Source organism: Equus caballus, chromosome 5, assembly GCF_041296265.1.
Source record: "Equus caballus isolate H_3958 breed thoroughbred chromosome 5, TB-T2T, whole genome shotgun sequence".
In the NCBI taxonomy this organism is placed as follows: Eukaryota; Metazoa; Chordata; class Mammalia; order Perissodactyla; family Equidae; genus Equus; species Equus caballus.
In genome coordinates this window covers 79,707,869-79,991,191 of record NC_091688.1, presented here as the reverse complement: position 1 = coordinate 79,991,191, position 283,323 = coordinate 79,707,869, and the positions used below count along the sequence as shown (strand labels likewise).

Genomic DNA, 283,323 nt, shown 5'->3' with positions numbered 1-283,323 from the left:
ATTCACAGGAAAATATATACACAAGTCCAGAAATTAAGGAGCAGCTCCTTCTCACCAAGCCACCAAAGTCTGTGCTTCTGCCTTCACCATTCTGCTTGCAACCCTTCATAGGGAGCAGCAAAATGAGAGCCTTAATGACAAGGCAATCTGGCTGAGGGCAGACATGGGTCGAAGCCAGGTGCGTCTGAGCAGTTGGTGAGTAAGATGGCTGTGACCACATCTCTGAGAAATGTGGGCAGGGACCAGCCTGACAAAGAGAAGGAGAAAACTGCCCAGGGGAGGGTGAGGTGGGTACCTGTCAGCCCACCAAAAAATAAAGTGGCCTTTAGTAAGATCAAGACCAGCCCAAAGAGATGCAGGCCAGGAAGGGACGACCCATAGACCTGTGTCTAAGGGCAAGAATGACCCATCACCTGATCCAGGCACGGTGGCTTTTGAGATGGCCTTTCCTGCCCAAGGGGACTGCTGGGTGGCTTCCTAGCTCCCTGCACAATCCAGCGCCCTGGGTTTTCCACCCTTTGTTCATTTGTGTCTATTGTATGTCCTCTTTGTCAAAATTGATGGGGGCTAATTAGGATTGAAACAAAGACTCCAGTTCACTTCTGCTCACCTTATTATTTGTTTCTCTTTTGGGCTGCAGCCAAGCAACAAACATTAACATTCCCCCTGCAGAGCAAGCACACAGACACATGGAGGCATGCTCACATGCACCACACTCTCACAGGCATGCACACACATGTGCACCCACAAGTGTACATATACATACTCACCCATACACACTCTCACACCTGTGCACGTGCATATGTATGCATACACACATGCACATGCTCACATAGACGCACACACATGCACTCACTCATATACATACACACTTACACACACTCACACATATGCACTCACCCATGCACACACACCACCTATATGCATACACACACTCACCCATACACACACTCACACGTGCGCACATCCGCTCCAGCCAGAGGAGGAGTTGCGGTTTGCCTGACTAGGGGCATCTGCCACCCTCTTTCCGTTTCAAACCTGAGACGGGGAGAAGAATATAAACAACTGCTGGCCCATTTGACTGAACCACCCAGTCAGGGAATTGGTGTTTGGAATCTCTGGAACCTCAGTCCCCTGGGGCCGGGACCCACAAAGGGCTGCTGTTGGCGTTGTGTAGGGGCCGGTTCCTCCTTCCGCCCTCCTGTTACGGCGCCTGCACTCTGTAATTCATCGCTACATCTTAGGCCCGGTTGCCAGCCGCTGTCAATCGAGTGGGAGACCTTTCAAGTTTCCGTCTCAGTGAAGATCAACTGTTCTAAACCCCGGCTCCCACGGAGCGTTCCAGGGGCCAGCCTGCCTCGGATCTCATACCGCAGCACTGCCCTCCCTGGGTGTGAAGCAGCCTGGGCTCCAGACGCGGCGGGGAAGCCCTCTAGTGGCCGTGGTTGATGTGACAACAGGCGTTGGGGGCTCAGGGACTCTGCAGGGGCCCATCAACTCTTCCAGAAGACACAGGAAGAAAACCACAGTAATAAAATCCTTGGAGCCTGACTCCTCCCTCTCCATCGCCCCAAATCCTTCTAGTCACAAAGTCCTATCACTTTTCCCTTCCCAGCAGCTCCGCCCATTGCCCCCACCCCAGCTCTGGCCTTATCACCCCGTGCTTAGTTGTGCTGCACTTGTGTTTCCCAGATTCTCTGCCTCCAACTTCTGTGTCTAATCCTTTAGGCAACTTGCTGCCAAATTCGTCTTCCAGACGCTCATTGTTATCTTCTGTGTTGTCTATTTAAGACTCTTCTGAGCTTCCCCATTGTCTATAGCTTTGATCCTCAAAAGGGAGACACCCTTGAGCCAGCCCTGATGACCTAGTGGTGAAAGTTCAACCTGCTCCACTTCTGGGCTCTTAGGTTCCAGCAGAACCACACCACCGCTCTGTCAGTAGCCTTGCTGTCGCAGAGGCTTGCATAGAAGAACTAGAAGAACCTACAGCTATCATATCTATAAGCATGCAGTGGGGCTTTGGGGAAAAGGAGGTAAAAAGAGAGGAAGATTGGCAACGGATGTTAGCTCAGGGCAAATCTTGAAAAAAAAAAAAAGAGGGGGCAGGAGACGCCTTTCCTTGAGAGGCATCTCGGTGTCTCAGGACAGGGTGAGTGGTACCTCTATGCACAGGCAGAGATATTGATGCCCTTCACCCAAACCATGCTCCATGGAACCACTCCTACTGAGGTGCAGGTCCTGGAGGTGTCCTGTCACTCAAATGTAGAGACACGGGGAAAAGATGGAGGAGCACAAGTCCTCAGGGCAGAAGTTTAAACATCTCAGCCCTCTCCAATCTGGTCTTGAATTTCCTTTCTAACCTGAATGCTGCAGTATAGTGGGGTTGAGGTTAAGGGCTAGAATCAGACTGTCTGGGTGAGAACCCCAGGGCTACACTTATTAGCTCTTACCACTGAATGGAAGGTTCTCAGTTCTTAGTTTCTTTCCAAAGTTGTTATGGGGATTTAATGAGAGAGGCTGTGTATCAGATTCAGCCCAGTTAACTCCCCTGGTAACAAGCCAACTGGTTTGCTCACAGGTCTGGCACACGCCTTGCACTTTCCATCTCGGCACTTTGGCTCCTAACACTTTACTTGTCTGGAGTGCCCTCACCCTCCTCTCTAACATCAAGACCTCACCTGCTCTCCTGAGCCCACTCAAGTCCCCTCACCTGCTTCAGGACTGAGATAATAATACTGGGCCCATGTACCTCATACCCTGTCCATTGTGAGAGGTTGTGACAGAGCACTACACAAGCTGACGTATGTCTATTAGAACAGATAACTGTGTGGTATTTTTTATTGTATGTGCAATCATTTTGAAAGATTAAAGACAGTCTTGTAAGGTGTATTCATGTGTTACTAGAATAGTTATTTAAAAGTTTTTGACATTTGGCTTCTCTCTAGACTATAAATAGCATGAGGTTAAGAGCTATGTTTTGTACTTATATTCTTCATAGAACATATCTAACATAAAATCTTTACTGCATTAGCTACTTAATAAACACTGCCTTCATCTGAGTAATAAGTAACTGAATTTTTTCATAATAATTGTCATATACGTTCTTGCTCCTAGAAGCAATTTTTCATTCATCATCTTATGACCTTTGATGATCTCACGTCTGTAACATCCTGGAAAAAAAGCAAAGCTTAGGCCTATTTCATAGGGATTTCCTTCTTGGCCACAAAAACCTGCAACCAGTTGCATTACTCATGTTTAAGTTACGTCACAATCTTACAGTGTCCAAATGGAAAGCCATCTGGGTCAAAAAGGGCAAGGGGTAAATTTTAAAAAGTATGCCTATGCCATGTTTATTCACAAATTGTCTGGAGTTTAACCTATAAATTAAATTCTGGAAAACAGTTTTACTGTAATTTTCAAAAAGAATTGGTATTGCGCAATAAGAAACCACTGCATACCTAGTAGAATAGCTAAAATAAAATTGACAATACCAAGTACCGACAAGGATGCAGAGCAACTGTAGCTCTCATACGGTGCTGGTGGACGTGCAAAATGGTACAGCACATTAGAAAACAATTTGGCAGTTTCTTATAAAGTTAAACAAACATTAACCTATGAACCAGCAAACTCATGCCTAGGTTTTTACCCGAGAAAAATGCACACTTATGCTCACACAGAAACCTCTACACTAATGTTTATAGTCTATAAAGACAACGAGCAGGTCAGTGGTTGCCAGGAATTGGGGGCAGGGGCCGGGTTTTACTCCAAAGGAGCAGCATAAGAGAATTTGGGAGGTAATGTAAATGCTCTACATCCTGATCATGGTGGTGGTCACACAAATCTATGCAAGGGTTAGACTCATAGAACTATTTTCAAAACAAAAGTAAAGTTTACTCTAGATAAATATAAAAATAAAACAGGATTTTTTAAAACAGAAGCAAACGTAGTTTAATTTCAGCACTTACAGGAAAAAGTAAGTGGTATCACTAATTAATTCAGTATAAAGATATTGACCCTCTGTTCTGTACAAGGCACTGGGCTAGGGAGAGAGAGAACCAGAATCTAGTGATAGAGCAGTTTTAAGGGCATCAGTTTTGAAATCTTCTAGAGCCAAGTTTAAACCCCTGGTCTATCTCTTACAAAATGTGTGTCCTTAGGGAGGTTGCTTAATGTCTTTGAGCTTTAGTTTATGAAGATAATAAAACAGAGTATGGACACAGTAACAGGTTGAAAAATTGTAATTATTATTATTACCATAGTATTGCTGATAATAAAGCTGATGATGCCAATCATCATGATGGCTCTGCCTTCACAATATATCCAGAATCTAACCAGTCTCAGCACGTCCACTGCCACCACCCTGGTCCAAGTTACAGTAGCTTACTGAATGGTCTCCCTGCTCCCACCCTACTGTCTATTCTCAACCAGCAAACAGAATGATCTCTTTAAACTCTGAGTCAGATTATGTCACTCATCTGCTCAAAATCCCGCTGTGGCTCCTCATTTTACTCAGAGTAAAGCCAAAGGCCCCATCATGTCCTGAAGCCCCTGCCATGATCTGGCTCAAATTGTCTCCCTTCTATTATCTTATACCGCTTTCCCCCTTGCTCCCTCTCCTTCTTCCACAGTGGCCTGTTACTTTGATTCAAACACAGCAGGCCTTGGCTCTTCCCTCTGCCAAAACTTTTTCCTCACATGCCTGCATTGCTCACTCCCTTACCTCCTTCATGACTTTGCTTGAATGTCACCTTCTCAAAAAGAAAAGAAAAGAAGTCTATCCTGACCGCCATATTTAAAATTTCAAACTGCTCCACATTATCCAGTGCTAAAAATCCCCTTTGTCTTGCCCAATGTTTCCTTTTCCTTTTCCATACCACTTACCACCTTCTATATAACAAAACCAAACATCGACAAATGGCCATCTCATAAATTGCTGGTGGGAGCATAACTTGGTACAACCACTTTGGAAATCTGGTAGAGAGCATCTACTAAAGCTAAAAATACCCTATTCTACTGCTGCTTGTAAATACACCAAAGACATATATAAGAATGTTAATAGCAGCTTTATTCATAATATCTCCAAACTAGAAACAACCCAAATATCAATCTAAAGTGAAATGGATAAATAAGTTGTGATATTTTCAAACAGTGGAATAATACACAGCAATAAAAAACTGAATTACTGATACCCTTAACAATATGAATGAATCACAGAACTAATATTGAGCAAAAGAAGTCAGAAACAAAAGAGAACATTCTATACAATTTAATTTATTTGAAGTTCAAGAAAGGCAAAGATTTTAATGATAGAAGTCAAAATAGAGCTATTTATTTCCCTAATGGGGAGGTAACATGATCTCTCTGAAAATAGTGATAATAATATCTATCTTGCAGAGCTGACCTAATTGCAGATAATGTATACCTAACTTGAGCACCAGTTCCTAGCACAGGGTGTTGGCTAAATAAATGGTAGTTTGTATTCATATATATTCTCAATCCATGTTGGTTTAATAATTGATAAGTAAATGATAGTTTTATTGATACTCAACCCCAAAGTTCCAGTTGCATTTACTATTAGTTTCCTCCCAATAGCCATTCCCCTTTTCTTTCTTACTAATAGAATCCATATTTTTGTTCAGGGAAGCCATTTGCCGAGCTAAGAAAGATGAAGCATGACTAGCCTACCATGGAACTCCCATGCCCCTTTGCCAGACATCCACTTCACCAATTCCCTGGTGCCCCTTGGGGTACTCAAGTGCCCGGTTTTGGCCAAGGAGACCTAAAGAGGAATTCTGATGAGAAACCGTTCAGAAAAGATTTCTCCTCCTTGATAAAAGTTGAAAAGCACACACTCTCTCACTGTCACTGTTTTCTGCTTTTGGATGAACAATGCATAGAACTGTGGCAACCATCTTTTGACCATGAGTATCTTAGAGACAAGAACCCAGAGTCCTAAAATAGAATTATCAAATCACCTACTTTCAGATCTTTTGTTCTAAAAGTTTATTAAGTATCTTTATTATTTAAGCCACCACTAGTATTCTGTTACTTCCAGCTGAAATCAATCCTGTGACTATTCCCTGATAGAATATAGTCTGCAAAAGAGAATCTTTAAACTGATGATTGAGGCATCTTACCATACTCTCTTTAGTTTTCCTAATATCCAAGCATGACCCACTCCTTTCATGATCTTTCCACTAATCTCCTCCTTGCTAATTTACTAAAGGGACTTCACTTTCAAGTCAAACACCTTTCAGTGGTGTATGAACACATAAATAAGGTCAGTAACGTTCCTTGGGCCTTGAAACTAAGGAATAAAAGTTAAAATTTAGGAAAATCCTACTCAATTGCTGACTCTTGCTGAAGGTTAGCCAACTAGTAAACTCTGGTGACAACACACACAAATCTGCATTTGCTCAAAAGCACCCCAGTGCGCCAACCCTGTACATGTAAATGTGCTGTGAATCAATGGCTCATCTAAACGGGGCTCACTCGTGGTTGGTAGGGCCAATTCACCTTGAAGTTAATGACATTCCAGGCCCCTCAAGTGCACAGGCCCATTTCAAGGCCATGTGTGGGGCCCAAGAAGCATGTTCGCATGGTCATGTGCTTTTGTAAAACTTGAAAGATACGTTAGCCACAATCTAAGACCTCTGTCTTTCCTCTACAATCTGCCCTCTGTTACACTTGCCCTTCTGTAAGGTGATGTTGGAGAGACCGTGAGCTGTTTGGGATTAAGCCAAGGTGAAGTTGAATTGAAGATACATAGAGTTTGGTTTAAGAAGATTATATTTAGGTGGTTCACTTTCCCATTTAGTTGAGTTATTGCTAGCCATTCTGGTGCGGGAATGGCTTCCAGCAATCTTCCCACTGCCCGCTTTAGCAATGCCAGAGGTCATATTGCGCTATGAGCATGACCTATTGCACTGGACGTTGGAAGCATGTGGATATTGAAGGAGAAACAAGTTTCTAAAATAATGAAGGCAGAAGCTAGTCTGTGGAAAATTCTGCTAATCTTCATATATGTAAAATTATAAACAGAGGATTTGATTATCACAGATACCTAGTCAAAACAGAAGTTCTGTTCTCCCAGAAATATACCCAATAAGTAATGTATGCAATTATAAACATACTGTATATATAGATAGATAGATAGATAAGGTAAATCACACAAAATAGAATTTATCAGAATTCCTGTGTTTGTAGGGCACAAACCAGCACCGTTCCACAGTGACTGTCTGTTTCATCATATATTTTATACATTCAACATATTGGATCATATCACATCCTGAAGAGGATTAGCAGTTTTAGTCAAAACAGAATGAAAAATTATCCATCAATGGAGCACAACGACCTAAAGAAACAATCCAGTGAGAAAAATCACTATACATATTTATGAACAAATCACTGTAAGTAGTAAGAATAATATGATTAAATAATCAAGTAGCTTAACGTGATGTAGGGGCATTTTAAATGCATTTTAATTACTGCTGTGTATGCCTTAATTTCAGATAATTTTTTACATTTATTCAGAATTGTTGATCATATCAAAATTCAAAAGAAATTATAGAGGTATATGTATAAGATAACCCATTCATAAAAGCATCAGGTAATTTTTCTGGATTTTTGATGTTTCTGGTATTAGCAGCATTTTAAAATTTGTAATCTGTTGTAAATTTTTTCTCATTCTAAGCAAATTTTTGCTTTTATACTCAATTTTGTATTCCTAATTTTCTTTTATTCCCTTAAAGAATGCCCCCCCAAATTGTGAAATCTACGCGACCCAGAGCTGCCGCTGCTGGTCAGGCAACAGCTGCAATCAATGAAGATTGCAACTATCTTTTACCAGTTTGGGTACTTTGGAAGTTCTTTTAACTTCAGGCTTCGAAAGGACAAGAATAATAAGTGAACAGAACTGAAACTACTGTCTAGAATGCCCTACATAGAGTTTGTTAAGTGAATGTAACCTGATGTTAAACAGAATATTTCTCTCCTCAATTTCCCAAAAGGGACTGATGTTTTAGCTCTCGGGCACCAAAGCATATACGAGACAGTATGCCATAAGAAGCATCTTAAAAAAAAAGCAAAACCTGGTGTTTAGTTTAAAAAACTCATGACATTTTTCTAGGGGCTATATATCTAAGAATATAAAAAGTTTTGGGAAAGTGGGAAGCAAGAGGAAAGATTCTGGTGAGAAGGATTTCTTTGAGGAAATTGTGCTGAGAACTTAAGTCCTATAGTCCCTTGAGGAAATAGGAGGTAAGGGGGTGCCTGAGCTCCCCTTATGCCTTGGGGGCCTTCAACATGGCTGCTTTGAGAGTCTGATATGTGTCGCCTGGAGTTTGAGAGACACAGTGAGCTGAGGACCAACTTCTGACCCAGAAAATACACAGGGTAGGAGAGAAGCTGGTAAGTTGTGTTGGGAGTGGTGGAGTCAAGGGAAGCAGCTGCTTTGTGTGGGAAATTCCTTCACCCGTCTCCAGTGGCAGGACGGAAGGTGTTTTCCCAATGCAGAGCACACAGGATGGCACAGGATCAATGACCTGCCATCCTGAGGCTGTTTTTGATCTACCTGAGAGGACCACCTGGAAGGGGCAATGGGACTCCAAGAGTGTGCGGGTGGATCCTCAGAGAAGAGGGAAGCAGCCAGCTGAAGAAGGGGCATCAACACATCTCCGGAGAGTCCCAGCACGGGGACCCCCAAAAGTGCCCTCAAGAAAATATCAGCTTTAAACATGAGCCTAATTCAGCACAAAGACAAGTTATGGCCGATACAGCAGAAGTAAGAGCATTTCCTGCTCCCATTTTCCCAGTTTCCTCTCTGTGTTCCAACCCTATGGGTGAGCCTTAATGAGGGAGGAGGAGCGAGAACAAAGAAATGAAGGAGAAATGTGGGCAGCCAGCTCACAGCGGTATGGTCTGAGAAAGGGATTTTCGATGTTAAATAAAATCCAGGGTCTTAATTATTCCCAGGGCTGAGTGTTCTAATGTGTGTTTAGTCTGTGTTTATGACTTAAAATGACCACAGCACTGGCTGTATATCACTTTTCGGTGAATCGTATTTATCCAGCGCAGGGAAAAATTACCACACAAAATTAACTTCAGGGGATGAGTGAGAACAAAAGTAAAGTTTTGTCACGTTTCTTATGTCAAATCTGTTCAACGCTTTTGCTACATTAACTTAAGAATAAGCAAATAGAAAGCCATAAATAATCCAAAGCTATGTTTGTGGTATTGATTGGACATCGTTCTAAAATCCTTTTTTCAAAGAGCTTTACTGACATCCATTTTCAGAAGTAGCCCAAGTCATGTCTCTGTCTTGGTCTCAATCTGAATCACTCATTCATTCCACTAACATTGATTGAGTACTGACAAGTTCAGCTTCCTAAAGGCTGCTTTGGTCATGCCACTTTCCCACTGAAGAACCTTCTGCGACTCCTCATTGCTTACAGCAGACATCTTCCAGGGGATGAATACTCTCCTGGGGAGGAATTTCAGTAGGGTAGAGCTTTCATTCACCCTCACTTCCTCCTCTTTTCATGCATTCTGAGACCTGCCTGGGGAGGCAGGAGAGCCCTGCCCTCCGTCTCCAGCCCACCCTCCTCACTGCCCGAAAAGCCGCTGTGATGTATCTGACGAATCGTTTAATTTGCTCTCAGCAGAGCCTCTATCCTTTGTCCACTGAAATCACTCGGATAAAAAGGAAACAGAATTATATTTCATTTGGATTCAGCTTACATTTTCTTTTTTTTATTAAGCTCGGAATGTGATATTCTCCGTTGGCAGCGGCCCAGCGATAATCCTTTTAGCTCAGATCGCTCCTCTAATGTTGCATCCTGGGGAAGGAAAGCTTATGGGGCTTTCATGACAGTTTATCTCCAGGGCCTCTCTAGTCTCTGCCTCTTGCACCTGGCCTGACCAAGGCTTCAAGGCTTTGGGGGTCATACCAGTTTGGCTGGGAGAGGGAGGATGGGGAGCAGTTACAAATGTCTGACCTGCACGCAGCCTGTAGGACATGTTTGCGGTTGACACTTTTAAATGAACTATTCTAAGACAACATGCTTCTCCACTCTCTCCCTTGTCTCCAGTATACCCTGTTTGAGATGGCATTAAAATAAAATTTTTGAATTAAGTATGATTATCCTCTTATAGCTGTTCGTAGATCACATTGGAAGTCATAAGTAACTAATGATGGGAAACACATTCAAAATACAGGCATTGGGATATAAGATTAATATGCTTTCTTTTTATTTATCACTTTTTTAGTCTTATTGTTTACACTCAATGCAACAATTATATAACAGGTGCTAAACATTGGGGATTTAAAAAATCAATAAGAAAAGGACTGCTGGAGTGGGGAATCTCTGATGGTGGTGGGCATTTGGCCTGAACATGGTCTTCAGTAGCCACATGAAAGTCACCCCGGGTAACAAGATGATGATGATGATGATGATGATGATGATGATGATGGTAGTAAATGAGAAGTGTGAAATCTTATGAAAAGAGTGAAAATGCTATCTTTATTGATCTAAAACCTGTAAACTCAAAACATTATGCTTTTTAGGAAAATAAAGCTTCAAGACAAGATTTAGTCCCTTTTTCTGGGCAGATTTGTAACGTTGCCACAAGAGAAGCTTATGGTCTACCGGAGTAAGTGACTGATGTGTGCACAATTACATAAATTACTAGAGGGCAAATGCTATAGTGGAGTATTGTGGTTTCCTAATGAGCCCTTCCCAGGGTGGGCCAAGAGTGTTCATTTTCTTCTGGTAAATAGCAATCTGGCCCTGAGATATAATCTTTTCCCAAATATCCAATCAGCCAGCACCAATGTCTTGATACTTCCAAGAGGTATTCTCCTGTGGTTTGGCCACCTGTATCAGGCAATAAAGAAAGTTTTCTTTGTATCCCTAAACCCATTCACTCAAGACAACCGGATTTTCTTCTACCTAGGACAAAAGAAAGAACTGCTCCTATAAATGTATACTTTGCAGAGTCACTTAGTTTTTCTATCAATTATTACTTTTGGAGCATTTTCTGTATGTCAGCACAGTGCTATGCACTGGACATACTATGATAAAAAAAAGATGTCCCTTACTCTGAATCCCTCATAAGATAAATTACCCTGGCATTTTAAGTTTTCTTTTCACTCCTTTACCAAGAAGACTGACCCAAGCCTTCTTCTTTAGGAGCTGCCCCCAAAAAGACTAGTTTTGTATCATTCACACACTGGCAGACAGTTGCCTAGTTACACATATTTTGGTGCATAAGAAATAATATATAAGTCAGCCCTGATGGCCTAGTGGTTAAAGTTTGGTGTGCTCCGCTTTGGCAGCCTGGGTTCAGCTCCTAGGCATGGAACCACACCACTCGTCTCTCAGTAGCCAGGCTGTGGCAGTGGCTCACGTGGAAGAACTAGGAGGACTTACGACTAGAATATACAACTATGTGCTGGGGTCTTGGGGAGGAAAAAAAAAAGAGGAAGATTGGCAATAGATGTTAACTCAGGGCTAATCTTTCCCAGCAAGAAAAAGAAAAGGAAAGAACATACTTTCTCCGTGCTATTATCTATCAGAGCACCCTGTTTACTGCCTTCCTGATACTTATAATTGCATAATATTTCATTAATTAATTAGTTTCCTTGTTCATTACCTCTCCCTCTCTCTAGTATGTAAACTTCATGAATGCAAGGACCACTTAATCTTGTTCCCAGCTGAATCTTCAGTTCCTCATCAGCCCCTTGCACATGGTAGGTGCTCAATAATATTTATTGAATTAATAAATATGTGGAAGAAAGGAAGCAGACAGAAAAAGAAAGAGGAAGGAAGGAAGGAAGGGAGGGAGGAAAGAAGGAAGAGGGATTCAGAAAAGTTTATACAAGGCCTAAACTAAGATAAGGGTACACAATTTCTGAAGGACTCCACATATCCTGGAAACCTTCCATTTACAAGGGAATGATTTGTCTGGGGTGGCATCTTTGAGCAGTATCTAGAAATCCACAAGCAACTCTCCCAGACATTCTTTCAGGGTAAACAGTGGAATACTTTGGGCTTTGCAGAACTTGAGCCACCCAGCTGAAAGAGGTTATTATTATTTTTGATGTCACTGAGTAGAGGAGAGAAAGGAGTATAAAATTCTGGGCTCTTGGCAGCCTACTGTATTTGGTGGTTTAGATATGTGCTTGGAGATAGGACCCAAGCAAGATCCAACAATGTTTTCCTCTAACCAAGGCAAAAATTCTAATGAAAATATTTCTTGTTTTTATTAGACCACCTTTAAATATATTTTTCTAATATCCTTAAATGTGTTTTTCCAGAGAGAGTTCACATAGACTGAAAGGAAGCCTGTTAAATTGATCAGCAAGGATGTGTGTAGACATGAAGTCATTGCAAGGAAATGCATGTGATCAGGTAGGTGTGACCCTTGGAACCACAGCCTAGGCGTGGGTTAAGAATTTTAGGTACCTGAAGTCATCTGTTTACTTCTATTTCATGTATGTATTAAACACATATTAAGCATATATTATGTCTCCAGTGGATTAATTTATTCAATGGCAAACATGGAGGACAAAATCAAACCACACTGGTTGGGGAGGGATACATTAGTGGCCACTGCTGGATGCCCTGGATGCTTAACAGAGTTGTTCCATGATGCCATGCATTGGAGGCATAGAATACTTCACACCTGGAAAGCAGTGTTTCCCAGCCCATCACCTGTGGGGTTAAAGTGCTTTTGGGGTCTACTGAGAGTATAAAGATGTCCTTAAAAAATCTTACATCAGAAGATACAGTGGAAAACAATTTTGCAACTATGTAAGGTGATGGATGTTAACTAGACTTATTGTGGTGATCATTTCGCAATGTAGACAAATATTGAATCAAGTTGTACACCTGAAACTGATATAATGTTATATGTCAATTATGCTTCAAACAAAAATGTTAAATAATATAAAAAACAAGATATGGCAGGTCTTAGTGCTTTTTATTAGCAGCCATTTACATGAAAATGCTGGTGAAGTCACTTCTTACAATGCAGTGCAAGTGCAAACACTGGTAAGCAACCCACATTGTAGCCACACTTTGTACAAGAGGATCACAGGGCCAGGCTGCCATTTCTAGGTCTCTCACGCTCCCTTTGATGCTAATACCAGAATTCACATTTCTCTGGGTTCCCAGTTTGCCAGCAGGTACCATGTACGAGAGCCACCTGTGGATCCTACTGAGACTTAATGTTCCTGGCGGGCTTGCTTGTCCAGCAGCAGCAACATAGACTGCGGGATTCCATGAATCTGGTGGAATCATGCCACTGGGGGCCATTGTGGATCACTCTCTGACACTGATCAGCTGCTTCCTTGTGAACCTGCCTGGCCATCGGATGTGGAATGTAGCTGACATATGCCATGAAGCATTGAGAATTCCAAAGTCCTTGACATACAGGGCACCCTTGAATATATTTCTTGACTGGTTTCTATATGGTCTCTGAGAAGAGTTTCTTGATTCTTTTAGCTGGAATAATTTTTCTCACCAAGAACTCAGAGTGCTTCAGCTGCACCTCTCATGACTTACTTTTTTTTGTTGCATGTCCCCTGCTGGTCTTTGAAGTCAGGAAGATACATGTGGTAAGCAGAATAACAGTCCCCTAAAGATGACAACATCCTTCCTCATCCCTGGAATCTGTGAATATGATAGGCTACATGGAAAGAGGGAATTAAGGTTGTAGATGGAACTAAGGTTGCTAATCAGCTGTAGAAATGGGGAGATTATCCTGGATCATGCTGGTGGGCCCAGTGTAATCCCAGTGTGCTTGTAAATGAACGAGGAAGGCAGGAGAGTCTGAGTTAGAGAAGGAGATGTGACAAGGGAAGCAAGGCTGGAGCGTTCCAATTGCTTGTCTTTGAAGATAGAAGGTGGCCGTGAGCCAAGGAACATGGGCAGCCCCCCAAAACTGGAAAAGACAAGGAAACAGATTCTCCCTTAGAGCCTACAGCAGGAATACAGCCCTGCCATACCTTCATTTCATCCTAGTGAGACTCAGTTTGAACTTCTGACCTACAGAACTGTAAGATAATAAATTTGTATTGCTTTAAGCCACTAAATTTGCCGTAATTTGTTGCCACAGCAATAGGAAACCAATACAATATGTCTGATTCATCTTCTTTCTGTAATTGCCTGACACAGGGCCTTGCTCTCTGCAGGTATTCAACAAGCATGAGCTGATTGAGCAAATACCAAAGAAGTATTGTTTAACCCCTATGGTTTATTTTTTTATTGTAGTAAAATATACTTAATATAATATTTATTATCCTAACTATTTGTAAGTATACAGTTCAGTGGTGTTAAATTCATTTACAATGCTGTATAACCATCACCGCTATCTACACCCAAAAGTTTTTAATCATCTCCCCAAAAAAGCTCTCTATCCATTAAAGAATAATTTCTCCTTTCTGCCTTCTCCTACCCCCTGGTAACCTCTATTGTACTTTCTGTCCCTCTGAATTTGCCTATTTGAGGTAGCTCATAAGTGAAATCATATGATTGATGTCCTTCTGTGTCTAGCTCATTTCATTAAGCATAATGTTTTCAAGGTTCATCCATGTTGCAGTATATACTAAAATTTGATTCCTTTTATGGCTGAACTATATTCCTTCGTATGTATATACCACATTTTGTTTATCTATTCATCTGTTGATGGACACGGGCTGTTTCCACATTTTACCTACTGTCAATAATGCTCTTATGAACATTGTTATACAAAAATTTATTTAAGTGCCTGCTTTCAATTCTTTGGGGCATATACCTAGAAGTAAATTGCTGGGTTATATGGTAGTTCTATGTCCAGCCTTCTGAGAAACTGCCAAGTGCTTGCCACAGTAGCTGCACCATTTTACATTCCCAGCAACAATGCATGAAGTTTCCAATTTCTCTATCCAACACCTATTTCCCATTTTTTTTCTTTTCTTTTTTAATAAAATTATCACCATTTTAGTAGTTGTGAAGTGGTGTCTCGTTATGGGTTTGATTTGCATTTCCCTGATGATTAATGATGTTGAGCATCTTCGCATGGGCTTATTGGCCATTTGTACACCTTTTTTTGGAGAAATGTCTATTTGAGTCCTTTGCTCGCTTTTTTTTAAGTTGTGTTTTTACTTTATTTATGTACTTAATTTTAAAAACAGAAAGACATTCTTATAGAAGAACAATCCAAGTATAAAAGAGTTTACAGGGAATGTTTCCCACCTACCCCTCTCCTCCATTTAAGTAGATTATCTCTGTGACATTTTTTAAAAGATTTTGGAAGGTGCACAGTTTTTAAAGCTGTTAGAATGTAACTTTATAAGTTTTGGTTGTGTAGGTAAAATTTTATTTCATCCTTTGCTCACTTTTTGAATTATTTTTGTTGTTGAGTTTAGGTATTCTTATATATTCTAGGTATTAGTCTCTTATCAAATAAATGATTTGCACGTATTTTCTCCCATTCAGTAGGTTGTATTTTTGCTTTCTTGATAGCATCCTTTCACGCACAAATGTTCATGAAGTTGATAAAGTCCAATTTATCTATTTTTTTCTTTTGTTTCCTGTGCTCTTACATTGATCTTAACCTGGATGACACATGGATTCTGTCTGAACGTCTCACAAAAAGCATCCTAGGCTTCTTGATGTGGTTTTCCACTCTGTGTCTATCACCATATAAACGATTGTCCGAATAGCAGAATTTGTGTGTAGCTAAGTGCTCTTCTACCTGTGAAAATCTCTGACTAAGAAGTTTTATTCACAATAGTTCAAAATTGTAAGCAATCCAAATGTCCATCAGTAGTAGAATGGGTAAACCGTGGAACACTGATACAGCAGAATAAGACACAGTAATAATAAAAACGATAATAATGGAGTCCTACTACAGAAATGAACATGGATGAATTTCACTGACATCCTGATGAGGAAGAGGCCAGACACAAAAGTGCACGTACTGTATGGTTCCATTTGTTATGAAGTTAGAGAAGAGACAAAACTAACCTATGGTGATAGAAGAATCATGTTTAGTTGGAGTGAGGTTAACTGGGAAGAGGCCAGAAGAAGACAAGAAAACCTTCTGGGATGTTGGAAATCATCTATATCTTAATCTAGGCAGTGGCTACACAGGTCTGTATGTGTATAATTCATCAAGTTTACACAAGATGTATGCACTTCACTGTTTATATGTTATACTCCAATTTAAAAAAATTTAAATCTCTGGCTAATAGTGAGGTTCACAGGGGTCATGTTAGTACACAATCTTGGTCGTGTTTCCCATCGTGACATAGTCTGATCTTACTCTCCAAAATGTTCCGCCTTCTTCGAGAAGCTGACAGAGTATCAGCAGCAAATAGAAGCTCCTTAAGATTGTACTTGCAGCAGGAAGAGTTTTCTTGAGGACTAGATAGAAGAGCAATAAGTCGTCAGCTTCTAGATTCCTATTATATTCCTAAAACAAAAATAGGTTGCCTGGAAAAAATCAGTGAGCAACCAAGTAGGATGTTTTGAATGCTATAGTATTTAGAAACTATGCCCTACACTGTTGCTCAAAGGTGTTGCCAAGATACTTTAGAAACCAAGAAATGGGATTGAAAAGGATGAGGAGCAGTAAAGCAGAATTTTTTTCTTAAAACACAAGCATAAGTTCAAGCCTGCGTCGTGTTAACACAGACTCAGATGTGAAACAGAGAAGGCGTCAGGTGACAGCACGTGGCTGCAACTTGTTCACTGACTGTCCTCTCAACAACGTATCTGAAGATGTGGAAACAGCCCTGTAATAGATGATGTTTGAAGAAATTAGATTTTAAAAATCATTTGGGTGGGGACCTAGATGGCTAGAAATATCAATCGTCAGTTCATGTCAGTGGAGCAGAGACATGATGAGCCCCTGACTGTAAGACTGGGCTTGAAGGGCGGTGGGATGAGCAGGGAACACTGGACAGAGTTCTCATACCTTAGAAGATTAGGCTATTACTCAAAATTAGATTTATAAAATGGCCCACCAAAAACAAGATGAAATACATACTGTGAGGATAGGGTTATGAGATCGCATATTCGGTTCAATTCATCTTGGGTCCTGAGACAAGATGGAAAATAAATCACTAAATAAATTTGCAGTGGGAAAGGAACTAAATCTTTCTAAGCGAAAAAACATGCAACAGCAATGTGTTATTTCAAAAGTTTTCGAGACACTAGAATGCATTAACAAGAAGTATGACAAAGAAGGATGTATGGTATTCAAGAGCTAAAAGGAATCCTCTGTGTGCATATTATTGTCTATATCATGTTTTGCTCACCAAGAATTTAGAAGAATTTTTTTAAGATGGGTTCATTTGTAAAGGAATTAGGAATTCAACTTTTATTAGTCAAGTACCATGTGACAGGCGTGGAAGCCCTGAGGCACTGTGACATGATTTGGACACTGTATAAATTTCAGGAAAGATCTTCCATTCCAGCTCCTTAAAAGGAACTGTCAAATAATTAGGAATTAACCTTATTTGGGGAAAAAAATCCTAGGAGTTATTTCATATATATCTTTGAGTATGCAATTTTCAGGGTTATTATAAAGGGATTTAATCAGGTGCTAACATCATGAGTATGAATTGAAGCAGAACCGAGCGTAAAAGCTATTAGGACATTCCAATATGTTGTCTAATTTTGGATTGAAAAAGCAGCAAAAGTTATGGTGTCTATCTCAAAAGATCTTTAAACTGGGACTGATCCCCTCCTGTTCCTGACAGTTTAGGCATTATATATTTTTTGGAGTCAAGGACTCAATGATTTCAAGCACCTCACACGCGAGAGCTTTTTCTTCAAAGTGCTCACACAACCAACAGATGGCAGAATTGCCTATGTTGTTCTTCTATGGCTGAATACAAATTTATATCTATATCGAGCAGAATAGATCTTTTTTCAAGATGAGTGTGTATTTCGCTAGGAATCAGGGTATCTTATGCATTTACATGCACATATGCTTTCTCTTTCCCATTTCAAAGTACCTTTCTCAGCCTCTTTCCCCAAAACCTATCAAAAGAAAAGACCTCGCCTTTGGCTAGTACCTAGGGCCAACGGCACACTCAGTTCAAGAAAGAATAAGGCTCATGAACTAGGAAATGAAATAGAGCTTTGGGCTCTTTTGTCATAGAAATTCCATTAAAACAGGGCAGTTCTTCCAATAAATGAAGAGTTTAGAATCAGTATAAACTACCATTAGCCTTCCTGTCTCGGGGTAACTGCTGGACGTATACTGTTTCCCAAAGAGGCCCTGGGACATATCAGGCTGACCTGGAGCCAGATCAGACTTCTGACCTCTGCACCCTAGCCCATATTTTACTTCCACACACAGCTCCAGCCCACATCCTCCTCTGTGCCCTTGATCACTTCCTGGTTCAGGTGAGAGACTCAGATTTTTAAGTCTATCCTAAAGGGAATTCAGCTCATCCCAGGGGTGAGCTCACACACATAAAAGCAAGGAAACAAGGGTCCTAATCAACATGTGTGTATTATTCATCTTCCTCCTTCTGCAGGACCACAGGATCAGTCACTGTATAAGTAGCTTTTGAAATGCCAGGGATCTCATGACCCCTTCTCCACCAGCAAAAAATAAGAGCTAACACTGTTGAGCATTTACTACGTGCAGACACTATTCTAAATATTGTACCTGCATTTATTCCTTTATTCTTTCAACAAGTTTTTATTGAGTGACCACTATTTGCCAGGCACAGTCCTGAACAGCAAATAAATAAAATACTTGCCTTCGTAGATGTTATAGTCTAGTGGGAGGAGAAAAACAATGAACAAAATAAGTAATTAAATTATATAGTGTGTCAGAAAGTTATAGGCCCAGAGAGAAGATAATGCAAGTGAGATGGATAGGAAGTACTTGTGGAGGGTGAGCGGCAATTGCTATTTTAAGTGGTACGGTCAGGGATGCCACTGGAAAAGTGTCATAAAAGCAGAGGAAAGAGTCAATGCAGAAGTCCTGGGGCAGGGTTTGCCTGGCATGTTCAAGAAGAGCAAGGATGCCAGTGTGGCTGGAGTGGAATGAAGAAGGGGCAGAGGCATAGGAGGTGAGGCAGAGGGGGTATTGGCAGGGTAGTTGGGCAGATTACGAAGGGGCCTTTAGGTCATAGTAAGGAATTTGACCTTGACTTTGAGTGAAAACGAAAGCCAAGGAGTGTCTTGATCTAATTTATGTTTTAACAGAGTCATTGTATCTACTCTGTTGAGAAGAGACTGTAGGGAATTAAGGGTCTAAGCGCAGAGACCTCTCAGGGGCTATTATGACAATTCAAGTGAGAGACTGTCTTAGATTGGGTTCCTTGGAAACGAACTCTGAGATGGGGAATTGCATGCAGCAGGCCTTTGGGGAGTGTGCTTGGGCAATGCACCTGCAGGGACATGAAGAAGGCAGAATAAGGCAGAGGAAGAAGCCAACCTGCAAGATCGTGGCAACCAAGGCCTCAGCCCATCCTAGGGGAGCTCCTGGAGCTGGGAAGGCCCTTCAGAGCTGTCCAAAATTGTGTGAATTTCTGTGGCTTCCGTAACAAATTCTGCAGTCATAGTAGCTTAAGACAACACAAATTTTGGCATCTTATAGCTCTGGATATCAGAAGTTCACAATGAGTCTCACTGGCTAAAATCAAGGGGTCGGTAGGGCTTTGCTCCTTCCAGAGGTTCTAGGGCTGAATCTATTTTCTTGTCTTTTCCAGAATGAAGGCCACCTGCATTCCAGCAATCACATCACTCCTACCTCTTTCCGCCATCCTGTCTTCTTCTGACTGATTTCTCCCGATCTGTTTCATTTATACATTGGGTCCACCTGGTGATCCAGGATAATCCTTCCATCTGAAGGTCAGCTGATTAGCAATCTGAATTCCCCTTTGCCATGCAGTCTAACACAGTCCGGTGAGGTTCACAGGGTCTGGGGATTAGCCCGTTATTCTGCCTGCCACAGGCCAGGTGGCCAGGTCTTCATATCATTGCATCAGCCAGTCATTGGTAGGGGCTGCCCCTGGGAGGCTGTATATGTTTCGAATGAAGCAGTTCTCTTCAGTGAAGGCAATCCCCATCAGGGACATGCCTGTGTGCCTTCAACAGCCAATATTCCCAGCACATGGGGATGGGCATCTCAGTCCTAAAGAGGACACCTGGGAAGAATGGGCACCAAGCAACCACTGCAGAGATGAAGGTGGCCACAGCCAGGTGATAGCAGTGAACCTGGTACCACGCTGTTAGATTCTGGAGATATTCTCAAGTTAGATCCAACAGGATTTGAGAGAAGAGGAGTCAGGGATACTCCATGTTTTGGGGACTGAGCAATGGAAAGTTAGGACTGCAATTGATTACACAGGGAACACTGACTCAGTGCTGTCTTATTTAATCCACATAATTAAACTATGTGGCAAATACTTTTAACAGGTGCATATGCAGCTAAGTCTCTCACCCTAGACTTAGAACAGTGACTGGCACGTAATAACAGAATGCTCAAAAATATCCGTAGACTGACTGTGTGAAGATCTAGTTGCATATGTAGAATGCCTGTATGCATTTCTCCTTGGCTGTCTAATATTGTGTCCTTGCCCAAAACTCTTCGGTGTCTCCCACCTATATTCATAAATTCCAAACTGTCAGTTCAGAATGCATGATGTGGCCCAAGGCTCATCTCTCACTGAGTCTCAGCCCCCTCCGTGCTGTTTCATATGTCAGCTCCTTTACCCTTCTTGCTCTTCTGTGGGTGCTACAGAGGTAGGTTAACCACACTCTGCCAAGACCCACTGGTTTTCCGCCTTTCCCTCAACCCACCATGCAGGTTCTGCATCCCTGTCATTGGGTAGGATGCACCTCACACCTGGAACATTTCTCTTTTCCCCCCAACCTAGCTGAATATTCCTGACCTTCAAAGCTTCATGGAGACTCTCTTCCATGAAGGCTTCTGTACAAGTTAAGATTTTGTTCAATTGCTTGTAATGGTAACTCAACAACGTTGCTTTAACTAAATAGGTGTTTATTTTCCCACACATCAAGAAGTCCAGGGGCCAGCCTCATGGTCAGGTGGTTAGAGTTCTGTGCCCTCTGCTTCGGTAGCGTGTGTTCACAGGTTCGGATCCTGGGCACAGACCTCCTCCACTCATTAGCCATGCTTTGGAGGCATCCCACATACGAAAAATAGAGGACAACTGGCACAGATGATAGCTCAGGGTGAATCTTCCTTGCCAAAAAAAAAAAAGGAGTCCAGAGGTAGGCAGTCCAGGACTGTTACAGCTTCTTAAAGAAATCATCAAAGACCAGGCTGCTTCTAACTTCCTTGTCTGCCATCCTTAGCATCTGGCTTTAGTCCTCATGGTGGTAAGATGGCTGCTCCACTCCAGGTATTGTGTCTGAGTCCCAGGGCAAGGGCAAATGATTAAAGGTGTGTGACAACTGAATCTGTGCCTTTGTATCAGGAAAATAATAGCTTCTCAGGAAGCCCCACCCAGCAGGCTTCCTCTGGCATCTCAATGGCCAGAACTTGATTGCGTGGTCAGCTCTTACTGGGCACACTGCTATCCTAAATGAAACTGACATTCCGTCAGGAAGGAAGAGGAAGAGACTGAAGATGAGATAGACAATCAGCAGTGTCGGCCACACCTTCAGAGCCTACTTTAGCCTGTTTGAACTTTACCTGCTCTGAGCAACTATTTATTATTGCAATTTGTGTGCAGCTGAAGGGTAGAATCCATGTCTATATGCCCCTAATTCAGTGCTGAGCATACAGTAGATATTCCATTAACTAATACCTCGAATGTAGAGGCAATGTGGCATAAGGGTTACTGGTCAGGAGGCCTGGATTTGAATCCCAACTCTGCCATTTACCATTTATTACTGGTGCAACCTTGGTCAAGTTACTTAACCTCTCTGTTCTTCAATTTCCCCCAGTGAAATATGGAGACAATACAGTAATGCATACTTTATACAGTTGTGGTAAGAATTCAGCCAATTAATTTTAACAGAGCATTTAGACTAGTAAGTACTATGTGTCTGTTCAGTAAATACATGGTTGCCACCTATGTTTAAAATAGTACCAGAAAATGGGACACACAGTTTGACAAATTAGAGCATCTTCTTGGACTAAAGGGACAGAATAGTTGAAGCCAGGACTGTTGAAGACAATTCAGATGCATGGTGATCACTCTGACTGAGACATCAGTTAGGAGACTGTGTGGGGTGCTGGTCAGAGTTCAGGCTGTAAGGTCAGGCTGCCTAGATTTGGCCACTAGCTTTTTCCTCCTTGTTAGCTGTGTGCCCCTGAGCAGATCACTGCATCTGTCTAAAGCTCAGTTTTCTCATCTGAGAAATTGGGATAATAATCAATAGAGCCTACCCTTTATGTGTGTTTTGAAGAATAAATGAGATCATCCATGTAGGATGATTAGCATGGTTCATGGTACATCAAATAAATGTTAATTCTATTAAGAGTTAGGACCTACAGGCAGGCCCATGGTGGAGTGGTTAAGTTCCCGTGCTCTGCTTCAGTGGCCAAGGGTTTCGCCAGTTCAGATCCTGGGCACGGACCTAGCACTACTTATCAAGCCATGCTGAGGCAGCATCCCATATAGCAAAACCAGAGGGACCTACAACTAGAATTTACAACTATGTACTGGGGGGCTTTGGGTAGAAGAAGGAAAAAGAAAAAACAAAAAGAAGATTGGTAAGAGATGTTAGCTCAGGGCCAATCTTAAAAAAAACAAAAGAATTAGGATCTATGATGAAGAGGCCAGCTGAGCCGTTTTACCCAGATGGAAGGGGGGTGCAGAGCTGTAGAATGAGGCTTTGCCATAAATGGTGATCCTCACTTTGAAATCCATCCATTTTCAGACACATTAAACCCAAGGCTACAAATTGGAAAGGCGTCGGAGCTGCAAGGTCCTTGGACCTTTCTGCCGTACGGCTCGGCCATCAGGATCCAGCTCTCTTCTTTCAGTTCTGACAATGGATGCTTTCAAAAATGCAGCAAACGGTCCTCTCTAAAGAAACACTTACTTTATTTTTTCTTAGAACTGGAGGAGTGCAGGAGCGTTTGCTTATCTCTGGAAGTCTCTGCCTACCACGAAGAGAGGCTTATTGAGGGGGCCCTGCCCTGGCCTCTATCATCCCTACAGCAAGAAAAGCACGTGAGACTTGAGGACAGGACGCTGTAAGTTACCCTAATCCTCTTTCTCGAAGCTCGAGTAATCATGCCTATAATTCTCAGTTTCCCAATTTGAGGCAGGTTTTAAATTGACTACTTGCTAAAAAAAAAAAAAAAAAAAAAAAACCAGTTCACTATATCATAATTGCTGGAGCTTTCTTTGTGCATATAGTACACTTTTTAAAAGCTTACATTTGCCGTCCAAAAGCCATGTTGAAATAGCTAATTTTGCCTATGATGTTGTCATTACATTATTGCAAGAACAAAACAAAATTCCAAATTGTTAAAAAAAAAAATTGACTACTTACTAAGCCGATTCTGTGTAAAAAATCTCCCTCAGTTAGAACAATAGAGAAAACCTAGATGAAAATCACTAATACATATTTGTAGGACGAAAGCACAAAATGTGTAAAATATTTTTTGAAAAGTGCTTTTAATCCTTTTAGGCAAAATACACATAATTAGCATCAACACATTCTAATAAAATAAATGAGACTAATTAAATGGCAAAAGCTATAGTTTAAAATAGTTGTGTTCATAACCATACAAGTCTTTGGACATATAAGCAGTAATTGCTGATTCCCAAAATAGACTGCATATTGAGGAACATAGGTTTTTTTTATCCCTTGCTTTGAAAATAAAAGAAAGCTTTGAATTTAGCAAGTAAGTCTTTGAAAATGCTGGGAAGAAATAATCTCAAAAGCTTAAAGTCAGTAAAACATGTTTGAACTATCATAGAAATTCAAGCAGTATTTCCCAAGCATCCTACTACTATTTGTATAAGGAATAGGTGGTAGTTCATTTACTCCCATCTCTCCTGTAAGATATATATAACATATACACACACACACACTCACACACTTTCAAGAAACCAGAGGCTAAATATCTGAGAAGATATCACATAGCTAGTGGTATTTGAACCTCAGCCTTCTAACTTTAAATTTGTGGTTTGTTACATTTCAAAACAATTTCCTGTATTATAAAATGCCTGAATTAATGTTCATTTCCCACATTCTCTACATAAAATCCTCCTCTTAAATAACTTATAATATGTTCTTGTAAACAGAAAAATAGATGACCTGGACAGAAGCTCAGAACTCTTGAATCCCACCTTCCACTTGTCCCTAACCTGTGGGAACTTCAGAGGTCCGACACACATGGAAGACTGTGTTGAAACTTGAGCTTTGGCCTCAAGTGCCATTGCACTCCACCAGCAGGAGAGGCTGAGCCAGGCAAAGTGGCCTACAGCCTAGAAATAAAACCAGTCACACAGCCTATTTGATCCTCCTGTCTAGGCAGCACTTGGGTCTCGGCCCCCTCATCCCACACACCCTGGTGAGGCAACACCAATCCACTGAAAATCAGGAGTGAGGGCCAAGAAGAGGAAAGCACGTGAGCCTGTACCAATGCCCAGAGCAGAGCCGGTCTGGGCAGCCAGCCCCAGCCCTCAAATGAGCTCAGTGCTGCCCTTCTGACTTACCCAGGCAGATGGGAAAGAGTGAGAGCAAAGAAACAAGAGAATGAAATGGAGTAGCCAGGACTTCTCCGTCTCCCTCTGGAAGAAAACCATCCCAAAGTCTTATTGCCTCCAATGCCCCACACCTTAGAAAGCATGGCCCAAGACCATCTCTGGGCGCTGGATTAGAATGGGACCAATCCGTAGAAACAGTCCTCCTCCTGGGAGTGATCTCAGAGGTGGATGAGGGAAGCTCCAGGAGCCTCCGTAACCTCCATGCCAACATATTTTATTTTATATTCTTGATGTAAAAATTTTAGAACTTAATAGCATTATTCAGCATAAAATAATAAATGTTCGGGGTTTTGTGAAGAGCCTTGGAAATTCCCCCCATCACCTACTGGGGAGATGCCACATTGTCTCCTGATTTTACCCTTACAAGCAGACATGATTCATGTTTCTGAATGAATTTATAATGCAAAATCTTCAATGGGTGGCGTGTCAGTTCCACATGGACTCCTTCATTTTTACAACAGGCGAAGATTATTTCCAGGGAGGGATTTTGTAGATGGGAATGCTAAACGAGGAGCGCTATTGTACGTATGTGAAACAGAAAAGTCTCCCAGTATTTGGGAACTGATGCAGCGGACCAGAGCTGGTTTTAATTATGTGGGAGTGATTGGTTACAGCAAAACTCAAACTGGAAAATTGCCTCAGAGCTAGAGTAAAGAATTCGTAAGATTTAGAGTTGGCAGAGACCAAAGTGATCATCTTATTTAATGGTGACCCACATTTTGTTTAATCCAGTCAACAAATATTCACTGAACATCTATTACGTGCTGGGAACTCAAGTACAAAAATTATTTTTAGTATTAGAAAAGGTCATAGTCTCCCGTATGATAGTAATTGTAATTCTGGGCTCCAGGAAAGAAAAGTACCTAACAGTATAAAATTAACTACACACACAGTAAAACTTTAAATATTATATTTCAATCATTGCAACAGCACCTACATTTGAGACTTATTAGTATACATATAGATGAGTCTCATTATTTACTCCATTGACAGAAAACGCTTGATTCACAAACATTTCCTAAAACTCCTTGTAATCACACCACAGTTCCCTCCAAGTGTAAAGCCTGTGAGTTGGAAATCACTGATCCGGTCCCATGTGCTCATTTTACAGACGATAAAAGCTGAGGTCTAGAGAGGTTGTAAGTAACTTACATCTGGTCTTGTAACTAGTTAATGGTAGAGCTAGAAGCTCTTACCTTACGGTATCATGCAGCCTCTGCTTATTTGCCGTCCATTCACTTAGGTGACAGAGAACCCTAACTGTCTGCCATGATTCATTCTCTCCTTCTTCTGCCCCACAAGTTTGAGTAGGGCACGAGCGGAGCCAGACGGAGACTCCATTTCCCAGCCTTTCTTGCAAGTAGGCACGGCCATGTGACTTTGGCCAGTGGGATGTAAGCAATGGGATGGGAAGCAATGTGTGCCATTTCCAGGTCACACTCTGATATGGGAAGCTTTTAGCTCTCAACAACCTATTCCCGCCCTCTTTTGCACTTGTGAGCCAGCTTTGACCTTGCAGGTGAAGTCAGCAGCCTAGGAACAAATATGTAAATAGAAGGAACCTGAGTTCCCAGATATCCTCACAGAGCAAGGTTGCCCTGCACGCCCCATTCCCTTCTGGATTGGCCTCTGAAAAAGGAAGAGATTTCTCTCTTGTCTAAGCTACCATATTTTGGGGTCTCTTTGTTGCAGAAATTTAGTCTAAATCTAACAAAAATTACATAATATACTCAGATAAAAGGCTACAGGGTGAGAGAGTAAAGGAAATAGCAAATTATCCTCTTGAAAATAAGAAAGAATGGTATTTCATTTGTATTTCTAAATAATGACATTACAATGCATCTTGGATGGTCACAGAGAAAACTAATCTCTGAGTAGGGTAGCCAGCCTCTGGTATGTACACTCTTGTGTAGTCCCCTCCCACATTGTATCAAGGTTGGTCTGTGTGACCAACAGAATGCAATAGAGGTGATGGTGGGGACTTCTGAGGTGAGGTCACATGAGCATTGTTGAGTGCTGGCCCAGTGGTGTAGTGGTTAAGTTCACATGCTCTGCTTCAGCAGCCTGGGGTTCGTGGGTTCAGATCCTGGGTGCAGACCTACATACCAGTCATCAAGCCATGCTGTGGCAGCATCCCACATACAAAATAGAAGAAGACTGGCACAGATGTTAGCTCAGCAACAATCTTCCTCAAGCAAAAATAGGAAGATTAGCAACAGGCATTAGCTCAGGGCCAATCTTCCTCACCAAAAAAAAAAAAAAAAAGCATTGTTGATTCTGCCTTGTTCTCTTTCTTGGATTGACTGCTCTGAGGGAAGCCAGGTGCCAGGCCATGAGGACACTCATGCAGCCCTGTACAGAGGCCTGCGTGGTGAGAAACTAAGGCCGTCAGTTGATGCCAACTAGCAGCTGAGATGAGCATAGAAGTAGACTTCCAGCCTCAGTTAGACCTCCAGATAACCACAGGCCCAGAAGGCACCGTGTTTTCCTTATGAGAGGGCCTGCAACAGAACCACCCAGCTAAGCCATTCCCAATTACCGACCTGCAGAAACTGTGACATAGTAAAGGCTTGTTGTTCTGAGCCACTAACTTTTGGGTTAATTTGCTCTGCAGCACACATAAGTGATACACTTTGTGTGTATGTTGGGCACGCTGCCTTACTCAGGGCCTGGCAGGTGCTGTGGCATGCTAGAAGCATGGGCCCGCCTCCCCATGAAGAGACTAATTCCAAGGAAAATTTGGTTACTGCTTTCTAGTTTTCTGTGGGATTAGAGGGAATAATGCCTATAAACACATCTCTTCTTAGCAGATTTTGGATTATGCGATTTGGGGTGTGAGGGTGGCGATAGGTAATCTCATCAAGTATTACCCCAGGTTCTAGGTAAAAGAGGCACATTGGCATCAAGTTACACAATTGATTTATGTTTAGATGTTTCCTGATAGTTTGGTGACATGAATTTATAAACATGGAAGCCAGTTCTTTCATTAATCATTTCCACAGCTCTCCAGTGCCCTGGGACCAATACCTGGTACGGTTTATGGAGGTAATTATCACAGTCATGGACTCCTCCCTCCCTCTCACTTATCATCCCGTCAGTCACTGTGTCCTGTAGAGATGAACTCCTGAATGCCCCCAGAGGCCCTCGTGCTGTCTGAGGCCCAGGCTTTCCTAATGGAATCTCAGGGGAGGTGCTGCCACATTGTTTTTTTTGAGGGGGGGTCCTTTCACATGGGGGCTCAAAGAGCATCTGAGCTGAACATGCCCCTTCACCGTAATTTCCAAATTCCACATCAGGACACATTGAAATTACAGAGTGTTCTAAAATATCCAGGACCCAGGAAAGACCATCATCACAGAGAAATGAACTCACCTGGTGACCAGCACACCCAGTGTCCAATTTATTCCCCAGATATTCCCTGTTTGCTATGTGCCAGATAGGCACAGTGGAGGGGACAGGCTGGTCCCTGCCCTGGGGCTCTCACAGCCTCACTTTCTGAGCTGGTGCCCACTCCCCCCGGGGCTCCCTGCTTCTCTCCGCACCCCCATGCCCAGCTGGAAAGTGGAGGTGGGGACCCAGCCTGTGCTTTCCCTTCGCCTCCTGGAGTGGAGCTCTTGTGTCCACTGGGGCAGGGGGAGGTCAGGATGGTAGGCTCAGAGGGAGGTTGGGCGACGGGTGTGTCGCCCTCTGCTATCTATGTCAAACAGCTAGAGAAGAACTTGAACCAGGCGGATATTTTTTCAAACCCTGAAGGAGCTTACGGAGCAAGAGCTGCATTTTCATTCTGTGTCAAAAACAATGTTCGGCTGTCCCAAACACTGCTTCCCTGACTACAGCAGCATCTAAGGCCACAGTCACAGACAGCCCCGGGCTGGCCTCTGGGGAACTGTGCCACGCAGAGTGCAGCCTGTTGATTAGGCCCGCTCCCAGGACAACTTAGTCTTCAATGCAGATGAAGCCGCGGGGGCTCCTTCTGGTTACGAATAAACCTTCTTTTTCTTATAAAGCTTGTCCACTAAGATAAAGCAAACCAAAATGAAGACAGAAATTACAGAGATCCATTTGGAAAAGATGTGAGACTGTTCAGGAGAAAAGTCCTTTTACCACCGTTTCATCTGAGCATAACCTTCCCTACCTCACTGGATTGTCCCCACCCCTCCAATAGCCCCTGGACTGGGTTGAATAGTGTCCCCCAAATTTGTGTTCACTCGGGACCTCAGAATGTGACCTTGTTTGGAAATAGTGTCTTTGTAGATTTAACTAGTTAAGATGATGCCGTACCAGATTAGGACAAGCCCTAAATCCAGGGACTAGGATCCTTACAAGAAGGCCATGTGAAGACACAGAAGTGCACACAGGGAGGAAGGTCATACGAGGACTGAGGCAGAGATTGGAGTGACACAGCCACAAGCCAAGGAAAGCCAAGGGTTACTGCCAGCCACCAAAAGTAGGAGGAGGCAAGGAATGATTCTCCCCTGGACCCTCAGAGGCAGCATGAGCCTGCTGACACCTTGATTTCTGACTTCTAGGTTCCAGAACTGTAAGAGAATAAATTCCTGCCACCCAGTTTGTGGGACTTTGTTACAACATCTCTAGGAAATGGAGACACCCAGAGGCCCTGCCCCTGCCCCTTGACTGAGGCCCAGGAGTCAGCGGACGTATCAGGCTTGGGTGAGACTCTTCCTGCAGAAAGTCTGCACTGACTGCATGAAACTGACCGAAGACCCAGGAACAGGCACAAAGAGAAGGGGACGGTGGTCATGAGCCTGGGGAGCAGCCAGCTGACGCAGGGCCAGGGCTGTGGCAGGGCTAGACTGAACCGTAAGCCTTTGCTCAGCTGCCAAGGATCCCCGAACTCCTTTCAAAGCCTGTCCTTATTACCTTCTCCCCAGCGAAGAGTCAGGAAACAAGCACATGGAGAGCAAAACCATAGACTTTGGGCTGTGAAGGGGAGAAGGATAGGGCTGCGGCTCTGGAAGGCAGGGTTGCAGAAGAGCCCTTTGTATGCTCCACTTATGAACTACTAGATACCGAGGTGGGTGTTGACATGCCAAAGACATGGCCTCAGATCTTGTGTAGACTGTCTTTTAGAAGGACAAACAAACATGAATTACAAAATAAATGCAGATTTGCTACTACTACGAGGACTGTCACAGAATGTTAAGCAGAATGTTAACATGGGATTTTGACTCTGCTTGGGCTGAGGCCAAAAGATAATAGGTGGCGAGTGCTCCCAGATTCCAGAGTGAGCTGCTAGCTCAGTGGTGCAGGATTGTAAAGGAGGAGGCTAAGAACTGGTTTTGAGACCTTAGCCGACTACCCCAGCGCCAGCCTATGAAAGAGGCTGGAGAGTCTGAGAGCAGAGCTGGCAACTTCAGGAGGAGGATTTCGTGGGTGGAGGATGTGTGATTCACCCCAAATCCCCACAATGCGGAAGAAGTGGCAGTCCTCAGGGACACCTTCTGGAGCAATTGAAATGCATCCCTGGAGGTGGGGGCTGGACTGGTATCAGCCTCAGGCCTGAGAAATCTAAAGGGCAGGAGACTGAGTGAAGCTGCCTGTGGCAACAGTGTAGAGGGTGCAATTTAGGGAGTAAGTTTACTTCACTGACCACAGGTCAAAGGTGCGTGTTTACTGTGACACAGAAGTGCAAATATTGGAAGGCTGTGCTGTGAGTTGACCTGGAACCTCCTTAAAAGGACTTTCCGCAAAGGACCATTCCTAAAGGTATTCCAGCAGAGAGAGGTCAACCCCCAAGAAGAGAGGCTATAGAGGGGGAGTTTCAAGCAGGCAGTCAAGGAGTGGGTCACTGAATTAGGGCAGTGCAGGTGAGAATCCCCAGGAACTGGGCTCCAAAGAATCTCAGAGCAGCCCATGTGGGAAAGTGTCCACTTTGAACATCATCCCAGAGAGCACCAACCGCTAGCCTTCAACAGGATCAGTCAGTAGATCCTTTCTGGCCCCTTTATCTCCACCTTCCCCTTTCATCTTGTAGGGGTCAGAAGTTGCACCTGGTAGAGGGAGGGAGGACCTGGCGTTGTAAAGAGACTAGAATCTGACCACACCCCGCTTTCCCACTACAGGCTCCCAGCTCACAACAGGCCAACTTTGAACTATTCACAGTTTCTACTATTTCTCTGGACTGGGCATAATTATTAACTAAACTGAGACTGTCCTGAGATCTAAAGTGACAAGAGCACTTCTCATGATCTGTGAGTGAACAAATAAGCTATGGGCCTGCTGGGGGTCTCATCCAGGGGAAACCATCCCCTCAGGGAGATTTATAAGGGCAGTTGTGGGGGAAAGATAAGTTTGCTTTATAATTGGACTCCTCAGTTCCTACTCTTTCGAATTGCATCCTGAAAGAGAGGGACATGGTATATGAGTGCATTCAGCAGGGGTTGGACCTAAGGGGGAGGAGGCGAGAGAGAGCTCAGATAGGGCCTCAGGCTGTGGGGAACCCAAGTCACAGCAGCAGCGAAAGAGGGAAAGAGGGTGCGAAGACCAAATGAGGAGGAAGGGTAGGAGTTGAGATCAGAGTGGCCTTCTGAAATACTCTTATGAGAGATGGAATATTTTGGGGTGACTTCCAAGTCAAGAGCATGGTCACTGGAAATGGTGTCTGGGCTAAAGTGAAGAAGAAGGTAAATCAGAGATGGAGAACGAAGGAAGCTGGGGGCTGGGCCATCCACAAGATGTGAACACCACCCAAGATGATGGCAGGACTTGAGACAGGGAGAAGGGCAATGACTGTAGTCATCAGTGAATGAGGAAGAATAGACTAGGAAGTCTACACGAGACCAGGGAAACAGGGTTTCACAGATGTGAGCAAGAGTTGAGAAGATAGAAGTTCCAGATGGCTCAATGGAAGGGCTTGGGAAAGAGGAAGTGAGTGGGAAACTGAGGTGAGGAGAGGGAACACCAAGTTTTATTGGGGGTGAAATTATGGGATGGAGCTTACAACTTGTGAGTCAACCAATGAAAACAGGGATGTGAGGCAGAGGCAATTGAGTCCTCAATAGTCTTCTGCAGCCCTGCCACTCTAAGCGTGCTCTGAGCCCCCAGCATCAGCACCACCTGAGATGTAAGGCCCCACAACAGACCATCTGGATCAGACTCACATTTTACAAGCTCCCCGGGTGGTTCTATGCACGTTAAAGTTGATCAGCTCCACTCCAAAGTATGACAAACTTAATCCGGCTGTGGCCTAGAAGGGGCACCATGAGGTTATTACATATATCTGGATATTCTTTTTCTTTTGGGTTCATATAGGTCTGTTGCATTGGCCTCCTAGTTTAAGAAAATAGATGTTAGGAGGCATTACCAATGAGCCATTGGGCACATGCTCAGTCACATGTGGATGGGCCCAGGCTGCTGCGATGGTGTTGGAGAATCTGGTCCACTGTGCACACATTGTGGAGGGCTGTGTGGTAGGGATAGTGTGGCTGAAGGGAATTGAAGCCAGTTTCATGTACGGACAGAGTAAATGATTGAAGGGATGAAGCAAAGACAAAGCCCAAAATATCTCCCCATCGGTTTTGCTTTGCATCTGACATCCCACATATCTCCCTCCAGCAGCCAATTCCACAGATATTTGCTGGGTACGAAACAGAAGCCTGGCAGGCACTTTTAAATGTCTCTTCCAGTTTCCAGAGGTTTTGCATAAACCTCATCATATTTTAATTTTTATTCTCACAACCACCCTTTGAGTTCAACAGGGAGGGTAGGATGTACTTTATTTATAGCCCTTGAGGATTTGCCCCAAATCGCAAAATTAATAAACTGGGATTTTAATCTAGGTTTTCGGACTTCAGTCTGTCTCTGCAGAAAAGATGGGCTCTTTTATGAAGGGGCTTATTTTATAGACATAGGAGTTTGGTGGAAAGTGAATTGTTGTAAAGTGTTGACTTCCTAATTATATTAGCAAGGGAGTTTGAAATGCACAACCAGGGCCGTTTCAGTGACAATCTCCTCTCATCCTCTCCACCCATCTCATGGGACATCGCAAACAAAGCGGGAAGCGCCACAACAAGCAAACATGCCCACTTCAATGGACGTATCTGGGGCAATGTGCGAAGAAGCCCTGATTTCCTTTGTGGAGGGAGAGCACTCCGGAAAAGTTTAGCCATTGCTTTCCTGCTCCCTCATCCCATGGGCTGTCAACGGTACAGCTGCATGGCTATAAATCAACACCGTCTTGTCACTCCGATTCTAAGATGATTGCACATCACACTAAATAAACTGCTGGCAGGAGTCTTAATTTTTGAAACAAGAGAAATGTGGGAGGGCCGAGCCAGCTTTCCCCACCACTCCCAGCCCCTCCGCACCTGTTTCCCCGTGTGCTCCCCGTGGGCCTCCCCACGGGGCCTCCTCCCTAGTTGGGGAGGCTAGGAAGGAAAGGAGGGAGGCCCCGAGTCAAAACAATATCAGCACTGTTTTTCAACCTAGGCTCTCCCTTCCAGTCACACAGCCTGGAAACAGAGGTTGTTTTTCAAAATCCAGGGGGAAAAGGGCTGAGATGAAGTTGTCCCATTGATATGGCAGGTGCCTCTCCTTTCAGTCCTTTAAACACTGTTGACAAATGAGGCCAGCCAGCTCCCGGGGGGTATTGTCCACACTTGTTTATGCAGACCTCTTTACCCAAGATGGGAGGGAAGGTTGGAGAAATCAAGAACCAGCCTGTTAAAGCATCATCACTGGGCCCCAGAGGTACCTCCCAGAGCCCACAGTTGTTTGCTCTGACAGCGGGCTTTTAGTCTTTCACTGGGCTTCCGCTTTTACCTCTGTTTTGATTTTTTAAAGGACATGACACAGTGACCAGAGTCTGGGTCAAGGACCCAGTGATAAGGAGGGACTATCGTACCACTAGTCCTAATGTTTTGCCTTTAGGTAGGCAGAATGTGCAGGCCTACGCTAGGTGAGCTGGCGCCAGCTCTGGGAGAAGCATGGTCCAGCGGGGCAGAGAATTCAAAGTCCAGAGAGTCCACAGGTAGAGAGTGTTTTGTATAATCGTTCTGTTTTTGTAGCACTGGACTCCCAAAATCAATCAGGACACTGAACTTCTGAGTTAACTATTCAAGTAGGTTGCCACAAAAGTCTCTAAACCAAGCACAGACCTTGACCTGTCATTCCCACTCGGTCTGAGGCCTTCTGATGATTTTCCTGTTAATGCATTCCTAGAATTACAGATGTATGCTACACAGCAAGTCTAAAAAGAATTCCATTCAAGGGTCTAAGAATAAAGTCTTTGATCACTCACAAAAAATCATTTAACTTTACTTTCTTGGCTTCTTTATCCACTAAATGCTATAAGGAAATTGATCAGAGAAAAATAATAGCATAAATTTATTGAGCTCTTATTATATACCAGGCTATGTTAAGCCCTTTCATAAATTTCTTATTTAATCACCATAACAATGTTGATCTCTTTTCCTTTATAGTTCATAAAATTGAGGCTTAGATTTACCTAAAGTTACAGGGACTACTAACTGGTGGGTTTAAAACTCAGCTATGTTTGTCTTTAAAGTCCTTAACTGCTATACATCATTTATAAAAAGATACCTAGGAAGGGGACCTTATTTTAGAAGCTTGCATTTTTTTATTGCATTTTATGGTATTCAAAGCATTTTGCGAACAGCATTTTTTTTACTCTCATAATAACTCTGTGAATAAGGCAGAGCAGGTCTGTTTCCCTTTTGACAGATGAGGAAACTAAAGTCTAGACAGGTTAAATGATTGGCCAAGGTCCCAGAACTGGTAAATACTGGAACAGGAATAAGAATGTGGGTTTTCTGACTCCTACCCCTGTGTAATATCCACTGCGGGCGTGGCCTCTCTGTTTAGGAAGAGAACCACATGCTGGAAAAGACCTGAGTGATCAGGAGTCTGGTCTCTCATTTTCATTTGCAGAAACTAAGATCCAGAGATGGAGAGTTGCTTAACTAAGGTCACCCAATTAGCCAGTAACAGAATTTTTGGCACCAGAAATCAGATTCCTTATAGTCCCAATTTAGTGATATTTCCACTCTTTCAAAAAAAGAAACTTGTAAGTGAAATGATCAATAAAAGAAACATTTGAAGGAAACATTTTTCAGTTGCTTTGGAAGCATGAAAGGTGTTAAAAAAAACAAACTTCAACTGAGTAAAGTTGAAGATCTAATTGGCTTTATTAATCGATTGTGAATCAGGCAGCACCCCGTCTATCAAACAGGAGGGGGCTCTAAAGGGACTGTACAAAATGAAAGGTTTTTATAGGAGGAAGGGTGAAGGGGCAAGGAGCTATTAGCAAAAGAAAAGAAAGGATTACTTTTAGGACTAGCTGTCTCCTCTTGGGAGAAGGGAATGGCAGGGGTCTTTCTCATGCAGATTACCTCTTCTTCTGCGGGGCATGGAGAAGGCCCATGTGGCAGATTTCCTTCCTGGTGCTTGACCAGAAAATTCCAGACTGGTCAATTAAGATGACCTTTCTGGTAGAGGTTGAAACTGCAATTAGATCAGGTATTAAATCCAGGTTTGATATCATGTGCTTTAGCACGAGTGATGCAATTTGGGGCCTGTGGTTTTCTTTTTAACAAAGGGGAAGAAGCCTCAGGAAGGAGAACTTTTGTGTCTTCGGATCTATCCTCAACTCTACAATATTTGCTAAGAGATTTTGCTTCGAGAAGAAAATCATTAATCAGTCATTGATAGTGTGTCTAAAAAATTACAAAATAATTTGCCCTTGTTGTCAATGTGTAGCTTCCTACTAAAGCTGTTATTTTCAGGTAGGCTGTATTAGCTTTAAAGCACAGTTTCTTGTAAGATTAGAAAACTAACCTCGGTTGCAAGACTGGAGTCATTATAGCATCCAGCACTAGAGGGCGCTCCAAGAGAAGACTGGCCACGCAGGCTCCTGGGGAGCCACCTGAGCAGCTGGAGACAGGCTCAGGAAGACAAGAAGAACAGAAATCAACAGTAAACAGGTGCAGTAACTATAATGGGGCCAGACGTGCCATTATGAAAAGTTGTGTCTGTGTGTTTGGTTTTAGTTTTTGTTATTGTTTTAATACAGCCTTGGTGGAGAATAGGATTGATTTTTCACATATATACCATTCAATGCTCACAATGCTGAAAAGGAGTATCATTATCTCCACTTTATAGATTAAAAAATCAAGGTTCAGGGGGCCAGACTCATGGTCTAGTGCTTAAGTTCGGCATGCTCTGCTTTAGCAGCCCAGGCCCAGTTCCTGGGCACAGACCTACACCACTTGTTGGTGGCTATGCTGTAATGGTGGGTGACCTAAAACAAAATGAAGGAAGATTGGCACAGATATTAGCTCAGGGTGAATCTTCCTCAGGGGAAAAAAAAGAAATCAAGGTTCATTGAAATTAACCGAGGTATCCAAAGTTATAAACGCAGAAGTATTTTACTATTAACCATCCTTCCAATAGCATTTCCATTGCACTACGGCTTTTCCTGCTGAAGACCATATAATAATTTCCTATTGTCTGATTTAATACTTTCATTTGCAGAATTCCATAGAATTTCTTTACCTAAAAGTTTGCTATTCCACAACTTTGCCCTTCCACTCCAGCAAGTCCAATATTTTTGCTATCCCCTGCACACATCGTTTTGGATTCCCTTAGTGACTTTATTCCAATCTCCCTTTCCTTCATCCACCTCTGATACCACCATGCCTTCGTGCCCCAGGGTCTGTGTGGTATCTCCTCTGGACCTTAGACGATGCCTCTCTGATCCTGACTTTGGGGCTTGTTGACCAACCATGGGAGGTGCTCAATAAATACTGGTTCATAGTGATTCCCAAACCTTAATAGGCATCATAATCACCCAGAGTGCTTGTTGAACTTGTGGATGCCCAGCCCCTACCTCCAGACGTTATGATTCCCGAGGCCAGACATAATGTCCTTTCATATTTAACAAGCATTCTGGGTGACTGATGCAGGTAGTCTGAGAACCTTATTTTTGGTGAAATACTTCTCGTGTTCTGGATGTGTTCACACATATATATTACATCATTTAATGTAATTTGCCATTTGTTGCTGTTCCTTCAGACATTTTCTCAAGTTGGCTGATTTCTATACATTTTGTTTCTCAAGCGGGAGAGCTCTATTCCCTTCCTCTCATACCCTTAGATCTCTATTGGGTTGCAGTTTCCCAGCACTTCTTTCTGCCTCAAACATAACTCCCCTGCGTCCCTTACCTGTGTGGCTCCCACCGCACTTCGCAACTCGGTTTAGGCCGCTTCCCGTGATCTTGGCCGAGTCTGAGTCCTGGGGAGGCGCTCCTGCTGCGTGTTCCCATGGACCTGTACTTTTTCTGCCAGAGCATGGCACACGGTGCACAATCTTTCTGTCTCATGCACACGTCATTCCTGAGTGACTTTATTCCAACCTCACCTCCCGGATACCTCTTGTATCCTTTGTGAGAGCAGGAACTTTGGTTTCCTTGTTCATTATTGTGTCTCAGCACCAAGCACAGAGCTGATACATAGTAGGCTCTTAATGATTATTGTAGAATCGGTGAATGAATAAACTGAGAAGAGTGACTAAGAGGAGACAAATATGGGGGAATAAACTTTGAAAACCACCTTAATTTACAATAGGCTAGGAAGGATGGAGACAATGACCTTTGAGGTCAAATGGGGCACCCAGGGGATGGCTGAGGGGAGCTGTGAAGTCCTAGTTAAGTCACAGCCTCACTTCCCTGTGGATTCAAGTCAGTGCAACTCAATGCACATGTATTGGGCGGCTTTGAGTGACAGGCACTCTGCTGGACACTGAGGAAGCAAAAATTTGTAAGACACCATCCCTGAACTTGAGTGTGTAATATTAAAGTGAAACCATTTTGTGATCTATATGCCAGTGCGTTTAACTATTAATAGGAAACAAGAGATGACACTGTTCCACTTTCAGGAGAGTTCAAATGACTCTGATTCTTATAATTGCCACATACTGTAACAGAAATCTTAAAAAGTAATGAGGCATAATGGAAAAAAATCCAGGTTTTAAAGTCCCTCAAACCCAGGCAAGAATACCAGAGCTGCCAGTAGCCTTGGCTGCATGTGTCAAATAGGCCTAATGATGGTGATAATAATCCCAGCATATAGCAGTGATGGTTAACATTATTGAGCGCTGAGCCAGGCACTCTGCTAAGCACTTTCCATGCATTAACTTATTTAATCCTCTCAACTATCTAATATAAGTGCTTTTATTATTCACTTTTTACTGCTTGAAGAAACTGGCTCAGAGAGGTTAAGTCATTTGCCTAAAGTGGCCCTCAGAATAAATGGTGCAGCCAGGACTTGAACCTGGGACTGGCTGATGAATAAATGAGATATAATGTAGCTACAAGCCTGGCATGGTGCCCAGCAGATAAGAAGCCTTTAGAATAGGTTTCTAATATTCTTATTGCACTCAAGAAGTCGGGCCCCCAGAATCATTGCTGTTGGGGTGAGTCAGTATGAGGACGGTTCAGCAGACGGGGGAAGGCTGGGTTCCCGAGCCCAAGGCACAAGCCAGAGGCAGGAATGGAGCCCACTAGGCCACTAGTGCTGCTGCAACTCCTCCTGCAGTCCTCTTCCCAGACGCGGGAGCCATCACTCTCAGACCGCATCCTCGGGGACCCATAGCAGGGATGCTTACCAAGGGGGTTACCAAGGCCTCACACGTCACGCAGTTGGGGCCCCAATCTGGTGCATGCATCCCCCTACCACAAGTCTGCCAAGTGGCTGTCTCTGCTTTAATGTCTATCTCAACCTTACCCACCATCTGCTCACCATCTCTTCATTGCTCATGAACCGGGAGAGAGGGGGTAGCACTCAAGCCCCAGAAATCATCGCTGGACAATCTTTCAAGATCTTCTAAGTCAACCCATGTGCTCCACATGTGGCCTGCCTGGAGTGGGGATTAGCAAGGACATAACCTGGGGAGAGGCTGGAGGTGTTCCCTCCCTCCTGCAGATGAGTCATTCTTCGCCACCCTCACTTTACTCCCTGTTCCTCCAGGAGGCAGGGAGAAGCAGGAAAGGTTCACAGGTTTATGAATCCAAATTAACATCGGTACAAGCAAGAAAGGCCCTAAGTCATGGGGAGCTGGCGTGGTTGGCACCACACTGAGAGCTGGGAGGCGGTTGTCAGAGGAGAGCCGGCTCAGCGCTCAGGTGTTCAGAAGACCGGGGCCACACAAACATGCATCTACTGTGTCCACAAGCAGCCCCTCCCAGCTGCCACAGGCCCTTGTTACAGTTCTCAGCTACAGAGAGCTCACTGGTGACTAATTTTCATCTCCAAGGCTGTCTACACCTTCCCTTTCACCAACACGAACACCTGGGGAGGGAGGCGTCAGAATATAATTTGCTGCCACCTGAACCCTCCTTGTTTAGCTCTTGACACAGGGGATCATTAGTGAGGGACAAGTGAATAAAACCCCTCTTCCTGCTGTATTAGCACACTGGTTACCTGTTTATCTCGTCTTCTCCTTTCTCTGGGCACACGGCAGGGCACGCAAGGTCTTATCATCCCTTGATGGGTCAGGACAATCGTCTTCTTCAAAGAGTTGGGGCCTCAAACTGGGACAGTCCTTCAGATTTTCTGGTCCCAACTCCCTCATGAAATTATACCCGGATCCTGACATCCAGACCTGAGTCATGAACTTATATTAAGACTATTTGGTAGCTTATATGTTAATATAGGTGCTTGATAAAAGCAAAATTGAATTGAATCTGGTGTGAGTCCCTTCTTGGAACCTGTGCTCTGACCCCAAGGCCTCCCTCCCTAGCCCTTTGCCTTCCCCTCCTGCTGGGGTCCTGGAGCTCCTGCAGGGCTTCAAATTTCAATTGTGAAAACCTCTCCACAGATCTCATCACCAGTTCTTCCTAACAACCAACGCTTTCACTGCCTCCAAGACTTGTACTTAGGCTATTTTTAACTTGTCCTTTCTTTTTTAAAAAAAATTACACCAGAGGAGTTTAATGAGTCCCATTTAGCTTTTGTAGAAAAAGAAAATTTGCAGACATTAACCAATAAGCGCTACTGAACATCATGGCTGGCTGGCACGCCTCTCAAAACCAGCCTTTCCCCGCCTCAACACAATAGTTTATTTTTGGACTGCTGCCCCCGCACAACATCACAAATGTGCCACACTGGGGTTCATCCTGAACTTAAAAGAAGGTGGAGATTTAGGTGAGAGTTTCAGAAAAAGAATTCAGAGTTGCAGAGGGCAGGGTGGGAGAAGGAGGGAGGAGTCCTGTGGATGGGAAGTCCTGGCTGCCTAAAGCTGCTTTCAGCACCTCTCTCCTGCAGGATTCTTTGCTTCCAACCAGCCAGCAGTGTGAAAGATATGAAGCAAGTGGGAGATAGAGTGAGATTTCAAATCTTTGTCCATTATCATGCAAAACTAACACACACACAGACACCACCACCACCATCATCAACAACAACAAAACAAAGAACTCAGGTGCTCTTGCAGAGCATAACAAATTATGGCAACAAACATCTCAGCCCTCCATCCACCCAAACCCAAGAGTCGTCCTGGGTCAAAGTTGAATCCAGGAAAGGTTCTCAGCTGTTCTGCGTGGCAAGAAGTCCAAGCACAAATTCCAGCACTGCCCCCAGGGGGGGTCAAAGTGGTCAGGGCACAGCCATTCGCTCTCTGGGCTTTTAAGCTAAAGTACTGGGGAGGCCTTTCCAGGCATGACTGTAAAGCCCCAATCATCTTGGTGTTCACACCCAGCCACATGGTTGTTCCAATGTCCGCTGTTGACCTTTCCAGTTATGGCACTGTGTTCTTCACTGGGACGCCACCATGTCTTTTCCTAATGGACTCACAATACACGCTCTCTGGCCCCAAGTTTCTGCACATACTTAAAGACTCGTAAATCCAGTCTGTAACTTGAACTGGTGTGTCTAAGGTCTGGGGATAACAGAGGGAGACACTTAGACTTCAGCAGAGGGAAAACTCCCTTCTTGGATAAACTGCCCACTCTCTCCGAACTGTGTGTTATAACATCATTCTTTAGAATCCATGTCATTTCAAGCATCCCATAATAACTCACAAGATAAAAGTGCTTACTCAGAGCTGGATAAAGTGCTGTCGGACCACCTTGGCTAAATAAAAAGGTTTTTAGGATGCGGAGAAATTTGTAGATAACAGGAATCATTTTTAAATTCATTATTGTAAAAAAAATTATTTGTGGTCAAAATGAATGTGAAGTATTTATTCATGATGTATAGTACTTCAATTCACTAATCAAAAGCAGACAAGATGAGAAGAGTAATTCTTTCAAGTTGCCACTCAAGTCTAGTGCTCACAAGGAAAAAGGCAAAGAACCTCATGTTTAGACTTTTGATGAGAGATTAAAAATTCAACAAAGCCCCATCAAAAAAGCAACTGGCTTTACTTGCATGTTTGTCAGTGAGGCAAAAGAATAAAGCCAAGGCTCTCACTTTGTGCACAGTATAAACAGAAGTTGTACATTTATCCTTAACCAAGGACTCATGGAATTTAGGTGTAGAAGGGCCCTAGGACAGGGTGTCCTATGTCTACAGGATAGAATGGAGCCGAAGAATCAAGCTCTATGCCTGTGCTCATACCATTCCCTCTGCCTGTGGGACTTGCCCCGTCCTATCCACCGGGTGAACTCCTATGTATCCTTTGGGACCCAAAAAAATCTCTTCTCTTCTATGAAGCCACCCTTCATACACCATAGAGAGCACACTCTTTCTTCTTGCATGTCTGTCTCTCCTCACCAGCCTGTGAGTTCTTCAAGGACCAGGAGTATGCTTTATCGATATATGTGTTTCAGCACCCAGCATGATGCTTGACTCACAGTTAATAAGTACTCAGTAAATATTGTTATTATTTATAATGTATAAAAATAAAATTTTGTTGAATGCATGCGTGTGTGACAATGGCCAGGAGAACAAATAATAAAAAGGACTGATGGTAGGTATTAATTCATAAATTAATAACCATCAGCTCATCACTGCACAAGACAGTGGGAGAGACTGAAGAAACACAAGACAGAGTCTAGGTCTCAGTTGGGAGAGTCAAAAGAAACACATGTAAAATAGCAGGGGAAACACAAAACAATATATGATTATATCTTACAGTGAATGGTTCAGAGTAGCAGAGGTGGGTATCAGAGCTTGGCACTTTAAGTTCTCACCCAACAGAATTACCCCAAACCAATGTTTAAAAGTCAAATAGCTGTCAGAATCCATTTTCTGGGTTGTTCCTGACCCCAGTTCGCACCCACACCTTGTTCCACTTTGCCTGCTGTCTGAACAGCCAGCCCCTCTCTTATCTCCCCAATTCCCATACTCCTTCCTGCTTTTGCCCTTGGATTCTCTGCTCCGCCAGCCCCGACCCCCCTTGCCACTCCTAGCCTGTGACTTCTCGCCTCCTTCCCCGCTGCCCTTGCTCTGACTGACACCTAACAGGTGCCCTCCCTGGCATGACCTTAGAACCCTTGCTCATGCACCAGGGCTGACCTGGAGGGCTTGGCCCAGTGGCCTAGGTTTTCTGTGAGAACCAAAGTAGTTAGGGAAGATCCTTGAAGGAGGAGCTGCCACACCCTCCAGCCTCTACACAAAGAAATGTTCTGCCTCAAGCCCCGTGTTTGCAGTTGTGGTGTCACAACTGCTGAACCTCACCCACTCTGCACTTCCTCTCACCATTCTTTTATCCTTTTCCATCCAATGATTCTGCCTGCTGTCTACAGCTTCATGCCAGTGTTGCTTTTCTGATGCCCAATTCCATTTCCCTTGGCTTCTGATCCTAATTTGCCTCTGGAAACTTCTGAACGTCTCCTTGCCTCCTTGGTGCAGCCTAGTGCTAGAGCACTCTGGAGACAGTTGCCTTGGGGTTTAACCAGGCTCCTGGCACCACACTGCTGTTTTACGTCGTCCCTGGGCACTTTCCCACCATCTATGCAGGTATCCTGAAAAGTAGGATTCATGAGAGGCATGTCTTAAAGACTGGGTCAGAGTCAGAAGGGCGAATAGGAAAGGTTGGCAGGTAGTGAGAACTACAAAAATTGGGCATGAAGAAAACAGGTTCTTCATGAGATGGGGGTCTTTGGATCAGTCTTCTGAGGATTTCGCCCTGGGGCTGGACCCTATTTCAGCGCACTGCTATGTTTAATTAGTGCACCAACTATTTGCTATTAAGGGCCAGCTTGTATGATCATTCTGTTGTATGTACTAATAGAAAATCAACAGGTTTCTAGATTTCCTGTGGCCACACCCTGGAGAACTTGGGCAGAGCCAGCAAGTTCTGAGCACATCTTTTGGGACTAAATTGATAGTGAGTTAAGTGGCTCTAATTCTGTGAGGACTAGAAAAGCTGTGGACAGCATATGCTCTGTACAGAGCCCTGGGAAAGGAGCATAGTGTGTGGAGTCAAGGAAACAGACTGCTTATGGAGGCTGCAACAGTCAGCTCTCTCTGGGCTACCCTATGACAAACAACCTCAAACTCTCAGTGGCTACAGTAGCAAACGTTGCTTTCTTGCTCGTGTTATATGTCGTCTCATATGAACAGGAGATGGGACTGCCTCCTCCTATAAGTCCCCGTTGCCCTAGGATCAGCCTCCATGCTGGTTATAACTCTTCCACATTTTCTTCATCCTAAGATCCAGGCTGAAGGAGCAGCTCCAATCTGGCACATTGCCATTTTCTAGGAAGAGGGAAAAGAAAGATGATGAGAAACCAGAATGGCTCTTTCTCAAAAGTGGTACATGTCATTTTCATTCACATTTCACCGGCCAAAGCAAGTCACATGGCCAAGCCTAAAGTCACTGGGTGGGAAACTATAATTCTCCCACAGAGGAGGACAGCAGGTATTGGGAACAACATCATAGCATCCACAAGGATGGACCTTGAACATCAGACCCACTAGTTTATAGCTAATGCGTCAGGAAACCACTGTAAGTTTCTGAGACAAGCAATGGCACCAGGAAGCTGTATTACAAGGCCATCTGCTTTTCCTGTAAATACAGATTGGAGGGGGCACAGAGTGCTGTGTAAGGACCTCAGCTGGAGACCATTAAATTAGTTCAAGAGTGAGCCAATGGATTTTATAGAGGGAATGGAGAGAAACATTTGGGTAGAATAGTTCTTTAAAGGAAAAATAGGATAATTCACCTGGTTAGATATGGGGGCTGGCAGGGTATGAGTCAAAGATCATCCAAGATTTCTCCTCACTAGCTGGGCTGTGAGGCATTGAAACATGTTATTGAGTTGATGGTAGAGAACATTCTAAAGATTTCTCAGAATGACAGCATATTGACTTTCAAGGACGATTTGCAGCAGCTATGATGTGCCATAAAGAGCAGTGAACTTTGCCTCAAAAATGTGGGCTTGGTTTCTGGGTCAGGCATTTATTAGCTGGGTGGCCATGGGCAAATCCCTTCACTTCTCTGTGCCTTGGTTTTTGCATATGTAAAAATGGAGGTAGTGATACATACCTTACAGGATTGCTTGAGGAATAAGTTTCTCTGAAAATATAATGATTTATAAGGTATGAATATCAGAGTCCTAGCTGGAAGTACCTCCTTAGTCTAACCATCTGATAATTATACTAATTATTTACTGTGCTGCACTTTTGGGGGCTTAAGGCATTCCACCATTTCATTTTTGAATTCTGTTTAGATGTTTCCTTTCTGAAAACCTGAGAAAGCAGCCAGGTAACACAAACCATGGATCACAAGCTCAAATTCCTAGAGCAGCCGGATAGGCAGTTTAAATGTCGGTTGGGTATAGGAAACGTGAATCACTTTTGTAGGGAATATTAAGAATGGTACCAAGAAATGTTTCTCTGTTTTAGAAAAAACAATAGTGTACACAAAATAATAAAGGGCAATTGTCCCTCTCGGCTTCAGAGCCAGGGACAATGGGGAATGGCCCTGGCACTTGTGAATTGCAGTGAGAACTAGCTGGAAGGGGGCAGGTTACTCAGTCCCAGGAGGATTTGCTATGCAGGAATTAATCCAGGTTTTCCACATGTTTCAGTTGTTAAAAGTGCTGGCAATCTGGATATTTATGTGACATTTCCTGATTATTAAATATTGGCAAGTGATTAAAAATTTTTTTAAGAAAACACTATGCAGTTGAAACATATCTGTAGGCTTTGGGTCTACAGGTTGTCACCCACATATCACACAAAAAGAGAAGAGAGACTCACATAGTTAACTCACAAAATTCTTACTCCATTAGAAGGAGAGAAAAAGAGTAGAGATTTTTAGGAGATCAGGTAAACATTAACGAGGAAAGAAGGAAGAGGAATTATCTATTAGAGCAAAGGAGATAAACTTCAGGGGATATCATAGAATCTTAGGAATGGAAGGAACCTGGTCACCTAGTCTCATGTGTTCAGATTTAGACTCACAGCCGTAGGTCCCCTTGGGCTCAGGTGCTCTACCTGGGCTGAGCAAAGGCTCTGACTTCGAGAATGATCAGGAACAGGAGATGGACTGCTGCCTCCTCCTATACAGCTGCATTGCCCAAGGAGCAGCTCGCATTAGGACAACGCTGACTCTCAGTTTCATGAACACAACCTCTCAGTCTAAATTTTATTTTCAAATCATCTCCAGCCCGCACTGTTTTCAAGAGCTGTCAGATGTAGTTTCAGACAGTGCCCAGACATAATAATCTTTCAAACCCAGAATGCTAGAATTTCACCCATGAGTAAGAAAACCCCACACATTGGCTTCTCTCTTCCTGTCCTCCACATTCCTCTCTCCAGCCCAAGCACTGCTCAGCCTCATCTTGACATTTAAGGTTTCTGGCTGTGCTCATCTTCTCTTCCCACAGACAAGAGCTCTGACGAGACATCCTAACAGACTGAGTTCCATGAGGATTTTTAAACAGTCAGCTCACCATTTGGCAACAGCAATTACTCTTTCTTCCTCTTTTCAAATGACCGTACAAATTAGTTTGCTTTGGGGGCTGATTTTGTTTTGTTTTGTTTCAAAGTATTGCCCAATTCCTTTTTTATGGTGCTTTTTCTCAGGATTTTTGTGTCATTTCAACTTTCAATCAACAAAACTATAATTAAGATCCCCACTTGATATTTTATGTCACATCTACGTCCCTTCATTTCACTTAAACCTTTTCTTTTAGCCAGATTAGAAGAGATAGCAACTTTACTACACAATATGACAGTTTTAAAGTAAGTAATATGTTACAAGGAAGTGACTGTTTAATCTGCTGTAACATTCTTTTCACTATTGTGTTACTTTGCTTAAATAGTTTCCTTAATAAGAATATAATTTAGGACTTTGGAATTATTATTTTATAATTTTTTCTGTTCACTCGGGTCAGGTTGTTTTCCTTTTCCTGCTTGCTAAGGGACTAGCAAAAAGGCAATATGTTTTGCTGTTTCTTCTTTGCCACATAAACTACTCGGTGCTGTTCTAGTAAAAGGTCTGAATTTGGAGACTCTGACTATGAACGGCTTTTTCTCAGTTAACAGATACTTAGAGAACAGCATATGAAAAAAATCTCCTCCTCGGAAAAATTTCCCTGAGTTTACGTTGATTAGAAATCTGGAAAAAATTCATTCATTCATTAAACCATAATTACTGAGTGCCTACTATGAGTCAGACACTATTCTAAACACATGGGATAATGAGTGAGCAAGACAAACTCTTTTTTATTGAGTTCATAATAGTTTACATCAGTGTGAGATTTCAGTTGTACATTATTTCTTGACTGTCACCACATAAGTTTTCCCCTTCACCCACAGTGGCCCCCCCCATACCCCTTCCCCTGGTAACCACTGAACCGTTTTCTTTGTCCCAGTACTTGTTCATATTCCACATATGAATGAAATCATATGGTGTTTGTCTTTCTCTGTCTGGCTTATTTTGCTTAGCATAATTCCCTCTAGGTCCTTCCATGTTATTGCAAATGGGATGAATTTGTCTTTTTTTCTGGCTGAGCAGTATTCCATTGTGTGTGTGTATATATATATGCCACATCTTCTTTATCTAGTCATCAGTCGATGGGCCCTTGGGTTGCTTCCGTGTCTTGGCTATTGTGAATAGTGCTGCAATGAACATAGGGGTGTATATGTTACTTTGGATTGTTGATTTCAGATTGTTTGGGTAGATGCTCAGTAGTGGGGTAGCTGGGTCATATGGTGGGTCTTATTTTTAGTTTTTTGAGGAATCTCCATACTGTTTTCCATAGTGGTTGCATCAGTTTGCATTCCCACCAGCATGTGTGAGGGTTCCCTTCTCTCCACACCCTCTCCAACATTTATTTTTAGTCTTAGTGATTATAGCCATTTTAACAGGCGTAAGGTGGTATCTTAGTATAGTGGGTTTTTTGTTTTTCCAGGAAGATTAGCCCTGAGCTAACATCTGCTGCCAATCCTCCTCTTTTTGCTGAAGAACATCCGTGCCCATCTTCCTCCAGTTTATATGTGGGATGCCTGCCACAGCATGGCCTGCCAAGCGGTGCTATGTCTGCACCCAGGATCTGAACTGGCGAACCCTGGGCCACTAAAGCAGAATGTGTGCACTTAACCCCTGCACCACCAGCCGGCCACCTTAGTGTAGTTTTGATTTGCATTTCCCTGATGATTAGCGATGTTGAACATCTTTTCATGTGTTTATTGGCCATCTGTATATCTTCTTTGGAAAAATGTTCATCTCCTCCACCCACTTTTTGATCGGGTTGTTTGCTTTCTTATTGTTCATTTGCGTGAGCTCCTTATATATTATGGAGATTACCCCCTTGTCAGATATATGACTTGCAAATATTTTCCCCCAATTGGTGGGTTGTCTCTTTGTTTTGGTCCTACGAACTGTCTTTTTTTTTTTAAAGGACTTATATTCTAGTAGGGAGAGATAGATATTAAACAAAAAATATATATAATAAGCAAATGATAAGTGCTCAGAGGAAAGTAATAAAGCAAGGTAAGAGGAATGAGAGTAGGCAGAGAGTTCCAATTTTAGATATGGTTGTCAGCGTATGCTTCCCTGAGTAAGCAACATTTGGGGCTGGAGGGAATGTAGATCACGTGAGAACCTTGCAAGTCACTGCAAGGACTTTGGTTCTACTCTGAGTAAAATGGGGAGCTATCATAGGGTTTGGGCAAAGGAATGAGATGATTAGACTTACATGTTAAAAGGGTCACTTTGGCTGCTGTTGAGAACAGACTATAGGGAGGGATGGGCCGAGAGTAGAAGCACATAGACTAGTTAAGCAGCTAATGAGTTCATCCAGGAGAGAGGATTGGTCGATGGAACTAAGGTGGAGCAATGGAGGGGTATATTTAGAAGGTAGAGCCAACAGGATTCCCTGATAGTTTCAATGTAGGTTGTGAGAGAGAGAAGAGTCAAGGATGACTCCAAGGCTTTTAACCTAAACAGTTGAAAGGATGGAGTTGCCGTTTACTGAGAGGGGGAAAGCTGTGTGAGTTGCACAGGTTTTGAGGGGAAATCAGGAGTTTGGTTTTGAACTTAAGTTTGAGATATCTATTAGATGTCTAAGTGGGAAAACCAAGTGAGCAGTTAGAAACACAAATTGGAGCTCAGGAGAGAGAACTATGCTGGGGATATAAATGCGGGGTTGTGGGCATAGAGAGGGAATTCAAAGCTATCTGACTGGATGAGCTCCTCAAAGGGAGTCAGTGCATGGTCGTGGAAGGCAAGACAAGGCAGTTCACCAAGGAGAAGGGAGTAGTCAATGGTGTCCAACGCTGCTGAGAAGTCAATTAAGGACCAAGAATTGAGCACCATATTTAGCAAAGTGGAAGTCACCAGATACATTGGGAGCATCAGTTTCAGTGATACATTGAGAGAAAAACCCTGATTAGATTGAGTTGAAGAGAAAACGGGAAGAAAGGATTTAGAGACAGTGGGTTTATACAATTGTTTTGAGATATTTATACAATTCTTTTGAGATGTTTAAATGCAAAGGAGAGAAGAGGAGTGGAGAAAGCAGGGTCAACAGAAATTTTATTCCTTAAGATAGGAAAAGTAATAACATTTTAAAAAAATAGTGCTGGCGTTCACCGAGTAAAGAAGGGAAAATCAATGATATAGAAGACAGGAGACAATTTCTGGAGTTATCATTTGAGATTGGATGAGAGCTGATGCAAAAGTGAAGGGACTGACTTTTGATAAGAGCATGGATAAAGAAGGCAGGGGATATGGGTTCAGATCCTCAAGAGGTTGAATTTGGTGTTTCTTTATGTTTTTTTTTTAATTTCCCCAGTGAAGGGCTATCAATGAAGAAGCACTAGTTTACCTAGATAGGCAACCCTAATTTTATCACTCTATGAATCTATTTTAGAATGTATAAGGCCACTTCTTTCTGCTCATTGTGGTTGATTAAGACATGTACCCTTAGTTTTTCTGGTTTCAATTTCACCATGTTATTTCTAACTATAGCAGTCTGGCAATTTCTCTTCCTCTTTGGACCTTACTTTATGTCAGAACTCATGGAGAGTTACCCCACACACTCTGCCCAGTTCCATTTCCTCCACACTCTTTTCCTCCCTCAACCTGCTCATTTCTAGTCTAGTCTCCAGAATTGTCCAGAATTTCATTTTCCTCAGCTATGAAGAAGGGAGACAATTTGCTTCCTACCTCTAAGGCTGAGAGTTTAAATTAGTCTAAGAAGTGAAAAGGTTTAACCCATCTAAAGAAATAGAAAGAAGAGGAAATTGGGAGGCAGTGCAGAAGAAGAAAGCTGAGAAGACAACTGCTTTACCCTTTGCTTAGGCTGAGCCCCTCTTCTATAAGTGTAAACATATGTATATGAACTCCCAGATGTCACATATTATGTTAGCTCTAGTATTCATAGAGTCACCATAGATTAAGAAATCTGGTCACACTTATAATACATAGATACACTTATAATAGGTAACATTTCCTGAGCAATGTCTATGTTCTAGGCACTTAGCTAAGCCCTTTCCATACATCATTTAATCCTTGGCCTCAAAATAACTTGATATATGTTATTATTATTTCCATTTCAGAAACCAAGAGAAGTGAGAGAAAAAGAGAGAGGCTCAAATAATTTGAAATCCTGCATCTCTTTAGCTCTTCAGCATTACTGCCACTTTCCAAGCAAACATAGTCTACATTTATCTGTGTACAGTTATGCAGGTATATTCAGACTTAGCCCCTTCCCCCCAGGGCTATTTTTCACTTTACAAGGAATTCATCATGATACTATTCATAAGCTACCCCACTGATTTGGGACCCATTTATAAACCTTGATCACTGCACAGTATTTCAAAAACACGTATACAGATTATTGAAATTCATATTGCTTACCACATGTTGGGCACTCTACTAGCTGAAGAAAAAAGGAACAATGCAAAATCACTCCTCCAAGGGGCTCAGCTTCTTCTCTAGTAGGAAAGTCAATTATTTATTCATTCAATAAGTATTATTGAGTGCCTTATGGCATGCCAAGTGCTATGGTTTAGGTAAACAGAATCACCTCAGAATTACAATACTTGGTAGAAAGAGATGCACATACATTGGCATTTATCTTACATGGTCCTTTTAGACAGTATTGTAAGTGCTTGGACTTATGGAACCAGGCTGCCTGACTTAAAAGTCTAGCTCTGCCACTTAAAGACTGTGTGATTTTGTGTTACTTATATAACCTCTCCAGGCCTTTGTTTCCTGTCTAAAAAATGAGGATACTAATAGTATCTACCTTAGAGGGCTGCCGTGAGGACTCAAAGTGAATATCTGTAAAGTACTCTGAGCCATCATAGGCATTGCATTAGCTGTTGTTAGTTTGTACAGATTTACCATGTGCTGGAACAGTTGCCGATCCCTGACCACAATAACTCAGCAGAAGACAGTAGGTGCGCTCTAGGTTTTCGTTCCCTAGAACTTCCTTGAAGCCTTATTGCGTTTCCCCCAGCTCATCCTTTCAGACATGTCTCAAGTAGCCTCAGATTCCTTTTCTATCATATTTCCTAACTTTGAATCCAGTGTCAAATCAGTCATTGTCTTTTGCTGCCTCCTTCCTGTTTGTTTTCCTTGGGGAATAGGGGAAGCTGACAATTTTTGCATCCTAGACCGTCAGAGTGACCTTTCATTATTTGTCATGGGTAGAGCTTTTTTATCTTTAAAAAATTTTTTATTATTTTCCTTATTATCAAAGTAATATGTGCTCCACATAAAAACAATTCAAACACACAGCACTTTTTAACAGAAAGTGAACAGCCCAGCTAATCTCACATCCAGACAATCACTGTTAAGTGCCTGATATGCATGCTTCCAGGTTTCCCCTAAGCATACATTTAATAACATGTATATTTTATGACAAAAAAAATACAAATAAAAATGGGGTTATGCTATTGATAATGTTCTGCAACTTGCTTTTTTTCACTTACAGATTTTGGACATTCTTCCACATTGGTATCATCTTATCTTTAGTAATGACTGCTTGAGGTTTCCTTCTACAGATCAAGCATAGTTTGCTTAAGTAATTCCCTACTGGGATTTTGTGTTTAGACTTTTACACCATTACACACTTCCTCTATTACAAACAATGCTGCATAAACAAACTTGCACACGTGTAAATATTTCTGAATACATATTTTTTGCAAACATAGTCCCAACGTATAAATTCCTAGATGTGCAACTGCCTGATCACAAAGAATACACAGACTTATTTTATCCAAAATTGCCAAATTGTCCTCCAAAGGCAGTCACCCAATTTGCACTCACATTTATAGTGTATGAGATTACCTGTTTCTCCACAGTTGACTATTTTCTGAATATTGCTTTTTTCTTTTCTCAATTTATACCCATCTTGAAATGACATTTCTCTCAAATCTAGAATCATAGTTTAAAACCCAGGGAAGATCAAAACGTGGAACAAAGTGTTTTTACAAACAACAAAACATTCCAAATTAATTATAATAGTGGGATGTTTTCAATCAAAATATCACACCACTAGATGTTGACAGTTGTAAAAGTGCTTTAACCTCCCAGATCGGCAAATCTGGTCCGGGATGAGATCACCCGTCACACAGCCCCCGCCCACACACCTCCTTCTTGGCTGGGTGTGTGGAATAGGAGAGGCTGCTGGCATGAGCGACAGGGCAAGGGAAGTGAGAGAGCAAGAGGTCAGAAGAACTCAAAATCTAGTGTCATCCTGTAAGCAGTCTAGGACAGTCCCTCGAGTGTGCTCTGGACCTCTCTGTTCATACTCTTTCCTGTCAGGCTGCTCATCTTTACTTCCAGCGCCTGGTGAACAAGTGCTCACTATCCAAGAGTCAGTTCTACCACCCCTTCTCTCTGAAGCCTTTCCCGAAACCTTGGAAAACCACTCTCTTTAGTGCCTCGCTACAGCTGCGCCCACACCGTCCTATCTGTAACATTTTGCGCAGCCAGCTTATGAAGACCATTTAGATGCCGAGGGAATGTTGATTGAACATTCAGTGACACGGAGAGATCTTGGGAGAAAAGAGATGAGACTTCCCATTGTTCACACAAACGGGTGGATTCAGATAGAAGGAGAGAGGGATCAAAGTACTGGGGTGGAACCATTGGTCAACAATTCCAAACATCTCTCCTGACTATTTCTCGACCCCTGCTTCTCCCCACCCACGAAAAAGACTGCAAATCTACTTCGATCTTATAACAAAAACCAGAGGGAAAACTATCAGGTTGGAAAACGCCTCCAAGCAGAAGACAATCTTTCATCCGCCTGCGTCAGATACAAGATATTTTTGGCAAAAAGCAGTGGAAAAAAGAGTAGACTCAGATTAAAACAAGAACTTACTGTCTAGCATATTCTAATAACAGAGACCGAACGAACGTGGCCAGGAAGCTCTTCGTGCCGAGATAAAATTGTGTGCGCCCCAAATCCCACGTAAGTACTTTCTCTTTAGGGTTGGAAGCCGCTTAGATGACTTTTACGCAAATTTCCCCCCACCCTATCATTGCATTTCTCCCTAAGTCCTAATATCCGAGTTTTAGTAAAGAGGACAGACTCAGAAGAGGCCACCTTGCCGCGCTCCCCGCTGGCCACAGCGGCTGCCTGGCACCGCGCCCTGCCCAGGTGGCTCTTTGACAGATGAGTGTTTCGGCGACGGCGCTCTGCGGCTGCGGCTCTTCCCCGCCCCACGCACCTGCTAGGCGTCTAGCAGCCTGTCGCCGCCAGTCCCCGACCGTGGGCCCCCTCATTCGCCACACACGCCCCTCTAGTCAGCCCGGCCGGCCGGCTGCGGAAGCGCCCCTACCCTCGGCGGGCGCCACAGGACAACCCAGGGAAAGCGCTCGCAATCACATGGAGGCCCGGGCCCGCGCCATTGGCTGCGGCCGAGCCAGTCGCGGCGCTCGCCGGCTGCGGTTGGTCCCGGAGCTGCAGCGCCTGCACGGGCCCGGAGTCCATGTTACGCTTTGTCTAATTCCCCCCGTTACAGAGTCATGTGCTGCTGCTCCCGTCGCCGCCGCTGCCGCCACCCGTGGTGCCCCGGCTCCTGCGCCGCGCTTCGAGGTGGCAGCCGCGGGCGGGGCCGCGGGAGCAGGGTCCAGGGCGCCGCGCGCCTTCGCCGCCCCGGCGCGTCCCGGTGCAGCCGCCGCCCGCCGCAGGTGATGCCGCCACCTCCCGCCTCAGCCTAAGCCGGGGCTCGGCGGCCAGGCTGCCCGGGCTGCCCCCCAAGGTTGGTGCGCCCCTCTCGGGGCAGGGGCCGGGGGCTGCGCGGGCGGGAGCCGCGCCGGGGTCGAAGCGCGCCCCCCGGCGCCCGCGTCCTGCCCCGCGGCGCCGCGGCCTGAGCCGAGGCTGCAGCCGGGAACTGGGGGCGGGGGATGGGGGGCGCAGGCGGCGAGCGGGGCCGGGCTGGGCTCCCGCCTCTGACCGCCCGGGCCCGGAAGATTGTTCCGCTTTGGGCAATGGGAGCGGCGGGCGCCTCGGCCGCCGGCGGTGGGGCCTCGAGAGGAGCGCGCGGAGGGCCTCCCTCTCGCTCGCCCTCGCGCGCGCTCCCCTTCTCGCCTCCCTCCGCCCAGTCGGAAGGGCGGGGAGACCCGGTTAGGGCCCCGCGGGTTCCTCCCGGAGGTGGGTGTTCGGCGTCGGGCCTTGCTGGCCCGGGGCCCAGAAGGTGAGCCCTTTAACTTCTCCAGAAACGCCTCCTCTTCGCCCCCTTCCCGCACGGAGAGAGCTGGGCGGGGAGTGCGGGCCGTGCCCCGCCCCCGCGCCAGGGGGAGGGCGCGGGGGGCCCGCAGGTGCAGCAGCTCGCCGCGGGCCATCTCCGGGTTGGGTACCGGTATAATCCGCTTCTAGCTTGTTTGGAGGCGTGGGCACTCGGGAGCGGGACTTCCCCGCGAATCCTGTCCTGGGTCTTGCAAAGGAGTAGGATTTGGGGGTGGTTGCTCAGAGAACCATCACCTCCGCCTACTGGAGGGTTGAAAGGGACCTTCCTCTTTCTGTCCCCCTTTATCTGGGGTATCCCTTACGGGTTAAGAAATGAGTTCTTTTGGTTTGTTAAAAAGCCAGACACAGTGAAGAAGAGCTGCTCCAGGTCGAGGGGAGGAGAGGTAGGTCCCTGCTGGAGGGGGAGAGGCGGGGTGTGCCACCCCAGCGGTTACGCGGTTGCGGGGGGTGTGGCCCGGGTGGGAAATAGGCTTGCCGGAAAGAAGCTCAAACGTGAGAGGGAGGGAGCTTTCCGGAGGTCGGCAAAGAGATGGGGAATAGGAATGAATTGGGGAGCCCTGGCCGACTGTGAGCCCAACTTGAGCCCCTGTGCTTTGCAGAGTTCATTCTTTCCTCCTCCTCAACTTTGAAAAATATTTCTTATTCTGCAAAGAAAAGTGTGAGGACATATTTTGAAAGAGACACCGGAGTAAAGAGAGAGAGAAAACTTCCTTAGCAGCTTTGATAATAAAATTCCATTTAGGCAACGTTTATTGAGCAGCTATTACGTGTACTGTGCTGGACGTTGGAAGACTGGACAGGCAGGGAATTCTGGTCTGCAGAAATGGTGAGGGCTATTTACCTCTATAAACAACCAACGGGCACTTCCAAGTGCCAAGAATGACAGTGATTCAGATCTTCCCCGTCAACGCTTCTGGGGCCTCTGCTTACAGACCTGTGGGAAGAGTCCTGCGCCATAACCAGTAAACGGGGTCTTCAGACAGCATTTATGTTTACGGTCCATAAAAACTGACCAGATACGGATCATCTCCCAGGACAGGGATAGAGTTGTGGCTTCTCCTGTCTTCGACATCAGTTGACTAAAACCCTGTTAAAATGCAAGAGCAAGATAGGAAAGATCCTGAGATGAAAATTAGGTGGTTAAAATAAGGATTCTGTAAAGGTGATTTGGAGTATTTGATGTCTAGGTTATTTAGGGAGCCTCCCATAAAATGATTAGGTCGTCCACGGAGCTGGGGGAAAAAAAAATCCAAAATGTTGACTTGGCATGGTTCATTTCTATATGCGAGCATTTTATTGTAGGTTTGTCTCGTTTTTATTGAGGGCGTGTGAGTGTGTACGTTGTTGATTAAAACTGAACACATTAGAAGGTTGGAGAGGAAACTGTCCTTAGCTGACCCAGTACCCTGGTCCTTTCGTTACCACGTTGAGTAGTGTATGATGCAACAGTTAAAGTATTGAGCCATACTTCTATCTTTTTCTCCCTGCCAAGGTTTACAGAATTAAAAAAAAACTTGGTCAAAACTTGGCCTTTTTTCCTTATTTTTATATTGTACAGGGCATTTTTTGATTACTTTTAGATAATGTTGATGTGTTTGTCATGTTCCAATAGCTAAATTGTTTTGGTAGCTGTATTTTGGAAATTAGTCTTGGTTCAGTCTCACTACCGTAGGAAAATTGGCACTAGCTATGAAAAAGTCAAAGTTTTGTCGAAACCGTACTCATGATCACACATGTTCTTGAAGTGGTAGTTGGTAAGAAATTTCACATATTTTTAACGCATAATTGGAGCTGGTGTTTGATGTTCTAAGAAACACTAGTCAGTGTTTATTGAGTACCAGCAGTAAGCAGAGAACTAGAGTAGGGGCTACGATGCCTTAGCAATGAAAGAGAGGATTCTTGTCCTAACAGAGAGTGGACAGGTACCGCCGAGGACACCACCAGAAGCAAAGGATTGTGTTTGTCTAGGAGGTCAAGGAATGCTGAAATGGAAAGGGTGTTTGGCACCTGAGGGGAGTGTTCTGTGTGTTGGGGAAGGGGGCAGGAGCACAGATTAGGGGAAGCTTTGAGGTGTGTCATAGGTCAAAACCAGTAAATAGGTTTGCCTGGCTGGAGCAGAGAACAGGACTGATGAAGGAAAGTAGAGGGAAGCTGGTTAGTGGAAAACTTGAACCACAAGGCAGTAGTGTTAATCATTTGCCTCAAGAAGAGTGGTTCTCAACAGGGGGTGGTTTGGCCTTCCAGCAGACATCTGGCAATGTCTGGAGACATTTTTGCTTGTAACTGGGAGGGAGGTGCTGCTGACATCTAGTGGGTAGAGGTCAGGGATCCTGCTAAACATCCTGTAACGTGAAGGACATCCCCCCACAACAAAGAATTATCCTGTCCTGACTGTCAGTAGTGCCAAGGTTGAGAACCTGGCCCTAGAGGGTGAACTTAAAGCCTGCTGTGAAGTTGGATCTTGGAACAGGCACTGAGGAGGGTGGTTCTTGACGCGTGAGTAGGGACGCTGAGGTTAGGAAGCCAATCTACGAGACTTCTGTTGTGCGTAGGCCTGAAGTGCTTAGGATCTGGGCAAATCCTATTCAGAAGAAAAGGGCATTTTCAAGAGATCATGGCAAATGAGCTAGCAGGGCAGTATAATATTGGGTAAGTGGGGAGTCATGGATTCAGATTTGGAATTTTAGAGAGGCCCTGGTCTGACTTCTTTATTTTAGTAAATTCTTACACTTGCTAGGCAGCCTCTGTTTAAACACCCCCAGGAACAAGGAACCCTGTACTTGTGAAGACATATCATTATATCTTTGGACTGTGTGTATGATTATTATTTGAAGTGAAGACTGCCTCCTTGAAACTTTGTTCCATTGATTCTATTCCTTTAGAATGACCCCCTTCCACAGGACAGCCCTTTGAAAGCACAAAGACAGTGTGATGTCCCCCCTTCCCCCAATTAACTTTTCTCAATGCAAAATAGTCCCAATTCTTTTCTCAGTCCTGTGTGGGACATGGTTTCTAGCTGTCTTCTCAGTTTGTCAGCATCTCTCCTGAAGAGTAACGAGTGTCTGGAATTGAAGATGATAATTAAGATGTGATCTGGTCAACAAAGAGTACAGTAGGACAGCTCTTTCCTGAGACCAAGGCATAAGCATCTACTTATGCAGCTTAAGCTTACAAAACGGCCTTTTTTTTTTCCAAGCAGTGCCTAGCACAGACTCATGTATAGGTTCTGGATAGTCAAAACTCCCAGATATTTGTTGTTTGGGCTGTTGCATCCTGTATTTGTTGAGCAGATTTTTTTTGAGAAGTTGAGTGGAAGTTTTTTGGTCACTTTGTTTGTTTTTTGTCCCTGTTCAGTACTATCCTGTTTATTTTGGTCCAGTCTTCAGGTCTTTTGAGATTTTAAAATCTTGATTCTGCCTTCTAATCAATATGACAGAGGAGTGGAGGATGACTTTGCCAAAAGCTTTGTAGTCACTTGTATTAATACTATATGAAACATGGTAGTTTGGCAATGCTGGTCCTATTTGAGAGCCGAGGGTGCTAAGTGATGGAGATGAATTGCAGGGGTTGCTTTTAGTTTAGGGGCTTCTGAGAAATCTGTGTTCGTGGCCTAACTACATTGCATTTAGCTCTTGCAGATGTTTGCACCTAAGGTGCCCTTTTGAAATTATTTGAGTCTGTTGCAAGCTTCTGAAATCTGTACTCCATCCTCTGGGGTCTTTGTAATTCTGTTTAGACATCTGGAAGAGAATTTGTAATGTTCTGTGCAAATCTGAAGCTTGCCAGATCAGAGTTGCTTTTGAAATTTGTGAAGAGGTAAACAGGATAACTGGTACTGGCAAAAACCATGTATGAGCTTGCTTCCCACTCAGGATAAGTTTTTTTTCCTTTTCTTTTTGCCACTATGCCCAAAATACTTAATTAGTGATAGCTTCACATTTGGGGAAGGAAAGAGGGTTGGGACTTAGAAACAAGCCTTTTTCCCAGAACTAGGCTTTAGCTTGTCATCGATGTAATTTTATACTTATCAGATTTCCTGTGTCTTCACTGAGAAGACATTAGGAAATTACCATTCTGAGGTGTCTTTTGAAGCAGGCAGGTCAGAAATCCTAGGTAATGTAGTGTCAGATTCTCCAAATGTTCTAGATCTATCCAACAAACTAGATTTAAATAAATTACTTGGTTCAGGTGGTAGCCATCCAACAGTGTCGAGAGTGCTAGAACAACATTCCGGTTCTCATAGCCAATATGTGCACCCTCTTTGTTGTGAATGTCCATTGTGCCCAATCCCTTGCTGGTGTGTTATCTGTCCAGATGGTACAGTGTGCCTGCTCTCACTTCTGTACTGGCCACATGGGAAACCTGTCTATATCCTCTGGAGATGAAGGCTATGCCTGTGAGAAGAAGGGATGTTTTGTGAATAGATGAGATTTCTCAAGGGGGAAAATACTTGAAAACCCTCAGATATTGTCCTTTTATATTTTCAAAGGCTGTATCAAAGTTGAAGTCATCTTGGAATTAAGGATGCAGTGTATCATTTTGAAAAGAAAGAAATAATTTTATAGATGGAAGGGATCGATGCTTGAATTTGTGGGTGAGCAAATGGAGGCACAAGGAGGTGATGGGATTAGCTGCAGCTTACACATGTAGTGACAGAGCAGGCATTAGAATCTATCTGCCTTAAAGACCACAAATAATGGCCTGAGGATAAAGATTTCTCCTCTGCTTGGAGGTGTGTAAACAGTGGGGTCCCTCAGGTCTTATTTACATAATTGATCCAAAAGAAGGTGCACACAGTGGAATTTCTAGGTTTACAGTTGACAGTAAGCTCTTCTGAATTATGAAATCTCTAACCAATGGGGATTTACTCCAGGGAAACCATACTAGGATATGTTAGTCATCAAAAGATTTGCAGGTGAGTTTCTTTGTGGACAAATATAAGGTCAGGTATTAATCTTGGACCTGTCGTAGGATGGTATTTTGCTGGGAAAACCCAGGGAAGGGCTTCGAAAATACTTCTGTAATGTCGTCCCAACTTGCTGTTGCAGATTCAAAAGGACAGGAAATGCTAAGCTTCATCAAAAAGATTTTGGAAACAAAATAGAAAATACAGTATTAAGTTTCTACTGTGCTCTCTTCATAGCATGGACACCTGACTTTAGGAAGGACACCAGGGCTGGTTGACCAATGTAATGGTATATATGTAGAAAGTATAGACATTCCTGCTAGAGGGAAGCTCCATGAGCACAGGGCCTTGCCCATCTGTTTTCTGATAAAAATCTTAAGATTTTTAGTATCTGGAAAGAAGACAGCTGGGAGGAGACATTATTGAAGCCCATAAAACCACTACGATAGGGACAGAGGAAACCTGGATTATTCACCTAATCCCAGCAAATTAGAATGTGGTATTTCAGTTGCCTGCTTCCTTGTCTTACAGGTTCCAGTGCTCTGTCACTGTGGTAAAGGCATAATAATATACCTGTCTTGTTCTCCACTAATTTCCTAGTGCTCCTCACGTGTCAGGCCCTCCATCCATACTTGTTGCCTGAAGGAATGCATAAAGAGGTATACCTTAAAGCCTTATAAGACATCAATTCAGGATGAATGCAAAAAAATATGGTACCAGTTTTTCGAAACTCTGGCTGCCATCAAAATCAGTCTGGGGAATATTTTAAAGTTACACAGCCCAGACCCTCCTCCATTCCTGTTGAATCAGAATCTCTGGGAGTGGAAGTTCATTTTGAAAAGAGTCTTTCTTGCCCACAAGGGAGTCTGATGTGCAGCCAAGACTGAGAGCCATCATCTTACATAGTTGTACACAAAGGCTGGGGTCTGAGTGAAGATGTTTTCCAAAAGGTTTTGAAACATCTGTGGCTGAGCAGCCCACAATTTGTTATTAAGACAAACAAGGAGCTTTAAGGATACATCTGTATCCTTGGAAGGTGATGACCAAGACAGCGGATGGTCCACAGTGTGGCCCTTGGTGCCTCCATGAAATACTGCATCCTGGAGTGGATAGCATGATGGGGCCAACTCGCAATCCGTTCTTGAACAGTCTTTTCTAGAGTGGGTGCACAGTTTTGTTAGCCTGTGGAAAAATAAGAAGACAATGCAGCAATCTTTTCCATTTTAATTTTAGTGCTAAGTTTATTCAATTTGAAGGGGCTTTTTATTAAAAAAAGACTTGGGTTGTCCTACTTTGAGGAGTTAATATTTTTTTTCCTTTTATGAAAGGATAGTGATGGTTTGCTTTTTGTTGTCACTTCTTGGTCATCTAAAACCTGGCAATTTTATGATAGTCTTCCTTTTGAAATTTTACTGGTCTAGGAAATCAAAAGTGTAGCAATTACCACTGCTCTGAGGTTTCCAAGATGTCTGTATCCTCCTCTTGACACCTGCTCTTGGGGAAGGCTCATATATATCGATGTTAGATTCCATTAGAACATTTCTTTTCTTAAAAACCTTTTTACTTTCCTCCTCTGCTTGCTGGGAATAGTTAGGAACATTGCCAAAGAAGGCTTCACTTCCCCAGCAACTCATAAATTTCGCTGCTAAATCTCAGCATCAAGAGATCACCAACACTGCAATGAATTGTACAAAGCAGGGAGAAGAAAGGAAGTGCAGACAACCCTTCTCTCTGAAGGATATTGACCACCAGGAAGCCGTCTCTCTAGATCTCACACCATGGACACAGGACTGTTTCATGGCCATCACATTGTGTATGAAATGCCATCAGTCAAAATTCTCTTCACGGATTGTTCCCAACCCAGTTCTAAGAGATGTTTGAAAATTAAAATTCTTTGGAAAATGGCTCCCATGGTGCTTGCAATGGCACCCTACTGAATAAGCTTTTAAAATCAGTTTATTATATATAACTAGTTTTTTTAAACTTAACTGGTCAGGAAGTAATTGGACACTTTATGGAATACTCAAAGTTAACAATAATAGCTATTTATTAGGCATTGACTGATTGTCCAAACCTATGCCCCTGGAATTTACATGCATTCTCATTTAATCCTCAGAACAGTCCTGACTGGGAGGTGGATTTATTCCTACTTTACAGATGAGGTAACTGAGGCTTGAGAGGTTATGTGATTTGCAGAAAAATCATGCAGAAGTGATGGAGGTGGAACAGTAGTCTTGTTTATTCCAAAGCCTATTCTCTTATCTACTGTTCGCGTTTCTCTTAGATTTCTTCGTATTCATTTTATAATACCTATTAATATCTCTTTAAAAAAACAAAAATGAGAGTCAGATTTTGAGGTATAGAGGGACCTGACAACTCATCTAATTTGTGCTCCTCATTTATGGATCAGCTCTGAAAGGTGAGAACCCAGCTGTGAAGAGTAGAGCTGTGCTGGCACCCAGGTCTTCAATGTTCTCATCAGCGCACAGCGGTTTTAGAAAATATCAACCTGTTGGTAAAACCACTTGCGTGAAAGTTTATCCTAGAATTGAGAGAGTAGTTTAAAACCACTTGTTTTGGTGCTTTCTCTAGCCCTATTCTCTTTTGTCACCAGTATTGGTGATAGAATGCCACTTGTAATAACACACGTTAAGCACCCTCCTCCCAATTAGATCTGACCTTACAATAACTACTGTACACAAATATTAAAGATGTAGCTAATATTTGTTAAGGTGTTATATCCAAATACTTGCTGACTAAATGCTATATGCAATTAGGAACAAGTAATCATGATCCATCTTCTCTCAAACTGCTAAGGTAGAAAGTTTAACATAATGAATCTACTCTACTGAAATGATCACACTTGTCTGTTTTACTTGGAGGTTTATTATGCTCAAGTGTGATCATTTCAGTAGAGTAGATTCATTATGTTAAACTTTCTACCTTAGCAGTTTTATTTTTCGTATTAACATGAGCCATTAATGAGGTACAAATTGGGAAATGGTCTGCAGTGTTACACAGCTTGCACAAGTGCTCCCCCTTCCTATACACACTTGTACGGAGAGAGACTTTCCTCTTTCTTTAACTTGGTTCTTTTCAAATATTTTTCTATTGTGGAATGTTTTCCTTTTTGCTTAGTTTTATGTTCTTTTCCTTATACATTATTTGTACCTGGAAAATTCTGTACCAAACAGAAACTTTATAATTACATCTGTAATTTCTGCACTAACCAAAGAGAGAGAGAGCGAGAGAGAGAGTTGGAGACTAGCTATGGCCTGGGGGTCTCCAGCAAAGACCAAACAAGGCCTCCTGTGAGATGATTTATGGCAGCTGGGACTCAGCCTCAGGGAGGGTGATCAGGAGGGAGTGGGGGGTGGACCTGGGCTCAACTAGAAAATGCAGGTCCTGTCTAAAGGGGTCTGCTTAGCAGATCTATTCAGCAGCCAATTGTTGCCATATGGGAATGTGGGCCAATCTTGCCAGATCTTCTGATTTTTCACTGTAAGTCAGAAATCTGGATTATTACTTAAATATCTCCTGATTTTAAAGATTGGCTAACTCAACATTTTAAATAAGAACTTCTTGCCGACCAAACAAAATAGCTTTGTGGGCTGGATACGGCCCACGAGCTTAGGCCCTTAGAGGTAGATAGCCCTTTTGTGGCCCAATAAACAGAAGCATAGGATTTGAATAAAAGCACAGGACACTTTTAATATCAGTTTAAGTGGAAACAAATCAAAACTTGATTTCATTGTTTTATGCTTCTCTCCCCACCCCAAGTAGAACAAAACAAAACAAAAGCCCCATACTTGTAATGGTAACAGTTTCTGCCCTTTAAATTTGGTCTGGAGTGGGTGCATTTGAAGATTGTCCTGTCTGAGGAGTTGTATATTCAGGGAGAAACATGTAGAGTTTGAGAGTGAAGCAGCTAGAAGATGATAACAGGTATGGGGGCGGGGCAGGAGGCGCAGTAATAAGAATGAAGGGTAAGTGCCACTTGGATGTGAAGAATGGAGCTTGGAGGTGAAGAATGAGGTCATCTACCCCAGAAGATGAGGGAAGAGGAAGATTTATTTATATCTTAAAATTGTTTGGGGGACAATAGGGAAGAGAGGGAGAAAAAAGAGGAGTCCTTACATGAGAAAGGGAAAATTATGACTGGATAAATATTTAGAAATAGTGCAGAATCTATGTGGGTGGGCAGGATGCTATTAGTTTGCCATACCCAGTGTGTGCACGTTCATTTGTGTTATGGCTCCTGCAAAAGGAGAATTGGCATGAAAAGGAGGGGAAAGTGTTTATGTCAGAACTGAGAATATGGAGTGAGGGAAAGAAGAGGGGAGCACAGAACAGCCAATAGCAAAAAGCCAGAAAGCTGGAAAAGGTTTGCATTGTAGAATGTTGGCTATGTTCGAGGAGAAACCAACAATTTTTTTTCCCAAACCACAGCATTGACTAAGGGGGTATGCATGGCAGCCCCCAGTTCCCAGATGCCTCTGGACACCAGCTTGTTTTGCTTGTGGAGTGCTGGTGTGCTCAGCGCCTCTTGCAGCAGCTCCCAGAGTCCTTTGTGTGAGGTTCAGGGCTCCATGGCTGGGCTGCATCTGCCCCATCAGGCATGCTGCTCGGAGAATGGTGTAGGCTGAATGGAGAGGGGTTTGAGCCCCTCTCCTTGACTGGGTGCCCCTGTGCAGGATGGGACCCCAGGCCTGTGTTGTCACCCAACTAGGGCTCCTGTCCTGACTTTTATCTGCTCTTCTGGGGAAAATCCTTGTATCATTGGAGTATAATTTGTTGTACATACGTCCTCTCTGAAAGAGAAGGGAGGTGGTATTTTAGTAGATCTCTATCACCAGCTGAGTCGAGACTCTAGCCTGAGAGGGGATTTTTAAAAGCATTTTTCTCTTAATCATCCCAAGTATAGCACATTGTTCCTGGAATTTCAGCATTTTCTGGGAAAGAAACCTTTTGATTCATCAGCAGGTTTTATTCAGTATTAGGGCTGTCATCCCTGTGTGACCTGAACCTTGTCTTTCTCAACTGGTGTAACTTTAAATTTTTAACACTTCAGTTGCTTTCAGAATAAAAAGCACATTTTAAAAATGCACCCCACATTAGTTGGTTTAATGCAATGAGGGTCTTTGTTTTTTGCTCATTATGGAAGCCAGTTTGTAGTATTGGGAGAATGGGTACGGATTTCCTTGCACTGTTGCTGGGAAGAAGAAAAATTCTTAGAATTCCACTGTTTGTTCTTCCAGAGACTCTAGTCCACAGATGGAAATCATGGAAGGTCCTATCAGGAAGCGAAACTTGTAAATAATCTTTATGCTGGTTTGGCACATTATGGATCAGCGAATTGTACAAGAAGACTTCTTTCACATTTTTATAAAGATGCACTTGAGAAAAGAACACAATCCTAGAAACTAACCTATTCTGGAAATAATAATAGGGAACACTTAACGTGGTACTCACGCATGCCTGACACTGTGTGGAGCACTTTATGTATGTTAGCTCATCGACTCCTCACAGCGTCCCATTTTGTAGCAGAGGACACCAAGGCCCAGGTGCCCAGTCTGACTGCACTTCCCCATCACTGTGAGCATCACCGGGAGCAGCCAAGGAACTCAAGCCCACATAGCTAGAAGTGGGAGAGCTGTGATTTGAACCCAGGCAGTCATGGCTTCAGGATCTGTGCTTCTGAGGACCGCATTATTGCCTCTGGTATTTTCTCACAACAAGGATCACAGATTTGTTTTAGAGAGTCTTTTGCTTTCCACATCACCTCAGCTTTAAACTCAGGATCAGGGTTTGATTAAAAAAAAGAAAGGAAATTATACTCCTTCCCTAATACCTCCTCCCCAAACCAAAAAAACAGGCAAAATTATGGGAAGACAGTTTCCATCCAGGAAGAGAAAGCTAAAGGGGCTTCCTGGAATGCTGTGCTAGAATGCTGGCCTGGTCACTCTCAGGGCTGCAGTTGAGGCCGTGTGCTGTGACAGTCCTTACTATGGGCACTACATTGTTTTTAGGAGCAAAAAAACTATTTTAGCTTGACAGCTAGTGGATTTGGTGAGTTGAGAACATTTTTAAAATTACTTTTCACACTTACTGTAGGGCAATGGGAAGGACCAAAGATTTGGAGTCTAGAAGACTTGAGTTCTGGTCCTGGCACTCTCTTCTGCTGTCTGTATGACGTTGAATATGTCAAGACTTAGGTTTTATCCACTGTAAATGGTGGAGGAGACAATAACAGCAATATGATTGGTTTGGAGAGGAGAAGAATCTGTTAGATATGACAATATTTTATTAACCACAATAGCCATGTGTGTCAGGCAGTGCGTGGACCAGCGTGTCCTCTGTGAGTCTTGGGCGTCCTTTTCCCTGGGTGAGTGGTGAGGCGGATGCTTGAGAGAGTTGGGGAAGGTGTGCCTTGATCTGAGCCTCTTTCCTTTTCTGTTCTCTCCTTACCTGTGTTATAGTGTGGACCGTGGTGCGGGTGTCGACTCAGTTTCTGGCCTGAACTCCTTTTCTTGGTTTTTCCCCCTCCTACTTTGGGCTCGCCTCCAGTTTGCCTACAAAGTACTGTTTGTTGTAAGGGTGAAGCGGGCGATTCTCTGGGCAGCGACGCTGTGGCTGCAGGCAGTTACTGTAGTCCAAAGCAAAAAGCCAAGCTGGAGTAGGAGGGACACTGACGGGGCTTGTTAGTTAGAATTTTGTACGAAAGGAAGGGGAGTAAGAGATGACTTCTCAATAGAAATATTATGAAATGCCCTTCATAACAGAACAAAATTGGGTAAGGAGAAAGGGCTTTAAGAAATCACTGCTTATTACTTTGAAAGCAAATGCTTTTTTTTAGTTTTAATGAAAACAAATGCTTTTTGAGCACTTACTGTATCTGCAGTGCATTCTAGTACGATAGGAAATAAATTAGTAATAAAAACAGCTGTCGTTTTGGTGCATTTTAGGTGGTCCACTTTGGGCTCCCTTTTCATGTTTTATCCTCACATCAGTTATGAAGGCAGGTATCTTTTTTTTTTTGTCCCTTTTCAAAGATCATAAAATTGAGGCTCAATGTGTTTAAATAACCTACCGAGGGTTGCAGTGCTAGTAGGTAATTGGAAGAACTTCAGTTTGAGCCTAGGTGTGTCTTTCATCCACAGTCGGAAACGTGAGTAAGATACACCCTGCATTCGGGGGGAGACCAGCCTGTAAACAGTTGAGTATAAGTCAGCACGGAGTGCAGCGTATGCTGTAATTCCTGCACGAGCTAAATGCTTTTGACCTTCTCTCAGAGGAAGGAGAGGCTGATTTTGACTGGAAAGATCAGGGAAGATTTCGCAAAGGAAAATGACAAGCGGGGCCTTGAAGGATGAGAAAGATGGTGACTGGTAGGGAAAGAGTGGGAGAGCTGAGGGCACATTGGGGCAGCCAAGTATGGAGACGTGGAAGAAGTAGGTGATGTGTTTGGGGAAAGGTGCTGTGACAGAGTAAGAGATGCAGGAGGAAGGGAGGACAGGAAAGTAGTTTGGGACAGATTACAGAGGGCCTGGAGCGTCCGACTAAGGAGTTTGGACTTCATTCCGTTGCCTTTGAAGGTTACTCCATTAAAGGCTCTTGAGCAGGGAAATCATTTGCTCTCGTCCCTGACTCCAGTGACTGTGGTGGTATAGTGAGGAAGAGTAGAGTGTCTGCAGCAGAGGGCCCCAGCCGGGCTGCACCTTAGGGTCACCTGGGCGTTTCCTAAAGGTACAAACTCTGAGAACAGCCTCCCCACCCCAGTGACTCTGATGCTGTGGATCTGGGGTGGGGCCTGGGAAATTGTGTTTAAAAGGCCCTGCATGTGACTCTGAGTGCAGCCAGTGGAAGGAATAGGACATCTTGGAGAGGGTTCTGGGCTGAGGCTAATTGTGGGTTTGTCATTGTGTGGATGATTTTTAAACCATGGGGTGGGGACCAATAATCACACCTTGGGGAGGATCTGTCTATTTGGTTTTATGCTTTGCTTTTTATTCTCTATAAATATTAAATAATAATCTCAGATCATCGTCATTTTCATATAAATTTTCCCATTCATATCTAGAATGTAGTATGGCTCTAATCTTTATGTCTTTGTGCTATATTTCCCTTATTTTTGTTTATTTAGAAGGAAATGCAATTTGTAGGGTTTCCTTGGTGACTGCCTCTTCATCATAGAGCTCAGGCTCTATGAGAGACCATCGATGAACAGTCACCAAGGAAATCCTACGTATTCCATTCTAAATAAACAAACAAACAAAAAAAGATGGTTACAGAGCTAAAAGTTCAGTTCTTCAATCTCTTAGGAGTTGAATGAAATGATGCTCACTTGCACATTTCCTGGGACCCAGCCCAAATTTAGACTATTTTTTCCAAATGTTACAGACCTCTCTTACTCCCATTTCTTGAGTTCTAAATCAACTACTGACTTTCAAAGTATAATTTTTGCTGGGAAGGCAAACACTTCTACCAAGGGAGAAGTGATTTCTCAACATTAAAGAAATTAGAAATTATAATTTATGCTTAAAAAAATAATGTTAGTCCAAGTTTTAGCTCTCTTCTCTCTTCCTTCTCCACTGTTCTTTATTCTGTTGTATGTTTGCAAACCATTCTCATGACCTTCTGCCTGTGCGGCATATTTGTAGTGGGGCCAGATTATACATACACCACTGATTTTTTCATCTGACCTCTAAATTCAGCCTTTGAGCCTCTTGATTTCTTTGAGTTTTGCTAACAAAGTCTTCTTGTTGAAAGGAATATTATTTCCCATGAAACTTTACTGGTGGCGTATGAAATAATAAGATCATACTTCCTAAAGTTCAGACCTAAGGTCCTAGAATTTTAAACATATCAAGCTTACTATTGCTTACTTTATTTACTTATTTACTTATTGCTTGCTTTACTTTATTTACTACTGCTTGACTTTGCACAGTCTTGGCATTTCGGGTCTAGAGGCGGTTCCTAGCCATTGGGCATCTTGGCCCCTCCCTGAAAATTAAAGGGATCTCAAAAATGAAACCGAACTTCTTGTTTTCCTTTACCTCTCTGTTAATTTAACTAAGTCAAATGGCTTGCCCTCATTTGCCCTTTTCATACCTCCCAGATTAATGTTATGTGCAAATTTGATTATAACAGTGTATAATTTCTGTTACGTTTACATACACATTGAATGCTGTTCTCTGTGGTTCTTTCCTTCATCATACTAGTAGATAGATCCAGGCTTTTTCTTTCTAGCCTGCTTAATTCCTGTGTAGTTCTTGTAGCCACATAAGTTTCAGTTGATTTAGTGACCCTGATTTCATGAGACACTGTATCAAATGCTTCTCCAAGATCAAAGTACACGGGATTCATTGCATTCCTTTCTCTTGCTAATTCACTTGTGCTGTAGCCAGATAGTCCTGGAGCCTTGCAATCCAGGATTCTGGTCAAGGTGAGGAAGCAGCCCTTCTTCTTGGCTTTTCCATTCTGCAAATATCTTTTCAATATTCATTATTCAGCAACCATGTAGCAGGCTCTGCATCCTTGACCCCCTGCAACCAGTGGTTACATTCTTGTTGCAAAAAGGAAAACTTCTGAGCCTTTCACACTGCTCCTTCTGCCATATCCATGGGATAGTCCCCGTGAACTTTCATGCTGGAGAAAGCAAGCCCAATCCAACTGTGCCCTGTCGGTAGTAAAATGTGTTGGTTGAAAGTAGACTCTGTGGCCAGCCAGGCTGCCCAAGTTCTGGTATTTGCTAGCAGTGTTATTTTGGGCAAATTATTTAATATCTCTGTGTCTGTTTCCTGATCTGCACTATGGAGGTAATGGTAATTCCTGCCTCATAGCATTGTTGTCAGGAATAATTGAGTCAATGCATGTAAAGTGGTTGGAATTCGTTTAGCTAGGTTTAGTTTAATAGTTGATGAATAATCTGTCAAAAGTTTATAATAACGTTTCTGGATTTTCCAGGCACTTTGTTTCTCTTTCATGCTATTTGCCTTAGTCATTCCATTGCAGGCAAAGGAAAGGAAAGGAAAAATCAAACTACCCGATTTTGCCATCCTCAATTATTCATAAACTGCTTTTCTTCTTCAGGTCTTCCTTACAGTAGGTAATTGATAATTGATATGTTCCTTAGACAGTGATGTGTGTAGCTTATTCTCTTTCAGCGCGTATATTTTGCTACCTTCTGATGTGTTGTGCAGATGCTTATATATTTTTAAGTCCTTTTTAAGACCATAATTCTCTTAGTCATGAACATTATGTTTATTTGATTCGTTAGGACCAATCCATTTAAGTTGTTGGATTTTTAATGTATATATTTTAATGGATGCCCAAAGAGAATTAAAAAATATTTTTTTAAATAAGGAAGCAGAAACACCCACCACAGAAGATGAATAGACAAAACATGCCTTCCAAAGAAAAATGTTGCATAGGACAGTGTTTAGTCTACACAATAGACATCACCATCAGCAGTCAGTAAATAACCCAAGGCTGCTCGTTGCTGGCAGTCTATGTTGGACGCATTTTGAATGCTCTTAACTTATGTACAGGTATTTGCATTTAGTCAAACTTTTGTGGTTTCTTGCTATTCTTTCATATTTATGCCCACTAAATCACAGTACATCAGTCAGTATGGCCCACTTTACACATATATTTGCATACTAACTGAAGAATGAGAGAGAAGACTTGGAAAACATGTATTAAGATTTTGTCCATCACAGTTTCACCAGTGGATCTGCCTTGTTTATATTTTATAAAATAATATTCAGCTGCAGCGCAAGAGCATATTTAACTTAATTTATACTGACTTATATTGTTGGGGCTTAAAATCAGTTGGGCTGTTGCAAAACACAAGTTTAGAGTTTACACTTTACAAAAATTTGGCAAGGTGATAAAGTGACATGCAGTTGAGAGAGAACATTACAAGTTGTGTTTTAAAAGTGAGATTCTTCTGAGTAAAGAATGTGTAGCACAGAATAATAAATCCACAGCCAAAGTGCACCCACTCATTTCTCTTCAGTTAAAAGGAGGAAGAACAGACACGGGGTGAATTTTAGCTCTATTACCTACTGCTTTGAGAAAATGACTTAACATCTGTGAGCTCCACTTCTAACACCGTGATAAAGACTCCTTCCTGCACAGGCAGTTCTGAGAATTCAGTCAGGCAGGGCACGTGAGGGTCCTATGTAAATGTTGCTAATTCTGTGCGACGTGGGTGAGTTCATATGTGTGTGTTTGGAAGCTGAGGAAACTGAATCACCGAGCTGAGGGACTTACAGCTCAGGCCTGTAGCTACCCTGGCCCATGTTTCTTACTCTCGCTGGGTCTTCCAAGTCATGCTGTGGGCTGCTGTAAGTAGCTTTCCTTCTCTCCTTGCTCAAAACCAGGAAACTCTGTGCCCAGGAGGGAGTGTAAGCCATCTTGCAGGCAGATTTTTTAAAAAGATGATTTGCACCTTCTTGCTACATTTTTTCCATGAAATGACACTCTGGCTCATTGAAGATGGCTAACAACCCTCTGTGAGTAAATGCCAATCAAGCCAGCCAGTTGGCTCTGAGGACATCTTCCTTGAAAGCCAGGGCCCAGGTTTTGCAGAGGCCAGAAGGTGAGTGTGAGTGCCAGAGACCTCCTTCACAGAAAAGCCTGTTGATTGTGCTACCCTGGAGGTGAAGACAGAGACAGGGACACGGATGTGAAGGCTGCTGGTACAGAGGCAATCTCTTAGGTAACCAGACAGCTTGTCATTTTCTTATTCTTGTTTGCAAAATTCAGCTATAATAATGGCCAAGCATCCTCATAGAGAGAAATCTTGTGAGAAACGTTAACTACCAAAGTAAGGTCTTTCTCTTTTAAGATGAAGAAAAATAAACAGCATCGTTCTTAGGTGTGAGTTTATCACTTTCTCCTCCACACCCATTAGTCCTCAGAAAAGCTATCTCTTGTCCATTACTTTGGAGCCTCTAAAATGGCTTTCACAATGTCGCTCTCTTCATCCATGGACTGTAGTACTTAGGGAGTGGAGATTTTCAAAGTCAACCCCCAAAATTCTTTCAAAATTAATTTGCCCTTTTGTGGCATTATTTGTGCCTACATGGGAGCATATTTTTGCTCATCTTATGAGATTGTGATTTCCATATTGTTTTTCCTACTCAACAGCATTAAGGAAGAAACACTTCTCTATGAAAAGCAGAAGGGGCAAGAGAATAGCTGAGCCATGGGAAAGTACGACAATGCTCACGCCTTGTGGTTTTTAGGAACGTCAGGAACTGATGTCATCTTAGGAGTGTTGTATTATTTGACCTATGAACTTTGGGATCCATACATGTTAATTTTAAGCATGTTTCCTTTGCTCTTTCTTAAGAATTTTATTTTTTTTCCAGAGTTTTTCCTCCTAGGCTCTTGGAGTTATAATGAGTAACAGAAATGAAGGTAGGGTAACAAAAGGTATTTAAAAATAGAATTGGATGTAAAAACATGGTAATTATTGACAGGGTTTTTTAAATGAGAGAAGGGAGAGAAGTTTTGAGCTGAATGCCCTCCTTCCCTCCCACCAGGTTCTTTGTGGGAAAGAAATGGCAGTGCTTTGGGAAGAAGCATTACGTTTGTGAAAGGAGATGAAGAGTTGACAGGTGCAGGGTAAGCAAGGGACAGAGAGAAGGGAAAAGCTGGCAGCAGAGGCAGAGCTGGACCCTAAAACGATGCTAAGACCCCTCAAGAAGTTGTTAGTAATGAGCCCTCATTCAACTGTGTGTGCCTGAAGGATAGGAATGGTCTCAGCCTTGCCCAGCCACTGCCCTCACGCTTGGACTGCCCTTGCCTGACATTCACTCTCCAACTCCAGAGTGTGTGCTGCTTTGTGAGGTGGTGGGGAGGGGCAAGTGGGATGTGGTTCATCTGGAGGCAAGACGGAACCACTCACTGTCTCCCTCACTCTCTCTGCGTGTGTCTGGGGTCTCACATTGCCCATTTTTAATCACCGTTCAGTATATGCTGTTTCTTGGCTTGTCAGGATAGTAGCAGCAAGCTACTGACAGGTGAGTGTGAACTAAGTGCTAAAGCAGAAGGAAATGGAAAATGAGAGGATTTCTACGGTTTCACTAAGTTGAGGCCATGCATATTTCTTTTTCTCCTTAAAAAGGCCCGGATAGAGAAAAAGAGTTCAGGGAACAAGTGTTAGCTGATTAGGTTCTGAACTGGACAGACTTTGTACCTTGACATATGAGTTGCTATCCCAGAACCTTTTGAACTTTTGCCACCAAGTAATTCTGAAAAGGCTGACAGAGCCAGTAGTAGATAACTGAAAAGGGCACAGTGTCCTCTGCTCAAGTATTCAAGGTACATATTATTCAGATGGATAAGGAACCTAGCTAGTTCAACAGAGTAATAGCATGTAAATTGCAGGGTCATTTGGAGATGAAGGAATGGATCACAGATGGTCACTGTGCTTGATTTTTCTCCCGGAATTCACTATGGTTTTGAAAATTAGCAGTGTGTAGAGGAAATAGCCCAGATTTTACACTTAGGAAAGACCTATTATTCAACTCTCCATTTGACCGCTTTCTAGCTGAGACACTGGGACAGTTACTTGGCTTCACTGACCCTGTTTCCTCAATTGGGAATATGAGCATAGGACTTTTGCAGATCTGGTGGGGAACGTTAAGACCAAGAGGAGATTGAAATGAGATGCCGTCTAGCACTGAGTAGGAGCTTAATGTCAGTCAGTTTCTTTGTACTTCAGTCAAAATTTAGCTTTTAGTGAAGAATAAACATCCTTTATAGTCTGTTCTCCATATCGAGTTTTGAAACATGAATAAATTTTATTTAAGTCATCAGCTCGATGATAAAAGAACTGTTTATCAGAGACAGTCCTATAAGTGCCATGTAACTGGATAGATTTGTGGCAAGGGCAGGCAGGGTACAGATGGAGCAGTCCACACCTGGAAGCCCAGAAACCCGGCACTGAACACATATGTGAACTCCTAGAGCTGGCACACTCTGCATGTGGCAGATTCTTAAACCATCTGTTCATTATTTTTTAAACACTACCCTGAAGTTCGCCTAAGTCAGAGGGTAACAAAATGAACATAAACCTAGAACTTTGGAACTGCTCTGTGGTTCATACACAGAGAGAAATACTGAATTGTTTTTTCGAGGAATGCACTTACACGATTATCTTTCGTGTGGAATTGGTGTATATAAACGTTAGGAGACTGTGAGGCTGAGGAGCCCAGTAGAGAGAGAGCCTAGGAACCCGGAATACTTTTTTTTCCTTTGCAGTTCGTGGCAGCTGTGTGCACGCTCTGTCTTTTGAGTCAGCGAGGCGCAAGACAAGTAATTTCCCATCCTGAGGCTCTTTAGGCTGCTGAGCTGTAGTGGATATACTGGGATGTGGCTCTTAACTTTAAATTTTTGCATAAATCCAGCCTCCACTCCCTTGGAAAGGCTGTCTTGTCTTTTACACCTTCTACAGGGGATTTTTTTCCGGGGCGGGGGCGGGGAGGCGAGGAAAGGAGGAAAAGGCAGGCAGACTGCACTCAGGGCCGGGAGGAAGCGCGGAGTCCATCGCCTTAGGTACAGAGGGGAGAACCCAGGCCGGAGCTGGAAACGGAAGGGCTGCGAGCGCGTGGGCGGGCGGCGAGGCCGCCGGCAGGGGGAGGCCCGCCGGCCGCGGCAGCCACCTCGCGGGAGGCGGCGTGGCGGGTCGCCGCCGGCCCGGGGGAGAGCGCCTGGTCCCGACCATGGCGATGCTGGCGGCGGTGCTTATGCAACCCGCAGCCCCCTCGTCCTCGCTCGCCGCGGGCTGCGTCCCTCCCTCCACACTGCCGACACTCGGATCTCTCTCGCTCTTTCTCTCCCCCGTGTTTTCAAACAGGAAGTGCACGGCTGTCTATAGCGTGCTGCCGGGTCCCAGGATGGAGGAGTGAAGAAGTCTCCGCGTCGCCGGTGCCAGCCTGCGGAGCCCGCCAGAAGCCGAGTCCCCGGAGAGCGCCCTGAGGGAGCAGGGTGGCTGCCTGGTCCAGGTGCGTGGGGCCGGGCTGTCACTGGCCGCCACCCCCAGTGTCGCTGAGCCTGATCGCTAGCTCCGCGCTGCAGCCTCACTTGCATGCTTCTTCTTGGTTGCGCCCCTTTACTGCTTTCTCCCCCAAGGTCTCTGCCAAGCTCTGTCGCTGCGCCTCCCGGGTGTGCTGAACCCGGGCGGGAGGGCTTGGGGCCGCGCGCTGCGCCCGCGGGACCTGCGCGAGCTTACCTTGGGCGGGAGCTGCTGGGTTGCCTGAGCCCGGGAGGCCTCCGGAGTCCTCAACTGCCCTCTCCACCCTCTCCTCCTCCTCCTCCTGCTGCCGCCTGAAGCGGCGGCTCTTTGTTCCTCCCTCTCCGGCCTGGAGTTATCTACATGTCTGTCGGGGAGGCTTGGGTGTTACTAAGAGTGTGAGAGGTGGGGCCGTAGGGCTTTCTCGAAAAAGAGGATGAGTTGGGGGTGAAGTGTATGGAGAGCAAGAGTCTTGGTGTCCAGGCTCGGAAATCCCACCTCCTCAGCCTGAGGAACCCCTCTCTTTGCTTTCTGTTTGGGGAGAGCCAGGCCGTCAGGAACTGAGGGAATTAGTGATGCAGACACACACCGGAAAGGTAGCGACCAGGAATGAGCGACAGCTAGTTCTGAAGTGTTTAGTCTGGTGTCTGGCTTGTTAACTCCAGTTGTGGTTTCCTAGCCGGGCTCCCTTGCTGAGACAGAAGGCACTTTTAAAGGTAGGAGCCAGACATCTTTATTCATTAAATTCCATTTTTCATCAGAGTAAAATTGTGAATGACTTTTCTCAAATTCACTAGGTAGATTGTAATTTCACATGCCTGTCTTCCTCCATCTCACATGTTCATAGGTGGACAATAAAACGCTAGAGAAAAGATTGGTTTTGTGTACAGACTTCTTGGTTCTTGCTTTTCCTGGCAGCTCCTCTCTCTGCAGACCGAATTATATTGGCTTCTCCCCCAGTGAAATCCTGGCCTTGTTACTCCACCTATATTTATCTACCTGGTGAGACTCCAGTCTTGTGGAGGGACACTAAGGGGGGTGAGGTTGAGAAGAATAAGTTTGATGGGAAGATTGTATGGTTTCAAATTAAATATTTGAATAAGGTTAAAGCCAGTAGCATCTTCTTACCTCTATTTTGGAGGAAGGGATGTGAACAAAGGACTAGAGGGGAGGAAAGTGAGATTCTGCAGAGGGAAAGTACCTAATCACCGTACTGCATGCGCTTTGCTCTTTCACCTTATTGGGCGGCCAAGCTTCCTCAGGAAGCAGGGTTAGTTGTAGGCTCTAAATTCCTGGTGTCATATGCCGACTGTGCCATTCTAATTTGAAAATTTTATAATAAGTTATATTTATTCCATAATTAATTTTGCTCTGAAAGGAAAATCTTTTGTAGTCAGGTAGCCTGGTAAATTTGTACTAGCCCATCCTCTCTTTTTTTCCCTAGCCGTATGGTGGTAATTTGAATTATAAGATCCCATTATTCCAATAGTCCTTCAGAACCTTAATCTCTTTCAAAATGCAGCTGCTTTGAGCATTGCAATAATATCAATAAGTGGCATAATTGTATTAGCAGTAAGTAGCCAAGATACACTATGAGAACTGAGCAATTTTATCTTTTTCTGGATAGATAGACATGGACTTCTTAAATTTGAATTTATTTATGAGATATCTGTGTCTATGCCTCTTCTCTTGCCAAATACATCATAAAATTAAAAGTGAAAACTAGCCGTTAAGAGAGACTCTTGAAAGACCTGTACAACCATAGTATTTTGCCTCTATTTTTATACCCAGGTATACTCCTGGCCCTCTGGTTCATTAATTTATTTGAAGACTTTCTTCAGTATCTATCACTCTGCTTTAAGATAAAATAAAACAACCTCTGTGACCTCCCATACCTGTCCCCTATTTTGGAACAGGATTTACTCCCACCCTCATGGTATTTCATAGTAAATAATAATCAAAGAGTAATTATAACTGGCCTTTAGATCCTCATTTGCTGTCTCCAGAGCACATTTTCTGTATCTCATTTATGATTTGTTACTCCTTTTAACACTCTGGTGAAATAGGATTCTTGTACTCCATTTTCTGGAGAGAAAACTGAGGCTGATAAAATGTGGCTTGTCAGTGGTCACATTAGTAAATGGAGGTGCTGGGACTTGAACAAGAGTCTTCTGATTTATAGCCCTTGGCTCTTTTGTAATCTGGGAAGGTCTCCACCTCAGGAAGAGATGACAGTGATGATTCAGGTAGTCCTTAGCCATTCCAAAAGAGAGCTGGTAAACACTGGCTCATCATTAGCATGATCTCAATCTCCAAATCTTTTTCCACTTCTCTCCACCCAGAACTCGGGGTGTTTTGGGGTTTTTTTTCCATGTTTGAAATTTACACTTCCTCTATGTTACTGACTAGAGTTAGCTGTGTTTAGATCCATGTGGTTTGTTTATGTCAAGTCTTAGTGAACAGTATCTTTTTTGAAGGGTCAGATTAGCATATTTTAACTTTTCAGAATAAAAAAACAACACTTCTGGTTTACCCCAGGACAGTTTACGTCCCAGAAAAGAAATAATAAATTGCTAATAAATTAATAAATGAGGTATGTGACTCTCCCCATATCCCACTACCATATATACCATACTACCACCATACATAGCCCCTCAACTCGCCCACCCCAGTTCAGGATAACCTACTGAAAAGCTCATATTGCAGAAAGACATGGGCAAACCCATATACTCTTTAAATTATATATTAAATATTTTTGTAATATTGCTCAGATGGATATGTTTATTTTTCTTATCTTTGCAGTGCTTAAAATTGATGCTCTCTTTAGCTAGGGTTTTATGTTGCATCAAGAAGAATATAAATTAAAATTAGGAGTATGTTTTCACTGGGAAGTGCTGGATAAAATACTTTTCTCTTCAACACCTGGAGTATCTGTAGTGATCTATAACTTCCCCTCTATGGAATTGTGTCAAAGCATCAGAGAAGGAGGAGAAGGTGGCAGGGAGGAAAGAGAGATAAAGTGAGTGGTCTTTCTTTTGTAAGTGAGGAATGAAATGATATATGTATATTTTCTTAATTACACAGTCCACTGCCATTTCTGTCTGTTTTGGACAGTTGCAATGGCTTGTGAACTAAGAATGAAAAGGTAACTAGCTTTGATGGTAAATGCCAAGGAAAAGTTTATGGCCAAGAGAGAAATAGGAGTGGAGATAAAAGTGTGTTAGGATTTTCATTTTTTCAAAACCCTCTCTCTTTTTCCTTCATGTCTATTATAAAATAAAAATTATCTTCAATAGGAAATTGTAAACTTTAAAGCAGTGGTTCTCAACCCTTGTAAAAATAGGGAAACTTTTATTTAATCCTAAAGGATTTTTGCTTGTTTAGAGTTTTACTCCTTATATCTGATGATTGTTAATATTTAGTGACAAAGTTACTATTTATTATCACTCAGCTGAATATATATTGTAAATAATGACCACAGCATCTTCCTGTATTTGTAAAATAGAAGTACCTATATGTGTGAGACGGGTTCAGTCCTCAGACCTCTGCCAGTGCCCCGAAGTCCACAGGTTGGGAATCAGGACCAAGGTAAATAAAGCAACTACTCCAGGCTGAAAATGCCAGAATGGTGATATGAAAGGTACAGTGTGTTAGCCATCAGGTTCTGAAGAGACCCAGGTGGAATTTTTCCTCTTTGTTGTACATTAAATAGGTGATGTGTAAAGTCTTGACTTTGGATCTGATCTTGTTTCTGGGTTGTTTTTCGTGGTCGGCTGTGAGGTCTTGCAGTTGCTCAGTCATGGAAAACTAGTTTTCGTCTAAAAGCGTTTTCCCTACAGCTGCGAATATTCCTTCCTTGTGTTTATAGAGTCAGGACGCTGACACCAGTTGCAGCATCACCCCTGTCGTAACTTTCACCAGCCAGAGCCTTAGATTCATTTCTGAGAAGCTGAAAGAGGCCTCCCAACCTTAACCTTTACAGTTTTTGATAAGTATATGGAAGGGGAGATATTACGTATCCCTGTTTTGTAGTGGAAAAAACTGACTTAAAAATTCATATTGAATCAGTCTCTCTGGTTTCCATGCCTGTTGCTGTGACTTTGCTATTCTATTTAAGAAGGGTTAGACAGGGCACCAAAATCTATGAGGGTTAGTACATGATGTTCTCTTTTCTTGTTAAAATCATTCCTATTCATTGAACACCTTGTATGTCCTAGACACTTTACGTGGATTATCTTTAATTCTGATATTGTGCAGGGTGGGTAATATCCTTGTTTTATAGGTGAAACCGAGGCAGGCAGAGATTGTAACTTATCCAAGTTGTAAGTGGACAAGCTAAGGTTTGTGCAGTCCCCTTGCTAAAACATTTCCCTCATCACGTCTGCTGCTTTTTCTGTCCTTAACCTCCCCTATGAAGAGAAATGATAACATTTTGTTTAGTCTTACCCGTCTTTTCAGCAAAGGTTCAGTTAAAACCAGAGAGAATATGCAGATGTTAGGAATTGGGACACGGAAGAGTCAATATTTTAATAAATATTTTTGGCTTTCATGCCATATGTGTTCATTTTTTTCCTAAGAAGCCTGGGTATATTGGATCTCTTGGTGAGAGTTTCTTGAGGCCATACAGTATTGCTCACAAGCAGTTTTGCTAGATCATAGGATGTAAGGACACCAATTTTACTTTATGTTAAATAGTTTTATTTTAACTTAATTAAATTAAATTAAATTATTAAAAAATTAATTTGATTTTAACTGTGTAGATCTTTGTCAGTTTATATCTCCACCAGTACTGTACAATGATTTCATTTTTTAAAGAAATAAATTTCCTGATTTTTGCTAATCCAGTAGATGTTAATTGTACCTCATAGTTGAATTTTACCTCTTTTTGGTTACAAGTGAGGTTGAGCATATCTTCATTTACTTGACTTCTCTTTTCTATGAATTGAGTCTCTTCCCTTTTTCTTGTAAGAAGTTCCTTGAAGGAGTTCTTCTGGAGTTTCTTGTATGTTCTAGAAGTTAATCCCTTGTTAGCTTTGGCTACTGTGAATACTTTCTCCCAGTATGTCACTAGCTTGGTAACATTGTATTAACAACAACAACAAAATCTTTAATTTTAATGTATTCTAACCCACCAATTTTTGTTTTGCTTTTTTTTGTGAGGAAGATTGGCCCTGAGCTAATGTCTGTTGCCAATTTTCTTCTTTTTGCTTGAGGAAGGTTGTCACTGAGCTAATATCTGTGCCAATCTTCCTCTGTTTTATGTGGGATGCCGCCACAGTATGGCTTGAGGAGCAGTGTGTAGGTCCGCACCTGGAATCCGAACCTGTGAACCCTGGGCTGCTAAAGTGGAGCGTGTGAACTTAACCACTATGCCTCGCGGCTGGACCCTGAACCCACCAGTTTTTAATGTTATTATGGTCTGTGCATTTTGAGTCATTTAAGAAATCCTTCGCTATTGTGTGCTCACAATATAGTCTCTCTGTACTTTATTAACTTTATAGATTTACTCTTGCTTGGGTTTTTAAACTATTTGAAATTTAAGATATGAGGTATAAATCCATTTTTATATTTAAAAAACTGGTCATATTGTGAGCCAGTTTCCCCAATGCTAGTTACCAAATAATCCACTCTTTGTCCACAGATTTTTGGTGCCATATTAACATATGATTGCACATTTGTATGTAGAGATCTCTTTCTGAGATTTTGTCGAGGTGACTTAAATGTATATTCCTGGGGTCATTGATACACTTTTTAAATTACTATGGCTTTGAAATATATCTTGTTACATGTACATTTATTTATTAGCACGGATGATATAAATTTAAAAATTCAAAAATATTTTAGATAGATTTCTTGCCCTTATTTACATGTGTTCATGCTTTAACCTGCAAATGTATTTTCTAGAAGTGTGTTTACTTTTCTGGGAACATTCTTTAATTTATTTAGTAACAATTTAATTCAATTTCAACATTCCTAACCTTACATTTCCTTCTCAGTTTTATTGTTATATATATATATATCTATCTATTTTTAGCAGTTATAGCTTCCCTTCCGACTTGGTCATTTATGTAGGGTAGTCGGTGTCTCGCTCAAAGCCGCCTCTTTCTTCTTCAGTGCTCTGCATGTGCTTATGGAGCTGGGTTGTGTCTTCCTGGTATGGCTTTTGAATGAATGTTTTATGAGGTGTGATGCCGTAATACATGGCGGAATACTCTTGAAAGCCTGTTAATTATAGATTATTGGGAATAAGCATTGCCAGTTTTGGCTTTGTTTTCTTCAAGTTTACAGTGCTCCACTCTGTTCTCAGTTCGTTGGGTCTCCTTCCTCCTGCAGTCTCCAGTTTATGTCACACTGAATACTAGGTCACTTTATTTGATAAGCCGACATTTACATGCCTATGCAGAGTACAGTGTACTTTTTCCTTAGTTTATAAAATGCGATGAAACCATGTTGTACATAACATGGCTTATTATTATAAATAAATTTGAAATTATTGTGAGGGATAAATTGTGATCTCAACATAGATATTCTATGACATGGTTTGTCTAGGCAAAAGATGTTACCCTTAGCCGTCAGTTCTAGGGTTATATGGGTGAAAGGCTCTTTATTTTTCTTTTATCTGTAGTTCTTAAGGTGCTTTATGGATATGGGAGAGGGTTGTAATCTAACTATTGAAATTTACTAAGCTTGCGCGAAGTCTCATAAAATTACAGTGTAGAATGTTCTAGGGTCCAAAACCTGCTTAGATTGATAAGACCGTTGTCTTTGGGCTGTTGGAATTGTTCTCCTATTGTGCTTCAAACAGAGTGTATTCACCTGAGTTTGATTATAACAGGCCCAGCTACAGACCTGACTGAACTTGCATACTCAGGAGAGGACTTCTTCAGTGTGAATGTTTTCCATTTTTCATTCAGGTTCCTCTGTGTTCACCTCACCAGCTGTCAGATCCACCTGTCTTACCAGCCTCCTCTGTTACTCAATTATTCTAATATAATTGACAGCCAAGCTACTTCATCCGTTTAACAGACATTTGCTGAGCTCCAAACTATTAAATCTTAGTTCCCTTGTTTCTCTTCCTCCTGCCTGCCGTGTACCAGTCATTGTGCTAAGTTCTGAAGAAAGAGTGTGAGTGCGATAGAGTGCCTGACCCTAGAAGATAGACACATAAATCATTAACTGTAACTTAGAATGTGGGACACTTGACAGCAATACATTGTGATAAATAGTAACAGAGAGTGGGGCACAAAGAATGGAGTGATTGGTTCTTTCTTGTTTGTGAGGAAAGAATCCATGAAGGAGGTGATTTTGATGCTGAATTTTGGAGGACTAGGATTATTTACCAAGCACTCGACAACAGAAGAAACAGCCCGGGTTCAGAGCCCAGAAATGCTCAGAGTGTGAGGAAAATGGAGTATGAGTGACTGGAGCAGAGAGATCGTGGGGCAGAGCGGGGAAGAGGCTAGGGGTCCATCTTCAGATTCTTGGTCCAGCTATGTTTAGGCCATGTCTAGGGCCATGCATGCTGTTTCTGAGGACTTGTGTGGACTTTTTCCTGACAGCATTGTGGAATCATCAAAGGTGAAATAAATGCTTAAATCACTGTCTTAAGGTATGTGTAAAGGAAGCAGAGAGAAGTCCAATGGCTACTAAAATAATCCAGGTAAAAATAATGAGGAACAGAGCTAAGGTGATGTTGGAGGGAAAGGAAAGGAGAGGATGGATTTGAGAATCATTTAGGAGAAACAGTTGGTTACCGATTTGATGGAAAGTCGGAGTGGGGAGTAAGAGGGAAGAAGAAAGATGACTCTTGATGTTTCTGGTTAGGAAGATTCACTGTCTGAAGGTGTCATGAGTCAGGATGGAAAATGTAAGAGGAGCAAGTTTGGAGAGAGAACAGTGAGTTCAGTTTGAAGTCAAGTTGGGGTTCCTGTGGAGCATTCAGCTGATCTTGAGAGGACTAGGCCCCAGGAGAGAAGTCGGGGCAGGAGAGTGTATCAGGGAGGGACTGGAACTGGTGGTTGTAGCCCTGAATGTAGCTGAGATCCCCAGGGGTTGCCCAAGGACCAAAGACTGAGCAGACAAAAGAAGGGGAGAGAGGATCAGGAAAATCCACAAACATGATAATAATGTTGAGCACTAGGGTTTTTAGATTTTCTTTCCATATATTATGTCATACAATCCTTATAACAATACCGTCTGAGATAATTATTGCTACTGTCTTTTACAGATAAGCTATCTAAAGCTCAGATAAGCAACCTGCCAAATGACCCAGGTAGTAAGTGGGGAAAATCTGGCTGGTCTGTCAGAGGCCACAGGACCATCAGGTAGAGTTAAAGGTTGAAAATGGGAGATTGGATTTGGCAATTAGGGGTTCAGTTGGTAGTCAGAAGAGTTCTGAAATCTAAATCTAGCATATCAGGGGTGAGGAAAGAATAGGAGTTGAGAAGGCAGGGCACCAAGTGGAATGTGTATGTGTACACATTTGTCTGTGAAGGAATATTTTTTGTGTGTAATGGTGACTGGAGCTTATATTCTGGTTGAGGATAGTGGAGAGGAAGTGACCAAAGGTAGAAGAGAGAATAACTAATGAAGTGAGGTTCCAAAAAAGATAAAACAGCCAGGGTCTGGTGTGCAAGCATGCTGAAAGGGTCGTCTTGGGAGGGAATGGGGACATTCATTCCTTTGAGACAGGAGAGGAGTGAGAAAATGATGTGTGTGACTGTAGATGAGTGTGCAAGTGGAGGGGAAGGAAGTTGAGAAAGTTCATTCCTGATGGCTTGAGTTTTCTCAGTAAAGTAGGAGCAGATGAAATCTGCTTCGAGTGGGGAGGCCTTGAGAAGACAGTTGACAGTAACAGTTAACTTGGAAAAAGGAACTCACTGATTTAGGATGAGTAATAATCATGGCTCACTGAGGGCCCTGTTGGGGTTTTGTCAGTGGGGATCAGGTGCTGATGGTGGGTTGTTTTTTCTGGTTGATAGAGTAAGATGACTACCATGAATGACCTTTTAAAACAAAACACACAGGCCTCGCCTGAAATGTTAAGTTTAGATGGTGATTTAAGGAAGCTTAAGGATATGGGGGGAAGGGAGGAAAAGAAAGCGACAAGGAGCAGTAGATTGAGCATTAGGGAGCCTGAGTTCCACTCTTAGTTCTTCTGTTAACAGAGGATGGCCTTAGGGAAGTCAGCCACTCTCTCTGAGCTTCAGTTTCCTCATCTTTCAGTGGAGGAAGTTACATTAATGTCCTCTCAAGTCTCTTGTAAGTCTGAGAACTTCTGGGAGACTTGTACATCATTAGACAGAAATGAGTGACCGAAGGATAAGAGTAGCTAGATTCGTGTCAATTATCCTTCATGAATTCTTCGGATAGCAACTCTAACACCAGTGCCTTTGGGGGAGTTGACAGCGTGAGACCAGGACAGCTGTCAGATGGCCGTGCCCAAGTGTCCGCGACAGGGCTGCGCCTGGCAATGGGAAAGAGGTAGCAAGTCAGGAAAGGGGGAACAGGAGCATGGGCTGTGATGGGAGCTGTGTGAGGGGTGGACAGAGTAGGTTTGCTGTGTGCCACGGCTCCCCAAGACATCTGGGTCATTTCATAAATGTGGTGATGGCCATCGCATTCATCTGTGTTGTTTCTTTCCCTGCAGGATTACATTTTATTTTCCCTGAGTTTATTTCTCCCTCTTAATGAAAAGTGTAGCATTGTAGAAGAGAATTTAACAGTTGAAGAAGGTCAAGCTTTACTTATAGTGTCTGCCTTAAAAGTCCTTTCTCCTTCCTATCTCCTTCAAGACACCTTCATTTTCTTTGCCTATAGAGAAATCAGAAACAGTTTGGAGCATTTCATCTCTCCTCACTTGGTCATGTTCTTCTCCTGGAAGGTTTACTTTTCAAAGCCTTTTAACTGTCTCTGCCTCCTATTAAGAAGAGCGATGACATCTTAAAACCCGCAAGGTATGGCTAGCATTAAAAAGTGAATCCTGATCGAGTGAGTGGCTCCAGAGATTATTGTAAGAATTTAACAAGTAATAGGGTAATAAACAGGTAATAAGATACTCTTTTTAAAATTAAGCCTCTAATCTTTCTCTATGCTGTTGCATATTTGAGAGAAACTTGGGTATTTCCTTTTTTCCTCATTAAACTATTACACAACTTAATGCTTGGAAAATTCTTCACAGGAAGAAACAGGGTGTAACAGTTTGTGTGAGACATTTTTTAACAATTTACCCTTTTAGCTGAAGTCTGAGAATACTATTCTCTCTCCACCCCACTGCTCTAGTTTCTTTCTGAAAGTCTTAATTTCTCCACATAATTAAATATTCTTCAAAGTGAAGCATAGTTAAAAAATTAAAATGATTTAAACACGAAGTTAAAACATAGTGTATAAATGTGTTCTTCCATTTCCTGAGAAACAACAGGAAAGATTTGCTTTCTCAAAATAAACTAAGTAGCCTGACTGTGAACTCAGAGTAGTAGAGATCAAAGATTCCAGCATCATCACACAATGGGAAATTGTTAGTCACTTCTTCTAATCTCAGAAAATCAAGTCTAATACTGTTTTGTTTTGTTTTTTTAAAACATGAGGAACCAGGATATGTATGTACAATTCAGAAACACACTTTGGTGTATGTGAAATTGTCTTAGCCTCAATGTTGACAATCTAATATGTCTGGGACAGTCCATTTCCAGGATGTATATGATCAGCATAGGCGTGCTGGACTTGCAGCAATGGAAAATATCCTTCTTGCGCATTACATTTAGGAAGAATCGAAAAAACCCAACTGAGTTCTGCATCCATATGGCGTCTAAACTTGCTAGATCAGTAAATTGTTTTACAGCTCTGCTACTACGAAAAGTTTAGCAGCTCATATTGAATGTTGAAGTACAGTCAAGAAGGAATCTGCTACAATAATTACATATATATGCAGTCTCAGGTAGAAATAAGGACATTTATTAGTATTGCTGTGCTTTCAGACACAAGGAGTGAGAACCCATTTTAAAGAAAGGGAAATGTGTTGTGTTATGGCTGGCAGATTTCTATTTGTGAGATACAAGCAAGATTAGGGAGAAATAAGTGTGTTAAGTATCATTAATTGGTGGGCTCAAATAATATACAGTTCTGTATTCCTCAAATAGTATAAAATAGGTAAATATTTTGAAATATTTGTTAATGTTTATATATATTGGGAAAATTATATATACATTGAGAACTTTATAGAATAATCTCAACAGACTAGTTTTTTTCTGCACTTGTCTTTCAAGAAAAGGTAGAAAAACATCTCAAAGCAGTGTACAGCTTATGATCTCAGTTTCTATCTCAATCTCTTTATTTTTAACCTCAGTCATTCTATTTACAGTGGGTCTCTTGGAAACAACATATATTTAGGTCTGCGTTTTCTTTTTTAATCTTCTCTGACAATCTTTGTCTTTTAATTGGTGTATTTAGATGATTCACATTAAAAGTGATTATTGATATAGTTGGGTTAATATCTACTATGTTTGTAACATTTTCTATTTGCTGCATTTTTTCCCCTTCTTCTTCTGCCTTCTGTGGGTTTAAGTAAATGTTTTATATGATTCCATTTTTATTTCCTCTTTAAGCATATCAATTTATACTTCATTTACAAAATTTTTAGTGGTTACCTTAGAGTTTACAATTGATCTCACTTTCTTAAAAAACAGAAAGCAAAAACATGTTTGTGTCTTCATAGAAAAAAAATTGGGAGGTTATATGCCAAAACATTAAGAGTAGCTATCTTTGGGTGGTAGGACTGTAGAAGATTTTTACTTCCTTTTTATAGTTTTCTGAATTCTCTGATTTTTAATAGCAAGAAGGTATTACTCTTATAATTAGAAGCAACAGAGCCCTTTTCATTTTGAAGAGAAAGGAAAAGGCAAATCTCAGCAAAACAAACCAAAAGTCTTCCCTGGTTCTGGAAATGTACACCCTCTCTCTGCTTCCAGCTTGAGATAAGCATGTTGTCCCACAGCCACAAGTGCTCTACTGGTGAAAAGGGAACGGGTTGGCTGCTTCTCACCTTGCACTGGAGGGTTGTTAGCCCCTATCCTGTGCCGTCTCTGCCTGCACAATGAGAATGAACCCTCAGAATGACTTAGGGTCCATCCACCCTGTGGTTTGACATAAAAAAGATGTCCTTTAATATGCTTAATACAGAGTTAACCAAAAGTCTCTATTTCTACGTAACTCAGTTCTCCTCTACATGGAATATCTTTATGCCTGTTAAATCTTTTTTGAAAAATAGTGCAGAATAAGGACACTTGAAAACCAGTATACGGTATAGCTTTCTCTGCAAAACTTGTACGAGTTCTTTGGTTTGCTGGGATGAAACCGCTCTTTGGGGCAGGGTGGGGAGTGGGGTGAGCGGTGCTGTCTGTGCAAACAGTGGAGAGATTGTGCTTAAGGTGAGGCTCTTGGTCTGCCTACATTTCAGGGAACTCAATAACCCTGGTGAAATTTTAGAGAAAATTACCATTACTGTTCCTTCGATGTTGATTATATCTTCTGAATTTATTTGGGTTTATATGTAAACCAAACCCAAATTAAGGTTTAAGTGGCATGGCCCAGTGCAAACAGGTGAAATGTAGATTTTTGAAAAAATAGTTTTATTACCAACTAACCTGCCAGGTGTTTTCAGGAGAGTCAGAAATTTTATAAATAACGTAGTTGGTTAGCCTGTAAAATTGAGGCAGTTACCTTTTGCTGCTTACCTGCTGCATTCAAGTAAAAAAAAGACAAGTGAAGCTTTTTGAGTCTTAGAAAAGAGTCTAAAAAAGCAAACTGTTTTTCTCTACTTCCAGATGAAAAATTATAGGTTTCTATCTTAATATATCTTATTATTAGAGCCAGAAACTATCGTTTAAGGTAAGAAATGAAATAGTATTCATATTCGTTTTAAAGGTGATAGAACTAAACATTTTGATATAAACAAAGACAATTAGAAGAAATATGAAATAAGTGTAAAAAAGAATTCATTCAAAATACTTTGATTATTGTACCTATGTTACAAGTATATACAAATTTTGAAGGAAATACAAAAATATAAACAATTGCTATTTAAAGGATTATGAGTAAAATTTAATAATTTTCCTTTTAATATTTTCATGTTAGATATTTGACAAGAAGTAGGTCAGAAATCAAGTTTCTGGGATGCTTATTAAGATAAGCTTGAAATGTTATTAAACTTTTATATTTGCAGTACAAATCATTAGTATTTGGTAGGTGTGGAGAATAAGGGTAAAGTAGTTTGACTCTTTTTTTTTTTTACTCATTTTTGAATGACAGACTTGATACATGGAGATATTAGTGGAGAAACAATGGTGAAAATTCTAGGGGTGGTTGCAATGTTAGCCCATTATCTAAGCATCAACTGTGTTGGCCTTGGCACGTTTGACTTGCTGCCATTGGTCCCCTCACTCTAGTTTTAACTTGTCAAAAGTCTATATTGTAACATTCTGTCTGCCTTTTAGCTCCTCAGGTACAGCTGTGAAAATTACTTAAGTGAGAAATGGACTGGGGCTAAGAAGTGTGAATGGAGGAAAGAAATAATCCTCTTATTATTTTAAATACAGGCAAGGAGGCTTATCTGCAACCCTAAGCTTTCACCCCAAAAGAACTGATAGTATAATAGGTTATCTTTACTTTTATAAATGTAAACCATAATGCTTTAATAACTACTCTTAGGCTACTAATTTCGATCTGCCTTTTCATCCATTTATTTCAGGAGGATTCCTCTCTGTGTTTCCTAATCATTTACTCTTTGAAAGAAGAGCTTGTGATCAGTCCTGCAACAAATGCCCAGTGTGAGGTCCTGATATTAGAGCAGTACATTGACAAAGAGGCTAATTCCCATTTTATGCTTTCAGGAGATGGTTGCAAACAGTGAAGTTGAAATTTAAAAATTGCAAAAATGATTTGAGCAGTGCCTTGTAAAAACACTGAGCATTAAAATAATATTTATATAATTGCCAAATTAATATACATTTTGTAAATACATATAATGTATAAAATATACATGAAATATATATTTGCTAAAGTAAATTTCCCTTCCTTTTTTAGCATTTAATTCTAGATGAGTAATTCATATGTTTTAAGGAATGGTGAGGCATAAAAGTAGCAGTTTTAGGACAATCTTAAAATACGATTTACCAAGTAATGTTCCCACTTTATGGATGGACTTTAAAAGCCAAGTAAAAGTTGAATGTCATACATTAGATGAGTTTTCCTTCTTTAAGTAAGCTTTCCTTAGTCCTAGAAAAGAAAGTTTACAAATCTCCTACTTAAGGCATACATTTTTCTGAACCATTCCAAGAAAAAGGAAATTTAAGCTTTTCTGGAAGAAATGAAAACCTCTGCACTCTGATCTGTCTTAAATCAATAGTATTTTAAACTAAGTCGTTTTTAGGTGAGGAAGGTTGACCCTGAACTAACATCTGTTGCCAATCTTCCTTTTTTGCTTGAGGAAGATTGTTGCTGAGCTAACATCTGTTCCAGTCTTCCTCTATTTTGTATGTGGGGCACTGCCACAGCATGGCTTGATGAGAGGTGTGTGGGTCCATGCCCAGGATCTGAATCCACAAACCCCGGGCTGCTGAAGCAGAGTGCACGAAGTTAACCAGCACGCCATCAAGCTGGCCCCTAGACTAAATCTTTTATGCTAAAACTGAAGGCAACTCTGATTGCTTGCTTAATAGAAATAGGTGTACATTATCCCCTATAAAATAGCTAAGTGAAGACAAGCCCACCTTCAGTTTTCTCTGTAGCAGGTTTACTAATCCCAAGGCTCTTTACTTTTGCCTTACAAGTCCTATTTTGGAATGCAGACTGTGGCTTCATATGAGGAATGGACTTCCTTCCAAGCCATGCAGAGCTGGAGTGAACCACCCGGCACCAGCAACGTCTGAGGCCAGCCCTGAGGGCACCTCGGAGAGGCTGTCCATCCTTGGCCAAGGGTATAGGGAGACTTGAAACCTCCTGTGGGAAGGTGGGCCAGAGATGCTTTCTGAGGTCACAAAGCACACACAGACTTTCAGTCTCCAAGCTTTGTGCTAGAAAAACTCATGTTCAAATACTAACTCTGCCATGTACTCGCTGTGTGACCCCAAGAAAGTAAGCTAAATTCTCTAAGCCTCAATTTGCTCGTCTTGAAAATGAAGATAAAATGATGGTGAGGCTTTTCACGTGAATTTAATGTATGTAAAAGCACTTGATGTAGTTATTCCTTCCAACTGACTGTGATGCTATAGCTTTTCACTCTATGCCCCTTTTCTTTCTCTCTGATCTTCTTTTTCTGCCCTCCCATTCATTCTTTTAAAATCTTTAATTATTTTTTCTCCTTTTATTGTCGTCTTCTCTACCTGCTCCTTAGGGCATTCCCGTGGTGCCCAGGAATGCCCCGAGCTCCTTTGGTAGCATTACCATCAATGTGTGATACCTGAGCAAGCCAGTGAACAGCTATTGATCCCCTTTGGCCTTTGGATTTTGCTCGAGGGGCTGCCCTGAAGACCTTGCTGAAGCCAGGCTGCCCTGCTGCTCTAGCTTTCCTGTGAGCTTTATCCGGAGCACCTTCTGCTTCATAGCTGATGATCTTAAAAGCATTAAATGGGAGTTGGAGATGAGAAAAATCTTTTTATGCAAAGGGTTATGGAGGTAGAAATCTGTATTGGTAGCATTTAATTTTTCCTTTATTTAAGTTTCTGTTTTGGAGCCAGGCTCCTAATTGCAAATGTTGTATTTGAGAGAGAATAGTAATATTGGGAGCAGAAGGGCCAGAAGCATTCTTTGTAACAGGAACATTTAACATACTCTTGGGGAATTGCTGTGGGTACTAAAGGGGCAACATAAAAAATTCAATTACAAGCTCTTTGAAGACCCACTTGCTTGACAGAGTGGTATCACCTAAAAATTTCATGGGATCTCATTTGTACGTACTTCATGACTAAAAGAGTTCTGGTTATACTGCTCAAGAAATACAGATTGTTAGAGCTGGACGGAATTGTTGGGGCCACTCAATTCAGTGATTTTCATTTATAAATAATGAAATGGAAAATCAGAGAGGAGAAGTAACTTGTTCCTTGTAACATAACTCTCCATATTGAAAAAGCCAAAGCAGGGAGATATGGCCCCTGACAGAGTAGTTATTTCTTACATTCCAATCCAGCACCATGACTCCTGCCTCTGGACCTGGGAGTCATTTCTTTGTGGCTCAAAGATGATCTCTACCCTGTTGGCCCTCATTGCTAACTAAGGCGTTGATAACAACTTTCTGTGTTCTTGCTCAGATTCTTTCTTTTGTCCATGTTTGATGATTTCATGAAATCTTTGTTTTATTTTATTACTCTGGCCAAAGAATAATCTAAATAGGCAAATATTTGGACAATTTAGTTCTCTGCTTCAGTTTTTTGACCTCTTACTCTATACCAGGCACCATTAAGTTTTTAAGTGATTTACGTGAGTTAACTCTAGCAGACAGGTATGACTATACCCATTTGTCAGATCAGAACACTGAGGCTTACAAGGCTTAAGCAACTTGTTCCAGGTTATATAGCTTGTAAGCTGGAACTAGATCCCAAGTCAGTTTTCCAGACCACGTGTTCACAATCGCTGCCCCTTCTACGTTTTCTGCTGTGTAATGGAGGAACCGGGTGTAGACCTGAAGATTTTGCAGCATGTGATTCAAGGAAAATCATCTGGCCTATCCCCTTGGCTTCCAGCAGATGAAGTGTTTATTCCTATGATTTCATACATAAGGTATTTGAACCTTGTTTTTATTTATTTTTTATTTTGCTGTTTCAAAGTAAAAATGATCTTTCAGTTTTTTGTGATAAAAATAATAAATCCTCATTTAAAGAAAATATGGAATATAAGAAATAAAGGAGAAAATTAAAATAACCTTCATAACTCCATAGTCAGAGATAGTTATGAGTGGGTTCAAATCTCAGCTGAAGTACTTACGAGCAGTTTGACTTTGGGTAAATTTTATAGCTTCTCCATGCCTTAGCTCCTGTATGTAAAACAGGAATCATCATAGCGCCTGCCTCATACAGTTGTGATGAGGAGTAAGAGGGTTCTTGTTTGTGAAGCATTTAGCATGGTGCCTGGCACATAGGAAGTGCGACTCAAGTGTTGCTTAAATAAAATAAATGATCACTCATGTAAACAGTCTTCCATCTGCAGCCCCTGGAGGAGCAGGTAGAGAGGCTGAGCCCGAGTGTAGATCGCACGGTGCTGTGAGGCGGTGCTGGGTTGGGCTGTGTGGAAACAGGCAGTGGAGGCTGGCCTGGGTCCTCCTCTTCTCTTTGCCTCCTTAGTATCCTAAGAACCTGGAATATTAATAAAGTTCTACTGTCTCTCGCTGTCAAGATGTTAAAAATGATTGTGATTCTCTTTTTTTCTACTCCTTGCTTTTAGGGAGCCCACAGAAACCAAGGTTGTTATTTGAGATTTTTCTGTTGTAGGCTAGACCAGACATGAATTTCCTCTCATGTGATATTTTCTGTGGTCTGTGTTGGTTTAAGTCTTCCTTTGTTTTCTTGTGCCTTGGTGTGAAGAAGATGCCCTGTTTATAAAGGCTTGGTGTCTTTCAAGTATAATCCATTATTAAACTAATTCCAGTTGCTCTGACCCTTTGAGATTTTTTAATTGCTTTGTTCCAGTTTATAAGCATTTTTGAAATATTAAAAATGTTCATGTGGGAGCGGGTCGTGGGAAAATTTTCCCAGAGTTGTTTGTTCTTAAGAAATTGTGAATTTGCATGAAGAGGTTTAATGCTGGGTTAAATTCTGCCAGGTGCATTGGTCACTTGAACTTGAGTTCCCAGTTCTTTTGATATTTAAATCCTTGTTTCTTAGGCATAAAGTGTAGAGCGGGAGCCTCTTAAAGTTAAGTGCCTGTGTTGAGCTGTTGCCCATTGTACCATCAAAGAAAGGTCTTAAGTAGTGCTTGGTTTGCATTGAAGCACCGTGTCAACAGTAAGGATCAAAAGATTTGACTGGGGAGCCAGGAGGCTGGTCACTCTGGGATCTTGACAAAATAAAAAAAGATTTGTCTCTTCTCTGATTTTTCTCTTTGAACCAAGACTTTCCAAAAAGAACACAGACTTGTTTTGAATATTGCCGCCTCTGGGTATGAGTGATTATATGCAAGTCAGTAGTATTTTTGTTTTTTTTAAAAAAAAAAAAAACTAGTCATAATAGATGCAGAGGTATGAAATTGCAAGAAAAACAAAAATGCTTTTTCAAACAACTTGTACAAAGAAGTCTTTGAATGCAGGTGGTCCTCAACTTACAAGAATTCACAATTCTTCCTCCATCATGTGAAAAACACCATCCACCACTAACCACATGGGCATTTTCCATAATAGATCCTTCTCATTTAACTCCCACTGCAGTGATTGCTAAGTTGTCTCAGTTCTATCTTAAACTTAAATTTTATCTGATATCTCTTAAAACTCTCTAATATGCTGCTCCAGTACACAGCGTCAGTGTGGCCGCCCTGGGATCTTGCTGGGACTGCTGACATTGCCTCCAGCTGCCCTCCCTGCCTCTGACCTCCAGTGCACTCTACCCACTGAAGCCTGAGGGTTTTTGCAAAACAAAACTCAATATGACAGTGACCTATGTAAAACTGTCCAGTGACTTCTCATTTCCCTCAGACTCCTTCATAGGGAGTTAAAAGCCAGACTTCTTAAGAAGACTTTAAGACCTTGCAAGAGGAAGTCCCCGCCTCCATCTCTGGTCTACAGCTCTTGCCTACCTTACCCATCACTTTTTCAGACACACACTCCATTTACAGCCTCACAGAACTTCTTTCTGTTCCTCTAATCTGCTATGCTTTCATGACAACAAGGTTTTAGGGTGTGTCTAAGGCTTAGAACACTCTTTCACCCTCTGCTGCTTCACTTTTGTCTAGCTACTTCCTGTTTCTTCCTTTTCTCTGAACTTAAATGTCAGATCCTTCAAGAAGCCCTCAGTAACCCTTAAACTAATGAGGTCCCCCTGCTATTTGGTTCTCTAGTACCTTGTACCTCCCCAACATTTCACTTGTTACATTTACTTGCCTTTTCTAATAGATTCGAAGCCCCATGAGGTCATAAACATGTATGGCTTATTCCTCACTGTATCCTTGCACCTAGCACACAGTAGGATCTCAGATGTTTCTGAATGAGTGAACATGTTCCAAACCACTCCCACATTACTTCTTATACTAGTGCTTATCAAACAGCCCGTTCATGCATTTCTTTCCTTTAAAAGGAGTTTTCGGCAAACTCCTTTCGTTGACTTAAATTAGCTTTGCTTAATTGTGCTAAATATGTACCAACATGAAATAAAACATATACTTGTTTTACTTATAGCTTTTATGCAACTGTTGAAACATTTGAAAAATCGCAATGCAAACCATTTTAAAACCATTGAAATTCAAACTAAAAATATTAATATGATGAATGCTTTTACTGAAGCTAAATCATCTATGTTGATTTTTTAAAATAATATTAAGTTGTTCCCTTGGGTTTTAATATATACTTAATGCCTGTGAGTCTTTTGATTTTGATAATAGTAATGCAAACTTGTTTGCAATAAATATATTATCAGAAGCACATAATGGACTTGAAGGCCTTGCTAGCTGTCTCAGAACCATCAGACTACAACTCTATCAGTTCTTAAACTACAATTTTATGATTTCTGATTTTCTTGCTAGTGCTATAAATGTCTTATACATTGGAGCTAGTTAGCAGTACAGAGTTACTTAAATCAAGATCAAACATATATCTAATTGAACTATTACTAGAATCAGAAACAGGAATATAATGTTTGTTAATTTTAGTTCTTACAGATGTGAAAATTTTTTAGTTTCAACATGCAGCTAAGTGTCAGACTGCTGAAAGAAGTCAATAGATAATAGAAGTGACTCTTTCATACTATTTTGAAAACAACTTGAACATAACTCTTGTTCTTATTATTTCCTTTTTGTAATTTTTGAGCCACTAAAACAAAATCTTTATTCTGCGACACCTTCATGCCATTATGAAGATATTAATATGAATGCCTTAATATCATTTAACCTTCGCTTGATGTGACTACATTGATTATGTATCAGATCTGCCTCTGTCCTTTCCTTATTAGCCTGTAGTAATTTATACAGAACAGTACTCCACTGCCTGTCATTTCATGGTGTCATGAAATCAAAGTCTTACTCGATAAGTCAGTGTCTTAAACTGACCTTTATCATTGCCATGTGTGCTTACCAGCACATCATAAGTGCCATCGGTGATGAGGTACACTCAGTGGCCCTGCAATGATAAATGCAGACTGGGCACTGGTGATTCAGATGGTCCAGTGTGTACTTATATCAGTTTCTTTTAGATTAACCCTGAAATGAAAACACAAAATTGAAAGATTATTTTGGAGAAGCCACAGACTTTTGAATGTGTCTGTGGTCCTCTAGAGATCCTTAGATGCCCATTTGAGAACACTTGCTTGTAGCACCTGTAGCAGACCACAGACCATGCAAAAAAACATAGCCAGATCATTGTGTTTCCAGAGGTGTTCTGGCTCATGTGGGTCATTCCCTTGGTTTTCTCCCTTTTTCTAGCTGCCTAGCCTATCTCTGCATCATACAAAACCCCTACTTGGCAAGAGGGATGGAGAAACCTTGTTTTCTGGTCTCACTAAGGCCTTACAGGTGCTCTGTTGGGAGTCTTTCTCTGGCTATTTGTGGTTACCTAGGTAACCCTGCAGCCCTGTTGCTCAGGAGCATGGAGCGCCTGTTGAGGAGGGAGTGTAGTAAGAGCATAGCAAGAGTGGCTAGGGGAGGCAGTGAGGATTTCAAGTATGTCAGATCCTTATACTTAACATTAAAAGGAAATATTGCTGCAAAACTGCTGAGGTAGAGCCCAAAGTTGAAGGCATTTTATTAAGCCAAACATAGCATCATGCGTTTAGCCTAAGGACTTAGCAAGTCACTTAAATTTTTTTGCATATATATTTTTAATAGCTTTATTGAGATATAATTCACATACTATACACTTGGCCCATTTACAATGTACAATTCAGTGGTGCTTAGGAATTCATAGAATTGTGCAACCATCACTGCAATCAATTTTAGAATATTTGATTGCCCATGAAGAAACACCATACCCCTGCAAGTCATTCCCATTCTCCCCAGTCCCCCAGCCCCTAGCAACCACTGATCTACTGCCTGTCTCTATAAATTTGCTTCTTCTGGACATTTAGTATAAACAGAATCGTATAATATATGGTCCTTTGTGACTGGCTGCTTTCACTGGGCATAATGTTTTCAAGGTCAGCCATAGTGTAGCATGTGTCACTATTTCATTTCTTTTTATTGCCAAATAATCTTCCATTGTATTGACACACCAGTTTTATTAAGTATACTGTTCAGTAGTGTTATGCACATTGTTATGAAACAGATCTCCAGAACTTTTTTATCTTGCAAAACTGAAACTAGATATTCCAAATTTTATTTATCCATTCTCCTTGGTTGATGGACATTTGGGTTGTTTTCCACTTTTTGGCTGTTGTGTATAATGTTGTTATGAACATTTGTGTACAAGTGTTTGTGTGGACATATGTTTTCATTTTTCTTGGTATATACCTAGGAGTAGAATTGATAAGTCATATGGTAATTCTATATTTAACAATTTGAGGAACTGCCAAACTGTTTTGCTAAATGGCTGCATCATTTTACATACTCATCAGCAATGTATGAAGGTTTCCATTTCTCCACATTCTGGCCGACACTTATTACTATCTGCGTTTTTGATTATTAGCAGGGGTGAAGTGGTATCTCGTGATTTTGATTTGCATTTCTCTCATGACTAATGATGTAGAGCATCTTTTCATGTGAAGATAGTGAGACATTTATTTTCTTTCCTTAAAAAGAAGTTTTCCTAGATTCTCAGGATTACAACTGAAGAAGGTAACACACCGTTTGGGAATTCTCAAAAGATGTAAATTGTGAGCCAAATTACTATGATTTCAAGGATTGGAAGATCGAGAGAAAATAGCTGGCTTCATTGGAAGGACTGACTATTGGCAGGTGCATTTGAACAATCTCTAATTCTCAGGAACCTGTTAAATGGTGTCCTTGTCTGTAATAAGCAAAGGAAGGAAGAGAAGGTGTAGGACGGGCCCAAATGTAAGAGATTCCCTTTCAAGGTGCTAAGTTACTGGTGCAACCCAGCCAAAGACTGGCCTTCAAATGGTGGGACTGTGCGGAAGTCATCTTTACATTCCCCAGTACCTTATTTGGTATCTGCCACAAAATATTTATTCTTAGTTTTGAAGTAGATGTAACCTCGAATGCAGCAGACAAACCAAAATATAAGAATTAGAACCTAATGGTCCTAGCAGGGAACTTTCCATTATGTAAAAAGAGGTTGCAAATACAGCATCCCTAAATTAAGTTCTTAAAGGTATCAGACCCCCTCAGACTACAGATTTCTTTGAAAATATCTGCCTAACCTCTCCCATAGCTACCACCATACACACATGAGAGAGATTTGTGAATTCCTTAATGCCAGTGAGGTTTCTTTATATAAGCATATCTCACTTTATTCCCCCCTAAATAAGACAAATCAACTCTTTTTTTTTTCCTGCTTTTTTACTCCCCAGATACCCCAGTATATAGTTGTATATTTTAGTTGTGGGTCCTTCTAGTTGTGGTAAATCAACTCTTATAGTAATGAAGAGCTAATTGTTGAGCTCTGAGTATATGCCAGGCATTGTACTGTAAGCAGCGTATATTGTGTCACTTAATTGACACAGCACTTCAGTGACATCGGTGCTACTCTTATTCCCACGTTACAGACAGGAAAATGTAGGCTCAGCATCCGTTAAGTAACTTGCCCATCCCAGCTCTAAAGAGGCAGGCTGGGAGGATTCCAGGCTTCCAGCCAGTGCTCTCAAGCACCATACTCAGTACAACAAAGTCTTCCTTAGCCCTCTGAGTCTGCAGCAGGAAATGGGAAGTGTAGAATGAGAGCTTTGTATACGTGTTGATGCAGTATTATTTTGATGGAGATTTAGTCAGCTCCCTTGGCCAGCCTGCTCGCTGCAGCTGCAGTTGAGTGCGACTTCCTTCACCTGAAGTGGTCCTGGCCCCTTTGCGCACACCTGGGAAGGTTGGACTTGATCCTCAGACCAGCAGAGGATTTTAACCTGGAGGGAATCATGATTAGATTTTCTTTTTCTTTTCTAAAGAAATGTAACCAGTGGCATTGTTGAGGACAGGCTGGAGTAGGTGGAGGTGGGTGGTGGGAAGTTCAGTTTGGGTTAAAGTCTAGTTTTCGGTAATGAGGAGAGGACCAATGTGAAAGATTTCTAGGGTGATGCCATTAGGACTTGGCAATCTTCTGGATGTGAGAGTTGAGAGAGAGGACTTGAAGATGACATCAAGAATTCCAGCTTGGGAGACACAGAAAAGATGCTATATTGATGCAGAATTGTAGGATTGGGGGAGAGATGGGGTGAGGAATATAGAAGTGGTAAGCTTGTGTTCAAGGCTCTGCTGTGATATCTGAAAATCTTTGTGGCTCTCATGATTTTGAGTACTTTAGTCAATTCACTAGAAGATAAAAGAAGTTAAATTGTTTGCCTGCCTTTTAGTTTTTCTGGAGAACTGGTGAATGCTCAAGTTTCTCCTGGTCTCAGATAGTTATATAAGGCAATAAAAGTGTTTAGTTAAAACTTGTTAAACTTTTACTACAGTTTTCCTACATTTTTGCAAAATTTTCTTTCTTTCTTTTTTTTTTTGAGGAAGATTAGCCCTGAGCTAACAGCTGCTGCCAATCCTCCTCTTTTTGCTGAGGAAGACTGCCCCTGAGCTGACATCCATGCCCATCTTTCTCTACTTTATATGTGGGATGCCTACCACAGCATGGCTTGCCAAGCTGTGCCATGTCCACACCCGGGATCCGGACCAGCAAACCCCAGGCCACCAAAGTGAAACATGCAAGCTTAACCGATTTGCCACCGGCCAGCCCCATCAAAATTTTCTTTTAAGTAGGAGCCTTTGGAAGGGAAAGTCAAGAAACGGCATTTTGTCACTGAGGAGATGAGAGGTGTTTTACGCTTCACCCCTCTACAAAGGAATTCAGTCTGATAAAGCAGGTGCTTTCCCACTTGTAGGTCCCAACATCCTTCCTATCCTTGGCCGTAAGATTCCTCAAAACTGAGCTTTAGTTCAAGAGAAACAGAATACTGTGGGGGAGCAGAGACAGCCCGGAACTGGGTACCTCTGTCGATTCAGCTGTATGAACATTTGTTCAGTTTAATTTTCTTAATAAACTAATAGTATTCTCAGTATTTTATTCTTCTGAGAAGAAATAAATTTAGATAGTTTCTGTAGGACACTCCATACCTTCACCTTAGGCATAGAACTGAATAAGTCTACTTCAAAATGTCTTTCTGAGATGAGATACTTAGTAATAATATAGCATTGAAGTAGTAGATGATGAAGTTACTTCCTGTGTTGTTTCGTTCTGCCTCAAGGTTGCAAAGTTATGTAAGTTGTTTACAGATAAAATCCCAGTGAGGAAAAGTTCATTGGCCTCTGCTGGAAGGTACAGACCCCAAGCATTTATTATGATGAGTATCTTTGGTCTTTTCTTGCAGCTGTCTTATGTTTACAGAGTCAGATTATTTTATGTGTATCTGGGGTTAAATGTCACAGTCTCATGGATGATACAATGTAACAAGGTTTCTATTTTGTACTTTGTTAAAGACAGTGAATAGATGATTACCTGAGGTTGAGTTGGTATTTGGAGCCTCATTAATGATTAATTAAAAACACACAGGCACATTTCTTCGAAGTGCCTGTGTATAACGGTCTTTCGGGGTTCAAATATTCAAGAGCTCTCCTCTTACCACTCCTAAAAGATATATTTACTCTTAGACTTAAAATATATTTGAACAGAATTCAAAGCTTAGAGTTCTTAGACTGTCTGCATTTATATTAATTTACATAGGGCATAATTACTCTGAAGTCTCTGACTGCAATAGAGTTCCATTTGTTCATTTACTCTCTTGTTTCTTTCGGATACTTGGAGGAATACTAACAAGATAACCTGAACTGTCACCTCAAGAGTTAATGAGCTATGTCAGTCAGCTTCATTATCAAACTTGCTGGTGATTTGCAGTTGGAAAATGTAGTGTCTGTTTACCTATGAGGTGGTACCAGTGGTGGACAGATTTATTTCAATACCTTCAGTGGCTCTTTTCTGTAGTAAACTTTATTGAAAATACTTTGAGGTGTTTTTTTGTGCTTTTATTGTCTGTATTTTTACTTGTTTCCTTTCAAGTGCTACCTCCTATTCCTCCAGTTTTCCTTTTGGGCACCTATAGCTTTTACCTACATTTGGCATCAGGGCCATTTTATCTCTGTTGGCCTAGTATGTAGTATAGCTCAGTTTCTCGAATGATCTCTTCCTCAGTACCTGGCAATCTCTTGTAGAATTTCACATTTATATTTTATAAATTGGGATATAGCTTGGGTCTATACATAATCACTTCACTGAGAATACATTCCATCTCCATTAAATGAAAGTTCTTTGGGACAGTTTATATAGTTTAAATGTAAATTATCTGCTGAGAGCAAGTAGTGTGATGCTAACTACATGGTGTTCATGGTAAGTGCTCACTGAATTGAGTTGCCCTGGCTGCATGATGGACAGCTTTATTATCTGGAAGTGGAACATACAGTGTTCTACTAGCTGCCTTCAGAAATCCACACCAAACTACTCATTGCCAAGACATGAGGTCTGAAACTGCCCAGTGAGGTGGGGAGTAGAGGCAGGCAGTTAGCTGTGGATGCTCTCTTTACTCTCTATGGGAGTCCATCTGCTGTAGTGACCAGGACTGTTATTCATTACAGAGAAGCCCAGCCATATTCCACACCAGACACACTAATGGTCTGTTCTGCTTTCCCCAGCTGTGGTTTCTTCCTTCCCCATCCCTGGTTTCTTCCTTCCCCATCTCTGAGAGAGTTTCCATAAGGATAGGCATGGTCTGAGAAATATGTCCAGTTGACATTGCAGGGCTACCTCTGTGCTCTCCTTTGGAGAAACTAAACAGCATCTGTATTTAGCTACTTGACTTTCCTCTGGGTTCTATCTGCTTACTTAATGCAGCTGCATTTTTCTGAAGTGAATGCTACTCCTTTTTTGTTAGCTTCCCAACTTTGCCCCTCCCCTTAGGTGACTAACCTCAGGGCCAATACCATTCTACCTCCTGCTTGTGCCTGGTATCTAAGAAGTGCTTATGATTTTTGTTTAAAGCTTGCGTGAATGAATATTTCTAAGATGTTTAACTCTTAATTAACAATATTTTGCTTAATTTACACATATTTAAAAGAGGATTAGTATAGAGTTGAAATTGGGATAGAATCTTGGGAATTTTAGTTGGGAATAGATTGTGACCTGAGAGGAATAAAGATGGATTTTCAAGCCATATTACACCAGGCTTCTAGTGCAAAAGATTTACTTATTCTGTCCAGACTGTGAACAGTTGTCTTGTTCTCACCAAAGGCAATTTTGTTGAAATGTTCTTAGAAACAGTGTGTACAGACTTCTGTAATCATGCAGAGGAGAGATCATACAGATCCAAGGAACATGAAGATACTAATTCAACCTGTCCTCTTTGAAAAATATTCGACCCCTTCCCTCTAACTCAGCAACCCCTCAAAGCTGTCAACACAAAGTTGCAAAATAGGAAAGAGATCAAAATCAGCTTCTGTGTTACAACCTTCTGGGAAGAGGATGCTAAGAGAAAAAAAAATTTCTAAATGTGTAATTGCATATATACTCTTCTTAGGTTCTCTTGTATTTTTAATGATCAAATACCATGAGCATTCTTTTGTTTTTGAGGAAGATTAGCCCTGAGCTAACATCCATGCCCATCTTCCTCTACTTTATATGTGGGACGCCTGCCACAGCATGGCGTGCCAAGTGATGCCATGTCCGCATCCGGGATCCGAACCAGCAAACCTGGGCCGCCAGAAGCGGAACGTGCGCACTTAACCGCTGTGCCACCGGGCCGTCCCCACCATGAGCATTTTTGATAAGTTTAGTTCATACAGAAACACGGAACTACCCCCCACAAAAGGCAGCTGGAAGCAGTGAAGGGCTAGGTGGTTATTGAAGCTCATGGTACTTTCCATGGCTTCTCCTTTGTACATCGCTCCACATCGATGTCCAAAATGGGCTGACATCATTGTTATATTCCAAATATGCTGGAGACAGTAGAGGAGGGGTGTCACTATCATATAAAACAAGATCATTCTGTAAAGCTAAAACCATTGAAGAATTAAAATATGAGATATGTCTTTGTCATTATGTAGGATTGAAACTATCTTGATTTAAACTATTGAATCAAATTTCTGATGTAGTTCTCACAATCCTAAATTTTATAATTCTGTCTGAGTTTGTTAATAAAGACCAAATGTTTATCCTTATGTTTCTAAAACAAGTTTATAGGGTAAAATATCAGCTATATCATAGAACACTTAGAGTGCCTTTTACTGCTCAATGACCTAATCAGGTATTAATCTTTTCTATGGGGAATGTTTTTTTCCTCATCAGCTGTCTAAAATATTTAGGAAAGTATATCTTGTGGGAGTTGCCATTCATCAGGAAATGCTTGTTCATAGATGTCAGCCAGACCACATGCAGCCGTAAATGTTATTTATCACTATGGAAACCAAAAATCACAAATGGGATAGTCTTAAGTATTAAGCATTCAGCTTCTTATGGGGATAAGTCATATCCATATTCGGTTCAGTTCACTCAAATATTTATGGGGCACTTAACAATCAAAAGGTCTCTGGGTACTTTGTTTAATGACTAATTTTCCCCTACACGAAACTGAAAAGATCATTAAAGGAAAAAACTAGGAGGGAAAGTTCCCAGTTTAGATGGATTATCAAGCTTGTATGTGAAGAGCTCTGGGTTGAAAGGCAGGAGATTAGAGTTTGAGCTCTGGCTCCTCCAAAAACTAGCTGTGTGGCTTTGGACAAATCTTTTAACTTATTTGGGTCTCAGTTTTCTCATCTGTAACAAGATGGAGTTGGACTATATGACCCCTGATGAATGACTGTTTTCCTTCATTGTTCCTTCAGTAGTATGAAGTTATTTTTTTATTTATTGAGAGAGGAGTTACATTTGGATGTGTCTCATTATATCAAGAGTAATGAAAATTGTTATTATCTGCAATGACTTTATCACCTAAAAAAGAAAAATCCGTGCTCAGTAAAGATCGGGGCCACATGTCCACTTGTTGCCATTTGTCTGTGGATCTTGCCTCCCTCTCCACTCAGGATGTATTGACATAGGATACCAACATCATCTAGTAGTAATGAGGTATGCAATCCTATGAATTGTAGATGTTTAATTTGACTTGTAGCCAAAAGGTGGCATTTAAAGAATGCAAAAGTTAAAAGTATACCCATTTCCATTCCAAATGTACATCCAATATCCATTTAATTCTTAGTTCTATTAAGACTTTGCCATGACTATTTCAGTAGTTTCTATAATAGGAGTATCTCATAAGTGGAATTTGAATCATTTGGCCCTAATGATTCAGCAGAACTTGTGAGATGGGAAGGGTGTCCCTATTTCCAGCCTTGTTCCTGATCTGGGTGTGTATGGACAAGGCAACTTCCCTTGACCATTTTCCCATTATTAAGTGGGGAAAAGATCTATCCGTCCTTACCCCTCAAGAACATTATGAGGATAAATACAATACCTACGTGAAGCTATAAACAATGTTATTTTATATGTTAAGTAGCCAAGTAGAATCTTTGATCTTGACTCAAAATACAAATCTCCTTTTGATAGTTATTGCTGTTTTTTTTTTTAATAAGGGAAGAGTTTACTAGATTACATGTTTTAAAATATGCATGTGATTAAAAGTGAGAGGCTCCGAAGTATTTGACTACTTGGCCTTTACAAAATACCATAATATGATAAAGGTTCATTAAATGTTCTTCCTCCACGTGTTAGTTCATATCATAAATAGTTTTTGATCGTTTTTTATGTACCAGGTACTATTTTAGGGGCTGGAGATAGAGCACTTAGCGTAACAAAGTGCTTATCCTCCAGGAGACCATGTAGTGGGTGGGGCTGATAAGCATACATCCTATGGATATCTGTTAGCTCTGCTGTGATAAGTGCTAGTAAGAAAAATCAGGGATAAGGAGACAGAGCAGCGGAGAAGCGGGTGTTTGTGGTCAGAGAAGGGAAGGCCTCTCTGATGAGATGACACTTGAGCAGAGACCTGAAGGAAGTGAAGGTACAAGTCAGATGGGATGTCAGGAAAAAAACATTCTGGGCAGAGGAAACATGAGTGCATGTGCCTTATGGCAGCAGTGAGGTTGAGGAAGGGCACCCTGGCAGAGCGGAGTGAGCGTTGGGGGCAGAGCAGAGGAGACAGTTCAGAGGAGGGTACGGGGAGCTGAGGGCCTTGTGGGCCACAGTGCGCACTCTCCATTTAGGTTTCTTTGATGGTGGTTGTTTGTTTTTTAGGATAATTAGAAGATTTTTATTTTTTGACAGCTTGACAAATTCTTACTCTAGGAAGATACTACCACATATCACAAAACGCACCAACCACATAAATTCACAATGAAAGTGATTACTAAAGAGTCTTTGTGAAACTGTTTTCTCGTGGAAGCAAAGTAACTTATTTGTAATGTGAGAGCCAAATAGTCAATTTCCTTAAAAAAAAAAAAAGTTACCTTGATTTTGATCGATAATATTAAGTCCCAGTAAATGATATTAAGGAATTAGTGTTAAGATGTTGGGTTTTTTTTTCAACTGCTAGAGATTTAATAATGAACAAAATAAACACATCTCAGACTGCTAGCCTAACTCCTATCCTTCCCATGTTTCTTCTCCAAGCTCCATGCCTAGAGTGTCTAGAAATCCAGTCTTCTACTTAGAAGCTGAGTCTTCCATGACATCCCTTGTGCATCCCTCTTGCTTCTGTCCAATCCCAGATTACCCTGGTCAACTTTCCTTCCCGTCTCCTCACACCCTCCCTTTATTTTCATTTGTGATTTTTTTTTTTACTGTGCTAAAAAACACATCACATAAAATTTACCGTCTTAACCATTTTTAAGTGCACACTGCAGTAGCATTAACTGTGCATATTGTGGTACAGCAGCTCTCTAGAACTGTATCTTTTGTGTTCCCACAGCACTGTATTTTATGTATATAGTACATAGTTTTTTATGAATATAGGACATACAACAATGTTTCAACTTCCATCGCCTTTGAGGTTCTCTTGGTTTCTGTATCTTTACGTCTAACACTGTACCTGACACATAGGAGGAGATTATTAAATGTTAAATGGCGTTTTTAATTTATTTAACAAGCACTTACTCTGTGCCAAGCAGTATTCTGAGTGCTTTGCAAATAGTCACTTGATTTTCACAAGAATTCTTTGTATATTTTGTTTCATTTTAGGAAGAAACTGAGGCACTAAGATGTTGAGAAACTTGTGCAAGGTCTCAGTGACCTAATGAGTGAATCTACTTATAAAGGAAGAAAAAATAATGTGAAGAAAGATAGACTCTTGAAGATTGTTTGTGCTGCCCCTGGGCTCCAGGAACAGCAGGCAGGGTGGGACTCCACACCCTGGGAGCATGGTGGTGTAGAGCATGTCAGCTCCTGAGGTCCTTTGGAAAAGCATCTTTTTTTTTTTTTTTTAAGATTTTGTTTTTCCTTTTTTTCCCCCGGTACATAGTTGTATATTCCAGTTGTGAGTGCCTCTAGTTGTGGCATGTGGGACGCCGCCTCGGCATGACTTGATGAGTGGTGTCATGTCTGCACCCAGGATCTGAACTGGCGAAACCCAGGGCCACTGAAGCAGAGCGCACGAACTTAACCACTGGGCCACGGAGCTGGCCCCTGAAAAGCATCTTTGTCCCTTGCCTTCCAGGCCAGGCTGACCCTGCTCTTCCCAGGCTTCCTCCTACCCAGAGCTCTTTCCGGCTGGAAACAGGAAACCCATTGAGGCTTCATTCGCACTCTCATCTGCTCAGTTGACACTTGGACTTTCTTGGGGCTGCTGGGTTTAAGTGATAGCTTCTCTCTGTGGTTTGAGGATTACAGATTCTAGAGGGGAATTTACCACCTAACCCACCATCCCTTCTCTCACCTAGTGTTTAAAAGGCTAGTAGTGTTTTTCATACTGTGGTCCCCAGACCACACCATGGAGTTCATTTAACATGCAGATTCTAGGACTCCACCTCAGACCCACTAAATCAGTTTTTACAGGTAGGGCCCCCAAATCTGTATTTTAAGTTTCTTAAAAGCTACTGATTTACAAGATGTGCACTTACCTTGAGAGGGGAAAGATGAAATTAGAAGAGAAAATTATGTGATACAAGTTTCTTTCCACAGAGAGCGCAGGGAGATTTTATAATCCTACTGTTCTTTTCTCGGCTGATTATGGAAGAGAAGTTGCAGGATAGTGGGAGATCAAAAATAAAGGGGGAATCTAAATGAAATCTCCAGAGTCATCTGGAATAAGGGTTAGTAAACTGTGACCTCCTGTGCCTCCTTTTGTTTATGTCTTGTCTATGGCTGCTTGCACTACAATGGCAGAGTTGAGTAATTGCTACAAAGACCGTACAGCCTGCAAAGCCTAAAGTATTTACTATTTGGCACTTTACAGAAAAATGTTTGTCAGACAGCTGACCTATCCAATAGAACTTTCTGTAAAGATGGAAATATTTTGATCTGCTCTCCCCAATATGCTAGCCACTGATGCTTGAAGTTTGGGTATTGAGCACTTGAAGAGTGGGTAATGTGACTGAGTAAGTGAAAATTTCATTTTATCTAGTTTTAATTTAAAGTTAATTTAAATAGCCACATTTGGCTAATGGCTCCTGTATCAGATTGTGTGGATAATTTGTACATTAACCTGGCTAATGTAGTCTCTTCGTAATTTGGAGACTGGCTATGCTTCACATCCTTCCATGTAGGTTCATTATGCTTAACCTGGTTGGATCCAGCACATGACCTATGTGGTGTGGTATCATCTGAGTTTTACTGATGGTCACTGTAAACACTGATCGATGGCTGGATTATTTTGCAAAAACTCTTTACAAATAAACTAGGCATATTTAATTAGAAGCAGAACATTTCTTAGTGTTAGTGCTTGTTCCTAAGCTGAAGAAATCCTGGTAATATTTGAAAGGAAGTATGTTTCTATTTGATCTTGAGCCGTGTCAGAATCTCCTAACATGAGTAAGCTTGATGTCTTCCCTTTTATAGAAGCATGAGTGGGGCCAGCAGGAACATCCTGGGAGGTGGGAGTTGCAATTGTTTGTGTAAATGATAACAGCAATACAAAACCAAAATGGCAAAAAAAATATTCAGAATGATATCACTATGGGTTTTTTAAATTGAGTAATTGTTTAACTTTCTCATCTTCAATATTGTCTGCTAATAATCCAGTGCTATATAATTGCCATGGCTACACAATATCACTTTAAAGACTTCTCGGAAGCCAATGAATGGGGCCTCTTGAAAATCTACTTTTAGGTTTTCTGAGACAGTAATGATGTAATAGTACTTTTCAGTCCTTAGATCTGTTCTCCAAGGCTGGAACAACAGAGTGTTCAGCAGATATGCTCAACAGTTGTTCTCCAAGGCTGCCTTTTTGATCTGTAAGACTGTGTCGCAACACTCCTTGATAAGCAAATAGTAGAAGAAGAAAGCCTTGCCCAGATGACAGGGGCTGCTGCATTATGCAAGTAGTGACCCCATCCTTTAGGCCAGAGTATCCTGTTTGTTTTCTATTTTCAAATTCTGGATTGTGTTTGAATGTATCTGTGATGTATTGAACCTGCTGAGAGTTTTCCTGGGCTCATTTTACATAGAGCAGAAAGAATGAGAAAATAGTCAACTATTAATATCCTCTAGCTTGAAACCATCTACAGCCTGAAACTTTAGTCATCGTAGGGAGGGAGGCTATGAAGTATCCAAGTCTCTGATGTGATGTGGCCCGTGAGGGGTTGGGTTGACCAGTAAGCACAGCTGTTTGACTGCAGGCTCTGTGTTCACGGGCACTTCTCTGCACCTCCCTGCTCTGTATCTCCCCGCTGCATTTGCCTCCTAGACTTTATCTACTGCTCTTCTAGCACATGTATCTGCAGCCCGTTGGCATCCATTTGCATCACTTCACCTGAAAGAGTAAACAATAAGAACTTTTTTCCTGCTCTGAATTCCATACTTTTCCCTCGCCTTTTGTTTGAACTGTAGAGAGGGAATACACCTTGCGCTTTAGAAGGCTGTGGTTCCAATTATAAATTTCCTTGAGGTAGAAACCTTATTAATAGAAATTGCAGAGCTAGAATTAATAAGTAGAAGTTAGGAGAAGACTGACTGAAGCTCAATATAAGGAAGCATTTGTTAAGCACCTGAGCTGGCCCGCAGTCTGCTATTAACAGACCTTGGACGTGCTCAGTCAGATGATTCTGTTAGAGATGTAGAAATAGGTAGGAACCTAGATGAGATGGTACTACATGCCGTGATATTGTATAGTCTGAAGATATTATAACAAAAATAAATGTTTTCTTATTAAATTTGTCCTATTACCTTACTTATAGTTTTGTGTACAAGGAACTATTTCTTTTTTCCTAAACCTAGGTAAATGAGACTAACTTATTAAATGTGGCAGTCTACTAGATACATTTGTTCTAATGATGTACGTTGTATAAGCATCTTCCCTGCAAATTCATTTTAAAATTAATTAGCAATTTGCTAATTAAGTATACATGAATGAATTCAGCAGTTATTTGTTTGGGACCTGCTATACCCATCACACTATGCTAGCTTCATGGAGGGTAAAAATATAAGAGAGATACTGCCTTTGTATTCTAATTGGAAAAACAGACGTGTGCCCTTTAGCCAGAACATAAATGAGACTTTGAAAAATATTAAAATCAAATTGCAAAAAAGTGAAGAGGGAGTCATTTAATTCTTCCTGGAGCAATCCAGGCAGTTGATATGGACTGAACTTTAAAAGACAAATAAGATTGGAAGGGGCAGATTTAATTATTCACATTTATTTGTTATCTGCTATATGTGTGACATTTTTTATGCGCTTTGCATGTCTCTCTGAGGTTTGGTACTGTTATCATCATTCTGCAGATCAGAAAACTGGTGGGGGTCAGGAGAGAATTCGGTCAGGATAGGTGAGGGAGGGAATGTTGAGTAGTCTAGTGTAGCTGAATGTAGGGTTTATGGGGACGGGGAACTGGATAAGAGATGGGAAAAGTATATGGGAATCAGATTATCGACTTTCCAGAGTCACTGCTGGGACCATCAGAGGCAAGTGTTTCATGCAAAGTATATTGGCGTTGGAGTGATGAGCTTTAGATTCCAGTTCTAGACTGTAATACAGAGAAATCTCATTAGGCTAGACATTGGTCATAAACCAGAAAGAATAACCGGCTAGTAGATAAGAAACTTGGGTTTGATTTTTTTCCCCTGCCACTTACATGCCGAGTGTCCTGCGCTTAGTCTCTTCATCCATAACATGAAGGGCGATAATACTGCCCCATGAGTATGTGACAGTTCCAGGCTTGGTGTCTCATGTATGTGCATGTGTGTGTGTGATATATTGTATCATATGTATATATATATTTGAAGAACTTAATAAATATCAGTTGCGTCTAAATCAGAAAATAGGATTTAAAGCAGCAGCTCTTGCCCAGCCAGCCAGATATCCTAAATATATTTCCTTTCTCTCCTCCTTCAACCTCCTGGGTTTAGCACCTTATTTCTTCTTGCATGCACTATTGCAGTAGTCTCTAAACTGATTTCCATGCTTGCTATCCTGAATGGAGAATGTCAGACTAATTTTTTCAAGTACAACATATATCATGTTATTGTCATGTTTAAAGATCTTCAGTGGCACCCTATCTCCGACAGAATGAGAAGCAGGTTCTTACCTACTGGCTCCAACTGTTCCAAAGTTAATCACTCCTTCTCACCTGACTCTCTTTGGCCTCTTCTCTTTTCCAGCTACGTTTCTATCCCTAATCCTCTAGTCCATACTAATTTCTCCTTTATTGCTCTTTATACTTCTTGTGACATTTTTCATTCAATCATATATTCAGCCAACATTTATTGAGCACCTGATAGGCATCACACACTGCCAGGTGGTGAAGACACACAGGTAAGTAAGATGGAGTCCCATCTCCATGTGACTCACCTCATAATATTTAAAAGTGTACATATCTTATCACTACTTCCAGACCATAGGCTCCCTGAGGACTAGAAGTACGTATTTATATGTTTCTGTAATGTAAATGTTTGTCAAATAAATGGTTGAATTTATGTTAGTTTAACAAAATGATTCCAACTTCTTATATGAAATTCTAGATACAGTGGAATTTTTAGTGAGACAATGAACCACTCACTAAAAATTTACAAAATAAGTATATCATTCCTTTATAATTAAAAACATGCTGGGCAGTAAAGGAAATGGCTATCTTTTGGGATTCTTCATACAAAAAAGTGATATCAATAGGTGTTTGTGTGTAATTCGGTCTGTTGAAAGCGGTTACATTTCAAGGTGTCTGTTACCTTCTGTATATATATATATTTTATTAATGTTATGTTCTGTATATATTTTTAAGTTGTAACTTTTATAGAAATCTAAACTACTTGGAAATTAAACCAGCTGTGAAGTAGAGAAGATTGAAACATTTAAAGAGGAAGTTAGGAATGACTGAGGATTTGGAACAGCATGTGCACTCAAGCCTCAAGACCCAGTAGGTCACAAAATAGCAGGTGTAATCGAGCCTTTTTATGTTAATATGTTTGTGTCAAAATTGCCTATATTTTCCTAATTAAAAAAATTTTTTACACACTTAAATCGTAAAAGCAATATGATAAATTTTAGAAAATAGAGAAATGAAAAAAATACCTTAACACAATCACTATTACCATCTTGATGTCTTTCCTTCCTGTTTCTAAAACTGTAGTTAAGGTTGTGGTATTCAGCGCCTTTGTGATACTACATTTTTTCAAATTAATATATAACCAGGACTGTTATATGACTAAATAATCCATTTGGTGGGAACACCATTGTTTTTCTATGGTTGGAAAATCAGGTTGTTCGCAGTGCTTTATACTGTAATGCAAAAATGCTATAACCTGTAATGCTGATTATCATGTGCCTGTATTTTTTCGTAGGTTTTGGCATTAGTGGCATTAGGAAATCTTAGGTGAGATTTCCAAAATCTCTACTCTTTTCTTTCTAATGTTAAAAATAACAGCTGAACCATTTGATGGAATAGTTTTTCCCAAATATAATGCTTGCTTTACTGATCCCCTCCCTGGATAACTGATGAAGAAATGATGGCATCATTTTAACCAAACAGTAGGTTAAATGTGTGACACGGACCACAGCTTTGAGTGATTTGGAAAAAAGAAATTTTATGCCTGTGTCCACAAGTGACTTTAGCATCTGAATGGTTGTGAAATCATCTTGAAAACATGGCTGACAAGCATCTGATTGAATAGAGTTTCACACTCAGTACAGACTTCTTTGTGATTTAGTGAGTGGCAAGTTTGTGTGTGATCCATCACTTCAGGATATCTGAAGACTCGCGTTGGGTTCTAACTACACTCTGTTGGAATGACGCATCTAATCTGCTTCCTGTCAGCCTTCCAACCCCTCCTCATCCAAGAGGTGCAGATGTGTCTCCCCATAGAAAGGAGCCTGCCTAAGAGTGCAAGTTGCGTATTTGGGATTATCAGCCTCTGGATAACCCAGGGAGTATGCTGTCATCTTAGGATATCCACAGGTCATACAGAATAAAAGCCCACACATTTATCATATTCAAAGCTTAATTGTGAGAAAGCTAGTGAGAGGGGAGAGAAATTTAGAATATGTCATGTGGTGATAAGGGCTACGGAGAAAAATAAAACACTAGATGGGGAGAGGCCGTGTCAAGGTGTGTGTATGAGAAGACGGCGGTCAGGGAGGCCTGGTGGAAGTGATGGTAGGAGCCATGAGGATCTGTCTCGGGGAAGAGTGTGCCAAGCAGAAGGCCAATGGAGGCAAAGGCTCGAAGGCAGAGGAATCCTTGGTGTGTTTGAGGATCAGTGAGGAGGCCTAAGTAGCTGGAGTGGAGTATTCTGGGGGAGTAGAAGGGATGAAAACCTGTTAGATGGGTTTTAAAGAGAATGGGAATGAGTGTAGACATCTCTTTTGAGGAATTTTCCTATAAAGGGGAGCAGGGGAGTAAAATAGAACCTGAAAGAGGATATGAGATGACAGGGGGTTTTTAAAGATGGGGAAAATTTTAGCATGCAGTTGGCCGACAGGTGCGGTCCAGCGTTGAGAGGGAGATTGGTGACGGAGGAGAGAAAGAGTCCGTTGCTAGAGGAATGATGGTGTGGAAGTTAGACCTGTTGGGATGTAGTATGCAAACACAGGAGTTTTTTTAGATGGGGGCCAATAGTTCATCCACAGAAACAGAGAGACAGAGAGTGTGGGTATAAATGCAGGAAGGTTGGCAGAAGTGGAAGTGGGAGTGGATGGAAATTCTCCTTCCATTTCTTCTGTGTTCTCAGCAAAATACAAAGCACACGGTTTTGCAGCTGAGGATGCGGAAGAGATTTCTAAAGAGAGGAGAATGTAGGAAGTAGTCATCCAGGAGAGGGAAAGAGTGATGGACTTGGGAAATACAGTAGGATTGCCAAGGCTAAACTAAGGACCCACCTGAGATCAGTGGTCATGAATTTAAAATAGAACTTGTCGGTCAGCGTAAGTGTGTGTTTCTCTCCAGCCATGTGCAGCAGCCCGGGTACGGACGCAGAGTAAGCGGAGGTTTGGGTTTATAACAAGAACTATGGTTTGCCAGATGAGTAGGATGAAGAAAGAAAGAGAGGCAGGGGGGAGCCGAGGTGGAGGGATAGAAGGACGGAAGGACGGATTTATAATAGAAGGCATGTGGAAAGAGAGGACGTGAGGGGGCTGAGTGACAGTGAAAAAGTACAGGGTCAGCAGAATGTAGTCCCAGAGGGAGTGATTTGGAAAATTAAGAGTTTCAGAAATGTTTGGAAGATAAGTAGAACTTTCTAATTGATTAGATGTGGGGAGTGAGGGAAGTTGGGGAGGATGTTCAGGCTTTAGCTTGGGTTGACTAGGGGAATATGGTTTCCAAGCTCAGGTATTCAGGAGGCCAGGCAGGTAAGAATATCAAAAAAATGGGTGGGTGGGACTGTGGTAAACTGGCAGGCACGTGGTCCTTCTGAAAGGAGGTGGCTCAGCTGTAGTTGTTATTACCATGGGGTATGTGGGTCCCAGGCTGCCAGATCTTCCAGTTTTTTAAAAAGACGAGTCAGAATTTTAATATGCAATCTCCCAATTTATAAATGCTGGCTACCTTTTGTTTATTTTTTTTTTTAACTGAACACAGTAGTAAGTTGTATTTCGACTCCTGACTGCCGCTTTTTCCCATGAGGATATTCCTTTCTGTCAGGGAAATAAGAGTTATATACATGGAACTGCATCTGTACCTCATGTTATTCAGGAAAGAGTTTGAAGCCACGTGAGGTGGAGGCAAATGAAGTACTGAGTTGTGTTGTCCAGGCCACAGACACTAGAGCAATTCTGAGAAGGGGCCTGTGAGAGGTTACAAAGTGCGCAGCAGCCCCATGCTGATTATGTGCTATCTCCCAGAACCACGGGCCTTGCCCTCAGGCCTGAATTCTTTGTGGTTTGCATTCCATTAACCTTGAACAGTTTCACTGAACTTTATTTTTAACTTATGCTTTTCATTTCCAAATTGATAACCGAGTGAAGCAGTCATTGGCCCAGTGAGCCTTGGCTCAGAGCGACAAGGCCATGCTGAGGGTACCTCTGGCCATGAGATAAGAGGTGGAGTTGGCCCTGGTCACTTGAAGCCTTTCTATGAGCTGTTTAGGAGTCTCATTCTGGAAGCTGTTCGTCCGTGCCCCTGCCTCAGTGATGGAGGGCCTTGGGAGGGTTGAGTGCTAAGGCTCTGCCCGGCAGGGCAACTGCCAGGAGGATGCACGTGAGACTAAGGCCTTGGTCCCATTGGAGGTGGAACCAGGACTCCATTTCTTTTTAGAAGCTGGCTCACAGAGCTTCCTTTGGCTGCACGCTGGGAGAGGAGACTAGAAAAGCTGATAGTTGGTTGAAAGACAAGTTCTTCTAAGAAAAGGGGCTATGATTATTTGCTAAATGTTTATGTTTCCATTATGTGCCAAGCCCTGTACTGAGCCCAGGGACACAAAGGTGAACAAAGCAGACATCCCTGCTATCATGGTGGTTTGCTTCTTGCTTCCTTCCATTCGTTCATTCCTCAGATTTACTGAGTGACCACTAGGTGCCATACGCTGGACTGGCTGTTGGGAATGTGAAAAAATTAATGTCAGTCTGCCCAAGGATAGGCAGGTATAGTGTACTGTAGTACACTTAGGTTTATTCTGTAACTGAGAGAACTTGAGAGTTCTGTGATCCGCAGGTGGTATTAAGTGATGAGGAAGCTACTGAAGAGAAGGGCTCGTTCCCTGTCCCCAGGGAGTGTACAGTCTACTCAGGAGAAGAGGAGCCACAGTACCTCCAGAAACACATGCTGCTATTTAAATTTTTCACTGTTTGATCATTTGTATTTCAGACTGCAAGTGTCTTTGTATTCCCAGCAGACTACGTGATGCTTATTAATAATTGTTGGTTGAATTAAAGAACAAATATGTGTGTGTTGCAAGACAGAAATTAACTTGTTGCTATAATAACAGTTCTTTTAGAAAGGGTGACATTTGAGCCAGGCCTGGAAAAATAGGTGGCAGTTCCACATGAGAAGAGAGGAGGTGGCCTGAGTCATTCCAAGCACCAAAAATGGCATGAGCCACCCTTGAAACCCAGCAAACAATGTGGGGTTCTGTTTGGTAGTGAGCATAGGGCCTGGGGAAACGTGAGGAGATGAGAAAGGATGAAGGCAGATAATGGAGGGGCTTTGACTGCCCTTCAGGTGAGTTTAAATTTTATTTAGTACACAATGGAGTTTTTAAAGGGTAGTCCAGAGGGTACTTTCAGAAACGACTTTTGATGGCGCTGTGATGGGTAGAGTGGAGGAGTTGCAGGATCAAAATAGAAATTGATTATTGATGGACTGATTTCCAGTTTTACTGAGATATACTGGGTTTTGTTTTTTAGAATTGGGGGAGACCCAAGCATGACCGGAGGCTAAGAGGAAGGGACCAGTGGGAGAAGGAGGGTTTTTTGAGGTACAGAGTCACTCCGAGATGGTGAGATGAACAGCACGCTGTTTGGGGGGCCCAGTCAGAACAGGTGCAGGACACCCTCACAAAGCCTCCGCTGGAGAGAGATACTCCTGGAGGAGTTGGCCTAGGCTGTAGATTCTGGGCCTTTGAGGCGACTGTTGAAGTGGCTAACCTTGGAGTTTCAGCTGGGCAGGAGGACAGGAAAGGAAAGCCAGAAGAGACTAATGCTACACCCCTTGTGTGTTCCACAGCATCTAACTTGTACCAGTGGTGTAACTGGAATGTTGATGATTGGGCAGAAGATGTAGGACACTGAGCACTCATCTCTCGGGGCCTTAATTACCTCCTTTGTCAGATAATCCTTCAGATCCTGTTGAGCACTAGCCGTCTATGAATCTGTCAGCAGAGACGTAAGGGACTTTAGAAAAGCTGGGTGCTGCCACCCCCACCAGCATCCGGCTCAGGGAGGGCATCTGACCCAGGCAGACATCCCTTTCTGATCCCTTTCTTGCTTACTCGTTATCACTAATGCTTTGTAGGTAAAGTTTATAGGAAAACAAACCAGCTAGTTTAGAGCATGTTTGATGTTAACCGATTTTTCCTTTGTCATTGCTGAAGAAAGTAGGGCATGTTGTTTGAACAGCATCTGTCGTGCTACAGCTGGTACCTAAAACTGCAGGTGGGCCTTTCTGCAAGAATCCCAAATGCGTGAACACAGACTCCTCGTTTGTTCTGTGTATCTTGGTATAAAGGAAAATGATCTCACAGTAAGCCTTAATAAGTTCATCTTTAGGGTGGGCTGTAGATGAGGTAGACTGTAGTGCAGCCCTTTCTGTTTCCTGACATTAGTCACTGAAGGAAAACGCCCACATAATAATAAAAATAATACCTAACATCTGTTCAGCACTTTAGAGCTCCCAAGTGTCATATACAGTCACATCTAGATATCAGAAATCATAGATGTGACATTATACTGTAAATTAAGGACAGCAAGGATAGGCGTTAGGTATATGGGACTGTGTTAATTTGGGTAAGGATTTGTGGTGAAGAGCAGAGGCCTTCTGTTTTTTCAAGCCTTGATGCCAGGGAAGCAATAGGGTGGATAAAAGCCATGGAGTTAGACAAACATGGGTTCAAATCTTAACTTGCTCAGCTCGGTGACCTTCTTAATGTCTTAATGTCTCTAAGCCCCAGGTTCCTCATTGTAAACTGGAATGATAATCCTCTCAGAGTTGGTGTGACAATGGAAAGAAATCAGGTTTATAAAACCTCTCAGACACGGCCTGAACCAGAGACGTGCACAGACTGATGAGTAATAACATGGATCACGTACTTAGATCGCATACTGTTAGATCTTGGCATCAGTGGACTTTCCTCACCTTTGTTCCCATGTCCAGACTGGCACAGTTCCCACCCACGTTTCTCCTTGTGAGACATGACATTTGCTTTTTCTGCCTCAGACCCATTGATACTGTGCTTGACCTCATCTCCTGCTAAATTATGGCAGCAACCTCCCAGCCAATCTCCAGTGTCTCTCATCCCCCCAAACCCCCATCCCGTGTTGTCCCTACCATCTATCTCATGTATCATGGTATGACTGTGCTCTCTAAAGCTCTGTTTCATGTTGTCATGAATTTGTACTGTCTCTCTGTTGCCTGCTAAATAAAACCAAACTCTTTGGAATTCGGTGTCCTCTGAAATCTAGCTGAACCTTACCCTTTTGACTTTGTTTTGTATGACTCTTCAGGAGGAATTCTTTGCTACCGTCACACCAGGCGTCTTAACATTACACATATAATGAATTCAGTCCTGCCTCTGTGCCTTTGCTCACCTTGTGCCTCCTGCCTAAAATGCTGCATACAGCAGTTTGTTTATATTTTGAAATATGCATGTCTGTATGTAGGTATCATTAGTCATGAAAGAAATATGAAGGCTCAGAAACATATCTTTCTTCTAAAAAATGATGAGCAACTTCCAATCTTGACACATAGCCCTCTGCTTTCTGTTTTATTTCTGCCTTGGTAATGAATTTTCTGACAGTGTTGGGGTACATTACCTTCATAATGGCATCACTACATCCTAGTAAGGATAGTGCTAGCATATTAAACTGTGCAGAGGAAGATGTTTTTGAGTTAGGAGATTTAAAAAAGGGCAAGAAAGCAAGAATAAGTTTCCTATTTATGTGCACTAAGAAACATTTTTCTAGACCCCTCAGAGAATCCTTATTTTGCTCTTGCTGGTATTACCTGTCTCTCCTTCACCCTTTGCTTAGATGGAATAAACACATTGGCTTAGGCATTAGTGAAAATCTCGTTTGGAGCCCTGTAGAGGAAGAGCATGCTGCTGTCTGCCTCTGCCAGGAGCCTCAGCTCCTCAAATCATGGCTTCATGCCACAGGCTGTGGAGGCAGAACAGGCAAAAAGGCGTTGAGGTCAGTCCCCAGGTTTCTTTCCGTCAGTTTTCTTTAGGCGTAACCAGATGTTTCTTGGACATATAGGCAGATAATATTTGGCTTGGTCTTCACAATTTAAAATTATTCTGGTTTGTTGACATACTTGACCTAAGGAGAAGGTGACAGGGATATTAATGAGACAATCTCTTCCATGTCACACCTTATCCATGTTGAATTCCATTAACCTTTGAAATTCTCTCTCCCATTTTCTAGAGTCTAGTGCTCCATCTGTGGTAGGTAGAAGGAACTTAAATATCCTAAGATTTCTCTTTTTGCCAATCCATTTAATCTCTGAAGAGCAGGAGACACTACCTTAAGACGGGGAGGTGCTCTTCTCAAGAGGCCCAGACAGGGTGGTAATTTGTAATTGCCTAAGAGATAGCAGTCACATTTAGGATTTTTTTTTTTTTTTTTTTTTTTGGTCCAGGTTTCTTCTTAAAAGTTTAAGTAGTGGAAGAAGGATCTGGTAGCTCTTGTGGTGTAGCTCACTCAGTAAATTTCTCCTTATCCAATATGATAAGTGCTCCTTAAATCATGGTAGCAATTAAGAGGCTGCTTCTCTTTTTCTATTAGCATTGATTTACAAGGACAAGGACATCTTTTTAGAAACCTTAGAGCGTTTAGTAATAAGTGATTTTAAATGGGGTGGAGGAGGAGACGTTTTCCTTCATTTTTATCTCAAAACATATGGCATATTCACAGCCCATAAGTTGACAATAACACAGCCTATTTAGTAAAAGAGGAAACTGTTTATCAGGTTAACCGTGTCAAATACAAATATGCATATGCAGTGTGATAACTTCAAGGTAAACTGAAAACCACAAATTTATTCATAGCACAAAGTACAGAGGAACACCACAAATGTTAACACTGATTGGAAAATTATCCGATTTGTTTCATTTCTTTTACTTTGCTCTATTTGTCTATATTCTCTAATTTTTCTTTGTTGAGTGTTAACTTTACAATCAAAAAGTCACTTTAAAAAAGTCACTTTTTGAAAAGTTATGCCAAATAATGACAAGTGTGTGCCAATTTGGTGTTTAATTATTTAAATTTTATTTCTTTTAAAAAGAAAAATGAGGGGCCAGCCCAGTGGCGCAATGGTTAAGTTCACACATTCAACTTCAGCGGCCTGGGGTTCTCTGGTTCGGATCCCAGGTGTGGACCTATGCATCGCTTAGCAAGCCATGCTGTGGCAGGCACCCCACATAGAAAGTAGGGGAAGATGGGCACGGATGTTAGCTCAGGGCCAGTCTTCCTCAGCAAAAAAGAGGAGGATTGGCAGCAGATGTTAGCTAAGGGCTAATCTTCCTCAAAAAAAAGAAAAATGAGGGAAAAGCATGCCATGTAAAATGTGGGAGAATAGGTGATTAAATATGACCTGTTGAATATAGTGATTGTTTACTTGGGCAGAAATCTGGAAACCTCAGATATCGAGACAAGTCACCAAGAAGCAAAATAAGTTATCTGGTTAAATTAATTAATATATAAAAAGTGTTTTGAGATTGGGATATGATAAGCTGGTTATTTTCATTGTTATTATTTTCATCATTATGACCCTGGTTGCTAGCACATTTTAGAAAACCTTGAACAATTCGTAGGGCTCACTAAATGCTTGTGGAGTCAGTTTTTCTAGACTCCTCACAGCTCTGCTTCATCTGGTAGTGGTGTCACATTTGGACTTTGATGCCCAGAACTAAACTGAACACAGAGTGGCAGGCGTGATCTGACATGTGCAAAGGTTAATGGGACCGTCTCCTCCCCTGTCCTGGTCATTGTCCTTCTGGTAATGTTTGTTTCATCTTTGCCTCATATTAAGCTCCTGATCTATGAAAGCATCGAAGTCTTTCTCATTGGTGCAATAGCTGTTAAGCCAGTTCTCTTACACTGATCTGTGCTGTTGAATTTTTTGAATTAAATTATTTAACTTGATCCCTGCTGAATATAACCTGTTTTGTTTTGGCCCGTCTTTAAGCCTCTTGTGGTATTTTTATTGCTAATTCTCTTTCTGTTCCACTTGTGGATCCTCTTCAGCTTTGTACAGTGAAAACCTTTTCTGTAACAATATCACTGATTTAAAATGTGGGCCAGAACAGAGAGCCCTGTGCAGTGGCATTCAAGACTGTCCTGTGGGTGGCATGGAGGCCCTCATTCACTACCTCTTATTGTTATTTCTGTGTGTGTGTGCTGCTTGCTACCTAATTTTATTTGAAATTAATATACACAATAGCTTCAATATAATTCTGTGTCTAAAAATCCAGATACATTTTATTACTGATGATACTGCTATGTAGGATTAGATATGAATAATCAATTTTTGATCATTTCAACTTTTTCTTTTAATCAATTCCTATTGACTGACAAAGTATAATTTCTATTGACAAAGTATAGACAAAAATATAACATCTTGTATTTTTTTGTTCTTGTTATTTTATTTATAATGCTAACAAAACTGATCTGTTTAGTTTTTTGCCTAATGACAGATTAGGAGCCACAGTTGAAGAAGGACAGAGAATTCTTAGAGGTAGATGGACTGACTGTAGCCTGAAATGATAGTCTGATGCCTCAGGGAGAGACAGGCAGATGTAAAATGGTCCCAGGAAACACATGACATTTAGGGGGTTGGAGGATCCCAAGACAGAATTCAGGCTATAACAAAAAAATCTAGTGGTATTGCAAATCTGTGAAGTAACCTTACCGAAGGGAGTGGGTGAAACAGGTACTGAACTCAGTAACTTTGGAAATGAGTGGAGACTGCAAGTCTAAAGGTAAAAGACCTGCACATAAGCACTTTGTCAACTTCAGTTGAAAAACTTATTCCCATGAGGGTAAGATACAGGTTAATGATTCTGAAACCGCTATATATGTAAACTGGAACTGAAGGATTAAGGAAATGGAGAGTGGATGGTGAGAGCCAGGTGTCTCGTTTTGGAATGAGAGGTTACAGATAAGCCAGGGAAGGAATGATCCATGTGGTAATGGATTACAAGTGGAGATGTCAGTATGAATTCATGTTTAGCTTAATATAGATATGCATGGATACATACAGAAATATTTTTAGATATGCATGTATGCACAGGTTAATATACGCACGTATATTTCTTTGCTCTGTCAGCTGGGAGGGCCTAGAAGCAACAGCACCCCCGTAGCAACGAGCATACCTAGCACCCACATCTTGGTTTCTAATAACTTTCTCTAATAAAAGGAACCGGGCCTCCTTGCAGAATCGCTGATTCTAGGGCTAGGGCAGGGAATATAGAAGATGAACCTGGAGCATCTTGTAGTATTGGAAAGTAAAGGAGTGCTCGCAAAAACCTACAATGATGAAAGTTTGTCAGAAGTGCACAGGAGCTAACTGAAATAGCTGAAACATTTGAGCCAGAAAATAAAGTAGGAATGAATTATAATCCGAGTTATAAAATAAATACTCATGAATCCACACTGATATAAATAAATTATTGAATCAGTAAATAAATGAGGGAGGACAAATACATCTGTGCAGAAAAATTGCAGATGATGTATGTAGATACTCCACCCTCAAGGGAGTGAATCATAACTTGCTACTCCACAAGTAGGGGGCTTGCATAGTGACTCTGCTCCAAAGAGTCCAGTCTAGAAAGGGAGGAAACCAGACAAATATGACCGCAGCCAGGGGAGCAGGGTTACCGTCAACCGTGGTGTGTCATGGCAGTATTTCCCCTTGATATGATGTGATGAGAATGGCACTTTAACTCTAGGGTCTTCCTCCCCAAAACCTGTCATTCCAGCCTAATCATGAGAAAAACATGAGACAAATCTCAACTAAGGGACATTCTACAAAATACCTGACTAGTACTCCTCAAAATTGTCAAGGTCATCAAAAACGAGGAAGGTCTGATGGACTGTCACAACTAAGAGGAGCCTAAGGAGACAGGACGACTAAAGGTAATGTATCCTGAAACAGAAAAAGGACGTCAGGTAAAACCCAGGAAATTTGCGTAAAGCATGGACTTTAATGAATAATAATGTATTGATGTTGGTTCATTAATTGTGACAATTGTAGGACTGATGTAAAATGGGGAGACTGAGTGTGAGATATATTATAACTCTTGGTATTAGCTTCACAACTTTTCTGTTAATCTAAAACTATTTTAAAATGAAGAGTTTATGTGAAATAAAAAAAGGCACCAGGTCTCCCAATGCATTGCAAGAGAGAGTCCCTGCACACCACATTCCAGGACCCTGGGGGCCTCCATATTAGAAAACGAGTGTTGGTTGACGCTCTTGATGTTGGAGCTGAGTCATCAACAACAGGTTCAACTATACCCCGCCTACTACTTCAACTCAGAATAGTTCTCCATACACATTCCTGGTCAGGGCCAACTTTTTGGTATTTCTAGCCATGGGCTCCGTATACACTCTATCATCAGTTCAATCTTCCTGATATCCTTTGGCCTAGGAGTCCCGATATCCAAAATTCAGGTCTGACAGCAGCCTCTTCTCATTTCTCATATCTCCTGGCAGAATCTCTGGCTCCTGGCTCAGGTACATCCACTTTTTTAACCTTTTATTTTGAAATATTTTTAGACTTAAGGAAAAGTCACAAAAATAATACAGAGAGTTCTCAAATATCCTTCGCATAGCTTCCCCTAATGTTAATGTCTTATAGTTATAATTGTCTGTAATGCAGAACAATTATAGAAACCAGGAAATTAACATTCATACAATACTGATTAACTAACCTGCAGACTTTATTCAAATTTTGCCAGTTTTTCTACTAATTTTCTCTTTCTGGTTCAGGATCTGCTGGATCCCACTTGGCACTTCGTCTCCTCCCTTCTCTGGTAGTTCCTCAGTTTTTCTTTGTCTTTCATCACTTTGATACTTTGAAGCATATTGGCCAGTGATTTTGTACACTGTTCTTCAAATTGGATTTTCTGGTATTTTCTGATGATTAGATTGGGAATGTGCATTTTTGGCAAGAATACCACAGATGTGACATGTTCTTCCCAGTCCTTCATACCAAGAGGTACATGATGTTATGTCTTATCTCTGGTGATATTAACTTTGATCTCTTGGTGAGGATGCTGTCTGCACTGTAAAGTTGCTCCTTTCCCCTTTGTAATAAGCATCTTGTGGAGAGATACTTTGAGACTATGCAGATATGCTATTTCTCATCATACTTTTGCCCACAGATTTTAGCGTCCTTCAATGATTCTTGCCTGCAACAATTATTATATAGCGTTTGCCTTATGGTGATTTTGTGTTTCCATCATTCTCTGTATGTCTACTAATTGGAATTCTGCTCTCAGGAGAGGTGCATTCATTTCAGGGTGCATTCATTTTTAATAATAACCATAAAACAGCAATAATTCTGATTATAATAATAGCAGAAGTACCCAGCATCATTATTATGACTTGCTATGTGCCTGGCACTGTGCTGAGCTCTTAGTTTCACTTACTTTTCACAACACCCTCTGAATTAGGTCATCCATCCCCAAGAGTTATCTTTTCTGGAGAACCTTCTCCAGCCTGTTCTCTGTGGATTGAATAACTCTCTTTGTTCCTGTACCTTAGAGTTTGCCCCTCTGCCATCGGGCGTCCACCCTCTGTGGTAGTGCCCCCGTACTAGACCTTTGGTTTCTTATCCCTGCATCTCCAGGTCTGTGTGTTGTGCCCATCACATTGTAAGTGCTCAGAAACGTGAATGAAATAATTTGTTCTTAGTGCCTTTGTAACTCTGGTTCATCCTCCCTGATCATGCTCCATTGTTCAGTTTCACATTCTTGTAGTGGTTCTTTGGTAGCCAAGCCATGTTTTTGCCCCATATGAAGCTCACGGTCAATGATAAAAACTGGACTTTTTTCATAGGTGCTGCTGCTGTTAAGTCAGGTGTCCTGAACTCCATCTCTCTACTCTTGAATTTTTAAATTAAGTTCAAGGCATTGGGGTGATTTCTTTATAAATTCTTCTTGTTTGTTTTAGCCTGTCTTTTCAGCCAATGGGCATCTTTCTGATACCAAGTCTATTCTCCAGCCCATTTGCTATCTTTTCAGCTTTGTGCAAACTAAACATTTTTCTCCTTCCATAGTGATTGATAACATTGATTGATAATGATATGGGATAAGACAGGACCAAGTACACAGAGAAACACCCCTGCATTCTTTAGCATTCTGCAGGTGCGGTGGTTCAACCTGGGAGGCACAGCTGTCACTGGATTGATATTTCTATCAGATTCACAGTTATGTTCATCTTTGTTAAAGACTTGTCTGAAATCACGATAGACCGCTCTTGTATTCCTTACGAGAGCAAAGAAAGGTAAAATTCGATGAGACAAAGTTCATTTGAAATTACTGTTTTCTGTATGACCTTTAGTTAACATCTGGTTAATTTTTTCTTTCATTTATTCATTCATTAAACAGATAATTATTGACCATATGACAGACACTGTTCTAGATGTAAGACTATAATGTGAACAATAGACAAGGTCCTGGCTTATGGATAAACAAGCAAACAAAACATAAATAAGATCATTTCAAATAGTTATAAAAGCTGTGAAGACAATAAAGTAGAGTGGCAGTTAATTAGGAAAGACTTCAGTAAGAGGTGATAGTTGAGTTTGGGTCTAAATGATAAGAAGAAGGAGCCATGAGAACATCTAGGGAAAGAACAGTCCTACAGAGGGAAGAGCTAGTGCAAAGGCCCTGAGGCATCTGTGAGCTTGGGCATACTCAAAAACAGAAGGGCGATCAGTGAGCTAGAACATGCTTATAGCTTCTAGTTGCTTGACAGATATACTTACTGCTTTTTTTCCTAGAAAGCATCTAATTTTATATTAATTTTTTTTTTAATTTTAAAATTTGACCTTGTTTGCTCAGATAGCTAGAAAAAAAGGTAGAACAGAATTGCAAGAAGGAATTGGCACATTTCCCCAGGAACAAAGTATCATCTGAAAACAAAAACAAAGCAAAATATTGCTCCAAGTTTGGTAAGAATAATCCTATCTTTCCAAGTGTACATTTCTTCCCTAGAGTGGATACAAAGATATTTCATAAGTAGAAAACCCATCTGTACTGTAATGTTATTGTTTTGGACACATTAATATCTAGTGTAAAATACTGCCTTGAAACATGCACTTGGTTTTTAGACAGAGACGACCTGTTGATGATTGCAGACTTGGTATAAATCAGATGATTATGAAATGCATTTCTAGTCTTTTCAATAGAGCATAGTGGAAAATAAAAGTTTTGGTTAGATATATATCTGGAGAAATTTAATTATTGGTTTGAATTGTTGTGTTTTGGTATTTGCAAATAATTGGTTTTTTGAGTTTTTGACTAATTCTTTCCAAGTGGATTTCAGATTATAGTGTAGTAAGCCTTCCCTCATAGCTCTCATCGGAGTAGTATATGCCGAAAGCAGAGCACGCCGTATCTCCATGACACCTCTCGCTTCTTTAATCTGTGTCTCAGAGTGGGCCAAGTGCATGGCAGTGTTGGCATCAATAGCACAAGAGTATAAAAGGAAATGCCTAGAAAATGACTGGAATGCACAGTAGTACACAGTGCTGTAAATAAGAGTCAGTGTCTGGTTCTTATTTATCTCTGAGTGTTAACTTTTAGTACATAGGAAATTCACATGGTCCCTTATTTTAAACATTCTTTTAGAGGGAAATTGAGAGGTGAGTTAAATCCTTTTGGTAAGTTGGACAGGGTCATATTCTTTGGAGTTCAGAGGTACTTAGTATAATCAAGGATGGTGGCATAGATTGGCTGAAAGTGAATTGAGAGCATAGTAAACCAAGAAGATAAAGTTCATGTACATTATCAGCACAATATTAAATAAGCTGGATTATAGAAAAATAATTTATACTTATCACTGTTTGAATGTGTGACATAAGCATATTTTCATAAAAGCAATTAAAATAACTGCTTAAATAGTCGTTTCTTTCCTTTCCTCAGGATACAAGCTATTCCGTATATTATAGCTAAGGAAGCTCTTGGCTTACGTATTCTGGAAAGTTCTATCAAGTTCAGAAAGAACCATGCAGTTGAAAAAGGAAAAAGCTGTATTCCCTGCAACATACTCATGTTCTTTCCTTGTTAGCCCCAGAACCTGAATATGTCCCCCCGACCCCACCTGCCCATTACTCACTGAGCAAACAGGCTGGTATTTTGGTGGCTACAGTGAATAGTATTCATTGACTCCTATACTTGCTTGTCTGAGGACAGATAGATGTGCTGGATAATTAATAATGTGTATGATAATATAGTGACCATTTTTGAGAAGCAAAATTATTACATATTCCTAAAACTATAACAATGTACTGGGAGCATATTACATTACTACTCAAATAAGATAAGCCTACTATATTCATAGAATGTATTATGAAGTCTCTTAAATGGTGTTTAAATTTGCTTGTTTTTCTTATTTGGTGAGAGTTTTAAATCTCAGTGTATTTACAAACTTGGCATATTTTCTTCAAGCTATTGTTGTAAACAAGCAAACAGAAAAATTCAAAGCTAGGTAATTTTATCCCAAATATCTGCTTAAATTTCAAAGGCAACTTAAGTTAGCCCTGAGCAAGCTCAGAAAACTGTATATAAATGTGTATAGTGAAATTTTTTTCTGTGTAGTACATGTAACTTCTAAGTAACATGTATGTCGATTTGAAAAATTTATATAAAGATGTATCTGTTAATTCATTTTTTAACTTTAGTTTCTTATTTTCTTGTGAATAGCTTTGACTTACGTATTTTTTTTTAAGATTTTGTTTTTCCTTTTTCTCCCCAAAGCCCCCTGGTACATCGTTGTGTACTTTTAGTTGTGGGTCCTTCTAGTTGTGGCATGTGGAATGCCGCCTCATCATGGCCTGATGAGTGGTGCCATGCCCGCGCCCAGGATCCAAACTGGTGAAACTCTGGGCTGCTGAAGCAGAGCGTGCGAGCTTCACCACTTGGCCACAGGGCCAGCCCCTGACTTATGTAATTTTTAAAATTATTAAAAATAACGTCATATCCACAAGTTTCTATTCATGTATATTTCATTTTATACAGCTGTTGAGCTTCTGAAAAGTTGAGACTTTGAACTTTTGTAAACGAAATTATTTTTAGATGTCCTAAAAGAGCTCTTAAAACAAGAATAATCCTCTCTAATTTTTTTTTTTATGATTTTAGTGATCTGTTTCTCATGTTTTCTTAAAGTGGTTTGCATCTGTGCATAATTTGTAAGGCCCAGGATAGAATGTCTCTGGGTCTGACACTCAGAACTCACTCGCAGCTCTATGCTCTATGGGGGTAACGTTTCCATGGGAAACACCAGGAGAAGAAAGGAATACCAGAAAATGTTTATTAAACATTTTACATAGTGTATATATTACATTTTCTCCTAAGAGGCAATTGTTGGAATCATAGTAGACATTATAGTCTTAACATAATTTCAGGGTAGTTTACAAATACATTCTCTAATAGACATACTATGATATATGAGTTTTAAGTTTCCAGATTAGCCTCCAAAAATCTGTGTCTTAAGTGGCTTGTTATAAATACTTGGCCACCAGTAGTGTGTTTCCAGGGCTTGGGCAGAAGTCAGAGTGCGGGGAGAGGGTAGGTACTTGAGGACTTCCCTTTGGTGAATGGGAAGGCAGAGGGTGGATTGAGAGTGGAAGGATAGCTAGGAAGAGGCTGGGAGCAAGAGGGTTGGGGGGTGGGGGATCATAAAACTTTGAATCAGGAAGAGACCTTAGAGATGATATTGTCTGATGCTATCATCTTATAGAAGGGGAAACGGATCCAAAAGGTCTGTGTGGCTGGCCCAAGGTCACATAGCTTGTGGCTGAGCAGGACCTAGAATCCAGATCTCCTGACTCTCAGCTCACTTTATACACCAGCAGGTGTTGATAGAAGCTGAGAAGTCCACCTGGGACTTGGAGAGAGAGTGGCTGTGAGGAAGGGCAGAAGAAGGGAAGGGGGGGCCCCTGTATGGGGATGAGGTTTTACCTCCCCTGGAGGACAGAGATGGCAAGAACTAAGCAGAGAGATCAAGACCCTAGCCAAATAGATTAGCATTCAGGACAGAGTCTAGTCTAAGAATGGGAAATTGCCATCCCACAGTAGTGATGATAATAGTTCGTCTTCTACTTTTTGGATACCTGTTATGTACTAGGCATTGGGCTGTGCATTTTATTGTAGTATATCACTTAATTTTCATAGTAACCCCTGTAGAAAGGTGCTGTGTTCCCATTTTCACAGAGGCGAGTGCTGATATTCAGAGAGTGAAATGTCTCGCCCAGAGTCACATGGCTTGCTCTGAGAGACAGCACTATGATCTGAACCTATCTGCATTAGCAAAATCTCTGATTTCTGCAGTTTTATGCTGCCAAGCCACAATCACAGATGAAAAAGGGCTGGGCAAATGTAACAGAGGTCAGAGATGGAGTAAGACACAGCGTGGTGTGTGCCTGGTCCTGGAGACCTACAGCAAAGGAACAGCGTCGTCATGGTGTAATAATTGGAGGCCACCCCTCCCAGCACAGCAGATAACAGAAGGAATTCCCACCTGATCCCCATACTTATCCCGAGGAGCTGAATGAAGATGACTCATTGTCTCTGAAATGTATCTGAACCTCTGTTTATGGTTTAGTGCCCACAGGCAGCTGATATCAGGAGGGAGAATCTTGGGCTCCTAAAACTTGTAAATCATCTGATATATGAGCCAGTATGCAGTTGATGTATACCACATTCACTGTACCAGAATCCATCGATTCTGGAAGTGAAGCCACTGCAGACATTTGTCAAATCTAAAGAGTTCAGAGGAGAAGAACTGTGGGATGGTGATGAATGGAAAAACCACAATCTGATGAGGAGTCATTAAATAAGTGTGGATTGCTAAACATCATGGATGTTTAGCCTAAGAAGGGAGAATTTTGGGGGAAGACTTGCACTCCACCTTTCTGGGGAAGGGAAGGAAAGCATTCACTCAGCATCTTAGTGTTGAGGATATTAGGTGCTTTCCAGCCCTCACAAATCCTACAAAGGAAATACTCCCACTTCCTATGGCTCAGGAAGCTTATGAAACTTAGAGAGAGATCATTTGCTGTGGGTCGCTTAGGTAGTAAATGGACTCAAACCCCAGTATGCCTGAATCCAAAGTCAAGTGGAAGAGGAATTAGACTTAAATCTGAATGGCCCCAGTAGTAAAGCTAGAACCAGTAGGTATAACGTATAGCATGGTTAATCCAAAGCACTTGTAATAAGTGCTGTTCCCAAAATGAAACAAAGTGCCTTAAAAATCAGCTTTCCTGAGATATAATTTATATGCTATAACATCCCCCTGTTCTAAGCATACAATTCCAAACTGCCTTTTAAGGTAGCAAGTTTCCTGTCATTGGATATGTTTGAGTAGAACATCTCCAAGTCAAGGCTATAGTAGAGAAAAGTTGGTTTTAAGTAACTCAAAAGCGGTTTCAACACTCCCAGAGTGCTGATCAGCAATTCGCTGAAGTGGTGTAGACTTTGATGGACACGTGGGAAAGGAGGAGCCGGAAGATGTTGCAGCTGTGCTGGTCTTCCTAACTTGGGCTGCACCCTAGGATTGCAGACGAGCTTGAGCTTCCGAACACTTCAGATGCAGATGTGAGGGCCACACCCCAGGACCAGGCAAGTCAGCACCTCTGGGGGTGGGACCCACATTGGATACCTTTTAGAGCTTATTCTAGGGTGCAGCTGTGCTGAAAACAACTTTCGTCGGCTGAGGAGAGGCTCAAGCGCTCTGAGACGGTCATGAAGGGTCAAAGACCCAAACCAACCCGATCCTGCCAGCTGCCCCAAGTGGCTGCCTGTTGTTGCTTCTCTGAGCCCTAATGGTGAATCAGCCACATCCGAGTTACTTGTGGTTTGGCAACCCCTGCAGCCGTCCCACATCCTGCTCTTTCAAGATGTGGGGGGCAGTGTTGGCAGTTTAACTAGACACGGTTTGTTTCATGACCTTTTAACCAGATGAACCTGTATCTGTATCGAATTCATGTCCACTAGACATTTCTGCAGAGCTTTAGGATGGAAAAGTCCTCAAGAAAAGAATTAGTGGAAACTCCATCTATGTCTGATCAGTGTTCCTGCTTCAGAACACTTATTTAGAAGTTTTTGTGTCTCTTTTCTTCAGTTGGGCAGGTCACTATGGATAAGTCCACATCAGAGGATCAGTGCTTTCTCTTTAATCTTCTATATATAACTTCTTCAGTTACCTGATTATAAAGTGGTCCAGTGAAAATCTAGCCTGAGAACCAAAAGATGTCAGATGGCCTTGGGGAGCCTATAAAAGCTCTCCTGGCCTCAGTTTCTTTGTACAATGAGACCAACAATTCCTGCCTCAGTGTCACTTTAGGAGTCCAGTTAAAGAATGTGTGTGATAATGCCTTACAACTGTGTGTTGGTTGCCCTGCTGTGTGCCGAGCCCTGTACTGGTCCCTAGGGAAATAGACATCAATAAGTTTTGCTTCCTGCGCTGGAGAATCTTAACAGCTTAGTGAAGGACATAGACTCAAAACTGGATATTCATGAAAGGGGCAGGGAGTGGGGCGTGAGCAGAAATGCACAGGATATTGTGGGAGCATCAAGGAAGGATTAGGATTTCTCTGTCTGTCCCAGTTTTACAGCCAGCAAAACCACAGCAGCGTCCCTTCAAGACTATTCTTAAAGCAGCTGCCTTGGTTGGTTTACATGCCTTATCCTCACCCTGTGCATCCTTCACAACTGTACTCTATTAGAAATCACAAAGCCAGGTATCCAGTGGTGATTTCATTTCTTCTGCAATGGCCAGTGAAGGCAGGAGGCAGGCAGGGAGTATAAGGGGTGTCTAATTCTTGTGTTCTATGCTTTCATGCCGTGAACTGTCAAGCCTGAGCCTGAGCCAGCCAGCCTTCCTCCTGCCTGGGGAATAGACTGTACTCATACGTCTCTAGTCCCTCGAATCCTATCAGAAGGCCAAATGGCTTCACCAAAACAATGTGATAACCAGGGGCCTCATCTCCGTTGCCTCTTCTGATGACTCTGTCAGCAGTCGGCATTGAGGCAGGGGAGACTAGAGGGTTTTGTCATGGCTGCATGAGTTCGGAGCTCTTTGTCTGAGCCCTGATTGCGCCTGCCCTGTGAGTGTAAGGAAGAGATGTGCTGAATGGAAAGAGCTCTAAGGAGGCGGCCAGGAGACCCAGAGTTCAGTTCTGGTCTCAAACCAGCAGCTTTGGCCTTGAGTAAGTCATCATCCATGGGTTATAGTTTCTCCTCTGTAAAAGGAGAAGATTGGGTTTAGATTATCTGTGATGTTCTCTCTAGATTTAGGCTGGCAGGAATCAAGTCGCCAGCCTTACTCTAACTGCGTCATTGCCCTATCTCCAACTCTCCTCATTCTGCCCCTCCCCTTCGGGGCCCAGTGTCTCCTTCATTCTTCCCTCTCCACTCCCTGCCCCTGCCCGACTCCATTCTTTCAGATCTGCCTCTGTATCTGGAGGGAGTCCTTTGGTACCCAAGTTGGGCTAGATTACCAGATAGGCAAACTAAACACGTGTTCAGTGCACCTGCAAAGCAAAGGCACCAGTAGAAGATGTTTTTAGAAGAATTTGATAGTCACTGCTAAAAAAAGTATGGAAGCAGTCATCATGGGAAAAAAGCTGGACTTTCTTATTTTTGTTTTTTGGCTTGTTAATTTAATTTCTGTTTGGAGGAACACTATAGTCTTTTCAGTACTTAGGACTGCTGAAGACTTAAAATCTTCCCCTTCTAAACTTCTTGGACTCAGCCTTTTCACTAAAGCCTCACAGAGGTAGTGCCCTTTCTCTGTACCAGCCCTGTGTGTGCTTCTGTTAGTACCGCAGCCTGTGCTTCTACAGCACCAGCTCACTCAAAGCTTTCCTTTTTTTTTTTTTGAGGAAGATTAGCCCTGAGCTAACATCTGCCGATCCTCCTCCTTTTTGCCGAGGAAAACTGGCCCTGAGCTAACATCCATGCCCATCTTCCTCTACTTTCTATGTGGGACGCCTGCCACAGCATGGCTTGCAAGTGGTGCCATGTCCGCACCCGGGATCCAAACCGGTGAACCCTGGGCAGCCGAAGCAGAATGTGCAAACTTAACTGGTGTGCCACCAGGCTGGCCCCTCAAAGCCTTCCATTTTATTGTGTATTTTCTGGTTGAATATTCCCATGGTGGGGGTTAGGCCCTGGAAGAGGTAGGCCAGGAAGAGAGACACGAGAGTGTGAGACACACCACCCACCTCCAGAGTTTATAATCGATTTGAGACATGTTATTCTCCAAAACGGTTAAATGCCAAAAGTGGCCATAAATATTTGAAGGAGTGCTATAGGAACTCAGAGGCAGAGCAGTTTCTGGAAGATGCTGCCTGCCAAAGGGACCTTGAAAGAAAGGTGGTGGAAAGTTTTACCATGTTAACAAAATGTGCATATCTGAACAGCCTGTTACTTTATTTCTAAATTCTACATCCCATGATTGTGGACTATTGGCAGCTACCTATTCTCAGAGCTGCCCCAAACTAGTTTCTCCCAGTCTCGGGCCCTCTGTCTCTGTTCCTCCACATCTCTCCTGCCCTGGCGTTGGCCCTGTGAGCCTGCCCCTTCAGATAAGCTGCTGTAGTCACTGAGAAGAACCCAGTTGAGTCCCCTGGGCGCACAGAATAAGAGGGCTTTTTTCCAGTGGACTCTGTCTGTGTGGTTGCCTAGGGGAATGCTTGGCTTTTCCTGGGCCCTGAGGAGTCCCCAGTTCCTTATTTTCACCACAGTCTGGTTAAGCCCATGCCTTCGTCATCATCATCATCATCAAAGTTAAATGTATTGAGTGCTTATTATGTACCAGGCTCTGTACTAAATGCAGTACAGGGATGAGTTTATTAAATTCTCACCACAGCCTACGAGATGAGTGCTATTTCTTTATCTTACTGATGTGGGAAGGGACCAAGGCACTAATAATGATGGGGCCAGGATTTTTACTCCAGCAGTGTGATTCCTAAGCCCTACTTTAAATCGTTCCATTGCACTCCGTGTTCAAAGAAAGAGGAGCTGGGGCACTGTGGTGGGCTGGGGACAGCGAGGAGCAGGTAGTAGAACTTTGAGGAGAGGAGAAACTGATTCTGCGTTTCTTTCCATCAAGATGAAAGTTGTTTGAATTCCAGCAAGTGCTTCCTTTTAAATATATCAGATGTCTTTTCTCTGTAATGCCATCTTTACAGTTCTCCCATCACTTTTTTTACCCAGTATTTGATCAAAATAAAAGTTGTCTGATATGGATGCCTTTTCAATGAAGTGCACAGTATCACATTGCCAAGTGTAATTTCCACTCAGGTGACACTGTTCTCACCACTGAGGGAAATGGCAGGATTAGCCAGAAAGGGTGGTGTTCGATGTCTTATCGCTCTCATTTGACAAGCAAGCACAGTTAAACACATTGAAATGTGTCTTTTCAGGATTCTGGTGTTGATTGATTTAGGAAGGAGGGTTTCCTTCAGAAAGTTAAACATCATGTCTTCTTCTGCTTTACCACACTGACTTTTTGGGGTGTTTGTTGATGTTCATAACTGTGGTGATAACCATGATTCATAAAAAGGAGTCTCGTATTTTATGAACATTTCAATCTGCTACTTCCCTTGAGTGGAGTTCTTGACACCAATTTAATGTCTCGAGTTGAGCCCAGAAATTTTATAGTCAGCTCTGAGGTGATTTCTTCCAAGACATAAGTATACCTTTAAGATTTTCTTAATAACTCTGGTATATAACATCCACTTGTCATTCCATTTAATGATTCTAGTGGTTTAGGAGGCTTCGATTACTTATTGTTTTTGCCCCTAAGAGTAATTATCTTCGTGGAATTTCAGCTTTAGTCTGAGAGCACCCACCTTCCCCCAACTCAGGATTCAAGCCTGTTGCTGTTATTCCAAGGACAAACCAGAGAAGAGGGGGTCTAAAGATTTAAAGTGAGGGGTCAGGATGAAAACTTAACAGTAGAGACATCTTTCTAAGCACTCTGGAAGGATCTCTCTTACCCTCCTCCCATACTTCTGTCAAAGCCAAAGGCATTTCACCCTTTGCTTGGCTCCTTCAAGGGTCCCCAGGCTCAGCTGTGGTTTTCATCACAGCTGTAATGACCATCTGACGGCTGGAGAATTCAAGAAAGTTGGACCTTCAGGTTCTCTTTAGAGTTACTGGAGCATCCTATAGTTTTACAGATGCGAAATTGTTTTTAAGAGCTATCAGCTGCCCACTGGTCTGGTTCCTGGTCTGTGTCTTTGTGAGTCAGGCCAGGGAAAGGAAGAAAGGAAATAAAATGAAATGAGTTCACTTGCCTTTCTTCCTTAAAAGGACCTGCAGGAACACAGAAGGCGGGGGGAATCTGAACTCAGTGAGCTAGCTTGCTCTTCTGTCTGCTCCAGGTTTCTACTTTTGGTTTTTGCTGGCATGCCCTACCTGGAGCTCTGCTTGCCACTCCTGCAGTGCCTGGGTCTCTGTAAAGCTGCAGGGAAGGATGTTCCAGAATCATGACTTCATGGGAAGCACTTACATTTTATCATCAGAAGACCTGGCTTTGAGTCCCCGTGCCACCACTGTGAGTTAGCTGAGTAATCTTGGGCATGGAGTTGAACCTCTTGAACACAGTTCCCCGCCCTGCCACCCCACCCCGATCTGAGATTGGTAGTAACGCTTATTTCACAGGGCAGTTGGGAGGATGAATTAAAATGATGACACATGTTACACTTACTTAGTTAGCTGTCCAGTATCCTTGCTGTTAAGGTTCTACCCATTGCTGGTGTTTTTAGCTGCAGGCAAATGGCTAGCTACATGAATTTCTACATGGAAACACTTCATTTTGAAGTTTTTAATAACTCTTATAAAGGATTGATAGTGTAAAATATCTGGCTGTAAAGTGGGGAAGAACTGATGAAGAAATGTCATGGTGCCCTTCAGTTTACTTCAGCACATACAAAGAAATCATCCTAAGGGTTAAGTTTCCACCTTTGTCATTTGGCTTGTAAAATATTTAGCAGAAACTTTCCAGGTGGTTAATACTCGTCAAAGGTCAAAAACCTGTTTCCATGTGCTAAGACATCAATAATAATTTTGAGAGGGCTGTTTCTCTTTTGAATATACTTTAGATGAATTGTTTCCCTCTAAGAATTCACACAGAAATTGGATACCTTCCCAAGAATTTGGTAGGATGGAGTATGGTCACATACCCACCTATGAACAAATAAGACTAAACAGATTATTTTAGTTTCCTCTCACCACATTTTTGCACATATATCTTTGATAAATAGTCACTAAAAATTATAAGATATTGAAGCCAAGGAGACCTACCCACTCTTGAGGTTTGAGGGGACTCATAAATCCCCCTCCTCTATGGCAGAATTAAAGAGCACTTGAGAGAGAGAAAGGAGTCAGGCTGATAGACAGTAAAATACCATCTTTATTACTGAAAATACTTTTGCAAGAATGTGGCTTTGGGTCTGCAGCCAAGTAGGCCTTCTGAAATTTCATCCTTGAGTTGGAGAGACTTGCCCACTCTTTCCCTGGCATAGTAGGACAACGGAAGCTGGCAACCAGCAGGGAAAGCCTCATACCTCCAGCAGGAGAGGAGTCCAGAATTCACTATCTCTGCAGGCAGGCACGTCCTAAAGAGAAGAAAGAGGAAGGAGGAGGTGGAGAGAGGGGCCAAGTCTAATATTGTGGGGAATTTTCTCCAGGTGATAACATGAGGAAAGGGAACAAAGTCCTCTCACGACACCTGCTGTGGAGCCTTCAAACGTAGGTTAGACCTGGCCCTGCTCACCAGGGACATTCAGTGAGGGACGGACATGAGGCGTCTGTCCAGCTGTGCTTGAACCTGAGATGGCCCTTTGCCCTGCTTCACGGCTTTAGCTAAAACTTTAAGTGTGGAGTAGGAGTACATTTTATGTGGCTGCCACGTTTTTCCCTGGTATTTTAACTGGCCCCCATCCCTTTTCACTTCTTGCCCCCTTCCTACATCTGAAGCTTCTTTTACACATCACTTTTAGGCTTTAAAAAATTAATTCTTATTTGACTGAAAAATGATGAGAGGAACAATTCCTCTTCATAAACTGTCAAACGGTGCTGCCTTCCAAACATCTAGTGGTGTATATAACTTAGCCCAAGGGTAAATTTTACCCTAAATGTAAGCGGGATCCAGAGTATATCGCATGGTACCACTCAGCTCCAACAGAAGCAAGTGCATTGCAGCGGCTGAAGAACGGAAAAACCTAGAGTCACTGTCATCACCGAAGGGAATTTATTATTATTATTATTACTGTGATTAATTTAATAGCTTTGGCAACTGATTTGTAGTACTTGACTGACAGAACCCCACAATCCCACCTCCCACCAGGCTCTTCATTTCTTCTTTCTCCAACTTCTGTGCCCTTTCTAAAGCACAGAAGTTAAGGTAGACCATGACTTTTTGTTGGTGTTCTCAGCCAAACTTTTGGAGCTGGTTGTCAACCAAGGCCTGGGTCTGCCTGTCTTCCAAAAAACCTGCCCGTGTATTGTGCCAAGTTGTGTTAGCCACTCCATGGTGTTCTCAGATGGGCTCTGGAGTAAAGCCAGTCCGTGTGTGTGCATTTGTAGTAGCCACTGGATAAGAACCAGAATAATGACTCCAGAAGTAAAGGGTCACAGCTCTAACCTGCTGAGTCATCTCGGCTCAGCCTTGCTGGCAAGGGCTCTCAAGCTGCATTTTGTTTGCTTTACTGCTCATTCCATTCCAGCCTGTTAGAGACTCTTTTGCAGATCTGTGGGGGCTCATGGAGAAGCGGGTAGGTCTGGGTGGAGCCCAGGAATCTGGATTTGTAATATGTACCCAGCTCACCTTAGAAGAAACACAAGAGTGTTAGTTAAGCTCTTCTATACAAACCTGTCAGCGTTTATTCATATGGAGAGGCCGTTGTGATTTGTCATGTTCAGAACACAAAGGGTCCCAGAGGGCTTCTTGGCCACCCTTCAGGAGCTGGGCTTCCTGTCTTCCACTGTGCCTTCGTGCACGAGTGCCAGCAGCCTTCACTCCCTTTTGTTCCTAACCGCGAGGGATGTGCATGAACAAGAAAAATAAATACCAAAGAAAAGACAAGTGTTACATGAAATTGTGTTTTGGAATTGGAAAGCTAAACACTTCAGGCCAAAAAACATATATCTTTACTTCTTTTCTTTTCCCTGCCCTGGCCTGATGTAACATCACTCATAACTTACACCACCCCATTAAAATTTCTTGTTGACTTTTCCTAAACTCTTTCTTTTGCTTGTCTTGAAGTGTTTTAGTTTTTTCCATCTCTGAATCAGTCTCTGCCCTTTCGAGACTGTTTTTTCTCCTGAAGAGTTGAATCATTAAAGATAAGCATGACACAGATTCATGCCCATAATATAGAAGAGGAATGGAGGAGGAAAAAATGGTAAGGCTCTGCAGGGTGGGTCACAAAATGGGAAAGCATTGAAGGATCTTAGAGATCTTAAACTCCAAGAACATGTTTTCTCCTAGGGAACTCACTTAAACTTATGACTTAAAGTGTACTAAACTTTTATTATTCATCATCACACATGATTGCCCTGCTTCTAAGCTGCACATACTTTATGGGTGGGAACTTTGGTATATCTCCAGAATGTGGTCTAGGACCCAAATAAAGAGGTACCAAATGAATGCTTGATAGAGGGGTTCCAAAAATTTATTACACTTATTGCATATCTTTTGTATACTAGGCAATTAGAATCTGTTAGATGATGAATGTACAAAGATCAAAAAGATGCAGTCTCTCCTCTAGAATAACTTGCAGTCTGTTGGGTAAAAAGATAATTATATCCTAATAATGACCCTAATAAACTGTGAATAAAGTAGTGTGGGGACTCAGCTACTCTGACCAGCTAGCTCCCCCTTGGAGTGGGGATGGGAGGCAAATGGCTTTCGCTGAAGGATATATTTGAATTTGTATTTTCAGCATGACTGAATCTTAGAATTTTGTATCAGGAAGAAGAAACAACCTCATACAGTCGTCCAATTTTACAGATAAGGAAACTGAGACCTGGAGGTTTGAATTGCCTTTGCTAGGACCCAATAGTTAATCAGTGTCAGAACTAGAGTCCTACCAGAACTTTACTATTTCTTCTAGGAATAGAACTTGGGGCTACCCAAAGAAGTAAGTGTTTTGAGAAAATGGGATTGACTTTGAATATAGTTTCTCCTGGAACAATCTGGTGTTCTAAGAGTCACGTTTATCGTAAAGCTGTCTTAGAAGGATTGATTAACTGTTAAATTCTCTTTTGTAGGAGCCTAAATTAACAGCTCTCTTGGTACATGGACTAGCTGCCTTATTTTAATATTTTGTTAAAAAAAAAACAGTAAAAGGCAGGGCAGTCTAGAAACTTGCTAATTGGAATAGTTTGTGGCCCCCCAGGTAATCTAGGAGCTATAAATCATTGTACCAAATATACCAGAACATCACACGATATAATTAGGCAGATGAAAGAATGAATGAAAGAATCTTATTCATCTACCTTCTGAGTATAACTCCTGGTACATAATAGAAACTTAATAAATGGCACTGAATTATTTGAATGTTGAATCCTATCTTAAATAAACCTTTTCTATAAAATTATTATAATATCACTGTACTTTTTGTATTTAATTAATTTCGATTATAAGGATTGGTTAACTGAGTGCCCTTTTGATCTTCTAGGGGTACCTAAAATTATCTGTTCCTGTAAAGTTTATTCCTAAATTTTTGATCATGTGTCCAGAAAGCAGTTATAAATTTATGTTATCATATAATTTGTAATTCCTGATTACTAGAATTAAGTAGACTAATCTAATACTCTCATCAAGAAACTTTTGAATGCCTTCCTTCTTTATATTTCTCTAAAATGATTACCTATACAACTTGCAAAACAGTGTGTGTGTGTATGTGTGTTTAGTTTTGCTTCCTGGTCTATCAATTTTTAGCTCTTTAACTTTACAAGGACATTATCTAACATTTCTAAGCTTTACTTTTTTTTTCACGTGTAAAATTAGGGAAGAAATTTGCCTCAAGGAGGTGTACCCATTAAATGAAATAGTCTTTGTAAAACCCTCCTCCAGTGTGCCTGGCACATACTTGACTCTCAGTACATTATAGCTTCAATTATTTTGCTTCATTTCCTGTGTCTATGTTACAAAGCATCAAGAACAGTCAGAAAGCAAACTTGTTCTGTATTGAGAAAAATTGTCCTATTCTTTCCAGAACATAGTATGAGTAGGATAAATATCCTGTCCGTCTCTTTATTCTTTTGGGGTTCTGGTGAACATTTTTTGTAGCACCAAGTTTTAATGATTAATTTTGAGGCCTGAACCTAAGCATTATTGACTAATAAAAACCACAGGTCCCAGGAGTCAGTAAGTATTGATGTTGGTTGAGAGCCAGTAGATGAATGATGTTTAACCTACTAAATATTAAATGCAGAATCTTTTGGTTTGGTGAGTGTTGCTAATGCTGCCAATTAAAACATGCAGTTTGGTTTACAGAAGTTTAATTTTATCTGGATATAGTCCATTTCACCTGACAGTTACTATATAGTAATGATAAAATACTGTTAACGACCCAAATAATTTCCTAAAATCCTGTGTGAATTTAGTGAGAAAAAATGAAAATAACTTTGTTATTTAAAATGCTCATATTTTTGATGGATGCCTAAATTTACATCTTTAACATTACCTTGAATTCTTTTAATTCTGATGTACTGTAAATTACATTTTAAATATAAGACTAAAACAGTAGGAAAAAAGAAATTTTGAGAGAATATGGCCATCCCTCCCCTTTGTTTTCTGCTTTTCTGTATTTTTCCAAAATATTCAAAACTCTGATGTAGTCACTTTAAAAGAATACAATTTTCTAAAATACAAACATTTCCGATTCTGTTACCTTAAACCTATATTGTCCATGTCAGTTTCATATCTGCCACTGGAAATAAGTTTTTAAAATCATATTTAGTGTATTACATTCCCCAAAATTCTGCTTAAGTGTATTTCTGACCTATATTTCAACCTATATTTCATCATTGATTAATTGAACTTCCCATAAATTTCTAAAAAGTGAAAATTGTGAATTGAGGCCAAATAAGAAACTTTCAGGCTTATGAGAGTATTTTTATAAGAGCTATCCAAAAATGCCAATTACTATACTTTCACGGATCACAACAGCAACTAACTTAGAAAGCCAATATTTGGTGCCAAGAACTCTTCTAAGTCTGTATATGTTAGCTCATTTAAAACAACAACTCTATGAGGAAGGTAGCATGATCATTATTATTATTATTACTACTCCTCCTCCTACTGCTCCTCCTCCCACTACCACCACCAAAGATGAGGAAACTAAAGCACAGAGGGATCAAGTAACTTGCCTAATACAGCTAGTAACTGGTAAAGTCAAGAGTTTAACCTAGACAGTCTGCTCTAGGATTTAGTCTCATAATTCCTACATATCGGGCTAACTTTGACCCAGCACCCACAAACTTCCACAGACTTACAAGTATGATTTGTATTTGAGTAATATTCTGAAAAATCTTATTTTTCAGAGTGTTCTAAAATACGGTTTTCTAGCACTATAGATATCTAAATTATTTTAAATGATGTATTGGCTGTGAGCAGATGTGTAAGAGAAGTTGTGCTGTGTATTGATAATTGCTGACAAGCTCTCTAAGGCTAGTTTTCTCAGAGATTTAGCCCCAAAAGGGACGTTGACAAATATGTAGTCTGATTTCCGTCTTTTCCCAGTTTACAGATGAGAGGAATTCTTCCATGAGTCCCCCAGACAAAATTAGTCATTTCCTGCTTCGTGATCCCAAGGCACTTTGTTCATACTCTATATTTTAAGTAAAAGCTATTTTGTAATTAATCTGTTTATATGTCACTTCTTTCCATCCCCCACTCTTGCCTCCAAGTGAGTTCTTCCGGAGCTGAAACCAGGTCTAATTTATTTTTGTCTTCTACCAGCCTGGTGACAAATGGATGAATCACATTGCCTGGAGAGGTTAAGGGACTTGCCCAGAGTAGCAGACCTGAAATGTGAACAGCTTTTGTAACTCCCAATCTAGTACTTACCACTCACGTGCTGCCAGAAATGTTTTCATATGATTTGGATGCTTGCTAAAGAGTTAGGACACAATTCTCCAATTATGTTCCTCTAGGCTAGCTTATTTATAAAACAAGAATAATAGTGTTGATGATGGTGGTGATGACAATGCCACCATCACCACCTATCCCACTCTTATCAATTTGAGGATCAAACGAAATGATAATGTTTGTGAAAGCTTTGGAACTGGTAAAACTCCTTCTACAAGGATGAATGTTGCTGTTACTCTAGTCTGTTATTATTTATGTGTGATCTACAAAGTATTTTCACATTCCACATCTCATTTACTGTTCTTTGCACCCCTCTGAAATCAGTGGTCTCATTTCTATCTCACAGATGAGAGAGCTGAGGCCGAGAAAGATGGGAGACTTCAGCTACAATCACCAGTGGCTGAAAGAAGCCTGAACCCAGCTCTCATGCTCTTTGCAAGATAGCCGCCAGAACAAGGCTGCAGGGTCCCTCAAGATGAGTTGTCCTCCCGAAGCCTCCGGGACTGAGCCCAGGAGAGAGAGACCTACAGGAGAGATGAGAGCCAGGCTCTTCTAGGAGCAGCACAATTATATATGTGTTTTTAAATTCTAGTCAGATTTTTCATTTTATCAAAATGCAACGCCTGGGCACAGAGAGCTCTCTGAGATTAAGTGAGCAGTTTGACTGCAAGTGGCAACCGGCGCTGTAACAGTCAGCAACAGCGTGCAGGTTGTGTGGGTCCAGGCAGGAGGAGGCTAACCCTCCACTGCTTGTGTCTCGCTGGGGAGTTCCTTACGACCATCCTTACGATGAGTCTCAGAGGAAATGAAGGATGATAAATCCAGCTGCTGCTTCCTGTTTCTATAATTCTAGATTGATTTATTTTTTAATGGTAGAAAGCTTTATCTTTAAACCAGTGGAAAATACCCTCAACCTGTTCCCTGTTAGTATTTCCTTAAAAACTAGATGTCCTCATGGGAGCTTTAAAGGCTCTGTGTGTGTGCGTGTCTGAAATTGCCATGATGCTGCCTGGGCTGGCTCAGTGTCTCTGTTTTTCAACAACAATAACAGAAAGAAAACCAACTAAGGCAGATTTTAGTGGGCAGGAAGCTCTCTGTGAAATGGATGGTGGTCTCTGATTTAGAGAAGGCCTGTAATTTATACCAGTGGTGTTCCTGTCTCGGCGATGCTAGTGCTGTTCAGGTCTGATTTTTCTTCTGCTTGTGATTGTGTTATTAGTGAAGAAAGACTCAAGGCATTTAAGAAACACACTGCCTCCTCATGTGCCATATTTTATGGAAAGTAGCCATTAGGTATAGGTTACTAGGAGGCAACTTGCTGAGTTTGGTTATAACCAATGACTCCAGAATTAAAAGTAATAGGTAGAAATATTTTTTTCTAATGCCAATTTTTTCATTGCCTAATTTAAGAGAAGAGAATGTTTATAGGGGCACCAGCGGTGTATCATCTTCTCAGAAGCACTAAAGGAAATTTATTTGGCAAAGTAGAATTATAAGAATGTAGTAATATAGCCTGTCCCCTCACTAAGGATCTTAGCTCTAATGTAGGTCCATTGGCCCCTCCTGTAAGATTCCTAAAATCAGAGCTATGCTGGTACTTTATTCACAGTGGTAATCAGTACATATTTTGCACTTGTAAACTGGCTGGCCCAAGTGAGTTATTTACTCTTTAAGAATTACAGTTCCAGGGGCCAGCCCCGTGGCTCAGTATTTTAAGTTCCTGTGCTCCGCTTCCACGGCCCAGGATTTCACAGGTTCGAATCCTGGGCACAGACATGACACTGCTGTCAGGCCGTGCTGAGGCAGCATCCCACATGGCACAACCAGAAGGACCTACAACTAGAATATACAACTATGTACCGGGGGACTTTGTGGAGAAGAAGGAAAAAAACAGAAGATTGGCAACAGATATTAGCTCAAGTGCCTATCTGTAAAAAAGAAAAGAATTACAGTTCTAGTTTCTATTAAAATGAATTCAGAATAAAAAGGAAATCTTCATAACTTAAGTTTAAAGAAGAGCTTATACTGAATATTTGCTCTGACTTTGTTAACAGCTCCTTCTGAAGATATGTGAAATTGTGAGACACTTGAACACTTATTGAGAGTCTGCTCTAGGACACTTGATGTTATAGAACTCTCCGTTTGTAATCTCAGCTATGCCATTTCCTTATTGCAGCAGTTTCTTAGCTAAAAAATGAAGTTGACCCTATTTCTTTGTCTCTCAGCAATTTGTAAGGATCAGATGAGTTGGAATCTGTCCAAGTGCTTTTAAAAACCAAGATGATGGTAAAGACATTAGGTAATACTGTTAATAAATGGCAGTCAGGTTGTAATTTCACTTTTTAGACTTTGTTCCTTGTGTCCTGAAGCAGCCTTCGAACCTCAGGGCCTTGTCTCCTTCACTTAAGGATTCCTTCTAAGAATTTGTAAATTTTAATTTAATTTGAGCTCATCTCTAACTTAAAACAAGCTGAAGAGGGCAGGGATGGGCTTGGTCGGGCCAGTGAGATCTGGGTTTGAATCCTGGACTGCCATATTTTCTCTGCATGACCTTGGTCAAACTCCAACTTTCTAAACCTCAGTTTTCTCTCAATAAAAATGGAACAGAAATAGTACTGCTTCGGGAGAATGTGACCATTTGATGAGCTCCAGTATGTGAGAGCTTGGTTACTCAAGAGGGCTGGTTCTCTTCCTGTCTCCTCTTGTATATTTGCAGGAGCCTCAGTGTTGCAGGATGAGGTACAGCCTGGGATTGCCACTCAAAGACGCCAGCCGTGTACACCACTCCGCCTGACATCATCTTTTCCCCTCCGTACTGCTGCCAGGGAAATGAGAAGTAAATTAAGCTGCTATGGGTCACTAACACTCTCCTGAGGAATAATAAATATTTCTTTTCCCACCTTCTTCCTTTCAGTGTAGTCTGACTTGAGTTCTTTCGATGCTTGACCTTCACAGGGAGTTTTCAGCGGGTGAGGAAGCCCGCCACTGTTTGGATTACTTGAACATATGTCCATGTGCTGTGTTTTCTTGTCAGAGTTACATGAGTTGTGGAATTACTTTTGCAAGGCACCTTTTTTTTTCTTTAGACTTTTCCCAAAAAGTACCCTTTAAAGTTTTACGACTGGATAAGTGATATGGTGGTTAGCAAGGTTAATGTTTACCAACTTAGTGAAGGGAAAAGCACACAATATATATCCTAACTCTGTTTAAGACTTTCTGCAGAACTATGAATTCTTCATTCTTGATACCTTTATTTAGTCAGAACATATGCTACATACTTGAGTTAGAGCTCCAGTAGAAATGTGTTTACTGTATATGTTTTAACTTTATGCTCAAAATAAGAAACAGCCGTATGAAAAAACATCTCTGTACTTTCTCACCCAGTTATTTTTAACTTCTAGTTCCCTGCTCCATTCCCATCTTAAAAAATGCCATGCTTCCATCCAACCTGCCTCCCCTGCTTGCTGTTGTCCCAGCCTTTTGTTTCCCTCCCCAGGCAACTTCCCAGAAGCAAAAGTTCCCTTTCCCACTTACTCCTTGCCCACAGTGAGCCAGACTTCTTCACTGGGGGTGCTTGGGCTGAAGTCTCCATGACTCTCAACGCCAGATCTAGCAGTCACTCTACTCCTTAACTTCTTGACCAGCTTGTGATGTGTGATGCCGCTTGCCGCCCTCTTCTTGAAGTGTTTGCCTCCTTTGGCTCCCAGGACAAAGTTGTCTTCCTCCTTCTCTGCCTCTTTCTTCTCCCTCTCCTTTGCTGAATCCTTTTCTTCTGCCTCTTCCCTAAATGTTAGTGGTGCTCAGGATTCTTTGACCTTTTTCTCTATATGTACTCTCTTTGGGTCATCTCATCTTCTATACTAATTTATGATTAGTCATAAATGTGTAATTCCATCCCAGATACTTCTCTTGAGATTCAGGTCAACTGACTACTGGGCATCTCTGCTTAAATTTATTACACCATGCTAGCTATTCAACCTGAACAATTGAATTTACCTGGAAATCGTCTTGACTAGTGTAACTTTCTCATTCATTTCCCTTCCTCCAGTCTTTCCTCTCTCCAGTCCCACTTCCATACTCTGTGTAGAATTCTTTCTAAATTGGAGTGCTGATCTCATTGCCCCCTTGTTGAAACCTTTCATGCGTTCCTTATTGCCCATTTCTAATTTGGGTCTGACAATATTGCACTTTCCTGACCCCTACTCCTGGAAAATCCCCCACCCTTTCATGTTCTGGGAAACCAAAAAGGAGTACTTTGCTGTAGAATATTCTGAGATAAGACCCATCTCTATTCTTTCTTCTAACTCCCATAAGATTCTCAGATGACTTCCTCATTCACCTGCCTCTATAAAACTCCAGGCCCCTTTCTTGTCTTGAAACAAGACCATCTTCAGAATGTTTTATTTATTCTCTAAGTGGAATTATCATTCATTTCCTGCCATCTTGTATTCTTCACTCAGATGTGTAAATAAACATTATCTATCAATGTGTTGCAGAATTTGGGTCGATTTCTCGGCCCGGTGGGCCATGGCATACTAGTAACAATAAGTATGTGTTTGCCGAAATACAGGTCCTCTCAGCCCACCATGCAGGGCCCCAGCCGTGAGCAGCTTCAGCAGTTTCCCACTTTGTGTAGTAAAAATATTATCATTTCCTAATTTATCCTGTGGAAAAGGTGGGAAATGTTGTTTAGATGGTTTGTGTTTATTTCATTTTTTAAAAAATTCTAGACTTCCTATGATTGTAATATCCAACATGGCACCATGTTAAAAGGTCAGTCCCCATTCGTAAAGACTATCCTGAGACATCAACTGCTTTGAATCAACTATAGCATGAAATATCTAAGGTAGGATGTGTCTACAGATAATTTGCCTAGAAAAATCTAGACTTGTGTTTATGCATCAGCCTTACATAATGACATCAGCTGTTTCTAGCCCATGTGTCCTGTACTTTGGTTGAGAACACTCCTGGTTTTCCTGGGAGAGTCCCAGTTACACCTTGTCCTGGCATCTCACCTTGTTTAGCATTTGTCACTCTCAAAAGTTTTCCTGTTCAGATGGTGAATTATATGTGTACTTATTGCATATTGCATATTGCCGGTCTCAGCTATCAGTTTTCTTGGGATTCATACACTTACTTTGTTGTCATTTTAGATTAAGATGTATTAGGATGTTTACTCTAAATAATTCTGGGCAGAATGGTGGTAGTGGTTCATGCTTCATCTTTTCTAGAATTCTTAAGGTAAGCACGGACAGATCTTTAAGCTCTGGGAGGGCAAGGACTGTATTTATCTTGCTCTACTGTGTATATGTTCTCAGCACCTATTTTATTACCGAAGCCAAATCTTTGTTGGAAATGTAAGTGGTATGAGCTTGACGGCTTCATGACAACAAAGGTTTGAAGTCTATGATGGGTAAGATAGATTGTCTTCAACTACAAATCTCTAATGCCTAACACAATGTATAGTATTTAAGAATAAATTGATGACTGATTGAACAGCCAGCCTCTATCTTAAATGTTTCTTAGCATTAGCAGCCTCTACCTAATGATATTGATCCATCAAGACAGTAGCCATTATTATAATTATAGTTCTGATGTGTTGCATGTAAAATCACACAAATGAGCAAATTGTTTCTTGGTTATAATGATCTGTTTTACTGTTTTTCGCCTCTCATGGGGAAGAAAGGAAGATAACATTTAGTCATTCCAAAAATTATAACACCTCAGATGAATTAATTCTATCATTTATAAGATTTAGACCTTAGTTTACATCTGATATCTGATACTTTAGTCTGGAATTCCCAGTGGGTGTGCCAGTGGGTGTGAAACAGCTGATAGGCACACCCTTGCTAGTGAAGGGCTTACAGTTAAGTGTCCTGTCAGACCAGCTTTTCTAAAGATCATCTGTGATTTTCACAAGAGCTATACAAATAGACGCTAAGTACTTAGAAACAGGATTAAGTAATTTGAATATGAATAAAACATTCCCCTTTTTCCTCAAATCCTTTGAAATAAGGCAAAACTGATACTCAGATAAATTTATCACTAAAATAACGCTCTATTTTTATTATTTTAAAAGCTAATCCTTTGGAAGAGTTTTTAGTTAACTTTAAGATGGTTTCTGATGTCAATAATGAATTCCACTATAATAGAGATTTTATTGTCAGAGGCCATTAATGATTTTTGGGCCTTGATTATCCCTAATGTCTGCAGTATTTGACTGATTTATACCTTCTTTCTCTTGAAGTCCCTTCCTTATCTTAGTTTTCTTGATTTTCTCTTTTCTTCATGGATTGTTTTCCCCCCTCAAAGCCGTTAGGGTCCTTCCTCCTCTCTGTTGCCACCACATTCCAAATCGTGGGTTTTCCTCAGTGTTCCCAACCTTCCCCCGATTTTTCGGGTTGTGTAGAGCCAATTTAGAAGAGTAGCTGAGGTGAGGACATTCAGTGAATGTGCTCACCATTATACAGGGTGGTGTGTGTATCTCATCACAGTGGTGTTTTGTCCCCATTTCATTGATGAGGAAAATGAAGGCGCAGGTTTACACAGCAAGTGATGCGAGACATAATTTGTGTTCCCATTTTACAGATGAATTGGTAAGAGGTGGAAATGGGATGAAAACTCAAGCAGACTAACTCCTTAAGCCACATTCTTATCCATCATGCTACCAACTTGCTAAGAATTAAAATTCTATTTTAAATTATTAGCTCAGTACAAAGAGACTCTAGATTATTTGTGCATGAATTATGTCATTTCTTGATTACCTTTGTACAGGTTTAAAGTATTTGGTTTTGTTTTCATTCTGTTAGCCCCCATATATCTGTGCTCCGCCTTCACTGCTATCGCACTGCTTGGCTGTCGTTTACTTATAAAATGTAGACTAATTTTAATATTGACCTAAAGAAAACACAGTGAAGAATGAAATGATGCTCGCTTTCCCTATCTCCACTAGAAGGTACAATGAATATTTCTTGGTGTTATGGTGTTGGTTTTTGTTTTTTCACACTAGTTTTTGTTTTAGTTTATTCCAGAAACCAGATTTTACTGGCATGAATACTCACAGGCTTTGACTGTAGGATTCTTACAATATTATAAGCTAGCTCCCTTTTGATTAGATTATATTTAATGTTGTGCAGTACAGTGCTTTATATGTATGTGTTCTCTAAATATAGATGAAGACAGAACTATTTTTGGTTTTAAAATTGTGGTTTGCTCCGGAAGTATTGTAGAAAGATAGTTATCAACCACCTGTATGTTGATAACACTAAGATAATGTTTTTCAGACAATGCTTGTAGAGTTCATGGTATATTTTCATGCCCAAGCCCGTGAGGACTTATGTGTCTTTTCATTTGTTACATCTAATCTGCCTACTTTTAAAAAGAATTAAAAAACAAAAAGGATTCTGAAAGATGTGTGAGGAAAAGAAGAATTTGAAGGGTTTATGAAAAAAGATTCAGTTAAAATAAAATCATGTAAATGTGTATAAAAGAACAAAGGGGCAGCACGATGAAGTGGAGAATTAAAAGAAATCTGGGAGTCATCCTTGACCTTTCTCTCCTTCACCCTCCCCCTACAATCTATTATGAAGTCCTGTTGTTATTACTTTGGCCTCCTAGCTCAACCATCCACCCATTTTACTCACTCGCTTCTCCACCACTCACAGCCTAGGCTTTTCCTCCATCCTTTTCCCAGAGTAATACAATAGCTGCCTCCCTAATCTCCCATGTTCCCTCACTGAGCTACACCAAGCCCACAGTGATCGCTTAAGAGACACAAATCTGATTTTCACCCATCTCCCATCTCCAGCTAAAAATACATCAGTGGCTTTCCACTGCCCTTAGTTTGATGACATCAAAAACTTTCACTTGGCTTATGGGGCCCTGTGTCATGTCATACCGCATACTCAGCTCTCTCCCTCTGCTCCAGGCTACTGCCCTTCTCTCAGTTCCTCAGATGCTCTTTGCTCTCTTTCTCTCTCTCCACAGGACCTTTGGACATTCTGGTCCAGCCTACCCCTGCACCCTTTCTTCACACCTCACTTCAGCCTGACTTCTCAGAAAGTTCCTCCCTGATCTTGCCAACTGGAGGAAACTCCCCTATTATCTGTCTTTATAATACTGTGCAACCAGGGGAAGGTTTGGGTTTTCTGATCCAAAATTTATGCAATTTGAGGAGCTCTTTCTAAGGAAAAGAACACAAAGTTAGAGATAGAAAAGTAGGCTTGAAAGCGGCCTGTGCAAGGGAGGGGTCCTGAAGCTTCATCTTCTTGGACTGCAAGACACATCTGCCTCAGCCTGTCCCTCTTCTTGGTAGCTCTTCTCAGTTGACCATTTTGTATATTCAGCTAGGTGAGTATTTCTCTCCCCTTGACTGAATTCTGAGAGAGGAACTATGTCTGAATCTGCTCACCAAGGTTTCTCCAGGAATTTGCATTGTGTTAACACTTGAGTATATATTTCATGAATGGAGGGATAAATGAATATGTGAATAATTAAATGAAAACTCAGTCTAAGGGTTAATGCTTATAATGCTTATATAAAATCTAGCTGAATTTCCTGGAAGCCAAAGCTAAGTGGAGAACATCTGGATTCCATGGCTCTTTATATTAGTACATCATGAAAGACAAACTTCTCTTAGTACCTAGTGGTAAAGAGAATTTTTATAGAGTTCTTTGTATAAAATGCCTTATTCAACACACTGAATAATAAGAGCAGCTAACTTTTATTGAGCACTTACTGTGTCCTGGGCACTTGCTCAACATTTGGACACGGTATTCTGATTTAAGTGTTTACTGACTCCAGTAAACTGTGCATACACATACAGACAGAACTTACGCATCCGTTGCCTATGCGGAAGGGCAGAAAACCCACTGAGGACAAGGAGAAGGAAGGCCTGAGGCTCTGGCAGCTTCATTGTCTCAGGGAGTCTGCCTCTCGGGAGCTCCTTCCTCCCTGGCTTTTTATATCACCTGGCGGTGTGCTAAAATGGTGCTCGTTTGCTTCTGCCCCAGAGCTCATGCCAGCTTATCACCTGCCCTCCATCAGGAAGCTGATCTTGGTCTTATCTCCTGGTGAGGGTGTGCCCAAACTTACCTTTGTCTCTGTTTTCCTATAGAATGTTTAATTATGAGCCAGACTGCATGCAGATGGTCTATCAGAATGAGTTATCTTCAGAATAACCTGTTAAAAAGGGTTGTCCATCTGGACGTTGAAGAACGTCCGTCAGAGCTGATCATCTTGACTGTGGCATAATTAATAGTGACCTTATATGTCACTATAATTAATAGTAACAGTCTTTAGCGTACAAGTTCACTGCCCTCTGAGACCTCTCCTAGAACTCTGTTCTAGTTCTGCGTGATTTATTCTGTTAACAGACCTTTATTAAATGTCTGTCCTGTGCCATGCCCTAAGGACATGCAGATAAAAGAAACTCTCCTCCCTTGAGGGTAGGAATTCAGACCCAGGTGGAGGGAGAAAGGGAGACAGATGGAATTTACCGTTCAGCAAGTGTCATGAGTAAGCATTGTCTAACTGCCTTCATTTTAGTCCTGATGGCTAGGGTCTCCTAAGATACTGTCGAGTAGCCTAAATAAGCTACCTAACAAAGGCATATTGTATCAGTATCTGAGCATCCTTGTCTCTCACTAACTTTGAGAAGTTTTTTGAGGGTTGGTAAGATGAGCAGGGCAGGGTCCTCAGGTGCTTCCTGGCAGTCTTTACCAAACAAGGAATAAGTACTGGGGTGGGCTCCCAGCTGTCCACATCCAGAACAGATAGCCATGAGTCGATGATCAGAGGGGCTTTCTGTCCCAAAGACAACTGGAGGAGAAAGATGTCCCGGGACCATGGAAAGCTGCTCAGGATATCAGGGAGCTCTGTCCTAATTTACTTTCCTTAGGAACCTGTGAGTCAAACTCTAGAGAACCAATATTAAAGGTGAGTAAACTTAAAAGGAAAATGGGCAATTTTGGCTTGAGATGTCTGTCTTACAGATGGAAAGAAGCAGAGAGTTTAGAAATGCACACAAAGTTCCCCTGAGAAATCCTATTGGCCGCCTCGCCAACTGGACGAAGTTAGAATGGTAAAGGTTGACCAGGCCTTCACTCTGAGTGCAGGAAGGGTTTCTCTGGAGCCTTTATTAAGGTCCATTAGGCTCTCGTTTTAGGGACTAACCAGACCATTGCCCTAGCTCCTTTTCTGTTTGTTTCCTCTAGGCTGCTTTCTCAGTAAGGACAGCTTCCAATTTTTTTTTTTTAATATTATTATTCTTTTTATCCCCAGAACCTGTATCTAGCACATAGAGGATACTCTATAAAGATTTGTTGAATGAAATAAAGTTTCTGGTAGGGGGTACACTAAGTGAGGCCTGTAGATACTGAAGCATTTGTGAAATTCTGTTGGCCTGAGCTCATGGTTAAGGGAATGCTTGTGATAACTTGTAGAAGAAACTCTGATTTGTATCGAATAAAATGTGGAGGACATTGATTTAGAGGCTCTTTTGTATTGTTCCATGAATAAGGTCTCATTTTCTAGCTCTCAAACGTGGGCCTTGACTTTTAGAACTAAGAGCTAGAAGAAAAAGCAAGAAAATTCACAAGAGTGTTATTAATGCACTTTTGTTAATTCCTGAGATATTTTGCCTTAGATCTACTAAAATGTATTTAGAGTTATATTCTTTAGCTTTGAAGAACTCTAGAGAGAAACTCCAAATAGATACTAAAATATAGGCACTAAAATGTACTTTGTGTAAAGTGTTTTCTATAGTTCACAAGTTCTGAATTCACTGTAATCCTCTAGTTTCGGTGTTAAATGGATTTATAAAAAGCTTTTGGAAATTAGCAAAAATGGGTGGGTGTTGCCCACTGTGAAATCTGATTTTGGTAGGTTTTCTATAAGAAGTGTTTTGTAAAATCTGAGGGTTTTTTCCCTAGACATTATTTTCAGTTATTTTTGAAGTATCTAAACCAAAGTAGTACTAGAATAAAACTATTTTTTAAAGTGTAATTTCTTATCATAATCTTTTAAAAGGGAGTAACTAGTGAATTGTTTTATTTGTATATAGAATTATATCAGCTATAGAGTATTTTGCATAATGGTAATGTCCGTAACTGTTAACACTTGTATAATACCTGTAATATATGGCTCTCCTGCAAAAAACTGCATCATTCCTTCTTTCTCATTTTGCATCTGAAGCGTTTGTTTTCTTCAACCATATGAATTTTTGACATCTGAATTGGGTGTGGTGTATGCGTGCGCCCATGTGTATATATATGCTTATGTGTATATTGAGTGTTGAGGAAGATTATTTGTAGTGATGATACAGTTTGCTACCTCTTCATGAACTTTAATTTATTCTCCTTTGACTTGTTTCAATGAAGCATTTCAGAATTTGATCCTCACCAGTCTTTGGGTATTCTCCCATTTGCCCAGTTTGGCCAAGAAAGCTGGTTTTTCACAGAACCTAGAAAGAAAATGAAAATTGGTATTTGATTGGGTAGGGGAAAATTTATGTATTAGGTTGATTAATCAAACTATTTGCTTCTTCACACATTAAACTCTTTTCATTAAATAACGTTTCAAAGCCATTTGACTTCCTTCTTTTAATAGGGGTACTGAAGACCTCCTAGTGCAGATGGGGCTAATTTTTAAAGTTTTAAATTCAGTTATCATATTTTTCTGTTTTGATGCCAGAATTTTGATGTATGCTAATAATAATCTCATTAATGTACATTTTCCAGCAGACACTAAGTTGCCCACATTTACACTGCTACTAAATGTGAACAAAGAGCAAGATTTGAATCAAGGTCTCTTTGCCATCAAAGTTGTGCTCTTTCTAGTATAATTTGCCACCTCCTAACGTAAGTAATTTTAACTGAAATGTTTTTGAAAGAATAAATGAAATTGAATACAAAGTTTTATTGTCAATCATTTATGTCAGGATTACTTCAGTGTACGTAATGCTATATGCTAGCACAAAACTCAAGAAATTGGCCCAGTCATCTTCAGTTAAAGACTGTTAAAATGGGCTTACTTTTCTGCTCAGTGATTCTCTCTCTGCATTCAGGTTCAGCAAACATCTTTGGGGGCTTGCTTTATGTCACACCCTGAACTGAGTGTTTCCAATCCACAGCCCTGTGAAGTAGGTATTGTTATTATGATTTGATAGATGAAACATGGATGCTCAGAGAGGATAAGTCAAAAGCTACAGACTTTTCTCTAGAACCAGTTCCATGTAAGCATAATAACATAGCAATCATTTAAAAACATATTTGAACTTAGAATACAGTCTGGCATGAATATCTACAATTGGGCTGCAATCCTATGTAGTGTCACTATCCCACTTCTGTTGGAAGGCAGTTTAGCAGTAAAATAAACAATGATTGAGGTCTAACTTCTAAATTTTAACAGCTTTATTGAGATATAATTCATATACCATACAATTCACCCATTTAAAGTATGCAATTCAGTGTTTTTTAGTCTATTCCCAGGGTTGTTCAGCTATGATAGCTTTTAATTTTTGAACCTGTTGGATATTGATTTATTCCTTTATTATTGGCCACATTTTAGGATAAGAAAACAGAATCGTATATTATAAAAGAATTTAGATTCAATTTGTTATTTTCTGATTCATCTTTGTCCAACTGAAGTCCCCATTTCAGTTCTAGTACAAAAGTCTGCCTTGACTTCCATGAGAAACGTTTACTTACAGGAATGTTAAGCTGATTTTCATTACGTGCTGTAGACAAAGAAGCCTTGGAATGTGAAATCCACTTCCTCGTACTGTCATGCTTTAAGTCTTTTGCAACAGACGTTATAGAGGAGAGCCGAAAGAATGTATGCAATTAATACTTACTAAATGTGCCTTCCTCGGGTTAAAGAAAAAAATCTCCCGATAACCGTTTATATCCATTCTGAGTCCCGATTCAATGAGGAGATCAAACCTCAAGATATGGGATTCAGAAAGCTAGGTACTGATCTCTCTCATGGACTTGACTTTCACATTAGAAAGTTACTGGCGAGTCATAATGTACTTAATATACTATATTATGTGACTATATGTTTAATATACTTTGTGTGCACACACAATAGCACACTTATTGCTTGTCACTTCCCATTAGACTGGGAGCTCCTTGAGGACAAGGAATAGGTTACATCATTTCTGTATTCACCTCCATGGTGCCTGGCTCATAGTTTCCTTGAATTCTGAGGGAAAGTCATGAAAGGTTGCCTTAGGGAAGGTGATAATTACATAATTTCATTCCTCTGTCTCCTCAAAGCCAAGGACAACAGTGAGAAGGTCCTTCCTTCAACAGTCAACCCTTAGATAACAGCGCAGCCATTGAATGACTGCGTGATAGAGAACGAGATGTGGAGATGAAAGATTCTGTTAGCTGTCTCAATTAGCTCAGGGAGGCCATTTAAGCTTTTTGTGCCTCAGGTTTCCTCATACTGTTGTATGAGGGCAAGAGTAATGCCTAATTCACTGGGTTATTGTGAGAATCAGTTGAGATATTTTATAGAAAAGTAGTTTGCAAACTGTAAAGCACTGCGAATTGAGAAGTAAAGAAGAGTGGCAATGTAACCTGGGAGAAAGAACATGTGGTTTGGCCTTAGATGAGATTTTAAATCCAGACGCCACCACTAATTATTTGACTTCCACAACATAACTCCTGTGAGCCTATTTCTTTATTTGTCAAGGGAAAATAATAACACTTTGGCAGCTTAGAGTAATGTTGTGAAGGTTAGATGGAATTCAGGCAATGTTCCACTTGGGTTCCATCTGTGTCTGTTCAACTGTTCCAGCCAGAGCTTCTGCACAGTCTGTATTCGTACCTCTTTTCTGCACCCTCTTTTCTGTGGCAGTTTTGGTCCCTTGTACTCCAGCAGGCCCCTTCTCTCGGGCCAGGGAGATAGACAGCAAGGGGAGGCTGCCAGAGGAAGGCTATGGGCTTCCTTGACCTGTGACCCTAGCCAGCCTGGGTGTACCTTGGGACGGGGCTGAGGCAAAGCCTGTCTTCTGCCACAGTCTGGTGTCACAGCACGTTCCTAGGGCAGCTGTTTCTGCTGCAGCTTCTCTTGCCATTTCTTTTTGAAACTTTTTATTGAAGTTAAAGCATACATACTAAAAAAGACATATAGCCTAAGTGTACAGATCACATTCTACAAACAACACACCCATGTAATCAGATCATTCATTCTCATTGCTCCCTGATATTCCACTGTGTGAAGATACCACATTTCATTTTTCCATTCTACTGTTGACAGGCACTTGGGTAGCTTCCAGTTTACAGCTACTCCAAAGAGTGCTGCTGTGAATGTTTTTGTACATGTCTTTTGATGAGTATATGTGTTTTTCATGAGTGTATACTTAACAGTGGAATTGCTGGATCATAGAGTATGCATATGTCCGGTTTTAGTAGACACTAATCCAAAGTTTCCCAGTACGGTTATATCGGTTCACACTCCCACCAGCAGTGCTTAAGAGTTCCAATTGCTCTACATCCTCACCAGCTCTCAGTATTATCTGTCTTTTTAATTTTAGGAATTCTGGTCAATTTTACAATATTGTGCAGGATTTTGGAAATGGAACTATTCCCTCAGTCCCCAAAACCTGAAACTCTGAGCTTTCATGCATTCATTTTCAGGAATGCACTCTGTACAAAAGCAGAGAATTGTATCAGGTGTGAAGCTCCTAGCAGAGTGCTTGGTATATGGAAGGAAGATGACAAATGATAATCATCATCATCATCATCACTAAATGCCTTCTGTGTTCCCAGGGGTGAGAGTAGGACATGGTAGATACAAAGGTGAGTAAGACATAGTCTCTGCTCCCCAGGAGCTCAAGATCTAGTTGAAGAGACCAACACTGGAAACAGATTATTATTAAATAGTGTGATAGGAGTTGGGGAAAGAGGTGCCCGAGCTGGGACCTGAAGAGTAAGTAAGAGTTCCACAGCAAGAAAAAAGGGAATGGGCTAGAGGAAATGGCAGAGACGTAGACCCTTGGTGGCAAGAGGCAGAGCAGACAGCCTGCTGGAGAAGAGCCCATCTGAGGCTGGAGTGTCCCAGGCTGGTCTCAGTTGTTCCGTGTTCGGGTGTTGTTGCCGGTGCAGAGACCAGAGGGGGTCAGTGTCAAGTTACAGTCCTCTAACACTATGCTCTCTGGCCCCACCTTTTAATTCTTTCTTCTTCCTCTGGGGAAGTAATCAGCCTCCTCTTCTCTCTCCTGGAATCAAAGCCTGTCCCGAGTACAAGGTGCTTGAAAACCACCATTGAAGCTTTCACAGCTGCAAAATACTACTGGTTACAAGGATCCCACAACTTCTCTGCTGTGTGGTCCTTTGGTTATTTATTTTTATGCTGAGGCTTGGCTTAGAGTTTTTATTCTTGTGTGGGCCCAGGTTGCTTTGTGGTGACAATTAAGTTTAATAAAATGCTCTTCTGCCCAACACCGTATATAGACAGCTAATAAGTGTTCTCAGAAATCTTGGTGATGATGATGATACTGCTGAAGAGGATGATCAAGAGCCCATACAGTCTTTCACCAGTTGGGCACCTACTTTGTGTCAGGGACTGGCTATATGGCAATAAGGAAGACGGACATGGTCCCTGTCCTCGCTGAGTTTACAGTCTAATAGGGAATCACACACTAAACAATTGGTTCTACCACGGTGTGATAAAGGCTGTGATGGGTGGAGGTAGAGAGTCCTGTGGGAGCGTATCACCCAGACTTCCTGGAAAAGGTGACAGAAACCTGATAGCCTACTGAAGGGGAGTGAGGAGGAAGTATTCCAGGTAAAGGAAACAATGTAGGAGGAGCTGAACACAAGAGAGAATGGGTGGTTGGAGAAGCTGGAAGAAGTTATCAACCCAGAGCATAGAGAGTGTGAGGAAGAGAAGAATTTAACCAAAGGGGCAGCGGCAGGGTCGAAGATGGATTGAAGGAGCTCAAGACTAGAGGCTGAGAAACCAGTGTCATAATCAAGGCTTAAAAGACAAGTAACCAACATGCCCAGTACAGGAGCTTTCAAAATTCTCTTCTCCCTCGGTCCTCCCAGCCCAAACATCCTGGTGTCTCTAGAGCCCAGTGCAGCTATTTGAAGAGTAAAGAAAAGTCCTATTTGAAAGAATTGTTATGTGCAAAAAAATTTAGCTTTCCTGTCATCCATACGAACGGCTCTTTAAAACTGCGACCCCTGGGTGTGACCATACAAAGTTCTTCGCCAAATGAACCTGTTCGAGGTGCTTTCTCCGGTCTCTGTACGTGAAGCAAGAGTCACTCTGTAACCTCTGGCTCGGAGCTGGGTTTTGCGCATTCCAGTAGCCTTGCTTCCTGCTTAAGTTCCCAAGCGACTCACAGAAGGAAAACACACACACGAGACAGGAGCTCAGAATAAAGGGGTTCCCCTGTGCTTATCTCCCCCTTTCCCTCCTGAGGTACAAATATTTCTGTGTCTTTTCCCCCACTTCCTTGGTAACTTTGTACAAAGACTGGGCCCCAGGCATTTCATACTTAAGCCCTGAAGTCTGGAAATGTGAGTTCTAGCAATTTTCACAAAATGTAAGTACAACTTAGTAGTTTAGGTGCGTTTGGACTTCTTGGCCTCGTGTTTACCTGATTACATAAAAGATATTTCACTTAAAAAAAATGATATGAGAATTGCCAGTACAACTGAATAGATCCTCATTGTATTTTGTTAAAAAATACTATGCACCTGCTCTGTACGGTACTAGGTGGGTGGGAGAGTTTCAGAAAAAATAGGACATGGCCCCTGCTTTCAGAGACTTATCTACAGCAGAGAATGAGCAGAATCAAAGTCCTAAGGCCACCGCTCTCCATTTTGTCATTCCAGAAGAGACTCTAGTAATCAGTCATAACACTATTTCCTAGTGAAGCCAGAGTCAGCCTCAGAATCCTTTTCAACACAGCACTCCAGGCAACTTTTGCAATAGATAGGTAAAAATCTTCCATCTTTTATTTAAAAAATAAATGCATTCCCAGAACCTTGGGTACTTGCCTGGCCTTTTATCTTTTTGCTTTTTACTAATTTTTTAAAGAAGTAAATCATTTTACACATGAATATTGGAACCCAAGAACCTCCTGAGAAAGCACAATGTGGTCATGTTGCTTTTCAAGAAGTTGAAACTTCCAAGTCCAAGAATATGAACATTTGTTTCCCATACCTGATTAACGAAGCCGGTTGCCATTACTTCCCACTATAAGCATCGTGTTTTTCTTGGTTACTTCCAGAATGATTGTCCTTGTACTTTATTATTTGTATAATTAGTTTCAGGACTGTAAAGCAGCCAGCTGTTAGTGAATGGTGACCACATTTTTGAGTGTTCTGGCACCAGGATTCTCTTTGTTACTGCTGGGGTCACCAGCTTTGGTAGAGATCAAAGGTCTTAGTGGTCCTGACTTGGTGTCATCATCACCGATCATTCCATGCCCGCCTGTGTCTTTGGCCCTGTTCTTATTCCACATGCTTTCCATAGGTGCTGCATCAAAGGCCAGAGTTTCAGCTACATATATTGATAAATTCCAAGTATGTATACTAGGACTCCTCTTACACTCTAGACCTTAATTTCAACTGTCCATGGGACATTTCCACCAGGGTGATAAGAGGTAATATAAAGAGCTAACAAATACTTGTGGCCAGAGGATGTACAAAGAGCTTTACATCGTTACTTGATTTAAGCTTTCCAACAACCTTTAGAAGTTATCATCCCCATTATGCGGGTGAGAAATACAAGCCTGGGAGAATCACACCATTAGTAAGTGGTAGGTATGAGGCTGGTACACAGGCTAGCCAGAGTTGATACACAGACCCTTCAATTTTGGCTTGTACAAAATAGAATTCATCCTACCCCTCTACCTCAACACTTTAGTCCACACCAAATACCATCCTGTTCTCATATCCTTCTTCAAGGTCCAGTAAATTACACATCTTTCAACTTTGTTTGCGAAATGGCATTCAGATCCCCTCTCCTCTTTCTACTCTAACTGCTGTGGACCTTGTGCAGACTGTCATTATTTCTTACCTAGAAGGCAATTTTTATTCCCCAACCATTTTTTTTCTCTTCTCTCAGGCTAGAAGAGAAAAATCTATTACAACAAATCACTGTTTTTCTCATATAAGTTCCTTTCAGTTTATTTTCTACTGCACCTATCCTCGATAAAAAGATAGCACCTGGATGAGAAAACTTTAGTTTGGACCAAGTAAAGGGTTTTTCTCATTTAATGTTTTTCCCTTGCATCTCTGTAATAATGTCTTTTGTTTGCTTGTTTTCTAGGAATGTTTACCCTTGCCGAAGTTGCTTCACTTAATGACATTCAGCCGACTTACCGAATCCTGAAACCATGGTGGGACGTGTTTATGGATTACCTGGCTGTTGTTATGTTGATGGTAGCCATCTTTGCAGGAACCATGCAGCTTACCAAAGATCAGGTGGTCTGCTTGCCAGTATTGCCATCCCCTGTAAATTCAAAGGCACACACCCCCCCAGGAAATGCCGACGTTACCACCAACATCCCGAAGATGGAAGCAGCCGCCGACCAAGACCAGGATGGGGGGACGACAAATGACATTTCCTTTGGCACATCTGCTGTGACACCTGACATACCTCTCAGAGCCACATATCCTCACATAGATTCCACAGTTCCAAATCAGGAGGCAAAGAAAGAGAAGAAAGATCCAATAGGTCGACAAACAAACTTGGATTTCCAGCAATATGTATTTATTAATCAGATGTGTTACCACCTGGCCCTTCCATGGTATTCTAAGTACTTTCCATACCTTGCCCTTATACATACTATTATTCTCATGGTCAGTAGCAACTTTTGGTTCAAATATCCCAAAACATGCTCCAAAGTAGAACATTTTGTTTCAATATTAGGAAAGTGCTTTGAATCTCCTTGGACTACTAAGGCGTTGTCTGAGACAGCGTGTGAAGACTCGGAGGAAAACAAGCAGAGAATAACAGGTGCCCAGACTCTACCGAAGCACGTGTCTACCAGCAGTGATGAAGGGAGCCCCAGTGCCAGCACCCCAATGATCAACAAAACTGGCTTCAAGTTTTCAGCTGAGAAGCCCGTGATCGAAGTCCCCAGCATGACCATCCTGGATAAAAAAGACGGGGAACAGGCCAAGGCCCTGTTTGAGAAGGTGAGGAAGTTCCGTGCTCACGTGGAAGACAGTGACTTGATCTATAAACTCTACGTGGTCCAAACAGTTATCAAAACAGCCAAGTTCATTTTTATTCTCTGCTATACTGCAAACTTTGTTAACGCAATCAGCTTTGAGCATGTCTGCAAGCCAAAAGTTGAGCACCTGACCGGTTATGAGGTCTTTGAGTGTACTCACAATATGGCTTATATGCTGAAAAAGCTTCTCATCAGTTACATCTCCATTATTTGTGTTTATGGTTTTATCTGCCTCTACACTCTCTTCTGGTTATTCAGGATACCTTTGAAGGAATATTCTTTTGAAAAAGTCAGAGAAGAGAGCAGTTTCAGTGACATTCCAGATGTCAAAAACGATTTTGCGTTCCTCCTTCATATGGTAGACCAATATGACCAGCTCTACTCCAAGCGTTTTGGTGTGTTCTTGTCGGAAGTCAGTGAAAATAAACTTAGGGAAATTAGTTTGAACCACGAGTGGACATTTGAAAAACTTAGGCAGCACGTGTCACGCAATGCCCAGGACAAGCAGGAGCTCCATCTGTTTATGCTGTCAGGTGTGCCCGATGCTGTTTTTGACCTCACAGACCTGGATGTGCTAAAACTTGAACTGATTCCAGAAGCGAAAATTCCTGCTAAGATTTCTCAAATGACTAATCTCCAAGAGCTTCACCTCTGCCACTGCCCCGCAAAAGTCGAACAGACTGCTTTTAGCTTTCTCCGCGATCACTTGAGATGCCTTCACGTGAAGTTCACTGATGTGGCTGAAATTCCTGCCTGGGTGTATTTGCTCAAAAACCTTCGAGAGTTGTACTTGATAGGTAATTTGAACTCTGAAAATAATAAGATGATAGGACTTGAATCTCTCCGAGAGTTGCGGCACCTTAAGATCCTCCACGTGAAGAGCAATTTAACCAAAGTTCCCTCCAACATTACAGATGTGGCTCCACATCTTACAAAGCTAGTCATTCACAATGACGGCACTAAACTCTTGGTACTGAACAGCCTTAAGAAAATGATGAATGTCGCCGAGCTCGAACTCCAGAACTGTGAGCTAGAGAGAATTCCACATGCTATTTTCAGCCTCTCTAATTTACAGGAACTGGATTTAAAATCAAATAACATACGCACAATTGAAGAAATCATCAGTTTCCAGCATTTAAAACGCCTGACTTGTTTAAAATTATGGCATAATAAAATTGTTACCATTCCTCCCTCCATCACCCATGTCAAAAACTTGGAGTCGCTTTATTTCTCTAATAACAAGCTCGAATCCTTACCAGTGGCAGTGTTTAGTTTACAGAAACTCAGATGCTTAGATGTAAGCTACAACAACATTTCAATGATTCCAGTAGAAATAGGATTGCTTCAGAACCTGCAGCATTTGCATATCACTGGGAACAAAGTGGACACTCTGCCAAAACAATTGTTTAAATGCGTTAAGTTGAGGACTTTGAATCTGGGGCAAAACTGTATCACCTCCCTCCCAGAGAAAATTGGTCAGCTCTCCCAGCTCACTCAGCTGGAGCTGAAGGGGAACTGCTTGGACCGCCTGCCAGCCCAGCTGGGCCAGTGTCGCCTGCTCAAGAAAAGCGGGCTTGTTGTGGAAGATCACCTTTTTGACACTCTGCCACTCGAAGTCAAAGAAGCATTGAATCAAGACATAAATGTTCCCTTTGCAAATGGGATTTAAACTGAGCTAATACGTGCACATGCGTGTGCAGGAACAACTTCCTAGATTGCAAATGCTCACGTACAAGTTATTGCAAGATAATGCATTTTAGGAGTAGATACATCTTTAAAAATAAAACAGAGAGGATGCATAGAAGGCTGATAGAAGACATGACTGAATGTTCAATGTTTGTAGTGTTTTAAGTCATTAATTTCCAAATCTTTTCTCTTTTTTTCTTTTGGGGAAAGGGAAGGAAAGAATTATAATCACTAATCCTGGTTTCTTTTTAAATTGTTTGTAACTTGGATGCTGCCGCTACTGAATGTTTACAAATTGCTTGCCTGCTAAAGTAAATGATTAAATTGACATTTTCTTTCTATACCACCTTTTCTGAGGTGTCTTGATTTACTTCGCTTGATTGGTGCAATATTGCTCTAACCCAGACCGCTTACAGACACGTCAGGTCCAAACTTGTAACTTTGGATTTACGGAAATGTTGATTTATTTCCTATTTTAATTTAAAGCGCCTCAAATAAGCACTTCTTATAATATTTGACTGGTGCTACTGCGTCTGAGAATCCCATTTTATAGATTTTACACTCTTAAAGGCCTGGAATGCAGTAAAGGTTGTAGATTGTTTCAGGGGCGGCGGGGGGTGGGGGGGGTGGGGTTTGTTTGTTTTTAAAGAATGCTTGACAAGCAAAAAGTAAAATAACATTCTCCTTACTAATAGCTGTTTTTCCATGGTCTGGAATTCTGACTATATGATACATTTTTCTGTCAATACTGTAGGGTTGCCAATAAGTAAAATGTGTTTTCTAAAAATAAATTAATTACAACCAAAGGAAAATTTTTAATGGCTTAATGATTAACAGCCTTCTAATATATCACAGTTTGGGAGCTAATACAAAACCAAAGCAAGTATCATTTAATTTCTTTCCCTTTTCACTGTTGTGAGGAAAAAATAGGACTCGTAGTTCATTGAGTTGGACAAGTGACTTTTCTCTATTCATTTTAGTGACAGGCTGTATTTCCTGTGTTTGTCTGCAGCTGGGAGGGCCCGTTTCCAGGGAAATGCTAGCAGAATGTACTTTTTAGATGATAGTTTTCTTTCTTTATCTAACTTACAAAGTATCTAAATCCATCTCAGAAAATCAGAAACTTCCCTGCCCCCTGCTTAGGCATTGGTTGGCAGGTATTTCACAGATCTTTCTACAGGAGTGCTTTTTCAAGAGAAGAGAACTGTTTGGCACTGTGGATGACAAAGTCGTGTCCTCTCCGTAGAAGAGTGGACTCAATTAATGAAACACTGGACATTCTCTTGTCACACCTCAGTATGGCTTGAAGAATTTCACAGACAATGTGAAAAGATGGACCCACATCCTTGCTTTTCCTTCCCAAAACTGATCTCTGAGAGTACTGGCCTGTTGTGAGTGGTGGTGAATCTTTGCCTGCTGTGGAGCTTATAAATACCCTGAGAAGTGTTATCACTGCTAGAAAAGTCTTCGGCCACTGGGGCTGAATCAGGAACTGACCCCAGCTCTAGCATCCCGGCCACCCCCTCTCCTCCTAAAAGACTTGAGGTAGAAGACTAGCTTATGAAAGCCCAAGTTTAGAAAATCAGAGGACAGCGGTGAATTGTTGATATAGGCAAGTTCTCTCCCACGTACACATCTTCCATTTCTGTCAGCATTCATTGATATATTCACAAGTATTGATTATGCACCTACTGTGTGCCTGGCCAGTTCAAGGAACTGGGGATTCACTTGGAATAAGTCACAGCCCCTGGCTACATTGAGCTTTATTGCAAAGTGAGGGAGATAATATTAAGGATGCAAATAATACAGATGATTAATTACAATTGTCGTATAGAAGGTTTGTAGAATCTATGCGAATGAACCATGCGTGGAAGGGGACGCGTAGTTAAAGAGAAGCTTCAGGGAAGTTTTGCACTTACAAACTCTGGCTGTAAACACTGCTGGACATTTCCCTCCACCCGCCACAAAGGGCACTGTTCTTCCCGCTTAGTAATGCCCCCACCAGAAATTGGTGCAGCATTTTTAGAAGGATGCCACACTGTCTTGCTTGTGAGATAAACAGGCCAGATCTTATGATCCTTGCTTTACAAACTAGGGAACTCGTCTTCCATTCTTAAAACAAATGTGTGTCATTTTTGAAGGGCAGAAGTAGTAGGACGCCCACCGCTTACCTTGCTTTTCAGAGGAGAAACCTCTGTGGGGGTCTGTGACACTCCCAAAGCTTGACCACTGGCACCTGTTTCCTAATGGACACTTGGCCTCAGTCACTTAGAACTGATTGGTGTTACACGCCTTCAGACAGTATCAAGGGGTATCTTTTCTCTTACCCAAACTCCTATTGACTTTACCAGCCCTTAATGATTTCCTGGAACTCTGAAGAGTTCAGGGTCGATTGATTTAAATGCCGAGTTCCTTGCCACTGCTCGCAAATAGAAATATTTTACAAGAGGTTTCCTAAGAAATGCTGATTCATTGAACAGACTTTAAATATAGTGAGTCTCGGAGTCTCAGCAAAACAGCAGATGAGAGAGTTATGCGCCCAAATATACCGTCAACCCACGTGTCTTCACAAATTTGTGTCGGCACCACATGCAAAGACATGGCGGGGGAAACAAGAATGTAGAATGTTAATTTTGGCTGACTAGTATTTTCGTATCTTTCTCCAAAGTCCCTTGAGCACCCATCTGAAGAAAATTATTTTAAAGTGTCTTTAAATGACTATTATGAATGATCATTTAAACCAGTACGTCTGGAGCATTTGACATTTTTCATATATGAAGGAAAAAGTCTTATATTTCATTAATATTCTTGCTAGTACTTTCTCTGATGGCCTCCCCTGGACTCTACTTGAATCAGCAACTAAACTCTAAGTTGCTGATGGCAGCCACTCAGAGTGCCCTTGAGACCCACGCCCCGTAGTTGTTTCCATTCACCTTGCTGAATGGAAGCCAGGGTGCTGTCCTCTCACTAAGATTTCTGGCAGCACTTGCGTCAGTAATTCATTCCAATAAAATGGTCCCTTTATAAACTGAATCCCTAAACAAAGGCTGTGCTAACAAAAAGCCCCTTTCATGAGAAGAAGAAGAGAAGGGGGGTGGGGACCCTGGAAAACAGTTTGGAAAGATTCTCTGACTTGTGACTGCGACACAAAGAAGTGGCTCCATCTGGTCCTAGCCAGCTGTGGCTCTCCTAGGACAAGTGCACCAGGTATTCAGAGTGGGGTCTGCTGCAGGGCAATGGGGAGAAGAGAGGGCAGAAGAGCAGCAGGCCACAAACTGTTGCCTCTCAAGTCTGGCCTCAGCTAGGGTGACAATCATGCTGCCAACATCAGGCGAATAAGCCGCTTAGCTCCCAAATCTTAAAATTCCCAAGAAGAACACTTGTCCTGCCTTCATCCTTCTTCCTCTGGAAATACAATGTATCAATTGTCCCAGGTAAGCATCATCTTTCTCGTGGAAATGCACAAGATTTTTCGCTTAGTCTGCAGGATTTCATCTCACAGACCCATGATCCACCACCCTCCCACTGCTGTGGGACTCCTGATGGTAGAAACCGCCCCAGTCCTGCCTGCTGGACTGCCTGGCTGGAGTGAATGCTGTGAATCCTATGCATCCTGTCTCAACCTCAGCTGTACGACCACAGCAAGCTACTTAACCTCTCTAAGCCTCCATTTCTTTATCTGTAAATGAGAATAATAATAATGCCTACCAATGCCGTTCTTTGTGAAGACGGAATGAGGTGATTCATTTAAGGTGCTGTGCCTGGCAGATAGTACTTCATAACATTCTGCTGTTATTATTTTTATCCCCAACTGTGACAGAGTCTGTTAGCCTCCGCTAATATGCATTCTGTCCTTCTTTGGTCATGGAATTTTCAGGGGACACCTGGGAACACAGAATAAAATGTGTATAAAACATTTCCCAACTTTACTTGGGGCTAAATGTGGCCATGTGACTAAATTCTAGCCCAAAGAGTGGAATGTGCAGTTTCTGGATGGGACCCTTAAAGGGAAGGGCACGCCAACCCCTTCCCTGTGCCTGCTGGTGAAACTGCCGGTATAGAAGCGAGTCCAGTGTAGACTGTGCAGACCAGGGCAACAAACCAGGCATGGCCTACCAACAGGATTAGAAGAAGCCTGGACCCCTGACAGCTTCAAGGAGCAGGGTTGCACAAAGGAGGAATAAACTCTGTTTTGTTTAAGTGTGTCTTGATTAGGGGGCTCTGATACATGAAGCAAGTTCTAAAGAACTTGCCACTCACACTGCCATGCAGTATTTGGACATGTATTTGGGAGCTTCTTAGAAGTGCAGAATCTCAGATGCCTCCCCAGACCTATCAATCAAAATATATTTTAACAAGATGATCTCCAGTTGATTTACAGGCATATTAAAGTTTGAGAATCATTGTCCTCAATTACATCCCTATCAAGAACAAGCCAGCTCGTCATCATCAGGAGATGGGAAGAGATGGTGTGTTGGTGACCAACAATTCTACCACCATTGGGTTCTGCCTCTCCCATCAGCCTGCTGGGAGCTAGTTGGAGGGGAATTGGGGTTTTGCTGGTGCTTGTGGTTTATATCAACTTCCATGCCCTTTATTTGTTCCTGTTGGCAGCCATACCATTCATATCACCATAGCAACCACAGGAAGGAGGGGTGATAGATTGCCATTGTCAACTGCTTGAAGAAGTACTGGTAAAATATATCATCCTCCTGGGAGTATGAGGTTTTGAAGGTCCTGTGACTGCTTTGATGACATATATACTCGTGCTCAGCCCAGGGATACCCTTCACAAGCCGGGGTAGCTAACCAACCCCATTCCATTGTTGAACCTTCAGGCTGGTTCTGTGTTAGCTGCTTAAAGCTCACTCAACCGTGGGATAACCTGCCCATTTTAAGCCTTTTCAGAATGTCCTTGGGAAACTGCCAAATAGCCCGGCAGGAAAATTGGCTGGGGTAGGTTCACCAACTGAGCAAGACGCGCCCAAAAGAATCACCCAGGTGTTAAGCCAACCTGCATAGATACTGTAAAGAAATATATTTTTTCAATTTGCCACTGGAAAGCTATAAATAACAGCCACATAATTCAGTACTTTAAAATGAAGTGCTGCCTGGATAGAAACCTCTTCAAGATGTGTCTTCAAGGATTTAACCCAAATCTTTCCTGCAACTTAGGCCTACTGGCTCTTTATCTGGCTTTGGTTGCAGTGGAAACAGCTGGTCACCATCCAGATGATAACCTTTCATCTTCTTGAAGATGGTGATTAAATCACTCATCATCTCTTCTTCCCCAGGATGTTGTGAAGATTATGTCAGCACGGTGCCTAGAGCTCCCTGGAGATACACTGTGCATAAATACAGTTTGCTATTAATTTATCATCACGGTAGGCAGGAAATTCAGTTGAAGACAGTGTTTTCATCTCTGCCTGAGAAGTAGCTGACGCATATTCAAGCCTACACCTTCCACTTTATCAATTCTAAGTAACTGCTATTCTTTAGGGGATTATGTGTTGCAGGTCTCCATTTCTGAAGGTGGAAGAAGACATCAGGAAGTGGACTGGACAATATGAGTAGCAATAATAATAGCTTGGACTATGCTACATGGGTACTTGACCTACTCTGATCCACTTGTCACAGCAGACCTGGGAGGTGTGGATTATCCCCATTTTACAGATGAAGACACAGGTTGGGCAATCTGCCCAAGGTCACCTAACCAGCAAGAGACGGGTATTGCTAAATTAGACAACGTGCTTATTTTATCTCACTTACTCCTCACAAGACCACTAAGAGAAAGGCTTGATCCCCATTTAAGAGATGGACAAACACACTGAGAAGCTAACCTGTCTCTAGTTCCACATTGTAAGCAGACTGAGACTAGGCTGAGTCTCAGGCGTGCCTACAACCAGAGCTGTGCTCTTCCACCAAGCTACAGGGCAGATGTCTGGTGCTCTGTCAGCAGTTCAAAAAGATATTTTGCAATCTGTGTTGACATCCGGTTATGTAAATCTGCCCCAAGCTAGGATTTTCCTTCATTCTTTAGGATTAGAGAGAAGTTTTTGATGTGTCTCAGCATCTGTCCTTAGCGTTACTACTTGTTTGCTCCGTTAGGCTGTCTGATGGTCATGAAAGGGCAGTCCACCCAGGGCAATGTAATTATTTTCCCTCGCTAAATGTTTGAGGCATGACCATCTTTACTCATGGTCGTTTACGCAGAAATGAGAAAGCTCTGTCTCAGCTATTTGATGCAGCGTAAATGTGGTGGACAGTGACATTCAACAGGTCCAGAAAGGTGGGTGCAGGAAAACCCTGTAACATTTGCTGGGCCCTCAGGCAGCTGTGGCTTTTCTTTCCACCGTGGCATTTCAGACACAGATTCTCAAGCTGTTACCAACCCAGGCGGCACCCGGCGCCTACATCGTCCTGACCTTTATTTTTACTGGATCTATTTCTTCTTCTTCTGACAGTCACTGTACCCCACCATCTGGCCTAGGACAAGAATCAGGTATTTGTGGTCTGTGAGGACAAAGAACCTAGTTTTACATGGAAGAAACTGCTTAGAAGTGGAAAAAAAAATGAAGAAAGCTGAGGAAACTAACATTCCCAAGCCCTGCTGGTACATACGTATCCTACCCCCTCCAGATTTGCATTTCAAAGCCTCCCTGTGTTTTGATTTTTTTTTTTTTTTTTGGCTTTTCTTCTTGCCTTATCCATTGTAACTTGTCTTAATACCTTACCTCAGGTGAGCTCAGATTGGCAGAGTGAATTTTAACCAAAACATGAATTATCATTTGAAAAACATTGGTGTGTCTTTTATATCTATGACCCCTCATGAAAGTGAGTTGAGCTTTTACAAGATAACACAAGTCATATACAATCAGTATGAGCCAAAGAATCTTCTCATTCACCAGGACTAAAATTAGAGTCAGGAGTGACCACAAAAGTCTGCAGATGGAGCAATAAGAAGGAGTCCAGAGGAGGCCTGGAAAGAGGTAGGGATGTTTTAAAATATTATAAACAGTTATCCTATTGTTTACAGAATAAAATTAACCCAATGACACATTCTAAGTATGGCTTCAGCTCTTCCACCAGCCAGAGCTACAGACATTGTAAATAAGATGTGTGCTCAGCTGCAGTGGATCAGGACCTGTCGTAGTCGTTTGGGGGAAGATTACAAGAGGTAGTAATTTAACTCTACTCGTATGAAATTCTTAGTTGCTAAAGTTCTCCTAACTGTATGAAATTAAATTAATTTTCTTGGCCTCAGACTTCATTCCCTGTGTATAAACAGAGCATCCTGCCAACAGTTCAACCACCTGCTCTTTGTCACTGGAACTGAGAAGCTGCAGATTCTGGTGGCTAGGATTCAAGCTACTGGAACTGCCTCGTAGGTAAGTTACTTAACACGGGTGTGCTTTTGCATCCTTGTCTGTGATATGAGGTTAATGATAGTATTTCCTCATAGCAAAGTTGTGTGGATTAAATGAGTTAGCACATATGAAGCACTTAGGACCATGTCTGGCACATGTAGTGCTTTATTCGTTTTAGCGGTTTTCATTAATAATGTTTCTAAAATATTTGGGAGATGTGTCCATAAGCAAAAAATAAAATAAAGTAAATAAAAAATCTGGGAAATAAAGCTATTCAAATGTAATATTAAAGCTAAGGAAATGGACACTGCTCAAGAACTAATTGTGCCTCTCTCCTTTCAAAAGACATCAAAGACCAGTCATTGGTGACTTAATGTCTCGCAAGCAGCTTTTTATACCCTTATTAATTTGTTTATTTTGCTTAGCAAATCAAAGTAACCAGACTTTGTAGTATTAAGAACCCTCTTTGGTTGGTTATGAATGTTTCTAAGTAGTTCTCTAAACTTGGGTCGGACCCAATGACCCATCTGGCCAAAGGCCTGAAGACAGATTTCCGAAGAACAGCTGCAAGGAACTCTGTCTTGGGCTAATTTATTGGGTTGTCCATAAGGAATGTTGACTATTTTAGTTGTACAGAGAATAAGGAATTAGATGCTGGTATAGGGGAGAAAAAAATCCCTCTTTTCCCTCCACCAATCTTATGATCGTTGGCTGGGGCTCTGTAAATTAGACTGACAAAAGATGGATTCACAAGAGAAAAACAGAAGTTTGTTAATAAGTGCATTCTGCAAACACATGAGCACACTCAGAGATGAGTAACTCAAAGGGGTGGTTAGAACTTGGGCTCACATAGCATTGTAACAAAAGAACAATAAATTTTTAGAGAAGTGACAGGACAAAGGAAAAGGACTTTGAGCTTCTGGAGGTGGAAAATTGTGGAAAGGCAAATATATGGGGAAATTAATGGTAGATAAGGGCTAGTTTTAGCAAAGTTTGTTTTGTGGATTCCTCTGAGTTGATCAAGGTCTAGAGGTGTTTCCGTGATTGACTTCTATCCTTCCTGGTAGAGAGGGGAGGGCAAAACCTTCACACATACATGGCCTGCTTTTAGGCAAAGGAGGAGTGGACAGAGAGCTTTTCTTGTATCTGTTTCTTCTCAATTGCCTGCAGCTCAAAATAATCCTTATGCCAAAGTGGCACATTTTGGGATGGCATATTTCTCCTCTTCTCTTCACTGGGCTGATCAGTATTTTCTAATTCTTTTTGGTTAACTTGCAACTTGTACTAAGACTGGTCATTGGGGCTGACAGACTTCAACCTTTTCTATTCTACTCAAAAACATGAGAAATCATGTCTATCATCACAAATAGTTGGTCATTGCTGCCTTTAAAGAATTCATTTGAAATATATATGTGTGTACCCTATTTTAAAAACATCTGATCCATAAAATTCCAAGTTTATAGAACAGATGACTAAGGGGATGATCATTTGCAAAACAAAAGGAATGTTTCCTTCTGTTCATCAGAGTTCATGGGGAACTCAGAAAAAAGTAGGTTATACACAATGTTTAGGATATGTATCTGTTGGTTACAGCAAAGTACACTTGTACTTTAGACAGAATGCTCTTCTAAAAAGTACTCTTTGTCCGGGCGTGCACTGAGCATCTTTGTCTATTTGTCTATACCTTTGCCAATCAAAGAAGGGAAAAAAAGTGAATAGAAATTTCACAAGATAACACAACTCTTACAACGTTTCCACTGCACTTTCAACTCTGCCAGTCCCAATCCACACTTAGATATAAACAAGATAAGATGTAAACGGTTATCTGAGAACCTGTGAGATCTCAACTTTACGTGAAGGTTCAGCTCAATTTATGACATTTTTGAAACTAGACATAGACCATGAGGTAAGCAGGGTTAAAATATGCAGACTTTTACTGCAGACGTTTTGTTATGTCAAAGATCAACCCTCCACTATACCCACTCTTTGTTTTAAAGATCCACTTTAGAATTCAACTGTAGCAACAAAGAAGGAGGATGAAAATGGGGAGAGTGGAGTGCAGAATAATTTCAGGGACACTGCTTAGTCAGTTCATTCATTTCTTCAACAAGTAATCTAACTCCTACCCCATGCAAGCTGGGCAATGTGCTAAATGCTGGGGTAAATCAGATGTACTTGATTCCTATCAAGAAAGAATTCATTCCATGCTTTGTTTTCTGTTCTTGCCCCACCCCCTGCTCCTTGCCCCCATCTCTTGCACAGCACCATTCCACAGAGGTGCAATTATCAGTGGGAGAACAGTCAGAGAACACAAGTCCTTAAAGAATCCAAGGGGAGTGACAAGGTGAGACTTGCCCTCTAATCAGCGCCATCTCTCCCCCTACCCTTTTATTTCCTCCCTCCCTCTCTCCTCTTTTCTGTGTACCCACATGTTGGCATTAAAGGACACAGCTTGTACTTGTTTGCTTATTCTTATATAGTCTCCTAAGTATTCTGATGCCTTTTTTTCTGATTGCAAAAGTAACACGTGTTCATCGTTACATAAAAGTCAAATATTACAGAAATGCATGTCCTTTGAAAACATATCACTCCACCCCTCAAACTCCACACAGACTTTGCTTTTAACTTAGAATAAAAGGCAAAGTCTTTAAACGGCCTCATGATTTGTACACCCTTACCTCTCTGACCCCGTGTCCTCCACTTTGGCCCTCATCTGCTGGGCTCCAGCATCACAACATTCCAGCTTGCCTGCACTTCAGGGCCTTTGCATCAGCTGTTCCTTCTGCTGGAATACTCTCCTCCAGATATCTGCATGGCTTCTGTCTTAGTCTGCTCAGGCTGCCGTAACAAAATACCACACGCTGGGTGACTTAAACAACAGGAATTTATTTTCTCACAGCTCTGGAGGCTAGAAGTGCAAGATCAAGGTTCTAGCTGATTTGGTTTCTGGTGAGAACTCCTTCCTGGCTTGCAGACAGTCACCTTTTTGCTGTGTCCTCACATGGCCTTTCCTTCGTGTAACCTCCTGACCTCATTTAACCTCTGTTACTTCCTTAGGGGCCCCATCTTCAAATACGGCCACACTGGGAGTTATGGCTTCAGCTATGAATTTGGGGGGAACAAAAACATTCAGTCCATAACAGCTTTCTTCTATTCTTGTTTATATATTGCCTTCTTGGAGAGGCTTTCTCTGACCTCCTCTTAAAAACATGGATTTATTATTTCTCACAATTCTGTGGACCAGCTGGGTTCAGTGGGGTCAGCCATGAGCTGCAATCATCTAGCAGCTCAACTGGGACCAGAGGGTGTAGCCTGCCTCGCCGACATGGCTGGGGCTCATGCTGCTGTTGGCAGGGCCCCTCTCTTCATGGAGTATCTCATTCTTTTACCATCTAGTTGGGCTTTCTCACACAACAGCATGAATCTTTCAGAAGGGCAAGAGTGGAAGCTTCAAGGCCCCTCAGGGCCTGGGCTCCTGAGCTCCTGGTAAGCAAGTCAGGAACAGTAGAGTCCATTGCAAGGGGATTTGGACACAGAACAGTAAGATTTGTCAGGGGCCATGATTGTAACAATCTGCCGCATGATCTCATTTAAAAGCACAACTCAACTCTTAGTTGTTTTCATAGTGACTATCCTTGGCAAACAAAGTACAAATTATACACAAATAGAGATAAGAGATATTTATCTGTTTTTGTTCACTGAGGTGTCTCCATCACCTAGAATAGAACCTGGCCAAAGGTGGGTGCTTCATAAATATTTAAGTGACTGAAAACGTTAATTTGAAAATGTTTTCCAGAACCCTTCATCTTTAATAATTTTATAACTTTGCTTTTACTGTTAAAAAGCGCTTTCCCCATAAAATCATCCCATTTTACTTTTCACAACAACCTCACAAGGCAGGCAGGATAAGTATCATTACTCCCACTTTATAGATGAGGAAACTGAGACCTAGACAGGGAGATTGACTTGCCCAAGGTCACACAGCTGATAAGAAGAGAGCTTCTGAATTCACGTCCCAGGCTTTCTACCAGCCGTCCTACAACCTTCCAGGTGAAATGCACTCCCTGCCTCTTATAATTCCTTCCCCAGGGCTTTGTGCTTACAGAGCTCTGTGGAGTAAATAGATTGGGTTACCCACCTAGCTACAGGCCATCAGCCAAGAGGAGAAGCTTTATCTCTTTGAAATCGCCCCTGGAAGCCAAATTCTAAAGGTTTCAATGATCCAGAGCCATGAAGACCCTAAAAGGGCAGGGTGTCAGGTATCTTTATGGACCTTGCCCTGCATGCACTGCAGTGTTTGTGTAAAGTTAAATTTTAAAGCCAGCATCTAACCAGCAGTTGCCAGGTTGTTCTGGTCCGGATAAGCCTTGGTTCAAGCCTGTTGGGAGCAAGAAACAATCTCCTCTCAAGCTTTGAACTGCTATTCCACTCAGAGAAGGTTTGATTAGTAAGCGAATCTTAATATCAAAGGGAAATGGTACCAGATGAAGAAAGTTCTTAACTCTGTACATTCAAACTGGGTTGTGAAGCACGACCACTTATGCTTCAAGCGGGTGGAAAGGAAGCCCTGTCCCCTTTAAGAAAAGCCCCCTGAGAGACAGACTGTAGCTAGAAGCAAGTTAGAGGTTCAAGTTAAAGAAGCCATTTTTCAAATAGAAAGTTTAATCGTTTCTGTCTCATTCTTTCTCTCAACTTGTCATGGTGTTTTTAATTTGCTATTTAATGTCATTCTAAGTAAAGAAAAATTAAAATTTTAGATTATTAGCATAAATTTTACCATTCATCTTTGTTTTGTGCAGTGTCCATTTTGAATGCAAATACAAGCATTAAACTTGTATGCAGAACAAAGTAATCCCCCCCATCCAAGGGGGATGCGTTCCAAGATGCCCAGTGGATGCCTGAACCTGAGGATTGTATGAAACCCTACATATATTATGTTTTTTCCTATACATATATACCTATGATAAAGTTTAGTTTATAAATTAGGCACAGTAAAAGATTACCAACAATACTAATAATAAAATAGAACAATTATAACAATACACTGTAATAAAATTTACCATAGATCTTAGCAACTTCAGTTTACGAGTTTTTTTCTTTCCTTATTAAGTAGAGAACTTTCACTCTTTCACTTAAAGGAAGTACTTCATGGCTTCCCATTGGCACATCCAAATTGCCAGCATCACTGCTCTTGTGCTTTCAGGCCATCATTAAGTAAAATAAGGGTTACTTGAACACAAGCACTGTGATACTGCAACAGCTGATCTGATAACTGAGACGGCTACTAAGTGACTAATGGACAGGTAGCATATACAGTGTGGATGTGCTGGACAAAGGGATGATTCACAGCCCCAGGCAGGAGGGAGCAGGAGGGCCAAAGATTTCATCATGCTACTCAGAAGAGGGTGCAATTTAAAACTTATGAATTGTTTATTTCTGGAATTTTCCATTTAATATTTTTGGACCATGGTTGACCAAGGGCAACTGAAACCATGGAGAGTGAAACCGTGGATAATGGAGGACTACTATGGTGAAATTAAACAATTTGTAATTCGTAGTTCAAACATGCATACAGATTTTGTTCTTGCCAGAATAGTGTAAATGCCAGACAAAATTAACGCAACTGTTTTTATTTCACCTGTTGGTACACACACTTTTTACTAGCACTATACCTTTGGTTTACTGGTGAGTAAGGAAAGACTTGAAAGGAAAAGGAACTTTCGGTTGCCAATTTTCCCTTTCTTTCTAGGTCATCGTTTTCAGCATAAGTGGTTGGCTAATTCGGGGAAGGAACATGAATAAGAAAGGATATGATAGGGTTCTTAACATTCTTTAACATTTGTTAAACTGCTAACATTTACATTTAGAGCACCATTACTTTCTTTCTGCATTCAAATCAAGTTCTAGTTCAAACAGAAAGCAAGGCCTCGCAGGACTGAGTGCCCCCCCCACCCCCCCACCCCCCGCTCCACGCTGTTATAGATGGAAATCACTTGCCTTGAATCTTACTGAGTGGCCCCCATCGTGGGGATCCAGGGGAATTCTGTGCTCATCAAGAATGTTATATGCAAATGGAGCAGTAAGGGGGAAGAGTAGACACTCATATAATACCTGTCTCCTTTGCCCTCCTTGTGCTCACCACACAGTGTCCGTCTTTGCCCAGTAGAGTGTTAATGTTTGTTTATGGAGTTACCTATCCTGAAAGAGAGCAGAAAAGGGAATCATTCTTTTCTTAATTCATTCAGTACATAGGTATTGCTTGCCTATTGTGTGCAAAGCATATAGTCCTCATGTTTAATTCCTCAATTTGACTTTTATAGAACCTTAGGTTTTATGTTTCAGGCCTCAACAAAATAGAGGGAAACTGTCCTTAGTATGGTTACTAAAATTTCAGATTTTCTTGCAAATGCTTGTCTTTTGAATGCATCCTGTCTCCAAGGTATGCCAGGTAGAGCTTGGCCTGAGCATAATTAATAAATTTCAATGAACATTAACATTTGTCACATTTCAGCATTATGTTTCTTTCTTATTAACTGGCTTTATTTATTAATTTGCTTTGTGTGTGTTTGTTAACTTTTTACTATGCAAAATTTCAAGAATATACCAAAGTAGAAAGAATATGATAAACCCTAGGAGTACCTCATCCAACTTAACTATATCAACTTACGACCAATGTTGTTTCATCTGTAATATACCTCAACATATTTTCCCTGATTATGTTTTAAATTTTTCCCAAACTTTTAATTTGGAAAAATTTGAAATCTACAGAAAAGTTGCAAGAATATTGAAAGAATACCCATATATTCTTCACCTAGGTTGCCCAGTTTTTAACATTTGCTTCATTTGCTTTCTCTCTCTCTCTCTCCCCAAATAAATATAAATATATGTATATATGTGTGTATATTATTTATATATAAATATATATAAAATATATATTATTTATGTATTATACATATATTTATGCACCAAGTTGTCATGTAATTAATTTTCTTAATTGGATGTTGTGAGATAATAGAAAATACATATATTCCTCTCAGCCCCCAGTTCCTGACACAGGACTCCCGAAACCCTTGCGAGTTCTTAGTGATAAGAGCACTGAGGGCATCTTTTGTTCTAATGAGGTGACTCTAGGTGGGCTCCTGGATGGCTCCTAGATGGGAGCTGGTCACCAGAATGACCAAGCCAAGATTAGAGGCTTGGAATTTTCAGCCACATCCCCCATTCTCCAGAGAGGGGAGAGGGGAGAAGGATTGGAAATGGAGTTAGTAATTGATGATGCCTACATGAGGAAGCCTCCATAAAATCCCAATAGTATGGGTTTGGAGAGCTTCCAGGCTGGTGAACACATCCACATACTGGGAGGGTGATGCACCCAACTCCATGGGGACAGAAGCTCCAGCTCTCTGGACCCTCCTACATCTTGCCTTATGTATCTCTTCATCTGTATCCTTTATCATATCCTTTAATAACCTGGCAAACATAAGTTGTCCCCTGAGTTCTGTGAGCTACTCTAGCAAATAATCAAATCCAAGGGAGGAGAGGTTGTGGAAACCTCTGATTTGTAACCAAGTCGGACAGGAGTTGTGGGTAACCTCGGGACCTACTGCTTTTGATTGGCATCTGCAGTGGGAGGCAGTCTCAAGGGACTGAGTCCTTAACCTATGGGATCTGACTCCAGTTCCAAGTAGATAGTGTCAGAATTGAGTTAAATTGTAGGACACACAGCTGGTGTTGCAGAACTGCTTCGTGTGGGAAAAAACCCCTCTGACATCTGGTGTCAGAAGTGTTGTGAGTATGGCAGTAGTGTGAGAGTAAAAGAGAAACTCAGGACTCAGATTTTCCCTACATAGATGTTGTTAACTACTTTTTCCGTCTTAATTCCTAACTGGTGATGTGTTCCTGGCAGTACCTATTTATATAGGAAAGATAAAGCTTCAGTTTTCAGTGTTTTACAAGCTCTAGATGGTGAGAAATTAGCATAACTTACACCATGATGGGCAGCGCAGTATGATCTTCTTTGTCTTGCCTCTGCAGTCCTATCCGCTGCAGTCCTTTGCAAGGCTGTCTCATTGATCACCATCTCATGGTTCAAGGCCAGCCTTCTTTCTTTCCTTCCTTCCTTCCTGAAATTCAGTTAGGGTACTGCAAGTGATTTGTGCCAAAGCAAAGGATTTGACTCATAATTTTTCTGGCTGGCATTTAGGTCAGAAAAAGCCAGATAAACAGAAATCAAAAACTTTTTCTATTTCACCATCTCTTTGATTAAGATTAAATACGTATTTGAATATTCATTCATCTATCAAATATCTATTGATGAGATAGGTTAGGTGGTAAAACAGTAATGGATGATGTAAACATGGCCCCTGCTTTCATAGATCTTACACTCTAATGGGGAAAAAAACAATAAAGACATTAGTTAATACATAAGGTATTTTCATCTAAAGTTAATTGCCGTAAGAAAAATCAAATACATGGTGTAATAGAGAGACTTGGGAAGCTGGTTTAGATAGAGGAGTCAGCTATGCCTTTCTGAGGAGGTGACAATTGAGTTGAGACCTAAGCTAGAACTTCTTAAACTATAACTTGCATATGAATCACCTGGGGATCTTATTTAAATGCAAATAATGATTTAGTAGGTGAGGAGTTGTGCCTGAGATGCTGCTTTTCTTTTTTTTTTTTTTTAAAGATTTTTTTTTTTTTCCTTTTTCTCCCCAAAGCCCCTCCAGTACACAGTTGTATATTCTTCGTTGTGGGTCCTTCTAGTTGTGGTATGTGGGACGCTGCCTCAGCGTGGTTTGATGAGCAGTGCCATGTCCGCGCCCAGGATTCGAACCAACGAAAGACTGGGCCGCCTGCAGCGGAGCGTGCGAACTTAACCACTCGGCCACGGGGCCAGCCCCGTGAGATGCTGCTTTTCTTATAAGGTCCCATGTGAACTTGGGCTGCTAGTCCATGGAGCAGTTGTTGGGTAGAAAGGATAATGAACAGAATCTTGAGAAGAGAGTTCCAGGAAGAGAAAACAGCAATTGCATAGGTGCTGAGGTGAGAAAAAGCTTGATATTTGGGTTAGAGAAACACAGTTTTATAGAGTCTGAGAGTAGTGAATGAGGCATGAGGGGTATGCAATAAGGTTGAAGAAACAGGCCCAATCATGAGAGGTCTTAGAGGCCTGAAGTTTGTATTTTATTTTAGTGTGATGGAAGACACTAGAAGATTTCAAGAAGGTGAGGAGAAACATGATCAAATTTAAGCTCTTGAAGATCAATCTGGCAGCTCTGGGAAGAATGAATTCTAGTGGAGCAAGAGTGGAAGGAGAAGAGACTTTAGGAGACCAGAGTAGTTCTCCTTGTGTGAGACATGGGTGGCTTGGACCAGGACAGTAGCAATGGAGACAGAGAGAAGCAGAACTTGCATTGTGATTTAGTGGCAGAGCCAGTGGGACAGATGGATGGACTGGATATAGGGGAGGTGGGAAAGAGAAATCAAGGATGTCAACTAGATTGATGTTTTGATCCATAAGTAGCAGGTGACACCGTTTCCTGAGATGCAAAACCAAAGAAATAAAACTTATTCTCTGTAAATGGAGAAGGGGAAAATCATTAAGAATGACTCTTACTTCTAAAGCATCTATTTTGTATGTGTACTGAGGCAAACTTCACTGAGAATCTTACATTAGAATGGAGATAGAAGGGCAAATACATCTGAGAATTCAGAATTATTTGGTCATGTATCATTAAAAAAAAGAAGAAGAAGCTACCCTGATAAGTGATGGAAGTTCTCTGGCAAACAAAGTTTTACATTATAATGCCTAAGCCTGGAATTTTCCAATAGAAGTAGATGATTTCTTAGAAGGGGGATGGATGGAAAGTTAGGGTATTTCTGAAGACCCACTAGTAAAATAATAGTGCTTCTCCCTCAGAGATTGCTCCCTTTTGGATTCCCATGAATGATTTCTGTCATTTGAAAGAGTTTAAGAAAAAGTTACTTTCTTTTTTCCCATTTGAACCTCTAAACATTTTTCTGGTACCATTAATATGGTCACATTTCCAGTTGAAAGAGTGGTTAAGATTGAATATCGTTCAAGTCTTTTTTTTCCACTCAAACTTGTTTTTCCTTGAAGAAGTTTCTTTGTTACTGTCAAGGTTAAGTGAAGTCACTATTGAAGGAAAGAACAGAAGGAATTTGGAATGCTATTCCACAAACTCTGAACTCCGATGACCTATCCCATGAGAATCCTCAGTAGGGCTCAGGGTTTTTAGGATAAATCATTTTGGGAAAATGTTTTCTTCCTTTGCTGTTAGGTTGACATGGCAAAAGAAATAATACAGTTTGTGTCAACCTTTGTTCTAGCATGACTTCTCAAAGCAAGTTTGTAGAAACAGAATTTTTCCGAGTGATATAAAATTTCATTGCACATTTCATGTGCAATACTGCACATAGCAGATACTCAGTAGATGTTAATTGAATTACATTGAATTCCAAGAATCCTCTAGAAATCTTAGATTTGTTCCTTTCATCTTGCAGATAGTGAGCTGGAAATGGAGAGGGAAAGGTTGAGTCTCGCTCCTAGGCAAAAAGACACACGTTGGTTAGGAATCTCACTATTTCCTTTGAAATTGAAGACATTAGTTTCTTAAGGACACTTTATAGATCAAGGCCCTGAATCCATAAACATTCCCTTTCCAGTTATCTTGTTAATTCTACATGCAAACTTCTAAGTTTCTATTTACTGCAGTAGCAGGATAAGCAGAGATCCCCCCACCCCTACTCCATCTGGGGAGATATTTGGAGATCAAAAAATTCTAACATAGGGAGTAAACAAACATTCTCAATTAACGATGGACCTTTGTAATGAACTAGATCCAGGAAGGAAACAAGAACTACTTTATCACAATATTGCCAGAGTTTTAATAATAGGATCAGATGAAAAACATGTTAATAGGCTGAAAAATATTTTGTTCTTCTGTTACTGGCCTGCATTGTCTTTGGAAGAAGAGTAATACTGACCATGAGGAAACATTTGTCCTTCGGTAATTCAGGAGGAAACTCGCCCTTGTCAGTAGCCTTCACTGCCTGAGAGTGAATGTATTTAAGGTACATTGTGTTCTGCTACAGGACCAGCCTGTGTTCCTCCCACTTCAGAGTGAGCTGCAGGCTGGGCAGAGGAAATCTTTCATTAACATCCAGCTGAAGCCCGTCATTAATTTTTGTACTTAATAAGAAGAGATAGCAGCAACTTGGGACCCCTTCCTCTTTGGGGGAAAGGGGTAGTATGGGATAGTTTTCTGTGGCAGAGGTGTAGGGACGTTACTTAGGGAACTTAGAGGGAGAATATAAGAGGAAGACAGCAGAGGCCTGAGGAGAGAGAGAGCAATGTCGCTCCATTTGGGATAGCTCCTGAAGGCCTAAATTGTGTGTTCTTGTCCTGTCTGCTCACCTCCACCTTTACCCATATGGTAATAGGGAGTAGGTTACTAAGATATGGTTATACCTACTGGTGTTCCTACTAGGAATGATTTTGCAATGCCTACCTAACTTTTTTGGTTACTCCATCAGTGTTCAGGGGTGTTTGGACTGAGGAAATCAGGTGAGGATGTGTTTGGGAAGAAAACAAGTTTCCTGGTTCCTTGGTGGACCCTGGTGGAGACGGATCTAAGAGGGACACAGGCCAGACTCTCCCCCGTAACTAACATAAAGAGAACTTTGCAGGCCAGCAGATGACTCCCTAATAATGGGAGACAAGATGGCTGCTATGCATTGGTACCCCCATGAGTGCTAGCAAAGTCCCTGCACATAGCAGGACAGAAAGGGGTTCCTGGCACACCTGGATCACTTGATATTTAATCATTGTTATTATTACAAAGACTTTATTCAGGATTGGTAGGTGCTGGGCACATTACGGCACTGAGTATTCCTTCCACAGATGCTAATTTAATGCCTTTAGATGGCAGCCTCTGTCCTACATTCTGGGGAAATTACTTCTTCTTGGTCTCTGACCTTAAGAATCTCATAATCTACTGCGGAAGACAACCATGAAGAGATAATTCATTTCAATTCAATTAGATTGGAGAAAAGACTGCCAAATGAGTCCAGTTAGTTCACCAAAGAGATGATAAGGATCTGAACAGATGCAGTGGCAAGAAGGATGTAATGGGAGAGGGAGGCTGAGTTTGAGCGACATTTCTGAAGTAGTTTCAGACAGATCTGATAGGCAATTGGATGCAGTGGGAAAGGGGGCGGAGTCTAAACATCAGTATTGTCAAAGCGAATGGAAAAGCTGAGAAGCTCCTCTGATTCTACTTGATTGAATTGACAGCTGAACGATTTTAACGTTGGGGGCTTTTAATGTGGGTTCCAAAGCCAGCCACAGAGTTGAATTCACTCCCAAGGAGTGTCAGAGCTGCCCTTGGATGTCTAACCCTACACTATCAACACCAGTGAAAACACTCAGCAGAGGTAGGGTGGGGCAAGGGTCAGGGAGCCACCGCACTTGCGGCCTCAGGCCTTAAGTATTCTGTGTCATGAACAAGGGTGTTGTTCTGCCTTTTTGGACAAGTATGTGTGTGTGTTGGAGAGTTTGTAGATTCTGGCAGTCCTAGAAAGGGTGAGGCAGGGGACTCACCTCAGGGAAGGGAGGGGAACAAAGAACATGGGCAGAGCAACTTGTCCAACACCAACAGCAGATTGATGGGGGTCAGAGCAGGCCACCCAAAATATACCACTTTGGCATATTGATTATTTTGAATTAAAGTTACTTAAGAAACAGCTACTACAAGACAGACACTCTGACCCTCCTTTGTCCCCATGAAAGCAAGACATAAATCTTCCATGTGAAAGATATCCTCCCTGTACCAGGGGAAGGAGAGACATTCTTATTACCAGAGAGAGGGAATTCAGGGTTGAGAAGGCTGTATAAACAAACCTTGTTACTACTTCTTTAGTAATTTGCTACTCGGAGCCCAAACCGCTTTATCTTGTCAATTTTTCACAAATTTATTGTTTCTTTGTCTAAAAGGTATAAAAGCTGACTGCTCTAGTCACTTCTTTTAGCATCCTATTTTTATGAGCTCCCAGATGTATGTAATTAAATTTGTTTTTCTCCCTTTAATCTAGAACCCAGAAAGAAAAAGGGAAAAGTTTTCCTCCTCTGTAAGATACATCATTTTCCTCTTGCAAAAATGAAACTAATGTTGAGATGAGGAAGATACGATCAGTAGGACAGTAAAATACCACTTTACCGAGTACGGAGAGTATGGGTTCCTGAGTCAGACTGGCTGGTCTGACCTCTACTAGTCCTGAGGCCCCGGGCTGGTTACCCAAGCTGTTTGAACTCTTAGCAAGAGCCTGGCACATAGTAAGTGCTTAGTAAATATTAGCTTCTACTATTCTTAGTAATTTGGGGCAGGAAAGGGAAACCAGAACTATTTTTCTTCACTTGAACAGGAAGCTAGGAAAAACTAATTTTCAAAACAGTGCTAGATTGTAACTCCCAAAGCACAAGCAACAAAAGAAAAAATAGATAAATTGACATCATCAAAATTAAAAACTATGCTTCAAAGGATATCATCAAGAGAGTGAAAAGACAAGCCACAGAATGAGAGAAAATCTTTTCAAACCAAATGTCTAATAAGAGACACATCTAAAATATATAAAGAATGCTTACAATTTAATAATAAAAAAGGCAACCTAATTTAAAAACTGGACAAAGGACCTAAATGGCCCTTTCTCTGAAGGGGATATACATACCCATGACCAATAAACACATGAAAAGATGCTCAACATCTTCAGCAATCAGGGAAATGCAAATTGAACCTACAATGGGATACCACTTCACACACGCTAGGATGGCTATAATGAAAATGACAACTGACAGGTGTTGGATGTGGAGAAATTGAGATATTTACACACTGCTTGTAGGAATGTAAAACAGTACAGCTACTTTGGAATACAGTCTGGCAGTTTCTGCAAAGGTTAAACATAGAGTTACCACGTGACGCAGCAATTCTACTTCTAGACGTATACCCAAGAGAAATGAAAATATATGTCCACACAACAAGTTTACATGGATGTTCATAGCTGCATTATACATAATAGCCAAAAAGTCCCAAACAACCCAAATGTTCATCAACTGATGAATGAGTAAAGAAAATGTGGTCTATCCATACAATGAAATATCATTTGGCAATAAAAAGAAATGAGGCACTGATATATGTTGCAACATGGGTGAGCTCTGAAAACATTATGCTTAGTGAAAGAAACCAAACACAAAAAGACCACAGTTTGTAAAAATCTGTTTACGCAAAATGTCCAGAATAGGCAAATCTAATAGAGACAGTAGATTAGTGGTTGCCAGAGGCTGGGGTGTTTGAGGAGGAATAAAGAGTGAATGATAATGAATATGCAGTTTCATTTGGGATGATGAAAATGTTCTAAAATTGATGTTGTGATGGTTTCATAACTCTGTGGATATACCAAAATCCATTGATTTATACACCGTAACTTGGTGAATTGTATGATGTGTGAATTGTATCTCAATAGAACTGTTTAAAAAAAAAAAAACAGTACTAGGGCCATCCCCAGTGGCCTAGCAGTTAAAGTTTGGTGTGCTCTTCAGCTGTCTGGATTTGGTTCCCAGGCATGGACCTGTACTGCTTGTCAGTCAGTGGCCATGCTGTGGCAGTAGCTCACATACAAAAAGAGGAAGATTGGCAGCAGATGTTAGCTCAGGGCAAATCTTCCTCAGCAAAAAAAAAGGAAAACAATAAAGCAGTACTAGAAGAAGGAGGTATTAGTATGTTAAGAAGTTTCCTGGTTAAGATACATCATATGTATTGCATATTTTAGATTAATAGTTCAATATCAAATGAAAAATTTCTAGTGGCTGTGCAAAAACTTTTCATTCATGGTCTTGGATGTGTTACATTTTAATTAATGACCCAGAAAAGACCACTTATACTAGATATCTTGCACTTGATCCTCCAGATCCACTCTCCACCCTCCATCCTGCTCTCTGTAGAGGCTGACTTGTGTGAACTGTGCTCCTGTGGCTTATGGTTGGGTCTGGCAGTGGTGAGCCCCAGCAGGAGATCAGATTGAGAGATGAGAGGGAGGAGTTTTGGGACGCTAACCAAAATATCAACAATGTATAAGCGACATAAAGCAGGATCCAAAGGGACTTGGAATGAGAAGAACAATTGGATGATTCTAACAAGATGATGTTTAATATAAAGTTCAAGTGAAGATGTGGTTACTACAAGGCTGTATGAAGTTTTGATTATTGTCAACTCACTGTGAATCAGGAGTTGACATAATTCACCGTTTCCAAAATAAAATTCTAACTTCATAGTACCCCAAATAAAGGAATGTTTGCATTCTCTCCTTTGTGGCTAGACCATTCTTGAAGTACTGTGTTCAGCTATAGGTGACACATGAAAAAGCTCTCTGTCAAACTGCCACAGATTTTAATGCATCTATTTTATTTCCAGCCCCATCTCTTGGGTACTCAGACATAAATGAGCAGAAGTGAGAATTCAGATAATTTGATAGGTAGACATGGGACTATTTTTAAAATTGCATTTCTGTTCAGATTCTTAAGACATTGGTTTTTGAACCAAACTCTCACTTCCATTAGAGTAAATTCTTTCCCAGGGAGCTTCTGGAATCTTTGTACAAATAGACTTGATAACTCACCCTACAGACCTTAAAGAAACCCATACTTATTTACACATTTTAGCCTTAAACCTAGTGCATGGAGAAGAATTATCTCATCAATAAAGTTGACCAGAAATAGTTTCTTATAGGCCTAGTTTTAAGTATATGGTGAAATTCAAGTTGAAGTCAAATAATGTCAGAATGCTAGATGTGCCTTTGATATCACTCTGTACAAACCTCTGCTCTTGTAAGTAGGGAGACTGAGGCCCATAGAGGCTAAATGAGTTGCCTAAGTTCACCAAACTAATTGGTGATAGAATCCAGACAGCATCTGAGTTCTGCTGTTTTTAACCCAGAGTCTACTCACTACATTGCCTCCCTGATGAAACCATGCTTCTAAAATCTGATGAGTTTGAGCCGACTTGGAGCAGATTTGGTGGGTCTTATTTTCTCAATGTTTGGCATCTACATTGTGATAAGGCACCGTGTGTCACATATCCAGGGCATTTGTCTCCCTTCCTTGGAACTGAAAAAAATATTGACAGACTTTTTTTTAAGGTTCCCTGACTTTTCTTATCTATTCATTACACAAACATTTATTGAGAATCTATTATGTTAGGCAGTGTCCAAAGGAGTAAGCAAATCAAACAGAAAAAAAAAAACCTTGCCTTCATAGAACTTATCTTGTAATTCTTATTTTTGTCTTTGGGGTGGAATTCAAGTGAACTGAGAGAATTCTTGCCTTACTTCCTGTGGTAGTTGTCCTCCAAGATGGCCTCCTGGTGAGGATCCTTGGCTCCTGGTGTTCACACGTGTGTATAATGTCCTCCCATGCTGCCCAGACACAATAGAATAACTGTGAAAGCAACAGTGTATAACTTGGAGTTTCAGTCATAAAAAATATTGCAGCTTCTCTCTTCACATCTCTTGGATCAGTTACTCAGGAGAAAGGAATCTCAAACTGCCTTGTGGAGAGGCCACATATAGGGAAGAATTGAGGCCCGCTGTCAAAAGCTAGCACCAACTTTCCAGCCATGAATGAGTCTTGGAAGTAACTTGGAAGCGAGTCTGGTGCTGTCTTGGAAGCAAACTTTCCAGCCTCTGTGAAGCCTTCAGATGACTGCAGACCTGAACAATATCTTGACTGCAGCCTACAAGAGATTTTGAACCAAAACTGCCAGCTAAGCTGCTCCAGAATTTCTGACTCACAGAAATTGTGAGAAGTATGAGTGTTTATTGTTTTACTACACCACTAAGTATTGGGGTAATCTGTTATTCAGCAGTAGGTAACGGATACACCCCCCTGAATTTTAGGAAGGCTCCCTACAGAAGAAGGATCTGAGAAACACCTGCATATTAAAAATTGGAAAGGAAGGGGCCAGCCCCGTGGCCGAGTGGTTAAGTTTGAACGCTGTGCTTTGGCAGCCCAGGGTTTCGCCAGTTTGAATCCTGGGCACAGACATGACACCACTCATCAAGCCATGCTGAGGCAGCGTCCCATATGCCACAACTAGAAGGAAAGACAACTAAGAATACACAACTATGTACCAGGGGGCTTTGGGGAGAAAAAGGAAAAATAAAATCTTTAAAAAAAAATTGGAAAGGAAACAATATTTTCCTACACTTCTAGATCACAAGAAAAAAGAACTAACTCTTAGTGGGAAAGGCACATAGAAACCTGGGCCATTTCAAGCCCATGGTTTCTGATAGAGCGTTCCATGTTTCTGGTGCTGCCGGAAATTTGAGGTTTCAAAATGTAACTAGGAAGAGTAAAAAGGAGTATTACATGAGAGAGAGGAAGAAGAGATCCATGGGGAAAGCCAATTTTCTTGACTATAATAAAGAAAACTACGGAAATTAATTCAGAGTGGTTAAACTCAGCAGTGGGCATAGCAACAGAAAATATATAGGAAAAAGTGCGGCAACTCAGCCAGACTATTTGCTAATAATTTATTTTCATCAAGAAAAGAAAAACATATCCTTGGTAACATGCCAGCTCTCAGCAAGCTAATTCATAACAAGTCTTTCTCTGGGAAAAGAGATAATTAAATCTTTCTGAAGACTTTGCTCCCTAACTACGATAGTCATTAGGACTGTTCACAAATATTCTTGTTCTCTTTCCTTCCTGACATATGGTGGGTAGTACTCTCCCACCCACTTGAAGTATTACCACGTGACTTGCTTTAGCCAATGAAATGTGAGTGGAAGCTTTGAAAGTCAGGATGCTTCACCATCTTATCTTTTTCCAGTCATGGCAACCAGCATTGTTCCTGCTAGTGGCTGCTGTGTCTGCCCGGGGCCTGGAGTGAGGATGACAGTGGTGTGGAACAGAGCCTCCAGCTGGCTATGGTAGAGAGTATGGTGGATAAGAAATACATCTTCAAATTTAAGTCGCTGAAATTTTAAAGTTACTTATGACCACGGTATAATCTAGCCTATCCTGGCTGAAATGCTAATAAATAACTGAAGTCCACATGCATCAGTCCTGTCTCTTCAGACGCTGGCTCAGCAGCTCTCAACTGGTTAATAAGACCTACCATGTATCAGTCTTGCTGGGAGCCAGGTGCCTTCTATCCCACATCTTAGTACGTTTTCCCAATAAACCTGAAAGGCAGGTATTATTAACCCCAGTTTCTCTGTAGGGAACCTGAGAAGTGAAGTGACGTGCCCCAGCTCACTGGCAAGCTGCAGTGTTGGGACAGGACGCCAGGTTTTCTGAATATAAAATCCAAGCCGAGACCTTCAGCTGTACCAGGGCCTCCTATTACTGATTATGAACCAAGATAATTTTAGCCTACTTGATAACTCAGCCGTGACCTCTTCCCACTTAGTCACTTTTGTAACCTCCTCCTTGTCTCTACTTTTCTATTTTCTCCAAGAAACTGAGCTGTGGAAGCTTTGCCTTGTCATGTTCCCCCACCTAGAGGTAATTGGCACCCTCCCACTTAATAGTGAGGAAATAAATACTCGGCATGCAGCCCCGAAAGGTATGCTAAGCATTTTGTATATATTGCAATTTTATTTAGTCCTTATATGAACCCTGTAGCAGAAGTATTATTAACTCTATTTTAAAAGTGGGAAACTGATGCACATCTAGGTTATATAAGTTGTCTAAGGTCTTAGTTAATCATTAGTGGGTGGATTTCAAACCTGTGTCCACCTGGCTCCAAACTTCTTGCTCTTGCCAATGCCTTGTCCCACAATGATATTCCCTGCATCTAAATCCTTAAGAGGGGGGAAATAAAAACAGAGTTGGAGAGGATTAAGACACCCTGCAGCCTGTTTGGTTGGGCTTTTCTCTATAGGAAGTAGGCTTTTGGTACCCCAGAGTCTGCAAAGATCCAGAGATGCAATCAGTATGAAAGAACAGGGCCCTCCAAGCTCCTCAGTGTAAATCCAGGAGTGAGATCAGCTAGAAATGATAATTTACTTTCCATCCTCTGATTTTCATATAGAAAGTGCCCAATATATATTTGTTCATAAATTTCAGTTCTCCGGGGGTTTATCAGAGTCAGCAGTAGACAGAAAAGGCCTGCACAGCTTCCAGTTTCAATGCAGCCTCAGGGATTTGACTGGTCTTCCAGGTGGGCATCTCTGGCCTCTGCATTTTCCTTGCAGCCTTCTAACACTTTTCTTTGCACTCCCGTGGACTAGGTTCTAAGCAGCTTCTTAGCCCTTGGCTCCAGCTCTAGTCTAGTTTTACTTCTCTGTAAATTAATTGCTCAGATCCCTGTGAGGAATGAAAAGATATAGTGTTCCTGGGTATTCAAGGCTAAAATGTGAGCACTTTTGCTCAGCCTGAGGTGGATTTGATGTCCTTAGGTCTTAACTTGTCCATGCTATGAAGAGTTTTCCTTCCCTTGCCTGTAGCAAGAGGAGATTCCAGAGGCTAGACTGGGAGATCTCATGGGCAGCCTTCTAATTCTAAGATCTTTTCAACTAGATAAATTTCAAGTTGAAGCCATGTCTGTGTTGGTTTAACAAGTCACTCATTCAGTTAGTATTTATTGACGGCCTTATTCTGTGTCTGGTCCTCCTCTAGATGCTGGTGACAGAACAGTGGGTGAGACAGACAAGGTCCCTAGTCTAACCAAATTTACATTCCAGTGGGAAGAAAGAGACAATAAACAAGTAAACAAGCGAACATGGTAATTTCAGATTGTGACCATTGCTGTAAATGAAATAAACAAGGTCTTATGATGGGATGTAAGAAGGGATGGTGTTTGTTGCTTTAGATAGGTGGTTATGAAAGACTTCTCTGATAAGGGACCTTCTGCGCTAAGACTTGAATGATAAGGAGCCAGACTGGGAAAGAAAATTCCGGGCAGAGGGAAGAGAAATTCTAAGGCTCTCAGACTGGAGTAGGTTTGAGATGTCCAAGGAATAGAATAAAGTTGGGGTGATTACCATTCGTTGAGTGGTTACTATGAACCAGGCATTGTGCTATGCACTTCCATATATACCTCATTTTAATTACTCATAATACCCTACAAGGTAGATTATTATCTCCACTTTAAAGTTAGACTTCCAGTTCTATTAGCTCTTGGGGTCCCCTCACCTCTATGATGGCACCCTACAGACCTGGGTCTTAGTAGGGGCTATTTGGAAATTAATGTCTTGTCTCTACTAGCATTTTGTGGGTGGGGACCATGGAGGAGAGACATGCTTCAATAAGTGAGATGACTCACACAACAAAGAATTGTCCCTCGGGGCCAGCCCGGTGGCACAGCGATTAAGTGCAAACGTTCTGCTTTGGCAGCCCAGGGTTTGCCGGTTCAGATCCAGGGTGCGGACATGGCACAGCTTGGCAAGCCATGCTGGGGCAGGCGTCCCACATATAAAGTAGAGGAAGATGGGCACGGATATCAGCTCGGGACTAGTCTTCCTCAGCAAAAAGAGGAGGACTGGCAGTAGTTAGCTCAGGGCCAATCTTCCAAAAAAAAAAAAAAAGCTTAAAAAAAACAAAAAAGAATTGTCCCTCATCACACATGATTCTCAAATGTCCCACCAGATCAAGTTTCATGTAGGTGAAAAACCTGTTTATAATCTCCAAATATAAGCTCTAATTACATTTTACCTACACATATGAAGCTGTGAAAGAATAGAAAAAATATATATTGGTCTCAGCCCCCTGTTCCTGGTACAGAGCTCCTAAAATCCTATAAACTTCTAAGGGAAGTGATAGGAGCACTATGAGCATCTTTTGTTCTAATATTTGGTCTTTGACCTTGGTGCCTGACACAGAGTTCCCAAATCCCTTGAAATTTCCTGGATGATAGAAATGTCTTTTGTTCTAATGAGGTGACTCTGGGTGGGCTCCTGGATAGCTTCAGGATGGAGGCCAGTCACCAGTCACCGGAAAGATCAAACCTTGATTAGAAGCTTGGAACTTTTGGCCACATCCCCCATTCCCTGGGAAGGATAGAGGGGCTGGAGACTGAGTTCATGATTGATCATACCTATGTGATGAAGTCTCCATAAAAATCCCAAAAGTACAGGGTGTAGAGAGCCTCCAGGTTGATGAACATGTGGAGGTGCCATGTAAAGTGGTGTGCTCTGAGAGTGCATGGAAGCTCCGTACCCCTTCCCACATACCTTGACCTACGGATCTCTTCATTGGGTTGTTCTATACCCTTTATCACAGACTTTATTATATAATAAATCGGTCAGCATAAGTGAGTGTTTCCCTGAGTTCTGTGACCTGTTCTAGCAAATGATCTAATCCAAAGAGGGGGTCTTGGGAACCTCTGGTTTATAGTCAAGTCAGACAGAAGTACGGGTAACCTGGGGACTTACTACTTGCAGTTAGCGTCTCAAATTGGGGTCAGTGTTGTGGGACTGATTCCCAAACCTGTGGGATCTGTGCTAACTTCAGTTAGTGTCAGAATTGAATTGAATTGCAGGACACCAGGTTGTGTTGGAGAATTGTTGGTGTGGGAGAAGCGTTTAGGAATGCAATCACCAACTAAAGAGAGGGAAGATCATACTCTGTTTGACTTGGAACTTTATCAAGAAATGTTCACCATTTCAGAAAATCACGATACTTACTGCAATGCTGCTCATGGAATTTGAGTCACCAGAATGACACAACTGTATCGTCTGCATTTGTAGCTGTCATGTGCAAATATGTAACACAGGAAATTTGATACTCCTTTCAATTGACTTAAAATCCAACATTTCTAATTTATCAGAGATGCATAAAATGCATTCTCTTATTTCTTAACTCATTCATTTTAAGTAAGTGCAAGCAGTTGACTACTTCTGTATGTCTTCTAAGGTAATGGGGCCCAAGCAAAGACTTCTATGACACAATTTATTTTCAATTACTTATCTTTTATTTCTCCTATATATTATAATTATGGCTTAGTGCTGAAAATCTAATGTCCCAGAAAACCCGCCAGTCCCAGACAAACCTGGACTGTTTGTCACCTTAGATAGCATTATTTTTTTTCCTGAAATTATATGTAGGTAGGTTATATTATCTAAGAATTTAATTCCATGATGGCAAAGGAAGTATTGCAAAATATTTGTTATAAGAAAGGAGTATTGGGTCTGATGGAGTGGAGAACCATTGCCCTAGAGAACGCCCTGATTCGTGGAGTAGTTTAAGAATAGGATCTGTTTCCACAGGTTGTCCAAAATGGGGAACCCTCAGCTGAATCCAGCCCTTCCTTCACAGAAAAGAGTTATACTGTGAAACTGGGTTAGTGTGTTGGGGTGGGAAGGTAAATCACAGGGCATTTGACATCTATATTCCTAGCAGTGGCAGCCTCCAGTGCACATGTCCAAATTAATGCCTATAATTATAATTTTTATTTTTGGAAAATTGTAGAGCAGGATAAATTTGTTTCTGTTGCCTTCCCATCTCTTTTTGACATGCCTATTCTCATGCTCCTTATGTCCTCATGTTGAAAACTTTCCAGTCTAGAAGGTAGAAACGTGGTTTCTGGCCTCCGACAAACTTTGATTCAGATCCCTTACTCTGACCTAACCATTCTATGTCTAAGCTTCCTTTACTGTAAAATAAGGATGATAATAATACATCTGCCTCATAGAGTTAATTTTAGGAAGAAATGAACTAATGTCACTCATTATAAGCATGACACATAGTAGATGTCTGATACATTTTATTTATTATTATTGTAGGCCTACCTAGCTCTGCCCTTCCCAGTAGCAACTTGTGATCCAAAATTACTTATTTCTCATTTCTTATCATTCATTTCTTGTACCTCCTTTCTCACCTGTGTCACTCATTTCATGTGGTTAGTGGGAAAGCATTCTGCTTAATGACGCAATTCATACTAAGGGTGAGTGACCGAAAGACCAACCTCTTAGCAGGCTGCTTTCATTTTAAAACTTATTAACAGGGGCCAGCCCAGTGGCGTAGTGGTTGGGTTGACATGCTCCACTTCAGTAGCCTGGGGTTCGTGGGTTTTGATGCCGGGCACAGACCTGTCCACCCCTCATCAAGCCATGCTGTAGAAGTGTCCCATATACAAAGTAGAGGAAGATTGGCATAGACGTTAACTCAGGGACCATCTTCCTCAATCAAAAAGAGGAAGATTGGCAACAGATGTTACCTCGAGGCCAAACTTCCTCACCAAACAAACAAACGAAACTTATTACCTTTCCACAGAAGATTGTGTATGAGATTTTGTTGGAATTGAGAGGAGAATGGTAGCAGATTTTTCAATGCCCTCTGTTATGGGCTGAATTGCGTCCTCCCAAAATTCATATGTTGAAGCCCTAACTCCTGGCACCTCAGACTGTGACTGCATTTGTATATAGAGTCTTTAGCGGCAGGTAAGGTTAAACGAGGTCACTGGAGTGGGCCCTAATCCAGTACAACTGGTGTCCTCATATGAAGAGGAGGTGGGACACAGACGTGCACAGAGAGAAGACCATGTGAAGACGCAGAGCGGATAGCCATCCACAAGCCAAGGAGAGAAGCCTCGGAAGAAACCACTGCTACTGACACTTTGATTCTGGACTTCTGGCTTCTAGAAATGTGAGAAAATACATTTCTGTCTTCAGGCCACCCGGTCTGTGGTAGGCAGCACTAGCAGATTAATACACCCCTTTACTCCTGTCACAGACCTTTTGCAGATTAAATTTCCTGCGGCCAAATCCGAGATAAGTTCTTTGAATTCCTTGTTCTCCTTTTTCATCCTTATGGCAAACCCCAGAGTTTCAGTTTATGAGATCATAATGGGGAGGAAAGGAATGAATATTTTTGAGTTCTACACATGCCAGGCATTTAATCATCATGGTAATTTATGTGTTGTTATCAGTACAGATTAGGGAAGTGAGGTCAGAGAAGTTACTTATCTTAACTAACCATTCATTCAGCAAGTGTTTATCGAACATATACCCATACCTACACACCAGGCAGTATGAAAGATGCTGAAGATGCATGGGTGAATCAGGCTGACTTCCTCCCTGCTCTCATAGGGCTAACAGTTTAGTGGGGAAAACAGATCTTAAGCAAATAATCACACAAATAACTACATAATTGTAAATGTGGTGACTTACAAAGGAGCAGTAGGAGAGCCAGATCAGTTTCATTCCATCCAAAAACATGTCCTGAGCACGATTATATGCCAGACATTGTGCTAAGTGCACGGGAAAGATCAGTGAACATGACAGACATGGACTCTATCCTCTTAGAACTTCCATGTCTAGAGGGAAAAGAAGACATCAAACAAGCTTGACAAATGAGAGATGTGATGACAGAGAACTTCAGGTTTACCTGGGAGCATTTTAAGGCATATAATTTAGTATAAGAAATTAAAATAGGGCTTCTGGAGGGATTGCTGTATTTATTGAGACTTGAAGAATCAGGTAGCAGTTAGCCAAGCAGAGGTGTGCAAAGCTTCAGTCAGGCATCTCTAGTTGAGATTATGCCTTTTCCCCGTGGACTCTTTCTTGGAAGTCATCTTTCCTCTGTCTGCTCATAAACAAGTTGTTCAGATGGAACATTGGGCACTAACCAGCGAGCTATTTCCACACTGTCTTGTCTAGAATGGGACAGTTACCTTTGGGGTGATAAGCCTGGGAGATTCCTATCTCACCGGGTGACTTTAGAACACCTCCTCCCCCTTACTATTCCATCTGTGGCAGACACTAGGGGTTGGATTACCAAAAGCTTTCTCCTGTATTGCCCTCTACCATACAAGCTAAAAAAGAAAATATTTATTTAACCAGAGTCACTTGCCGGGATGGTTGGTCAAGTGGTCCAGTTCTGGCCAAGAAACTGGGTGGGCTTTCAGTAAGAACTTTTTTTTTGGTGAGGAATATTCACTCTGAGCTGACATCTGCGCCAATCTTCCTCTATTTTGTATGTGGGTCACTGCCACAGACGAGCAGTGTGGGTCTGTGCCCAAGATCCGAACCTGGGAACCCAGCTGTTGAAGCAGAACATGCCAGACTTAACCACTATGCCATGGGGCTGGCCCCAGTAAGAACTTTTTGAAAAGACAGATTCACCTGGCACTTGTTTTTTCCTCCTTTCCACATGCCCACTTCCTCCTTGCCTTGAATCTAAACATAAGACCTGGGAGTGCAGCAGCCATCTTGTGACCATGGGGAGAGGTTGAATTGTAAAGAAAGGGCCTGGTTCTCTCATGGTTCATGTCAAGCTGTCGTGTCAGCCCTGCTTTGGCCCTGACTTAACTGACCTGAGAGGCTACTGAATCTCTCATTCTTAGATGTTTTAGGTGATTTTTTGCCCTGTTGTTTTTATTTGCTATTAAACACACCTCTAACTGATTTATCCACTGCCTTTCTTCCCTGGTAACAAAAAATAGGGGCTTGAACATTCATACTTTGGTTTCGAAAGATCACAGATACTTTCTGTTTTCTGATTCATGTCAGGATAGACCTGGTTGGGAAGCTCTAGGTATTACCACAAATTCCAGCTGCACCGTACTTGTCTGGGCTATCTTGCTCAGGATTGCAGAGCCAGCTGCCTTTGGAAGTGCTCTGATTTAAACACCTGGGCTCTCATTCTCTAGAGCTTCATGTTAAAACAGGTAAAAAGCACTCAGGGAGTGGCTCCTCCCCAAAGTCTGAACACAATAAAAATGATGCAGGTTAACTTTTAAAAAAATTATAGCTGGGGGAAAAATAGAAAAGGAAAAAGTGAAGAGAAAAAAAAGGCAAGCATACAAAAACTAGTTTCAGGTAGTGTATCAGATTATCCTCCATCTAGTAAGTTCTAGATGAGTGAAAAATATATCCTCCTGAGGTAAGTTTTTCCTTGAGATAGAAAATTCCTCCAGATGTCTCCCTTCCTCCAAATATTACGACTTATGGTCATAGGGAGGTATTTACAACACAGGTTTTCTAAGACAATCACATTGCTCTGCAGAGTAATTTCAAAAGTATTTTCTTAATGAAAAAATCTGCCCTTTTCTTTGTAAGAATCTTTCCCCTTGGAACACGGTCTTAGAATTTGTAAATCAAGGCTACGTATTTACCTCATCATAGAGTACTGTCTCTGATTCAGAAGTTTTGATCTTTGTAAAGCTGATCTTCAAAGAACCAGACTAGCTGCCTGGATTCAGTGGCATGTTCTGTGTGTTGTCTGCCTCACCAGTGGAATTGGGGAGACTGCAATGAACTGACGTTTTTGCCTTGGCCAGATCCTCCCCTCGTGGGCAGAGGGGAAAGGAGAACAGCAGAAAATCTGGAAGTAAGACCAGTCACCTCCCATAGTGGGAGTTGAGAGAACCTCTTGCCCTACATCTTCTCCTCTTGGGTCCCTGACAGGGGTCACTGCTTTGGGATAAGTCAGCAAAGGTTGCTGCAAGGTGGGCAGTAGAAAGGCTCCCTTTGTTTCAAGGAGCAGAGAGACACGGAGGTCACCCAGGAAAGAGAAGACTTATCAGAGATGTAGAACTGGAACCAGGAAGCTGATCAGGGTGGAGGCAGCTCGAAGGACTGGCGGTTCTCTTTGTCTCTCTCCTGGCCCATACCCTCTGCCTCCTGTGGTCTCTGCCTTTCTTCTAGGATGTGTCTGCTCTATTTTCCTCTCTTTATTAACAGGCCAATTCCTCAATCCAAATGCCAGAGAGAGCTAGTCCAAATGACTTTGCTCATCGACATTGCCCCTTTAGGTAGAGTCCTTTGCCCAAAGAAGTTTTATGAGCCATTAGCTAGCTGATGGACAGGCTGCCTCAGGCCAGGTGCCCGTCTCTAGTCCACTCAGTGGTCACTGGTGTACAGACTCCAGCTTAATGTAACTTTCCTGATCCAGGGGACTATGGACTGGGCAGTTTATACTAGAAGCAAGTGTGAGATAATGCAGCCTCTGGAACTTGCATTTAGACTGTGTCCTGACACCATCACACGCCTTCTTTGCTTGACCAGTCAACACTGATTTCTTTAGATCTGCTAGTAGGAGATAATAATGAAACCTATTCCATAGGGTGTAGTGAGGCTTACATAGGATAAAGTATAGGTGAAAGGGCTTTGTAAACTGTTAAATACTATATGAATGATATTATTATCAGAAAGGGATAATCTCGAGCCATTTTGACCCATTTGGCTTCTCAGAAAGGCTAGCCATTCATCTAGAAAGACAACAGTGACAGGGAACAAGGAATGGATGGGGAAGGCAGGGGAGCCCGAATCTCTTGCTACTCTGAGTTAAGGGATGCCTAGGGGTAGCTAGCCAGGACTCCTGGTCCTCAGGGTCTTGCAAGGCTCTGGGAGCTTGATGTGTGTGAGTGTGTGTGTGCGCGTGCATAAAGTGAGTGATAGAGGAGAATAGAGGAACCCTCTTCTATCTTTTCAGAGCCTTCTCCTCCCCTCTATTGATGGCCCCCTTTTCACCACTAACCTCTCTAAATTTCTTTAAGGAGAAAGAGAAAAGTAGACAGGAAATAAACAATCTGAGTTGAAAAGAGAGAGGTGACAGTGAGTAGGCGGAGGGAATGAGATATTGGGTGTGAGTTCCTCAGAAGGGCTGGGCAGTTCAGCCCACAGAGCTAAACTGCTGGGGAATTTTGGCTCCTAACTAAACATCCTGTCACTGCCGGTAAATATCAAGCCCTTTGTATGAAAAGTGGCCCTGACTGTGGGCAGAGCTGCATCTGGGCCCCCCAGAGCTCCCTGACTCACTGCAGAGGTAGCTGAAAGCGGGTGGGGCACTGGACCCAGCACAGTGGCTTTGCTGGTAAGCTCACCAGGTCCTTCCTTAAAGCTCAGGAGAAAAGGGAATGAGGGGAGAGAGACTTCTTTACCAGGCCTCCTGTCCCAGATGGGAAACCCAGCCCCTATTCCAGTAGCCTCAGGTTGTCATGTAAAAATGTACTGAAGCATAATGAAAAAATTCATAATTTATTCATAAAAACAAAGTTTTCCAAAACGCATTGCAAATTGGAATATCTTGATCCAACAGAGACTGTCTACTGAATTCTGCTGGCCAAGATGGGCCTGTGCAGAGCCATGTGGGGTAGGAAGATTAAATTGGGGAGCAGGAAAAGTAGAAGCAAAGTTTTGATATGTTCCTTTGAGAAGAATACAGGAAGGGCCAGCAAGGGGAGATAGGGAAGCGAAGAAAGAGATGAATCATTCTCCTCTGTATTTGGCTAATTCCCTCATTGTCATTGGGACATAGAATTGCTGAATCGAAGGCCTGGGGTCCTGGCTTTCTTCTTCCAGGGTTTTTGTTCTCTGTTAATTAGGACATCGGAGAAATTGTCATGATAATTACAGTGTCTAGACTCGGGGAACTATGGGAAGCAGTATGAGAATATTTAATTTCAGAGCTGAGAAGACACACGAAGATGACAGGATTTTGAATGTCTCTTCTGAGAACAATGCTACGTGGAGCGGTGTTTCTTGGGATTGCCCCGATGTTGTCTGTTATGAAAGAATCTTGGATGTTTTGTCTGAGCATATCGGGTTGTCAAGATTTTCATTTCCTCAAGAAAATTCTAAGGATCTGCAGGGAAAGCTGTGCTGTGGTGCTCTGATCTTTATCAGTTTTACTCTCAGAGTATGTCATCATAAAGGGTGGCAAAGGCAGATGCTCTCAGAATTTGTTGCCCAGACTAAAAGATACATATTGACTGATTCTTTTGGAAAGACAGGAAAAGTGATTAGGATGGAAACCCCCTACCTTGCCAAGTTTGGTCACCATATTTTTCCTTCCACAAATTTAATGATGTGCTTCCTTCAGCCAGTTGGTGGAAGATCTGACTGGAATGTTTTCCTTCCCAACATATAGTGAATCCATGCTTACTGGTATCCAGTTAACTAGAAATCCCCACTAATCAGCCTTTCTTGGCTTGGAGAGGACAAAATGATTGGTGTTCATAATGATGCCTGGAAGGTGCCAGCCCATCCCCAATTGCTTCTTACTTTTCCCCATGGAAGTATCACTATGGTGTCTGTTATTATTCCTGTAAAACTAGCTTCTTGTAAAGAGCCAACATTGAAAAATGGGAAAGCAAAAAATCCCTTTTTAAATGTCTCACCCCATAGTTAATCCCTCAGAATATAGAATAAATTCATTCAAATGAGATCATACTATGCATACTGTTGAGTAACCCTTCTTTTCACTTTTCATGTCATAAACATCCATATCAGACATGTGAACTACATCAACATTTTTGATGGCTACACAGTATTCTATAGAATAGATTCATCATGACTGATTTTACTAAACATCTGTTAATGAATATTTAGGTTGCTTCTCATTCTTTACTATTATAATTATTTCTGCAGTGACATCTAAGCAGTTCTCTGATTATGTTTTTAAAGATGAACTGTATTATTGCTTCTTTTTAAAATCAACTTTATTGAAATATAGTTTATATACAATAAATTGAACTCATTAAAAGTGCACAATTCCATGAGTTATGACAAAAGTATCCACCCATGTAACTGATACCACAATCAAGCTATAGAACATTTCTATCACCTCCAAAAGTTTCCCCATGTCCCTTTACAGTCAACATCCACCCCCACCCCTGGCCCTAGGCAACTGTCACTCTGCTTTCTGTTACTATGGATTAGTTTACATTTTCTAGAATTTCATATAAGTGGAATTATATTGTATGTACTTTTTTGAGTCTAGCTTCTTTCACTTAGCACAATGTTTTTGAGATTTCTTCAAGTAGTTACCTGCATCAGTAGTTCATTTCTCTTTGTTGTTGAGTAGTATTCCATTGTATGGATGTACCACAATTTGTTTATCCATTGACTTGTTGACGAACATGTGGATTGTTTACAGTTTTTGGCTATTACAAATAAAGTTACTATGGACATTTATGTAGACGTCTTTGTGTAGACATATGTTTTCATTTCTCTTGAGTATAAACTTTTTAAGAAACTGTCAAACCACTTTCCAACATGGTTGTACCATTTTACATTCCTACCAGCAATGTGTTAGAGTTCCAGCTACTCTATATTTTTGCCAATACTTGACTTGTTAATCTTTCTAATTTTAGCAATTCTATTGGATGCATATGATATATCACTTTGGCTTTAATTTGCATTTCCCTGATGATTAATGTTGGTAAGCATCTTTTCCTGAGCTTTCCACCATTTGTATGTCTTATTTTATGATGTATCTGTTGAAATATATCGCCCATTAAAAAATTAGGTTGTCTTCTTACTACTGCATTGTGAGAGTTCTCCATATGTTCTAGACAAAAGTCCTTTATCAGATGCATGCATTGCAAATATTTTCTCCCACTCTGTGTCTTGCCTTTTTATTTTCTTAATGATGTTTTCCAAAGAGCAAAAGTTCTTAACTTTAATAATGTCCATGAATTATTTTTTTAAACATCAAAAAAAGGGAGAGAGAAAGAGAGATTGAATAGTGGTTACTGTAGTTTTTGTATCGGGTGCATATATTATTTCAATTCCTTGGAAACTGTCAACTGTGTGTTAATTAGACTATTGGGTTAATCAAAACACCTCTTTTTCTTATTGCTTTGGGTAACAGAATTTGCTATATTTCTGTCTCCTCCTGCAGTGACTGAAATTTAAATACCATCTTAAACACTTTTTTTTTTTAAAGTGATTTAATTGGGAAATGTACGGTAAAAGGAAAATTTGATCTCTGATGACAGTTTATATCAGCTTATTTTTTCTTAAATGAGTAATCTACAAAAGTCTGGCAAGGGTAATAATGAAAACATATGTGGAATGTTTACTATATGTCAGGAACTGTGCTAAATGAGTTATTTCATTTACACATCACAACAATGACCCTATGAATTGATCACAATTGCTATCCCCACTTTCTAGATAAAGAAACTGTTCAAGTTCACTCAATTTACTGCAGTGCTAGGATCCAAACCCCAGATATATGTTTCTCTACATGCTTTACCAACCATACTTTACTCATTCTGTGAGTTTCCTTTGGTGCATTAAAAGAGATGTATTATGGGGCCAGCCTGGTGGCGCAGCGGTTAAGTTCGCATGTTCCGCTTCAGCGGCTCGGGGTTTGCCAGTTTGGATCCCCAGTGCAGACCTATGCACCGCTTGTGAAGCCATGCTATAGCAGGTATCCCACATATAAAAAAAAAAAATAGAGGGAGTTTGGCACAGATGTTAGCTCAGGGCCAATCTTCCTCAGCAAAAAGAGAAGGATTGGTAGCAGATGTTAACCCAGTACTAATCTTCCTCAAAAAAAAAAAAGGGATGTATTATATATCAATGATACAATTAACTTAGCAGTGTAACTAAATTGTTGCACCCTACAATTATTTGCTACCCAATCCGTATTCTGATTTCCCATGTCCCCCAATATTTATCACCTATTAATAGCATCTTCCTGTTATTAATAGGTCTATAATAACCAGTTATTACGTCTCAACGTATAGTCTTTGTTTTTAAAGAGCTTTTATGTGGATGTCTCATCATCCTTATTTAGGCATTCGTTGGTTTTGAGGGTAAACCATTTTGAGATTTTCAAATATTTCATTTGTGCCTCAAAAAGAATTTTTTCAATGTAGGGATTTCATTTTAAACTCACATTTGGGCCAGCCAGGTGATGCAGCAGTTAAGTTTGCATGTTCTGCATCCATGGCCCAGGGTTCACTGGTTCGGATCAGGGTGTGGACCTACACACCCCTTGGCAAGCCATGCTGTGGCAGGCATCCCACCTATAAAGTAGAGGAAGATGGGCATGGATGTTAGCTCAGGGCCAGTCTTCCTCAGCAAAAAGAGGAAGATTGGTGGCAAATGTTAGCTCAGGGCTAATCTTCCTCAAAAACACCAAACAAAACAACTCACATTTGCCAATATTCTTAAGTAAAAATTAGATGACTTTGGAATTGAACCTTCTAACTCTCTGGCAAGGTACAGCTCAAAAGACAAGAATCTAGAAGGATGAGGAGAAGTTGCTGAGGGAGACGGAGAGGGGGAGGGGGGCCTGTCCCTTATAAATAAGAGATTTTGCTGAGTCACAGCTGTCTTCTTTCATTTTCAGATACATTAATGAGAATCAGTGGAGGTGTGCAGAGGGGAGGTCTCAGTGCGTCACAGAGCTGGCTCCTAGGAGGGGCAGTGCGTTTTTACCATGGGATCCAGAGGGATGGTTATAGCACTTTGGGGCCATGGTTTTTGCCGGTTGAATATGGCTTTGTTATTCGGCTCTCAGCTGCATCCTCCAGAGGTACTCTAGCAGTTGCCCTGGGGGGAAAAGGCCTGAGTAGAGTTACAGCAGACAATTGTAGAACATCGAGGAGGACCTCTTCCTCACTAGTTTCTGCTTTAAAAATTAAATGTCAAGTGTACTGTGAACATTTTTCTTTCTCCTCTCCAGTTTCCTGAAGCAAAAAACAACAAAGAAATTAAAGGGTATGGGAAAAAGTTCCTTTTGCCTTATATTAATTACTGAACTAAACATCATAAAAGTATGACCTTTCTTCTCTTAGTAATTTGTAGCAGCGGGAATATTTAGGTCATAAGAAAACATTGGGAGAATGATGCACTATGTAAACAGGAGCATCTGGGGCTTCCTGTTAAAAGCGATCGTTAATTCCTAAAGGGCCAGGGCACGTATTTTGTCAACAACTAGAGCCAGACCACGTGCACGTCTGTATCCTCCTCTCCCGGGCAGGTTTGTGGTAGGGAGGCAATGGAGGGGGAAGGGTAAGTCCCCAGAGTTAGCAAGTTTTGTTCACTGATCCCAGCCGGGCAATTAGATCCCTGGGAAAAGGCAGGGACAGATCCCTTCCCAGCTTCAGTCCTCTTCTCCTCCCACCCCATCCTGCCCTTTCTCTCTATCTCTTCCTGGAGTTCCTGAAAAGGATGTGGTTCCAGGGAAGGAGAGATAGAGACGGTAGAGAAACAAGAGGAAACAGCTCTTCAAGACTCAAAGCGAGATGTGTCTCGGAAAGCTCTTTGGATTAACCTTCCTCGTTTTCTCGTCCTAATGCTTCCACTTATTAGCTGAGTGACCTTGGACAAGTACCTTCACTTCACCAGGCCTTTTGTCTTCACCTGAAGAATCAAGGGTTTAGGTTAGAGCTAGATGATCTCCAAATGCCTTTCAAGACTTGACAACGGTGACCCTCTCCTGTGATTCTTTCAGCCCTGCCTGCCTCATCCAGGACAATGCCAAAGGTCATTGGACAATGCAAAGCAGCATGTGCTCTTTGTAGAGGTCTGTTCAGAAAGACTAGGCACCTTTCTTTCAAAACAGCTCGTTTTCCTAAATCATGTGTATCTTTAAAAACAAATAAGAAGATTGGCTTGATCAGAATAATCTGCTAGAAATATCTGGTGGCAGGAAGGCCACTGATTGGTCAAATGCACTGCTTATTTATCTTTAAGGCCTGGATATAGGCCAGAGTAAGTTTCTATATAGATTTTCTTTCTTTGAACCACGTATCTGAGCTGTATACTCTTAGTAAGCATTGATGATGAAACTATATGAAAGGTGAAGTGAGCTTCTTTCTCAAGACAGGAGAGGAAGTGTACATGCACTTACCTTTCCTCTATGACTCCCCAGAAATAAAACAAAAAAAAGTGCATGATGGGAGGGGGCCAGAAACCAATGTGCTGGGGATTTCAACAAATTTCTAAAAGGTAAAAAGGGAAAGGAGGGGATTAATGATTGAATTGGGCAGAAAATGCCACTGGCTAGAATATCCAAGATGATATGACAATTAGGAACTTGAGGAAAAACAAATTCTAAACCAAAAAGTCACAGACCACACAGGAAGCAAACTACAACCAGGCATGAATATAAGCAGTTAATAGAATGTGAGAAAAGGCAATCCATTTGACATTGGTGCTAGAAATAGCCTCACTTGAGAGACCCAGGGGTTATAACACTGGGTCCATGGAAAATGTCATCCTAGCATACTAACATTGAACAATGTTCATATTGATCACAATAAAGTATATGTGGTATGTTGGTTTGTTTCCATCACTATTTTTTATATTTTAATATAGACTTTAGTTTTTAGATTTATAGAAAAATTGTAAAGATAGTAGAGAGTTCCCTTATTATCAACATCTTTTGGTCCTTTTGTTACGATTAATGAATGAGTATTTATACATTCTCACTAACTAAAGTCCATGCTTTCTGCAGACTTCTTCAGTTTTTCCCTAATGTCTTCTTTTCTTCCAAGACCTTATCCAGGATACAACATTATATTTAGTCTTCCTGTCTCCTTACGCTCCTCTTGACTGTAACAGTTTCCGAGACTTTCCTTGTTTCTGATGACCTTGACAGGTTTGTGGAGCACTGGTCAGGTATTTTATACAATGTCCCTCATTTTGGATTTGTCTGATGTTTTTCTTATGATTAGGCTAGGATTATGGATTTTGGAGGGAAGACCCCAAAGGTAAAGTGCCATTTTTGTCACATCAAATCAAGAGTACATACAATCAATATGACTTATCACTCTTGTTGACCTTGATAACCTGGCTGAGGTAGTGTTTACCAGGCTCCAATGTAAAGTTACACCCCCCCCCCCCTTCATACTGTACTGTGAGGAAGGGAGTATATAGGCTTTTACCTTCTAAAATCAACCTATAGATAAAGTAGGGAAGAATTTTTTGTGATTGCAGAAAAGGATGTAAATATTAACAATTTTGTTAGTGATAAAATGTAGCTTACAAAAATGAAAAAGAGAAGAAAGTGGAGGAAGGGGAAGAGGAGCCAATATCTTCATTTTATAGAACAGAAAATCCAGAGATACTCTATTAAAAAGAAATAGAAATTTGAGTCCTTATTTAAAAATGTAAAACTTTAGTTCCAACAGAGACAATAAAGCACTATCATTGCTATGAAGCATTGGGAGGAGAAGGGCAGTATGAGTTATATGTTCATTTTCATACTGTGGACTCAGCTGATATTGCCCACAGTTGGTGAGCCAAGAAGGGAAATATAGAGTGTGGTGGAAGTCAACACCAAATGATCTCACCCACATGAAACCAGAGTTTTCCTCTGCAGAGGGGACTGGAGCTGAGCAAGGAGAAGAAGAAAGGTTGATGCTTTTCACCGAAAGTTCTTTTATACTCTTTGATTTACTACCGTTTGCACAAATAGGGTGGTGTCAAGACTCATATGGGACCACCTAGTATGACCTATTCTGTGTAGCACCTACCTTCAGTGATCCATGCTAACCAGCCAACTGCCTAAACTTCATTCACACAAACCACACCACATGCGGTGTTGTGTTGAGGCAGGAGCCCCACTTCTGAGAGAGTAAAGGGGTAATCTTTTTATATCTTTGATTTGTCAGAAAGGCATTTAAAAAAAAGAACTTCTTTTGTTTCCCTTGGAATAAAGATTAGGAAGATTTCAGTTACAAAAGAGAAATTGGCTGAGAGATGCATCAATTATTTCTGGTTGAAAAGTATCGGCAGTCAGTGGAAATCCTCTGTGTGTTTCCTGTGTTTAGCATTTATACAACATGTTTCAGTTTAAAAGCCCTTTACTGTCATTAGCTAATTACCTCCCAAGGGCTGCAGGGTAGTTAGAGGGAAGACTGGAACCAAGCCAGCTTCTAGAGCTCTAAGATGGACATGTGTCTGTACCAGCCCTGATTCAGGGTGTAGTTGTTTCACCATTTCCCACGCGTGGATCGACAGTTAATGTTTGGTTATTCAATCTCTAAAGTTTTTTTCTAGACTTGCCGTCTTCTCAAGAAGTCCAAGTTATAGAAACAGAAGAGAACTTATTTCAATAGCATCTCTTGTAAGTAAGTGTCTTGAAAACAGTTAAACATTGGTTTTAGGTTTTAGGTTCATCATTAAATCAGAATCCAAAAGTGAGGCCTGAGTATTGGCACTTATTAAAAGTGCCCTGGATGATTCCAGAGTACAGCCAGGCTTGAGAACCACTAACTTAAATGGCCAATAACGGCTTCTCCCACTACCCCCAACAATAACTATATCTATAAAGAGAATGAAATACAATATTTGACTAAGGAAAACTTTTTATAAACACCAATTGTTAATAAATATTACACCTTTTTTTGTATCAGATACATATTTTACATTTTAAAAGTGCGCAGGAAATTTGGAGAATGTAAAAGTAAATATGAAGGCTATGTGTCATAAAAAGTCATCACAAAAAGAATCACTGTGTATGTTATGGAATTTTTCTTCCCATTTTATCTTTATGCTTAGTCTTTTTAAAAAGTTATTGACATAGCTATTAGCAGAATCCATATACAATTTTGTATCTTGTTTTTCAAATTTATCATTATAATATGCGTTTTCCGTTGTTTCTTGCTTTAAAAGTCATCTCTAAAACCAAAATCTAGTGAAATGAGGCAAACGGGAAAATTTATATCCCCAAATGAACCAAATTAGAAATCCAGGTACCTGTAGAGCACAGGCCCTCAGGAATATTCTCCACCCCTGTATCTATTTAAAACACTTCAGACCAACAGGAACTGGAACATGTGCTCAATTTCTGTAGCCAAATCTTGACTATATTTGGTGTGTGGTGCCCTCTACTGGCTATGCTGGGACTGTGTCTTTTTTTCTATTTGTAAATTAAATGGGGTAAGGACTCTTGAAGGGGGTTAGATTGTATGTGTGCATGTTTGAATTTTGTATGTCTATATTTTTATTTTTTATTTTTTAAAGATCTTATTTTTCCTTTTTCTCACCAAAGCCCCCCGGTACATAGTTGTATATTTTCAGTTGTGGGTCCTTCTAGTTGTGGCATGTGGGATGCCACCTCAGCATGGCTTGATGAGCAGTGCCATGTCTGTGCCCAGGATCTGAACCAGCAAAACCCTGAGCCGCCGAAGCAGAGCATGCAAACTTAACCTCTTGGCCACGGGGCCAGCCCCATGTATTTTTATTTATGTGTTGCCTTAATGTAGAATGAGGCTATCTAAATACAGAAGCTGACTGTGGGTCTGTTTCCTTTTTATTCGTTCAACAAACATTTTTAAAGAATCTACCACGTGCCAGGTATGGTGCTAGGGGCTGGAAACACAAAGATGAAATCTCCACTTTGTTGTGGCTCATTATCTAGTGGGAGAAACCCAGCCAGACGGGATGACTTACTTAACAAGCTGTGGCTATTCCAGCAGAAGAACTTGACTGTTTGTGGATCCTGGTCCTCCTCTGTCCAGGAAGATCATCCTCTTCAAGGAAGTGTGCAGCTTTGGGAGAGACACATGTGGCAGATCTACCAAATTGATTCTGGCAATCAGCAGGGTTGACAGATGTCGCAGAGAGCTTGCTCTCAATTTACTTAGTAAATTAAAATTTATGATGGACTATAACATATTAATAAGATAAAATGAGTGGCAATAATTCAGCTATTTAATTGAACCCCTATAAGGGAATAAATATAATTTTCTAGAAATATATACTTTATACAACATGTACCCAAAGAAGAGAGGTAACTATTACATTTTGAAAGCACCTTCCTATTTGGAATTTTACCTTGTTTTTGGGGAAGGAAATGCACATACAATGAGTTGGGCTTTCCTAATCTGAGGAAGGTCTAAAGCACAGGGCAGAAGGGGGGTCACTGAAGCATCCATAATCACGTCTTCTGGTCTGTAGTCTCTTTGGCCACATTATGTACAATTATGCAAGATGATCTATAGATTAGCGAAGTCATTTTTTTTAACCTGAGGACCCTGGTGATGATATTGGATTTACAAGGTTGGCTCCATACACCAAAAACCTAAGTATGACTATATAATATTTATCATAAACCTGGAACCAGCAATTACCGGTTGTGTGGTCTTGGATGAGTAACTTAACTTTCTCTTTAATTTTCCTCATTTAGAAAAGGATACAACGTACCTTTCCGTAAGGATTAGAAATAAAGCATGTAAAGTGTCCATCAAAATTCTTGGCACACAATAAGGGCTGGCCCTGTGGTGTAGTGGATCAGTTGGCACACTCTGCTTCGATGGCCCAGGATTTGCAGTTTCAGATCCTGGGCACAGACCTAGCACTGCTTGTCAAGCCACGCTGTGGCAGCATCCCACATAAAACAGAGGAAGATTGGCATAGATGTTAGCTCAGCAACAATCTTCCTCCAGCACAAAGAGGAAGATTGGCAACAGATGCTAGCTCAGGGCCAATCTTCCTCACACAAAATTCCTGGCACACAACAGCTGCTCAGTGGAGCACAGTAGGTACTTCAGAATGATAGAGATGCAAGCTTGGGCTCTGGAACCAGGCTGCCTGGGTTTGAATTTTGGCTCTACTCTTTTCTTAGCTGTGTGACCTTGGGCAAGTAACTTTACCTCTCTACGTCTCAGTTTCTGTATCATTAAAATAGGGGTGATAGTACCTACATCATAGGATCATTGGGCAAAAAAAATGAGTTAATATGTATAAAGTGCTTTGGAACATTTATTAATATATAGGACTTAATAAAAGTTAGTTATTATTTTAATTGTTATTCTTTTTAGCTTTTAGAGACACCTGCATCTTTTTGAAGTTGCATATTAAAATCAGGGAGCGGCATCTTCCCATATGTATAAAACACACCCATTCAGCACTGTCACACCAGCTGTTTTCAGCAGATTTCCATTGCTGTGGCTCTGTAATCACCTCTCCTTTGATGAGTCCTCAGAATCCTCAGTAGGAATAACTTTGTTTATGTTAAGTAGCTGCTTTGCTATGAGATTCTTGGTACTTGACTTCCCTCTCTAAGAATTTATGAATTCCCTAAAGAACATGGGAGAAAGAATTATTTGGAACAAATTAGGAAAGCATTGTGAAATCAGGATCCCCTTTGTAACCCCAGTGTCACTTACTCTCCAAAATAGTTGTAGGATGCTGTGGTTTTGTACAGATGAAGCTCTGGTACTCAATTTCAGTCCGATGAAGTTTTTCATTAGTGGCAATTTAGCTAATGCTTCTCTCCCTTAATATATAGTGATGACAGGCTACACATACAGGCTATACTAAAGGGGTACAAAGAAGGAGTATCAACAAGAAGCTGGACAAAGATACAACTAACTATCTCACTAATTATAACAAGAATCCAACTGTGATAACTGTTATTAAGATACCGTAGAGGGAAGAGGATTCTGATTAAGAGCTTAGGGAGAGGTTTAAAAGAGGCAACATTGGTGCTGGCCCCGTGGCCGAGTGGTTAAGTTCGCATGCTCCGCTCCAGGCAGCCCAGTGTTTCGTTGGTTCAAGTCCTGGGTGTGGACATGGCACTGCTCATCAAACCATGCTGAGGCAGCGTCCCACATACCACAACTAGAAGGACCCACAACGAAGAATATACAACTATGTACCGGGGGGGCTTTGGGGAGAAAAAGGAAAAAATAAAATCTTTAAAAAAAAAAAAAAGAGGCAACATTGTGGCCAGCCCCGTGACAAGTGGTTGGGTTCGCGCACTCCACTTTGGCTGGCCTAGGGTTTCGGCAATTCCGATCCTAGGCACAGACCTTGCACAGCTCATCAGGCCATGCTGAGGTGGTGTCCCACATAATACAACCAGAAGGACCTACAACTAGAATATACAACTATGTACTGGGGGGCTTTGGGGAGAAGAAGAAGAAGAAGAAGAAAAAAAAGATTGGCAACAGATGTTAGCTCAGGTGCCAATCTAGGAAAAAAAAAAAAGAGGCAACGTTGATAATGAACCTTGAGGAATGGCCGAGGAGGAGAAGAAACACAATAGAAGCAGAGAGAACAAAATTAAGAAAGGCATTGAAATGGGCAAATACCTGGCTTGTTTGGGGGAACAGCAGATGGTCCTGTGTCGTTGGAGCAGAAGGTCTGTAGGCAGAGGGTTACGAGATGAGGAACAGCGGTCCCTGGGTCCTCAGGGAGGCCACTCGCCAAGCTCTTCTCAAGTCCGGGGGAGTGGATGTTGGGGCTTCTTTGACAAGTCCCTCAGGATTAGGCCCTGGGCGGACCCCTCATTTCTTCCTTTTCCTTCATTCTTCTCTGAGCCTCAGCTCACACATCCTTTTTACCTCTGCACTTAAAAAACCCTATTCTATTTTCCAATAGACTTTGCTGGTCTGGCATTTACTAACCTGCCACCTATTATGAAATATATGGAAGATGACATGGCTTAAGACTTTGCACAAACCATTGGCCCCTCAGGGTAAAAATCTGAGCCTAACAAAAAGGCAACAGGCTGGATAGCCTGGCTAGACTGTAGGGAGTAGAAAAGAGCTTACAATGAAGTCAGAAAACCATGTTTGGCACATAGTTGGTGCTCTATGAATATTGGTTCAGTATATGAATTGAGGGACAGCTTGGTAAACCCTCAGGTACTCTGAGGTGTCTCTGGGGTCTGGCCATCTGCCGCAGTAAGAACACTTCCTATCTAGGAAACAGGAAGGAAGAGGAGAAGAGAGCTGTGTCTGTCTTCCGGCTCTCCATGTGTTTGTGCCGAGGCCAGCTTTCTTCTGGAGTTAGGAGTTCTTTGTCTGGCAGTTTTCTCTCAGGGGAGAGAAGGGTGTGTGCGTGTGTATGCACATGACGCACAAATGTAGTGACCCAATGTTTATTTCCTTCCAGTCATGCCAAGACCTGAAAATCTCAGGTTACAAAAGAGTTCCTTTGCCAAAAGGTAAATGGGAGGGAAAACAATGATGAGAAAAATTTTAAAAAGGTCAGGGAGAGCTCAGTTTTACTTGGTAAATGTAAGCACTTGGCACTTAGGATACAAAGAAGACTTGGTTCTAATCTCAATGAGCTTTAAAAGTGGAAGGACAGAAATCTATACAAAGAATTTAATGCAGGGGAGATAGTGCCACACAGAGGTTAGCCCAGGAACTCAGAGGAGGAGGGGCTTTTGCTAGAGCCCAGAGCCTTGCTACTTCAAGTGTAGTTGGACCAGCAGCAGCAGCATCTCCTGGAAACTCATGAGAAATGCAGACTTTCTGGCTCCAGCCCAGACTGACTGAATGTGAGTCTGAGTTTTAACGAGATCCCTAGATGAATCATGTGCACATTAAGATTTGAGAAGTACTGGCTTAGGGGGCAGACATGGGATCTGGGAATGTTTCTAAGAGGAAGTAAATCCTGAGTTGTGTTTTGAGGATGAGTAGGGTCAACCAGGTGGTGTTCCAAGCACAGGGAAAAACATAAGCACAAGTTCAGTGGCGTGAAAAAGCATAGGAGTGTTTGGGGAACTGCAAGTAGCTTAAATTGCCCATCAAAAGGGAGAGTGTGGGAGAGAGAAGGAGGGAGAAACAGAGGAAGATGGTAGGTCAGGCAGCGGCCAGATGCTGCTGGGTGTGTTCTATCTAGGTTAAGGAGCTTTGCCTTGACTGAGTCCATGATAGAGACACATGTTGACATGTTCAGATTTGCATTTAGATCCCTGCAGCCCAGAGGAGCCTGAGAATGTCAAGGCCAAAGGGCAGAGAAATTAATCAGGCAGCTACCCCAATAGTTTGAGAGAGAGGCTGCTGAGGAGGGGACAGGTCTAATAAATTTTAGGAGGTAATAAGCATATGAAAGACTTCAGTACTGATGGGGGTGGGAGGGTGAGGGAGGACTGAGTTTGGACTAGATGAGTTGCAGGCTTCCGGCTGGGATTAGTGGTGGTTGCTCATCATGCCACTAACAGAGACGAACAAATAAATGAAGATGAGCAGGTCTGAGGAGGGAAATTATGAGTTCAGTTTTCAACATGTTCAGCTCAGGCAAATAGAAAACATGTATAGGAGAGAAAAAGAAAAAAACAAGAAAAGGGTGGAGAACTGAGTGAATCAATCAGGGTGGAGAAGCAAAGTCATGAAAAAGAAACAATGCCTTGTCCAACTTTGGGGCTACAGCAATGCACGCGGTATATCTGTGAGTTTTTCCTCCAGTCCTATTTCAGGAAGCTGCCTTCTTGGAACTTGGTTCCAGCAACTGGTTGGACCTGGAAGAAGAGCAAATGGTTTGATTCATAGTTTCCTATCCTGTGATCAACTCATTGTTGACACCATTTGCTCTATGGAAAAAATCTTTTTAACCTGGAGTTCAAGGTGCTCCAGGGTCAGAATGACCAAACAGTTGTCTTTTTCCATATTGCCCCGTGGGTATAACTTTGTCCATTGTCCCCAACACTATCTCCAAACTGGCAATAATACAATGTCAACACATGTGTGTGTTTGTGGGTGACCGTCATCCTTCAAGTTCTGGACGACACCTGCCACAAATCTTCCCTGCCTGTGAACTTTTACAACACTTCTATTTTGCACCTTAAAATTCAGAACTTGATAATAGCCTGTCTTGCATCATTCCCGTAATTATTTCCTATTTAGCAATCTCTTCTTCTCTGATCACAGAGTTCTAAAAAACGTCCCGGACTTTTGTGTCTCCACGGCAGAAACTCTAAAGTTCTTTAACATTTTCTGACCAGTCATCAGCAGCCAATAAAAAGCAAAAGGTCGGCACGTGGTTTATTAGTTTGGGCAGGAGGAAGGTATTCTAACTGGATCCTTTCGCTCTTGCCAGGATCAAACATGGCGAGCCGCAGCCAGATCTTCCAGAACGCCCCGCTCGCTTTCCCGCAACCCCAGCCAGTCTTTGCCGCTCTTTTTTTTTTTTTACCTTCCTTCCTCCTCCGCGGCTCCCAGAGGGTCAGCACCTGGGAGCCTGACAGCGGACCGGCTTCCCGCCCCCACCCGAGGGCCCGCCCACCAGCCCGCGCCAGCCAATCGCAGGCCGCGCTGCGGCGGCTGGCAGCGCCGGCGGGCCCCGCCCCCCAACCTAGCTGTGGCCTGCGGCTCCCGGGCCGGTAGCGCCGCTGTCGGTCGCGCGGACCGCTCGTGTGGAACCGCGGGTCTCGGGCGCTCGCCGCCGGCTATAGCTCAGCCCAGCGCCGCCGAGGCCGTCGGCCCCAGCCTCCGTCATGGACTTCGAGGACGGTAAGCGCCGCCTCTGGCTGGTCGCCACGGCGGGCGGGAGGCGGGGTGGCCTGCGCCGGGGGTCTGTTTACCGTCTCAAGATGGCCGTGTGGGCTTTGTTCTGCGGGCCTGGAGGCCGCCGCCCGCCGCGGGCCCAGGACCCGGCCTCGGCCTCTGTGGGGAGCCGCGCGCCGCGAGCCTGGCGCTCGCCCGCCGCCCGTGCCGGCGGGGACCCGGGAGTTCGTGCCGGCCTCGCTGCGGGGACGGGCGCGCCCAGAGCGCGACGGCCTCCGGACTCGGGCCCGGACTCGCCCGGCCCCGCTGCGTGGAAAATGCCCCGACGCCTCCAACTTCCCGTCCCGGGCCGAGGGGCGAGCGGGGCCTCCGCCGCCGCGTGTGCCTGCGCCCCCGGGGCGGCACCCGGACCGTCCGTGTAGTCAACCCCGGCTTCCTTCTTGCCAGGTGGAATTTTCAGAGGCTGTGCACAGTGATGTTTCTGGTTGTCTTAGTTTAAGATGAGTTTAAAGGGCGTCTGTAAGTGGTAAGTGTCTCTACCGATATCCACGCAGAATGGGAAGTGAGATACTTCTGGTTAGCAAACTGGGATATTTATCCACCAGAATGACCTGGTCGTTAATCCCTAATTTGAAACACTTCTGTGAACCAGAGCATTTTTCTCGGGATTGTGTACGGACGGGACTTTAGTCCGAATTCTGGCACAGCATCACGTGCCCTTCAAATTCAGACCTGTACGCAACTGCCTGGGTTGGATTTAGGGATTAAATAAACTGTATTTTAGCCATCCCTTTCAGACGTGTCTCACACCAGTTCTTTAAAGCATTTTCACAGGCTCACAAAGTAAGATTAATTTGATCTTCACCTTGTCTTCAGATCTTGCCCAACTTTTCTAGGAATTGGTGTCGAAATAAAATGAGGATGTAGTGACAGCATTAGGGAGACGCGAAAAGGGGCTTGAACGGTTAAATTGGACTTAATCCTGAGTAACTAGGCATTTCTAAGTAAAACCAGTTCACTAACTAGTTGTAAGCCTCTAATCCAACCAAAACAATTATCTTTAACGTTGAAAGTGGTGTGATCTCAGCATGTGAGTCTTACTAAATGGTCTTTGATCTTTGGTTTGATTCATGCCACAAAGAGTTGCCAAATCTAAGTATGTGAAAGGGGACTGAATAACCCTTTTGTGGATACTTTTAAGTTACTTTGAAATAGGAAGTTCAGATGTTAACAGTAGCGCACTGGTGATTTTGTTTGTTTTAGTTGGACTTTGACTCATTTTGATAGATACTTTTAAACTCTGAGTACGTATTTGAAGTGCCAGAGTTGGGACTGAAATTTCAAAATATATTGTTGTGTTTTCATGTCAAAGTTCGATGCCAGTTCCACCGCTCAGGGTACAGCAGAAGCTACCAAGGTTGGAGGGGAGGCGTGGGACTGGTCCCCTTGCCCCATAAGGGAATGCATTTTCTGTAGTGAATTGAAAAATGATAATAAAACTTAGTAAGTTTGCTTTTTATTATCACCATGTGCCTACAGTTCTAAACAGTGTCAGTGATAAAATTCTAAACAATGTCAGTAATAAAATACTCCCTCTCTCAGGCCCTCCCTCACCTCCACTGCTGTATTTGGGGGATGGAATTTGACTAATAGTATATCTGAGTCTAGTCCTGTGTAGTGTAGCTGAATTCTCCTGTATCCAGATAACCACTGCATTAAATTCCATTCTCTCAGTATTTATTAATAAAATTAAGTAAAGGATTTAACAGTTGCTAAATTACTTTTGACAGGGAAATTGCCAATATGGTTTTCAGTTGTACCACATCCTGGATGGATACAGCACACACGCACATATACATATATGCGTATACATTTCTCACATAAGATCTTGAAATCTTTAGAGAGCAGGTTAAGTGGTAAAAGAAATAACTTTGAAAAATTTATATGTTACATAGAATCAATTCTCATATGTTCCTGCTTTTTGCATTGTTTGATTCATAATTTAACCATCTGCCTCCTCTTCTGTTACTCTGTATAAATAAGTACTGGATCCCCTCTTTTGGCTTTACTATATATCAGGTGTTATAAGCTAAGTTTTACATTACCATAATTAGGATGATAAACCTGCCATTTGGGGAGAGAGGGAAGGGAAAGAGATATATGTTTTCCCATATTAAATATTTATAATTATACCCCATTTTTGCAGAAAATTGAGTTAATGACATTTTAAAAAATCAAGTTTATTTTAAAGAGATGGGTATATAATTTCAGATTTTTGCCAATACTGTACTAATTCCTTTTTGTAAAATGTGTCTTCATAGATTACACGCACAGGAGTACTTACCAGGGCTTTAATGGTGAGTATCTTCTTTCATTTGCTCTTAAATATGTTGAGGGAATGCATGTCAGTTTTTCTCTTGATACACGTAAACTACCAGTGTAAAAAGTCAGTTCTGCCTCATTTCAGTTGTTGTTTTCTCTCTCGGTGTATCACTTCTCAGTGTTAATGTTGTCATACTATATATAGTATTTGAATTAAGGAATTTGGGATCACAAAAAGTTAGAGCTGTTCGGATTAGTTTGACTCTGTTTTGTTTGAATTGTGATTCCTTATTTTTTTCCAAAAGGCCTTGACTACATTCTGAGTGTTTAGTTAAAAGAAACTAGCTGAGTTATTTTTGTTGAATTAGAGGCTTTGGTATTGAGTAATGTAGATTAAGTGGATTATTGCCTTCATTCTATATGGCTTCTACTGTAATGCATTTTGACCTTGTTTTTGAGGTCATTTGCTTTAATGTGTCCAGATGTGTTAGTGTATAAAGAGCTGTCTAGAGGAACACATAAAGAAAGCTGATTATTTATTGACATAAGCATGACATTAGAGTTGTGACTACAGAGCTGGATAAGATCTTGAGAGGTATGCAGAATACAATGGATGTCGTTTTAATAGTTGTTAGAGTAAGGCTCTGCCAGACAGGATGATAACACAAAAAAGAATGTGGGATAATTCAGAGAGGTTAAAAAGCATCATGTGATGCACCCCAGGGAGTGGAATTAAATATCCTGATTGCCAGAGAAATGCAAAATTCAACTGTTGTACCGAACATAATATGTTTACAAAATAAAACTGAAGCAAACGTACTGCTAAATAAAGAAGACTATGCTATTTTATGGGAATAATTACCATCCAGTTAATGTCTGTTTATCATATCTAAGAGTTTAGGGAAACTGTGATTTGATGTGGGCTAAAAAGGCTCAACATATATTAAGTAATCAATATATATTGAGTGCTAAAGAATATATTTTTGAGCAGGAGAGTGACATAATAAAATTACCAAAGGAATTTTAATTTACATCCACATGTCAGTTAGATAGAAAACTGGAAAATTAGCTAGAAAGCTATTTCATAAATTTAGGTATAGGATTTTAAGACTCAACTTGGGAGGTAATAATAGTTTTTAAAATATTAAGGTGTTTCTAGAGAAAATTAGCAGAACTTGCAGGCTGACTAGTAGTGAGTAGGAAATTGAGAGGGATGAATAAAAATGAATCTAGGATTTTAAGCTGGAGCGAGTAGGACTAGTGCTTTTACCAGAGAGAGATTTGGAGTGAAGGCCGTGATCTCCAGTAGGATTTGCTAGAGAGTTGGATTTAATGTCTAAATATAAGACTTTGAAATGCAGAATCATACAGGGCCAGAAGTTTATTTTCTTAATGTACAGTGTTGTAAAAAGAGCTTCAGAATTTCTATCACTAATGTTAGGACTTTTGTTTTTTCTCTTAATTTTAGTTCCAACAGTGATTTTCATCTGAGGGTGAGATTGTTAGACTCCCTTAGGGGAGCTTTTTCAAAGCATTTCTGTTCAGGTCATACTCTAGTTTTCTTGAGTCATAATTTTAGAGCAAGTGGTCCCTGGCTCTGTATGTTATGAAAAGTACTTTCAATGATTTTGGAATGTGCCTCTGGTTAAAGACCACTGCTTGACAACACTTTGAGGTCTACATTTTATAAATGAGGAACTTAATTTTCAAGGATATAATTTGACTTCATCCCTTCAACAAATATTTATTGAGTGACTACTGTGTATCATATTCTTCTAGGAGCTAACAATACAGCAGTGAACAAAATGGACAAATATTCGTCCCCTTGTGGAGTTTACAGTCTAGTGGGATGAAATAGACAGTAAACATGATAAAGAAGTAACATATTGTATGTTAGATGGTAATTGCTGGGGAGAAAAATAATGCAGGGAAGTGTGACATCTGTGTGTGTATGTGTTAAATTTTAAAGAGAGTAGCTGGGGAAGGACTCACTAAGAAGGTGACATTTGAGCATAGATTTAGAGGAGGTGAGGATGCAAGCCATGAAGCTATCTAGAGGAAGAATGCTGTAGGCTTTAGGAAATTAATTACCAAATGAAGCCAATGGTACAATTCACTGTTAGCATTGTATTTTCCAGCAACTGGAATGAAGTAGAAGGCATTGGAAAACGTGGCAAGATAGAGATTTCCTCCACACCATTTCTTGGAAGGAAGTTGTATTTCCCGTGTCTCCATGTTTCTTTATTACTCCATGATACCTCTTCTTATATAAACAGCAGACCAAAAAAGCAAGAGCATTCCAGATAGAGAGAAAGCAGGAGCAAAGATAGGGCTGAGTGAATTGTGCTTCAGAGCAAGTTAACAAGATTGGCTTGACTAGAACAGATGATTTTTGCTGAGCAGTCTTAAAAGGCAAAGTTAGGGTGGTGAGGTTCAGCCAGAAGGCAATGAAAACCAAATTCCTTATATCTAAGGAGCAATAGAAAGTGGAGACCTGAAAGAGTTGAGGGCGTGAGCAGTGCAGATAAAGGGGAAGAGCTTTCCAGGTAGAGGGATCAGCAGGTGCAAAAATGGGCGTACGCCTGTTTTATAAGAGCAGCAAGGGGCCTAGAATAGCCGGAGTGGAGTGAACTAGGGGTATAGTAGACGATGAAGTTAAGATGTTGTGGGGTGGATCGGATGGGGCAAGGTTTTTCAACTTAAGTAGTATTGACATTTTGGACTAGATAATTATTTGTTGTAGGGGGATGCCCTGTATATTGTAGAATGTTTAGCAGCATCCTTGGCCTCTACGCACTAGATGAGAGTAGCACCCACCCTTCAGCTGTGACAACCAAAAATGTTTTCAGATACTGCCAAATGTCACCTGGGGAGCAAAATTGCTCCTGGTTAAGAACCACTGGTGTAGGGCCTTACAAGTTATTTTAAGGCTTTGGCTTTTATTTGAAATAGGATGGGAAGCCATTGGAAGGTACTGAGCATTGAAGATCATTTAAGTTATATTTTAACAGAATTATTCTGGCTATTTTCTTCCGAATTAAACAGAAAGGGAGCAAAAGTGGAAGCAGGAAAACCAGTTAGGAGGCTGTTGCAGTAAACTAGGTGAGAGATGCTGGTGGCCTGCACTGGGATGCTAGCAATGTGGAGGTGGTGCAAAGTGGTCCCATTCCAGACTTAGTGTCACATATATAGTCATGCACCGCTTGATGACATTTTGGTCAATGACCGACTGCACATACAACAGTGGTCCCGTAAGATTAGTACCAGAGAGCCTAGGTGGTATAGCGGGCTATACCAACTAGGTTTCTGTTAAGTACACTCTGATATTTGCATAACAATGAAATCACCTGAAGATGCATTTCTCAGAACTTATCGTTGTTAAGTGATCTATGACTGTAGCTATTTTGATCAAACATCAGTTGTTTTTTCCTTCTACTGCACAGCCCCTTTCTTGTGATTTAATTGTAAATGAGTTTGAACATTTGTTGAGCCTATCATTTATATGATAGAGTGATCAGTGATAGAATAGATTTGATTTAAAATGTTAGGTCAGTTTTATTTTTGAGTGAATTACTTTCTCATTTTATATTAATAGTAAAGACATAATGTTATATTGTTGCAGTTTTATTTTTAAAGTGATTTTTAAATTATTTGATAACCTGAAAGAATATTGTTTATATATAGTCATCTTATAAAATCTATATTCCTTTAATCACACTGATTCTATACCATATAAAGACTTTTCCTCTTTTCTTTTTTACTTAACTGAATAGTAATAGTACTGTGAACAATAAACCAAAGTCATTGCTCTATAAAAGTAGTTCTGTTAATTTTTGTGTACTCCACAGTACCTGGCACAAGGTGAATATTCAATAAATGGTAATTTATGACTTCATAGTGAAATAAAAACAGAATCAAAAAACTAAAGGACTTATTATCCAGAAGCAGTCTCTGCTAACTCAAAATAGAAACTAGGAGAACAACATGTAGGGTTTTTTAGCTTCGTGTACCTGACTCAACCTAATGCTAAGATTATTTTTTAATACGTGGTCTTAGAGGGAAGCTTTTTATTTTGAAAATTTGATTATAATCTCAAAATTTTCCTTTTGTGAGAGATACGAGAATAAATTGTATTGTATACCTACCAACTCTAAAGACAAGTAATTGACTATTTTTTTAGTCTAGAACTGTGTTGTCTAATATGGTAACCACTAGCCACATGTGGCTATTGAGCACTTGTGGCATGGATAGTCTGAATTGAAATGAAAAAGCAATGTAACATATCTCATTAACACTTTTTGTATATTGATAAACTTTTTATACTCTGTTATGTTAAAATCTGTTGGTATATCTTTCACTTTGAGTGGATCTTTTTACCCCTTTGATTCTGTAATATCAGGCATTAGTTATTTGGATAATGTTGGTTTACTGAGTTATTTAGATTTCCCAAATATTGACAGATTTTATTATACAGTATTAAAAAATTACATTCATTAATAACACTACCAGTGTTATCAAAAAAGCCTTTAAGTATTGAGAAGCTGTCAAGCTTGAGATGGTAGATACAAGTTTCATAAAATTCTAGTTTTCATTTGAAAGCTTGAATTTTATCATTGGCAACAAATAGTGTCACTTGGTTTCCTTGAAGTGACAGTATCATTTTGTTCGTTTTTGAGAAAATGTCTGTCAAATGCCCAAGTCTGAAAGCCATAGTTTTTGAATGTTAGTCTTTCTTTCTAGTAAAAGTAGTATTCCTTGTAAAAAGTGATTAATTCAGTTCATTAACCAAACACTTGTACAATACCTTTTCCTGGAGAGAGCTATGATACTTTAATATGCAGCAAAATACTTTATATGTGCTTCCCTTTTCACTGCACAGAATATCAGAAAGTGTACTCGAAGATCATGATTTAATAAAATTAATAAATTCTTACTGCTTTATCAGGGACATTCTTAAGTGAAGATGGCATTTTTATTTTATGATTTTTTACTGCAAGAATGCAGTGTTGAAGAATGCAATGACTACTAGTACAGTTTGGTGTCACTGCCTTGATTTATGCTATGGCACCTGCAGTTTTACCCACCAGTGCTTTTGCATCTTCGATGCAAATGTCAACACTGTGAAAAAGGCAAATAATAAATAATGTCTTAGTATTTATGAAAATCGTTTGACCTTGTAGACACCCTGAAAGGCTTTTAGCAACTCTCGGTGGTCAGGAGACTGTTCCTTGAGAATGGCTGCTCTAGGGTATATAAAAAATAACTAAAAATCAGACCTTGACTGCAAAACTTGTGTACATTTAAGATGAGGCCACAAATAGCAGAATATAAGGCAGAGGATCATAAATACCACGTAAGAGCTACAGACTTGGAGACCGGCCCCTTGGCCAAGTGGTTGAGTTCACGAGCTCCGCTTCAGTGGCCTGGGGTTCTGCTGGTTCGGATCCTGGGCGAGGACATGGCACCGCTCATTAGGACATGCTGAGGTGGCATCCCACATGCCACAATTAGAAGGACCCACGACTAAAAATATACAGCTATGTACTGGGGGACTTTGGGGAGAAAAAAGAAAAATAAAATCTTTTTTTTTTTTGAGGAAATTTAGCCATAAGCTAATATCTGCCACCAATCCTCCTCTTTTTGCTGAGAAAGACTGGCCCTGAGCTAACATCTGTGCCCATCTTCCTCTACTTTATATGTGGGATGCCTGCCACAGCATGGCTTGCCAAGCAGTGCCATGTCCGCACCCGGGATCGGAACCGGTGAACCCCGGGCCGCTGAAGCGGAATGTGCGAACTTAACCGCTGTGCCATCCAGGCCAGCCCCTAAAATCTTAAAGAAAAACTAAAAAAAAACTGCAGACTTGTAGATATTCAGAAGAAAGATGATTATCAGCTGAGACAATATCAATAAAAATATTCTTGAAAGGATGAGTAGTTGAAATGGACTTTAAAAGATTAGAAGATTTCAATAAGCGGACATCTGGGGTGATAGAGGAGAGTGTTTCATGTAGAAGCAGCAGCATGAAGCTAGAGGTGTAGATAATGATGGGATTTTGGGAAAATCATTTCATCTCTTTGGACTTTAGTTCCTAATCTATAAAACGATAAGACTGAATTTGATCACATAGGTCGCTTCCAGGTTTAAAGTTGCAAGACTCCAAGTAGTATTTTTATAAAATTGTTGCTATTGTCATTATTATTGTTGTTATTAGGACCAGATATATTTAAATAATTGTAATTAAAATTGAGTGTTTTGAAAAATATAAATTTAGGTGTTCACTCTGTATATACTATTGTATTTATTTGTGCCTAAAATTTGGGGAGGGTGGTAATGAAGGATTTTAAAAGACCTTCTAGGAAACACATTGTAAAAGCTTTTAAATTTTTTTCATTTTTATAATCATAGTAAATTCATTATATTACCTCTTTTGTTGTATTTTATTTTCATGTTGGAGGTTGGGATATAGGTGGAATTGCAGTGTAATAAAATATACTTAGTATCCTTACTCTATTAGAATTGTTTTTAGTGTTTGCATTGCTAAAATTCACATTCATTTTCTTTATTAAAAGTATTTGAGGATTTAAATATTCATTAAATCTTTATTTACAGGCACAGTACCACAGATTGGTGCCACTCTGTGATTTTACTTTTTAAAAATATGTGTTTCAGTTACTGTCTGAAAATGTGGCTGCTTCTGAATTTTAGACATTTTGAGAACAGTTAGATGCCGAAAACTATACTTATAACAAAAATTTTCCTTTTTGACATTATTAAATGCTGACTTTCTTGAGAATGGGAATTATTTGTTATTAATTATTTACCCATTAATAACTAATACAGGGCTTTATAGTATTTCCCTAGTCAAATAAATATTGGTTAAATTGAAAATAATTCTAATATAGAACTTTTTAGTTGATAATGTTTTTCTTTGAAACATTAGGTTTCGTTCACAAATCTGCGTTTTCAGTAGGTTATCATCTGTATGTTTTTTTCCTTCAATGTCTAGTGTGGATTTGGCTTAAATATTAATGACAAATTATTATATCAGATGATTGATATAAATATCTCATGTTTTATGCAAAGATTCCTGGAGAGAATGATCTATCTTACCGACCTTTTGTTTTTGACTGTCTTTTAGGAATGGATCGTGACTATGGCCCTGGATCTTATGGAGGTCTGACATTCAAGGATATTTATCTAAAAATTCTTCTTTTGAGTGCCAGTAAAGGTGAGCGTCATTTAATTTTTTTCTTTTTAAACTCTTTATAGGGATGGATCGTGACTATGGCCATGGATCCTATGGGGGTCAAAGATCCATGGACTCCTACCTAAACCAGTCATATGGCATGGACAATCACAGTGGTGGTGGTGGGGGTAGCAGGTAAATTGCTTAATCACTTGGCCAAATAATTAGTCGACTATAAGATTTCTGGATACTTTAATTTAATTTAAGTATTCCTTAGGCATGTTATGGTACTTGAATTGCACTATTTGATATTGAATAATCACCTTAAATGTCTAAAGGTGTTAACTAATAGTTATAAAAATTATCTCAGGGTCACTCGCAAACATTTTAGGAAAATCTCAGATAACTCTCATCATTTCAATAGAGTAAGATTTTCTGTCATTAACAGTGGACCTTTTTTTCCCTTCTTTTACTTTTAACTCCTTATTAATCAGAATGTCCTGAACAAATGATATAAAAATGTTATTGGAAATATTACTTGTGAAGCATTTTCTTAATGATTTTTAAAAAATCTTTCCTAATGTGGGTGCTCTGTAAAGCATAAAGCTTAAGTCGTTGACTAGAATGGGCTTAACTGAACCAGTCTAGTGACATTTAATTTCTAAGAAACATTTAAGATAGTTATTATTTTAATTTTAAAGTAAGTTGCAAGAGCATATTGTAATAATAAAAATGTTCTTTAAGTCATGTCTAGGTTATTTATTGGATGGTACTACTTACACCAAAAAAGTCTGTGCTCTAGACTAGGAGCATTGTATTAAAGCCTTGAATACTATACTTTTGCTTATTTTAATGCACTATAGTTTAGATTGTGTTTTTGTTTTACTGTTGATACTGTATAAAGCTTAAACCTAGTTGGTCTACTACAGGCTTTAGGGTTGACCACATTTCAGGGCAAGGGGATCCACTTTTTGAGGCACAAAGATTCCTACTAAATATAAGTAAAACTAGTTAGGAAACATTTGAAACTATCATCCTTCTTCATAAATTGAAGGATCCGGATTCCTTAAGGATGGACTGAATGATGCTTACTTTCCTTCTTTCTGCTTCAAGTGTGCCACTGTGGTTTATAGTAGAGATAAATCAAGAAAAGGAACAGTTCAACAATTTTGCTTATGTTATAGATGTTTTGAAAAACATAGTTGGAAAAGAGGGATAATTTTTATATGGTTACTAGGATTCAGAAGTAAATAGTACCTTCTATTTAGTGATCTGTAAATAATTGAAATAATGTAACATTTAAATGTTTTAATATATTGGTTATTGCCCTATTACATGTAAATGTAATGTACATAAACTGTAGATGTTATCATTTATCTCATGTATAATTGTAGGCCTTTACAAAACTGTGTTGTAAGATACAAAGCAACTTTTGTAATCCATGCTTTAGATTTGTGAGAAGTAAGATGATTTGTTTCTTCTGTTGACTTTATTAAAACCTTGAGGAGACTCTGAGCTCCCTTTTTTAGGGTAGTTTTATGTGATAATTTCCTGCCAGGAAATACTTTTTCAAATAATTGAAGACATTATAAAATGTATTCTTCCTCATCTGCCTTGAAAATTCATATGTAGAGGGTATATGTTGGTGGTCTTTTACTTTTATGTTCTATTTTATGTGCTTATTCTTCTAGATTTGTTAGATTTACTAGTCTACAAGTGACTGAGGATTGATTATTGACCTTAGCCAAAGTTTGGCAGACTGTCAAATTTTATAACAGAAATAATTCTCCAAATTTTGACTACTACAGACACAATAAAGCAGTTTTGTGATATAGATTATTGGGGTGCATACGGATCTCTTCTGTGTCACAAAGACCCTACATCTGTGTAGTCTTCAATTTGTGTCCCTATTGAAAGCCAAAGTATTGTCAATGTTTTGTATTTTTCAGTATTAGGGATGGATTCAAAGAAAGTTTGAGTAGTTTGTGAACTTTAGCAAATGACTTTTTCCAAGACTAGGGCTGGGCTTAAATAATGACAGACAAATCTTTCTCTTTTTAATAAAATAGAAAAGCTGCTAAAAGGCAGATTTTTAAGCTAACATTTACTTAACTCAATTCATGTTTAAAAACAGACTCAGATAGCTTTCTATCTGGTCTCATGTTGAATTGCCCAGCCCTAATCAAGCGTGAACAAAAGTAGAACTGTGCAAACCAGTATGATATAAATGAATTTTAGTTGATAAATGTCATCTGATAATTTGTCTTTTGAATTGTCTAACATTAGTAAGCTTACTTTTGTTTTTTCCCTTACTGTGCAACTTTTCCAGGTTTGGACCTTATGAGTCTTACGACTCCAGGTCTTCTCTGGGTGGGCGAGATCTGTACAGATCTGGCTATGGTTTTAATGAACCCGAACAAAGCCGCTTCGGAGGTAGTTATGGTGGTCGATTTGAGAGCTCCTACCGGAATAGCCTTGACTCTTTCGGAGGTAGAAACCAGGGCGGGTCTAGCTGGGAAGCACCTTACTCCCGTTCAAAATTGAGGCCTGGGTTTATGGAGGACAGAGGAAGAGAGAATTACTCTTCCTACAGCAGTTTTTCTTCACCCCATATGAAGCCTGCACCTGTAGGCTCTCGGGGGAGAGGAACGCCTGCTTATCCTGAAAGTACGTTTGGAAGCAGAAACTATGATGCTTTTGGAGGACCATCAACAGGCAGAGGCCGAGGCCGAGGAGTAAGTACAACAGAATCTTTTCAGATTCTTTTCACTAGTCACTCTTTTAAACCCTTTCAAGACCATGGTTTTCAACTAGAATAAACACTGTTCATCCCAGTGTATTTTGAAGCAAAAGCTGAGTCATAAGCATAATTTTAGGTTGCCTGTAAAAGTTTTTCCAGCACCTTAGAAAATAAGTGGCAGTGTGAGATGATTGTTTATAAAGTTTTGCCAAGCTCCCTTTATTAAAAAGGTGAGGATATTAGGTTTGGTCTAAAAGGGGTTAAAAGGAGTTGCATTTTTCCTTGTAAACACTAGCAGTTTTGCTGGTGTGACAGTTCTTGGATTATTGTAAAAGGTAACTTGAACCCTTTTGGAGTTCTTGAGTAGGTTAAAGGTGCAATGTATGATAAAATGTTTATACTTTGCTGCTAAACTCTAGCACATAGCACTTCTTCAAAGCTTCATGTTTCACATTAAACACAAGAGACTAAAGGTTGGTGATAGATGAGGGTAGCTTAGCCATGTACATGGTGAAGAAGTTGATATGTATAATAGGTTGTAGAATGATTTGTGGTCAGTTAATTTTGCTAACTCACTCTCTTACAATATGTCCTGTTCCTGGGTGTTCTCTTTTCCCTGTGTCACTAGCTTTACTATTGAGAAATAATTTCATACCTGTACAAACATGTTTTTGGCTCCTTCCTAGGAAGTGATATTTTGTAAGTTATTGCTTAAATGAGTAAATATACTACTCGTGAAGTGTTTAATTTCAGGATATATAGTGTAAAGATTATGCCTTATGTTTTTAGGTAACTTGACTGACATGAAACTTTACCCAGTAAGGGTATGTAGATTGTGGGGTTATTATGTAGTTTGATCATATGAAGAATATTGTCTTTTTTGCTATCATGTAAGAATTTTTTTAAGTCAGTTGGTCTTAATAATCTCTTTGCATAGGAAAGTACTTCTGATAAAAAATGTGGTAGGGCACATGGTTTTGACTGTTCATTAGCCTTTGACATCAGTGTAGTTTGTCATGCTTGTGTAGAAATTTTGCATTTATAACAGTTAACTCTTTACTTATGTAAAATGCATTGCACCTTTAATGGATAATTAATGAAGATTTTTCTGATGTGACTATATAAATACCTGGAAACACTAATTTATTCAAGTCTACTAGGTTAGATAGGTTTTCTAAACATGATATACAAATGTAAGCAACTGATATGTTGCTGTTCCACCATATTTTATCATTGTAGGTTAATTGAAAATAGTTGAGGTACTAGTCTTTGGGTTTTGAAATTGAAAATCTATTTCGGTTTAAAAAGTTGAGAAACATATTTTCCATGCTTTATATTACTTTAGGCAGATGATTTTTTCCTTATTGAGACTTCAAATATCAATTTTGTTTTCATGATAAAAAAACAGGTATTCCTTTATTTTGTATTTACCATTCTAGTCTGAATAGACTTTTGTTTCTTTCCTCCTGTTAATGAAGTAGATGAACCAATAGGACTTTCTTTTTTAATCTTCACTTGTACAATTCCCATTGGATCCTTCTCTTCAGATTACTCCTCATTCTTTATCTTCTAAAAGTAAGGTTAGCAGAATAAATTTCTGTGGACATGTGGTTTCTTGGTGTAGTGGATTTTGTTAATGACAAGAGAAGAGGAAGGGACACAAAGAGTCGTTTGGTTGCATGACTCTTCATCTGTAAACTTTTGCTTGGACTTCTGGGTCAGAAAATGTTTCTCTAGGTAAGAATGTGAATGGAACGTCAGATGTAATTCTTTATCTGAAGTGTGTCTTGGAAGTTGATGCATGGTTATGCTTTAACTCTCCTATTTCATACTAATGTTCCATCTCGCCTTCTCATTCCCTTTTTCAACAGGGAGAAATCCTAAATGATTTCTGGATCTTTTTTACTTCAAACTTCAAATATGATCTTCTTTGCGTATCTTAGTTTTAAGCCAGGCTTTAGTCAAATAAAGATTTCTTTTAAGGTCTTTTCATGGGAAAACATCAATTAGGAACTCTGAAGAGGAGTTGTCAGAGAGTTGTACAAGTGGTAATATTCTGACAGGCACATAATGTTGTTTATGATCTCAAGTAATTTTGCATTGTAAAAATGAGAAAATAGGAAATATCCATATTTGTTCTACTGGAAATAAAACTACTGATTCACTGGATTTGAGTTCATGTAATAATTTACAAAGTTTTTCAATGTGTTTATTCAGAGTGCATATATAAAATTTAGTTACATTCTGGGGAATTTTCAGGTGAAAATTAGTAGATAGATAACTTGGAAATTTTGTATGAATTCATACTTTATCTTTGGATATTATGCTAATATTTCTTGATTTCACAAATTTGCAGCATATGAGTGATTTTGGAAGCATTCATAGACCCGGAATTGTTGTTGACTATCAAAACAAACCCACCAATGTCACAGTTACCGCTGCAAGAGGAATAAAGAGAAAAATGATGCAACCATTTAATAAGCCTGGTGGAACCTTTATCAAGAAACCCAAGCTAGCAAAACCTGTGGAGAAGATGAACCTCAGCAAATCACCCAGTAAGTAAGAACACATAATTGCTATGAATTAGGATGCTTTTTATTTTTTTAAAATTCAGTGCTTTTAGATACTTTTTTCATGTTTATGTAGACAAACTGCATGATAATTAAAATTGTAGAAATTAGATTCATGAATCCCCTAGTGCAGTTATTAATCAGTCATGAACATCAGAATTACCCAAAGATACTTTTTAAATTCACATGCCCTTGTCTGCTCCTCTTCCCTAAATCCTGATTTAGGGTGGAGCCAGAACATCTACATTTTTAAAAAGGCCTCACACATAATTTTGCCTCAAACTCCTTTTTTGGTGTTATGTTTATTGTTGGAGGTGGTGTTGTGGAAGTGGTATCTCACATTACATAGAATCCCCTTTATGAGGACAAAGGAAAGACATTTTTTATGGTCCTTACTACCAGGAAAAACTGTTTCTTCTGGAAAATTAATTTGGTTTTAGTCTTCTGAAGATGATAACTCTTCAAAATAATCATATTTCCATTTTTACGTTGTTAAAAAATTGAGACCCAAGCTGAAAATCATATTAAGAAAACGATTTTATTCATGGTAACATCAAGAAGCATAAAATACTTTGGAATAAATTTAAGAAAAGAAGTACAAAATTTATACTTTGAAAACTATGAAACATTGTTGAAAGAAATTAAAGAAGACCTAAATAAATGGAAAAACTAAATGAATGTTCGGAGTTCAGAAGACTTAGTATTGTTAAGATGGTAATACTCCCCGAACTGATGTACAGATTCAGCACAATCCCTATCAGAATTTTCCACTTGACTTCTTTGCAAAAATTGACAGATTGATTCTAAAATTCATAGGGAATTGCAAGGGACTTAAAATAGCCAAAACAAAAGAAGAAAGAACAAAAGAAAAATAAGAACAAAATAAAGACTCAGATTTCATGATTTCAAAACTTAGTACAAAGCAACGGTAAATAAAACAGTGTGGTACTGGCACAAGGGCAGACATAGATCAGTAGAATAGAATTGAGAGTCCAGAAATAAACTCATAAATCTATGGTCAACTGGTTTTTAAAAGGGATGCCAAAATTAGAAGAAGAGAATAATCTTCAACAAATGGTGTTCAGACAACTGGATAGCCACATGTAAAAGCTAAATGTAAGACTTAAATGCAAGAACTAGAACTATAAAACTGTTAGAAGAAAATATAGGGGTAAATCTTCATGACTTTGGATTTGGCAAGAAATTCTTAGAGATGACAGCAAAAGAATGAGCAACAAAAGAAAAAATAGATAAACTTTATCAAAATGAAAATCTTTTGTGCTTCAAAGGACACGGTAAAGAGAATGAAAGAGAGCCCACAGAGTGGGGGAAATATTTGCAAATCGTGTATCTGATTAGGGTCCTTGTGTTTAGAATATGTAAAGAATTTTTACAACTCAAAGGACAAATAGCCCAATTGAAGAGTGAGCAAAACACCTGAACAGTTTTCCAAAAAAAAGGAATATAAATAGCCAATAAGCACATGAAAAAATGCCCAACAATTAGTTATCAGGGAAATGTAAACCAAGACCACAGTGAGGTACCACTTCACACCCACCTGGATGGCTAGAATGAAAAAGGCAGATAATAACAAGTGTTAGCAAGGATGTGAAGAAATCAGACCTTCATACCCAGCTAGTGGGAATGTAAAATGGTGTGGCCACTTTGGAAAATAGGCAGTTCCTCAGATGGTTAAACAACTACCATATGAACCTGCAATTCTATTCCTAGGTATATATCTAAGAGAAATGAAAACATACATCCTCACAAAAACTTATATACAGATGTTTATAACAGCATTATTCACAGTAGCCAAAGGGTAGAAACAACCCAAATATCCATTAGTGGATGAATGAATAAATAAAATGTGATGTGTCTGTGCAATGGAGTGTTTTTAGCCGTAAAATGGAATGAGGTACTGATACATGCTACAACTTAGATGAACCTTGGAAAGATTATGCTAAGTGAAAGAAGCCAGTCACAAAAGTCCACATATTATATGATTCTTTTCATATGAATGTCGCATACAGAAATCTATAGAGACAGAAAGTAGGTTGGTGTTTGCTTTGGGCTATGGGGTATGTAGATAGTAATACTTAAAGGGTACCAGCTTTTTTTGTGAGTTGATGAAAGTGTTCTAAAATTAATCACGGTGATGTTTTCACATATCTGTGAATATACTGAAAACCATTGGATTGCACACTTCAAGCGGATGAATTATATGGTATGTGAATTATATCTCAATACAGTTTTTTTTTGTAAAGTTCAAAGCCAGATTACTCTATCACTTTTCTCTGTTATTGTATTTTATTTTTTAACTTCATAGTATATCTCTAAATGAAATCAAGTGCATTTGACCAAATTAGTTTAAGTCAAGGATATACATAAATAAAAGCTAAGAAAATGTCTTTTTAAACACATTCTCTGTGAAAACATATAATAGCAAAATAATATAAACAAATGTCTTGCCCATTTTTGGTTGTACACTAAATTATTTTTTGTTTTTTATATTTATTTTTGCCTTGATGAGTGAGAAGTGTTTTGTCTTTCTAAGTTAGGTGATATTGCAAGGGCACAAAAGTTACTCTCTTCCTTAGAATTTATAGTTGATTAATCTAATCAGGAATGGAGGAGGTTTAGATAATTGTAATGAATGAATATTCCAAAAGTTTCCCATCATATTTTTCAAATTCAGTTTTAAAAATAAGATGTATTGAGCATTACAGGGAATTCATTGGAGTCTGTATTCCTTTGATGTCAGAGGTGCTAAAAAAAGTCTTGATAGCCTTCAAATAATTATAAAAAAAGAGGGAGGAGGGAAAGAAGCAAGGAGACCTAGATAAGTCCTAGTTAAAAGCAGGGTATTTTTATTGTATTTTTTGGATACTGAAGTATGTTTTGTCTTTCGAATTTCATCTTCATTTAAATTGCTTAAGGATTAATTTGACAAAAGAGGGATTGTAGTAATTATTAATAATAGTAAGCTAGCACTTAACTGAATTCTTATGGCACACTAGGCACTGTGTTAAAGGGCATAATGTGCATTAAACTTAGGTCATTCTCACATCAACCTACACAGGTATAGGTGTGTGTATCAAACCCTCTGTAGCTGAGAAGCAGGCACAGAGCTGATAAAAAACTTGCTGCCCGGGTTAAACAACCACTAAATGGCAAAGCCATGTTTCTTCACTTAAACTTCCATGTGATTGTAACAGAAAATTGCTTTGTACTATTTTTTCCTCTTTTAAAACAACTTTTTTCTAATTGTAACGTTATAGACATTTTATTATATCATATTTGAAAAAAGTAATTGCAATTGCAAATGTTAGATTCTTTCCTCAAAATGTACGCACCATAATACAAAACTCAGGAAAGGTTTAAATACTATTCTTAAATCTACTTTCCTGCGCAATTGATATCTATATTGTTTAATAAAAAATAATAATATTCTGGAATTGTGGAAACCTGATAGTAAGTTAGTGGAATGTCTGTTGGGATACTTTTTATACTGTGTTAATTGATAGATTGTTATTTACCAAATTGTGTTCTCTAGATATTACAAGAATAGGCAATTCAGTTGATCCTCTTGGGGCAGATTTCAAAGATATATTTTTCAAGTATAGTTAAATAAATATTGCAAAGTTTGATACAGAACTGATATAGAAACTGAAGCAGATATATGTTACCCAACTTTTTTTTTTCTTTTTAACTAAACTGAGAATACTGTAGTGTAGCTAAGGGTGAAGCAAAAATTCTATAGTCAAATCAGGCTTTCACTGTCAGGTGTGAGGTGAGCCTTTTGAAAGATATCTGCTGAACATTCAGGAATAATAGGTCTTCCTACACTCTAGCATAGACTATGTGATTTGTTGAAAAGCAGTAGGAAAGGAACCATATTCTGTCATTTGACTGGGGGTACTACATATTATATTGTAGCTTTAGCATATGAAAGGGAAATGAAATTACTTCTAGTTTGAGGTCATATGCAGGTGGATTTTCCATAGAGTGAGAGTTGGGGGGAAACTGAATGAAGATATTGAAAATGGTTAATAAAATGAGAATGTACATTTAAGCTATTATAAAATGATGAAAAATAATCTAGATATTGAATTTTAAGGTGTTGATTTTATGTAATTTTGAAACATCCCACCGTATACATAGCAAGTGCTTAATAAATATTTGTTTACTGTCAAATTTATGAGTCCCCAGATGTTCATGATTTTGTATTAGATGTTTTGCCAAAGGTAATCCAAAATGATAATGCATAAAAGAAGTAGTTTAAGGGTAGATAAGTTTTTTTTTAGTCTGAAGTTAAATGTATTATAAGAAAGAACCTGCTCACAGTGAGATACCACTTCACAGCATGTGAAGTGATGGCCGTAATTTAAAAAAAAAGAAAAATAACAGGTGTTGATGAGGCTGTGGAGAATTTGGAACCCTCACACTTTACTGGTGGGAGTGTAAAATGGTGCAGCTGCTGTGGGAACCGGTTGGTGGTTCCTCAAATGATTAAGCATAGACTGCCCACATGACCCAGCAATTCCACTCCTAGGTATATACGTCAAAGAACTGAAAAGTATTCAGACAAAAAAAAGTGTACACAAGTGTTCATAGCAGCATTATTCACAGTCGCCAAGAGGTGGAAACATTGAAAATATTCATCAAGAGATGAATGGATAAAAAAAAAAAGTGGTGTATCCACACAGTGGAGTATTATTCAGCCATAAAAAGGAAGGAGATAATGATATATTGTAAAACACATGGATGAATCTCAAAAACATTGTGCTAAATAAAAGAAGCCAGACAAAAAAGGCCCCATATTGTATGATTACATTTATATGAAATATCCAAAATGGGGAAATCTATAGAGACAGAAGGCAGATTAATAGTTACCAGAGGCTTGGGGAAAGGGTAAGTAGGGAGTGACTGCTTAATGGATATGGGGTTTTCATTTTGGATGATGAAATAGTTCTGGAGGTAAATAGTGGTGATGGTTGCACAATACTGTGATATACATAATACTACTGAATTGTACACTTTGAAAGGGTTAAAATGGTAATTTTGTACCATATGTTATATTACTTTACTATATTCACATTAAAAAATGTTTTAAAAGAAGAGAAAAAAACCTTTTAGGGTTTATACATTTTAAGAAATTTTGGGAGAGCTGCTATAATGTATATGAGGTTTTGCATCTAAGGCTCTCCATTGCTCATTGAATTTCCGTTTTCATTCAAGATCAGGTTATTTCAGTGTTTCTTGAAGTGTTGTATTCAAGATGATTTTACATGATATAGATATTATTGCTTAAAATGAGAATAAGAAAAAATGAGCAGATTTAAAGAAAAATTTGTAGCAAATAATCACATAGATGAGAAGTAAATATGGCAAAATTCGTGATGATGGTGTTCAAATGAATGGAGTTTCAGAAATACTGAGTAATCTCAAACTCTGATTTTTCTGGGGAGTTCAGTTGAGATTACGATCACCAAGTAAACCTTGTATGTCTGTACTTTATGAACTGGGGCCTGGAAAGGGAGAATGGAAAAATGGGTTTTGGTTTTGACTGTTTTGTCTGATATCCTAGCAAAAACTGATCCTAAAAATGAAGAAGAGGAAAAGCGGCGAATTGAGGCTCGGCGAGAGAAACAAAGGCGCAGAAGAGAAAAAAACAGTGAGAAATATGGAGATGGATACAGGTTTGTGCTTAGTAGAGTCAGAAAATTGGGCTCATTAAAAAACAGTTTCCTAGAAAAGGCAAATATATGAATTGGAATGTGAAAAAATTCTTCAGAATCAAATGAAAAGGTTTGATCAAAGATGTGTCGGAATGCTTTTGATTTTTGATATTTATATGTAATCACCACTTAGAAAATATATGAAAAAAGGGTCCCATTCATAATTGTAATCCAAAAATAAGAAATATACAGAAATACTGTATTCTTGAAAAGAAATACATGTTATAACATGAAGAAAAACCGCATAGTCTTCCTGAGATTTGACTACATGGAGATATAGTGATATTCTTGGATTGGAAAACTAAATATTACAAATATGTCAGATCTTCCCAGTCCTGATTCCAAAGATGCTGCTGAAAAAGAAGAGTACATCAGTAGGTGCTAGCTTTTCCTGATATTAAGACATTAGAAAGCTGCAATAGTTAAGAATCTGTGGTACTAGGAAAAAGGTAATCAGTGTAACAGAATTATTAACCTGTAAACATATGCATTATATATAAGAATGTATTATGTAATAAAGAAGATATTGAAAGAGGAATTGCTTGGTAACTGAAAAATAACAAGAAAAATAGTTTGGATCCTCTTCTTAGACCAGCAAGGATGAATTCAGATGGATTAAAAAACCTAAAAAAAGGGGAAATAACAGGAAGATAAAAGGGAGTGTTTTTTTCTTTTTTTTCTTCTCCCCAAAGCCCATCAGTACGTAGTTATATATTCTAGTTGTAGGTCCTTCTAGTTGAGCTGTGTGGGACATCACCTCAGCATGGCCTGACCAGTGGTGCTAGATCTGTGCCTAGGATCCAAACTGGTGAAACCCTGGGTCTCTGAAGTAGAGTGCGAAAGCTTAACCACTCAGCCACGGGGCTGGCCCTGAAAATGGGGTATTTTAATCTCTGCAAGAATATTTTTTTTTCTAGGCTTAAAAGTTATGGAATAAATTACAACGGAAATGATGACCAGATTTGTTTAAGTAAAAATTTTAACTAGAAAGAAAACAGACTTGGAAAATATTATAAACATGAGAAATGGTTAATGTCTAAAGTTAGATAAGTATCACCCAACCAGAATTTTTTAAAAAGTATATATAGTAGCTCCAAACATAAAACAAATACCAGTGATAGGGATTGATCAAGTATATGTAAGGTTTGACACATCCATTCGTGGGCTTTTGGGCCGTTGTTAAAAATGAAGGTTTATAAAGCCTAAAATAGGATGGAGAAAATGTGAGCAAAATAGGAAAATATAAATACAAGATGTAAAATTATACATAGGAAAAAAGGAGACTGCCAGGAATTTTTTTTAAAGGACAATAATTGATATTTTTTCCTCTGAAATCTGTTTAGGTACTGCTTATGCCAGGAAAATAAAGAATATAAAACTGGAACGGTAAATTCAGTGTATTTCCCGTTCAGAATATAGTTTTGCTCTTTAAAAGTTAACTTGTTTGCGTAGCATGAAGAGAATGAAATGTTTCACTTATGTGAGTTTTCTAGATGTTTAAAACTTTATTTTAATTCAAAAGATAACATTATAAGAGAAGAATATGCAAACCTTTCCATGAAAGTATTTTTAAAATGTATGAATTTCCTTTCGTATTAAACAGGATACTCTTTGTTGTTACTTGGTTTTAATATATGCATTGGTTTTATTATGTGAAATATAGTGAAAGAAAATTCAGTCGCATCTGAATTCCCATTTTTTTAGTGTCTTTTTTTTTTTTAGTAAAGATTGGCACCTGAGCTAACAACTGTTGCCAATCTTCTTTTTTCTTTTTTTAATTGCTTTTTCTCCCCAAATCCCCCCAGTACATAGTTGTATATTTTTTAGTTGTGGGTCCTTCTAGCTGTGGCGTGTGGGATGCCGCATCAACATGGCCTGATGAGCGGTGCCATGTCCGCGCCCAGGGTCCAAATTGGCGAAACCCCGGGCCGCTGAAGCGGAGCGTGCGAACTTAACCTCTTGGCCACGGGGCTGTCCCCTAGAGTGTCTTTGATTTTAGTCTGCTAGGTATTACTTGTGTAACTTTTGTGTCCAGCTTTAATAATCTTTTCCTATGCTCTTTCTGGTTTGTTACTCCTAATTTGTTGGGACCTGTGAAAGAGTAGGATTAAGCTTATTAAGAATTAACCCATAAAAAGAAGTTCTAGTTTTAAGGGGCAGCTATTTTTAGTTCTTGTATCTCTCTCCCTCCGATGTAATTCCTTCTTTTGACAGGGGTAATCGGCTTAGGTACTTTGGTGAGGAAATAAATTGAAATGAACACTTTGTGTCAAACGTGTAGGAGTCTGAAGATGATTTTACATTGTAAGATTAATTTTTCTATTTAATTATCCTGTGAATACTTTCCCCATTAAAAATGATAGATTTGGATATGATGTATCGATGTTAATGTAATAAATGTTGTGATTTGGAGAAAATAAAAGAACTGAACTTTCATTTAGCTGTTTTCTCCATAACTCTAAATATAAAACCTGATGGCACAACCAAAAGAATGTCAGTTCAGTTAAGTTGCCATTTTAGGATAAGAATCCTTTAAAATAGTCTAAAATTATTTTAATTTACCAGAGCAGTTTTACTTTGAGTTAGGAGGATAAGAGATTGACAGTAAATAACTATTCTTGTGATATGTTCTTTTTGGATATTTGAATGCTTTCAATATAATAAAGAGGATGAGAAGGTGAGGGAACCTGTGAGGAAAGGGATGGGTGTCTGAGGGATGTGGACAAACAGCAGTATGTGCAGAAGAGTGTATGGTCAAAAGAGAATGCAGAGTGCTCTTACGGGAGATGACTTCTAAATAGGAGTGCAGGGAAGTCAGGGAGACGGATGGAGCTGGTATTTGAACTGATTTAGGAATCAAGGGTTGCAGTCAAAGTTGTCAGGCAGCCCAGGTAGAGGGCATGACTTGAGGTAAAAGCAAAGGAACAGGAGTGTTTCATTGATATTCAGGAAATGGAAAGCTATGTGGATTGAAAATGACTCCAGTCGGGGTAAAAGGTGTAATCTAATTTAAACATTTATTGAAGGCATACTGTATGCCAGATATTGTTAAAGGTATTAGTGGGTAAAGCCAAAAAGAGAGAGAGAAGAGATTAAGAGCTTTGTTAAACGACAATTGAAAATGTTTTAACTGTTTCTGGAACCTTAAGGAGCCATGAAGCCTTTTGAGCAGTAATGTGGCTGTTGCCTCCTTTTGGAAGTAATAATTAATTGAATAATTATTTTGTGCCAGGAACTGTTCTAAGGGCTCTATATGTATTAATTTTTTTTAATCCTCGTGATAATTCTGTGAGGGTTCTCATCTCATTAAGCTGAGAAAACTGAGGTCTAGAGAAGTTAAGTAACTTGCCCAAGGTCACAGAAAGGGGCTAGGATGTAAACCCGAGAATGGGCTCCAGACCCCACACTCTTAACCAGGAAAAGAAATCTTAATAGTAGTGTAAGGAATTAATGAAATGAAAAGGACTTTATCTGACATTTGAGCAATTTCTCATTTTTTCAGTTTCCCATTTCTTTCATTTTCTGTTTCTAAAAATTTAATTTGCTGTTTACTTAAAGAATGAGTTGTTTTAAAATTAGCCCACAATTAGATGTGAATTCCTCCTCTGTATAGAGGAAATCTAATAGAATTTAGATTTGTTATTTGAGAGAAAATGGAGACTGGAGACAGAGAAACCAGTTGGGAAACTGTTGTCATAATTAAAGGAAAAGAAAATAACAAGAATATATAAGATAGGAACAGTTAAATGGTAGAAAAAGGGGAAATTCATTCTGGGATGGCACGTAAGCTTCTAAATGTGTGCATTTGTCCAGCCCAGGCCTATTAGTCATCCTCAAGTGGCCTTTAGAGGATAGGACTTTTAATTACCCAGGAGCTCCAAGGGAGTGAATTATGGTTGTCTGGTGTTCCACCTGGCTTTGTTGATACTGCCTTAGTGGTTTGGAAGCTTGAGGATGGAACAGAGTGTAAAATAAGTAGTGGAACTTTGGAACTCGTTACTTCTTGAGGTTTACTTTGGCTTTCTAACTGGTCTAGGCTTGAAGTGGATAGCTTAGGACTAGATTAAGTGGATAACACTGATTCCCTCTTTCATACGCAGAAGTTCCTGGGTGGGCCAGAAATGCAAAGTGGTATAATGATAGTATTGTCCATATAGGTACTTAAAGAAACACTGTTTTTCTGACTTAAACTAAATTACTTCAGAAAATGGAAGAAAGGAAATCATTTATGCTGGTAATTAGTTTCATTGCTATATTCTTATGAACTCTTTCTAAGTAAATAAAAGAAAACTTTTTTTTTCCTTATAGAATGGCATTCACATGTTCATTTTGTAAATTTCGAACATTTGAAGAAAAAGATATTGAACTGCATCTGGAAAGTTCTTCACATCAGGAAACATTAGATCATATTCAGAAACAAACCAAGTTTGATAAAGTAGTTATGGAGTTTTTGCATGTAAGTAGCTGTTTTTGAAATGAAGAAGACACTCTCTGACATTTCAATTTCTTATTTTTTCAGTTTCCCATCTCTTTCATTTTATGTTTCTAAAAATTTAATTTGCTCTATACTTAAAGGATGAGTCGTTTTAAAATTAGCCCAGAATTAGATGTGAATTCTTCCTCTGTAATAGAGTTTAGATTTGTTATTTGAGGGAAGATTTTACATTTTTCAGAGTAGTTTCTGGCAGAGGTGTCAGGAAAAGAATTCCTTTAACAACTATTTGTTGGTGTAGAATCAGCTATCATCCTTTGAGAGACTATGTACCTCGTGTTGTGCTGGGTATTTTCATTTAAGCCTGCTAGCAACTCCTTTTTATCACAAGAGATCATGCTCAGAGCAGTTTAGTGACTTTCAGTAAGTGGCAGAGTCTGCTTACTGAATTCAGAGCCAGGGAGCCTGCTGGGTGTTTGTTTAGTGTCCTTTGTATTATCAGTGTGTGGTCATCAGTTCAACAGTTTTTCTTGAATACTTAAGGAAGGTGTCGTGCAGATACTGAAGACACTCAAACTACCCTCAGTGAACTAACAATAACAGGAACTAGAACACACTCACACATACACAGATGACACGGTTAAGTGAAAGAGCCAAGAATGATAGTGTGGGTAGAAGGGGTTTCGAGAAGAGGAGGATAGTTAGGGCCAGGGATGCTTAAGGAATGGGCTAGAGCTGGCCTGCTAGTTGTACATACAATTAATTTGGGCAGAAGAAATGGAATTGTTAGAAGGTTAGAAATACAGTGATCATTCGTTCCTCTATATCCTTGCAGAATTGTATCCCTTCATTAAAATTTTTTTCTATAATTTTATTCCTTAACTGGTTCCTTGCTGTCATTTAAGACTTAAGTACTCACCTGCCCTGAGAAGACCTCTTGACTATTCCTACTGTGTTTGATCTCTTTTTCTCTATATACTTGAAATACATTTTGAAAAGTGAAGACTTTTTGTAGTTTCTTAGTATTTTATGGTATCTTTTCAACTAAAGTGTAAGCTCCTTGAGAACAGATATTAGTTCTTATATAACAGGTATTGTTGTCTTCCACAGGCTGAGCATGGTACTAAGCTTATACTCAGTGCTCACTGAAAACATTTTGGATTCTTCCTGTTTTGTTTTCTAGGAATGTATGGTGAATAAATTCAAGAAAACATCTATTCGTAAGCAACAGACAAATAATCAAACAGAAGCAGTCAAAGTAATTGAAAAAGATGTTATGGAAGGTGAGTGTTTAACCAAATTGTTTTAGAAATTTACATGTACGTTTTACATACCATAGCCCGTTTGAATGTAAGTGATGCCCACTAGAGTGATACAGCACATGGTTCTGTGTGGTAGTCCTGAGTAGGTTATCAGAAATGAATTCCTTTGACTTTCTGTTCTCATGCTTACAAATTATCACTACTTACCCTTACATCTTTCACTTAAGTTTTAGACGAGAAATCAGCTGTACCTCTAGGTGGAAGATACTTCTTCTTTGGCCCTCTTATTCCTTCTCATCTCCTTAAGGACTTTTGCTCAAATATTGAACTCGTCTCTTCTGTTTTTCAATCTTTTCTTCTCTTTTGATTCTGTTTCTGAAGCCTATGCTCTTATCTTAAAAAACAAACAAACAAAACCCAAAAAACGAAGGAAAAGAAAGGAAAAACAGACACTAGTTCCCCTGAAACCTGCCTTTCTTTTTAAACAATCATACTTCTTTCAGCATAGTCCACACTAGTCTCTGTTTCTTCACTTCTCATTTATTGCTTTACTCACAAGTAGACAACTTTCTGCTACCATTAGTCTACTGACACTACTCTGACAGAGGTTACCAACACCAACTTCAATATGTTCTTTTGAATTATCTTACTTCTGCAGCATTTTTCACTGATAACGCTATTCTTCCTGAATCTGTTTCCTCCCTTAGTTTCCGTGGTATCTCACTACCCTGATGTGCTTTTTATTCCTTTGTCATTTTTCTCTTTGTGCTATTTTTCCCCACCAGGCTTTTAGAAGTTGATATTTCCCAGTATTCTGTCATTAGTCCCATTATCATCTCTCTTTATATTCCTTCCTGATGAATTCATTTTCTTACAGAGGTTAAATTAACATCTATATGTTAATCACTTATACATCTATAACACAGATCTCTCTTCTGAACTCTGATCTCATACATCCAACTGCCTACTGATGTCTTTCTTCAGCAGTGCCGCAAAATCAACATATCCAAAAAAATACCCTCTTCTTGAGCATGCCCCACTCCATAAAGAATACAAAACAAAAATTCAACAAGTATCTCCTTTATCTTGGAAAGTGGCCTCGCCATAAAAGACACAAGTATGAAATTAATCCTAAGTACTCACTTTTACTTTCTCTGTCTGTAGCAGTGTCTCCTATTGGTTCTCTCCTTTAAATATCTTCCAGATCTGTTTCTTTACCTCCTCTTTAAATATTGCATTTGCTCAAATCTTTATCTGTTCTCTTGATAATTGTAGTATTTTCCTAACTAGTTTCCTTACTTCCAGTCTTTCTTGTCTCTAATTCTACTACATGATTTCATTACTTCAGGAATTTTCAGTGGCTCCCTCATCCTCTGCAGGGTGAAGTTCTAATTCCTGGGCATGGCATGCAAAGCTCTTCATGATCTAGACCCTACTCTTTTTCTCTGTTAACATCTTTTGTCCCTTCTTTATGCTCTGTGCCCCAGCCATACTGAATTACTTGCAATTCCCAAAAAATACCGTTTTCTCTCACATCTTTCCCTTGAATATACTTATACCTTCTCCTGTAATAAACCTTGATCACCATTTTCAAGATCCAACATATTTTTTGTTGCTTATGAATCCAAGGTGGACACCTTTTCTCCATCCCTATCCACCCACAATCATAATCATGGAAATTCTTATTTTACTCTAAAATCAACATTTGTTTCCTTTTATGTTTTTGCGAAATGGACTTATAGGCCTCAGAGCATGATGGTATAACATGATTAGGCAATATAATATAATTAAACTTTATGATTTTAATGTTTTATCCATATATGCAGATTTATAAGATGTAGAAAACTCAACATAAACAAACCTATAGACTCTGATCTTTTTTTGGAAGAAGGGCTATAAGTAATCATGGAAGTGAAATAGTAAAAACTCGATTTGTCAGAAATAGGAATATATGAATCATTACTTTTCTTACTGATAATTGAATTCCTTTTGTAGGTGTTACTGCAGATGATCACATGATGAAAGTCGAGACTGTTCACTGCAGTGCGTGTAGTGTGTATATCCCTGCTTTACATAGTTCAGTTCAGCAGCACTTAAAATCCCCTGATCATATCAAGGGGAAGCAGGTAAGTTTTGATCTATCTTAATGAAGTCATTGAGTTATTCATCAATCCTTTATCATCGTTTAAAGGTTGTTGCTTCACACCTACCTACTCGAGGCCAATCCTGTTAATCTCATGTGTGACTGTTACCGAACCAAAAGTGGATTCGCCCCTTGGCGAGTTACAGTCAGACTCTTGACCATAAGTAGTTGTCACACAAAGTAGAAGTTAGTTGCAGCAAATAGGAAGCCATGGCTGTCTTCAAACAGAGGAAAGCTGGGGCCTTTTATTTTGGATGGGGAACGAATATTCAATAGGGAGAGGTGGGCATTCGCTTCTGCAGGCTCATTTGGAAAACATGCTTCCACATGTACTGCAGGTTATGGTAATAAGTCCTGAGTTGGTGCAGCAGAGGAGATCTTAGCATTAAAAATGAGGCGAAGGCCATAGGCCTGGCTCTTGTGGTGGGGCTTGCCCTGGTTCAGGGTGGTTGGTGATTGCATCTTTTCAACAGTTAAATGCTTCCTAACCTGCCTTTGTGATCCTCAGGGCAATTAGTTGGGTGACATGACTAACTGTAAAAATACCTAGAGAGACAGTGTGTGTAATGGTTAAGATTGTCAGCTCTGGAGCAGGACTTTCTGGGTTTGAATTCTGCTTCAGTACATAACGTGTGTTAAACAAGTAAATTAACTTTATCTGTTTCCTTATATAAAATGGGGATGGAGAATCATTCTACTCTTGTGTGACTTTTAAAGGATTAGGTTAATTAAAATATAAAAGACACTTAAAATAGTACCTGGTACATAGTAAGCATTCAGGAAATCATAGCTGTTGTTGAACTATTCCTTTTATTATTAACATTTTTTTTAAGTTGGTAAAAAATGGTTTTATGAGTGTGTGCATGTGTGAGTTTTAGAACAAAAAAGAAAGTAAAGGTTTGATTATAATATACATTTCTCTGATGGTTGGGAAAAATAATTAAAAAACTAGGATTATCATAATTATAATATATATTATGTATGTAATATATAATATATAATATATTAGTAAATTTGAGTAGAATTTACTCAGAAATTGTAGAAGAATTTACTGTTTTCTTTTTGATTAGCATATTTTGGTTTCTATGTTGGTTGGTTTTATTTAGTCAGATTTACTTCAAATAAAAAATGTTTATATTGTGGGACATTAGTTTGAAAAGCATATTTAAAAATTTAAATATTAAAGACTTAAGCTTTTTTGTTTGTTTTTGTTTGGCGAGGAAGATTATCCCTAAGCTAACATCTGTGCCAGTCTTCCTCTATTTTGAATGTGGGATGCTGCCACAGCATGGCTTGATGAGCCGTGTGTAGGTCCGTGCCCAGGATCTGTATCCATGAACCCCAGGCCGCGGAAGTGGAGCATGTGAACTTAGCACTGTGCCACTGGGCTGGCCCTAAAGATTTAAGTTTTAGATAGAACATACCTGGGTCTTAAATTCATATTTTGCGTCAATGTGAACCTCATTTAACTCAGATTTTTTTTAGCCACTTTGAGCACATATAATCTTTTAAAAATCTTTGTTCTTTCATTTCTCTTTTGATGTTTCCTTGACACCTTTTTGGCAACTAGACATTCTATATTATTACTTTTCCTCCTTTGTATAATACAGTCTTGTGATAACTACAGCCCAGAGGAAGATGATTACTCCTAACAGTATGAAAAATTATTCCTTCTGTTATGATAGCATGAAAGTTAATAGTTGGAGTAGTTGGAGCTGGGGGAGGTGGGTGTAGAATAGAGAGGAGAGAAAGCAACTGTCTAGTAGACCTAGACTTAGAGTATTTGGTGACTGAGTGATTTCGTTGCAGCAGGTTGGCTTATTGAATCTTGTTTTAATCCATAGGTGATTTAGATTATGGTCACAGTAGCTGCTGTTGCTTTATAGCTTAATTTGCCAGAAAGTAAATCATTTAAATCTAAAGAATTGAGCATACAGTGTTTTTTAATTATGGAAATATATTTCATGGCATGGTTTTCAAGTGCATACCTCCTTGTGTTCTATTTTTCATAGGCTTATAAGGAACAAATAAAAAGAGAGAGTGTCTTGACTGCTACAAGCATTTTAAATAATCCAATAGTGAAGGCACGATATGAACGTTTTGTTAAGGTAAGATTTTAGGACAAAAACTTACTTCTTAGGTTATATTGTAGTATTGTAATAATTAAATGGTGACATAGTAACTCTTTGTGATATTTAAATATAGTACAACATTGCGAATAATTTTACATCGTATCTTGTACATAGACAAAACATCTTATTTCCCAGTTATTGGGATTTGTGATGGGAGAAAGCAATAAGCCATTCCTCTTTCATCCTCTTTCTAGCTCTGGATCATTTGAGAGATACACAATCATCTGATAGAAGATCAGAATGTCAGCTTTATTCTTGATTTTTTAAAAAAAGGATGACTTGAAGGATATGTCTTAGATGTGTAGTTAATCTGGACCTTCTAATATATTTCACTCCCAAGTCAGATAGCCTTACATACCCCCAGCCTGTTACTGGGTCAGCTAAGCAGCAACAGGCTTCCCCTAGTGTACCACATGACATAGAACAGACTAGAATGTATCCTTTCTGTTACTAGGAAGACCCAAAAGAAGGGGACCCAGGAGAGATGGAGTTGTGCACGTCCATTTCTTCTTCCAAGCCTACTAATTGGATAAGGCATTCCTCTTCCTTGGATAAAAAATTTAGGGGGAAAGCAGGAGATCAGATATGTTGCTTCAGAAAAAGCTCCCTCATGGAATCAGGAGGCCAGTAGAAAGGAAGTTTGCCCCTAATGTTAGGAAACTCATAGAGTGAAAGATGTGAAAAATTAGGTATACCTGACCCATTGCTTCTCAGAATTTTTACCATATATTATTTAGGTAATCCTTTGCATAAAATCATTTTTTAAATATTATGAACACTTATCGTACAAAGACGAACTTAACTGTTATTCAGGAAATTAATAGAAATAAATTTTAGAGGTTAGTGTGTGAGTCTTTATGAAACAGTACCTCATTTAAAATCATCCTACACTGGAGAGAGATGTTATGTTGAAGATTTACAGAAGTTTGTTATAGTCGTGTGTTGCTCGATGACGGGACCTTCTGAGAAATGCGTGTTAGGTGATTTTGTTGTTGTCTGAACATCACACTATGTGCTCACACAAACCTCGATGGTATAGTCTGCTACACATCTAGGCTGTATGATACTAATCTTAGGGGACCACTGTCTATATGTGGTTTGTTGTTGACTGAAAGGTTGTTATGTGGTGCACGACAGTATTTACATCAGTAACTAAATTTTTATATAACTGTTGTATAGATTTGAGGGGTTTTGTTTATTTTGGCTATCGTGGTGATTAACAGGTACTCTGTGAAGAAGCCTGATATGTATTTAATCACCATTTAAATGATCTCTCAACCAAGTGACTTCCAAGCTAAATAAATATCAGTTCTTTCCACTTGTTCCTTAGGGGCCTAGTTTCTGCTTTGTTAATCGTATTTGTCACTATTTACTACATTCTTGACACTACTTTTAAAAAGTGAATGCAGGGGCCAGTTCAGTAGCACAGTGGTTAAGTTCACGTGCTCTACTTCGGTGGCGTGGGATTTGTGGGTTTGGATCCCAGGCACGGACCTGCACACTGCTCATCAACCCATGCTGTGGCGACGTCCCACATACAAAATAGAGGAAGATTGGCACATATGTTAGCTGAGGGCCAGTCTTCCTCAAGCAAAAAGAGGAGGATTGGCAACTGATGTTAGCTCCGGGCTAATTTTCCTCACCAAAAAAAAGAGAAAAAAGAGAAATCCAATTTTATGAGAGAGAAGGCATCAAAAAGATAACAGCATTATACCTCAAGTAGAAAAAAATAGATTTTTCTCCTTGCTGTATCACAAACTTTTGAGAAGTTAATGATAGCTATTGATGTATGAAAGTAATTTTTAATGAGAGAAGAATACAAGTTAGAATTTCTACATAGGATTTTCAGGCTACTCTTTAGAGTCACTTTATGGAATGAGAGACATCACTGGTGGGACTGGCTTGCTTATGTGCATATTGTGGAGAAAGTACCTGAACTGAGGAGAACTTCTGTAGGACCTTGTTACTCTAAATGTGATCCATGAACCAGCAGTAAAGGTGTCACTTTGAAGCTCATTAAAAATGCGGAGTTTCAGTTCATGTCCAGGCCTGGTGAATAAGAATCTTCATTTTGACAACATTCCAGTTGATTCATATGCATCTTAAAATTCAAGAAGCACTGATGTCACGTTACTTAGTGTGATTTCCCTTTGTTCGGCATTCCTGTCTGCTCTGTTCCCTGCTGTCATCCCCCAGAGTATCCTCTGCTCATGGTGAGCTCTGGTCATGGCTTAAAACTTTCACTTCCAAGTGCTCTCATTCTGACAAAATACCCTTTTTAATCTTTGTCCCATGAAACTAAGCAGTGCATCAGTTTCTCCCAATTCTTCAACTGTATCATCTTGTTCTGCCTTCACTCCCTGGCCTGGACGTGCTTGGAACAGTGCAGTGCTGCCCTTCTATAATTCCTTACTCGTTTGTTCTTCCACCCATTACCAGATCCCAGCACTGTGCCGTCTCTGGTTGGTGTTATTAACTGTCTGTCTTACTAAAACTATTGTGGAATTGTGCTAGTGCTATGTTTGCCACCTTTTCACTGCAGTTCACCATAATTTTACTTATTACCACTCAATTCAATATGCTTCCTTTAGTGACTATTTCAAACCTTTTCTACTCTTCACTTATCCAGATTTCATCCTCACTCCCCTCACTTCACAGATTCTCTCTTGTCTTAGGGAGATTGAGACCGTAAGATATGAACTCTGTAAGTTTTCTCCTTTCTGCCTTAGATTTGTGTGTCTTTCCCTCACCTTTATTGTTATCTATGAAGGAGAATACCCTTTTTTTGCCCTTTATCTGTGTTATTGTTTCATCAGTTATCTCTTTCCTTACTTGTATCTGATTTTTTTTCCTCTTTATTATTTTACTGTTCTTCCCCAAACAGACATGCTTATGAGTTCCCTAAACTAAAAATGATTTAACTTTTCCCAGACTCTGGCCCTCCCCATCCTATTATCTTTTCTCTTACCACCATACTGGAAAAGGTGGGTTACCCTGCCCTGTGCTCTTTACTTCCTGTGTATTATTCACTCTTTAACCTAATAGTTCTCAGTTGAAGATACAGTTGACTTTCAGTATCCATGGATTCCTCATCTGCAGATTCAACCAACCGCAGATTCAGCCATTCCTGGATCAAAAGACCTGTGATGGTTGTGTCTGTACTGAACATGTAGCGACTTTTTTCCTTGTCATTATTTCCTACACGATACAATATAACAACTATTTACATAATATTTGCATTGTGTTACATATTAGAAGTAATCTAGAGATGCTTTAAAGAATATGGGGGATGTGTATATATTATAAGCAAATACTGTGCCATTTTATGTAAGGGACTTGGGCATCTGCAGATTTTGGTATCTGCAGGGGTTCTGGAACCAATCCCCCTGGGGATACCGAGGGATGACTGTATGTAATTATAATCACTTGTGAGGCTAAAATCAAATAAGAAGCTGCCGAGGCCCTTTTTAAGACCTTCTGAATTAGGGTCTCAGGTTTCTCTGATAAATATCTCCCAAAGTACTTCTTAAATGTGCAGATTATCAGACTTCTCCCCTGGAAATTTTGATTCAGGAGATCTGAAATTGATTCAGAAATTTGTGTTTTTAGCGAGAGCTCCAGTACTTGACTAAATAAAAATCCTAGAGTGTAGGACCTGGGCCTGTGTTTTTTTTGCTGAGGAAGATTAACCCTGAGCTATCATCTGTTGCCAATCTTTTTTTGCTTGAGGAAGGTCAGCCCTGAGCTAACGTCTGTGCTAGTCTTCCTCCACTCTTTATGTGGGTTGCTGCATAGCTGACGAGTGGTATAGGTCCACACCTGGGATCTAAACCTGTGAACCTGGGCTGCCGAAGCAGAGTGTGCCGAACTTAACCACTAAACCACAGGGCAGGCCCCATGGGCCTGTGTATTTTGCGAGCTGCCCAGCAAATTGTGACGATTCGTTCTTGGGCAGTCATTGTTGTCTAACTTCCACTTACATCATACTTTTGAAACTGCTCAAAGAGTACCAGTCACCTAATTTTCAAATAAAAAATTTTAACATTTTATTGTTTTAAATGTACCAAAGTAAAGGGGTAGAATAATAAATCCATCAAGTACCCTCACTCAGCATTAATAATAATAAAGTCTAGTGACCTTTTTCAATTCTATGCTACTGTTACTTGTTTGCATCACTTGACACTGTTGATCTATCACTTATTCTTGAAACTTTGTTTTGCCAGATAATATTTTACTGTCCTGGCTTTCCTCCTGCATTGAGTGTTCCTTTTCCAACTTCTGCCCCCATGTATAGGCATTTTCATAGGGTTTTATTCTCAGCCCTTTTTTCCTCCTCCCCCCCAGGCTATCCTATTTAAGACCTTGGCTTCACTATTCACTTTCTGCTACCAGTGCACAAATCTAAATGTCTAACTTTGAACTCTCTTCTCTTTTCAGTTGCAAATTTATAGCTGCCTATTATTAGACATTTAGACATCTGAAATTCTAACTATATATAACGTATACCTGCTTTTTCCCCTTTCCCCATCCTACTTTACCTGTTCTGTTAGTGGTGTTGCTGCATCTTTTACACTTTCTTTTCCTAAGCTATTAGAGTAGCACCCTCACTAGCATTTCTGCTCTTGCTACTCCAGTTCATCCCGCACATTCCTACCTGGTTTGTCTGGAAGTATAGCACGAGCCTTACACTTCCCTGGTTAATAACACTCATTGCCTCTTCATTTCTTACTATATTAATATAGCCTTCTGATATGGTCCAGTTTTTGAGACTTTATCCAGATACATAATTCAAGTATTTAAATAAACTAAGATATTAAAATAAAATTATATTTGTGAATGTTTAATGAAGTAAAGATTTATCTACTTCTTTAAAGTAGAAGTAGGGCATGATATCTAATAGGTACCTGATTTTCATTTGAGTTTTAAAAAGTGCTTGATTTTCATTTGAGTTTTTTAAAGAGATCCTGCAACAGGAGTACATTGAATACTAGTTCAATTAGGTAGAACAGAAATCTTTGCTTCATCTGTTTTTTTCCTACCAAAACCCACATATATAAATATGTGTGTTTGTATATATATGTGTGTATATATATATATGATTTTAGAAATTCAGTTAAGAAAATGTGGACTTTAAGCATTCTAGTTTATGGAGTATAAAGTAATGACATCAGTCATTTATATACTCATGTTGGTATGAATAGGTACTCAATGAATAATAGATTTGTCATAAGTTAAAATAAAAAGCTTCAAATAGTGCTTATTTTTAATGATATAGCAAATACGAATTTCACTGATACAAAAATGAATGTGCTGATTTTCAGAACTATTTCTTCTCATGTTTTTAGGGTGAGAATCCTTTTGAAAATCAAGATCATTCTCAAGATCAACAAATAGAAGGAGATGAGGAAGAGGAAGAAAAGATTGATGAAACTATTGAAGAAGAGGAGGAGGAAGAGGAGGAAGAAGAGGAGGAAGTGGGGGAAGTAGAAGAAGTGGAGGAAGTAGAGGAAGTGGGAGAAGGTGGAGGAGTAGAGGAAGGGGGAGACATAGAGGAAGTGGGGGAAGGAGAGGCACTGGGGGAAGGAGAGGCACTGGGGGAAGGAGAGGCACTGGGGGAAGGAGAGACACTGGGGGAAGGAGAGACACTGGGGGAAGGAGAGGGAGTAGAGGAAGAAGCAGCAAAGGAAGAGCCTATCAGCTTCCCTGTCGACCAATCTGAAGAAAATTAAATATGAGGTATTAGTCAGATTTAAAAGAAGCTTTAAATTTTTGTCCTAATGTGGAAAAGGGTAAGAATTTTAATAGTTTAAAATATGAGAGTTAACACCCATGTTGCATGCATTCCACACATTAAAATTTATTTTATATAATTTCTAAATGTTTGGCATTTGTTTAATAAAATGAAGGTAAGACTATTTTAGTTTAGTTTTTATAGTTATCAAACCTAGATTCGATAAATTGTATAATTTTTAAGCTTAATTTTTATTACTTTGTTGGTGTTAAGGATAACAGATGTGTATTGTTAGTATATCTATTCTAATCATTTGAACTTAAATGCTGCTCTTGGGAGTATATATTCAAGTGTGCATTAATGTTTTGAATACTTACCCTAGAAGAGATAAATTGGGCAAGTATTTTGTGCTCTGTGTATTTTTTTACTGCATTGGACATTAAATAGTAATTTGCGTTAAGACACGCTTAAAAGCTTTTTGTGACCATGTTTCCCTTTGTAGCAATAAAATGTTTTTTAGAAAAACTCTCTCCCTGAATTAGCAATTTTAAATGAAACAGAGTTCATTAATTAAATGAGTATTTAAAATCAGGACTTGCCTTAAAGTATGAGTTCAGCTCACAAGTATTTCAAGATGATTGAGAAGACTTGAATTACAGAAAAAATTTACCTCAATCATCATATTTTTAAAAAGTATGACTAAAATATTTTTTTTAACATATTTGAAATAGAGGTAAGTCTATAACTGACCTATGTATTTTTGTTTTAATTCATTCCTTTTATCTGTGCCTGTGTCAAATCTTGAAATCTTGACAATACATTTGAATACAAATAATTTTTCATAGTTGTGTTTGTTATTTTGTCATGTCTGTGTTTGGTTAAGGACCAAGAAGCTAACTATCACCTTTTTAAAAAAAGGCTTATTTTTCCCTTGAGTATTTCTCTCCTTTTTTTTTTTTACTTTTTAAAGCTCATATGCTTGCGTCCTCAAAAAGAGAAGACAAGATTGATAGATGATCTATGTTCAAATGACTATCTATGTCACTGAAAAGCAGTGCTCTCCTTTCTTTGAATGTTTACTCTGGCCTCTTTTGAGAAGGGGACTCTTTCAGTGAAATTAGCTTCTCAAAATTCTGAGGCATTGAATGGATGAATATATGGGTACGTTAAGTAATTTTAAGGCATTAAGTGGGTGAATAGCATTTGTAGAATTTCACAGATAATTTCTTTTTTGCATACAACAAAGCTTTTAAATATATATATATATATATTATTTTTTTTGCCAATATAGGTTTATTGTTGTGGGCTATATTTGCTTATCTTTAAGCTGGGAAAACCCAGTAGGCATTTATATCCACTTTCAGGGTTTTGGAGCCAAATAATAGAAGGTTCAGTTGAAGACTGGAGAAATTTGGATCCTATCTGGGAGTCTGTAATTACTGAAATAGGCTTCAGAAAGGCTTTTTGCTCAGGAATTCAAATTTTAAGGATAATAGGACTTGATGAACCCTCTTGTTTCTTCTTTATTTTAAAATATTTGTGGAAGGGCTGAGGTAAAAGGAGAATAGATCCGTTTGGGGTAGAATTAGTGGATTCTTTTGGCACTAAGTAGGGTGCTTTCTTAAAGAGCGCACTAGTAGTTTGATTGAGATGTGAAACTTTTGGAAAGAATCCTGTTTAATCAGAGTCTGTGTAACAACTTCTAAGTAAATGTTTTAGAATGAGAGATGATGTTTCAGTCAACGTTGGAGCACATAAATGATGGTGGTCCTGTAAGGTTAGTAGCATACAGCCTAAGTTTGCAGTAGGCTGTGCCGTCTAGGTTTGTGCAAGTGCACTCTGATGTTTACACAACAAAATTGCGTAATGACCCATTTCTCAGAACCCCTGTCATTAAGCAATGCATGACTCTAGTGATTTTTGTGGGAAACATATAAAAGCTTTTATTCAGACTAGCTTATTTGCGAGGTATTAACGAAGTGTATTTTGTTATTGTGCTTAATTCAGAGATTCAGATTTATGTATATCACATTGGATAATTTGTAGATAGGCAGTTTAGTTTGCAGGCAGATTAAATTTTGTAATCCTTAGTGTTTATATTTTCAGTACTTTTGTGATAAGGATTTATGTAATATCTGTAATAACTTTTCAAGTTCTGTTATCCAAGTATTATTTGTTTTCTTTATTACAAAGCTAAGCATGTAGTTGTAATAACCAAAGAAATTTATTTACAGCCTACACAGTTGTTTAAGCCAGATGCCTAGGGACTGTCCTAAATTCTTCTCTTTTTATCACCTCCTATCTCTAGTCTATCAGAAAGTCTGTGTTTTTTATTTCTAAAATTTATCTGCCCAGTCTTCCACCTCTGCTGCTACCAGCCCAGTTCAAGTCACCATCATCTCTTTCCTGGACTGTTGAAGTAGCTTGTTAACTAATCTTGCTTCCACTCTTATACCCTGCAAGATTCAGTTTTCCACATAGAACTACAGTCTTTTAAAAATGTCATTCAGATAATGCGAGTTTCCTGCTTCTTTTTGTTCCTATACAATCCAAACTCCTTACCTTGGCAGTCAGGCCTGGCCTATCTTTCCATGTTTATGTCAGACCATTCTCACCAACCATGATGGCCTTCTGTTAGTTTTTTTAATGGAGCTCTTTCCTATCTTTACACCTTTGCATTTTTGTGTAACCTGTCAGCTTTCCTTGGAGTACTGTTCATCCTTCAGGTCACCTTAAATGTTAGAAGAGGCTTTTCTGAGGAAACATAAGGGCAGTACTTTTATTTTTGTAAAAGTGAGGATTTGGGACCACTTTACCGCAGATTTATTAGATCATATTCTTTGAAGATCGTGTATTTTTCATAAGTATCCCAGGTGATTCTGATGGTAGTGGTCAAGATTGCATTTTGAGAACATTTATAGTGCCCTCAAATTTCTGGTGCCTACAACTCCCATATCAAAACGTGGTTCTGGGGGCTGGCCTGGTGGTGTAATGGTTAAGTTTGTGTGCTCTGCTTTGGTGGCTCGGGGTTTGCAGGCTCGGATCCTGGGTGCAGACCTATGCACCACTTATTAAGCCATGCTGTGGCAGCATCCCACATACGAAATAGAGGAAGATTGGCACAGATATTAGCTCAGGGACGATCTTCCTCAAGATAAAAGAGGAAGATTGGCAACAGATCTTAGCTCAGGGCCAATCTTCATCACCAAAAAGACCCCCAAAACAAAAAAAAAAAAACCCCAAGAGCTTCTGAGGCCAGCCTGGTGGTGTAATGGTTGTTTGTGTGCTCTGCTTTGGTGGCCGGGGTTTAAGGGGTTCAAATCTAATCAAATGTGAAAGAAAACACTGTCCTTGTAGTGCTTGGATTTAAAAAGAAGTAGATCTCATCAAGATGGTGGCGTAGGCAGACTCTGAACTCACCTCTTCCCACGAACACAACCAGGTTACAACTATTCCTGGAAAAATTACCCCAGAGAGAAAACTGAAAACTGGATTAAAAGAACCCCTCGCAACAAGGGACAGTCCTGACTGAGGCGGAAGATGCAGAAATTCCTTCTGGAGAGAGAAAAAGCCACCTTCATGAGTGGCAGATCTTCACACCCAGCTGGGTGGGAGCCACCCTAAAGTATACAGCCTCCCTGGAGAAGTGGGGACCTTAGCAGGGGCACATTACCACTATAAGCATCCTTCAGACTCAACACAACAGAGACGAGTGTCATACTCTCTGGTTTCACTGGCTATTAACTGCAGTGGGGAATACTGCCAGAAAAGCTATCGGATGAAAGCCAAAAAAAAACTGGGCTCTTAAAGGGCCAATATACAAATTCACCCATCTCAGAGAGCAACCAAAAATCACCAGAAAGAATGCTCCACAGTCCTTTAGTGAAAAGAGACTCACCTGGTAGGTTCTGGGTGCATCTTGGTGAGAGGTGAGACCTCTCTGGAGACTGAGACGTTGGTGGCAGTCGTTGTCACCTAGTACAGGAGTGCTGACACAGACGCTGGCAGATCCCATTGAAGTTCTTCCCCCTAGCCTGTTAGCGGGAAGAACTTCAATGGGATCTGCCAGCGTCTGTGCCCAGGGGTTTGCCATACCCACTTGAGTGCAGGTTTAATACAGTTCAGCCAGGGCAGGCAGCCTGCCCTAGGGACTGGCCACACCCAACAGCAACCCTTAGGCTACTTGTTCGCCTACATAGACTGGGTGCCCTGATCCTCTACAGGCAGGCAAGTGTGTCCACCTCTGTGGGGCATGGCCTGTGTGAGGACCAGGTGAACTGTGGGAGGGCGTTGGTGGAGAGGTGGGGGCCTCTGCAGTGGGGTGAAAGGGTACACTCCAGGGCATTGGGAAGTGTGCACAGGCCAGGACTGTGTGTGATGGTGTGTGTGGGCCTGTGGGGGGTGGGGCTTATCAGTGGCAGAAGACCTGTGCTTCACAAATAGCCACAAAGGGGATTGGCCCTACCTTCCAAAGCCTGAAACAATTGGGTGCCCCTGTGCCTAAGGCCAGCCCCACTCAGCTGTAGTCCTAAGAGAGCTGACAACAGCTTTGCCGGGCTGAGGCCTACAGCAACTGTAAGCCCCTGAACCTAACAACCAGCTACACTTAGTACCTGCTCAATTAACAGGAAGACTGCAACAGGAGTGTGCTATTAGACCTTGTAACCAATGGTGCTGGGGCTTCCCAAACCCAATTTACAAATAGCTGGCTAGGGAGTGAAAGACTAGACTCCATGGGTACCTGCAGTAAGAGCAACCCTGACACAGCAGGACACAAGTAGCCCATACAGGGGTCACTCCTGAATCATTTGGATCGGTGATGAGAGGGAAGCACAGTTCTGGGCCTTACAAGGTGTCTCTTGCATAAGGCCACTTCTCCAAGATCAGGAGACACAGCTGACTCACCTAATACATAGATATAGCACAGAGAAAGAGGCATAATGAGGAGGCAAAGCAATACATTCCAAGCAAGGGAACAGGACAAAACCCCAGAAAAAGAACTAAATGAAACAGAAGTAAACAATCTGACAAAGAGTTCAAAGTTATAGGATGCTCACTGATACTGGGAGAAGACTGGATAAACACAGTGAGAACATCAACAAAGAATTGGAAAATATAAAAAAGAACTAATCAGAAATGAGGAATACAATACTGGAAATAGAAAATTCACTAGAGGGACTCAATAGCAGAGCAGATGATACAGAAGAATGGATCAGCAAGCTAGACAAAAGATTAGAGCAAATCACCCATGCTGAACAGATAAAAGAAAAAACAATTCAAAAGAATGAGAGTAGTCTGAGGGAACTCTGGGACAATATCAAGCTCACTAACGTTCGTATTATAGGTGTCCCAGAAGGAAAAGAGAGAGACAAAGGGGCAGAGATCTATTTGAAGAAATAATAGCTGAAAACTTTCCTCACCTAAGGAAGAAAACAGACATCCGGGTACAGGAAGCACAGAGAGCGCCAAACAAGACAAACCCAAAGAGGCCCATGCCAAGACACATTATACTTAAAATGTCCAAAATTAAAGATAAAGAGAGAGGGGCTGGCTCCATGGCTGAGTGGTTAAGTTCGCGCGCTCTGCTGCAGCGGCCCAGGGTTCGGATCCTGGGCGTGGACATGGCACCGCTCGTCAGGCCACGTTTAGGTGGCGTCCCACATCCCACAACTAGAAGGACCTGCAACTAAGATATACAACTGTGTACGGGGGGGGGGGGGGGGGTTGGGCGAGATAAAGCAGGGAAAAGAAAAAAAAAAAGATAAAGAGAGAATCCTAAAAGTGGTAAGAGAAAGGCAACAAGTGACATACAAAGGAAAGCACCTAAGGCTATTAGCAGACTTCTCAGCTGAAACCCTACAGGCTAGAAGAGAGTAGCATGACTTATTTAAAGTGCTGAAAGGAAAAAAACCTACAGCCAAGAATACTCGAGCCAGCAAGGTTATCATTAAGAATGGAAAGAGAGATAAAAAGCTTCCCAGACAAGCAAAAATTAAAGGAGTTTATCACCAGAAACCAGTTGTACAAGAAATGCTGAAGGGACTTATTTAAGTGGGAAAGAGAAGACCACAAATATGGATAAGAAAATTATCAAAAAAAAAAAAAAAAAAAACCTCCAAAGTCAAACACAATAAAATCACTGGTAAAGGCAAAAAATATAGTAAAGGTAGCAGATCAACCACTATGAAGATAATATGAAGGTTAAAAGACAAAAGTACTAAAATTACCTATTCAATGATAGGGTGATGGATAGGCACACACAAAATAAGAGATTAGCTATGATTTCAAAAACATAACATGGAGGAAGGGAGTAAAAGACTAGAGCTTTTAGAAAGAGGTCAAGCTAAAAAGACTATCAACTCAATATAGATTGCTATATACATAGCATATTATATAGGAACTTCATGGTAATCACAAACTACAAACCTATAATCAATAAACAAATAAGTCAGAGGAAAGACGTCAAACATTACTAAAGAAAGCCATCAAACCACAAGGAAAGAGAGCAAGAGAAGAAGAAAGGAACAGAGAAGAACTACTAAAAAACCCAGAAAAAAAGTAAAAAAAATGACAATAAATACATATTTATCAATAGCTACTTTAAATGTCAATGGTCTAAATGCTCCAGTCAAAAGGCATAGGTTAGCTGACTGGATAAAAAACAAGACCCATATATATGCTGCATACAAAAGACACACTTCAGACCTAAAGACACTCACAAACTGAAAGTGAAAGGATGGAAAAAGATACTCCATGCAAATGGCAAAGAAAAGAAAGTGGAAATAGCAATACTTATATCAGACAAAATAGACTTTAAAACAAAAATGTAACAAGAGACAAAGATGGGCACTACGTAATGATAAAGGGAACAATCCAGTGAAAGGATATAACACTTGTAAATATCTATTCACTCAACATAGGAGCGGCTAATTATATAAAGCAATTATTAATGGACATAAAAGGAGAAATAGAGAGTAACACAATAATACTAGGAGACTTTAACATTCCACTTACACCAATGGATAGATCATCCAAACAGAAGATCAATAAGCAAACACTGGCCTTAAACAACACATTAGACCAGATGGACTTAGTAGATATACATAGAACATTCCATCCAAGAACCACAGAATACACATTGTTTTCAAATGCATGTGGAACATCCTCCAAGATTGATCACATATTAGGCTACAAAGCAAGTCTCAAAAAATTTAAGAAGATTGAAAGAATACCAAGTATCTTTTCTGACCACAAAGGCATGAAACTAGAAATCAACTACAGGAAGAAAATCAGAAAAGACACAAAAATGTGGAGATTAAACAAAATGCTATTGAATGACGATTGGGTCAATGGAGAAATAAAAAAATACCTGGAGACAAATGAAAATGAAAATATGACATGCCAATTCTATGGGATACAGAAAAAGCAGTTCTAAGAGGGACGTTTATAGCAATTCAGGCCTACCTCAACAAAGAAGAAAAATCCCAAGTAAACAATCTAACAGTGCACCTAAAGGAACTGGAAAAAGAAGAACAAACAAAGCCCCAATACAGCAGAAGAAAGGAAATAATAAAAATCAGAGCAGAAATAAATGAGAGACTAAAAAAAAAAAAAAGAAAAAATTAATGAAACCAAGAGCTGGTTCTTTGAAAAGATAAAATTGGCAACACTTTAGCTAGACTCACCAAGAAAAAAGGAGAGAAGACTCAAATAAACAAAATCAGAAATGAAAGAGGAGAAATTACAATGGCACCTCAGAAATACAAAAGAGTGTAAGAGAATACTATAAAAAGTTATATGCCAACAAATTGGATAATCTAGAAGAAATGAATAAATTCTTAGAATCATACAACCTTCCAAAACGGAATCAAGAAGTAGAAATTTGAATAGACCAGTCACCAGTAAGGAGATCAGAGCAGTAATCAAAAACCTCCCAAAAAATAAAAGTCCAGGACCAGATGGCTTCCCTGGTAAATTCTACCAAATATTCAAAGGAGACTTAATACCTATCCTTCTCAAACTGTTCCAAAAAATTGAAGAGGAGGGGAGGCTTCCTAACTCATTCTACAAAGCCAACATTGTACTGATATCAAAAGCAGACAAGGACAACATAAAAAAAGAAAATTACAGGCCAATATCACTGATGAACATTGATGCAAAAATCCTCAACAAAATTCTAGCAAATTGAATATAACAATATAGTAAAAAGATCATATGTCATGATCAAATGGGTTTTATTCCAGGGATGCAGGGGTGGTTCAACATCTGCAAATCAATCAATGTGATACAGCACATTAACAAAATAAAGAATAAAAATCACATGATTATCTCAATAGATGCAGAGAAAGCATTTGAGAAGATACAGCATCTATTTATGATAAAAACTCTAAGTAAAATGGGTATAGAAGGAAAATACCCCAACATAATAAAGGCCATATATGACAAACCCACAGCTAATATCATTCTCAATGGAGAAAAACTGAAAGCTATCCCTCTAAGAACAGGAACCAGACAAGGATGCCCACTTTCACTGCTCTTATTTAACATAGTATCGGAAGTCTTAGCCAGAGCAATCAGGCAAGAAAAAGAAATAAAAGGGATCCAAATTTGAAAAGAAGTGAAACTCACTATTTGCAGACTACATGATTTTATATATAGAAAACCCTAAAGAATCCACCAGAAAACTTTTAGAAATAATAAATGAATACAGTCAAGTTGCAGGGTACAAAATCAACATGCAAAAATCAGTTGTGTTTCTACACACTAACAACAAAGTAGCAGAAAGAGAAATTAAGAATACAATCCAATTTACAATTGCAAGAAAAAGAATAAAATACCTAGGAATAAACTTAACCAAAGAGGTGAAAGATCTGTACACCAAAAAGTATAAAACATTGTTGAAAGAAATTGAAGAAGACACAAAGAAATGGAAAGATATTCTGTACTCTTGGCTTGGAAGAATTCACATAGTTAAAATGTCCATACTTCCTAAAGCAATCTATAGATTCAATGCAATCCCTATCAAAGTTCCAACAAAATTTTTCACATAAATAGAACAAGGAATCCTAAAATTTATGTGGAACAACAAAAGACCCCAAATAGCCAAAGGGATCCTGAGGAAAAGGAACAAAGCTGGAGGTATCACTCCCTAATTTCAAAATATACTGCAAAGCTATAGTAACAAAAACAGCATGGTACTGGCACAAAAACAGACACACGATTCAATGGAACAGAATTGAAAGCCCAGAAATAAACACACACATCTATGGACAACTAATTTTCAACAAGGGATCCAAGAACATACAATGGAGAAAGGCGAGTCTCTTCAATAAATGGTGTTGGGCAAACTGGACAGCCACATGTTAAAGAATGAAGCTAGACCATTACCTTACACCATGCACAAAAATCAACTCAAAATGGATTAAAGACTTGAATGTAAGACCCGAAACCATAAAACTTCTAGAAGAAAACATAGGCAGTATGCTCTTTGACATTGGTCTTAGTAGCATTTTTTTCAAATACCATGTTGGATCAGGCGAGGGAAACAACAGAAAAAATAAGCAAATGAGACTACATTAAACTAAAAAGCTTCTGCACAGTAAAGAAAACCATCAACAAAACAAAAAGACAACCTAACAATTGGGAGAAGATATTTGCAAACCATACATCAGATAAAGGGTTAATATCTAAAATATACAAAGAACTCATATGTCTCAACAACAACAAAAAACAACAACCCAATTAAAAAATAGGCAAAAGATTTGAACAGAGATTTCTCCAAAGAAGCTATATGGATGGGCAACAGGCACATGAAAAGATGTTCAACATCATTAGCTATCAGGGAAATGCAAATCAAAACTACAATGAGGTATCACCTCACTCTGGTCAGAACAGCTATAATTAACAAGACAGGAAACAACAAATGTTTGAGAGGATGTGGGGACGAGGGAACCATCATACACTGCTGGTGGGAGTGCAAACTGGTACAAGCCACTGTGGAAAACTGTATGGAGTTTCCTCAGAAAATTAATAGATCTACCCTATAATCCAGCTATTCCTCTGCTGGGTATTTATCCAAAGAACTTGAAAACACAAATGCATAAAGATACACGCACCCTTTATGTTCATCACAGCCTTATTCACAATATCCAAGACTTGGAAGTAACCTAGGTGCTCATCAAGGGACGAATGGATAAAGAAGATGTGATATATATACACAGTGGAATACTACTCAGCCATAACAAAAGATGAAATCTCGCCATTTGTGACAACATGGATGGGCTTCGTGGGTATTATGCTAAGTGAAATAAGTCAAAGGGAGAAAGTCAAATGCCATATGATCTCACTCATAAGTAGAAGATAAAAACAAGGACAAACAAACACATAGCAACATAGATTGGATTAATGGTTACCAGAGGGGAAAGGGAAATGGAGGAAGGCAAAATGGGTGATTAGGCACACGTGTGTGGTGATGAACTGTAATTATTCTTTGAGTGGTGAACATGATGTAATCTACACAGACTTCGAAGTATACATTATGATGTACATTTGAAAGTTATATAATGTTATAATCCAATGTTACTGCAATAAAAAAATTAAAATAAAATAATGAAAAAAAGAAAATAAAAAGAAACAACAAAATTGTAAGAAAGAGCATTTCTATTTTGTTTAAACTGTCCCGGATTATACACAAATCTGAAACAACATTCAATTTGGTCTCTTTGGCTAGCATAACCCTTATTTCAGAATATTGTCCATCAAAGATAACTATGGACCAATCTCACTTAGGAACAAATGTAATCATTGAAAAAAATTAGCAAATTAAATGCAAAAGAATATGGGTCATGGCAAAATAGGATTTATCCAAAGAATACAAGATAATCTATTAATGGAACTCAATACATTAGGGAAATCTATTACTGTAACTTAAAAAAGATGGATTAAAAGAGAAAAAAATCACATAATAATCTCGACAGATGCTGGAGAAACATTTCCTAAAATTTAACACTCGTTTCAGATTTAAATCTTGTCTGTCTAGGAATAGAAAGAAACCTTTTTAACTTGGCTAAGAATGTCTACCAGAAACCTTCAACAAGCATCCACATTAGGTCAGGATGAAGCCTGCTGGCTATACAACAATCACTTTACCACAAGAAATAGAAATGTTAGGGAGAGACAAACAAGGCAGTCATTATTTCAGGCAGTGTGATTGTGGAGATAGTACATCCAGGAGAATCCATTGAAAAACTTCGAAATTTTAAGTAAAAGGTAGTTTTGTTTAATAGCTCAACATATGAAAATCTGTAACTTTCTATAGACTAGTATCGGCTAATTGGACATGTAATTTTATAATCCTGTTTGCAATAAAAATCTGAACTATATACTATCTAGAAATAAACTTTATGAGAAAAGTGCAAGATCCACAGAAGGAAAACTACATTTTAATGAAGGGTATACAATACTTGAATAATCAGGTAAACATTATATGTTTCTGTGAAAACTCAATATTGTCCAGATCTCAGTTATCTTCAAATGAATCCATATATTAATTACAGTTCTAGTGGGATATTGTTATTTAGAATTAGTGTTGGCTGTGACAGAAAGTTAATAATAGTGGCTTAAGATTGAAGTGTCTTTTTCTCATATAAAAGTTCAGGTGGGTAATCTGGGTGCCAGAGACTGAGGCTCCCTCTGTGTTGTTCTGCCATCTTTAAAACCTCTAATCTCCAAATCATTCTGTCTATATTCTAGTCAGTGGAGTTGAAGAAGAGAAGAAGGTCACACAGGTCTCAGAAATTGCACTTACGTTTCTACATTAATTCCATTGCTCAAAACAACCCCATGAACATACCAGCCAAGAAGGCTGGGAATTGTATTTCTTCTATGTGGCCGTGTTTCTAGCTAAAAAGCAGGGGTTCTATTGTAGACAATGAATATTAGGGTACTACTAGTAGTATATGCCATTTAAACTGATTCATAAATTCATATGCAAAGTAAATAATGAAGAAAAACAACTTTAAAAAAGAATGATGAGGAAAATTTGGCTTATGTGTTTTACTAGAAATGAATAACAAAACTACAATGACATATCAGAGATAAATAGATCAGTGAAACAGCTTAAAGAAATAGACTCATGTAATATTTAGATATATAGTAGATGGTAAAGATATCATTTTGAATAATGGGTAGAAGATAAAATAGCCTATGAATGATTTGCAGACAGTAGAATAGTCACACTGTGGGAAGACAGATGCTTATGTCACATTATACACAAAAATAAATTTCAAGTAGATTAAAGAGATTAAAGGTAAAAGAAAAACCCAACACAAATACCAAAATAAGATGTAGGAAAGTCATTTATAATTTTGGGTTAGAAGTCTTTTTAAACAAGATAGAAATCCCAGAAGACATAAGGAAAAATACTGACAAGTTTGATACATAAACTATTGCAGGGTGCAAGACACTCTAAACAGGGTTGAAAGAAGAGTAACAGAAGGGGAGAAAATATTTGCAATATGTATAAGAGGCCAAGGATTAAGTCAATAGAGAGCTCCAATTTATCAACCATTATACTGATAAATACTCAAAGATTTATGATAGGTCCTTTGGTGAGGAAAACAGGCCCTCTCCTAGACGGTCAACGGCTGAATAAATTGTTTCACCTTATTTGGAGGGCAATTTGGAAGTAACTAGCAAAATTTAAAATGTCCATACTATTTGATCCAGTCATCCCAACTTTAAATAGCTATTCATTTGTCTGGAATCACAATGCCTGAAATGCACATGAATTCAAAGATAACTTATTTCATCTAATCTAAAGTGTATAGAGGCTAATGCTTTTTTACTATTACGAGAGGGTGTCACAAAAAGGTTTCTATACAACGAATACCATCTGGCTGACAGCAATGGTAAGACGCCATCAATTGTAAGACGTATTCCAGCAGCAGACATGATAAAATATGGGGGGGGGGGGGGCGGGATATGTCTAAGAATTGCTGACACAGAGCATATCTAAAAGAATAGTCTTTGCAGCGTTATTTGTAATAATGAGAAATTGGAAACAACCTAAATATTCAGCATTAGGGGGAATAACTAAATTATGGTATAATCATAAGAATTAAATACTCCGTAGCCATTAGAAAGAACGAGACAGATCTGTATGTTTTGACATGGAAAAATCTCCAAGATGTATTGTTAAGAGGAAAAAGCAAGTTACAATACAATGTATGTATTAGAGTTTTATTTAGAAAAATTATATGTGCATATATTTAAATACATGTCTCAAACTATATATTTGTATAGAAATGCATAAAAATAAAAGTAATATATATATATGTAGAAAAAAAGTCTGAAAGGATACACAACATTTACACATGAGGAGGGAAGTTTCATTGGGAAAGCAGTGATTTTTTTGTAACTCTACCTATTTCTGTTTTTTATTTTTTAAACAATAAAGATATAATCATGTGTCATGTTTATAATGTAAATGTTTTAAAAATCTGGAAAACAGCAGTATAAAGAATAAGATAAAAAACAGCTGGAATCCAACCGCCCAGATAATAGCACTATTAACAGTTTTTGTGTATTTCCTTTTTTTTCCTGCTTTTTCTCCCCAAAGCCCCCCAGTACATATTTGCATATTTTTTAGTTGTGTGTCCTTCTAGTTGTGGCATGTGGGACGCCGCCTCAACATGGCCTAATGAGCTGTGCCGTGTCCGTGCCCAGGATCCAAACCAGTGAAACCCAGGGCCGCTGAAGCAGAGCGCACGAACTTAACTACTTGGCCACGGGGCCAGCCACCTGTGTGTTTCCTTCTAATCCATTTTTCTTTGTAACTAGGTAGATGTTGATACTGTTCCTTGAGGTAGGAGAAACAGGAAGAGGGGCAGGTTTAGGTCAGGAGGATGATAAATCAATTTGCGGGCATGTTAAGTTCGTATTGCCTGAGGGACACTGAAATGGTGATATCAAGTAAGCAATTGGATCTATGCACGTGGAGCTTAGGGGAGCTCATGATCAACTTATAGTATTAATGCTTTCTCTCTCAAGTGATGAATTTTAATATTCACATGTCTGATACAAATAAAAATGTAATTTCTGGTGGCAGCACAGTGTAACACAGCTTATTAGTCTTGGGATTCAACAGATCTTCCTTCCCTGCTGTTCCCCACCCCTTAACCCAGTGTACTATTTTCTAGTTCTGTCCATCTTGGGGAAACCATTTAAATTAAGAAAAGCCTCAGTTTTCTCATCTATAAAATGAAGACAATTTTACCTTCCTTACACTACTATTGCAAAGATTAATTGAGTGTAAACAAACACCCAGCACTGTCTAGGGTGCATAGTTGGCTCTCAAAATTTTAGATTTCCTACTGTTTTCTAAATAGTGGAGCTCATTTATTTATTTACTTTTAATGAAAGAAAAAAGACAAAAGAAAGTATTGGCTTGGTAAATCTTTATGTAAAATTAATATAGAAATTTAGGTTTTTTCAAATTGATTTTAACGTATTTTTGATCTTTAATAGCTTTTGAAGTTTTCAAGATTACATTGTATCTACTCATTTCTCCATAAGATTTGCACAGGCCTTTGGTCAAAATTAACAAAGTCATGACACAATAAATTGATATAATTGAAGGGAAATAATTCATGACTGTCTCATATAACAGAACGAATCATAGTTATTGCCAATAACTTTTTCCTCAACTGACAAGGATATTAATAACCTGCAAATGTTAGAGCTCCAAACATGGTCACCCACAAAGAGTTAAATAACTCTCCTCAACTGAGATTTGAATTGCTTGTCAGTGCTGAGGTCACTATCACTGTTAAATGACAGATGTTTTCCTGAAAATCCCTTGTATCTCTTTCTGTGATATAAAGTTCAGTGCCTGCAACAACAGGGTGGTGTTCTTTAATAACTGTTAAATTTATTCTTTAGAGACTTTACAAAGATGTCCTATTGCTCCTGGAGGACTCCCTTGACACCCAACTCTGCATTTTCTTTTTGCATAATGCCTACAATTTAGAGCCACCAGGCTCCCTGTTGTGTAGCTCCTATATCCTTGGTTCAGTAAAACCAAAATACTCATAAATCTCCTTTTCTTTCAGTAGCTTTCTGCAGCAGCTGGGGTATGACAGTGATGTCCCTGAACTATAATTCCAGACAACCCTAGGGTAGACAGATAGACCAATCCAAAGCTGCTACGTCAGATAAAGTGATGTTGTTTGCACAAGTCAGTGTCCTCAAGAGGTAGATGTGTAATACTCCCAATTTGTATTCTGCATGAAACTCCTTTTACAAGTTATAAACTTCCTACAGGGAACAAACATATCCAGCTAAAGGATGCTGAACATATGACTATGTAATGTAATTTTAAACTCAAAAGGAATTGGCTAAGCCTCTTCCATCCTAGAAGCTGAAAGCTATAAAAGAACCCACAATTTCTATTTAAGTATAACATTCTTCAATCTGGAATTCTACTTGAACAATGTTTTCCTGAGGCCCTGGGTTTAATATGTAATGCTAGGAATATGACTCATTAATATAAATATTTGAATTGTATATATCATGAGACTTAAGTACTTTATTCATAGTCATTACAAAAATTTAACTGACTGTTTTATTATTTGTACTTTATTGACTTACAGTTGAGGCAGTGAGTTAAATAACTCCTATTATCACATTAATTGCATTAGAGAGACCTTGACTAAGTGATGTTCTTGTGTTTTTATTTGCATAGTATTTCCTAATTCTTCTCTCATTCTAGATCAGAGATTCTCAGTCTTGGTACTGCTGATATTTTGGACTGGATAATTCTTTGTTGTGGGAGGCTGTCCTGTGCATTATAGGATGTTCAGCTACATTCCTGGCCTCTGCTTAATAGATTCCAGTAGCATGCCCCCAGTCATGCCAATCAAAAATGTTTATAGACATTGGCAAATGTCCCTTTGGAGGCGAAATCTCCCCTGGTTGAGAAGCACTGGTCTAGATCTAGTAAAAGCGATTGGGTGTGGGATTTGAACTCTAAACATTCTTCTTGAAGATACTAGGATTATAAAAGAAAAGCCACCTTAGACTCAGCTGTTCTGGGAAGCATTCCTGGGCTTTCTTGACCTTTTCTCCCTCTACTCACCAATAAACCATGCTGTAGATGTTTCTTTCTCCACTCTATGCTATAACTTCTGCTTCCCAGGAAGGTCTGTGTCTTACTCTTCTTTTTCTACCTCTAGCTTCTGACACAGTGCATGGCATATGGTAGATGCTCAAAAAATGAACTGGTTGGAAGAATGAATGTTAGAGTTATTTTTCTCTTGGAAGTATATGTCTATAAATGTACAGACCTTTTAAAAAATAGTTGTGTCCAGCTAGTTGATTTTGCTTTATGTTGTCCCTTTAATTTTTATAAGCCTGTGAAACTCTATTTTCATAAAGCATTATTTATTTGCCTAAAATATATTGAGAGCTTACTATGTGCCAGGCACTAATGCTAGGAGCTGAGGACACAGTTATGAACAAAACAGACATAATCCTTGTCCTTAGTAATCTTACAGGTGATTAAGAGGCAATTACAATTCAGGAATGACCTACTTACTTAGGTCTGTCTGACAACACTGGTTTCCAAGCAAATCAAAATGATGTAGAGCCTAGAAACCACCTCTAAGATACACAGCACATAACAAACATGGCCTATAGACTTTAGAGGTTTCCCTTCTGCTTCAGAGATCCTAAATTATTTCTTCTAGCATTTCCCACATTCCAAAACACCAGAGGAGAGAATTTAGAGTCACCAGTAGTGAGATTATCATTAGGAAGTAATGAGGAGGTAGTGCTCTGTTCTTCAACTGGCCTCTTCCCAACAGAGGGCCAGCCAGGAACCCACAGAGGCAGCATTCCAAGAAAGCACAAGATTTTGAGTGAGGAAAAAAAAAGTGTCGAAGAACTTTCTTTCTCCTCTAGTTACAAATGTATCCCTAGGTTTCATTAGGATCAATCAGTTGTCTGTGGGATACAGTAATGAAAATAACACAAATTCTCCCTCTCACCCCACCTGCTGCTAACTTACTTTCTTTAGTTCCCCTGTGAAGTTCCCACTCCCACCCCACGCCCCTGCCCACCTCCAGCTTTCCATGTACACCAGGGAGTGTGCCACATGTTCATGAATATTTGCTCACACGGCATGTGGTCGGTCACTGCCAGACACTGAGGTCTCCCTCTGTGTGACATCTCTAAAAACTTTGTTTGAATCTCCATTTGGTACCATGCCAGCAATACCATATGTGATCCTGCAGATGTCTTTCTGGCCTCATCTCCCACCTTCCTCATTACGCCACAGGTGCACTGGCCTTCTCTCTGGGCCTGGGATACAGCACTTGCTTCTGTCTCACGGCTGTTGCATTTACAGCTTTCTCTGCCCAGAATGCTCTCTCCCTAAACCATTGCACGACGGCTTCTCTTGCATCATTCAGCTGGGTCAAACTGCAGGTTTCTAAGAGAGGACTTTCCATGTGGTCATTCTCTATCCCCTTATCTTTTTACCACTCACTAGATCTAAAATAATTCTATTTGTTTATTACCTGTCACCTTCACTAGAATGTAAGCCCCACGAGAACAGGAATTTTTTCTTTTAATTCAGCAGTGGATCCTTGGCACTTAGAACGGTGGCGGGCACTCAATAAATAGTTATTGATGTAACCAATTAATCAATGCTGCCATAAATGCACAGGAGTCCTTATGATTGAGGAGAGGTATGGGGCAAAATGGGAAAGAATATCTCATACTTATTTGCATCATATTGTATTAGGACAAGGTTTCTTAACTTTGGCACCATTGATATTTTCTACAGGATAATTCTTTGTTGTGGGGACTGTCTTGTGCATTGTAGGATGTTTAAAAGCATTCCTGGCCTCTGCACACTAGATGCCAGTAACATCTCTCCCCAATTTAAGGCAGTCAAAAATATCTCCAGACATTGCCAAATGTCTGCCTGGGGGCAAAATCGCCCCTGGTTGAAAACCACTATATTAGAGATCCAAAAGTAGAGAAATGTGCACCTGTATCTTAGAATTTTTGGAGATATAGTTTGTTTCAGTTATTTTTATAATAATGCTGCATAATCTACTCCAAACTCAGTGGCATAAAACTATGTACATATTTTATTTGTCTGTTCTTTGTTTTTTCTTACTCACATGCCTGCAGTTTGTCTGGGATTGGGCTGATCTTGGTTGGGTTCAGCTAGATTTGGCTTCAAGCTGCAGATTTGATCCAGGTCTGTCCCAAATATCTCTCATTCTCCTTGCATCAGTGGCTGCCTGAGTCATGTTCCTGGTGAAAAAGATGTGCAGAAAGGCAAGCCCAATCATGCTAGCATGTTTCAATCTTCTGCTTTTGTTATCTTCTCAAACATATCATTGACTAAACCAGGACACATGGCCAAGACAAAGAGTCCAAGGGCTGGGAGATATATCCCCCACGTGGGAGGTAGAGGGGATTGAATATTTGCTGAATGGTAATCCAAATGATTGTGCATATCTTTTTCAGTTTTTACTCACAGATATAAAACCAGTAGACACTAGAGCAGGAGACGTATCTGAGTGCTAATCATGCTGAAATCTTCTTTGATGATTAAGGTTTTCTTTCTTTTTTTTTTCTTTGAGGAAGATTAGCCCTGAGCTAAATCTGCTGCCAATCCTCCTCGTTTTGCTGAGGAAGACTGGCCCTGAGCTAACATCTGTGCCCATTTTCCTCTACTTTTATATGTGGGACGCCTGCCACAGCATGGCTTGCCAAGTGGTGCCATGTCTACACCTGGGATCCAAACCGGCGAACCCCGGGCCACCGAAGCAGAACGTGTGAACTTAACCACTGCACCACTGGGCTGGCCAATTAAGGTTTTCTTAATGGGTCCTTCTGGCTTTTCCCTAAACCTCTCATATGCCAGTTCATACAGCTGGTAAATAGCAGAGCTGGAATTTACGCCTGGTTCTATCTGATTTCAAGGTTTGTGCACTTAATGCTGTTATGAGTGCAGTTTAAGTGATGAAGAATTTTTTAAGTCAGGGAATCCATAGAATTTGTTGGACTCTCAAACTTGGAGTTAATCAGTTACTTGAGCTTGGTAAGTGAGTAAGGACCCTGAAATTCAGCTATCTGGTAACATTTAATACTTTTGTTAACTTATTCAAATGCTTATTGAATAACAAACATATACTATGCACTCTGCTAGGTGCTATGGTTGAGAGAGCATAAAAAGCGAATGGAACATTGAAACACTGATATTACATGTACGAAATTTTCAGTCTAGAAGGGAAAGTACGATATGCCCAGAAAGAGAATACTAGTTGAAAAGTAATAAATATTAGACCGTGAGATACACAAGGACAGAGGTCATGCTTGTTTTCATTTGCCTCAGTGTGCCCAGACCTGTCATATATTCCTGTACACAGTAGGAGCTCAATACATATTTGCTGATTTGAACTGAAGAAAGGAGCAGATGAAGGCGATTGGACTTCAGAGAAAGAAAGTCTTGCTCCAGTTGAAGCAATTAGGGAAGGCTTAGTGGAAGAAGTGGCATTTGACCTAGGACTTGAACGATGCAAATGATTTGGACTTAAAGAAGTGGAGATAGTGGAGGTGGTGGAGGAGAAGCATTCAAGGAAGAAGTGTCATCAGGAGCAAGGCACAGAAGAAAATCATAGGCAGGGAACAGCATGTGCTTCCATGTGGCTGCAGTGTAGGCACCTGAATATGGTAGTGGAATCGGGCAGTGGCAAATCATGGAGGGCCTTGAATGCCAAAGTAAATGGTTTGAATTTTATTCTGAGGCAAGAGGGAGACAGTGGAGTGACATGAGCAGAGCTATACTTTAGGAAGATAAATCTCAGCAATTTTAAGATGTATTGGAGTGAAGAAAATCTGGTACGAGGTGGAGACTGTAGTTAGAAGGTTGGTGTAATATTCCAGACAGAAATAGCAAGGGCCCAATGAAGGCCTAACCCAGGGTAACAATGGAGAGGAGGCAATAGGTTTGAAAGATGGTAATAAGAGGGGCTGGCCCCGTGGCCGAGTGGTTAAGTTCGCGCGCTCCGCTGCAGGCGGCCCAGTGTTTCGTTGGTTCGAATCCTGGGCGCAGACATGGCACTGCTCATCGGACCACGCTGAGGCAGCGTCCCACATGCCACAACTAGAAGAACCCACAACGAAGAATACACAACTATGTACCGGGGGCTTTGGGGAGAAAAAGGAAAAAATAAAATCTTTAAAAAAAAAAAAAAAAAAGATGGTAATAAGAGAAGGCAGTTCCTGTGATTCCATTGGTGCAGGGGCCAGTGAGAGGAAAGACGTCAAAGACGGCAGAAGACTTTTTAACTTGAATAACTGGAGAACAGTAGTGCCACTTAAAGAAATCAAGCTCACTGAAGGAAATCCTCCTCCTGGCTGGTTTGTGAGGGAAAATGCTGTTTGGTTTTGGTCATTTTGAGTTTGAAGGCCATGTTGGATATCCAGTCATGAGTAAAGCCCGGGTGGTGCGGGTTGGAGATTCTTCCCCAGCATGGAAGTGATGGTTGGAGTCAGAGGATTATCCCAGAAGAGCTCAGACAGGGGTAGATTCTGGGAGCCAGATCCACAGCCCCCTTCAGCATGCTGCTGCCATGTGGGGCCTCACGGTGCTCATCACTGCGACAAGGTAACTAGCGAGTGGGTAATAGTGGGGTTGAGATGATAGAGGATGTTTCTGGAACTCTTAAGTGCATGTGTGTGAGTGTGTGTGTGTGTGTGTGTGTGTGTGTGAGAGAGAGAGAGAGAGAGAGAGAGACTGTTCTTCAATGGTTTAGTGATTTCCAGTTCTATCCTAAGCAGTTTTTATAGTGGAAGGCAGGGGGCAGCAGAGTCCCACTTTTCAAAGGCGATTCAGGCTATAACTTCAGAAGAAATGTTCCCACCCTCCCCAGCCCCCCATCTTTTTTATTAATGAAACCATACCCCCTTTTTAAAAATTGGAGAACATAATTTGTTTCCTAAGTTCCTGCTTTGGTACTTCATGGATCTGAAGCTTTACTTTGGGGGAGCCTGTCCCCAAGCTGATTATTTCAACTTCTTTTAAAGAAAGGAGTTGAGAACTTATTTACTGATGTTGGTCTGATGCTATTTCAGTGGACGGCTTGGGGTTAGCCTTACAATGGGGAACTTTTAGCCTGAAGGCTAACTGAAGACTACGGTTTTTATTTAAAGAAAAAAATATTAGGTCCCTCGCAGTAGCACTTTTAATTACATTTGCTGTCAGAGTTATAGTTGCAGTAAATACAGTCCACAGCCCTTGTTGCTGCTATGGGCTGGGTCTCCTCAAGTCGTGTTGACCTGGGGTAAGAGTGAGAAATGAAGCCACACTCACAAATATAATGTATATTTCTTTGTTTTGTAACCTCACTCACTATTGCAGGACCTCGAGTCCTTTCCGCTCTCTGGCATTTTCCCTCCCAGCCTCCATCCAGACTCCATCCAGACTGCCTGGGAAGCAGGTGGCACAGAGCCTTCTCATTTCTGTTTCTAGTGCTTGGCTGTGCTGTCTTCCACCAGGCGATGTCACCGCTGGGACCTGAGCAGCAGGTCCTGAAACTGCTTTTCAGTGTGTAAGTCACATTGGACAGCATGCAGAGCTGCGGGGCTTGCTGCTCCGTTGTGCTTTGCTTTGTTATATGGACAAGGACCACATCCACCTTGCACATGACCGTATCTGGAGCACCAGCGCTGTGCCTGCTATGGAATAGGTGATTGATCTTTTTTTTTGAATGTTATTGAATGGGCACCAAAGCCTTTTCAGCTCAATGTCTTAAGGAATTTTAAATTTTTTTTTTTTTTTTAAAAAACGGGTTTTTAAAAATTTTTTCAGTTCTTTTACTTGTACTTCTCTTTCTAGGCGTTAGACAAGTGTCCATGGAGATAAGTACAAAAGGCAAACTCCTGGGCTCCAGGAAGAAGGTGGGGACAGGGTGCAGATCCCTGGGTGCTCGGGGTGGATTGCTGAGTGGGATGAGCCTGTGGCCGGGACTGGCATGTGTGTCTTGGAGTTGCTTGTACTCTTGTCAACCATGCTGTGTCCAGTTCTCTGACTATGCCATTCTTTTAAACCTCCAGGCCTTTGCTCATACTGTTTTCCCCCTTACAATGTCCTGGCTCTTTTCTGTTTCATCAGCTTCTTTTCCCTGCCCTACTTTTTCTTTTCCCTCAGAGCGTTTATCACTTTCTATCAGGTTATGTCGCTTATCGATTATGTTTATTGTCTGCTCTCCCTCCTCCTGCTAGAACGGAAGCTCCCTGAGAGCAAGGATCCTAGCACCTGGAATACTGCTTAGAACATAATAGGTACTCAGTAAATATTTACTACATGAACAAATGGACCCTTGAAGCCTCAACTCAAATGTCATCGCCTCAGTGAAGGCTCCATGTCTGACTTCTCCTCCCAATCTTGGATGGAATGTGTTTATCTGTCCTCTGTGTTACCATAGCACTTTGTTTATACTTGCATTATAGCACTTACTTCACTGTATGATAGTTGCTTTTTTTTTTTGCTTCTTTTTTTTTTGAGGAAGATTAGCCCTGAGCTAACGTCTGCTACCAATCTTCCTCTTTTTGCTAAGAAAGGCTGGCCCTGAGCCAACATCTGTCCCCATCTTCCTCTACTTTATATGTGGGACACCTACCACAGCATGGCATGCCAAGCAGTGCCATGTCTGCACCCGGGATCCGAACCGGCGAACCCTGGGCTGCCGAGAAGCGAAACGTGCACACTTAACCGCTGAGCCACTGGGCCGGCCCCATGATAGTTGCTTTCTATTTCAATAAAAACGATAAAAATAATGTAACAGAATATCAAATTGGAAGTTTTGATAGGGGAACCAAGATGCAATAAGTATGAAATTTCAAATTGAGGTAACATTCAAAGGTGGAAATTTCCATGAGTTTCTTTTTCTTTTTAGTTTCTTTTTTTTCTTTTTTGAGGAAGATTAGCCCTGAGTTAATATCTGCTGCCAATCCTCTTCTTTTTGCTGAGGAAGATTGGCCCTGAGCCAATAGCCATGCTCATCTTCCTCCACTCTACACATGGGACGCCTGCCACAGCATGGGACGCCTACCACAGCATAGCTTGACAAGCATCCACACTCAGGATCCGGGCTGGCAAACTCTGGGCCACTGAAGTGGAGCCTGTGAACTTAACTGCTGTACCACCAGGCCGGCGCTTGAGTTTCTTGACTCTCAAAAAAAAACCCCCACCCACTTTGTGGATACTGAAGGACCAAGAGAGTGGAGATGACGAGAGATCTGATGAGGAGGATTTCTTTTGAAAGAGCTGCCTGAGTCTTCCACCCCCACCAGGAGGAGCCTGGAGGGCGCTTCTACCTTCACGAGAGGGGCTTCAAAGGGACTACACGGAGACATGTGTCTCTGGCAGTTAGGGAGACACATGACTGCTTTTTGAGTCTTGCCTAGAAATTGTGAAAGGCAAAGACTGTCTGGCCAGCTGCTCTGATGGCAGGAGGAAGGAGACAGTCCCAGAGTTTGCTGGGGGAAGTTGAGAGATTCCCTTGGAGCAAATGTGAGCCAAGTGGGAGACAGCTAGTCTGGAGTGATTTTAAATCCTTTCCAAGACTGCTGTCTGGAGACTCCCGTCCAGGAGAGCCGCAGGGAAGGAGGTGGCCAGCAGGAGTAAAACACCTTGCCTGTGTCGGAGGAAGAGCAGTCAAATGTTCCTAAACATTTTTTTCTTGTGGGGGATGGGGGGAGGCTTTGAAGAATCTGTGAAATTCTTAGAGAGAAAGGGTCATGTTTAAATACCCAAAACAAAGAAGGCCTCAAATGCAAGAAACTGGCCCCAAAGAGAATCGGTTAAAATAAGAACTTTTTGCCTCCTCTTCACCGCTCCTCTATCCCCCTTTCTCTGCCTTTGGCCGGGTGACAACTGACAAGGTGCGGGAGAGAAGAGATGCGAAGGGCAGGGAGGCGCTGTGGGCCAGAAGGCAAGGATGACATCTTCCTCACTAAATGCTGTCGGCCTTCAGCAAAACCCTCCCCAGAAACTATTTCACCTTAAACCAGGTTAGAAAGTATACTTCTTACATGGGACTGGACATTCTGATTTCTGAAATAAGACAGTTTTTATGACTTAAAGTGACCTGAATACTCTTTGTTACCTAGGAATCTTCAGAAATGGATGGTGTCTGTTGTGTGATATACGTCAAGGCCAGTGGAAGTACATCCCCCTCTGCATAAATTTTACAGGAACAGTGGGATCATCCTCTGTGATTACCTCCCATGAGTCCTGTGTGTTCACAGCATCAGTGACAATCATCATATCAGCTAATGTTGATCGTGTGTCCACTGTTTTCTGGGCACTATGCTATTAATATATTTGCCTAATGAGTCCACTCAACAACTCTATGTGTTAGGCACTCTTATGCTATTTTAAAGGCAGGAAAGCTAAAGTTGAAAGATATTAACTTCCCTGAGGTTTACACACTAGTTAGGAGTTAGCATTTGAACCCAGGTGATCTGACTATGCTTTATTCTTTTTTCTTTTGAGGAAGATTAGCCCTGAGCTAACGTCTGCTGTCAATCCTCCTCTTTTTGCTGAGGAAGACTGGCCCTGAGCTAACATCTGTGCCCATCTTCCTCTACTTTATATGTGGAACACCTGCCACAGCATGGCTTGATAAGCAGTGCCATGTCTGCAGTTGGAATCCGAACCCGCGACCTGGGGGCCTCAAAGCAGAGCATGCAAACTTAACTGTTGCACCAGTGGGCCGGCCCTGCTTTATTCTTTACTAGATTCAAACGTCCTCAGGTGTAGGGCTCTATTCATGCGTGTATTCCCCATGCACAGCACAGGGCCTGCCAGAGCTCCACAAAAGTTTTAATTAACGAACGACACGTAGATGTTGAGAATATTTCATAGTAACACACAAAATTCAGCAAAATATAGTAATGAGGAGCTTAGGCATTGGAGTCAGTAGACATGGGTTTGAATCCTGGTTCCACCTCTTCATAGCTGTTCTGTCTTCAGGAAAATTACTTAACTTATGTGTGCCCCAGTTTCCTCATTTGTAGAGTGGAATAATAATGCCTATATCATAGCAGTGTGCTGAGGACCGAAGAAGATGATAAATGTGTAAAGCACCTAGATTCAGCACAGCACAAGCCGGAGTCAGCACAGAAGAAGATGATAAACATATAATTTTTAAAATGTGTTTATAAATATATATAGCACCTAACAGTACCTAGCGATTAGCACACAGTAAACATACTTGCCATAGCATGTGGCTCAACAGTAGGATGACATTTACTTATTTTGGTTTTGTGTTATGGTGGATTTCTGAATTGGCAGAGGTAGAGTTTGGTAATGGTAGACAGTTAGACCCAACCCTAAGCAAAATTGTGCAGTACAATTGAAGCCCCTGACCAGTGCATATGCTGTCCGGTGCCCGTGGCTGGCTGGACGCTCTTGTTAGTTGGCTGCGCTGCAGCGTTCCCATGTGTACCTGCTGCTCTTGTAATGTGTGTGATGACAATGCATCCCTGTGCTTGTTCCTAAATCTGCCTATTTGTAATTGTAATTACATAGTTTCATTAAATATTATTTGAATGAAGTATGAACGTGAAAGATCAGAGCATTTTTACAGTTATCCCTCTGCTTTCCTTTTCTCTCTAATTAGAGGGAGAACTCTGTCTTCATATTTTCTTCTTTTCCTTTTTTTAGGAGAAAGAACTGACTAAACTCATTTATCCTAAGATATAAATGACTGTTGCCCCTCTTGGGGCCAGTTGCACTTTAATGGGAGTTTAGTGTCTAGCTAAAGGAGGAAAGCTCTAATTGTGGAAGTTGGGTACCAAGGGCTGGGTGACTGTTTAACCCTGTCGAAAAACATGTCATAAGTCCTCCTTCATCCCTACTCTCCAAACCTGGGAGTAGAGTTCTGTTTCTGTTACAATTGTGCATTGTTTCTACATGCCCATTCATGCCTCTGGCTAGAGTAAATGTTGGCTAATTGTCTAATTGGCACTTGTCTTATTTCACTGAGAGTGGTACAGTATACATTATAATTAAATTTGGAAGCAGAACCTATGGTATAGCTTCTCCAGCCTGCAGAATATGCTCCAACTTTTATTCTTTTTGGCAAACCCCAGGTCCAGAGCTACTCACAATACTTAGTCTGTCTACTGTCTTGTGAATTCCCGTAGGGTGAAATATGTCTTTAATTTATCTTTGTACATTGCCTTGGTACATGCCTATGGAACAAAAGACTTGATTCTCACTCAATGTGTGTCCATTTTAACTTGCATTTTAATGCAGAATTAAGAACATGATACAACTGGAATTACACAATTGGAAAGAACTTAGAGAAATTGTAGTCCAATTTTATACATGAGGAAGTTAAGCCAAAGAGAGGTGAAGTGATTTGCTTACGGTACAGTGAGTTGGTTCCAGACCTAGATTTAGAACCCAAGTCTTCTGACTCCTAACCTGGGGCTATTCTGCTGTTCTAGGTATTGTATTGGAAAATGTATTAATAACATTCAAGATTTATTGAGTGCTTACTATAGTCTAGATATAATTAATAGCCCTTTACCTTTATTAACTCATTTCATTCTCACAGAAACCCTATGAAGTGGGTATTATCATTATCATCTCATTTTAGAAATGAAGAAACTAAAGCATAGAGAGGTTAAGTACCTTGTGCAAGGTGAAGTGGTAGAATCAGACCTTGACACTACAAATTTGGGCAGAAGGTGCTACGGATAGATGGAGGTTTCTTTGAGTCTTCCTCTTTTTTTAAAAAAATTGAGATATAATTGATATATAGCACTATATTAGTTTCAGGTGTACAACGTGGGTCAATAAATGTGTATATTGTGAAATGATCACCACAATAAGTCTAGTTAACATCCATCACCATGCATAGTTACAATTCTTTTTCTTGTGATGAGAAATTTTAAGATTTACTCTCTTAGCTACTTTTAAATATACAATACAACATTATCAACTATAGTCACCATGGCGCACATATACCTTCAGGTCTTACTTATTTTATAACTGGAAGTTTGTGCCTTTTGACGCTCTTCACCTATTCCGCCCACATCCAACCTCCTGCCATTGTCAACCAGCAATCTGTGCCCTGCATCTATGAGCTTGTTTTTTTTGTTCTTTTGTTTTAGATTCCACGTGTAAGTGAGATCATAAGGTATTTGTCTTTCTCTGTCTGACTTATTTCACTTAGAATAATGCCCGCAAGTTCCATCCGTGTTGTCAAAAATTCTTTCTTATAGCTGAATAATATTCTATTGTATATATATTTCATATTTTCTTTTTCCATTCATCCATTGATGGACACTTACGTTGTTTCCATGTCTTGGTTATTGTAAATAATGCTGCAGTGAACATAGGGGTGCATATATGTATTCAAGATAGTGTTTTCATTTTCTTTGGATAAATACTGAGAAGTGGGATTGCTAGATCATACAATAGTTCTATTTTAATTTTTTGAGGACCTTCCACACTGTTTTCCACAGTGGCTGCACCAATTTACATTCCAACCATGAGTGCACAAAGGTTTCCTTTTGTCCACATCCTCACGAACACTTGTTATTTCTTGTCTTTTTTTTTTTTAAGTTTCTCACAGTTTTTTTTTAGTTTGGCACCTGAGCTAACAACTATTGCCAATCTTTTTTTTTTTAATTTTTTTTCTGCTTTATTTTCCCAAGTCCCCCCATACATAGTTGTATATCTTAGTTGCAGGTCCTTTTAGTTGTGGGATGCGGGACGCCTCCTCAACGTGGCCTGATGAGCTGTGCCATGTCTGCGCCCAGGATCCCAACTCTGGGCTGCCGCAGCAGAGCACGCAAACTTAACCACTCGGCCACGGAGCCAGCCCCTATTTCTTGTCTTTTTGAGGATAGCCATTCTAACGGATGTGAGTCGATACCTCATTGTGATTTTGATTTGTATTTTCTGGATGATTAATGATGTTGAGCATCTTTTCTTGTACCTGTTGGTATCTGTATGTCTTCTTTGGAAAAATGTCTATTCAAATCCTCGGCCCTGTTGAGTTATACGTGTTCTTTATATATTTTGGATATTAATCCCTTATCAGATATATGATTTGCAAATATTATCTCCCATGATGTAAGTGGCCTTTTCATTTTGTTGATGGTTTACTTTGCTGTACAGATTTTTAGTTTGATGTAGTTTCATTTGTTTATTGTTGCTTTTGCTTTTGGTGTCAAATCCACAAAAATCATCTCCAAGACTGATGTCAGGGAGTTTACCACCTATGTTTTCTCCTAGAAATTTTACGGTTTCAGGTCTTCTGTTCAAGTCTTTAATCCATTTTGAGTCAGTTTTTGTGTATGGTGTAAGATAGTGGTTCAGTTTCATTCATTTTCTTTCCTGCAAAAAACTTTATTGTTTGTATTTGGTCCACAGCTTGGGAGGGGGCACCTGGGGGGTTAAAAAGCTACCTAGTGCTGCAGGTCGAGGCTCAGGCAGAAACCCTGCACCAGGGAGATGCAGAGGGGTTCCTCAAAGACTGCTGTGCTCCATAGGCTCCTAGTCATGCTGGAGGATGAGATTTTCAAAGACATACTTGCCCAACCCAGACTACATAGCGTAATTTACTGGATATAGTCAAAATAGGATTTAGAAAGAAAGCTATAGCTCTATAGAACAGAAAAGAGAATAAAATCAAATAAACTAATATTTCAACTCAGGAAGTTGGAAAAAAGATAAATACTAAGAAAAATAAACAGAAGCAAGGAAACTAAAACAAACACAAAACTAAAGGACAAAACTAATAAACTATAGTGTCTTGCCAAATTGGATAAGATTTAGCAAATCCAAAAACTGTTCTCTGAAAATGTTAAGATTAAAAAAAACAGTTAACACTTATATAGTGCTCACTATATTATTACACTTGTTAGTGCTTGTATGTTGTTCAAAACTCTTTACATCTGTTATGCATTTTATCCTCACAACAATTGTATGAGGTAGGTGCTGTTATCTCCATTTTGCAAATGACAAAATAAAGTAGAAGAGGCTAATTAAAGTTTGCAAATGGCAAAATAAAGTAGAAGAGGCTAATTAAAGTTTGCAAAGGACAGAGTGTAAAAGGAGAAACAGATGCAGAAACAAAAGATATTATGAAACTACGAAAGAATATTGTGAACAATATTCACTACAATGTTGAAAACCAAGAAAAATATTTCTAGAACAATATAAAATGTCAAACTTACTTGAAGAAGAAACAGAAAATTTGAATATGCCAAAGGCTAAGAAAGAATCTGAAATGATAATCAAAGATCTTTGCTCCAGAAAAAAAGCCACAGGCCTAGATAGTTTTACAAATGACTTCTATCAGTTTTTCAAGGAAGAGGGCATCTGTATCATGTACAAGTTGTGCAAGGAAATAGAAAACAAGTGACGACTGCCCAAATAATTTTTTAAAAATTGAAGTAAAATTCACAAAACATAAAATGAACCATTTTTAAGTGCTTAGTTTATTGTATAGGGTTAAATTAGCATTGATTTGAAAACCAGATAAAGATAGTACAGGAGAGGAAGAAAATCATAGCTCCATTTAAGTTATGTACATGTTTTAAAACTATGAGGAATATCCTAAGTGAAATATGAACTAACAAAAATCTGACATTATACTACAAAATAATACATCATAATCAAGTAAGATTTATCTATGGGGTGCACAGATGGCTTAATATCTGAAAATCTATCAGAGTAATTCACTACATTAAGGGACTAAAGGAGAAAAATTATATGATGATTTAAATCCATGCAAAAAAACTTTGATATTGTTAAAACATATATTTATCCTAAAAAAATAAAGCCGCAAAAAACTGGTGATAGAAAGGATACGATTCAATAAAGACTGTATTTCAATAATTTTCAACAAATATAATACTTAACAAAGATGAATTCTTTTTAACATTCAGGAAAATACAAGGATGCTCCTTGTTACTGTGCTGTTCAACATTGTATGTGAGATTGTAACCAGTAGAATAACATTAAAAAAAGAAATGAGGTATAGAAACTGGAGAATCTACCAGTCACCATTTGTATTTGATGTAATTGTTAACACAGAAAATCTAGCAGAATTTTGGCAGTCAACAATTAGAACTGATAAGAGAGTTCATATTCTTAGACACAAGATCAACTTAAAAAAATGAAAGTGCTCCTCTATACCAACAGTAACTACCTATAAAATATGATGGAAAAGAAGATATTCACAATAGCAATAAAAATCATAAAGTATCCAGAAATTAACCAATAAAGAATACATAGGACCTTTAAAGAGAAAAGTTTTAAACTCTCTTGAGGGACATAAAAAAGATCAGAAACATGGAGTGATGAAACATGTTCATGGATGGGGATGACATTATAAAATTACCAAATTCTTCCTATATTAATCTATAAATTTGTGTAATTCCAATAAAAATTCTAATAGGATCTCTTTTAAGAACTCAACAAACTTATTTTAAAATTTACATGGAAATCCACAAATAATTATTACTTAAAAAAATAACAAAGAGAAGGGACATGTACAAAGTTACTTTATAATAAGCCATGTGGTACAGATATAAGAACAGACAAATGGAAAAAAGGAACAGCAAAAAAAAAAAAAAAAAAAAAAACCAAACCAACCCAGGGCAGATAGATCCATGGATATGGTGGCATCATAAATTGGATGGGATAGCTTGTTTACTACAGTGCGTTTGCAGTGTCGCAACACTGGCTCACTTTCTCACCAAACCCTAGCTCTAATACAATTGGAGCTCTATTTCACATCAGTGTACAAAACTGAACTCTCAAGATAGATTAAAGACCCAAATGTGCAATGTAGAACTAAAAATCAAATAGAACTTATTATGAATATGCATAAAAAACCATAGTGGTATTTACAGTACCTGTGAATTTCATGAATAGGAATTACAGATATTTTTGTGCCACATTAAGTTATTGCAGATGTCTAATTACTACTTTGAAATTATGGAAGTTATTAGATCCACTGACATCTTCTCACTTAATGCTTTAATAAAGCAGTACACATATTACTATGTCACAAATGAAAAAATGTTTTTATAACTGTATTTCAATACATTGGTTTCCCCTGTAATTCCAAATATTTAAAGATAATATTCCAAGTAGTCTATAGGCTCCATCAGACTGTCAAAAGGGTCTATTGTACAAAAATAAGGTTCAGAGATTCTGAGATAGGAGGAATGAACTATGGATCAGATGCTAAAGAAAGGTTAAGTGAGATGAAGACTGCAAAGGAGACATCAGATCTGGCCGCCGTTACTGTAGTCATCTTAGAGTCCCTTTGTTAGGGGTGAAGGTAGAGGCAGAATCTGGATTGGAATGAACTGAGAAGTGAATCCAACTGAGGACATGAAAATAGCTAAGTAGACTATTTCTTTGGCAATCAAGGGAAAGAAGTGATAGGTAAAAGGAGTAACAGAATCAACAAGAAAAACATGGGAGTATGTGTAAGCTGAGGAGAAGGATCTGGCGGAAAGGGCAAAGCTGAGAGGAGAGGAGAGAGAGTGATTAAGGTCATGAGGTCCCAGACAGAGTAGCATGGAGGAATGGGAGAATATGGAGGGAGTAGCCTCAGGGTTGATGCAGCGGATGGTTGCAAATTTATATAAATTGGGGGAGAGAGGAAACAAGGGCTTTCAATATCTGATGGCCACCCCACACCCCCTTCCAAGAATGTTTGGGGAAGGAATCATTTATAAATTTTGTGCTTAAAAGTATAAAGCTGTGGAGGATGGGAAGGATGTTGACGTTAGAAAAAATTGCAGAGCAGATCTTCGGACCTAGTGGTCAGAAACTGTTTAAATGTAATGGAGCCAACACACCCAAAGTGAGAAAAGAGACACAACTCAAAGCAACTGTGAGTAGAACCCAGAAGGGCCCTTAAAGAGAGACTGACCTGGAACCTTTTTGTTTAAGCTATGTACTTCATTTCCTGTGAAGGTGAAAACAATCTGTTTTAATCAATGACAACATTCTTTCTCTACATCATATTTAAAAGCTTTTGTTTTTAAAAACCTTCAGAATTTTTATGTCTGATGCCCTTCTTATTTCAGTTCAGTATTTGCTCTCTTTATTCCCAGTTATTTAGAATGTTCAAGAAGCCTAGAAACAAGACTGAAATCTGACATACGTTATTTTTTCTTCAAGGAGATAGCATTACTTTTAACATATAGCGAAATCTCATATATTGTATGTCTTATTGTGCAGTTAAAAATATTTTTCTTATTTGGAAATGTTCTTACACTTGTATTAAAAGTAATAAAACAAAAATCTTAGTAATAATTCAGAGTTTTGATTTTGGAAAATAAATTTAGCAATGACATCAAACAGTTAAAACCAATTTATTTGTTAGTATCCTGATGAAAAAAATTCTGTAGGAATCATATTAAAATTTTTTGTTCCATCATAATTTATTTGCTTAAAGAGAAGATTGAACACATTAAAATCTTTTGCTTAATATATTGCTTTTGTTTTGTGTGCTTTAACTATTTGAAAAGCACCTTGAATAATGTAAAAATTAATTGAAATGAAAAAAGGAAGAATGAATCAAACTAGAGCCAACCAACTATATTTAATAAAAGCCTTTGTAAAAAAGAAAACAAAAACGTTAAGAACCCAGTTGGAAACTCTAAAGAAAAGAAACCAACTTTTTAGCATCCATTAAAGAACCTTCACTCATACTCTCTTCAAAATGGTCACCTTGGAAATGTAGACACCTGTTCTATTAATGTTATTCTTACATTATTTATAGAACATCTCTTTTAGAATTTCCTCTAGATCCTGTTGCACTTTTTGTTGTTGTTGGTAATTATATTAGTCAAATTGACACATGCAATTAACTACCACAGTAGTGTTTTCAGTAATGGAGAAATCTTCCTCTTTGGGGGATAAGTTTGATTTCTAGAAATAGCAAGGCTCTTCAGAACAGATCCGGTGAAAGATCAACCAAACTATTCTTAAAAGACAAAAAGCACGACCGTAGTGTAATGAGACTAATTTTCTCATCATGAGAAAAAAACCCAAAACTGGCTCTTAGAGTGCTATTGGTCATGTATGTGAGATAAATTAGAAAAGCAGGTAGGATTCAAATTACAAAGGCTAGGATTGCAAAGCCGAAGAGTTTGAATGTAATTTTAAATTTAATGGGGGAGCCATTAAAGGTTTTTGAGCAGTGGAATCACATGTATAGTCAATAATAGATGGAGGGGGAGTGAATAATGTTGAGGAAACCAAATCAAGTATCTTTCTGAGACCTGGCACATTATGATATTCTTCAATTGTACTGACAGAATAACTCTCTTCAGGAAAAGAAAATGATTTGACATAATTTATTAGTGAACCGATATTTTGTCCTTTCAGGTTAAACATAATTTCCCTTGATGGAGAGAATGGAAGTGGGGGATGTCAAAGGGGAAAGGATTGATTGTTGATTATCAGTGTGAGATTGGGTCACTAATTGGTTAAATGAATTAAATCATTAAGTTATTTATACTTCAAAAATTCTTTTTAGGGGCTGGCTCCGTGGCCGAGTGGTTAAGTTCTCACGCTCTGCTGCAGCGGCCCAGGGTTTGGATCCTGGGCGCAGACATGGCACCGCTGGTCAGGCCACGTTGAGGCAGCGTCCCACATCCCACAACTAGAAGGACCTGCAACTAAGATATACAACTGTGTACAGGGGGGTTTTTGGGGAGATAAAGCAGAAAAAAAAAAGAAGAAGAATATTTGCAACAGTTGTTAGCTCAGGTGCCAATCTTTAAAAAAAAAAATTCTTTTTAAATGATATAATAAACACCTTTTCATGGGGTTAAATACTATGTCTTTATGTCTTATTTATATCCTCTGCATCTTCTATAATGCCTTAAATTTAGAAATAATATTTCATCAGAGCATAGCTGATGAGTGGTCATTTACCCTTAAATATTTCTTTTTCTATTTGAAGATGTGAGCATTCACCATGTCCAATTAGAAACTTCTGAGTTCTTCTGGACACTTTTATTTCCTATACCATCTACATTCAATATACAATCAAGTCGTATTTTGCCACAATATCATTGTCTTCTTTTAGGTTCCTATGAACTGTCTATAAACTGCAACAATCTTATTGATCTTTTTAAATAGTCTCAACCCCTTGCAATAAATTTTTTCATTCATTCATCTAATCTTGCAAATAATTACCAAATGGCTTCTATACCAGGCACTGTATTGGGCTCTGGGTATACATTAATGAACAAGGTAGACATGATCCTTTATTTCAAGGATTTATGATTGAGTGGGAAGATGAGTGTAAACCTATATATGGTTATGAATCGTGATCAGTACTATGAACAAAAAGAACAGAGAGGTGTGAGAGAGGATGCCACTGTAGTCAAATTAATCTTCCTAAAGTTCAAATCTGATCTTGCCCCAAATCTTTCATTTACTACCAGTTGTCTGCGGAATTAAATCTATGCTCTTTAAAGTGGCTCAAAAGGAACCTTCTGTTTGTACCCTATTGTCTACACAATGCCAAACTCATAGAGGCTCAGTTAGTTAAATGATAGAACCTCAAAATGGTTTTAAGACAACATCGCATTTGTTTGTATTAGTGAAGTTTGTTAGCTTCAAAACAGATTGCCAAATGCTTCATTAAAAGGAAAAAAATGCAGGGGCTGATCTGGCGACATAATGATTAAGTTCACACACTCCACTTTTGTGGCCTGGGGTTCACAGGTTCAGATCCTGCTTGCAGACCTACACACTTCTCATCAAGCCATGCTATGGTGGTATCCCACATACTAAAATTAGAGGAAGATTGGCAACAGATGTTACCTCAGCGACAATCTTCCTCAAGCAAAAAGTGGAACGTTGACAACGGATGTTAGCTCAGGGCCAAACTTCCTTACCAAAAAAAAAAAAAGGGAAAAAATGCATGGAAATTGTTTTGAGCCCAAATAGCATTTGAAACAATTTTTTCCTTGAAAACACTGCTAGAATTTTAACTGAAATATCAGAAATGTGCTATTACTATAATGTGTAAAACGTTGCGTTTCTTGTGTGGCAGAAGTCTGTAGTAAGACTAGTGAACAACAGATTGACATTTGGTCATTATTTCTTATCAAGGGTGTTTTACTTGTAATGCTATTTGACAGCTATATTCTAGGTCTGACAGCATTGAACCAGCGTAATTCCCACTGAACTGCTCTAAATAGGCAGTACTGCAATCAGTTTAACAACCCCTGGAGGCAATAAAATCTCTCCTTTGAACAAATACTCAAGGGGAAGAAATCTAAGATTTATAAAGGGCAGCAAGTATTCAGGAAAGGGGCAAAGTTTATGTGTGAGCCTATAATTGATGTTTCCTTTGTTGGAAAACAAAGCTTGAGGACGCTTTAAGAATTAATCTTTAACAAGTACTAATCTGCACTAACAAGTGTGTTCAGATGAGTGAAAGAGATATGTGATTCTGAGAGTTGAGTTGCTTCCAGCCAGCTAAGAACATTTGGAAGAGTCCTACAAGTATGAGAAGGACAATTTAAAATTAAACCTAAAGGCTTTAGCCGTGTCTCTTTGATGTCTGCGCCAGAGGGTCATCATCCCTGCAGGCCGCGTGGATTAGGCTTTACGATTGGCTCACAGTTTGTGCTTGCTTCATATGTATGTGCCTGTATGAAGAAAACTTCAGTCAAATGTAGTGTCATCCTCATTTTAAATGAACTAGGCAAGTCTACTCTGTTGGTAGTAATGTAGTTAAACGCACATTTAAGTAGGGTTTAAATTAAGACAGCCCTCGCTTGAATTCTCTGCTTCTATCACTATTAGCTGTGTATCCTTGGGGATATTATACCATTGTTCACAGTTTTCTCGTCTGTAAAATGGGGAGGATAGTTCTTCCTAACTGGGGAGGTTTGAAAGTATGTAGCTTAAGAAGAGTGCCTAATTCAATGTGGTCCACAGAGTAACAGCTGACTTGACTGAGGTCTTACTATGTTCTAAGCAACTACGAGCTTCAAGCTGCTTGATCCTCTCAGTAACCATATGAGGTGGGTACAATAGTATGGTAGAGAGGATGCTCAGAGGGTGGGGGATATTAGGAGAAACAGATTGGGATACGTA

At 40.4% G+C, this 283,323-nt stretch overlaps 2 protein-coding genes and 3 long non-coding RNA genes across 27 annotated transcripts; 2 read left to right on the top strand and 3 right to left on the bottom strand.

The window, feature by feature from the left end:
- Positions 1 to 40,067: 40,067 nt before the first annotated feature.
- LOC102147356 (uncharacterized) lies at positions 40,068 to 53,101 on the bottom strand. Of its 2 annotated transcripts, XR_011438820.1 has the most exons (3): positions 52,825 to 52,985; positions 50,000 to 50,076; positions 40,157 to 43,383 (listed from the first exon to the last, which is right to left on the bottom strand). It is a non-coding gene; the product is annotated as an uncharacterized lncRNA (long non-coding RNA). The 2 variants fall into 2 exon arrangements; XR_001380877.3 differs by lacking the exon at positions 50,000 to 50,076 and having other exon boundaries at positions 40,068 to 43,383; positions 52,825 to 53,101.
- Positions 51,758 to 160,904, top strand: LRRC8D (leucine rich repeat containing 8 VRAC subunit D). 20 transcript variants are annotated; one of them, XM_070266366.1, is made up of 4 exons: positions 51,771 to 52,565; positions 73,625 to 73,772; positions 120,312 to 120,468; positions 157,966 to 160,904. In XM_070266366.1, the coding sequence occupies exon 4, from the start codon at positions 157,968 to 157,970 to the stop codon at positions 160,542 to 160,544; it is 2,577 nt and encodes an 858-aa protein (XP_070122467.1). In that variant the 5' UTR covers positions 51,771 to 52,565; positions 73,625 to 73,772; positions 120,312 to 120,468; positions 157,966 to 157,967; the 3' UTR covers positions 160,545 to 160,904.
- LOC138924128 (uncharacterized) lies at positions 59,722 to 74,130 on the bottom strand. The gene is made up of 2 exons (XR_011438822.1): positions 74,000 to 74,130; positions 59,722 to 59,934 (listed from the first exon to the last, which is right to left on the bottom strand). It is a non-coding gene; the product is annotated as an uncharacterized lncRNA (long non-coding RNA).
- LOC138924127 (uncharacterized) lies at positions 151,003 to 170,740 on the bottom strand. Its single transcript, XR_011438821.1, has 3 exons — positions 170,606 to 170,740; positions 151,703 to 151,803; positions 151,003 to 151,132 (listed from the first exon to the last, which is right to left on the bottom strand). It is a non-coding gene; the product is annotated as an uncharacterized lncRNA (long non-coding RNA).
- A 39,719-nt stretch (positions 170,741 to 210,459) lies between these two features.
- Positions 210,460 to 247,965, top strand: ZNF326 (zinc finger protein 326). Of its 3 annotated transcripts, XM_023641690.2 has the most exons (12): positions 210,463 to 210,877; positions 213,193 to 213,228; positions 220,335 to 220,370; positions 220,466 to 220,577; positions 222,712 to 223,117; positions 225,479 to 225,677; positions 231,280 to 231,391; positions 235,739 to 235,886; positions 237,046 to 237,145; positions 239,120 to 239,250; positions 241,280 to 241,375; positions 246,745 to 247,965. In XM_023641690.2, the coding sequence occupies exons 1-12, from the start codon at positions 210,862 to 210,864 to the stop codon at positions 247,126 to 247,128; spliced, it is 1,776 nt and encodes a 591-aa protein (XP_023497458.1). In that variant the 5' UTR covers positions 210,463 to 210,861; the 3' UTR covers positions 247,129 to 247,965. The 3 variants fall into 3 exon arrangements, with proteins under 3 accessions (XP_023497459.1, XP_023497458.1, XP_070123423.1); XM_070267322.1 differs by lacking the exon at positions 222,712 to 223,117 and having other exon boundaries at positions 210,691 to 210,877; XM_023641691.2 differs by lacking the exons at positions 220,466 to 220,577; positions 222,712 to 223,117 and having other exon boundaries at positions 210,460 to 210,877; positions 220,335 to 220,424.
- Positions 247,966 to 283,323: the final 35,358 nt, after the last annotated feature.

What these genes read in the sequence shown, in the direction of transcription:
- LRRC8D (XM_070266360.1), top strand. Translation starts at nt 157,968, where the DNA reads ATGTTTACCCTTGCCGAAGTTGCTTCACTTAATGACATTCAGCCGACT.
- ZNF326 (XM_023641690.2), top strand. An exon ending in GAACCTCAGCAAATCACCCA is followed by an intron (nt 225,678 to 231,279) that starts GTAAGTAAGAAC and finishes CTGATATCCTAG; the next exon opens with CAAAAACTGATCCTAAAAAT. An exon ending in TAGTTATGGAGTTTTTGCAT is followed by an intron (nt 235,887 to 237,045) that starts GTAAGTAGCTGT and finishes TTTGTTTTCTAG; the next exon opens with GAATGTATGGTGAATAAATT.